Consider the following 236,978-nt stretch of genomic DNA (forward strand, 5'->3'; position numbering starts at 1 on the left):
TTTGACAGATGAGTTTTAAGAGATTGTTTGATTCTGTTTGTCCCTATTCGTTTTTCGAGAGTGACAAATATTGACTGGTGCGCTCTAGGTATCTGATGCACCGCGTGGCTTTTGTAACGTTTCCAAAAGCGCATTTACACGAAATTCCACGCGGAACATCCCTTTGGAAAGGAACAGCCGCACTTAAGGAAACGCCGCAACGTTATCTCCTATGAATGGGAGCATGAAGTAAACGGGGTGCAAAAAACGCGACTGTTCTTTAACTGTAAAAAGTGATCAAATAGTGAAATGTTAGCTAAACATTTTCGAAATTATGTCATAATATGTGGACGTTATGATAAAGCATTGCAAGGGTGTCTGCTTTTTTGTTCATTTGCATCTTTTATCTCTGCAGTGCGATCGAAAGGTTGCTATATGCAGCTGTTGGTGTCTCTTCACATTTCTCAATTTTCTACTGCCAACGCATGTTGGGGTTGAAAGTTCTAGAAAATTAAGATCTTAGGCCTTTTTGTAAATGTTACTTCAAATTTTGAAAAAATCAATTAATTGGTACATGAACACCAACTCATTTATTACTAGCAAGTAGAGTAAAGATTTCTCTACTTGATGACTAGAAAGTATGCGTACATTTAGTCAATAGAAAGTTCTCGCTAAAAAGATTTGTTGAAGGTACACCGGGCAAGTTGAAACGGGTGGGGCAAGATGAAACGCGAAGTCTTGAAAAAGGTGTAATGAAACCTTGTAAAAATATTCTTTACGAAAACATTGTTTGATTCAAAAACTATGTCTAACGACATTCAAATTGATTATCATGACTATATAACATCACGTTAATCCGCTGTTTCATCTTACCCCACCCGTTTCAACTTGCCCCGGTGTATCTTATAGAAACCTTCATACACTTTCCACAAGTGCAATTAAACGGTTATATATGTTAAGGCCGGTAATAAAAATGACTTTTTTAAACATTTTTATCTTGAATTATGAATTCTTAAGAATTCTGTGTCGAATTTTCATAGAGATCCAAGCAGTAAAAGCAAAAATATAGCGTTTTACGCCTCACACTCTTATATTTAAAAAAAAAAAGTCGATGCCGTGACTACGATTGCAAAATCACTTCTCAACCAATTTCAACCATTTTTTTTGAGTGTACGCCCTTTATGTATCGTGTCAACATTTTTCATAAAAAATTTCATATAATTTTAATGATTTTTCATTCATTTTTATTAATAAAAAAAATGTTTTTTGATAAAAATCTTTCCTGTTTGCAAAATAGAACAGATCGTTCAAGGACATCACAAGGTCCTCTAGTAACGGTTTTGCTTTGGGGTTTCGCTCTCAGTTTAGCCATTGGTTGGACTGTAATTGCCTCTTCAAAGGAAACACGTTTTACAGAAATTGATAAATGATAGTGTTTTTTTTCATGGTCACAAGCTGATTTTACGCCATTCAACATATATAACCCCTTAAGATTTCACTTTTCCGCGCATTTTTGTCGGCTTTTTGTGTGTTTTAATAACGTGTATTTTAATTTTTGAGCTAATTCTACACTTTAAACTTTTTTGTCGGTTCCACAGATATTCTAGACATGCCTTTAGTAATCCTACATTATAGAGATCTGCGGAGGCGGCCATTGTAAGCCAATCGTGCAGAAAGAACTGTCAAAGTGTGAGCCAAATGAACAGGCTGATCGTTCGTAAGAAGGCTTCGATTGAACGGTATTGCAATCCGAACTAAATAAATACAAATTATTTATTTTTAATATCGAGAAATTGACGGTATATGTAAGTTTAGTAAAAAGATAGAATTTAATTAATTCTGCTTTCAAAAGCTCAAGCTTATGACGAAACTTTTGTTGCTGCACTTCTCGAAAAAACTTTCATTGCTGCTTCTTGCTTCATTTCTGCCGATATGTTTAGCTTAACACTTTGCAATAAATTTCAGATTTCATCGATTGCTCCGCTATTTTTTTCAAAATTTTGAAAAAAAAATCTACCATAATTAGAAAATGTAAACAAAACAACTTGAACCACTACGAAGTCACGCACAAAGTTTGAACATCTAGCTTTGCAGCAAGTGTTGGCAGCTGATGTAAACAAAATGAACAGCGTTGCCGAATCGACATATGTAACTTCCGCTTATCTCTATGTAGAGGATTTCTACATGCCTTATATTTAACGGTGTCAGTTATGTCTATAAATTTAAAGAATGTCGGTACTAGCATATCAGTCCCATTTGTTTTTTAATTCTTTTGAGTTAGGATACAAATATATTTTTTTAATTTGTCAATTCAAATGATGAATTCGCTCTGAAAAAAATCCAAATATAGGTTCACACTAAGTCTGTGTTAGAAAGTTTTAAAGTACTCACAACAATTACATTGACATTACGTGCTCTACACGAATGATTCTCTTCATAAAACAAAACTACAAAGAATTCTAAAATAGCGGCTCCAATGGCCAAATCACGTTCGAAAAACCTCTAATTAAAATAATCGTAGGCCAGCTCACCTGATCATGCTAATCTGAAATGTTTTGCTAGTTAACTAGTTAATCGGCTGGTAAATAGGGGTAGTTCTGCTATTTTTGGCAGCTTTGTTCTCTTCGTCATCGGGTGTTTTAAAAAACCTGATGAACTACAAGTTTACGTTCCAAACTGAATTGTACAGCCTAGTTTCAGGCAATTTTGTCGACAAAAACCCAACTGCCAAAAATACCATCGGCGCCAACATTTCAAAAGGGCGTAATTTCTTTTGCAGCCAGTGCCTTCCCAAAAAACATTATTGTTGCACAACAGATGAATAAGCCGCTGTATAATTAATAAGCCTAATTGTATAATTAAGGTGTTATACAGCTTATCATTGTTAGTTGGGTTGTTACAAAGCTGTGGATTGTATTTTGTTCATCTCACGCAATTCACATCCATCAAACAAAAAAAGAAAAGATTTTATCTTTTTATTTGTGCTAATGGATTATGGGTAGTACGCTGATCGTAAGAAATTTCTTGGCCTATCTCGATGCGTGGAAAATTCAGGCAAGAAATCGCTCAAGAAATAATGAAGCGTCGCTTTTTTTTTCTCCTGTTGGGGACATAGTACCACTGCGACCATTAATTTGATCTATTGTGGTGTAAGCGTCGCTTTATTCCGGATCCTAGTACGGAGCTGAAACGAAACGTCAAATCAAATGGGGCTTGCTGGGTTAAATTTCTTGATCATTCCGGTCACGGAAAAATAATGCACTGAACGAAAATTACTTAAGCGATTCCGTTTGAAGTGCATACCTCCCATTACTCGGAATGAGGACGATGAGATACGATTAATAGTTTTGTGTGAAGGAATTGATTGCAAAAGCAGTTACGCCTTTTTGAAATGCTAGTGCCGATATATACAATTGTTATTCATTTGTCAGACTTCTGCCTTTGAAGTTTGTATACAAATTTGAAATTGCGGGCTCCAAGATGTTTCACCTTAAGTTTGTAATGCCAGACAACAACACATTCTTAACAATAAATATTTTTGACTAGACTTTAACTCTGTTGTTGAGCCTTCTTTTGATTCTCCTGTGAAATTTGCTGCCACCGTTCTAGGTTTTCATTACACATCTCAAGCATCGGTTTCGTTTCCGGAATAAGTCGATGCAGAAGCGTATAGCATGGAATACAAATACCGTTGAGAAAACCTAGCTGAGATGCAGCCTGCTGTTCAGGTTGATCACGATCCATCATTGCAATTGGTTGGCGTCCTGCCTTTTTCTCTTCGTCTCCTTGGTCATAGAACTCGGCGAAAATTACCTACGATAAATTACAATGAGTGATTTACATGTAGATGAACAAACACATCGTTCTCACCTTCACAGTTTCAGTTTGTACTGCCCAAGGTTTCGCCGAAGCAGATAGGTCAGCTCCGGTCATAGCGATTGTTTGAATCAGCATTCGATGCTCAGCTACAGTCCAGGAAAATTGCTCATTGTCCACTAATTTGCTAAGCTTGTCCTTATTAGGGAAAAATAGTGCGAGGTCCGTTGCTAGGATACAATGTTTGATTAGGCTTAGCACCTGTTTGTATTCGCTACTGTTTAGTTTGCCGAATATGTTGTGCCCTTCCTGTTGAAAAGCAATATAGAAAAAAAAAACTTCAAATATCACTTGAATATAATAACCAAAATAACGTTACTTACCTGTTGAAGTATGGTTACCGTTTGATTGAAATGATGATGCTCCATGGTTGAAGTGCTGTAAATGGCAGCCAATGGGGACTCAGTATCCAACATAAACTTATTATTCTTGCCCCGATGGTCCAAATCGTGACAGAGAGATCCAATAAATAATGCCAAACACTGAAAATATTCATAGCTATTTAGGAAATAATATTTTTAAGCTAGAAATTAGGTTTTTTTCTACTCAGTCAATCAGTTAATCGGTCAAACTCATTTGACGGATCTCTAGATTTATGCTCACAAAAACGATAGGCAAAATCCGTTATTACGCAAGTAGGCACCAGGTACCTTCACCTTAAAGTTTGTTTTTTTTTTTCATTTTGGCCACTAACCTTTACAAGACAGCGCCTGGAGACAATCAGAATTTTCAAACCATTGAAAAGTGTACAGGTCGCTCAATTTTATATCTTATATTGCCCATTTAGTTTACCATTGGACTGCGCACGTAGTCTTCATAAGTGCGAAAACGTTGATTGGCTTTTTTAACGGTGTTGAGATAATTGCATATTCTGAATCTGCATGCCAAACTGAGCCGAAATCCAAATTTTCATGAATTTTGGTGCCCGGGAACCTATTTAAAAATCAATTTGAAGTTTGTATGGGAGCGATTTGATGAATCACCCCTCGTCGGATTTTGTACTGGGCGGAGCTGTCAAGCAGTTGCCCAGCTGTCAAAAGGTGATTTGAAAAAATCTCTTTAAAATTAATTTTAGGTTTAAAAATAAAGTTCTAAAAATCTGAAAAAATCATAGTGGCTCAGAAAAAAGTGCTCTTTTGTTTAAAAATGAAAAATCATTGATTTTTTCTAAATTTAAAAACCCAATTAAAGTGCGCAATTGCATCAAATCCAGTTTATGTCTTCGGTGCAACTCAATTACACATTTATTTCGGCAATACTAAATAAACAAAACAAAACTCACAAGCTCCAGTTGCAACATCAAACAAGATTTCCTCCTGCAAAAAAGGCAAGATTTACCGAGTCTCTACGAAATCCCGTTGTTTTCGGGAGCGTATGTTATCTAAGAGCAACCTTAACGGCGGCTATTATTCGAGCAACCCGCGCATTTTGTCTTAGAGCACCGTTAACGGTACCTTACCTCAATTATTTTTGATTTTAACATAGTATTTTCTGCGTGTTGTTTTTGATAAATAAAATCAATGAAATGGTAGTAAGACGATTGATTTTGCACTAGTAGAATTGAATATAATCGATATTTCCGTTTCATAATGGATTCGGACGAGAAATGTGAATTTAATTTTCGCAACTCGTTAAAAATTCTAACACCTTGTAAACAGCTCGCTGAACACCCAAACAAAGTGAGGTTAGATAAAGGTGATTGCAGTACCCTATACTTAGTAGGATGAAAATGGGAGCCACACGCTTAATAAGGAAATCAATACCCTATGTGACTCTGGATTAGTATGGCCTGGTTTTACATCGATTCATTGTTGATATTTTTACTATGGTAGCCTTTGGGCGCGCAATAAAACGCGTAGTAAAAAATCAAATATATTCATATTTATTTTGAAGTGCTAGAATATAGACTAATACACTGTCATGAAAACAAAGTCATAGTCATATGGAATACATATATCGGCACCAACATTTCAAAAGGGCGTAACTGCATTTGGAAGTAATACCTTATTTCAAAGCTGTAGGTCGACTGCCTCCCTTACACTCAAACCACCGTGGTTGTCGGAAAGAGGAGAGTTTTTCCCATCTGGTACTTGTTGTGAAAATCATGGAAATCATAACACATGATCCACAGCTTTAAAAGAAGGTGATGATTCCAAAAGCAGTTACGCCCTTTTGAAATGTTGGTGTCAATATATAACCATTCACCTATAGTAATGAGCAAATCACATTCAGGAATGATTTTAAGAGTTGGGCCATTTTAGCCCACCTTGGCATTTTGGACTTTGTTCTCCTACATGCAAAAATGGTCATTGGGAGAGCAAGTTCTCAGTTAACATCTGTTGGAGTGTTCATAGAATACTAAACTGAGAAGCACGCTTTCTCCCGGTGGGGATGTTACACCAAGAAGCAGATAAAGGCAAAGATTCTACTATTATTAATTCACCGACAATCAACGGAATATCGTTATTTCATTTGCAATTTTATGAAACATTTCAATTGGTAAAAAATTGTGACTCTCGCAGCTTTTTACGCTGCTTAGTGAATCCCCTCATTATTTTTAGCTTAAAAGGGATCAACAAGTTTCACGTAAATATTCCTCTGAAATGAACTTTTGTATGTATAGTTTTGAGCAATGTACAATCCCGTTCAAAAGTTTGGGGTCACCCCCTCAAAAACATGTCATTTTTTTAGGCCCATATCTCCGCCAATTTGCGTCCGATTTCAAAACCCTAGGTTTCATTCAAAAGATAATAAGTCAAAGAAACTTTGAACATGATTTAAAAGAAACTTTTTCAAAAAAAAAAATCGTATGTAAACTTAACCCAAAGTTGCCAAATTTTCTAAAAAATGAATATAAACTTACGGCAGTGTCGCTGGAAGTTGGGTCGACCAAATTTTAAGATGAGAGCGGTAATATGACCCATTTTCTATTAGCTTTCAACTGCTTTTTACAGAACTTAGCTAAAAAATCTAGAAAAAAAGTTATTAAGTAAATTAATCCTTGATGTCATCGACCAAAAGTTTGGGGTCACCCCTCAATATGATGTATCGGCCAAAAGTTTGGGGTCACTTCCGTAAATCATGGAAAAGTGATTTGGTGATATCTTCGTCATCTATAGTTCAATTTTAATTATTTTTGGCTCATTTCAAAGATAATTTACTAAATTTACGTTTGATGTCTTTAACTTAACGTATTTAACGATTTTTGTATATAAAAATGTATATATAAAGTTAGCACATTTTACCACGCTTTAAAAAATGAGACAACTTTACGTTAAGTTTTAGTGTGTATATTTCAACAAATATGTGTGGTTCAATGTCTATGCAGTAAGTACCATTCATTTTGTTTCAAATAAGCCAAGAAGAATTAAAATTGAATGAAAGATGACAAAGATATCAACAAATCACTTTTCCATGTTTGACAATAGTGACCCCAAACTTTTGACCGATACATCATTTTGAGGGGTGACCCCAAACTTTTGGTCGATGACATCAAGGATTAATTTACTCAATAACTTTTTTTCAAGATTTTTTAGCTAAGTTCTGTAAAAAGCAGTTGAAAGCTAATAGAAAATGGGTCATATTACCGCTCTCATCTTAAAATTTGGTCGACCCAACTTCCAGCGACACTGCCGTAAGTTTATATTCATTTTTTAGAAAATTTGGCAACTTTGGGTTAAGTTTACATACAATTTTTTTTGAAAAAGTTTCTTTTAAATCATGTTCAAAGTTTCTTTGACTTATTATCTTTTGAATGAAACCTAGGGTTTTGAAATCGGACGCAAATTGGCGGAGATATGGGCCTAAAAAAATGACATGTTTTTGAGGGGGTGACCCCAAACTTTTGAACGGGAGTGTATGTCTGAACATAACTGATTTACAGATTTATAGTTACAAGAATAGGGTAATTGTTCCCATCGTTGTGGTAGTACCTATTGTTGCGGTAATGGCCAATTGAGCACTTTTTCGACTGAAATGTTACCAAAAGGTATTTTTAATAGATGTATTGTGCTTAAATTATGAGATTGCACCATTTGTTTGCTTAAGATTTGCCCAAAAACCTATTTTAAAAAAATATTTTCCCTAATATGTTTGCTGCTGTGTTCCTATTGTTGCGGTAGTGTTCCCAATGTTGCGGTATCCCATATGATTTCAATGGGATACCGCAACATTAGGAACAAATACCGCAACATTAGGAACAAATACCGCAACAATAGGAACACAATGTTCTTTTATATAAAAACGAATAAAATGCTCATAACAACCTCAAAGTGGCAATATTTCGTTATTTTCCCGTAGATAAAGGATAGATTTTATTGTTTTCAATTCAATCCAAGTAAAAAATTTGCTTGGGGCGATACAATTGTGGTTTAAGCATGAACCCAGTGCTTAACTCCTCCATGATCGGATCAATTACCCTAAATATGCATTACAAACTGTAACACTAATTTACAAAATAAAACGAAGGTGGTGAACTTCTGTCAACGACCAAAATTTTTAAAGCACAATTTAGCACTGATTTCGAAACCGTGTTTCAAAAAATTTTAAGTAGAACAGTTTTTGAATTTTAGCTCAATAATGAGTTTTACAACTTTTTAAATTATGGAATTTACTAAAATTCAAATCACGGTGCTCCCCAGACCGTTATTATAAAATAAAAATCTCCATCCAATCGGTGCCCACCATTCGTTTTCTATGACTATCCTACATGTCTGGGCAAAATTTGAAAAAAAATCGTAGGGCCCATTTTTGAGTTAGGCCCTTTTGAAGGGCGTAAATCCACATATTCTGAGAAAAATCAAAATATTTATGTACTCAGCCATTTTTAAACGATTTTGATGATTTTTTTTCAAGGAGAATTGTATTGCATTGAGTATTAGATATGTTTGACATAGTTTTTGTTGAACTTTTTGAAGAAAATATGAACATTTTTAATAATGGACTACCCGCTTGGCGCACACCCACAGTTGATCAGCAGGAGTAAATCCATTTAATTTTGTATTAGTAGGCACCATTATGCACAACCACTACCAAATATTTTTTTCGAATAATGTATTCCACTTCGATAAATTTGACTTTAGATGCTATTCGCCATACAATATTTTTGCGATTTACTTTTAGCGATTTTTCGCGCATAGACGCTAGCGCCACATTGGTCGATGCGGAGAGTAGGAAAACAGCCGATGTAGTTAATTCATTGACATAAATAAATGTGAATTTATATGAAAATATTTCAATAATGTTTGTAACTTCTCAAGATAAGAAAATCGTGAATATAAATAAACAAAAAGTAAATGAAGGAAATGCACATTATGTGGAAGAAGAGTTTTTTTTTTATCTAGTTCATTTATTCGGGGCTCAATCGCGTATAACGTTTTGCGGATCCGAAGATCTTTTATGTACTAAATGTATACAATATACTCACGATAACAAATTTTTAATCATATCGGTTAGTAATGGGAGGAAGCCACAATATTCGTGGCAGCTCGAGGTTGGAAGGTTACATTTTGAGGGATGGATAGGGTAAGGGTTGAACCAAAGGTTTCTCTGCAGCTCATCCGGGGCGAATCACATCTTGCTAGCGTAGAAGAAGAGTTTAAATTGTTTTATGCAATTCAGTGTTATAATTTCTATTTTATCTGACTCATTTCAGTATAATAATGACCTACTTTTCCGTACTGATTCATTATGCAACTGAAATGAGTTGCATTATGAAAAAGAGTTGCATAATGTTCATAATGCAACTCATTTGGGTTGCATTATGAACATTATACAACTCAAATGGGTTGCATTATGAAAACACATTGCATAAAATTTTGTATGCGACTCGTTGCAAAACTCGATTTTTTCAGCACTTGTAGTATTTATCCAACTCGGCAAGCCTCGTTGGATAAATGTACAACTCGTGCTGAAAAAATCATCTTTTTGCAACTCATTGCATAAATAACTATTAAGCCCTTAACATACTAGTTTTATTTGCTGAAAAATTAAAAAACGAATAAATTCTGTATAAAATCAGGAACACCAATATGTGATAATTTATAAAAATTCGATTGACAATTGCATTTAATCTAATTCGATAATCACAAGGTGCTTTGTTCGAAACTAATTGGCTGCAGAATCTTTATTTCAAGTGTGAAAAGATGCCATGCCATGGTGAAATTGAGTTAATGTTAATCGTTGAAGTGAAACGAAACACAGTCCCCTCAAATTCAATGGCGTTGAGTATTAGGTTCAATTCCGCAGAATAGTAATACTAACCACAAGCGGTTTTAAGGGTATGAGTATGATAAATGCCGAATTGCTGACACTATGTGGACGTGTATTGCAAATTAAAAGACTCTAATGCAGAAGCAAGTCTGTATATATCTACTTTTACAGAGACATCTGCATATTTTATGTGAGTGATTTTTTCAATAATTTTCGCAGCTCATTTCAACTGGCGCTATCTAAAGTCAACGTAAGGTATCTGTTCCGGTCTGTTTTGTGTATTATTTTTGTTGTATTTTGTAAGAAGTGAGAATAAATCATAACAACAAGAAATAAATCAATCGGTGGCCATCTTAACTCACTCCACCTTTTGTCCACACAATATTTTCAACATTTAAGGGACCGGAATATTGACATTCTTTCTTTCAGATGTCGATTTATTAATAACTTTAAATCCATTTTTTTTTTGTTAACAAATGCAAAAACTTTTTGTATAAATGTATCGGATGTATGGACATGGTATTAAGAAAATAACTTTTTATCTGTTTAATACCCCGGACAGACATGTGATACGAGTGTGATTCCTGTACAACGGTACGCACTGTCAAGAAAATTCTAACAAGACTGACTTGAACTGAGAGAATTTTCAGTATGGCACTCATTTCAAGTGCAGTGGACTACCAGTTTGGCGCGCGCCCACAGTTGATCAACAGGAGTAAAATCATTTTATTTTGTATGGCGAAAAGTATCTAAACTCGAATTTCTCGAAATGAAAAGCTTTTACCGAAAAAATATTTGGTCGGCACCAAACCGGTCATCATTGTGCACAACCGCTACCAAATATTTTTTCGAATAATGTGTTTCACTGCGAGAAATACGCCATTAGGTGCTATTCGCCATACAATATTTTTGCGATTTACTTTTAGCGATCTTTCGCGCATAGAAGCTAGCGCCACATTGGTCGATGCGGAGAGTAGGAAAACAGTCAAAGCATTTAATTCATTCTTGAGAATGATTAAATTTTATAAGTCTCGAGATACATAAAACACTGGCAAAACGATTGATATGTTGTAGCAAATATTTTTAAACCCATTCCTTTGAATAAGATATTTTGTTGGGAACTGCTCTGCTTCATACTTGGGTATTTATTTTGTGTTTCATTTATGTGTGAAAAAGAACTTATATGGATAAAATTTCAAGGTTCTAACTTTTTTCTACAATTTCTGTTATAACCCCTAAAATTCTATTTGAATTCCCTCATCACTTTTATTATGTATTAGATATCTTTATATTTTCTTTTCTTAACACCGCTAGCCATGATGGTCTCCAATGGCGGAAGGTCCGAAAGAGCTTGAAACTATTGAGAAATCATCATGTCTACAGGTCGTAAGCCCTGATAAAGTGTGGAACGTTTTGATGGCTGTGATCCCTGACCATCATGTCAAAACCCAGGGATACCCAAGTGACCATACTGTTAGGGTGTAGGGGTTGCATGTGTGAGGCGCATATATTGACAGGCATTGCTATGGACCGTTAGGGCTGAGTAGGGTCGAGGAATGGATCTACGATTGCTGAATTATACTGAAAAAGTCGTGATTCAGCAGTGGTGGCACCGCTTTCCGCTTTTGTTCGGCCTTGGTGGTTTGTGTGGGGTGGTGCGTGTCGGTGTGTGTGTGTGCTTTGTGCGTGCGGTGCTTACGGCTTCAGCAGGGTGGTTACTTGAGTAGTGTGGGATAATTGGGTTTGGGACTAAGGGGTCGTCGTTGATAAGGCCGACATCATTGAGTGCTCAGTGTTGGCGGTTGTATTGGTGACGATTTCTTCAGCCTTAAGATCTCATTTATACCACGCACAGATTTTTGGGAAGAGGGAGTACTTTGTAATGCAAGAGAGGGATTTAAACTCTGCGTTACGGGTTGGGCGAGGTCATGCAGATTGACTCAACCCAGGTGACCGTGCGGCTCGGACAGTGATGCATAAATGAGTGCGGTGTGGGTGAGGTGCGCTGCCCTGTGGGTGCAGTTGAGTCCGGGTTGGAGTGGAAAGAGACCCTTCTCTACTCTAGGTCGGTTTCGGTTGTACGGGCGTGGTAGTGTTTGTCTTATTTGTGCCGTGTTGTGCGTGATTTGCGGCTCGAGCTGCGTGGTTACTTGGGAAGTAGTGTGCTCTGTAATCTAGATTTTGGTTTTAAGGTGAAGCTAAGGCTGGGCTGAGCCTCGGATTTGTTGGGCGCAGGTTGGGAGAGCTGGTGGCAGTTTGTGCTGGGGGGTTTACTCGATTGGTTATTCACTGATGGTGGCCAGTCGATCGACTTATCGGCGCTGCCTGTCATTTGGTTCTTGGGGTTTGTGCTCTCGAGGTTCGGGGCGTTGCTTCGTTGTATCTTCGCTTTAATACTAATATTCCTTGTTTGATTTTACTGACTGTTTTTTTACAGGCGTTTAACTCATTCTATTTCATAGATTGCCAGATTTAAGGGTAATGGTTCAATAGGGTGTTAGCAATCAGAGTGGATTAGAACGAGTTGGCGCCTACAATACACCAACACTAACACACATACACCAATACTTACACGCACACATGCACCTACAACTAGCTGTAAAAGACCAGTGGGCGGGACAATGGTGCCTACCCAACAGTTGTAGGTGGGGTGTTTGGCTTAGCTACATGACTTGGTCCGGCAAGCCCATAAACATCAATTGGTAGACGTATTGCCTAGTGAAAAGACAACGCAGATGGGCGAAAGCCAGGGGATGCGTTGATAATAGCAGAATAATAGCAGAATAGCAGAATAGCAGATATCTTTATATTTTCTTTTCTTGAAATTTTGTCCGCGTTTTATTATTATTTGAAGCAAACATAGATGTTCAGAATTTATTGTACTATTCACGTAATAGTACTCACTTATCCATATTACAACACTCAAATGTTCACACTTTCATTAAAAAATCTAGACTAGCATTTGAAAATGACGTAACAACCATTGAAAATTTCTGCAACTTATGACCGGTAATAGAGCAGACTCCCCTGTATCTGATAACGGTTTATGTTTTTATAAATAAATGGATACACGTGTAAGAGGGACGGAAGAAGCTGAGACGTGCAATGGTTGTTCCGCCCTTTTCACATGTTGGTAGAAATCAGTCAAAACTATGTTTGATACTACTGGTACTCAATACAAAACTATTCTTCGTGAAAATATTTCATCAAAATCGTAAAAAAATGGCTGAGCACATAAAAATTTCGATTTTTTTTTGAATATATGGCTTTACGCCCTTTAAAAGGGCCTAACTCAAAAATGGGCCCTACGATTTTTTTCAAATTTTGCCCAGACATGCAGGATAGTCATAGAAAACGAATGATGGGCACCGATTGGATGGAGATTTTTATTTTATAATAACGGACTGGGGAGCACCGTGTAAATATCTTGCGTTCATAAATTAAAAGCTGAATATAATACCATTCAATCATCTGAATGCAGTTTTTGCTCAAGATTGATTAAATTCAAGATATTGGCGAGTTTTAGGGGCAATCTCCTTAAATTTTACCAAAATTTTCAAAAAATATATGAAGAAATGTATTTTTTTTTTTTCAATAAGTAAAAAACAATTTAAAAATTCTTTCTCAACGTTTATTTGACATATTACATGTAGGCAAGTTACAGTAAAAAATTCAGCTCAATCGTAGCATTGATTACGAAGAATGAGATCTGTGAAGTTAGCGACTTTGCTTAAAAATAGAACAAAAATCGATTTCAAATCATCAACCTTGTATGGAAAGTCGAAAAAAATTCCGTTCCACTGTAATTTTTTTCCTTCGCGTTTTCGAACTCAGGGCATGATTCTACACCAAAAATGATCATCAGCTTAGCGAGTTCAAAAATGCTGTAAACTAGTGTAATCGGTTGACTCAATAATATACATATTTCTGAACCATTTCCCTCTTCGTTATATGAAGAGTTACTTAGTAGAGAAAATTAAACTTGTCCTTGAATCAAACGATGCACACTATGCGGGAATAATAGAACATTATTACCATGTTTAACGTGTTTTAGATGATAAAACTTCATACGGAGCTGCACCTCACCACGCTGCATGGCCCTCACGAATCTTGATCCACCAGAAACGCGAAACGCAAACAGTAGTGGGTACGTGCTTTGAATCTTAATATTGTCTGAGTTTTTAACATTACATGCAGACGACAATCGATACGTGCCAGATACTAAATATGGGACAAGAGTTGCAATGTAAACGAATCTAATGACAATGACAATGACTTTATCATTGAATCACGAAAAAGTGAACGGCAGATTTGAAGGTGATGGTGCTTACAGGACATTACAGAATATATAAATCTTCTGGGTATCTTCATCGGTTTTTGTCAAGGGTTGCAGGACGATTATTTGTCTCGAATTTAGTCTTAGTGTTGTGACGGGTAAGGTAAATTAGAATTTAAGGTGTTAATATCTTGTATTGTTTGCATTTGTACAGTTAAGCATAATAATCCTATGCGAATTAATCTTACCTCGTTTGGTCGGAACACGTTTGGACAATTTTTAATAATACTGTACATAGTGTTTGCCACCGAGAATCCATGTGTCCAATTGTGGTATGGGACACGCCTATAGTTTTTCTTCACCGTTAAGGTGAACCGTATCAGACTATTTTTGTCGAATCTGCTCAGTCCAAACAGATCCTTAAACATGAACACACTGTAGATGGCCTTCTGGAAGTCATCTATCACAAACGGACTAAAATCATAACTGTCGATGCCTGGTATCTTTAGCGGGATGCCTTCCACGAGGCATTTTTCCACTTCCGTTTCGGAGCATGTGTTGTGGTAACTTAATACTTCTAAAGCTACCCGATATTTTTGTTCAGATCTTCGTATTTTGTCGTACAGTTTTGCGTGATGTAGAGCTGTTAAGAAAAAAAAATCGAATATGTTAATCATAAAAATAATTGTTTAAAAACAGTGACTTACCTAAACCACAGTACACCGCAAACATTTCGAAGGCTTCTTCATCCTCCTTACTGAAGTAGCCTGATCGCTTATTTACCATTTGGACAACGCCAATGATATTACCTCGTATAAAGATAGGCATACATAAAATGGATTCGGTTTTGTATCCGGTTATTTGGTCTATTGTTCTATTGAACCTGGAATCTGCATATGCGTCGACTATGTTCAAAATTTCACCAGTCATGGCTACTTGACCGGCAATACCGGTTCCTAGCGGAAATCTTATTTCTTTTGGGGCCTTGTTCAGCTCGTTTTCGTTTTCGTTCATTGCAGTCTTTTCGTCACAGCCAACGTCGAAGATAGTTGCATACAACTCCTTGCTTTTAGAATCCACAAGGAACAGTGAAGCACGATCTGCATCGACTAGCCGTTGAGCAAAGTTCATCACCTTTGACACTAACATGTCCATGCTAACCATATCTTGAAATATGGACTTGACCACCGCTAACAGAAAATCGTTAAGTTTTCGCTGCTTTAGTCCGACTAGATTGAGATGTGCGTAATGTATTGCGATACCTCCCCAAACCAAGTAACTACAGCCAATTTCTTCATCTTCCTCATAAAATGGTGATCCACAGTCACGGCGCCACAATTCTAGGACAGCGACTAGTGATCCATCTGGATATACAATAGGCTGACACATTACATGTGCCATTTCACTCTGTAATGTAATGTAATTAACTTTTTGAAATTGTTTCAAAAGTAACATATTTACCTTGTCTAGCACATCATGGCTTAATCGTTGATCGTCATCTCCCTTCGAGAATCGTATAGGTTCCCTCGTTTTCGCGACATAGTTCGGTATCGCTGCATCTGATTTGATCCTGAGTGGTTTTGGGTCTCCGTTTTCGTCGATGAAGCTGTTACTGAGACATAAATGTAATGCATCTGAATCGGATGCATCCGTTAAGTATAAACGAAAACCATCCGCATTGACGGCAGAGCAAATGCAAGACGCCAACTCCCAAAGCACGTGCATTTTTGTAGGCCTTAACTGCAATGAGTGGATAAGATCTTGCAGCATCTGGCGTTTATCAGCGTGTACGCAAAACTTCCACCGGCTGAGACTTGTTTTGCGGCCATTTCTGCTGACAGATTGGGTTACTTTTCTGGATCTCTGAGTTTTCCGTATCATCCACCGTTCCAACTGTTCGAGTTGGATTTCATCCATAATGTATGTATCCAAGAACTCAGGGTTGCATTGTAAATATTTCGCCACCTGATAAGATGTAGGTTCTCTATCGTCAGCATTTGCATGATTCCGGCTAATGTGCTCATCACTGTGTGGACCTGTAATGTAAAATGACATTGTTCTCATTTTTTGCATGCTATTGCAATTATACAACTGTTAGAAAAAATAAAAGAATATATTATAAAATTGTCTATTGATTACAACAAAAACTGACTTCATCGCGAAAAGTATTCAGGTTGTTTGAACTGTAAAGTAGGAAGCTTAAGTCTCGGAAAAATTAGAGAAAACTCAGAGTTGTGTTAATGAAGAGTTTGGACACCCAGAATATTCCAAAAACGTAAAACAAAGCCAATTAACCTTAAAAGGTCCGGTGAGCATTGAGATAGAGCCTAAACAAAATTGAAATCTCCATACAAATGGCTAAACTTTGACTCCCCAGAAGTCTTGAACAGGGTTGTGAAATGTCATGAAAAAAATGTCATGAAATTTTCTAGTTCTAGCATTACCATTTTGAACCTTCAATCACAGACGTCGCACTCTATCCACTACCCATCGTCCCACATTTTAACGGACTATTCAAATATTCTGTAGTTCTCAAATCCAAGTGTTGTTCCAAGTGATACGTCTGTTTGTCTGTGCTTCAATAATACTAGTTAGAAATGGTATAACAACGATATTGTTGATTACAACCCAGCTCTTGAATTTCCCAACAAAACAATAATTGTAGATGATTAACCTGGGCTTGTTAGGGGAATATCTGTAAGTAAAAAGAAAATCGCGTTAAGTACTGTTCCTTTGAATTCCACTAAGAATTTGCCTCCTGTGACAGATACGTATTTCGACCTCAACTGTAAGGTCGTCTTCAGTGTCTTGTACGTGACGTAGACTCGAGTCGAGTCGAGCTACATGATTCATGGTCAAAAAATTAGCTATTTTGGCGAACGCAATCAAAAGTTATACAATATTTTCTGTGTGCCAATTTCATCGTGGACACCCTTTACAACGTGATACCGTTGTATTTGGCTCCAATGGGTATGTTTTTGGCACCCTTTAGGGCGATTTTAGTTTGAGTAGCCGTATAACTTATAACAGCAAGTGGGACTGGATACCAACGGTGTGTGAAACTGCATTTCTTCAAAAGAAGCTGGACTGCGGGTTTCATAGAAAGGTAGATTGAATGCCATTTGGTATATCAGAATAATTTTCAACGCCCACGAGAAATACCTCAATAAGAACTTTACTGCCCATAACTGCATATTTGTAACATTTGCAATTTTTGTCAAAATTGAGTTAATACCGGGGCTCATCTCTAAATCATCAGTACTTACATCTATCCAAATGAACTTTACAAGTTTGTTCCAAAAAATGTGAAAAAAAATACCAAGTCGTTTTGTCTCATTAACAAATATTAACGAATGTAACCGCATAACAGTCACACTGGAAATACATAACGCCTCATAATGTACAACCAATCATATTCTGCTCCAATATTTTTTGAACTATTCGCCCAGCATACAAGAAGAGCTGTAGAAGATTTCATTGCAAAGTAATTAACTTTGAATTTTTGCCAAATTTTTGAAATTTAGATCCTTTTCCATACTAGTGCAAGTTGCAAACTTTGAGCTCAATTTTCTCCAATGCCTACTTTTGTCGAATGTGACTGTTATGCAGTTATGGGCAGTTTAGTCGTAATGATGGTTACAGGTATTTTAAACAAGTCAACGCTTCATATCACAATTAATTTTAAATTAATCATTATCAATGCCACACAATCAAAACTTATACATTAAGGTATACCGGGGCAAGTAGAAACAGGGATGGCAAGATTAAACAGCAGGTTAACATGATGTTTTCTATTGATGATAAACAATTTGATTGCCATAACACATAGTTTTTGAAACATATAATCTTTTAGCGAAGAATAAGTTTCCAAATTTTACTGAAATCTATTTTAAAACCTCGCGTTTCATCTTGCCCCACCCGTTTCAACTTGCCCCGGTGTACCTTACAATGTCTGGAAGTTCATATTCTGCGTGGGTTGCCCACTAACCTAGACTTAAAACCATTTGGAAACGTTCGGAGGGCATTTATTATTGACTGCAAGCTAGAAATCACAAGAATCTCGAGATAGCTCTTATTGACATTTGATAAAATATACCCAAAATCAAACTCACAAACTCGTGTGATCTCGATTCTAAACCAAACTAACACCTCTGCTAAGCAGAATAATGAAGGATCCTGGTGATGTTATTACTTATTACGTCTGAAACAGAACATCAATCTTTCTTAGGAAGGTCGACAAAGTGCCTATAATTTTGGCCGAACAATGTCCGACCAAATTCAAGATTTGAATTCGTTCTCCTTCGTTAAGTTTTGCTGGACGTTTGAAAGAATGCAATTTTGTTTTGTGATCAATAAACACTTATAGGTATTTTGGCCAGTATTGTATGTTTAAGTTTTAAAAACACGCAAAAAAATGGAGCGCCGAGGAAATGGAACATCTTAGTTTATAAAAAAAAAAACTTGTAAAACGATTTAAAAAATGTTTTTTTTTTCTTCCACACTCTTGAAATTACGAAAGTCAGCTTGAAAAAAAAACAACGCGGCCAACGTGGTCTACTTGCCACTGAATGACGTGGTAATCTTAATCCTTCGAAAAGAAAATAAAAGGAAGTAACATCATTTTTTTTTCGAAGAAGCACGTCAGCATAAATTTGTGCAGAAGTCCATAGTTTTGGAGCATAACTGTAGGATCGTAGTAGTTGGATAGTTAGAGATTATGACCACTGAAAATGTAATTTAAATATATCTAAATTTAACTATACCTACTAGCTCATTTCAAAAGCTGAATCTGAGAATATGCTTCATATATGAACAATTTGTGCGGCTAGACCAGTTCTACAAGAAAGTCACGGAAATCTACTCTTTTTCGCATATTTAAGGTAAATGTCACGGACTATTTTCGAAAAATGCCAATTGATATTCATGATGAATACTAATTGACATTTTTCAAAGGTAGTCCGTGACATTTACCTTAGATATTCGAAAAAGAGCGGTTTTCCGTGACATTCTTGTAGAACTGGTCTAGCCGCACAAATTTTTCATATACCACATCCTAAGGTTCAGCTTCTAAAATGAGCTGTAGATGGTTTAATTTAGCACTGAACGACAAGCACAAACAATAAAGGATTATTGTTATTGATTCATTATACTGAACATAAGAGACCCTGCAATATCAAAAAACGCACTGGTCACATTACCGATCACGGACTCAATTTGAGCATTCCAATTCAGTTTGGCATCCAGAATAAATCCTAGCTGTTTGACCCGATCACTAGGATGCATTTGTATCCCTCCAGACCGAAAAAGTTTGAATCAGTACTAAAAAAAACCCTTCTCCTCCTGCAGATTTAATAGGCTGAAAAGTTCTATGCTATTATCCACTCTGATCTTCGTGAAGATTTCATCAGCTCAATATCCCTTTCGTGACGAACCAGCACAATCGTGCTGTTTTTCGGTATTGGTTTTACACATTTTTTTCAATTGTTTTTTTCTCAAAATATGTGAAGTAAGTATTTTTTATGATCGAGTTATTACTCTAACTTGTATTTCTGAGCCTCAGCTTTCGTTGGAATTGTTTATAAAAAACGCCACAATTAGTCAAACAAAAAGTAAACAATCACCCTAGAAGTTGAAAAAGTTTTATCTGTCGTATTTTTCTAAATATTTGTTTAATCCAGTTATGCAGAGATGAAAATCGATAGAAAAAGAGTAGTTTTGCAAAACGGCGAAGAAAAAGTGGTGCTTTGTTGAAAATCACAAGATTTCTGGTTGGTCAAAGTGGGACCAGCACAATTGTGCTGTTCCGTCCCCAAGGCGGTCCAAGTTCCATCGAAAATTGCCTATGCTTAGGCGTTTCATGGTATAGAAGATTGATTATAAATATTAAATCACTACAAAGTGATAGTTTGTAAAAACTTAGACGTATAATTTCATTTCAAGGAACACGATATCAGCTTGTACGAGTTTTTTAAAGAACTTTGAATACTTGGGTGAATAATATTACTCCATATTATCGAAATCATGAATTAGATTGGAACAGGGATTTGCTGATCTTATTATCTTCTTCTTATTCACTTCTATGATTTGAATACCCTGTCAAGCTGATCTTGTGTTGATTTGAAATTATACACTGAGCGGAACAAGAATAGCACCACCCTCTTTTTTCACAGTATTTTTAGAATTTCGATGCCAATTATGCTATCTTTGGTTGAGAATGGTAGTACAATCCATTTCGCAACTTTACAGTTGATTACGATCAAATTATTGTGGATCATTCACATTTAGGCCGAAAAATTCATGAAAAAATGAACGAAATAGAAATAGCACCACCATGTAATGAAAACAGCCTGTAAAAATTTTAACAGATTTTCGTATTGGCTTTGAGTCAGTTACAGACAGTTCCTATCGGGTGGCGGAGTGTTATTCAAAAAGTAACGGAAGAACCCTTTGTTTCCCAGTATTCGAGTAGTAATGGGTCAGGCGCAACATCTTACCTTCGAAGAAAGGGTAAAACTCAAAACATACCATGACGCATGCCTCTCTTCCAGAGAAATCGGTTGTAAAATCTTTCGATCTCATACCGTAGTCGTAAGGTTTTTGAAACATTTCGAAAATATTCATCACACAGACAAACAAGGAACGAAAAGTAAGCTCGCGGAGAAAGATAAGCGAAGAATTTAAAGAGAGACAGTGAACAAGAAAAGAACAGCATTCCAAATTCGTGCAGAATTGCAATTTTCGGTGACAATACGACGTGTGCAACAAATCCTGTCAAGCAACAAGAACCTGAAGTAGCACAAAAGGCTTGGCAAGCCCAGCTTGATAGAGCGGCATATCAGTGAATCAGTTCAGTTTTGCTGAACATTATGTTTCCTGGACGGACGAATGGAAAAATCTACTATTTTCGGACGAAAAAAAGTTCTATTGTGATGGTCCAGATGGTTTGCAAGACTACTGATATGGTTTTCGAAAAGAACCGGATGAAGATGAACCGGAACTTTGGTGGTGAAACACTGATGATTTGGGGAGCTTTTACATTTCGGGGAAAGCTTTCATTGACGTGGATCTCAACGAGGATGAAGTCAGAGGATTACATTGAATTGCTGAAAATAAGCTTTATTGAACACGGCGAGTGTTTGATGGGCCCAGATTTCGTCTTCCAGCAGGATAATGCCGCGATTCACAACTCTAAGACTGACTAAGGCCTGGTTTTCTAACGAAAGCATAGAAGTTCTCGAGTGGCCCGCTTGTTCTCTGAATCTGAATCCCATAGAAAACCTTTGGTCTATTCTTGCTCGTCGCGTTTATGAGAACGGCAAACAATTTGACAACGATAACATGCTGATTCGTCGTATTCGTGTATGCTAATCGAGTAGGGTACACTGGAAAAATTGATTTTGTCCATAAAATCACGGCTTGTTGAAGTAATTCGAAACAATGGCTCGTATGCTCACTACTACGATCTAAATAATAAATTTGAACTTGTTTTTGCTGAAATATAAATAAACGTTGATCAAAAGTTAAAGTGGTGCTATTTTTATTTCGCTTATTTTTTCATGAATTTTTCGGCTTAAATGTAAACGATCCACAATAATACGACCGTAATCAGCTGTACAGTTGTGGAATAGATAATTCTATCATTCTAAATCGAAAATTTAAAAACTGATATGGAAATTAAAAAAATATAGTGAAAACACAGGGTGGTGCTATTCTTATTTCGCTCAGTGTACGTCTAAATTTCTACAAACTAACACTTTGCAGTGATTTAATAATTACAATAAATCTCCTGTACCATAAAACGCCTAAAAGTAGGCAATTTTTAGCAATTACTTAGAGAACATCGACCGGCTTGAGGACGGACCAGCACAATTGTGCTGGTCCTATTTTGACCCCAAAAAGTGCATAGGTGGATAAAGTAGCCGAAGTAAAGAAAGTTTTATTCTAGAGGACGTTAAGTTATTAAGAGAAAATTTGAGATAATCATTCTTTTATGGTCCGTCACGAAAGGGATATGAGGCGGTGTACCACGACATCCTTCACCTTCCAGTGATCCTCACTTTAAAACCGAACCTGGAAAAAGAGTTTCCAGAATTAATTCCAAAGCTTCTCTAGGAGTTTTGGTAAAAGCCCGATCGTCATGTTTCAGATTTCCTAATTTATTTCAATAAGGCATTTTACGAAGTGACAACAATGTTGCTGGTGATATTGATTTTCATGGGCTAGGACGCTACCTCCTGTCCAAATTTCATTTATAAAATCGGCTCGTAAAATGAACTATTGTTTGCAAAAGCGTTTTTTGTAGTCTTACGACTACAGGAGTACTGTTTATGTTTTCACAATGTCAGCGCCCAAAATTTGCATTGATATTTTCGTATTTTGTTGTGTTATTTTGTCAAGTAAGTCCTGTACTGAGTACACTCTCTTGTTTATTTTGCTTTACTGAACATTTTACGAGAAAATTTTCTAAGGCGCTCCAGTTTAGAGTTCCACCACGGAAGGTAGACTAGCAGTAGACGATTGTATAGTGAAGCAACTGCTGTTGAAGGAATTGATGATACTTTCATTTGCTGTTCGAGAAAATGATTCTAACTTTTGCGTTGAACCACAGTAAATGACTGTGAATTTAACTTTTTTATGGAGACTGACTGGATTTACGGAAACTTGGCCTTTTTGGCTTTCAGTTACAGAAAAGCTATTCTGAATCATTGCCTACTTTTCGATCCTGTGGATGGGATCCTAATCAGGGCTCGATATGAATCAATTAACTTGTAAAGATCGTGTTGATCACATGGTGAAATTTCATTAGGGTTAGAAACCGGATTTGTATCATTGGAGCACCATGGTTGAGATGGTGGATAGGTAGTATGCTTAACCGTTCGAGTCGCAACACTTATTTTATGTTTATGAATTTAACATTGATCTCAGTTTGTCTTTCTGGGATTTCTAAATGCGGTGCTAGGATTATCTTCCTCGCTTTATATGATCAGAAAGTCTCATCTAGCACGTGCCAGTTTGTGATCTTGTCAAAGATTGGAGCGATTGGAGTATTGCACAGTGTTAGATCCAATGCTTCTTGTCTGACTGCATTTGGAAAATCACCGTTAAATGTCGAATTCGTTTTTGAACCTGGGTTGGAACTGGATTGGCGGAAAATGTGTAAACAAACAAACGTCAAACAAACTTTAGTACAAGCGAAACCGAAGTCGGTTTGGGGTTGAAACTGTGATCTCATCCAGTTCCAACCCAGGTTGGAACTGAATCAAAAACGAATTCGACAAAAGACAGACTTGTTTGAATCCCAAGATGGCCGCCACAATGGCCGACTTTTGCGCCTACTCACGATTTTGAGGGCACAAATCTCATTAAAAACCAATTCAGCGCACCGGATCTTCGTATTTGACAAGTGAGAAAGAGCAAAATAAAAATTACACTATCGTTGAAAGTTCACTGCTTGAGATTTGTGGATCTGATGTTCTGGTGCAACATTGAGCTGGAATTCTTGCTGTATCAGAACTTTACTGAGAATTTCCTTTGTCAGGCCTTTACATATGTGGCTATATGGGCGCTGTAATAATGGGTTATAAATACCCTTGGATGCAAATAAATCTATCTATTTAGCTATTTATACATATAAAAATAAATTTCTGTCTGTCTGTTCAATCTTTGATTATTTCGCAAATTTAACGATGAATCAATTTTTACAACCAAGCTCTCTAAAAAAAGATGGTCGTGGAAGATTCAATAACTTAAAAACGAAAATGGATTTCACATCCGCGCGATTGCAACAAATCAACTCGGTGTGTTCAGAGCACGTATTCAGCATAAATCAAAGAAATAGTGCGCCGAAGACATCAACTGGATTTGATGCAATCGCGCACTTTTATTAACGTTTTCGCATTTATGAAGGCTGAGTGCGCTGTCCAGTGGTGAACTAAATGTGCAATATTAAGGAATTATAATTATGAGCCTCAATAAAACATAACATTAAAAAATGCTCTATTAAAACTGCATAATTTAAACATAGTAGCAAAACGCTACAAATTTTACAGAAGACATCGAGTGAGTGAGCTTCCCCTTACGGGTCCGCGTACCAACGGTTGGGAACCCGTGGCTTAGAACATACTATCTTATGATCACAAACAAGATAGATTTAAAAAAAAATCGGAAACTGGTAAAAAATTATCACAGATAAAAAAAATCATTTCTAATTCGTTATATGTGCACCAGGGCCTAAACAGACGATGCAGTAATCGTACGGGATTCGGCTTGACCATGCTGAGGGTGATGGGTTCGATTCCCGGTCGGTTCAGGAACTTCTCGGAATGGAAACTTCCTCACCTTGGGAATACTCATAGAACACTAAACTGAGAAGCAGGATTTGTCCCAGTGGGAGCGTTACACTACGAAGAAGATTGTATCTGCAGCAAACTATCGACCTAGTCAATTTCAATTAATTTTTTAACAAATACTATACTATACAGAAGGATGAGAGGTTATAGATTACAGTATTGGAATGAAAAAAGGATACATTTTCTGATTTACATATAGAATAGCCTTTTTCTTAGTCTTTATCTTTGGAGTCAATTTATGTACCGATTGAGCTCCAAATTTGGCACAAAACTATAAATTACCTGTGTTTTAGATTTCCGTTGAGTTCAATTCATAGGCAGCATGTAAAATGTAGATTGTCTGTTCGTTCCATTTCGTAAAAGAAAAAATAAACAATTATAATCCTCACATAAACTCAAAAACAAAATTAATTTTGAAATATTCTTATGATAGTTTATTGTCGGGCTTCGCAGATTGAAAACGAGCCAGAAGGGGATCGTCTTAGAACGTCTGGTTATTGGACTATGAAGATCATAATTAGTTCCATTTAGGAAAAAAGTAAACAATTTTTCCTAAATAGAACAAACAGAAAATCTACATGGTGCCTATGAAATTGCTTGAATTCAACGATAAAAAAAATGCAGGTAATTTGAAGTTCTGTGTCAAATTTTCAGCACTGTTACTGACACAAATTAAATGCAAATATTTAAAATTCTTTTAAAATTTTAAGTCACATAGAAACAACATTGAACGAGTTGATTAAATTAACTAAATTAGATTCTTGCAATTTATACTTACGTCGCCGATTTCTCCAAAGGCCAGCGAAACTTCCGGCTACTCTAGATAGAATTTCCATCGAAGCCAAGTGCTATGAAACCGCGACACTTTTCTATTTTCTCTACCTCAATTGCACGATTGGGAGCTTGTCTTTCATCACAGAATTCACGCGACGCAACACTTTCGTTCTTCTTTGAATGAAAATATTTACCTAGTCCAGCCGGTTATACTATCGCTTCTTAATGCATTCGTTCAATAGCGAGAAGACGAGGACAAGGGGACGCATGGTGCTGGATGTGAAATATTATGCCGTCGGTGTTATTAATGACTGACGTGCACGTGACACGAAAGGTTTTTATATAATCGTTTATGATCTAAATGCTATGAAAATAAATTCGTTTGAAATTATCGAAAAGAAATATTTACTGAATCAATAGATTAGAATTGGTTAATACTTTGTTACTATTGTCATTCAAAGGCAGTGCAGGCGAAACTGGAAGCATTTCCTCATTTTTTTTGTTTTTGATTTTTTATAAAATAACGAAGCAATATTTTCAAAATCGGTTTTCGTGCACATGTAGAGTATGGATCAAGGAATCTCCTGATTTTTTTCCAGGTGGAAAATGTTTTTCGTTTTTGCAGAAACCATTTTTTTTTGTGAAATTTTGCTTAAAAATGGTTTTTGCAAAAACTAAAAACATTTTCCATCTGGTAAAATAAAATGCACGATGACGATGGCTTGGTAGTTGATCCGATTGAGAAAACGTGGTGAGGTAGTTTGATCGTGGATTGCTTCCGATTCCGATTGATTGCTTCCGTGTACATGCGAATCCGTGGTGCGATTCCGTTCCGATTCCAGAAGATGGTTTGATAGTTGATAGCTTGCGTTGTTGAATGGCCATCGGGACCACTCGACCGATGCTAAGATCAAGCTGACAGTCCGGCAGCTCGTTGGGGTTGATTGATGACATCCGTTACGATTCCCATTGGCGCATGGGTTGACTTGACTGAGATGAATTCCTGTCGACGTCCGTATCCAACTTCACACTCCATGACTCTCCGGCGAGAGCTTTTCGTAGGGTTGGTTGGGCGGATTCCTCTCGACGCCCAATCCGGCTCGAAGGACCATGTTCGATCACTTGGGAGATCAGCGGACTTAATTTGATCCATTGGACGACGACGACGACAACTACGAAGTCTGGGTCGAAATTCAACGAAATATTCACTACGAGCAGCGACACTGGCTGCAAACAACTACAACGTTTGGAGACTTCAACCGGGGGCAGCAGTGAATGGAGGAATGCATACGCAATACAAGGCTCTCTATCTAGAGGGTCCAGGTGAGGACCTGTCCAACCCTCATAATTCTTTTAGGAAGTCCTACCGGGTCTTATTTCTTTTCATGTCATCTGTACTCGAGCGCTACAATACTTCACCAATACGGAGCTGCAGAAATAGCTATTTCTGCCGGGGGCAGGATGTTCGGTATCGAGCGGAACCGAAAGCACCTTTCTATTCGGGTAGCCTCTATCGATGACCACTGGTCACTCAACCAACTCTCTCCCAGTTAACGGATACCACTACAGCAACTCCATCGACCTCGGTGAGCAAAGAGGTTTGGCACCATCGATCGGGTCGACTGGAGGTCAGTGCATTTTCGATCCTCCAACGGGCAGCATGATCGCACAACCGCGCGGCAGTTTTCGGGCCTTTTTACACCCAATCATTTTAATATGTTTGTGTTGATGTCAACTAGCTTTTAAGAGTAATTAGATTAAGCGAATAAATAAAATTAAGTGCATGAAGTGAATGCCTGTGTGGTAGTGATTTGTGTTCAAATTCCCCAAGTAAGAATTTGAAAGAACTATGTAAACAACTTTTGTTCTTCCGTATATGGATAGGCTTGCAATAGGTTTCGTGAGATAAAATTTGGAGAACTCAATATCTTCCGAAAAACACACACATTGACCGGATTTCGTGAAAATCGTACCGCGGCTGTCTAGCACGGCTCGTCGCATTACACTTTGCAGAGCGATGTTGGGTAGGCTGATAATCAGTTACCTTGTCGCAGTCCCCTCGCAGATCCTCACAAGTTCCTACCCCACGGGTCAATCAATAACAACGACCTCCAGCTAAGCTTGTGCATGTTGTTCGGAAGTTGTTCGTCAATATTAACTTCTTTTCTTGATCAGTCTAGATTGCTGTGTAGTGTCGGTAGCGGTTGTCTCAATTGGCTAAGAATAACTCTACGGATCGCCTTTTAGTGGCAAGAGTCCACTAAACAGATGACCCCTAATTCATGGTGTGATGCGGCTATATGCTTACCATGCCTATGAATGAATGGTTAACCGCCAGGGTGCCCTACAGGCACAGTATTGTGTTCTTACTGTGCTAACCGGAGCAATGATGCAGTGGATCTTGTGTTTCTCCGAGACAATCAGCTGCCCTTCTTTGTGTCAAACTTGAGGCTAAATTAGGGCGGGATTATGAAAATGTTGTTGTAGTTTAAATTTTCACTTATATAGTTTTGCATTATGCGATTTACACAGTGTATTCTGTGTATCCTCGCTTTTGGTGTTTTCCAATCGCTACCTATTTGCTTTTATAACTGTTGTTCTTTGTTGTGCTGTGATTGTATGAGTTTGGTCTTGCTTAGTTTGGGTAGTGGCGGTTAGGAAAGCTCAGATCAATCTTCAGCATAAAAGAACAGCAGGGATCAATATATGCAGACTGATGCAAAATGGTAAAGCCCAAGTGACCAAGTAGTCCAAGAACCTTTTTTTTTTAATTATTTTTTGTTGAGTGGTGAGGTATGATTCGAACCAATCAATAAAGCCAGCTGTTACCCCACATTTTGCAAGTTTATGGAGAAGGATTCGATGATCTACGCGGTCAAATGCTGCTTTCAAATCCAGATAAACCGCATCCACCTGCTTACCAGCATCCATGGCACGTATGCATTCAGTTGAAAAATCGACAAGGTTGGTGACGACGGATCTTTTAGGGAAGAATCCATGCTGATCTGTAGAGATGTAATGTTTGCAGCTATTGAGCAGGGAGTCGTTGATGATGATTTCAAAAGCCTTCGAGCACACGCATAGTGAAGTAATGCCACGATAATTACTCACGGCACGCTTATCATTTTTTTAAAAAATTGGAAAGAGATAAGATCTTTTCCAACTGCTCGGGAATACACACTGCCTTAGAGAGCGATTGAAAAGAATTGTAAGCGGTATTTGCAAAGCTGAACATTTCTTCAAAAGGGCTGCTGGGATTCCATCTGGTCCTGGGCTGTATGAAGACTTCACCTTTGATACTGCTCCTGCTACATCCTGCTCTGAAATCACAAACATGTCGTAGCTGAAGGCGTCACGTGGAGTATCTTCATTTCATTTTGGAGTTTACGAATGACCAAAAACGTTTTGGGATACAAGATGCGTTGTAGCTCCTGTATTCTCGAATTGTTCTGTTCAAATCTAGTTTAGCTTGTTGCGATCGATGATTGCAATAGTAACGCAAAGCAGAAGATCGGCGGCGTTTCAGCAGAAGAAGTCGACCATTGGACCAAGGCGGTTTGCTGGGTGGCCGTCGCGACGGGACGTGTGTCGTAACTGCTTGCAGCACTGAGTTAGTGAAGAATCCAACAGCCTCGTCAATATCTACCATCAACTCGAACTGGCACCAGTTGATTTGCATCAGTTCTGCATTCAAAGACTCGAAATCGGCTTTTTAGAAGTTGTACCCAGTATAGTCAAGTAACTTATCACATGCAATCGGTACAGGACAGTGCTTGACGGCTGTTCGAGTCCGTATGAAGTTGATCATCAATATTAACTTCTTTTCTCGATCAGCCTAGATAGCTGTGTAGTGTCGGTAGCGATTGTCTCAATTGGCTAAGAATAACACTACGGACCGCCTGTTCCGGTGGTAAGAATCCACCAACAGGTGACCCCTAATTCATGGTGTGATGCGGCTTTATGCTTACCGTGCCTAGGAATGAATGGCTAGGGGGGTCTAATAAAAACCTAACCGCTAACGGAGCCTGTGGAGTACCAGGGCGCCCTCCACAGTATGTAGCCCTTACTGCGCTAACCGGAACAATGGTGCAGTGGACCTTGTGTTTCTCCGAGACAATCAGCTGCCCTTCTTTAGTTTCACCTGAGGTTAAATAAGGGCGGGATTATGAAGATGTTGTTAATTAGTTTAAATTTTCACCTATATGGTTTCGCATTATGCGATTTACACAGTGTATTCTGTGTATCCTCGCCTTTGGAGTTTTCCAATCGATACCGATTTGGTTTTATTGTTGCTGTTCTTTGTTGTGCTGTTGTTGCGAAGAGTTTAATCTTACCTAGTTTGGGTAGTGGCTACGGTTAAGATAGCTCAGATCAATCTTCAGCATAAAAGAACAGCAACGATCAATCTTCGCAGACTTACGCAAAATGGTACAGCCCAAGTGGCCTTGGTACAAGAACCTTACTTTCGTAATGGAAATTTCTATCTTGGAAACCTTGTGAACCCGGTGTTTGCCACTTTCAGTAAACATGAAATGGCAAACTCGCGTGTCATGCCTCGAGCCTGTGTGCTTGTCAACAACGCAATAGTTGCTACACTCATCTCTGAACTAACCACCAGAGATGTATGTGCTATCACAATTGATGAATCTGTTGGAAACCTCAACAGGAAATACGTCTATTGTTCTGTGTATTTACCGCATGATGAACCATCCCCTACGGATGCTTTCAAACAAGTCATCGCATACTGCACTTCAAAAGGCCTTCCGCTAATTGTTGGCAGTGATGCTAATGCTCACCATATCATCTGGGGCAGCTCAGACATCAACTTGAGAGGCTCCAGTTTGATGGAGTACTTAAGTAGTACAGATCTTGCATTACTTAACATAGGCAACCGCCCAACCTTCATGGTATCTGCTAGAGAGGAAGTGTTAGATATAACGCTTTGCTCTAGCAGAATTAGTCACGAGCTGACCAATTGGCATGTGTCAGATGAAGAATCTTTATCTGACCATCGCTACATCTTTTTTGAACATTTGAATGTTACTTCGCAAACATTGCGTTTCAGGAATCCTCGGTCAACAAACTGGGATCTTTATACTGATTTGGTTGCAGCCAAATTTCATGGATATTCACCATCCATTGACACTCCAAGTGATTTAGATGATGCCGTTGATACTACAACGACCTTCAGCATGGAAGCTTTTGAAGAAGCATGCCCTCTACGGTCTGTGAAGATCACAAGAGGAACCCCTTGGTGGAACTCTGATCTGGCGAAACTCAGGAAACAATGTAGAAAGAGTTGGAACAGACGACGTTCGGCTGGTTCGGAGGCTTTCAGGTCGGCTCGCAAGGCCTACAGGTAAGCTCTCCGGTCTGCTGAACGATCCGGCTGGAAAAGCCTTTGTACAAATGTTTCCAGCTTGAGTGAAGTCAGTCGGTTAAACAAAATCCTTGCGAAATCTAAGGATTTCCGGGTGAACGAACTTCGTTTGCCAAATGGCGATCTGACTTCCTCTGATGAGGAAGTTCTGGAATGCTTATTCAGCACACACTTCCCTGGATGTGTGGATATTACATCTTCGGATGATCCTGATGTCTTTTCTTGTAGTTATGATTCTTTAGCTTCGGCTCGGAGTATTGTAACTATAGAATCGATTGAGTGGGCTCTTAATAGCTTTGCTCCTTTCAAATCTCCTGGGGCAGATGGGATTTATCCTATTTTGCTTCAGAAGGGATTTGATTATTTCAAACATGTTTTGAAAAAATTACTTGTTTGCACATGTTCTGGAAAGGATTAGCAGTGGCTAACACTGATCCGCTAAATGGATAGGCTCATCTACTTGGACATAAAATTTTTTGTTTAATACTACCAGCAATAAATCTAACAATTTGTTATAATTTAGTTTTAATTTTGATTCATTTTAATGTCTATACATTGTATGGATGTTCCGAGCAGTTTCGAGTCGATGGTGGACCACGACAACCAAAAATTTCTGGCATCATCCGGAATAATAATTTCTTATGATTTGAAGCATGTCAGGTCAGGTCTCCAGCCTACGGGGCTCTCCCAATTGACCTCCAAGCGGAAGTGGTCCCGGTCTCCGATCAAAACTAAAAGCCCTCTGTAAAACGAAGTTCACTCGTGTTTCGGGTTCCATTATGCGGATCTAGCTTTGCCGTACCACGTGAAGAACATCATTGTTATACAAGAATATAACTCTTAGGTTATATTAGGTTATAGTAGATGCCGGCCCACTGAAAAAGGACTATCTGGAAGCAGAAGATAACAAAAATGCTGTACCGGTTCAAGTGTTCAAATGATGTTGGTTTACCTAATTAAACAATGATGTTTTGACATCTGCCATCAACGCCAACAAACCAATGAGCACTTGATAATATTTCTAATATCAGCATTAATATTAGCTAATATTAGTAATATTTGTAATACGAGATCGAGTGTCCCACCCCATGACCAACATGCCTACCAATCTTGTAAGTCCACTGTGACTCTTTTACACAAGGTTGTTTACGATATCGAGAAAGCATTCGTTCAAAAGAAATCTTGTTTGGGTGTTTTCTTAGATATCGAGGGTGCCTTTGACAACGTGCCTTTCGATGCCATATTGGAAGCCGCACGGAGTCATGGTATATCTCCAATGATTTCCAATTGGATTCATCAAATGCTCAAAAACCGATATCTCTTCTTGACATTGCGTCTAGCAGGGATTAGGAAATTGAGTGTTTGTGGATGCCCTCAAGGGGGAGTCCTATCACCGCTTTTGTGGAATCTCGTAGCAGATACGCTATTGAGGCAACTCAATAATAGCGGTTTTCCTACTTATGGTTTTGCCGACGATTACCTAACATTGTTAGTTGGTATGTGCATCAGCACCCTTTTCGACCTGATGCAAAACGCCCTTCAGGTAGTTGAGGGTTGGTGTCGCCAATATGGCCTTTCGGTTAATCCGAGTAAAACATCTATTGTTCTTTTCACGGAAAGGCGAAACCGTAATGGCGTTCGAACTTTGCGTCTCTTTGATTCTGAAATCGATGTGACTGGACAGGTAAAGTACGTTGGAGTCATTCTTGATTCCAAGCTTTCCTGGACACCTCACATTGAGTTCAGAATCAAGAAAGCTTGTATGGCCTTCGGGCAATGCCGGAGTACTTTTGGTACAACTTGGGGTCTAAAACCCAAGTATATCAAATGGATTTACACAACTGTGGTTCGGCCAATATTGGCTTTTGGATGTCTTGTGTGGTGGCAAAAGGGTGAAGTGAGAACGGTCCACTCGAAATTAGGCCATCTCCAAAGGATGTGCTTAATGGCGATGTCTGGAGCGTTCTCTTCAACTCCTACGGCAGCGCTAGAAGTTCTCTTTGACGTTGCCCCACTACACATTCATCTCAAACAAGAAGCCCTTTCTTGCACTTACCGGTTACGGGTACTCGGTCTACTAGAGGAAACTCCTGTGAACCGCACATCAACACACACCTCGTTGTTTCCACTTTTAGTGAATTGGGACAAAATTGTCCTTGCTCCAAGTGATCTTACAATTGCTTGTAATTTTCCATATAGGACATTTTCCACGAAATTTCCTTCCCGGGAAGAGTGGACATCTGGTTATCTGGAAAGAAGTATTTCAGACGGCATCGTATGTTACACTGATGGCTCCCTTCTCGAAGGTCGAGCAGGTGCTGGTGTTTATTCTCGTGAGCTAAGGCTGTATCAGTCTTACTCACTTGGTAGACACTGCACCGTTTTTCAGGCCGAAATCTTTGCTCTTATGTGCGGAGTGCAATCAGCACTTCAGCAGCACGTAATGGGCAAAGTAATATACTTCTGTGCAGATAGCCAGGCTGCTATTAAAGCACTTGCTTCGGCCAACTCCAGGTCGAAGATAGTTATCGCTTGTCGAAATCAAATCGAGGAGCTGAATTCAGCAAACGCTGTTCACCTTCTATGGGTACCTGGTCATTCTTCCATCGCTGGAAATGAATTGGCTGATGAGTTAGCTCGCTCTGCAGCATCACATGACTTCATTGGCCCTGAGCCAGCTATTCCGATATCGAAGTGTTGGATTAAGCTTCAGATTCACACCTGGGCTGTCACTCAACACAGACAATATTGGAATAGTTTGGAGTCATGTCGTCAAACCAAATTGTATAGTGCTACGGGTGGCGAAGTATCTAACTTATAATAAAATAATAGATTATAATCTGTCTAAGCAGAATTGCAGCATGCTGGTCAAAGCATTGACTGGCCACTGCCGACTCAGCTATCACATGGCGAATATTCAGCAAGCTGATTCATTTGCCTGTGATAGCTGTGTATCCGATTATGGAACTTCGTATCATTTGATATGTAACTGTCCAGTTTTCGCGCAACTGCGTTTCCGAGTATTCGGTAAACACTTATTAAGTGAAACTGACTTCAGAAACCTGAATCTTCAGGATATTCTGTTGTTCTTAACCCGTTGTGGTAAAGAGCTATAGGCTCTCTTTCGCTTTATGCGTTATTACAGTGCCCTTTTCAGGGCGCTGTTTGAACCCATTGTGGTACGCTTGTGCGTTAGTACCCTCTTCCAGGGTATTTTTCCTATTTCCCTACCTGTCCCTATCCCCATCCAAATCCTTTTCCCTTCCTTTTCCCTCAGGTAGACGATGAAATAGGCTGTTATTTTGGCGATGGCACAAATGTCCCAAATGGAGGTTAACGTGCCTCTGGAGCCGGCCTTCTGATACCTGATACCTGATAGTGAAGAATCCAACAGCCTCGTGAATATCTTCCATCAACTCGAACTGGCACCAGTTGATTTGCATCAGTTCTGCATTCAAAGACTCGAAATCGGCTTTTTAGAAGTTGTACCCAGTATAGTCTTATTATCTTATCACATGCAATCACATGCAATCGGTACAGGACAAGAGACTTGGACCTCAATCGCTGGATGATGATTGTCAAGCGCTGCCAGCGCTACACCGGCTTCGAAAAGTGAAATATTCTGCAAAACTGCGTCATTACCAAGAACAAGATCGAGTGTCGCTACTGTTCACCACTGTATTAACCTGGAAAAGCCCGTGGAAACAGAATCCGTCCAACAGTGCCGAACTCGAAGGACACAGCCGGGAACGATGCAGATCTACCGAAAGCTGATTGTCTATATCCGCGGACCAGTGGACATGAGACAGATTGTAATCGCCAAACTGCCCAGACAATCAGTAATCGTATAAGGTGTTGCATAGGATGATAAAGTGGAGGCCATATGCGTACATGCCTTCATTTAGGCGCATGTAAAATGTATGCATATCGCCTCCACACATATTATGCAACATCTTATACGATCACTGATTGACTGGGTGCAAAGTATCTAAATACCAAGGTAAGAGATTCCCGCTAATATTCGCGGATTAGTGAGAAAAGGAAAAAAGCAAAAAATAGTTATGAAGTTTGCGCTGATTTGTATGGGCGCATCACTATTTAGCAAACTTTCTTAAGAATTTAAGCACTCCCATCATAGAAGCTATTATTTAATTGCATCTCACTGGATTAAAAGTGACTTCCATGCAATAAAACAGGAAATATCGCCATTTGAAAATTGGTAACATTTTTTTTTAATTGGTTCTAAACATATTTTTTCAGCATTTAGAAACATCTAAACTACTAAAACTTCACAAACATTGCTGAAATAATGACATTTTAGTGTAAAAACACCAACTTTTCATAACTAACGCAGATGTGTTGGTGAGTCTCATTTTTGACATTTGCGGGAATCTCTTACCTTGGGTATTTAAATACGTTGGACTGGGTGGAGCACCAAGTCTTTATCCGACAGGTTGTTGTGGACAGCAGCTATAGTGTCGATGTGACGATGAATGACATCTAGGTCGTTTTTTCGATCTGGCGGGAGGTAAAACACACCGATGCTTACGTTGCACTAAGGACCAGAATCGCAATCTAGCGGAACTAAATTAATTACTCCAAAACGAAGCATTTCCGACACATGGTGTCTTCGACAAAGTTGTTTGACATCAGCAGAGGCATCTATTGCTAAGAACGTAGTAGTTCGCAACTCGTCCGCATAGGTGGCACCACCATCTAACTTCTTTGTTTTACGTCCTAGAGACTTGGCGTTTTCGGCAAAGTTGTTTATTTTGGCAAAATAAACAACTCTTTCTCAAACGTCAAAATTCCACAGCCTACTGTTTTCGAGTTATTTAAAAAATAAAAACCAATCAATGAAAAAACAATTTTTTAAGCAAATTTTGACATTTTTACCAGAAACCATGTGAGTTTAATTTTTTTCCTAATGCATATGTGTCAAACCAAACACATTGTACGGGAATATGTTGAATATTATCATTAAAAATTAAAAATAAAAATACAAATTCGAAAAAACAGTGTGAATTTCATGCCCAAATATCTCACAAAGCGCAAAAAATCGCAACTTCAAATTTTCAGCAAATACGAAGCAATACTAGGTGAACATACTGCCAAAAATTTGGAGAGGTATTTTTTGGTGTTTTTGAGATAATAGCTTTTTAATAACAGTATAAATATAAGTAGTGCCAGCATGTAACTTTTTACTGTTACACATTAGAGAGTTTATGTCTTCGAAAAAGTTGTTCATTTTGACTAAATAAACATTTCTTTCTTAGACGTCAAAAGTCCACGGCCTACTGTTTTCGAATTATTGCATATAAACTAGATTATATTGATAAAAAATGACTGCAAAACACATTTTGATGCAATAGTATGAACAATTTTTATTGTTTTTACTTTTACGATACATAGTAGGTCAAGAAAATGTCAGCTTACTATTGTCAGCATGGGTCAAGATATCTTTTAATTTTTGCATGTCATTTTCAAAATGTTTTAAGCTTAACCTATTTTGTCAATCATTTTAAATTCTAGAGCGCGAAATATCTTGTCGAAAGCTGGTGGATCTCTTCCTGGATGGAAAGGACGTTGATAGAAGAATGTGAAACTTAAGCTCCACGAAACTGACATGTTCATGACCTACTATGTATCGTAAAAGTAAAAACAATAACAATAGTTCATACTATTGCATCAAAATGTATTTTATAGTTATTTTTTGTCAATATAATCTAATTTATATGCAATAATTCGAAAACAGTAGGCCGTGGACTTTTGACGTCTAAGAAAGAGTTGTTTATTTAGTCAAAATGAACAACTTTCTCGAAGACATAAACTCTCTAATGTGTAACAGTAAAAAGTTACATGCTGGCACTACTTATATTTATACTGTTACTAAAAAGCTATTATCTCAAAAACACCAAAAAATACCTCTCCAAATTTTTGGCAGTATGTTCACCTAGTACTGCTTCGTATTTGCTGAAAATTTGAAGTTGCGATTTTTTGCGCTTTGCGAGATATTTGGGCATGAAATTCACACTGTTTTTTCGAATTTGTATTTTTATTTTTAATTTTTAATGATAATATTCAACATATTCCCGTACAATGTGTTTGGTTAGACATATACGCATTAGGAAAAAAATTAAACTCACATGGTTTCTGGTAAAAATGTCAAAATTAGCTTAAAAAACAGTTTTTTCATTGATTGATTTTTATTTTTTAAATAACTCGAAAACAGTAGGCTGTGGAATTTTGACGTTTGGGAAAGAGTTGTTTATTTTGCCAAAATAAACAACTTTGCCGAAGACGCCAAGTCTCTAGGACGTAAAACAAAGAAGTTGGATGGTGGCGCCACCTATGCGGACGAGTTGCGAACTACTACGTTCTTAGCAATAGATGCCCCTGCTGATGTCAAACAACTTTGTCGAAGACACCATGTGTCGGAAATGCTTCGTGTTGGAGTAATTAATTTAGTTCCGCTAGATTGCGATTCTGGCCCTTAGTGCGTTGTTAGCAGGCAGTATCCAGTGGAAGATTACTCGTGGTAGTCGAAATACGCGTATCTGTCAAAGGATAAGCAATATAGGGCGGAATTAAAAGGTACGAAACTGATTACACTCATTCGACGATCATTTAGCCAGGTCTCGGTTAGCACAATCACGTCGTAATCCAGCTCACTGACGGCCAAGAAGAAGTCTTCGATTTTCGTGCGCAGTCCTCGAACGTTTTGGTAGTAGATGCGCAGATTGCTTGAGTGGTGGAAGCCCGGTTCTTCAGTCTCAACTACATGGCCAGGGCGGCTGTGTTGACGCTGGCGGCAGGGTTCGACTGAGTTGGACGGATGGGAGGATTCCATAATGTCATGGAGCGTACGTCCTGGTGGCGGGGGTTCGGTGCTAGAAGCGGAAGACAGGTCACTGCGCGAAGCGATACTAACACAAGGGTACTCGCCTAGCGAGCCATGTTGCCGAATCCAAAGCATTTAGAGCTGCTTGGCTATCAGACATCATGCAAATTGTTGAATGTCTGTAGTTTCTGCGTAAGCAAATATTACTGCATTCTAAAATCGCCTGGATTTCAGCTGTAAAAACTGTAGGCCATTTGCCCGTAGGGATTCATATTTTTATCCCGGGGCCAGTAACTCCTGCACCTACTTGATCGTTCAATTTTGAACCATCAGTGTAAAATACGACTGATCCTGGGTGTAGTTCTGGGCCACCATTTGTCCACAAAATTTGCCCAGGATTAATCACTTCAAAAGAGCGATCAAAATTGTATCTTTTGCTCATCCAATCACTGTTATTTACGATTAGACAGCCGATACTAATTGTTTTCAAAATACGGATATGCCCTCTTAGGTCACCCCCAAAGAGTTGTGCAGTTCTTTTGAGCTTCAATACACTCTTTGCAGCTTCTAATTGAACAAATTGATGCAGTGGAAGTAGGTCCAAGAACCTTACTTTCATAAGAAGAATTTCTGTCTAGGGAATCTTGTGTTTGCTACTTTTAGTAAAAATAAAATGGCAAACTCGAGTGTCATGCCTCGAGTCTGTGTTCATGTCAACAACGCAATCATTGCTACACTCGTCTCTGAATTACCCACCATAGATGCATGTGTTGTCACAATTGATGTATCCGTTGGAAACTTCAACAGGAAATACGACTATTATTCGCTTTATTTACCGCATGATGAACCCTACCGATGCTTTCGAACAAGTTACCGCATACTGCACTTCAAAGGACGCAAATGAAGTCAGCGACCTCGTCTCGAGAGTATTGGAATTCATATAATTTCGTGAGTTTGTTTCTTATAACTTTGCAGTGCCTAAACGATGACCAAACGTATCCTTTGCACTTTACCCTTCCACTAACAACACCCAAATTCCCGTGACACTCTGAGATGACTTAGAGGTCTCTAACATACCTTTCTTAGGTGTTCAACTAATCTTCCTTTCTCAACCCTCAGCTGTCGCAAGGACGTGGTCAGGAGAGATTTCAGCCGCTGGAGGATTGTGTCAATCTTGTCTTAGTATTAATGATAAACCCCAAACCTCTGTGCTTTGGCAACGAACAGAAATGAGGCAATTCTTATAAAAGCGGTTTGGAACTGTTCAACCTATGATTTTGTACGATTTGAAGGTGAATATATAACGAAGCCACCCCTCGAATTTTCAAGAGCACAAATCTGAAGACCCAAATGGCTCACCACGCTGAAAAATTGATCGATTGGTTATCCGCTGGTGGTGACCAATTGATCAACTTTTCAGCACAATCTTTCAATTGGTTCTTCAGATTTGTGCTCTTGAAAATTCGAGGGATGGCTTCGTTATATATTCACCTAACAATTTTAGGGATTTTCGGCCATTTTAGTCGGTAAAATCAGCGAAAACTATTTTACCTCTACATCCGACGGTTTCGGTTGCTTTATTCAACCTTTTTCAAGGACTAGAAAAAAGTTGAATAAAGCAACCGAAACCGTCGGATGTAGAGGTAAAATAGTTTTCGCTGATTTTACCGACTGAAATGGCCGAAAATCCCTAAAATTGCTGAGTGCTACAGTCGTAAAGATCTTTCTTGCTATTCACCTAACGCTAATGCTATGCTGATGCTAATACTAATGCTAATGCTAATGCTAATTGCTAATTTGTACGTTTGCAAAACATGAAACGCCTTCGTCTTTTTTCGGTTCCAAAAACCAATAAACACATTTGTACATAAAATACACACACGTTTCTCGGGTTAATGTCAACACAGTGGCTCTGTCATCAAACGATACCTGTTGTTACACTCGGTACTCAACAAGTGATAATAATCGATGATCTAATTGCATGTGATATGTCCTAGATATCAGTATATCTCACCGTGCCGAAAAATGGACAGATACGTGATGGTAATAAACTGATGCCTACATAGTCCACATTTTAGGTTTTGACAACGCAAGGTCGTTTTTAATTATTGTTGTGCTTCTGATAATGCTTTTATTACACATTTATCAATGAGTGATTTCATTTTCATAGCTGAGGCGTCTTCTGCTTTAAGTAACATCCCTTTCTAGCATGGCACCGCATATCCCTCGTCGTTCGATTTATCGCTATGTACTGAATAAACAATGCTGGGTGGCATCCACGATTTTATTATATCTGGAGCTCGATTTGAATAGGTCGTATGTGCTTTTGTCGATATAAAATTCGATCAGTTTATTTTAGTCATTGTAGCAATATGGCAGATATTTTGCAAACTTTTAATGATGAAACAGAAAGCCTGTTTTGTGAGGATTCTTCTGTATGTATAAACTTTGCTCAATTTCAACGGTTTTCGCTATAATAAGCGAATCCAACTGATCGAATTTTTAATCGACAAAAGCACATACGACCTATTCAAATCGAGCTCCAGATATTTGCACAATAATATATTTTCATTGTGTAGCTAAAATGTGTTTGGCTAGAGCTGACAGATTTACACTTGGGTTGTGGTTTATCACATTGAACACTCTCGGCTACAGAGAAGTATCAAGATTCACTCTGTCATATAGGACTTGATATACTGGTGAAGCTAATGTTTCTGTGACAAATGACAATCTTCACACTAAACAGCGGCTTTGCCATAAAAGTAAAATCACTGTTTTATTCTTCCTCACAATATCCGAGTACGGACTATTACAGCACTCACGTCTTCTTTGATAACACGACAGTAAGGGAGCAATGCGGACTGCTCGTCGTAGCGAGAAGATGCACACGGGTTGAAATCACGAGTAGAACTAAACCGAGCATCGCGGCGCTTGTTGAGGGAGGATAGGCATCGTAAATCTTCTCCATTCCTACTCGAATTTGATTTCTTTGAGCGCCAGCAACACCCACTACAGAGGTTCTCACCAATGTCTTCGTCGTTCATACTGTCCTTTCCCGTACTTAGTTTTATTAGTTTTTTTAAACTGGGGTTATCGTATCTAAAAACTTATCCGAAAACAATATATGAGGGAGCTAGAAGCAGAGGGGTGTAATTGACACTATACTTTCGAGTAAATTAAAAAAATTCATCAATTTTTATCCCATAACAGAATGTATTGAGTTTCAAATACGAGCCAATTTCCTCCGATTTATTGTAATTTTTCCAACGATCGTAAAAATAATCTTAAAAACTCCCTAAAAGCTTGAAATCTGAAGAATTTTTTATTACGCTCAGATCAAAATCGACGAAATGATCACTAACCCCTTTGCATCTGGGCCTCTCATATATATTCGTAATATTTTACTATGACAACCCCATACAATAGTAATTCTAAACAAGGTATCTATCTATATAAATAAAAATGGAATGGTGTTTGTTTGTCACGAATAGGCTCGGGAACGGGCCAACGGATCTACATCATTCTTCCAGTGTTCCATTCGACCAGGGCTTCGACGTGTTCGTGCGAAAAAATAATTGGGAAAATTGACCGGAAAAGCACCGAAAATGAGAAAGTATGAAATTTCATTTTGTGGGGCATTTTTACTACATAGCTGCATGTCAAAAACACAGTAGGCAGGCAGAATGACGTTTGCTGGGACAGCTAGTTTACAATATAATCTTTGAATATCTGGGAAAGCAAATTCGCGAGAGCCATGGTTGGGAAGATTAGAATAACCAGTCACAGAAGTCTAATGTCGCGACTGTTCGTGTGACTAACATCTAGTTAGTCAAATAAATTTTGTTTACCAAAATAAAAGGTCCTCTACAAGATGGACGATTAAAAATAATCAATTATTACAATTAAAGCTATTAAAATAATTAAATAGGAAAAGTGATTACAGCGCCATTGGAGTTCTAGTGTATTTCTATTTTGGGAAGCGATGTTCTAGGCTGTCCAAACTATTCTGGAATTGGGACCTTCAAGGTCTACGAGCTCTACTCTTGGCTCTCTTTACTCAATCGGCGTATTTCTTTCTCGATTAATTATCTCTTGTTGTATCTCATAATATTACTAGTATGTCTTTAGGTAGTTCTTTGTGTATCTACTGGCAAACTGAAGGCCTTCATGGTATTTTGAAGTTTGGCTTGCCATATCTATTGTATTAATAGTAAGATATTATATTGGATATTTTAAAGCTACATCCATCTCAACTTAAAGGTTTCTGCTCAATCGTATTTGAACATGCGATTTGATTTTGATTGGGAAGAATTTAGGGCCAAATCATAATTTTTGATCATGTACCATAGTGTCACGTAGTAGGTTTGCCGGGAATAGACGTAGACGCCCGAGCAGAAGAGAATATCATTAGCATAATAACATATGTTATTTTGGCATAAAAACTGTATAATAGAATCTGTATTTTTTATGTTATTATGTTATAAACTTGTCTGTCATAAGCGGCAAAATAACAAAAATCATAACAAAAAAATGTTCCTGGAAAACCAATTTAATAACATGTTTTGTTGGATTCAATAACAACTGAATAACAATGAATCTTGCAGTGCATTTGAAAACTTGTTACTGTTGTGTTATACACAGATAAAACAAAACGTGTAATTTTACGCTAAACATAATGCACATACGGGGAATGCGAGAAAGCACACATATTCACGCGAAAATTAAATTTTACATGATTTGTATTTCGTCGATTTCTAGTTACAATACGATATATTCCGCCGGTTTTCACTTTCAGCTAGAGTTAATATTCATATTTTCTTTCTGTGTAGTTCATTACATAAATGTACAAATTTCAAAAGTAGAATAATAACAGAACTTGATCTACAACAAAGTATATTATTGAAATGTTATTTAGTGGATGAATCTTAATGACTTGATCATAACAAAATAAGATTGCTCAACAAAACATGATATTGAAAAGTAATACTTTGATAAGTCAATAGTAACAAATTATAATGCAAAAACATGTTATGAGATTCTGTTGTTATGAATTTGATATTCTCCTCTGCTCGGGCGGATACATAATTCGAGGGACAATTATTCAATTTTATTATTTGAAGGTAATTGTAGTTCTCTTACAATATTTTTTCCATGATAAGGGAACCTTATTTATAAACTAGTAATTGATACCATATTGGACATGACGCGTTAGGTGAGGTACATATTAATCATCATTGGTCGGTCCTTACTCAAACGGGAATTAGAGGAAACGCTTGTAGATATATCGTTTTTGTCCTTTTAACACCGTAAGAATTGAAGAAATGACGCTTGGTGTTTCGAACCATAACCTTCAGTACCTAGTAGGGTCTTGTACCATTTGGGCAGGTGTACCTATATCTAAATCAATTTCAAACCGATTGATTTGAATTTTTGAATAGAGTTAGGCACGTACAGTATCTAACTCTATACAAAAATTCAAATCAATCGATTTGAAATTGACTTAGTTATAGCGGCAATTGCCCAAAATAGGTGCACCTGCTCAAATGGTACATGACCCTATTTCGGAGCCAAATAATTCGACTGATTAAGAGATATTAGGCAAATTGTATTGTCTATCCGGTTGGAATCAAGACATACATTCAATAAAATATTGCCATTCTATTGGTCTAAAAGTGTCGCAAATTTTAGTGCGCTGTGTTGCTGACAACAACTTGATTTTGCGACGTCCGTTTTGGTGGCGGCCCGACAATATCTCGATTATTTTCTCATCCATTTGTTAATCGATTCAAGATCTTTTGGAAGTTAACAAAGGATACTATATTCCCCGAAATATGGTATCAGTATGTCGGCTCCAGAGGCACGTTCTCCTCCATTTGGGAAATTTGTGCCAAACACCTCATTTTCGCCAATATGAGGCTAATCATTCTATGTTTTATTTAATGGACCATGATCTTTGAAAGGTTAATTTTCTGAAAAGTTTTTTTTTTATTTAGGTTACTTACTTTTACAAGCCGGCGCCTGAAGTTGGAAACAATTATCACTTTCAAGTTACTCAAAAGTACACAGGTCGATTAATTGCGTATCTGATACAATAAATCATTTGATTTTCTTTATTATATTATCATATGTAAATATGTGGGTGCTGATTTCATTTAGTATGTGAAACTACATGCTCTGGATAAGTAAGGCCTAGTTTTTCGTCGAAATATAGTTAAAGCTGTTACTACAGGGGATAGACAAAATGATCGGTACAGGCAAAATTTTCACTTTTCAAAAAATGTTCAACTAGCTGTAACTTTTCGAAAAGTGCATAAAATATTCTCAAATTTTTACTGTAAGTTCTTCAACTAGTTGTGTATCAGTGGACAAAGTTTGGAAAAGATCGGACAATTCTTCACAAAGTTATAAAGATTTTTGGAAAAGATAAAATTATCCGATAGCCAACTTTGAGCTGTTATATCTCCGGATTCAATGAGCCGATTGCAATGAAATTTTGACCATTCATGACTTATATAATGAACTCTGGAAAACATTTGACTTAACTTGAAATTTTTAACAAGCGAAAAAGTTATAGCGATTTTATTTTTTTTCACGATTTTTTAGTAAATTGGTCTATTTTTAATATGCATCCCATTACTTTTTCAATTATTGGCGGTTATGTTGTTACTTTCCTTCAAAACGCATTTATATATAAGTCAATTAGAGGGAAACTAAATGAACTATAATTTGCATCTTGAATTTTGTAACGATGTTGATGTTTTGGATAATTTGGTGTTTTATTAGAAAAATAATCTAATCGTTATAATTTTCTTCCGTGTTAAGAATATTAAGTTAAGTCAATGGTTTTTCATAGCTCATTTTATAAGTCTTAAATGGTCAAAACTTCATTGCATTCGGTTCATTGAATCCGGAGATATAACAGCTCAAAGTTGGCTAAGTATCGGATAATTGTACCTTTTTCAAAAATCTTTATTGCTTCGTGAAGAATTGTCCGATCTTTTCCAAATTTTGTCCACTGATACACAACTAGTTGAAAAACTTAAAGTAAAAATTTGATAATATTTGATGCACTTTTCGAAAAGTTACAGCTAATTGAACATTTTTTGAAAAGTGAAAATTTCGCCTGTCCCGATCATTTTGTCTATCCCCTGTATGTTAGCCATTTCATCATATGACCATTGAGCCTGCAGTTCATTGATAGGATAAGCTCATCACGTTCATTGATAGGAGATGTCTCCGACACGAGAAATTTAAATTTTGGGAATCCTGTACAAACAAAGAATAAAAATAACAAATATTTTACATACACCTACACTGAGGATACTGTACGTAGGGTTTCGTAGTTTACATGAATCAGTTATTTTTATTTTTTTCATCATTTTATAGTTCTTGTATGCTTTTCATATACTGAGCAGTGAAATCCATAAAACTTGTCGTATGAAAAACATCATAAGAAATTTCGTATGAAAATCACAAGATGTATTATGAAATGCCATTGCCAAAAAACAACAAAACCTTTTGTTGGCTTCTAACCACTTCATCTTTCGATATGTCGATGGTCGCATGAGTAAAGCACGTGCTCTCTAATCTTAGCGTTCCTGGTTCAATTCCAGGTTGCATTTTTTTTAGTTTACGCGAAATATTTCATAAAAAATGTATGATAATCATAAGACATAATTTCAATTTTTATACGTTATCGATATGATTTTCATATGTGAGAGCTATGAAATACATACAGTAACAGTATGACAATAATAGTTGGCGCTTTGAATCCAAAATCATAGTTTGTAACTATGATTTTCGCAAGAAATTCTTATGGCAAAAAATCATAGTTGGTTCGTATGATTTTCGGAGTTGAGGTATCCTCAGTGTATGTAACGCTTGAGTCAGGAATACTGAACCGATTACAATGAAATTTTCTCTGTAGGTGGCGTAGGTATGTAGAAATATTGTATAAAAAATTCATTTGATTTGGTCAAACGGATAAAAAGTTATAGTTGTATATGTAGCCAAAAGTCAAAATATGCAAAATTGTTTTATTGTATTGGGACATTCAAAGTTTTCTAACTTTGGAAGTGTTAAGCCAAAATGGCTCAAAATTTGATTGAAATCATGTTATTATATTAGATTACTTACCTTACCGGTCAGGCTAAGGCCGGGGTGGCCTCTGCTGTACATAGTAGCCGCCTCCATTCCACTCGGTCCATGGCTGTTTGTCTCCAGTTCCGCACTCTGCGTAGGGTCCGTAGATCGTCCTCCACTTGGTCGACCCACCTAGCTCGCTGCGCTCCACGTCTTCTTGTACCGGTCGGATGACTCTCGAGAACCATTTTAGTCGGGTTGCTATCCGACATCCTGATGACGTGACCCGCCCACCGAAGTCTCCCGATTTTCGCGGTATGGACGATGGTTGGTTCTCTTAGCAGCTGATGCAGCTCGTTGTTCATTCGCCTTCTCCAAGTCCCGTCTTCCATCTGCACTCCGCCGTAGATGGTACGCAACACCTTCCGTTCGAAAACTCCAAGGGCGCGTTGGTCCTCTGCACGTAGGGTCCATGTTTCGTGCCCATATAGGACGACCGGTCTAATCAGCGTTTTGTAGATGGTTAACTTCGTGTTACGGCGAACTTTGTTCGATCGTAGAGTTCTGCGGAGTCCAAAGTAAGCACGATTTCCTGCCACAATGCGCCTCTGAATTTCTCTGCTGGTGTCGTTGTCGGCGGTCACCAGTGAGCCCAAGTACACGAATTCTTCAACCGCCTCGATTTCATCACCGTCAATATGAATTCGGGGTGGCGGGCGCGGTGATTCCTCCCTGGAGCCCTTTGCCATCATGTACTTTGTCTTCGACACATTAATGACTAATCCGATTCGCCTGGCTTCACTCTTCAGTCGGATGTACGTTACGAGCAATAATATCAATATCATCGGCGAAACCAAGCAGCTGAACGGACTTCGTGAAAATCGTCCCACTCGTGTTTATCCCCGCTCTTCTTATTACACCCTCCAAAGCAATGTTGAACAGCAAGCACGAAAGACCATCACCTTGCCGTAACCCTCTACGAGATTCGAAGGGACTCGAGAGTGTCCCTGATACTCGAACTACGCACATCACTCGATCCATCGTCGCCTTGATCAACCGTATCAGTTTATCCGGAAATCCGTATTCGTGCATAATCTGCCGTAGCTGTTCTCGATCGATTGTATCATACGCCGTTTTGAAATCGATGAACAAGTGATGTGTGGGCACGTTGTATTCGCGGCATTTCTGCAACACCTGGCGGATGGCGAACTTCTGGTCCGTTGTAGCGCGTTCACCCATAAATCCAGCCTGATATTGCCCCACAAACTCTCTTGCAATCGGTGATAGACGGCGGCATAAAATTTGAGAGAGTATCTTGTAGGCAGCGCTCAGTAGTGTGATCGCGCGGTAGTTCCCGCAATCCAACTTGTCGCCCTTTTTGTAGATGGGACACACGATACCTTCCATCCATTCCTCCGGTAATACTTTCTCCTCCCAAATCTTGGTAATGACCCAGTGTAGTGCTCTCACTAGTGCTTCTCCACCGTATTTTAGAAGCTCGCTTGGTAGTTGATCTGCTCCAGCGGCCTTGTTGTTTTTCAACCGGCCAACCTCCTCCTCAATCTCTTGAAGGTCAGGGGCCGGAAGTCTTGCGTCCTGTGCACATACTCCTAGATCTGTTACCACGCCACCTTCGGTATTTGCAACGTCGCCATTGAGGTGCTCATCGTAATGCTGCCGCCACCTCTCGACCACCTCACGCTCGCTCGTGAGAATATCCCCGTGATTATCTCGGCACATGTCGGCTTGTGGCCTCTGCGCGAGCGGTTCAGCTTCTCGTAGAACTTTCGTGTGTCCTTAGCGCGGTACAGCTCTTCCATCGCTTCGCGATCTCGTTCTTCCTGCTGGCGCTTCTTCATCCGGAAGACTGAGTTCTGCCTGTTCCGCGCCTGTTTGTAACGTGCCTCATTCGCTCTCGTACGGTGTTGCAGCATTCTCGCCCATGCTGCATTCTTCTCGTTTTTCAACTGTTCACATTCGCCGTCGTACCAGTCGTTTCTGTGATTCGGAGTCGCGAAGCCTAGTGCTGTAGCCGAGGTACTACCTATGGCGGATCGGATGTCCCTCCAGCCATCTTCAAGTGTAGCTGCGCCAAGCTGCTCTTCCGTTGGTAGGGCCACTGCTCACTGCTGCGCGTAGTCTTGAGCCACTTCTACGTTACGAAGTTGCTCGATGTTGAGCCGCGGCGTTCGACTTCGACGCGTGGTGATAACTGTCGAAAGTTTTGAGCGCATGCATACAGCGACTAAGTAGTGATCCGAATCTATATTCGCACTGCGGTATGTGCGGACGTTGGTTATATCTGAGAAGAATTTACCGTCGATTAGAACGTGGTCGATTTGGTTTTCTGTTTGTTGGTCAGGTGATCTCCAGGTGGCTTTGTGGATATTTTTGCGGGGGAAGAAGGTGCTTCGGACTACCATACCACGGGAGGCTGCAAAGTTTACGCATCGCTGGCCGTTATCATTCGATACGGCGTGCAGGTTGTTTCGCCCAATTACCGGTCTGTACATTTCCTCCCTTCCTACCTGCGCGTTCATGTCGCCGACAACGATTTTCATGTCACGCGGCGAGCAACCATCGTATGTTTGCTCTAACTGCGCGTAGAACGCTTCTTTCTCGTCATCGGGTCTCCCTTCGTGTGGGCAGTGGACGTTGATGATGCTGTAGTTGAAGAAACGGCCCTTAACTCTCAACATGCACATCCTTGCGTTGATCGGCTGCCACCCGATCACACGTTGTCGCATCTTGCCCAACACTATAAATCCTGTTCCCAGTTCATTGGTGGTGCCACAGCTTTGGTAGAAGGTAGCCGCTCGATGCCCGCTTTTCCACACTTTCTGTCCAGTCCAACAAAGTTCCTGCAACGCCACGATGTCGAAGTTGCGGGGATGTAGTTCGTCGTAGATTATCCTGTCACATCCTGCGAAACCTAGTGACTTGCAATTCCATGTTCCAAGTTTCCAATCGTAGTCCTTATTTCGTCGCGTGGGTCTTTGCCGATTGTATCGAGTCGTATTTTCTCCTATGTTATTCGCAATGGGGATTTTTACGGGTGGCTTATTGGGCCTACGCCAACACTCCTGTCTCGCCGGAGGGCCATCGTGCCAGTTCTGTTTAACGTCCCAACCAACACTGGGACGACCACGCTGAAGGGGGTACCACCTTGGATCTAGCTGGGCGTGGTGCAGCGTTTCTTACTCAGCCGCTGGATGCCAGAACAGACGCTGTTTGAGCCGCACCTCCTTGGTGAACAGACACTCGGATCGTACCTCCTCAATCTAGCTGAAGTCAGAAGGACAACAGTGCTCAGGCTGCACTACCAGCTAAGCACACAACTCTTAGCTGGCGGTCTTTGTCATCGCTTGACCCGTGGAAGCATGAGGTAGGAACTTGTGAGGACCAGAGCTATATTGGACGCTCTCCTTATCGACTCACCGTTTTGCAGCCCTTATATTAGATTAGCACTGTCAAATTTTATTGAGAATCGTAGCAGTATTGACAGTCTTATAGCTGAAATAGTGCAAACGGACCTTGAAATTGTTAAGAAGTGCCTAAAAATCATTCTGAAGCGGTTTGAGTTTTGAATTCTTTAAAAATTAGTACTCAACCGATTTCTATGAAAATTTTAGGGGAAATCGGGGCATAATGGACACCCGTGGCGAAATGGACACCCCTGATTTTGCCGAAACCGTTGACTTTTATGTTAAACTTTCAATGCATAAGTGTAAAGGAAAGGAACAAGTTATTGATATTTTTTTCAAATGTACCATTTACATTCCTCCAAAACAACCAAAATATAATTGAAATTGATATATGTTTTCCATAGGGGAGACTGAGGAGACTTGATCCCTGGGGAGACTTGTTCCCCCCATATTTTCTCGGAATTAAAAACATTTTTCTTCTAGCATAATTTTTCCAAAACTACTCCTGGACAAACGACTATGTTTTGGCTACAAGTGATTTCGATTGTACATTGCATTATTTTTTAATGGCTGATGGTTTGTTTTCAGTCCTTCAGAAATCTTTTAAGCGATTCCGAAAAATCTCAATAACTTTGTGAAAATTGAACCAAATTGTGTCAAAACTTCACAGCACATAGTTTAAATAAAATACTTTCAAACTTATTTATCCAAATAAGACTGTTGTTCACATATTTTAATTAACTCAGCTTACACAGCTAATCGCGTTCGGTAATTTTTACCGAAATCTCAACCGCTGAGCGTTCGGTAATGGATTTTCAACAAAATTCTGTAAAAAAATAACAAATTTCGGTAAAATGTTATCGTTTATCTGTCAAACTCTAACGATCTTCGGTAAAAGTTGCTACCTTTACCGGATTTTTCCTGTAAAGCAAACTTAACGGTAGAGATTTCGGTAAAACATTACCGAAGTCGGTGATTTTTTCTAACTGTGTAGTATACACAACAGTGACATGGGGAGACTTGATCCCTCGAGGATTACACACACATTATACATGTGAAAAATAAAATTCTATTCGGAAGCCTCTATTTACTTGGAATTCTAGTCTATTCAACGATAAAATGTGTCAGATAACTAGTACTTTAGTACAAACCAAAAAAAGGGGGATCAAGTCTCCCCATTTTGAAAATACGGCATATCCTTAAAAATTCAAGGAAATCTTACAATTTCAAACACTCCATATTCATCGAAAATACAAGAAAACTCGAAAAGAAAATGAATAGGAAGACTCTGGAATGGTTTTCCCAAATAAATAAATCATTTCCTGAAAGGGGGATCAAGTGTCACCCATTTTTGAAAAATACATCATAAGACATGCCTCCATAAAAACACAGTTTTGAAAACTTTAACAATAATTTAAAGGTTTTCTGCTGTGTATTAACTTGCAATACATGTTTACCTGCCATTTTGTACGGAAATCGGATCTAGTTTTGTGTTTATTCTTAAAGTTTCAGGTAAATTAAGAAAAAGAGATCAAGTCTCCCCAGTCTCCCCTATGATAAAAATCTTATAATTTCGATGCAGCAGAAAATTAGCTTTTACAAATGTTTGAGAGTGTCCACCATAAAAACAAGTGAATTGTTACTTTATCTGCATCATGGTGAAAAAATGTTTTGCTATAAAAATCCAAGATGGTAGCCAAAATCAATATGGCCGACCCAACTTTTTATTATTGTAAATAGTAGCTCTATTCTTCCCTTTTTTCAACAACAATTTGTTTTGATGTGATTTTTGGAGAAACTTTCGAGTTATAACGGTTTAAATGAACCACCATTTGACCATAATCGAGAGGTCTGCAAAAATTGTTGTGGCTCTAATTAACGGGTGGTCCATCAATTTGAGTAACCAAATGCATTTTCCTTACTTTTTTAGCGAGAACTTTCAGAAAATCGCCACCTTAAGCATTTTTGAAGACAAGGTGTAAATGGTGGGCCGGTCTCAGCGAGAGTTATCCTAATTCGAAACCCTACACCTCACAAATTAAAGCTTTTTTTCAGATTTTTCAGCATTTCAATAACCTGTAACAAATAAAATTTGTACGGTAAAAAATCTGAAAAATATAAATTGTTAGCGATTATATACACATAACACATAACAAATCACTGAATACCCACTTGAAAAAACATTTTGTCGATAGAAAAATCTTCAAAATTTAGGAAACGGCCTGTTTTAAATATCTTCAAAGATTATACAATTCCGTTCTCTAGTAACACTACCTCGTCAATAAGTTCAAAATATGTTTAAACTTTGGGATGAAAGCCCATATTATTTTTAGACAATCATTAAATCACAACTACCATGGGGCCATGCACAAATTACGTCACGCTTTTAGGGGGAGGGGGGGGGTTTTGCATAACGTGACGACCCATACAAAAAAATTTGAGATCTTATACAAAAAGTGTGACATAGGGGGGAGGGGGGGTTGAAAAAGGTCAATTTTTGCGTGACATAATTTGTGTATCACCCCCATTCCTCTTGTACCGACCGGAAATCAAAAGCCTTTACAACTGTGTTTATCTCCGTGTTTTTTTTTCCAAGGAGTCCTATCTCAGAAAGCCGGTGATCTAAAAAATAAATCACTTGGCAGCATTTATTTTATTTTACTTAGTTTTTTCCTTGAAAATCAGCTTATTTGGGACGCGACTGAACACTAATTGACAATCTCTGAGCTAAGGAAAAGAAGCTCAATCGTGCAACGGGAGCTACAGGAAAAGGACATCTAAATTGCAATTACTTACAAATGTAGGATGGGAAAACAGTCAATGGATACCGAAGAGATGCTACCATGACGTTCACACCGGATACAGGTTTATGCTGCGTATTGCCAAATGTGTATCCTTACGATATTTTTAGCATCGTAATGGATACATTCCCAAAAACGTATTTTTAAATGGCGATTTATTTTTGAACAATGAGTTGTTTGGATATCTCATTTGTTAATTTACATAGAAAAAAAGCCAATCGTTCAAGTCAGTACCTCTTGATATAACTTGAAATGAGAAAAAGCATACACACGTTTGTAAAATATGATTGTGGTTTTTTTATCAGTTGGATGGTAAATGATTAGTCTTTTTTATTCATTCGAGTATTGTTAGAATGGTGAGCTGATATATCCATATACGTTAGTAGTCCTCGATAAATAATTAATCAAATTTTCAGGCAAACTATATCAAGATTTCGAAAGAAACATCGAGATTTTGATTTTTTTGTTCTCAAATTCAATATTGTTTCATAAAAAAAGATGATACTTGTTTTGGTTTTTGGCTACCGTAATCTGGAGGGAAGTTGATCCCCTTTCATTTATTATTTTGAATAAAATCAGATACAATGTATATTAGACCTGTTCACTTTAATTTTTTTTTCGATTCTCCGTGACACATAAAATTATCAATCCACATGCAAAAACAAGTCTTCAATCAAAAAAGGAGCCAAATTGATAAAGATTCAAAGGTGTATCAAATCGATTTTGTGTTTTTTTACCGTTTTCACAGAAATCTACTCTGAAATCCACAAAATTGCTCCGATGCCGGAGATGCCGATGCCGAAGATGCCGGAAATACCATTAGGATATGATTAGAACAATACTTACATTAGAGTGGGTCAACGTTGTATGGAGAAACTTTAAGTTTGATAGGAACAAAGCTTTATCAATCTGTATTTGCGTACTTTTTTGCATTTTACTCATTCTTTGCATTCTTTGGTCTATGGTATTAGACTAATGACTAATAATGACTAACTAATGACGTTAAAATACAGCCTAGGATATGCCGAAAAACTTTGCCGAAGACCGCAAAGTGATCCGACGCTTGTGAAAAAAGTTTTTCGCCTGGTAACTTAGGCCAAAAATTGAGATTTTATTATTGATGTTATTCCTTTACATGTTAAATGTTAAGGTGCCATGATGCATCACCAAGCTCTCATACGAATCATTGACTTTTCGCTTTGTAATGATTGTTTGCCTCGCGTTTTTGAAGTGATAAAAAACTGTCAATCTTGCAGTCAGCAGAAAAAGTATCATCGTAATCACTACGAGTGAGCAAATAGGATGATACTTTTTCATACGACTATTCGCTTAGTGGCCGAGAATTATCATTTTGAAATTTCGAGCCACATATCCAACATGGCTGCCGATGCTGATGATGCCGTAAAAAGTCTTAAGCACCACCGGGCAATCTGTACGTTATAACTTTTTTCACAAGTGTCGGATCACTTTGCGGTCTTCAGCAAAGTTTTTCAGCATATCCTAGGCTATACTTCAACGTAGGTAATTAGTTAGATCGTTTTAGACGAAAAATTTTAATTAATGAGAAAAATGCAAAAAAGCACGTTTTCCCATACTAAATTCCATACAAATTTCAATCGCAGTGCGGAATACGGGGAAGCAACCAATCGCTCCCAAATTTTGCACAGTTGTTTTGGACGCTAATAGGAATCGAAAAAGCTTTGTTCCAAAAAATCTACTTTGTTGACCCAGTCTACTCTACAGTCTACAACTTTGCCAAAGACACTACGGTAAATTGCGTATTTCGAAATTATTCAACAATTTCAGTTGAAAAATCACGAAAAAACGCGATATTTTTACGATTTTACATATTAAACTCATGTAAGTTTACATTATTTCGCGTGACTAACTTAAGGACAGACTTGTTAGAATCCCAAAATGGCCGCCACAATGGCCGACTTTGGCACCTACTCACGATTTTGAGGGCACAAATCTCTTCGTAAACAAAATCAGCGCACCTGATCTTTTTATTTTAAGCTTATTACGAGTGAGCAAGAACAGAATAATGAAATGCACTGTTGTGTGAAACTTGCTTCTTGAGATTTCTGTATCAACATGTCTAAAGGGTCTAACTCGTTTTGTAAACAAACATTGTTTCTGTCGCTGTAGGGTCTATCTCGATCCACCCACGCATCTGGGGGCCGTTATCAGAAAGATCAATCTTCGCTCTTTCTGATAACGGCCCCCAGATGCGTGGGTGGATCGAGATGAGCCCTACAGCGACAGAAACAATGTTTGTTTACAAAACGAGTTAGACCCTTTAGACATGTTGATGCAGATTTGTGCATTTGAAGTTGTGATGCACTGTTGAAGCGGGATTTCAAGACGTTTGTCCTTAATTAGCGATTACTCTTTTATGTAACGAATATTTCGTCCATACATCGTTTGTGTGTAGGAATTCATTTTCATTGACTATTTCAGGCCAAACATTTCAATAGGTCCTATCTGCATTTGAGAGGCTCTCTTTGTTCACTTTCTCTTTCAATTGTTGCAATGTAATGATACACTTTCAACTATTTTTGCAGTATAAATCATTGATAATCGTTCGATGCAAGGAGACAATCATAATACAAATAAACAGCTGAGATATTAACGAAAGAGAGGGAAACCAAAGAGAGCCTCTCTTCTGCAGATAGGACCTTTAGACATGTTTGGCCTGATTTATCAAAAGTATGTAACGGTTGCGACATTGTCGCAGGTTGCGACATTGTCTTTATTGTTGCATGATGGTTGAATTTTGATTCACTGCTTGTTGACAAGAAATCGTGTCGACGAGATCAGCTGAGCGAAATATTGAGGATCTGTTTGATAACGATCAATTTAGCTAAAACAATTCAATACGATGATGGAACTACTTGTGGATGCAAAATTTTTCATACAACTGTGGAGCTTACTTGTATCTTATGTACCCACAAATCAACACAACTAGACGATGAAGGGAAACTTCATTCTTACTATGCACTCTACGGGTTCGAAACAAGGCTATGATGCCAATGCCAATGAATGCAATTAGATGCAGTGCGTAGTTTCATTAACTTATAGCTGGATCGAGACGCAAAAAAAAAACTATTCCAGGGCTCGAACCTTTAATCTTCGAATCGACAGTCTCATGCTCAACCATCTGCAACAATTTGAAACTGATGCAGATGAGACAAAGAAGTGTAATGACGTTTTAATCATGGGTAACTTTGTTTTATTTTATGCTGGCAACTCTGTGCAATAGGCTCCTAACGTCCTATCGGGATTCTTGTTTTAAACCACAATATATGGTTAAAGAGTACATATTTACTCATTTTTTGACGTTTTTATTAACCATAGTTGAAAATATATAATTTTTATTTTTTTAGCCTTTTGTCTCGTCCCTAGCTTATAACACATACTTTGAGTGATTTTTTTTTCACCGTGTATGTATGTCATCATTTTTGAAATCCCAGTGCGAAAAATGTCGAGCTCAGTCACACAAGGTTGACCTCAAATGTCAAAGTAGAACTATTTACCATTTTGCTTATTTTGAATTTTCTCATTATTCCTTTGTTTTTTTAAGTTCGAGTAAAGCACAATTCCGATTAGAATACCATGCTTGATCGTATTATTCAATATAAGCGAGATTTCGTCTTTAATTTTATTTGAAAAGGATCGGGCTATTCTGCACGAAGTTATAAAGATTCTAGAAAAAGACATACATAATTATCCGATAGCTAAGTTCGAGCTGTTATGTCTTCGGATTGTCAATGAACCGAATGCAATGAAATGTTGACCATTTATGAATTGTATAATGAGATATGAAAAACTTTTGACTTAACTTAAAATTATTAACACGGAAGAAAATTATAACGATTAGATAATTTTTCTAATAAAATACCAAATTATTCAAAATTTCAACATTGTTTCAAAATTAAAGATGGTAATTATAGTTCATATAAATTCCCTCTAATTGACTTGATTATAAATATGCTTTGAAGGAAAGTAACAACTTAGCTGGCAATAAATTGAAAAAGTAATGGAATGCATATTAAAAATATACCAATTTACTAAAAAATCATAAAATAAATGAAATCGCTATAATTTTTCTCTTGTTGATAATTTCAAGTTAAATCAAACGTTTTTCAGAGCTCATTCATTATATAAGTAATAAATGGTCAAAATTTCATTGCTTTTGGTTCATTAAATCCGAAGATATAACAGCTCAAAGTTGGCTATCGGATAATTATACCTCTTTCTAGAATCTTTATAACTTCGTGCCCGATCTTTTTCAAAGTTTGACCCCTGATATACAGCTGGTTGATTAACTTACAATGAAAATTTGAGAATGTTCGATGCACTTTTCGAAAAGTTACAGCTAGCCGAACAACATCTTTTTGTTTATCCCCTGTACGTGCACAAACGTACTGTATATCCCTTTCGTTATGAACCAGCACAATTGTGCTGTTGAGCAATAACAAGTTTGCATATTTTTTTTATCTATTTAGTCTTTGTTTTGAGTGATGTAAACTATTTTAATGATTTATACTTGAATGTATGCAAATAAGCTTTTCTTTACGTTGCATGTGAAAATTACCACAAAAACTGTAAAACATGAAAAAGTTTTATCTACGCAAATTTTTTGTTTTCGCTTTATTCAGGTAGGCAAAGCTAGGAATCAAAAGATAAAGAGTAGTTCTTTCAAATGGAAAAGAAAAAGTATTGTTAGATAATCAAAAAGTTCTGGAGAGCCAAATTTGAGCAATTTCTATGGAAATGTCACTTTTTGTGCTCCGTCCTGAAAGAGATAGGTATTAGCGTGGGACACGAAAAGACATTTTACTCCTGTGCACTTTTTGAGTTCCATTTTGGCATATCATCTGTGCAAAATTTCAGCTCGATCGGAGAAACTATATTTTAGCGCCAGCCGTTTAAAGTTTTCATTCGATTTACTATGGGGAAAATCACTTTTTCAAAGAAAAATCGCCACAGCTTGCCCCTTAACTCCTAAAAATATATCGATGAATGATTTCTGTTGGAAATTTTGCGAGGAACAAACCCTCTGAAGACTGCAAAGCGATCTAAGGCACGTGGAAAAAGTTATTGACTGAAAACCGAATGGCATGCCAACGCTGTTAAACATGTAAGGAATAACAATAAATAATAAAATCTCGTCATTTTATCGATCGGGTAAGGCTTAACCTTCCGTAACTCGCGCGGTTGACTACCTACGTCAGCACCACGCTAATGCTGAGTGCAAAAAGCGAGATTTTTTGAACGTGTTGTACAAAATACAACAGCGCGATCGTTCGAGGGTTAATAACTTTTTCCACGAATGTCGTATCGCTTTGCGGTCTTCGGAGGTCTGATTCCTCGTGAAGTTATCTATAGAAAACATTCAACGATTTATTTTTAGGGATCAATGGGTGACCTCAAGCGATTTTTCTTTGAAGAAGTAATTTTTCCCCATAGTAAATCGTATGAAAAACTAAGAATGGCGGGCGCTAAAATATACTTTCTTCGATCGATCTGAAATTTTGCACAGTTGATATGGGACTAAAATGGAACTCAAAAAGTATACAGGAGTTGGAGTTTTTCCATTTTTTATATTTTCCCATATATACCGTGTACCAGGCTAATAGGTATAGAAGGTGCGATGCGACGGCGATCAGACGTCAAACTCGTTTTGACATCGATTTGGTTCTGCTTATTGTTTTAATCTAATAAAGTTAAATTCATCCGAAATAATTCCTTGAAAATCAACGAAGACCTCAACAATTGGAATGTCGCAATTTTTTATGCGTCATACTGTAGAAAAATAACAATTGGGTTTTTAAATTTAGAAAAATGCAATGATTTTATATTTTTAAACGAAAGAGCACCTTTTTCTAAGCCTCTATGATTTTTTTCAGATTTTTAGAACTTTGTTTTGATACCTAAAATCAATTTCAAACAGTTTTTTTCAAATCACCTTTTGACAGCTGGGCAACTGCTTGACAGCTCCGCCCAGTACAAAATCCGACGAGGGGTGATTCGACAAATCGCTCCCATACAAACTTCAAATTGATTTTTAAATAGGTTCCCGGGCTCCAAAATTCATGAAAATTTGGATTTCAGCTCAATTTGGCGTGCAGATTCAGAATATGGAATTATCTCAACATCATTTAAAAAGCCAATTTAGCAAATTAGCTCCCGTATGTCTATTTTGGGGTGCCATCTACTTGGGTCAATCCAATATGAAATACACGCCTGTTTCCTGTTCATCTATTGAAAAATAATTTCACTAACAATGGCCATAACCGGCGCCCGTACCCTAAATACTTTTTTATTTGCTTGTCAACTGATCTTCAACTCAACCTAGAGCCAAAAAACATTATTAACATTACCCCCGCCCCAAGTACTCTTCGAAAGAAACAGTATCGGACAATAAAAATGCACCAAACCCGGTTTTCCATACAAACTAGTCAACTTTAGATTGCCATATAGGCTCAGTGTACCAGTTATGGCTATAGTACCTCAAATTCGCCATAGTCGATTTTCACCCTTTAATGATGCAAATCAACAAGAAAAATATGTGAACAACAGGTCACGTTCACAAAAGATGATTGCAATCATTCAATCTTCACAATTGGCTCAAATTATGATAGAAATAAATCATTTTCCTTTATTTTTAGGCTTCCTTGCACTCTATTTCGCCATAGTGTACCAGTTATGGTCAATCCCATAAGGAATGCATGTAAATAGTGCGAAGTGGAACCCAAATTAACAAATGTGTCCATAACTGGTACAGGGTTCCTATCATTGGCACAAGCCGTAATAAATACTAAAAGTAGTTTTGGGCCCGTTTCTATATTTTTCCTAAAAAGAATGAAATCTAATCAATCATTTGACATATCGATGACATTCGACAGTCTTCTACTTATTTTTGTAGAAATAGTTCTTCTTAGGTAGTACGATAACTGGTACAGGCACCCTAGTTATTTCTCAACCGATCGTTTTATTTTTTTCTGTGACGAACTACAAAACATTTCAATTTTTAAAAACTATTGAATAAAATCGATGATAATTTTTTATGTAGTTACCGTGACTTTTGACCCAAACCGTGCACGACAGCGAGCAGCTGCCAACGTGATACATTAGGAAGGTTAAAACTTTTACAAAACGTTGTTAACCCTAAAGAGATACCTGGGGTCCATTGGACCCCAGGCGCCTTTCAGAGCTCGTCTTTGATGGAACATACTCAGCGAGGTGACGAAACTGATGCCATGAAGGTATCGCTTTTAGGGTTAATATGAACTCCTGGTCAAATATGAATATTCAATTCAAATCATAAACCTGTTTTTAGATTTTTTTTTAAATATCTATAGTAATAAAATATGTCTTTTTCGTAGAAATTTCAAAACTACGTGAATTGGCAATTGGCGCTTTTTGATCGTCAGAATGTACATTAATATAACTTACATAAAACAGTAGAAGGTTCTTAGAAGTTGATATTTGATAAACTCATAAAAGAAAACCGAAATTACGCTAGAATGCGGCATTTCCATTCCTAAGGTATTATTACGTGACGAACATGTATTCCAACTTACCTATTTTATTTCGACGACGTGGTTTTCTTTTGATTTGTTCTCCTTTGTTATTAGTTGTTTTGACATGAGACTTCCATCTTACAGGAAGAGTTGGTGATGTGGCTGAAAATATGTGTAAATATGGTAACATATAATGTGTCTTTTGATGAAAAGGGTATTTATTTTTAAATAATAATGAAACCCTTTTCGGTTTATTTTTTTCATAATTTAGCGAAAGGATGTAATTGCATATGCAAAAATAATGCATAAAACGACGTGTAACCACCAGTTTTTGTAAATAAATAGTGCAAAACATTAGTAATACAGTTAACTTTATTGATTTTATTTTTTTGTTATTAGATTTGTCCACTGAATCAAATTTCAACCATCGTGCACCAATAATAACAATGTCGCAACCTGCAGTTATTGCGATAATCCACCCAATGCGACATAGGTTTGTCTCAACTATAACAGAATAGGACAAATTTATTGGATGCTTTCGACTGTGAATGCTAATTTGTTTCGTAGGTTTTCGGCTCTTTCAGTCTTCAAAGCAGCTTAAACGACTACTTTTTCTACATTTCGACGTTTCGACGTATATTTCGTCTTCTTCATGAATTTCTATATTGTGTGTAAACAATTTTGGAAGATTATAATTAATTTAGGCTAGTTTTTAAATTTTGGTGACTAGTGTAGTGCAACTTACAGAGGCTTCGTTTTGTTGTTAGTGTACGTGTCGACACAAACACAAAATGTACAATCGCAATAGACAGACAAGAAAACAGATAGAACAGACTACACAAACACTAACACCATAGACTCCAAAGTATCAGTTGAAACGAGAAAAAGCGATCGTGCGCGGGCGGTAAAACGCAGGGCTTTTATAACAAGCATACGTGCGGGCGTAAGCTATAAAAAAAAAGCATCGCCAGAATATACCGAAGAACAGTGAATGCCGCACATAGTGATACACATGGGGTGAGCAAATTGCAATATTGTAACAATCACCAAACTAATTTTCTAAAACACTAGCCATAGCGGGATGCCATTCTCAAATCGCCGACAGTCACAAGTCAAACAAGACACGTACACTAACAACAAAACGAAGCCTCTGGAAGTTGCACTACACTAGTCACCAACATTTAAAAACTAGCCTACATTAATTATAATCTTCCAAAATTGTTTACACACAATATAGAAATTCATGAAGAAGACGAAATATACGTCGAAACGTCGAAATGTAGAAGCAATAGTCGTTAAAGCTGCTTTGAAGACTGAAAGAGCCGAAAACCTACGAAACAGAATAGGACAAAGTTTGTAAACCACGTGTTTAGAGATTGTTAAGCAATACAGTGTGATTTTCGAGGAGTAATTTCGAGTCGCTAAACATTGCATCTCTGTTGAAGAGCCACCCACCATTAAACAGTATTGATGTTGGGATTATGATATAATTGATTATTCACGAGTTGAACAGTACGCAACAAATTTCGTTTCTGTTTAGTCACCAATAAAAATGTTTGAGATCATGCCATTATCTTTGCAAGTTGGGACATAGGATTAGGGTGGGGCTAATTTCAATAAATCTCTCTGATATATGATTTCCAAAGTGGAAATTGATCTACTAGTCGAAACAAGTGAGCTGTATAAAAATGAGCGATTTCGGTTGATATTTAGGGGTGGCGCAAAGGGTTCAAGTGAAATTTTTGCTAGAACAAACTTTCAAAAAACATTTCAAATTTAATTTTCAAATTTATTCTTTCTAGACTAAATCGGTGATTCTAGAACCTAATTGGGCCAAATTTGTGCTCAAAATTGCGATATCTCCACTGGTTTCCGAGATATTTGGAAAAAATGTCATATTTTGGTATTCAACCCAAAAAATACTAAAATACGACATTTTTTCAAATATCTCAGAAATCAGTCGGGATATTACAATTTTGAGCACAAATTGGGCCTAATTGGGTTCTAGAATCACCGATTTAGTCTGGAAAAAAAATAGCTTGAAAATTAAATTTGAAATGTTTTTTGAAAGTTTGTTCTAGCAAAAATTTCACTTGAACCCTTTGCGCCACCAGTACAGCTCACTTATTTTGACTAGCAGATCACTTTCCACTTGGGAAATCATATATCGGAAAGATTTTTTGAAATTAGCCCCACTCTAACATAGGATGAACTCCGCGTCTTCTTTGTCGTTTGTGTCGTTTGAGACGCAACTTTTATCCAAAATTTTTCACTCCATAGAACTGTCTAATCTCAAATGGCAAAATTAAGCACAAACAAAACATGATATATTTTTGGGCTGAAATCTGCGAAAAAGTTGATTGAAATAAGTGGATTCTCAGCTGCCTTTTGCATCTACATGCTCAAACAAAAATAACAAAAACGTTTATTTGAGGACACCGACTTTCTTTTCTGGTGGCATTCACTTTCCATAAATGGCATGTAGGGAATGTGTGCCATCAGTAGGGGTGGTGGGAGTGAAGTGAACAGGTGGAGTAAAATGGACTGGGTACAGTTTCATGACTTTTGTTGTTTTTCAAAATGTTTTAACGATTGAAGCTTATGCCTAAGCATGAATCATTATACTTTTGCTGATCTTGAACATTAAGATCAAATAAGCCTCTTCAAGATGACAAAAACTTTAAAAATCACGTGAAAAATCGGAAATGATGTAAAATCTTCTTATAATTGAGGAATTCCACGGAGTCATGTCAGTCGATCCTGAGCGACCATTTCAAAAATATCTGAAACTTTGCACAGTTTTTCAATTTCATCTAAATCGCCATTTTTCGATATCAAACCTTCATATTCACTCACGACTAACTTTTCAAAAGGGTGTATGCGAAAATAGTTCAAAAATATTCTAAAAGCTGTACAGCAAAAACGGATTGTTCGATTGTTATGAATTTTTCAGCAAAGTTAGATAACTAAATGATGATTCCTTAGAAAATATACACTGTAAAAAAATTCTTTTTTTACTTTAAAAAAATATGATCTTTGTCACAAAAACTCAAATATCTCAAAACCCTATTTTTTTACCAACGTCAATTTTTTAGGGAAAATGGCCCATTATATCAGCTATCTACCATAAAATTTTGGTGATGGTAAACTGATAAACATAAAAGTTATGACATTTCAAACATTTCACAATTTTTACATTTAGTAACAAAAAAATATTTTTTTCTGTGTAAATTATTTCGAGAATTATATAGCGCATTTAGTTCACCACTGGACTATCGCACTAGTTTTCACGAGTGCGAAAACGCTAATAAAAGTGCGTGATTGCATCAAATCAACTCGGTGTCTTCAGAGCACTTGTTCTCTATAGATTGAAGAAATAGTGCGCCGAAGACATCAACCTGATTTGATGCAATCGCGCACTTTTATTTACGTTTTCGCACTTATAATGTCGCAGTTCGCAGTCCAGTAGTGAACTAAATGCGGTATACCACCTGAATTAAACAAGTTGGTTTCATGATATTTTTGTTTGATAATTCATAATTACGATAGTATCTATTTGAAACTTAGACGCGATTCAGTGTTGTGATCAAAAATATTGAGAGTGTCATACTTTTTATTGTACGTGACTGGTGAAAAAATCCCTTGATAGTGTTGAAAAGCTATTGATCATAAGAAAAATGGAATTAAACTTATTTTTAAGACGAAAGCTGCATAATAAAACTTTTATATATACGCGTACACGTCAAGTTGACCTGCAAAAAAAATACCTCTTAGAGAACAGACTTTATGATCGGAAGAATGCGAGTAACTTCAACAACAACAAATGCATGAGAGGTACATACCACAGACAAACAGACGAAATGCCTAGAACAATTTTCGTGAAAATCCATCGCCCAGTTCACACTACCACCACCTGGTGGAAATGTTTCACGAAACACTGCGTTGTGCAATATCGTCATCAGAAGGCGCTAGTGTGAAACTTCAAACGCAAAGAAAAACGTTATGAAAGCCACAACCAAGATTCAAAATGATCGTTAAAGGCGTGGTCAATGAAAATTTCGTCAGTGTTACGTTTGTTTGTCTGTATACATACCATGACAATGCTCACGAAAAAGCAAAAAAATACTACCGCTATGGATATTAAAAATTTTATAGTAAATTTTTTCTTCAGCCAAGCAAACAACACCAAACTAGTCAGTTAAAACTAATAAGTGATTTTGTTTATTATAACCTAACGAACAACATGAACAGTCGCTCTCTCAAAGGTCTTCAACTCAACGCTCTGTTGTAGACCGTTTGATGAAAAAAAAATGTTCAAAAGAGTTACGAAATCTCACCGAAAGCACCATAGATGAACTGAAAGAGACTGGTTATGCCCAAATTGAATACAAATTTACGCATTTGCACGTCCTGCCGTCTAGACTTTGACAAACGAGCCATCTGTATATCATCGGTAAAGCATGGCGCAGGAAATTCGAAAACGACAACAACTAGGAAATTGCCAGAAGTGCTAAGTGCAGAGAGTCATGCCACCGTACCATCAGCGACATCTGTTTAGACAATTTAATCACGCCCCTTTTCAAATATGCTTTGAAATATACTTCAACATCTATACCCATTTCAATATGTTTAACGTTGCAAAACACGCTTTCAACATTCATCTTGAAGAAGAGGGAAAACACTTGTCCTCAAATGTAACAGCAAATTAATGAATAAACGACTAATGCGCGGAGGGCGTGATGAAATCGGAACATTACTGTACATATGATATACATAATACATAATAAAAACAGCTCGTTTTACTCACGCAAGGCCATTAACAATAAAATCAGCATCAAACTGCGATTTGCGGCCGAAATAATTTACACTAAAAAAATATTACTAAATGTGAAAATTGTGAAATGTTTGAATTGTCATAACTTTTTTGTTTATTAGTTTATCATCACCAAATTTTTATGGTAGATTGCTAATACAATGGACCGTTTTCCCTAAAAAATTACGTTGGTAAAAAGATAGGGTTTTGAGATATTTGAGTTTTTATGACAAAAATGATATTTTTTAGTGTTAAAAAATATTTTTTTTTTCACAGTGTATATTTTCTTAGGAATCATTATTTAGTTATCTAACTTTGCTGAACAATAAAATCAGCATCAAACTGCGATTTCCGACCGAAATAATTTACACAGAAAAAAATATTTACCAAATGTGAAAATTGTGAAATGTTTGAAATGTTATAACTTTTTTGTTTATAAGTTTACCATCACCAAATTTTTATGGTAGATTGCTAATACAATGGACCGTTGTCCCTAGAAAAATTACGTTGGTAAAAAGATAGGGTTTTGAGATATTTGAGTTTTTGTGACAAAAATGATATTTTTCAATGTTAGAAAATATTTTTTTTCACAGTGTATATTTTCTTAGGAATCACCATGTAGTTATCTAACTGTGCTGAAAAATTCATAGCAATCGAACGAACCATTTTGGCTGTGCAGATTTTTGAATATTTTTTAACCATTTTCACATACACCCTTTTGAAAAGTTAGTCGTGATGCAAAATAAAAATTTGATATCGGAAAATGGCGATTTAGATGGAACTGAAAAACTGTGCAAAGTTTCAGTTCAATAGAAAATCATGAATTAAAAAATTTGCTTAATTTTGATGCTGTTGCTTGGAACCGCTCAATTGCTAAGGTTTCCTCGTAAGTTATTTTCAAATTATTACAAGTTTTACACCCTAAACCAATAAAGTCCACGTAGAAGAATATATTTGACCAAAAAAAATGGACAATCGGTTCAAATTTCACCAAAATTTCATATATTTTTTTTGCAAACTTCAGAATCATCAGCCGTTATACCTATCGTGAGATAGTTGAAGTAAAAAGATATAAAACAATATTTTATATCAACAAAATATAATTTTCATCCAAAACAGTGCTTGTTTTTTACACTATTTTTGCAATATTTTTTTGAGTATGTTTCAAAGTTTGTAATAAAAGTTTGAAAACAACAAAATAAAGGTATCGTATTAAATTTGATAGTTTGTATTTAAAAATAATATGCTGTTATATAACTTTTAACGACTTGTTCATTTTACCCCTCGATTGCCCATTTTACCCCCACCAATTTTTTCACGCTATTTTGATGCACGATTTGGTGAAGAAAATAATCAAAGAAAACAATATTTTGTAAATGCAATCCCTTACAAGATTTCTAGAGTATATCATTACCTTCCATGTTACTCGGAAAAGCAGATGGATTTGGCCGCATTTCCAGCGGGAAACGACCAAAATGCTTAGGTTGTCCACTTTACCCCCACCACCCCTAATCTCACGCTCCCCTCCCATATTCATTCTATTCGAAAGCAAGCGACTACGGCACCGATTGATTCCTTTCTTTTTGTTTTCAATTCCTTTCTTTTTGTTTTCATTTTCTAACAAAAAAATACAAAAATAAGAAACAAAACAAAGAGCGCTTCAATCCTTTGTTTTTCGTAGGATGGAAATGGGAGTCACATGCTTAATAAGAGAACCAAACCCCTATTACGTTTATGACATAAAACGTGTCAGTTCAAATTGAACACTGCGATTCGTTCTAGTCCTTTTTACGCTTTTTTTACAAACTATTTACACGGTACCTATTCTATTTATCTATCCAGCTCATGTCGCAAATGTACATTGAACGATGTGATGTGAAATGATTTCATGCTTGGTTTAGCTTTTCCCTCAATAGGGCACGCTCGGTAAAGTAACAGATTTGTTGTAATGAGCTGAATTTTTGTATGATGAGAAGGTAAATATTTCGTTTCCACAATGAAAAGATGCAAAAAGCGTCGGTATTACCTCTGTGGTATTACGATTCCTTGTCTAACCTGATGCCTTTTGTTGTTTAAGTTGCAAGCAATTAAGAAATCTACAACACAGTTTTCTCAAAGATTTGCTCAAACAGCATCAAATTAGGAAAGGAATCAAAATACCTACACTATTTTCACCTTTTTTTACAGAAACGGAAAATTTACCTTCTCACCATACAACAATTCAGCTCATTACTATAAATCCAGTACTTCAGCGATCGTGACCTTTTTCCCTTAGCATCTGTTGCTCGGGCTGCCAGGGCCAGGGAAATCATTCAAAACCGGACATGTTTCAGGTTTGTATTTAATGGTTTTCTATCAAGTTTTTTACGGAATTTATTAGCAATAAGTAGAGCCGTACACTGCCCTTCGAAACATTTGCTTTCCGTTAGTCCATTTGTCTTTATGGACGATTATAAATGTTTAAGCAATTGCTAAAATCTTTCATTTTTTTAACTGACACCCGTTAAATTCAACCAAACAGTTACTGATAGTCCCCATGTCATATCATTTGTTTACTCTGACAAGGTGAACAAGAAAAAAAATACGCTATTGCTTAAGTAAATTCCTAAGTAAATCCAACCAATGTATGAGATAAAATCAACTAGAACGAAGGAAAGACTACAATCATGACTACTTCTAACTCCTCCATTGCCCCTAACATCTGTTTTCAGAATCTTAGGATTGGAAAAGATCGTTTGAACGTTTGAAACTGTCTTAACATTCATGGGAAGTACAATTGAAGCTATTATTACAAACTCTGTCAATTTTTCAGCGAATTTAAACTCAGAAACTCATTATCTATCAGAAGAGTATTCAGTTGGACCGGTGACCGGTCACCGGTCCGATGACCGTGGCTACCGTAATATTTTTGTGCAATAGAATGTATGGCATTTCAGGTGAGCCAGCAGCAACATGGGCATCAATCATCCTAAGCCTGCCCCAGCAGAGAGTATCTGACCAGTCCCGAAATACAAAAGTGTTGACTCCGAAATTGTCACTTTCTAACAGGATTCCCGAAAATACGGATTCTGTAAAATCTACGGTGATCGCACCGGTCCAACCACATATTCTCCCGATAGATGAAGAGTTTCTGAGTTGAATGAGCAAAAAAAATCGATGAAAAGTTGACAGAGATATAATTATTTCAATTTCGTGGGTATCCAGGTACCCTGCCGGCATTCCAATAAAAACAATTCAGGAGCCCCTCCCCCCGACCCCCCTCACTTTAAAATTCGGTCAACCCCACCAATAGGATTCGTTATACACGGTGTCACCCACTTTACGCCCATCATAATTTCGCTATTGTCTTTCAACCAATTCAGTTAATTTTTGGAAGGAAATAAGCTCACGATAAGGCCGTTACAAATATTTATTTCACTTTTTGTCCCACTAATCTTTGGCTGGTCGAGGGGGGGGGATAAAAATAATAAAGCATTTAATCTGAAAAATATTTAAAACTCATTGGATTTATTAAAGAATTTTCACCAAACCCAGATATTTTGATAAATATTTTTTTATCTGCCCCCTCAAAATGCAAAATCCAGCCAAAATTTTTTGAAGGGGGGGGAGACAAAATGTCAAAATATAATTTGTGTCAGCCTAACTACACACAAAAAATGAGCTCAACCGGATGTAAGGCAGCCCAGAAATCGCGGTGGTCGTAAAGTGATCTAGCAGAGTTTCAACTTCCTACTATCAAAAACCATTGAAATATCGAAAATTGAAATCGAAAAAGGTACCCGGGTACTCTGCCGGCCACACTAGGGTCAATTATGTATTAATGTTGCACCAGCTGTCATCGAAAAACTGAAGTTTCTGAGATTTTCGGTCTCTATAACAACAGTTGTTCCTATCTCGTTAATACAGACAAAAAAAACAACAGTTGTCCTAGTAACATTCCTTCTCATCCTCGATGTCCATAAGGACGTGGCCGGCGTCTTTATTGACCATGCTAAAGTTGGGAGTTCTCTATGCTTCGGTCAATCACGGAGTAGCAATTACGAATTGTGTTGTCATCTATGCTCATGCCTAAGTGAAAACTACCTGAACAAAACAAAGAAACTGCAATTCGTACATACCATTCAAGAGTTATACGCGATCAAACGTATGCTACTGCATCTGTATGTGATGTTTTTTACATGTATCTTCAATTCATATCTGGATTGGTACCCGGAAGCACGTGATAGGGTGCGTGTACCAGTTATCGCACTACCTAAAGAAAACTACTTCTACAAAGATAAGAAGAAGACCGACGAATGTCGTCGATATGTCAGCAGAATGACTAGTTATCCTATTTTACAGGAAAAATATAGAAACGGAGTCAAAACTACTTTTAGTATTTATTACGGCGTGTGCCAATGATAGGAACCCTGCACCAGTTATGGAAACATTTTTTAATTTCGGTTCCACTTCGCACTATTTACATGTATTCCTTATGGGATTTGCATAACTGGAACACTATGGCGAAATAGGGTGCAAGGAAGCCGAAATTTTAAGGAAAATCATTTATTTCTATCATAATTAGAGCAAATCACGATGGGTGCACTCATCTTTTGTGAATATGATCCTTTGTTCACAATATTATTTTTGTTGATTTTCATCGTCAAAGGTTGAAATTCAACTATGGCGAATTTAAGGTACTATAGCCATTAGCCTGGTACACGGTTTATATGGGAAAATACAAAAAAATGGAAAAACTCTAACTCCTGTATACTTTTTGAGTTCCACTTTGGTCCCATATCAACTGTACAAAATTTCAGATCGATCGGAAAAACTATATTTTAGCGCCCGCCATTCTTAGTTTTCATACGATTTACTATGGGGAAATTTTACTTCTGCAAAGAAAAATCGCTAGGAGTCCCCCCCTAGATCCCTAAAAATAAGTCGATGAATGATTTCTGTAGAAAACTTCATGAGAAATCAGACCTCCGAAGACCGCAAACCGATGCGACGTTCGTGGAAAAAGTTATTAAGGTGAAACGGGACGCCGTGTTATTTTTCCTATCTTGCCTCTCTTTCTAACAATTTGCCTCGCGATTTTGAAGATGGTAATCTCGAGTTCTATCGCACTGAAGATGCTGAAAAACAATCAGCATATGCACTCCAAGTGAGCATACACAGTGATAGGTTTTTGTTGCAAAATATGAAGTAGAATCTGAGATTACCATCTTAGTAGCAACAGAGCAATGGCGGATATTTCCCCGACCGTCCCGTCCGCCCTTAAGCCTCCCCCGATCGATAAAATGACGAGATTTTATTATTTATTGTTATTCCTTACATGTTAAACAACGTTGGCATGCCATTCGGTTTACAGTCAATAACTTTTTCCACAGGCCTTAGATCGCTTTGCGGTCTTCGGAGGGTTGGTTCCTCGTAAAATTTCCAACAGAAATCATTCATCGATACATTTTTAGGGATTAAGGGGCAACCTGTGGCGATTTTTCTTTGAAAAAGTTAGTTTCCCCATAGTAAATCGTATGAAAACTGGCTGGCGCTAAAATATAGTTTCTCCGATCGAGCTAAAATTTTGCACAGTTGCTATGAGACCAAAATGGAGCTCAAAAAGTGTACAGGAGTAAAATGTCTTTTGGTTTCCCACGCTAGTAGCCATAACTGGTACACTGAGCCTATTCCATTTAAAAGCTTATAAATAAATATGAATTCATTCAGGTTTATTTTTACAGGTTTGATAGGTTTGTTGTTCACCTTTTTAGTAATGCTCGAAAATATTTTACTTTTACACGTGAATGAATAACAACAAAAATAAAAAATCAATATTTTCGGCAATCAAGAAAATATTGTGTAACTCCCGAGAGGAATGCAAAAAGTATGCTTTCCCATGCAAAATCCATTTTTTACTTCCAAGTGCAAACCGTAGGTTCGAGCGAGCGTGAACAAATTTTGTACAGATGTTTTAAATAATAAATGGAAGAATCATTTATCTGATCCGTGATTTGAATTTCATCCACATAATACATCTTATATGCTATTTTACTATTAATCCCAAGTAACATTTTTTAGTCGAATTGATATTCTTATAACCATCATGAAACCTAAATAATAGGTTTTATGATTGTTTTCGAAACCTCTACAAGACTAATTAGCCCGCAGAACGTTACTTGAGATATTGGTCCTGCACACTGTAAGGCATCCTCTATTCAAAAATTGTTAGAATACACTAAACCTTTAGAACGAGCTAGCCTCATTGTATCACACTGCGCACTACAGTGATTCTAGTAGATCATCCCGTAATCTATAACTAAAAGCTAATTAGCATATTTCCTTCACTGTTTATACCAGTGATTCCCAAAGTGGGCGAAATCGCCCCCTTGGGGGCGAAAATCAGGCCTAGGGGGGCGAAAATTTTAGAAATACAATTTGGGGGGCGAAAATACTAAAAAGGGGGCGATTTTTTCAATGATTGGAAACATCGAAAGCACAGACAAACAGACGTAACACTCTGATAATTCTTATCGTACTTCGATTTAACGATCTTTTTCAAAATTTGATAGTTGGCCAACTACCCACCTGTGGCGCTCACATCGTTTTTGTTCGAGTTTGACGTTTGCTCACTACCGCCACCTAGTTGATGGTCGGCCAAACTTAGTCATTTTAGCATTGGGCAAATATGTTTCCGTGACTATGATTTGAATCGAAAAATGTTCGAAGTGTTACGTCTGTTTGTCTGTGTCGAAAGTATTGAATTACAAGTCGAGAAAGTGAACTGAATCATAAAAACTCCCTGACATTCAAGCTTACAGTTCAAGTTTTGTCTAGGATAATAAAAAAATGCTGAGACTATTAAACAAAAGCATCGACTTACAGACTTACAGAATTATTGGAATTTATGTGGACTCTTTTTTGGCAAAATTGCTGGACAAGACCGCTACACGTATTTCTGAAGGGTTTGTGTGATTCTGGAAATCTAAATAAAAATATATTTGGAAACTCCTATAATGAACATTCGTGAATCGTGATTAGTTTTTGTCAAAATTATGAAAAGAACATAGTTTTTTTCGCGGAATGATGAGAAAAATTGCATTTCAACTCGTAGGCGGACATCATGGAATTTCTAAGCAAAAACATGAATATCAGACGTATTTTAGAACATTTTGCTGATTAAATTCGTATCACAGTGTTTACAAACAACTGTGTTTGAAAATATTTCAGAGAAGCTTCTCGGAGGTATTCCAAACTTTACTGAAGTTAATTTGAAAACATTCCAAAAATTCTGCGAAAAATTCTATTTAAATCTAGTCATGAATGGTGCATATTTATTTATTTGATAATTTTTTAAAACACAGAAAGCATTCAAATTTATACGAAGCTCGTTGATTTGAATCTGGAGAAACGTAACTACATTTGAAAATACACCAATATTTATTATTATTATTTTTCTTTATTATCGAGATTTTCAGCCCTCGGCAACACACCGATATTTTTCTGAGTTGCACTTTCACATAACATATGTTTATAATTGTTTTCAAATTCTCCACCAGTATTATTTGGATACTTGTGACCAAACATTGTCCTTTTAAAAATGATAATGATAAAACATCTGGTAGGAATATCGAGTGTTCATATGTGTTTACAGTTCGTTCTATTTCGATTATTGAATGTTCAATTAACAACGGTTTGAGAAGTAGGCATAAACACGATTTCAATTTTTTGTAAGTACGAAGAAAATTCACTATATTTTTTTTCAAATGCAGAAAATCAACACATTTACAAAACAATTTAATGAAAATGAGAGTGACACAGATATAGATACACTGAATGGCACTGCTAGATTTGCCACAGTAGTGCTTTTAAAGGCTTTAGCTAAGCACAGTTTCAGCCTTCTATTATAGAAAAAAATAAAATCGCACCTAGGGGGGCGAAAATATTTTTTTGAAGCTCTAAGGGGGCGATACCTCCTAAAAGTTTGGGAAACATTGGTTTATACAATTCTGTTATAAAAATACTGGTAGTATTACTTCTGATACGTTTTTCCCATACCGATTTCAGCCATTTGTACTGGAGCATGACGGGTATCCATTGGATACAGATAAACGTATATGTTAGTACAACAAGATATTTATTCCACTTCACTTAAAAACGTCTATAACGAGCAAAGAACGCGACGGCACTGTCGTAGCATTTATTATCATGTGGAGCTTCTCTTCATTTTGGAAAACGTTTATTAGCTCTACTTTTTACTATTCTTCTGCTCTACATAATTGTTTCACCTGCTACTGTTATAGGTTTCCTTTGTGGCTAATGATGCCTTATTGTATTGAGAATGTCATGTCAATGCTTCGCTTTAATTAACCGTCAATGCAAATAAAAAGTTCGGGTTGCATGTAATGCGACCAAGGAATAAAAAGTAGCCTTTCAAAACTAGGTTAAAATGCGATGGTGTAGCATTTCATATCCTGAAGACTACCTGTTTTATGGATTAATTCATTACAACTGATCACGCGAAGTGGTTTTAACTAACTGCTACAGGAAGTTGAAACCACATTTCTTACTTAAAAGAAAATACTTCTCATACGTTTTTGAGAGCCATATACCGCCGAAAATGTTGCAAGGTTTTGAAACTTAACCCTCTACTTCCCATGGTTGCTCTCTGGAGCACCATCGATTTTCGACAAAATCAAGAGAAACGGAATTAGATGGATAAGACGCAATATTTTTTAGACTAGTGTAACCTTAAGGTTAACCCAACTACTATTTGTTTTAATAATGAAACTATTCACAAACAATCGAAATCCTTTTGATTTACAACGAAATTTGTTCACGTTGATTTCGAAAAATTGAGTCAATTTTCAATAACTTTTGTCGGAGCTTTATGCATTCATTTAGTTTTTAATTAAATTTAAAATTGTGTACAAGAAAAATAAAAATATCGGTTAGTTTTTTTTTTCAATATATACAAAAAGAGCCTGGAAATGTTTAAATTCAGGCTGGTGATTCATATTCACTTGAATTAACTATTACTTAAATGTGAATGTATTCTAGAATACAGTAACAAAAAGAGCTGGTAATTAATTGAAAAAGTAATGGGATTCACTTGCTTGTAAACTATTTTAAGGATAAACGTCTTGAAATCCCCCTTCAATAGTGCACAGAACTTCAAGCGAATAAATCTCAAAACGCAAGCTTCAAACAACAGTGCATTTTTTAAATTTTGTTCTTGCTCACTTGTAATAAGCTTAAAATTAAAGGATTAGGTGTGCTGGTTTTGTTTTGTTACGAAGAAATTTGTGCACTCGAAATCGTGAGTAGGTGCCAAAGTCGGTCATTGTGATGGTCATTTTGGGATTCTTACAAGTCGGTCCTTAAGGTAAATCTAACGTTTTCAAGTTTCCCTATCCCCTATCCCTTGTATATGAGAGTGAAAGTAATATAAGTTTAAAGTATTAAAAACCTATCTTCTCTGATGTTCACTAGGCGCTGTCCATAAACTACATACAGGGGATAGACAAAATGATCGGGACAGGCAAAATTTTCACTTTTCAAAAAATGGTCAAATAGCTGTAACTTTTTGAAAAGCGCATCAAAAGATCTAAAATTTTTACTATTAGTTGATCAACTAGATAAAATTGTGTATCAAAGGTACAAATTTGGGAAAGATCGGGCTGTTCTACTTGAAATTACTAAAATTCTAGAAAAAGTCATAATTATACGATAGCCAACTTTGAACTGTTATATCTCCGGATTCAATGAACCAAATGCAATGAAATTGCATGAAAATGTTCATGGTTTATATGATTAGCTTTGAAAAACTTTTGACATAACCTAAAATTGTTAACATGGAAGAAAATTATTGCGGCGGAATTTTGCGCGTAACCGTGAAATGAACTTTTGTTTATTTTGGTCAGCACAAACCGTTGCTCTTGGAGTGAATCGAAAAATATATGTTACATGAGGGGATTCGTTCAAATATTACGTAACGATAAGTGGGGAAGGAGGGGGTCCAGCGCTGCGTTACGCTTCATACAAAATTTTAAAATATCCCTTACAAAAGTTGGTACGTGGGGGAGGGAGGGGGTCTTAAATTGGCTAATTTTGCGTTACGTAATATTTGAATGAACCCAGGAACAATTGTGACGACTCGTGATGGATGTAAGTAAGTCGGGTCGTCACATATGTTTTGAAAGGAAATAACAAAATAACCGGCAATAAATTGAAAAAGTAATGGAAAGCATATTAAAATTAGACCAATTTACTAAAAAATAATAAAATAAATAAAGTCGTTTTAACTTTTTTTCTTGTTAATAATTTCAAGTTTAGTCAAACTCTTTTTAAAAGCTCATTATATGAGTCATAAACGCTCAAAATTTCATTGCAATCGGTTCATTGAATGCGGAAATATAACAGTTCAATGTTGGCTATCGGATAATTTTGCCTTTTTCTAGAATATTTCTAACTTCATGGAGAATAGCCCGATTTTTCCCAAATTTGTACCATTAATATACAACTAGTTGATCAACTAATAGTAACAATTTTAGATTTTTTGATGCACTTTTCAAAAAGTTACAGCTATTTGATCATATTTTGAAAAGTGAAAATTTTGCCTGTCCCGATCATTTTGTCTATCCTCTGTAGACTCATTTTTGGCCAAAACGAAAGTCGAACTTCTGTCAACGACCAAAAGTTTTGAAGCATAATTTAGCGCTGATTTCGAAATCTTTCTCCAAAAAATTTTAAGTAGAACGGTTTTTGAGTTTTAGCTCAATATCGAGTTTTGCAACTTTAAAAAAAATGGAATTTAATACAATTCAAATATTTTGTGTTTTGTTCAATCAATTTTAAATCTTTTCCCATAAATTAAAAGCTGAATATAATACCATTCGATCATCTGTATGCAGGTTTTGCGTCAAATTGATGAATTTCAAGATATTGGCGAGTTTTGGGGACGATCTCCTTAAGTTTTAGCAAAATTTCCAAAAATATATGAAGAAATGTATTTTTTTCATTAGGAAAAACCCATTTAAAAATTCTTTCTCAACGTTTTGCCTTTCTCGTACACCAAGGTGTACCGAAAGGCTATATGTTCACTCCAAAAACGAAAATTTGATAGAGCCTCCGGAGGGGTCAAGTCTTATATACCAATCGACTCAGCTCGACGAATTGAGGTGATGTCTGTGTGTGTGTATGTTTGTGTGTATGTGTGTGTACAAAAAAACTCACATCACTTTTTGGCAGTAAACCTCATCCGATTTCAATGACCGACGGTTCATTCGACGCGGAATCTGGTCCCATTGTTTCCTATTGAAAATGGTTCAGATCGGTTCAGCCGTTCCGGAGATATGGCCATTTAGGTGTTCCGGAACGGTACCCCAGGAAGGGACCAGATATGAAAATGCATCAAACCTATGCATGCGACACATCAAACCACGGCATTTTCGATAACCTGATGAGCGGTAAGCAGAAAAATAGTCTAATACCATATCTGAACCGGTAGTGTTCCGACACTGGTTCCGGGTGTCCCGCCGGAAGTGGCAAATACCAAAGTGAACCAAACCCATGCATGAGACACATCAAACCACGGCATTTTCGATAACCTGATGAGCGGTAAGCAGGAAAATAGTCTCAGACCATATCTGAACCGGTAGTGTTCCCGAACCGGTTCTGGGCGTCCCGCTGTAAGTGGCCAAATATACAATTGTACCAAACCCATGCAAGCGACACATCAAACCACGCCATTTTAGATGACCTGATGGACAATGAGCAGGAAAATCATCTCAGACCATATCTGAACCGGTAGTGTTCCGGAACCGGTTCTAGTCGTCCCGCTGGAAGTGGCCAAATATACAAGTGAACCAAACCCATGCATGCGACACATCAAACCACGGCATTTTCGATAACCTGATGAGTGGTAAGCAGAAAAATAGTCTCAGATCATATCTGAACCGGTAGTGTTCCGAAACTGGTTCTAGGCGTCCCGCTGGAAGTGGCCAAATATACAATTGAACCAAACACATGCATGCGGCACATCAAACCACGGCATTTTCGATGACCTGATGGATAATGAGCAGGAAAATCATCTCAGACCATACCTGAACCGGTAGTGTTCCGGAACCAATTCTAGGCGTCCCGCTGGAAGTGGCCAAATATACAATTGAACCAAACCCATACATGCGACACATCAAACCACGGCATTTTCGATGACCTGATGGACAATGAGCAGGAAAACCATCTCAGATCATATCTGAACCAGTAGTGTCCCGGAACCCGTTCCGGGGTTCCCGCCGAAGTGGTTAAATCTGAAAGAGAAACAAACCCGTACATGCGTCACATCAAATAGCGGCTTTTTAGATTACCTAATGAACGGTCAGCAAGTGTTTCGGAATCGGTTTTGAGTGGCCGGAAGAGGCCAAATGTAAAAGTGAACCAAATCCAGGCATGTGACACGTCAAATCGTGGCTTTTGCGATAACCTGATGAACAGTTAGCTAGAAAATAGCCTTACGTCACTGGTAGTGGTCCGGAATTGGTTCAGAGAGTCCCGTCGAAATTGTCAAACCCTGCATGTGACACCTTCAATTTGCAGCGTTTTTGGTTAACCGATGAGCAGTTAACAAGACAATAATGTTAGACCATATTTGGTTCAGCCGGTAGTTACCCGGAATCAGATCAGGGTAGAAAAATGTAAAATTTAACCAACCCCATGGATGCGGTACATCAAATCACGACCAGTCTTGAAAACATTCGACACTTTTTACTACCTTCATTTCGTTGCCGCAGTCGGGTGTCAGTCGGCTTTGTTACATTCGTGCGCTATCGTTACCTCTTACCTATACACAACACGAGCAGTAGAACGAAGACTGATCACGACTTATCGACAACCTGATGGAAAAATAGGGTCAGACCACATTAGATTCCCGGTAGTGTTGCGGGTTCAGTTGTGGCTTCGAAAGTGGTTAGAAGTAAAAATGAAGCAAACCCATTCATGCGATATATCAAATCGCGGTGATTAGGTAAAGGTGAATAAATAGCAATAAAATATTCTCAGACTATAATTGGGACAACCGGTAGTGTCATGGTCCATGACTCATGGAATCAGATCCGGATATCCCACCGGAAATTACCAAGTATAAAAATGAACCAAACCCATACATACGACACATCAGATCGCAGATTTTTTGATAATCTAATGAACGGTTAGCAAGAAAATAGCCTTAGATCACATTAGAGACTAGCTGTTGTGTAGCAGAACCACAACGTTCATGTGAAAAATTAAATCGTGGCTTTGTTTAATGGCCTGATAAACATTAGGTATGAACAACAGTGACGAATAGGTCTAAGTTCTCATATATGAGAACAAAATATAGACAAAACTAAAGCGATCTCATCAAATCGTACCATTTCAGATTCCTAAGGTGTAAAGTTATAGCAGGATTGGTCAACGTTGAATGGAAAAATAAGAATTTGATCGCGTAAACAGAAGATGATGGCTGTTTTAAGGAATTTTGAGCTCTAAAACCATGTAAAATAAGTGTATTTGGTATGGGAAATTTGTTTGGAGTCCACCAGAGTATCCAAAATAGCGGTCCAAAGTCCAAGGTAATGGCCCAAGTTAGTGCCTATTTTATAAGATTTTTAATTCTTGCATTATGGGCATATTTTGTATGAAAATATGTCCAGAATTCAAAATTTGTAATCAGAAAACCCAAGCTGTGCGCTGTTTCACAAGGTCTGCAATATGACTATAGTTTGAATGGGGAAGAATGCCGGCCTTCGTCCAAAACTGGTAACCAGAAAATCATAAACGACATGCCAAAATTCAATACGGCGACTATTTTGTGTAATTTTAGGTGCAGAGTCCAAAAATGAATACCAGAACATCCAAGATGGTGTCTCAATATTCAAGATGGCGGTTAGTTTAGTTGGGGTAGATATCCGGAGTCATAAAATGATGACCGGAAAATCTAAAATGACGTTTCAAAATTTTGCGACTTCATGACACTTGTTTGGTTTGAGTTTTGGATCGTTGTCTTATATTTTCTGAATATTGGATGTTATGCTAATATAAAATGTATCCATATTGAGTAGATTTAGCAAGCCCTGGGCTTGGATTATATCTTCCAGGAAGCTTTGATTTCAGGCATGTGGTCGATGGCCTTTGCAGTAATGATTGGAATAGCTGAATGTATAATCAATGGCAAACAATTCTGTAAGAATCAGATCTTCAAGTCATCTGATATAGTTATACTGATCATGACGCTGCATAGTATATCGAACATTTGTCGAAGTCATTTATGTGCCGGGAAAATATAATTCCAAGTTGGAGAGTATATTACAAACTGAGGGAGGGTAATAGGCCCAGTCAGACCCCTGAATGGGCAATGTGGGTTAGTTTATGGGAATGCCATTGAAGGTTTGTAATATTCTCCGAGGCTTTCGAAATCCAACAGGGCGCGTCCCCGGGTTGCGGATAGGGGGAAAAGGGAGATTTTTCACATTTGTACTGTAATCAGCCAATGTGGTATTATCTCCTATGGTGTTGTAGTGCAAACGAATGATCTCATTATATGGGAATTCGAACCTTGTAATGTATTGTTTATCAACTTCAATTTTCTAAGCTTGATAAGGTTTTGAAGACAAACATGAGATGAGAGAATTGCCTAATAGGAAAGTCACATCAGCAAAGCTTTTACATATGCAAATGCTATCCATGGGGTCATGTCTAGCATTTAATATGCATGGCAATGACTGATTCTTACCTAGCAGGGGTACTACAAGACCACGCGGACAATTCGATTAAAGGCTTAATTGGGGATAATATATTTTCCAGAACTGTAGGGACATTTTTTCCGGGGTGACTGGCGAGCCGAAGAGGGTAGAAGTTTCCGTTTGTTATAATTGACAAAATAAACAATCGGGCGCTTTTTCTTTCTATGACTTGCTTGGTATTTTGTGAATTATTGTTTTTTGGTTTTGGAAGGTATGCGATTCACTATTGAGCCTTAAAATTATTTTGCATCTGAATAGCATTGATATTGTCAAGTCTGTACCAACACCCTAATCCCACACCAAAATACCCTTTTCCTATCCCATGGCGTTTATGTGGTCAGCAAAGACTATTCAGCCATTACCCCTCCTTATCATCGGCTTTGGACTGACTTGCGCTCTCATTGCCCCACCAAATGCTGCAAAATGAAAATGAAAATGAAAATATTGAGTAGATTTAGCAAGCAGTTTACATTTTGTATTTATGTCAATGTCATCTACATGTCGCTCGAGTTTTGTTGAAAGGATATTTTAAAGCACGAGAAAGGCACCATCACCGCTAGGTGGATTAATTAGAGTTTTTTTTGACATATCATATCATAGGCGAGTTACAGTAAAAAATTCAGCACAATTGGAGCATTGATTACGGAGAATGAGGTGTGTGAATTGAGCGACTTTGCTTAAAAATGGAACAAAAATCGATTTCAAATCATCAACCTTGTATGGAAAGTCGAAAAAAAAATCCGCTCTACTGTAATTTTTTTCTTGTGCGTTTTTAAACTCAGTGCATGATTGGGATGCTAACATAAGGCTGAATTTCAAAAGGCTGAATGCACAAAAGGCTGAACACAAAAGGCTGAAAGTAACATAAGGCTGAATTTCAAAAGGCTGAACGCACAAAAGGCTGCATTTGCGAAAACGTAGAAAAGGAGTTATAGTACTTCTTCTTCTTTTTTTTTATGGCGTAACGTCCCATCTGAGACAAAGCCTGTTTCTCAGCTTCTATACTGCCGTGAATCGCATAACAGTCCCATTTGCATAGGAAATCCAGCAAAGATGGGACTGATTTGCGATTCACGGCAGTATACGCAGTTCTACAGTTATTAATTGAGAGCCTTCTCTGCCAATGACCGCTTTGCATTTGTATATCGTTTGACAGGCAAGAAGATACTGTATGCCCGCGGTAGTTATGGAATTTTCCATTACAAAAAACTCCTGGTCCGAGCGAGAATCTAACCTGTCACTCTCGGCATGACTACCCGTTCGCTAACCATATCGGCTACATATATGATCCCTAGTCATAGGCTGTGCTTAGTGAAGAGGCTAATGATGCATACCAACGAACATAAAAAAATGACTGATGATATTTCAATCAGAGATTTTTCCTTCTTTGAACATGAGCTATTCTTTCGAGTCATGCTGTTGAGATTGGTTGCCATGACAGCTGCTAACAATGTAATCAGAGATTTTCCCTTCTTCTAAACATATGCCGTTCTTTGGAGAAATACTATCATAGTTATGTAGGCGATCAATAATGCATAGCATGGGATTGTTAGTGCGGACAAATAGTCCTAACGCTTCTCGATGTAAAACATAGTAACGGAAGCATGTTCGCCTAATGACAAAAAAAATAGTTTGGCCAACCATTAACCAATGAGCGGTAGTGTGCGTCAAATGTCAAGCTCAAGCAAACCAATACAAGTGCCAGGGCTGGTTGGTCGGCCAACTAGCAAATTTTCAAAAAGACCGTTATATCAGTAAACGATATGAATAATAAGAGTGTTATGTCTGTTTGTCTGTGACGTTAGTGTTGGGCTGATCTTCAGCACGACTGCTTATGGGCTCGTCGTTTGAAAACTAGTCGAATCATTATTTCAGCCTTATGTTTTTTCAGCCTTTTGATATTTTCAGCCTTTCGTTATTCAGCCTTTTGTAATTCAGCCTTTTGTTATTTCAGCCTTTTGTGTTTCAGCCTTTTGTACGTAACCCGCATGATTCTACACCAAAAACGATCTTCAGCTTACCGAGTTCAAAAATGCTGTAAAAGCTACCGAAATAGTTCTGCTGTTCTATTTTCTTCAAAAAAGTGCTGAACAGCCAATTCAGGATTGAGTGTGTGAACAACATTAGTATGAGAAACTAACCGATTGCAGCGCCACGATGTTGCCACTTGTGTTGCCACAAAATTCAGATTGAAATTGGATGTCTGTTTTTTTTTCCTTATTTTCACACACCTCAACATGTATAATCCCTCAAGCAAGTCGCAAAAAATCATAGGTGGTACAGTCCTGGACCGCTGTTAAAAGGATTGCCCCCTTCCCGTCCGTTCGACTTTTTCAGTTAGTTATCACTACTATATATTTTCTGGGCTAAGCAAGCACAGAACTAAATTTATTATTTTTTTCTTCAGTTGACAGAAGTCATTGCTTCGTCATGTGTATAGGGCACTGCACTGTTTTGATTTTGTATGGGACTTTGACGTTTCGTGGCCTTGTTGTTTACAAAATTTCTGTAAGAGTGAAAGAGAAGGAGAGATTTTCATGCAGTGCCCTATACCTTGCTTGTGATTGTATTATATACACGCAGAACTCGATGTACACAGCGCAACGAGTAACTTTCACGCAGCGACCGAAAAGACAAAAGAATTTTCACGCAGATTTGTGTAACACTGGATCAACACAAAAAATGTGCTGATCCGGTGTTACACAAATCTGCGTGAAAATTCTTTTGTCTTTTCGGTCGCTGCGTGAAAGTTACTCGTGTGCTGTGTTGTTTCATTTAAGGGTGTATGCAATTTGAACGTAATTGTTATTGACGAGAAACGAAATAATAACTGAGTTGCACTCGGAAGAAATTTGATGTAATATAAGTGTATTTCACATTCTCATATATAACCTATACGATGTTTTATAAGCCGCCATTTTTTGTGCTGTTTTGATTATATAAGTACCCGATGCGATATTAAGGTCATAATACAAGAAAAATACATGTGACTTCGTTTGAAACGCGGATTTTAAACAATTACTGTGTTACTTGGGCTAAACACAAAGATTTGGGATTGATCTCTGACCGTTAGACAAGATTGACAGAATCCTGCAACGGTCGAATGGCCTTTAAATTCCTTACACAGTTTCGGAACTGGACTTGGATGTCTGTTCTCTGTGTATGGACCTACCTCTACATTCTTTCAGGCCTAGATCAGGTGTCACGAGAATTTGGGTGTTGTTGTTGGAAGGGTAAAATCCAAAGGTTACGTTTGATCAATGTTCAGGCGTGCAAACGCGTTGCAAGAAAAGTTTGGATTGTGGGAAAATACAAAGCCGGGAGCCCGGAAATTTTCCTGCTTCCAGATCGTAGACGGCTGGGCAAAATCTAACATTGTTTAGACATTTGACAACCAAATGGCTCACAAAAAAATGCTAGAACCCATGATTGTGAGGTTACGGCATTTAGTGTTACATTCTGCATAACAGCGTAACAAAAATTAACTTTTGGTCTGTCTCAAGAGCAAACTTATGTGTCTCTGACAGATTTTGGGCCGCTGAATCAGAATCCGCGCTCAGATTTGCTCCAACACGTCACAATTTTGAGCTATACCTCAATTTATAGGGCAAAATATGCGATTTTGGGCTTTTTTGACTGCACGCCATTAAGCTTGGAAATATTTTTTTTAAGCAATCAAAAGGTTAATTGGTCAAATAACATCTAAATTAATGACTCATGCAAAATATTTCGTTTTACCAAATCGAATTTGATAGTTTTAAGCGATTTATGTTAAGTACGGTATTTCCCATACAAGTCACCCTCCAAAAGTTGCATGCAAGTTTTCATACCAACATTAAATACTTAAATCTATCAAATTTGATTAGGTAAAACGAAATATTTTGCATGAGTCGTTAATTTAGATGTTATTTGACCAATTAACCTTTTGATTGCTTAAAAAAATATTTCCATGCTTAATGGCTTGTAGTCAAAAAAGCCCAAAATCGCATATTTTGCCCTATAAATTGAGGTATAGCTCAAAATTGTGACGTGTTGGAGCAAATTTGAGCCCGGATTCGGATTCAGCCGCCTAAAATCTTTCGGAGACACATAAGTTTGCTCTTGAGACAAAAAAATGTTGCGCTGTGATATCAATGCTGCCCAACCCAACAAGTCTAAACGTGTATCACGGGTCATTTTCAGAATCTTGAGGTGCTAAACAAACCAGTAGATACGTAAACATTCTACATAGTCTAGACTCCGTTCTGGATCATTCGTAGCTTGTACTTGTTCTGTTACACATTGAAACAACCGAAACAACATTCTTCCCAAGATATATTTTCTATTCTTACCTTCGGACATAATAAAATCTTACCGATTTCGACCATCATCTCTTTCTTTATGACAGTTTTTCTGTAGTCTAAAAATCAATGATCAACGCATGCTACACGTTATGTCTGAACTAACAAATTATAAAAATTGAATGTACATCGGGTTTCTTTCCACAGAATGTCAGAATTCATGCTATATTATCATATGCAGAAAGTTTCAAAATATTTCATCGGGGAAATTTTGATTTTTTCGCTTTTTTAGCTGTTTTTCATACAAATTTGCATGAAATTCTTATTTTCGGCCAATTTCTCTCCCATACAAAATGTATGGAAAAATAGCTGTCCCCGGCAAACTTTGTCTTGCCTACTGCGTTTTTTGACGTTTCAGGTCCATATCCAAGTCCAAGTTCCCGTTCAAAGTGTATGATAACCCAATTTTCAAAAACTCCCTATTTTTCCATGTTTTTCGCCTCATAAACCTTCCTTGGGTGAAAACTAACAGAACAAAACAAAGACGACACAAAACGGACGCTGCATTCGCAAGTTATGCGCGGTCCCACGTATGCCACTGCATTTTTATATATATATATATATATATATATATAGATATAGAAGATAGATTTTCACCGATAGAATATTTTAAAACCTTCTGCAAATGAAAATATAGCATAAATGCTGATGTTTGATGAAAAGAAACCCGATGTACATTCATTTTTTATAATCTGCTGGTTCAGACATAGCGTGTGCTATGCAGCGTTTACTCTATGCCGGGATAGCCCCATGCGCGTTACATCCGCATCGGGATCCAAATTTTTAAATTTCCGCATAATATACATGTCCATATTATATTTTTCACCCTAATTATTTATTAGTTATTTGATTATTTGTATTAGTTATCATAATTTACAAAGTTTTAATTAAATTAAACAAAGTTGTTGTCACCTGAAACTTTTTTTTTATTCTTTTAGGTACTGATCTTGTTGCATAAATGTATCCCATACAAATCTCTATTTTAATTTGTATTAAAGAAACTACGAGTTTTTGTTCAAACCATAATAATTACATAACTGAGTGAGTATAGGCGCTTAAGCCTTAGGCATTATGGCCAGGGCACTCGAAGCAAATGTCAGTGCCCATTCCCTGGAAATAATACTGCCATGGAGAGTGTGCATTAACCCTCATAGCTACGCCTCTCCCACAGAATCCATATAACCACCTCAATCCCCTGAAATGAAACGGTTGTTACGGTTGTCCCCGTTTCTTCTTAAATTCAAAAACTTGCGTCAATTATGTTATTCACGAGTTATTGTTTTTTTTTTTTTTTTTGTCGGGTATATTATCACTGCGACCATATTTGATCTTTTGTGATACACAACCCATTTTACTAATTCAGTAACAAATTTTGAAAACGACGTATAATCAATGCTACACCATTGATTATACGTCGTTTTCAAAATTTGTTACTGAATTGTACCTTGTCAAGGTGATTAATTTCTATATGTCAGAAATCATCAACGCAACACCTAGGTATCATCCCAGCTAGGTATAATGTGCCGTATGAAACGCACTACCTTACTTGGATTTAAAAACCATACTTCAAAGGGCTGTAAAAGTCCCTTATCAAAGAAAATCGCTCTTCTGTTGAAAAGAGCAGGACAACTGCATAATAAATGCTCGGAGGTTTCACTATCCTCCTTACAAAAGCGACAAATATCGTTTTCAGCTTTGCCCATTAATTTCAGATGATATCTAACAGGGCAATGTCCTGTAATTAGCCCTGTGTACGAACACAGTTCATTTTTTGACAAGAGTAAAAGCTTTTTTGTATTCGATATATTAGGCATTATGAATTTTTTGGATTGCCGACATGCAACAGCATTCCCCCAGTTCGTAATCACCATCTTTTGTTCCCAGTTCCTGAGTTCCATATTGACAGAACATTTTGAGACTCCGCAAAATGGCTCTGGCCCTAGAAATGGTTGGTTTGATCCGATCCTGGCTAATTCATCAGCCTTTTCATTACCATCATTACCACAATGCCCTGGTACCCAGTAAATATTGACTGTATTATTGATACATAATTGTTGAAGTAAGAGAACACATTCCCATACTATCTTTGATGTACATGTAAACGATTTCAAAGCAGATAAAGCTGCTTGACTATCGGAGAATATACAAATGTTAGTATGTTTATACTTTCTTTTTAAACAAATAGAAACACATTCCAAAACTGCTTGTATTTCAGCTTGGAAGACGGTTGGCCATCTTCCCATTGAAACTGAGAGATTTACACCAGGACCTGTTACTCCTGCTCCTGTTTGGTCATTTTGTTTCGATCCGTCAGTGTAAAATATTATAGATCCAGGTCGAAGATGTGGCCCTTCCACGGTCCAAACAGTACGATCTGGTTCTATCACATTAAACATACGGTCAAAATTGAATTTTGCTTCCATCCAGTCATTGTTGACTGTAATCAATGGATTAATTTTGATATCTTTCAAAATACTTAAATGTCCTTTGATGTCACCGTCAAGGAGAGATTTGTATTGCTTAACCCTCTAATACCCAAATTTTTGATTTTGATCTAAATATCATTTTTCGTCATCTAAAATCGATTTAAGCATGTTTTGGAAGATGATTCTTTTTAATTCTCGATTTTGTAAATTTCGGTTTTTGATTTTTCTAATTTTTATTTTTGAACATCCCCCCACTTTTATATTTTTCCTGGAAGCCTTTTCGGGATGCGGATTTTTTGAGACGAAAACATTTCAAGATTTTATGACTATTGTTGAAATATTAATATTTTAATTTTTTTTCATTGACAATTTTATTTTCCGTGTAATTTTAAGGAAAACAATTTTAGAGTGTATTCGACTCCCTTAAACTATTCTTCTATGATAGAATGATATGGGAAAAATTTATAATATGTGATTTGTAACGATTCAATACAAAATAAACAATGACTTCTGAAAGGTGACTAAAACATCAATTTTTCAATGATTTTTAAAAAATGTAAATACGCCTTAAAAGACACCAAAAACCATTTCGAGATATACAGAACAGTCCTAAATGTCAGCCAAAAATATAAAAATTTTGATTGTCCACGAAACAAAAATTACAAAAATGCTCAAACTATACCCCGTCTAAAGGCGGGGTTGGGTATTAGAGGGTCAATACGAAGCGCGCTTTTGTCTGCTTCCAATTGAATGAACTGATGAAGTGGCAAAAGATTCAAAATTGCATCTAAAGCTTTCGTAGGTGTGCTGCGCATTGCACCTGTTGTACAAACAGTAGCTAGCCTTTGAAGTTTTTCTAGCTTTTTGATACTACATTTTTCTTTAGTTTTGGTCCACCATAACTAAAGAAAAATATAGTATCAAAAAGCTAGATTATTATGTTATTCACGAGTTATTATGTTATTCACGAGTTATTATGTTATTCACGAATTATTATGTTATTCACGAGTGCATATATAATCAAAATGCCGTCCTTTTTTATTATCTTCAAACACATTAGTCTGCACAGTGGGCCTGGCCATTTCAATATTTGTGTCATATCATAACTGACATGTTGCAAATATTAATGCTGACAAGAAAATACCTGACGAACTTTTGGTATTTCCAGGATGCTTTCCAATATTGGTTGTGCGAATAGAATATAAACCAAAATAATTACATACGTAAATGTTAACAAAAGTAAAACAATTAATATATACATATACTTTTGTTTTGGCAAGTGTTTCCCCATTCATTTGTTTTTGTTACTATACTCAAACCTCAATGGATGAATCCACTCCCCCTACATTGTAAATGCAATTCCAGCAAAAATACACAATAACGCATTGTTATGTTATAATGTTTATTTGTCGTTAATTTTATACGTACGAGGACATCTAGTGATATTTTTAGAAGCTAGAAGTGTAGCACAGATACATAACTTAGACAGAGATAGACAGAACTTGTATAACAGTCTGATTTCGTCTTGTTGCAGCCACATGTAACAAAAATATGTACTATTATTTTGGTTTGGCAAGTGTTACATGTTCCTATTCAAACCTCAATGATAAATCAACTTCCCCTACATTGTAATTACAATTCCAACAAAAATACACAATGCGTTATGTTATGTTATGTTATAATGTTTCTTCATCGTTTATTGCAACTGTTATACGTACGAGGACATCTAGTGATATTTTCAGAAACAAGAAATGTTCATGAAGCACAGACACATATGTTATGTTATGTTATGTTATGTTATGTTATGTTATAATGTTTATTTGTTGTTAATGTTATACGTACGAGGACATCTAGTGATATTTTTAGAAGCTAGAAGTGTAGCACAGATACATAACTTAGACAGAGATAGACAGAACTTGTATAACAGTCTGATTTCGTCTTGTTGCAGCCACATGTAACAAAAATATGTACTATTATTTTGGTTTGGCAAGTGTTACATGTTCCTATTCAAACCTCAATGATATATCAACTTCCCCTACATTGTAATTACAATTCCAACAAAAATACATAATGCGTTATGTTATGTTATTTTATAATGTTTCTTCATTGTTTATTGCAACTGTTATACGTACGAGGACATCTAGTGATATTTTCAGAAACATGAAATGTTCATGAAGCACAGACACATAACTTCGAAAGTAGACAGAATTTTTACAATCTGTTGCAGCTACATGAATTCGACAAGCCAATAAAATTACTTAAAATCAAAACATATACTTATTTGTTTTGTAGTAAGTGTTTCCCTATACGTTATTGTTACTACTCATATTGTATTGTTACTCAAACTCTGTTACTGACTCATTGTCGTATTGTTACTCAAACCTCAATGATAAATCATATTTCCCCTACATTGTAATTGCAAATCAACGAAAATACACAACGCGTTATGTTATGTTATGTTATAATGTTTCTTCATCGTTAATTGCAACTGTTATACGTAAGAGGACATCTAGTGATACTTTCAGAAACTAGAAATGTTCATTAAGCACACATAGCTTCGAAAACAAAAATACACAACGCGTTATGTTATGTTATGTTATGCTATGTTATGTTATGTTTCTTCATCGTTAATTGCAACTGTTATACGTGAGAGGACATCTAGTGATACTTTCAGAAACTAGAAATATTCATTAAGCACAGAAACATAGCTTCGAAAGTAGACATAATTTTTATAACAGTCTATTTTCGATGATAATGGCTTGTCGCTACATTAGCGACGTTCGACGAGCCAAACGTATACAAAACAGAAATACTGAAAATCAAAACATTATACTTATTTATTTTGTAGCAAGTGTTTCCCTATACATTTGTTATTATACTCAAACCACAATGATAAATCAACTTTTCCTTCATTGTAATTACAATTCCAACAAAAATACACAATGCGTTATGTTATGTTATGTTATGTTATGTTTCTTCATCGTTTATTGTTGCAACAGTTGTTTTATACGTACGAGGACATCTAGTGATATTTTCAGAAACTAGAATTTAATGTTCATGAAGCACAGACACATAACTTCGAAAGTAGACAGAATTTTGAAAACAATCTGATTTCGAAGCAAATGGCTTGGTTGCAGCTACATGAATTCGACAAGCCGAACGTATTCAAAACAAAATTACGTAAAATCAAAACATATATTTATTTATTTTGTAGCACGTGTTTCCCTATACATTTGTTACTATACTCAAACCTCAATGATTAATCAACTTCCCACATTTTATTTGCAATTCCAACAAAAATACACAATGCGTTACGTTATGTTATGTTATGTTATGTTATAATGTTTGTTCGTCGTTTATTAAAACTGTTATACAAATGAAGACATCTAGTGATATTTTCAGAAGCAAGAAGTGTCGAAGAAGCACAGACACATAACTTCGAAAGTATACAGAAAGTAACAGTCTGATTTCGAAGTAAATGGCTTGTTGCAGCTACATGTATTCAACGAGCCGAACATATACAAAACAGAAATACTGACAACTGCTGTCAACTTTGGGGTGCACTATGTATGTGTTGGGGTTGTTGCAGCATATTATGTTCCTTAGTCGCGAAGAGTAACTCAAATCATAAACACAGTTCACTTGGTGAAATATTTGCAAAACATTGAAAAAACGGCATAATAATGACTATTCGTAGTCCTTTTGCCATCTAAGCTAGATAAAATGCAAGTAGTGAAAATTAGAAAGTAAGATGTGATATTAAAAATGAAATAAGCATAGTTACCCAATCGGATATCGGAAGCGACGTGATTGGAAAATTTTCTTAGGTGAGGCATTCATTAGGTGTGAACCTATTGTTTATGTCAAGGTTTTTCGTTCAATGAAAATATATATGCAACAACGTGTAATATTAACTTCTCCACTGTTTTATGCATAATTAAAAATCGTTAGAGTTTGATGAGACAAGAAAGATCCTATTAAAAGGATTTAAATGTTATGTCCTTATATGATACTCTTTTACATGGGCGTGCGCCATCATTCATTAGCGACTCAAAGATTGTGTATTGGATGTAAAATACTGCAATTTGAAACGTTATACAATATAAGAGTCATTCCGCAAGTAAAGTAATAATTAGCGGTGCACTGATTGAGTAAGCTTAATGAGTAACATAGAGATGATCCTATTTAGTTTATTATAATCAACATACGATGAATGTCGCTCTTATCGTTTGAAGAAAACAAAAATATTGTCCTAGTTGTTTTGGTGCATTTCAAACTGGGAAAATCAACGTAATAGTATGATTTGTTAGTTTGACTTGACTTCCAATGCAGTTTCTGGGTAGGTAGGTGGCATTGGAAAATCTTTTCACATTCATTGCGTTGTTTTGTTTTTCTCTTTTTAAATATATTTTTTTAACGTGCCGCAGAATTTTTTTAATGAATTAAAAAAGCGATAAGTTTTTAAATCCCTTAAAACTCATCATTTGTTTACAATCTAAATATTACTTTTTCATTTGTAATAGTTTTAGCATGCTTTCGAAATTTTTGTATGTTTTTTTGTTTTAATTCCTTGCATTATATATTTTAAGCGAAACCGAATTATTCCACACATATTTTCAAATATATTTCTCTCGTTTATTATAATTCGGCAGTTCAATCATCTTTATGAAGTTCTTGATCGTGAGCAAAACTCATGGCAAACCGGTGATCTGGAAATTAAGACGTAAGTTCTTCGTCAAAGGGCTGATCGAGTTAAGTTGCATAAAACTTGCGCGTTGAATCGTTTTCGACAGTTTGTGGTAGCTTTTGAGGTACACAAGCCAGCATTTTTCTCACAGAGCTGTTGTCATAATCTTCTTCTTTATGGCTCTATGTTCCCACTGGAACCTGGTCTGCCTCTCTTCGTGTTCTTTGAGCATTTGCACAGTTATTAATTGAAGGGCTTTCTTTGCCTGCCATTCAGGGTACGAAAAACGGATCACGCCGAAAAACAAACGCTTTGTCCTAAGCGGTGCATGTTGATAACAAAGGCAATAAAACAAACATCGCTTGCCGTGCGTTTGCCGATATTCCGGCTTTTCTGTAGAAATTTTCGACTCACATCATCGAATTCATAAGCATTTGGACGAATTAAGACTCTTGCAAACCTCAGAGTCGAGTTTGAGTTGTAAAACAATGCAAAAATCACGATGTGAATAGAACGAGACAAATATTCCTACCATTGTTGTTGTGAACAAACGCGGGAGCGATTTTGTCATTATTAGTAATCCTACATTATAGAGATCTGCGGAGGCGGCCATTGTGAGCCTATCGTGCAGAGAGAACTGTCAAAGTGTGAGCCAAATGAACATGCTTATCGTTCGTAGGAAGGCGTCGTTTGAACGGCATTGCAATCGGAACTAAATAAATTTAAATTATTTATTTTTAATATCGAGATATTGGCGGCATATGTATGTTTAGTAAAAAGATAAAAAATATTAATTCTGCTTTCAAAAGCTCATGCTTATGACGACACTTTTGTTGCTGAACTTGTCGAAAAAACTTCCATTGCTGCTTCTTGCTTCACTTCTGTCGATATGATTAGCGTAACACTTTTGCAATGAATTTCAGATTTCTTCGATTGCTCCGCTATTTCTACAAAATTTTGAAAAAAAAAATCTACCATAATTAGAAAATGTAAACAAAACAACTTGAACCACAACGAAGTCACGCACAAAGTTTGAACATCTAGCTTTGTAGCAAGTGTTGGCAGCTGTTGTAAACAAAACAAACAGCGTTGCCGAATCGATGTATGTAACTTCCGCTCATCTCTATGTATAGGATTTCTAGTCATTATCTGCTAAAGAAAAAACAAAGCGTTTTGCCTTGCCTTCCTTGTTGCCTGTTTTTCGCTTCCCGAATAAAAAATACAGCAGAAAAACCGAATGTTGTATTGTAACAGTACTATTTAGAACCATATTGTTACAACAAACACCACTGTAAATATAAAAAATACAAAAACAATAAGATGTAATGTTAGACACCATACAGTGAATTGTAAATTAGATTTTTACAATATACTATACGGGTTGTTAAGTATCGTAACAATATAAAAAAAATATTTTTCTCCATATATATTTTTTTACAAAACCATATATTTTATTGTAAATGAATTGTTCAAAATACTGATACGTGGGCTTTAATATACCGTACATTGTATGGTACACGTATGGTTTCAAACAATAAAATGTACCGTAAATATATTGTTTTTAATTGTAATTTCACTACTGGTTATAAATTTAATCATGGTTTTGGAATGGTTCTCTTTTGTTATGTTGTATTGTTTTACATTAGATAAACCATATAATGTTATATTATCTCGTCATGTTCCTTCGATAATGGCAGTTCTAGCCAAACTAACCTAAACTCGTCTAAGTCTGAGTAGCCTCTGATTGCATTAACAGCTGAAGCTTAAGCTCCCATGTCCCACCAGCCAGATAACCGGGTTTTGCAAACTAAGCATTATTTGTGGCAACACTTTGAGCGGCATGATGGAACTATGCCTAGCGCGCTAAGTGTTATTAGACCACTAATGTAGTTGCATGAAGTGGGTGACGAGGTACATAAGTATCATTACAGCGTGCTTAACCATTATTGCAATATTGAGGCTCCAATTTGACTGAACTATGAAATGTGTACATAACAACTCATGCGAAAACTGTCAAGTTCGATTCAACTATAAGTTAGGTTAAAAAGCGAAGACGAACTTATTTCAGAAGTCGTTTCAGTGTCCAGTCCAGTCCTTATGTTAAAAATGTCAAAGATAAATCGCATTTAATTCGGTTGTTGTACAAGGCAATTTCACATGAGAGAAGAAGAGAAAGAATAGTGTTGAACTCATCCACTGATTTACGGTAATCTGGCCTGCGTCTTTCCGGGTTGACCTACATTCGTATTCCTCTCATCGCACTTTACATACCTAGCCCACCATATCTCTTGGATATGCAGTCCTTAGGACACCTGGTTTACCACTTTATTTAAACATTTTATTGACTTTAAATAGATATTTCAACTTATTCACTTTTTTCTCTTTCATTTCCTTTGCAACAAAAATGTCACGGACATCAACAAAACAAAGCACGGAAAAAATCATAAACTGAATAAAAAATTAAAAATGCACGGAAAAAGATTGTTTCGGAATAGTGAATGGTTCAAACGTAAGAAAAACAGTATAATATATTGTTACATAAAGATCGGATGTAAATGTATAATAGCTACCAATGTGCAAAGATTTTAGCGAACCATTCCATTACAATACACTATATTGTAGCTGGTACACTGTATGGTACAGGAATGGTTTTCACCAAATACCCTATGGTTAGTTTTTATCCGGGTTGCGATGCCATATTCTGCGTACATTGCTGCCATTACATGCATTTGAGGCAAGGACATTGATTGACTATGGCCAAGGAGTCAAGAAAATTTTCCCGACCGGAACGGGAATCGAGAACCCGTCGTCTTCGGATTTGCGATCTATAGCCTTAACCATTAGGCTAACTGGAGACCCCTGTCCGTAGAGGACCACCCTCGGGACCACCGGTCTTATTTGCGTTCTGTACATGGTGCTCTTGGTGCGTGGGTGAATCGTCTATCTCACATTAGACGGACCCGGTCGTGTTCGGTTCCGCCTGCCAACATGTAGGGTATTGGTTCCCTTCTTAAGCATGTGGCTTCCATTTTCATCCTACGAAAAACAAAGGATATTAGCGCTATTTGTTTTGTTTCTTATTTTTGTATTTTTTGTTAGAAGTGAGCACCCATGAAAACAAAAAGAACGGAATCAATCGGTGCCGTAATCGCTTGTTTTCGAATAGGATGAATATGGGAGCGTGAGGTTAATGATGGAACACGTACCCTATTATGTTTCCAGTTTTAAACCGAATTAACGATATTTTTTTACTTCCGCTGCTCTTGCCTTGCGACGCGTTAAAAACAATGTCGGAAGTGGGGCGCTGTATAGAGAATTAGGTGTATACAATACAGCGCCCCACTTTCGATATGTGTTTAACGTAAGGCAAAAGCAGCGGAAGTAAAAGAAAAAATGTTGCTAATTCGGTTTTGAACCGAAAACATAATACTTTGTTTTGGACGCATTCACGAACAGTCCTTTGTTGCTTTGCGTTTAAGGTGGGTGCACAGTTCTGCCATCGTACCAAATGTTCTGGCGATAATGTCGTCCGCAAAGCACACAAATTGACCGGATTTTGTAAAAATCATACCCCGGCTGTTGAGCCCGGCTCGTCGCATTACACCTTCCAGAGCGATGTTGAAGAGTAGGCATGAGAGTGTTGTTCGTTATGGATCATCACCGTTGTTGATTTTGTTGTGGGTTTGTTCATCGGCTTTTTTCGACGAAAATGAATAAAAATCCAGCATTTACCGAACGTTTCGACCTACTATCGTTTTCGGTCATCCTCAGCGGTTCATGCTATGGGACATCCCTTGCCCATTTGTTTACAACTGGGCAAGAGATGCGTTGAGCTTCTCGTAGTACTTTCGTGTTTCATGGGAAACTTCTGTCTCTCACATTCCGTCGTGAGCACTCTGTCTGTGCTTGTCTCTGTGTTTGGCACTGTGTTTGATTCTATGCAAGATTGGTGAATTTTTGATTTAAGATCCATGGCTTGTAAGTCCTTGATGAACCTAACAACTTTGCCGAAAACACAAACTCTAATTAATTTATTAGGTGTTTTTTTCTGCATATTGAAAGTACCAAACAAATGCACTGTGACAGCACAGTGCCAAGGATTCTCTCCGTAGAGCTAGTGCTGCGATTTGTCTCTCGCACAGTTACGAAAGCTCTCACTCATACGTCTCTGTCTCTGAGCAAAATCGGGAGATCAGCACTGGAGATTGTGTGAAGCACAGGCTTTCTTCGCACGGCATTGTGCATGCCGACAATCCCTGCTTTCCACGTACCCGATGGTGCTCTAGGCTGCTGCGTTGATGGTCGCTTTTACTGTTCTCTAGCAGTCCTCTAGAGGAGCCTCATCGAACTCGTCCTCGTCTGGCAACGCGGCCTCGAGATTTTGCGCGTATGCTGAGGCGACGTCCGATTGCTTCAGTCGCTCTAGGTTGTACCGTGGCGGTCGCCGGTATACAGATGATGATGACGGGATGTTTTGGGCGCAAAACAACGCCACGATAGGTCCTGACGTCGATAATGTCGGAGAAGTGCCGTCCGTCAATCAGAACATGGTCGATTTTCGATTCCGTCGGCTGTGCTGATCTCCAGGTGTAATAATAAGGGAAGCTGTGTTGGAAAAAGGTGTTACGTTTGGCCTTTTTTTATGGCGGCGAAATCAATGAGTCTTAGGTCGTTTTCGTTCATCAGCTGATGGGCGCTGAATTTTTCAATCGTTGGTCTGAATTCCTTCTCCTAGCGTACCTGAGCATTTAGGTCACTTATGATCTTGACGTCGTGGCTTGGGCAGTGGTCTTACTCGCGTTCGAGCTGCGCGTAAAATGCGTCTTTGTAGTGCTTCTGGTGTGAGGGCTGTGCACGTTTATTAAGCTGAAGTTGAAAAAGCGACCCTTGATCCTCAACCTGCATGTTCTTCTGTGGATCGGCCACTAACCAATCACGCGCCTCTGCATGTCGCCCATCACGATAAAAAATGTTCCCAGCAGTCGATTCGGAACGAAATGAAATTATATTTACAGTATTGATGTCCATTATACCCCGGTGGGTGTCTATTTCGCTGTGGATTATTTTTTTTTTAATTTAACCAATAATTTACTCATCTGTAAATTACTATTGCCAATAATTTATTAGCTTTATTGGGAAAATTTTCGGTCCGAGGCTGGTTCATCTCCAATCTGGGAACATCCATAAATTACGTCACGCTTTGAGCGTGACAACTCAAACAAAATTTTCAGAGGTCCCATACACGGGGGAAAAATGAAAATTTTGCCTGTCCCGATCATTTTGTCTATCCCCTGTATGTTTAGGGTGTTTACATTCCCATCCCGGGCGGTCTAAGAACTTTTCGTAATAAAAATACCCTAAAATTTCAATGGCAAAAATCGTTTAACAATGCAAAAAAGGTCAATCTTTGAAGAAAAGTAATTTAAATAAAACATATTTTTATGAAACATGAGCAAAAATTTGAAGGGAACGTCCATAAATTGCGTCACGCTTCAAGGGGAGAAAGGGGTTCAGCAAAGTGTGACAACTGTTACAAACAAATGGTAAGTCTCATACAATAATTGTGACGTAGGGGAGAACGTGGGTTGAAAATGGGAAATTTCTGCGTGACGCAATTTATGGACACCAGCGATTGTAGCCAAATCCAAATTGGTCTATTTTTAGCATGCATTACAAAACTCCTTTTTTTCAATTTATTGTCGAATATTTTGTTACTATGTAAGGAAGTCTTCTTGTTACTAAGTAAGGAAGTGTGCCTTTTAAAACATGTTTATATTCTAGTCAATTAGAGGGAATTTAAATGTACTATAATTACCATCTTGAATATTGAGACAATGTTGAAGTTTTGACTAATTTACCGTTTTATTATTGGTTGTTGTTGGTTATCTAATAATTATGTCTTTTACTAAGATTATTTCTAACTTTATGTAGAATATTCCGATCTTCCCCAAAATAGTGAGTGAAAATATGAGCATTTTTGGTGCAGTTTCCAAAAAGTTACAGCTAGCAGATCATTTTTTGCCTGTGTCGATCATTTTGTCTATTCCCTGTATGTGCACGGGTAGTAATGAATATGGGTAATCTTTTCCGTGCTGATTAGCACCTCTTTATCGGGTGTTATCTCGATTTACCTATATATGACTCAAATATACAGTATTGAGGGATTCCTTCTCCGAAGTGTTTTTGGCAGGGGACCCGCATGCGGCAAGGTAGGCCTACTGCTCATCTTTTGCGAGTGTTTAGTGTGACTGGCAACGCGACCAGAAGCCTAGTCGAATCCTGCTTGGAAATCGGTTTGTTTTGTCGATGGGGGTGGCCCGCGAAATCGCATTGTGTTATTTGGGAAGGCCCGCTCGATGCATGTTAGGTAGGCGTAGTTTGTTCGAGTTTGACGTGCCTGCACCTTCCCTGGTTTTTGGTACACGAAAGAAGAGCTATCAAAATATTAGGTTTCCATAGAAATAGGTAAGTAATCAATGATGAAAAACGATGAAATCACATGCAACTATCAACTAGGTCATTTGAGCATATATTTATTGTCTGAAAGGCTTCATAAAACTCTTGACTACCGGGACAGAAATCCGAAAGATTAAAATTGTTGATGGGGGAGGTCGGGACATAATGTACACTCGGATGAAATGGACACCCCTGTTTTTGTCAAAACCGTTAACTGTTATGTTAAAATTTGAAATGCATGAGTGTGAAAATTCATTGTTCTCTTTTTTACTGGTATCATTTATACTGTCGTCCTACGCATAATTGTCCCATGTTATATGGGGATCCCATATAACATAGGACAATTATGCGTAGAACGGCAGTATACTCTTTCAAAATGAGCAAAATATCTTACTTTTGCAGTCGATTCGGGAAGACATGAACACTGGCAAGATAAAAGTATTGATAATATTTTAAATTTTTCTCTGTTTCACATGTCTAACTCATTTGCATAGGGTATTTATTATGCCCTTAGGCCCTTCCTAAGTATTCCGTTTTGATGTGTGTCAGTGTGACTGCAACATTTCCATTTTTAATTTGTTTATTCAATGAGCAATTGCTTACTCAAATGGTAAGCTGATGCATAATTAATAAAGATGAAAGTTTACGGTGTTGACTAGTATTCTTAATGTAATGGATAATTGATTGTGTACTGCATGTATATAGCTGCTCACTAGGTGTATAGGACAGATCGGTGAAGTACTAGCACAGACAAACAGACGTCTCACTCTGCCCACTTCCTGTCGTTTCACTTTTCAACGGACTATTCAAATATTCTGTAGTTCGCAAATCTCTCGCTCGTGGCGCTCGCTTCGTTTTTGCTCTTGTTTGACGTTTGCTCACCACCGCCATCTACTCAGTAGGTTTGCGAAACACAGTGTAATTAGCAGTGGGCGATTATGCTTTTGTGACGATGATTTTAATCGAACTTTGTTCCAAGTGATACGTCTGTTTGTCTGTGAACATATGATTGTATACCACCGACGAACCGACGTGACAGTGGCGATCCAAAACTGTCCCCCCCCCCTAATTTAACGGTCGACCAGCGAAGCGAGCGATCGCTTCTGTCAAATCAGCACAGACGCGAACCGTTTCCTATATGAACACACGGGGGTTTGGTGTCGAGCTATCAAATCATCGCGAGCCGTTATAGAGGTGGCGATAGTGTTCGGCTATTTTTCATCATGGCGTCGCGGACAACAAATTTGAATTCATTTGTTCTAGCTGTCACGTCGGTTCGTCGGTGTGTATACTGCGCATAGTAAGTTCTCTTTATGTATTTGAGTTTTAAACTAAAGTTTAAACTACACGGATTTACAAAGGCATGGCATACTTTTAGGCGTGTATCGGTCTATTATGGAGATGTTTGTGCCAATTCCCAAAATTGACCCCAATTCATAGAAACACGCTTCGTTAAGAAATTCAAAGCCATATTTAAAATTTATTAGGATCGGTCTACCTAATAAAAAGTGGCCATCCATCAAAAAAATAGTCAAAACTTTGTTCAAGGTTGTTAACCGATAAATTATCGACAGTTAACTCAACGCAAACTCGATAACGATAAAGGTTACTCGATAATTTTTCGATAACGATAATCAAACGATGAATCAACGCGAAGAGCAACGTACCTTCGATAATTTTGCGATACATCTAGTTACCCTAGTGACGGCATCAACAACGGGTCAGATCGCGAAGAAAATTTTTCGGAGACGTTATCGAGTCGATAATTTCCACAGTTAACTGTATCGCCGATGACGTTTCCGCCTGAAGACGTTATCGTTATCGATGATAAACGATAACAGACGTTAACTTTATCGGCGATAACGATAATTTATCGATTAACAACCTTGAGCAGAATGTTTAAAGGCGTTGACAAATGACGAAAATACCGTTAATTTTTATTTGTTGTCCAAAAAGTTTTATATGAGCTTGGTTTGAATGAAAATTCGTCTAAGATAGAGTTAGTTCGACAACTGTTGCTACTAGAGGTTGTATGTACTACTGGACCCTCCACAGTTGTCACGGGAAGGAGTTTTGTTAGTAGACTTTGTAGACTTATGCAAAATGGTACAGCCCAAGTGGCGTTAGTCCAAGAACCTTACTTTCGTAAGGGGAATTTCTATTTAGGAAACCTTGTGAATCCGGTGTTTGCTACTTTCAGTAAAAATGAAATGGCAAACTCACGTGTCATGCCTCGAGCATGTGTGCTTGTCAACAACGCAATCGTTGCTACACTCATCTCTGAACTAACTACCAGAGATGTATGTGCTATCACAATAGATGTATCTGTTGGAAACCTCAACAGGAAATACGTTTATTGTTCGGTTTATTTACCGCATGATGAACCATCCCCTACGGATGCTTTCAAGCAAGTCATTGCATACTGCACTTGAAAAGGCCTTCCGCTAATTGTTGGTAGTGATGCTAATGCTCACCATATAATCTGGGGCAGCTCAGACGTCAATTTGAGAGGCTCCAGTTTGATGGGATACTTAACCCTGAAAGGGATACCTTCATGGCCTCAGTATCGTCACCTCGCTGAGTGTGTTCCATCAAAGACGAGCTCTGAAAGGCGCCTGGGGTCCAATGGACCCCAGGTATCCCTTTTAGGGTTAAGTAGTACAGATCTTGGATTACTTAACATAGGCAACCGCCCAACCTTCATGGTATCTGGTAGAGAGGAAGTGTTAGACATAACGCTTTGCTCTAGCAGAATTAGTCATGAGCTGATAAATTGGCATGTGTCAGATGAAGAATCTTTATCTGACCATCGTTACATCTTGTTTGAACATGTGAATGTTACTTCGCAAACTTTGCGTTTCAGGAATCCCCGGTCAACCAACTGGGATCTCTTTACCGATTTGGTTGCAGTCAAATTTCATGGATACTTACCATCAATTGACACTCCAAGTGATTTAGATGATGCCGTTGATACTACAACGGCCTTCATCATGGAAGCTTTTGAAGAAGCCTGCCCTCTGCGGTCTGTGAAGACCACGAGAGAAACCCCTTGGTGGAACTCCGATCTGGCGAAGCTCAGGAAACAATGTAGAAAGAGTTGGAACAGACGACGTTCGGCTGGATCGGAGGCGTTCAGGTCGGCTCGCAAGGCCTACCAGAAAGCTCTTCGGTCTGCTGAACGATCCGGCTGGAAAAACCTTTGTACAAATGTTTCCAGTCTGAGTGAAGCCAGTCGATTGAACAAAATCCTTGCAAAATCTAAGGATTTTCAAGTGAACGAACTTCGTTTGCCAAATGGTGATTTCACTTCCTCTGATGAGGAAGTTTTAGGATGTTTATTCAGTACACACTTCCCCGGATGTGTGGATATTACATCTTCGGATGAACCTGATGTCTTTTCTTGTAGTTATGATTCTTTAGCTTCGGCTCGGAGTATCATAACTTTAGAATCGATTGAATGGGCACTTAATAGCTTTGCTCCTTTCAAATCTCCTGGGGCAGATGGGATTTATCCTATTTTGCTTCAGAAGGGATTTGATCATTTCAAACATGTTTTGAAACAACTACTTGTTTGCAGTTTTGCTACAGGGTATATTCCCAAATCCTGGCGGGATATTACTGTGAAGTTTATTCCGAAAGTGGGTCGCGCGTCGTATGAAGAAGCAAAGAGCTTCAGACCTATCAGTTTGACCTCTTTTCTTCTGAAATGCTTAGAACGCATAGTCGATCATCACATCCGTGATGTTCATCTGGCCAATGTGCCTCTTCATGTGAACCAACATGCTTACCAATCTGGAAAGTCCACTGTGACTCTTTTACACAAAGTTGTTTACGATATCGAGAAGGCATTCGCTCAAAAGCAATCCTGCTTGGGTGTTTTCTTAGATATCGAGGGTGCCTTTGACAACGTGCCTTTTGATGCCATATTGGAAGCCGCACGGGGTCATGGTATATCTCCAATGATTTCCAATTTGATTCACCAAATGCTCAAAAACCGACATCTCTTCTCGACATTGCGTCAAGCGGCGATTAGGAACTTTTATGGAATCTCGTAGCAGATACGCTATTGAGGCAACTCAATAATAGCGGTTTTCCTACTTATGGTTTTGCCGACGACTACCTAACATTGTTAGTCGGTATGTGCATCAGCACCCTTTTCGACCTGATGTAAAACGCTCTTCAGGTAGTTAAGGGTTGGTGTCGCCAATATGGCCTTTCGGTAAATCCGAGTAAAAAATCTATTGTTCTTTTCACGGAAAAGCGAAACCGTAATGGTGTTCGAACTTTACGTCTCTTTGATTCTGAAATCAATGTGACTGAACAGGTAAAGTACGTTGGAGTCATTCTTGATTCCAAGCTTTCCTGGACACCTCATTTTGAGTTCAGAATCAAGAAAGCTTGTATGGCCTTCGGGCAATGCCGGCGAACCTTTGGTACAACTTGGGGTCTAAAACCCAAGTATATCAAATGGAACTACACAACTGTGGTTCGGCCAATATTGGCCTATGGATGCCTTGTGTGGTGGCAAAAGGGCGAAGTGGGTCCAATCAAAGTAAGGCCATCTCCAAAGGATGTGCTTAATGGCGATGTCTGGAGCGTTCTCTTCAACTCCCACGGCAGCTCTCTTTGACGTTGCCCCACTACACATTCATTTCAAACAAGAAGCACTTTCTTGCACTTACCGCCTATGGGTACTCGGTTTACTTACTAGAGGAAATTCCTGTGAACCGCAGTTCAACACACACCTCGTTGTTTCCACTTTTGGTGAATTGGGACAAAGTTGTCCTTGCTCCAAGTGATCTTACAATTGCTTGTAATTTTCCATATAGGACATTTTCCACGAAATTCCCTTCCCGGGAAGAGTGGACATCTGGTTATCTGGAGAGAAGTATTTCAGACGGCATCGTATGTTACACTGATGGCTCCCTTCTCGAAGGTCGAGCAGGTGCTGGTGTTTATTCTCGTGAGCTAAGGCTGTATCAGTCTTATGTCGAATTCGTTTATTTGCACCGCCTGCACCGCTTTGCCACCGGGTGTAGCAAACTTGCACCGAAACCGTTCGTTTATTCGCAGGTACTGTTCTGTTTTGACACCCGATTGGCACCGGTGCAAGAAAATGCTACACCCAGTTTGAACACGGTGTAGCAGGTACAAAGCTAGATTTACCAATACATGCATATCGCTAAACATGTATCGTGGTTTTGTTTTGGTAGGAATGATGATTTTCACTTGCGCATTAGGTAAACAGTTTTCTTGGATATTCATTTAACGGCAAATCTGTGCGTTTAAAAATTATTTAAACTTGATCGATGATTATCACGTCTTTCAATCAACTTCTGAATAATCTTCAAAATTTATCGGTACATAACATGAAATTTGAAAGAGTTGATTTAACGTATATTTTCCCCATTACTATTTTTTTTTTGGGTTATCGCAAATATTTGGATTACTTTTAATGATTTTAATCATTAGAATTTTCTTTCGCATGGTGATCTATTAATTATGAAAAAAATGACGTAATAAAGTTTTGATGAGCCCATAATAGAATAAAAATCTATTCATTCAAATTGGACTGAAATATTACTGAAGTAACATTTTGTAGGTACAAACAGTTTCAAAAACCGTAAATTCTATTTTTTTTCTAACAAACAAATGTCGCTAAAGGATGGTTAAAGTGTTTTAAATATGAGTTAAGTTTCAATAACGTTATGTTTAAAAAAGCATTTATTCATTTTTCTTTTTACGTTGTAGCTAAACGTTTTCTATTGAACTGCCTTTAACATTTTTTGTGTTAAATTTGTGCGCGTAGATCGTTTACAATTGTATGCTAGTATCCTTTTTTATTAGGCAACGGAAATTGTTAAATTCTAAAAAGTTGCTGTTAATTGAAAAATTATGATATTACGAGAATTTGAAGAAGATAAATAATGTAGGAGTGTTAAAACATTGGATAACAATTTTCAAGTACCATTTATTATTACAAGTTTATCATGCACAAGTGAATTACTGAAAACTTTTAAAATTGTTTAATTGGATATAGAAAGTAAAAAATAAAAATAAATAAAAATAATTTTGTTCATCACGGAAATCATGAAAACATTGATTATGTTTATTTTTGATATCCTTTATTGTTTTCATTGACGCTCTCACGCGCTTTTACTAATACCATCATAAGCTGTCAACAAATTGCACAGAAACCGTTCGTTTTTCCGGTGTCAATTGCTACACCGGTGCAGTGCACCGTCGGGAATAAACGAATTCGACATTATTCACTTGGCAGACACTGCACCGTTTTTCAGGCCGAAATCTTTGCTCTTATGTGCGGAGTGCAATCAGCACTTCAGCAGCACGTAATGGGCAAAGTAATATACTTCTGTTCAGATAGCCAGGCTGCTATTAAAGCACTTGCTTCGGCCAACTCCAGGTCGAAGATAGTTATCGCTTATCGAACTCAAATTGAGGAGCTGAATTCAGCAAACGCTGTTCATCTTGTATGGGTACCTGGCCATTCTTCCATCGCTGGAAATGAATTGGCTGATGAGTTAGCTCGCACTGGAGCATCACATGACTTCATTGGCCCTGAGCCAGCTATTCCGGTATCCAAGTGTTGGGTGAAGCTTCGGACTGACACGTGGGCTGCCACTCAGCACAAACAATACTGGAATAGTTTGGAGTCATGTCGTCAAACAAAATTGTATTGTAAGGACTGTTCATTTTATAAAGAGGACACCTTATTTGTGTGATATCTTTTTTATTTTTCAATAAAATCATTATCGGTTTTTTGCATAAATTCCCATAGCTATTCTACAGTGTAGGACAAATATAACATTATACAAATTGTCCTTAGTTATGGAACTGAAGCGGTTTTCGTTAAAACTCAATAAAACCCCATTTCTCAAAATTCTACACAACTTTCCACATACATAACTTTAAAATTTTCATGAACTTTTCAATGCGTTGAGATCTTATACTATTCTTATAAAGGTAGAGTGTAATAGTTGGTCAGTAATAATGCACCAAGCATTATACAGCTTGATATAGTGAGATGCCTTGTTATCAATGAAATTGATAAAAAATACTTATTGAGGTCCAGTGATGCAATAACACTACGGAATCAGTTCAAAATTTGTCCAGTATAGAAGAGAATCGCATTCTAAATGATACCGAAGAAAAATATGCTTTAAAGTACATTCTTCATCATAAATTTAATACTTAATGATGGCCATAATGAAAAATTGCATACTTTTTGCTCCATAAATGCAAGTTTTTGATTCTAGAGAAGCTTATTATTATTTATTTTCAGCAAGGTCTGACCCTATGCGATTATATACCTTATTTGAAAATAACTACATGGTAATTTTTATTTTCGACATCATTGTAACGTTGTATTTGCAATAGGGTACATCGTTATTTAGAAGAACCTTCATAGAACGAAGCAGTTTTATCTCCGGTAACTGCCATGAAGCACAGTAACCAAGCCAACAATGCTATCAAGAAGCAGTTTTCTGCATTTGAATTTGCATTATTAGTAATTTCAACTAGATCCATTGAAAACATTCAAAATTTAATATTTTTATACATTTTTGTTTAACAAATAAATTTTATTCTGAAAATCGAGTCCAATTTGTAACTTTAATATCTCAACAACCATTATTTCGATTAGGTTTATATTTTGCCAGAATATGTATCACTCAAACTGCTGCAGCATGGCAAACACTTTTTTGCAATTAAAAACGATACACCGATGTTTTACAGAAATTTTGTGTTTATCTTTAGTTTTTGGGAATTGCAACTCTGCAACTGCAAATTGCAAACTGCAATCTTTAGTTTTGGGAATTGCAACTCTCGAAACACTTTGCTACATTTCTATGAAGTTCAATAATTTTACACCAATTTATTTATGGTTAATATCTGCTAATATAATGTACTGAACAACTAACCATGGCTGCTTAAATTTGAACAACGCGTTTTCTTTTTATAGCCTTGCAAAGTTGTCCTCTTTATAAAATGAACAGTCCTTACTGAGCCATCTCTAGGGGTGGCAAAGTATCTAACAAATCTGTCAAAGCAGAATTGCAGCATGCTAGTCAAAGCATTGACTGGCCACTGCCGACTCAGTTATCACATGGCGAATATTCAGCAAGCTGATTCATTTGCATGTGATAGCTGTGAATCCGATTATGGAACTTCGTATCATTTAATATGTAACTGTCCAGTTTTTGCGCAATTGCGTTTCCGAGTACTCGGGAAACACTTATTAAGTGAAACTGACTCCAGAAACCTGAATCTTCAGGACGTTCTGTTGTTCTTGACCCGCTGTGGTAAAGAGCTATAGGCTCTCTTTACGCTTTATGCATTATCACAGTGCCCTTTTCAGGGCGCTGTTCGAACCCATTGTGGCACGCTTATGCGTTATTACAGTGTCCTTTTCAGGACGCTATGTGAACCCATTGTGGTACGCTTTTGCGAGTATGACGATCCTATTCCCTTACCTGTCCTTTCCCATGTCCTATCCTTTTTCCTTCCCTTCTCCGTCAGGTAAATGATGAATAGGCTCGTGTTCATGGCGATGGCACAAATTTCCCGAATGGAGGAGAACGTGCCTCTAGAGCCGACCTACTGATACCTGATAGGGTGGGATTTGATAGTTGCATAGATCAACGATTCGCTTAGGTAAGCAAGCGATGCATGCAACCGTGAGCATTTACCGTCAAACGGGGTTACTTGCAACAGCGGTGTAACCACAGAGAACAGACGTCCAAGCTCATGTAGTGCAGTTGTGTAAAGCATTGCAACGGTTGTTTTGAAATAACTGGGAATGTGGCCATTACGCGGCGCTGTCAAATTTTGAATCGGGGTACAAATTTGCCGTTGTTTTACCTTTTGGCGCTAGTATCGCCAAGTGTGCACCCTAGTATAGTTCCACCAAGAGAATGTGTTGGTTGACTTGCAAAAAATTAATTGAATTCTTGTTCAACTTGTTTCTTATTGAAAATAATGAAACTAATTATCAATGGGTTGCTCAAATTTTGTTGCTGGATTAGTGAAATAATCATAATCATCTTGTTATTTTAGCAAATACAGCTCAGAATCTGCGTAGGAAAATTTAAAGGTGCGGTAGTGAAATATTTCTTCAGAAAACGCCATCATGGAGTCGAAACAAGTTTTTGAGTGGGAAAGTCACCGTCGATGTCGCTACTGAGCTTGTTTTTTTCTTTACACAAGATTTTCAAGCAATTTTCTTCGAGCATGTTCGTCTGTTCTCTGTGGTGGAACTATACTAGGGTGCACACTTGGCGACACTAGCGCCAAAAGGTAAAACAACGGCAAATTTGTACCCCGATTCAAAATTTGACAGCGTCGCGTAATGGCCACATTCACATTCCCAGTTATTTCAAAACAACCGTTGCAATGCTTTACACAACTGCACTACATGAGCTTGGACGTCTGTTCTCTGTGCACCAAGGAACAACACAATACCGCAGACAGACGTTAGAGCTATTACAAAATTATTCAAATTTTCTATATAAATTTTTACTAGCGACACCTAGGCAACCAATTGCTACGGTACAGTTGACAGATTGCATACTCACGTGCTTTCGGCCACTCGCTTATCACTCAGTTCACCACCCACTGAGAAATAAAAACAGAACAATCACTATTAAAATTATTCTCACAATTTTGTTATTTTCACAAAGATTTGATGAGGCATAAAAATGATGTTTTATTCTTTTTAATCTAATAAAATAATTTTAATCATTTGTTGAAATATTTTAATGAACCAAAAGCTAATTTATGCAAAAGGTATTAGACATTTAGTGATTGTCACTCATCTGACACAAACTATGTGTAAATATTTTAAGCGTGGAGCACGTGCGCTCTTTTTCCGCCATCCGGCTCGGAGATGACTGCGGTGACAATTGTTTGTCGTACCACAGTGATTGAATGGGAACGCCACTAACGCCATCTGTTCGCTGATTGCCACTTGGAAATTTGTGGCGGCCATGTTTTTATACATGCTGATACTGACCGAAAGTGTGGTGGGAACCCCTGACCTATGTCAAAGTCAATGGAACAGGGGTTGGCAACACACTTTCACTCAGGGTCGTTTTACAACAGTTCTCCCGAAAAATCTTCCCGTTAAGGGCAGACTTGTTAGAATCCCAAAATGGCCGCCACAATGGCCGACTTTGGCACCTACTCACGATTTCGAGGGCACAAATCTCTTCGTAAACAAAACCAGCGCACCTGATCTTCTTATTTTAAGCTTATTACAAGTGAGCAAGAACAGAATAATAAAATGCTCTGCTGTGTGAAGCCCGCTTCTTGAGATTTGTGCTTTTGAAGTTTTGATGCACTGTTGAAGCGGGAGGTCAAGACGTTTGTCCTTAATACTCGGTGGCAAGGCGGACAAGACAATACAATCACAAAATGGCGGAAACAAGTTTTTCTTTAATCAAATTAATTTTAAGAACACCAGTTAGGGTTTAGAGGGCCTTACATTTCATTCAGAGAAAAAGGTTATAGATTTTCTTGCATTAATTTTTTGAAAGTTCTCTATTGGATATTCACATAGTTGGGAGCTCACCGTTGCGGCCGATTGCTGCGATGGTCGACATGCTGGAACCTCTGGACCTCCGTCTTGAAGAACCTCCAATTCGATCTTCTTCTTTCACTTCTGCTTTGATTCTCTTCTTTCTTCCTCCTCTTTTCCCTCACTTGGGTTTCTTCTTCTTCCTGATCCTATACTTGACAAGGGACACCACACCGACGGTTTGGCCATTATAGCGAGGGCCACAGTTCCGAGTCCGGGGAGTGGTACCAATCGTGCACGCACTTTTCTGTGTGGTCTTTATCAAACGAGCGTCAAACCGAAAAGTGTAGCGTGGGCTGAATAAAAACTTAACAAATTCGAGATAATTTTTCAGGAAGTCCTTCAAAGTATTGAAGAATCCCTCTCATCATCTTGCTATTATGATTATATTATAATTTGCTTAGACACCTCATTATAAGCTATACATTAGGGCAGTTCAGACTTTAAACATGTCAAAAATGCAAAGCTCCCATATGTTCATTACAATCCTTGGTGCAAAACTAGAGTCCTGTCAAATTTTCAGCCATTTTGGTGGTGATTTAATGGTGGCCCAAAAGCAATATAAGTTTATATGGGAATTACTATGGATAATTTAAAAAAAAAAGGTTCTCCGCGCTGTAGAGCATTAACTCATGGATGAAGTCATATGGTCAAAGCCGAATTGAATTCTTCAGACCTTTTACAGTGGTTTTCGACTGATAGAATCTGATACTCGGAGTTTTCGGCTATTCAGTCTTTTGATTTCAAACGGTAGTTTAGTTTGTTAACTGCCGACGTTTCGGCTGTTCTTGGCAGCCTTCTTCTAGGGGAAATTAGATCTATCGTTTACGTTTGTGAACATATATCGTGTGTTGGCTTGTCGTACATTTTTAGCGTGAATAATTGTGGGTGGTTTTAGTTTGCTACTAATTTTCTACGTTTTCACCACTGATCACGGACAGTGGTTTAACTGCAGTGCAGTTAAACAGTTAAACATTTTCACAAAACTTAGGGCCGAATCAGCTGCAAAGCATTTTAACCATTCCTGTCATATTGAGGTCCAAATTTGTGATGGTCGATTAAACGAGGTGTAAGCACTTATCATTGAATGGCCCGACCAACCGGCTTCTATAGATATGATAGTCGAATTCATTATCGTTTTTTTGCTCATGTGGGAACCAAGCATTTATTTTCAACGTTAGCCTTGATAAACATTTTTTGTTGTATAAAATTAATTGTAGAACAAAATCAATTTTTCACAGATAAATCTACTTGCAGACATGAAAATGGGATTGACTTCGTCGCCATTGAGGCGTCGTAATTGCTTTTTGGCCTTCATACTCGTTTTGGTACCTTGTACAATATTATTTCTAGTGATAGGGACAGGTAAGTTCAAATCTACACGTTTTGTCAATTTATTGTGTGCGCACATCTCACTTGATGTTCCTTTGCAGATTTTACTGCTGAACAAACGATGTCACAACGAGTAGCGGAATTTCAAATGCGAATGCAGTATCTCGAATCGATGTATCGCGCTAAGCAGGAGGATGTGGCTATTCTATCACAATACTTTGGATTCACGAATCAAAACGGAGAAACATCGAATATGACGATAAATTTAAACCTGTTAGATGGCCTAAGCGCTGATTCGCGATCAATGATTCGGAACGTAACCGCCTCAGCCAAGTTGCCTGCAAATTTAAAACTACCCACGGCCTTTCATTTTTTACCACATTTGCTTGACGATCCGGCTTCCTTGAGACCGGGATATCTGCAGACAAAGAACAGACAGGGTGTGTCGATGGTTCTTGGTATACCGACAGTTAAACGCGATAAACAATCATATTTGCTAGAAACAGTAGACAATCTGATAGCTAACATGGATGAGGACGAACAGAACGATACGATGATCGTGATATTTATCGGCGAGTCGGACTTCGATTACGTCTCGCAGGTGGCAAACAGTATCAATGCTAGATTTCCAACGTTCATTGAAAGTGGTTTCATCGAAATTATATCGCCAGCGGCCAGTTATTATCCCGATATGGCCAAACTGAGGCTTACGTTGAACGACTCGGCCGAACGGGTGAAATGGCGATCCAAACAGAATCTGGATTTTGCTTATCTAATGGCGTACGCCCAACCGAAAGGTGCTTTCTACGTCCAGCTGGAGGACGATATACTCACGAAAAAGGGATTTATAACAATAATGAAAAATTTTGCCTTAGAGAAAACGGCGAAGAAGGAGCAAAGCCAATGGTTCGTTTTGGACTTTTGCCAGTTAGGATTTATAGGTGAGTAAAATTTAAACTTGTTTTTTCCGACGATGTTAGATTCAAATTGAACAACTAAGGAAGCAATTCGCCATTCTTAAGTTGAGCACGTAAAACTGTGATTTAAGGACAGACTTGTTAGAATCCCAAAATGGCCGCCACAATGGCTGACTTTGGCACCTACTCACGATTTCGAGAGCACAAATCTCTTCATAAACAAAATCAGCGTACCTGATCTTCTTATTTTAAGCTTATTACAAGTGAGCAAGAACAGAATAACAAAATGCACTGATGTTTGAAGCTTGCTTCTTGAAATTTGTGCGTCTGAAGTTCTGATGCACTTTTGAAGCGGGATTTCAAGACGCTTGTCCTTAACCTTCATCCAGCCAACGTACATTTTGCACCTTCGGAAAAGCACAAAAATGGTCATAACTTTTTTTTTTTTGGATGGATTTTGATGAAATTTTCACAAGTTCCCGAAAAACTCTTCTAGTTTTTGATGCCGGGGACATGGGTGCCTGGTCCACATGGTTCCGGAGTTATTCCGGATTGTCTTGGGGTACCTAAACTGGCCACATACTTTGCGCAAAGTATATCTCAAGATCCCGATGAGATAGAAGTATAGTGTCTTCGGCGAATTTGTTCAGCAGGTTAAGAACTAACTGGCAACGGCGACTTTGGTTCGTGATTTGGCCGCTAGGCGGCGCCAGTGTCAAAATGTTCAAACCCTCATATCTCAGAAACCTGATAAGATAGAATGATGCTGTCTTCGGCAAAATTCTTCAGCAAGCTCAGAACTATCTGATAGTAAAGTCTTTGGTTTGGGATTTATCCGCTTGGTGGCGCCTTGTGTCTGAAAAATTCAAACACGTATATTCCGATACCCTAATGAGGTACAACCCAACTAACAATCACTCATTTTACAAGCACCTTTACGACGAATTCATTCAGCATGATGCTGAATAATATTTGGATAATTTTCAGGCACAACCTTTGTTCGGGTTTTGTTCACACAAATTTGGAGAAACTGTAAAGCATAGTGTTGTGTACCAACTAAAATATTTGTTGTTAAATCGTTTTACAAATATATAGTAAAACTGTTATTCAGCTGTAGCAAAAATGATTAAAAATAAAAAAATGCAAAATTTTTCAATTTCCACGAGAGTTTATGATTGGAACTTAATGCTGTGAACAAATATTGTGAAATAATAACTACACATAAATTTACCTAAATCCAGATTCGAACTCGAGACCCGTCGATTGCCAGCCGCATGCCTTCCTATCTGCGCCATCCTAGAGATGATGAATTGCAGCGTTCAAATCAAAACATAAACTTCCCGTGGTTTAATAATGATCAGACTCTGACTCCTATACAGCAGTGGTGAATTAGCACAACATTATGGTTAACGACTGAACAACAAATTAATTCAGCTGTTGTTCGGTAAAAAACACGTGTTTTTCATCATGTAATCTGAGTCGAAGTATGATGAAACGAAAGCGCTTATTTGACTTGTGAAAAACACATTATTCATATACATGTCCTATTTTTTACATGAACTTAACAAGAAGCAGAAAAAAGTCTTGTTAAACTATGTTGTAAAGGAATTACTGCGAGTCGAATAAAAATCTTATTAAACGCTTGAAAAGTGTTTGAAATTATCGTTATTGATACCAATACGAAAAGTTGAACATTGGCTACTTTTTCAATTGAAAAAGCATTTGCACAGTAATATGTACAGCATAATTTTAGTTCAGCTATAATTACCATTATAAAGCAACAATTCAGCATGCATGCTTGTTTGCGGCTGGCGATTGTTACTTGGGAAGCATGCCATTTTCAGCAAAGTTGATCAGCAGACTAAGAACTATCTGGCAATGGCGTCTTTGGTTCGAGAATCGTCCGCTAGGTGGCGCCAGGGTAAAAAATGATCAAACTTCTATATCTCAGAATCCTGATAAGATAGAATGATGCCGTCTTCAACAAAGTTCTTCAGCAAGCTAAAAACTGTCTGACAGTTGAGTCTTTGATTCGTGATTTATTCGTTAGGTTATTCGCTACACCATCTTTGACCCCCTGTAGACAAATTTTGTCACCCCACAATATTGCTCCGTTTAGTTCCGGGAATGTCTCCGGGAATTTCTACAGAAACTCTTTCGGATTTTTTTTTCCAAGAATTTCTCCGGGAATTTCTCTAGGAATTCCTCTGGAAATTTCTCCGGGAATTCTTCTGGAAAATTTTCCAGGATGTCCTCTGGAACCCACATCAGGAACTCCTGGGAATTTCTCCAGGAGTTTTCCAGGGATTCCTCCGGATTTCCTCCAAGATTTTCCACAGGAATACCTCGATGAGTTCCTCCTTGAATTCGGGATTTTCCTCAGAAATTCCTTAAAGAATTTCTTCAGACTGGATTTCTCCGAGAATTTTTCTAGGAGTTCCTCTAGGAATATCTCCGAGAAGGTTTCCAGGAATTGCTTCGGAAATTTCTTCAAGAAATTGTCCGGGAAATCCTCCTAAAATTCTTCCAGGAATTCCTGCGGGAATCCCCCCAGAAATTCGTTCGGGAATTTCTTCAGGAACACTTTCGTTTTTTTTTTTCAAAAAAAATCCACTGAAAATTTCTCCAAGAAGTCTTTCTTCAGGAAGTCTTCCGTGACTTTTTTCAGAAAACGCTCTGAGAACTTCTCCAGGAATTCCTCTGGGAATTTCTCCAGGAATTTCTTCTCTGTTTTCTCCATGAATTCCGCCGGGAAATTCTCTGGACATTCCTCCGCGGATGACTCTAGAAATTTTCCCTGGAATTTCTCCAGAAATTCCACTAGGAATTTCTTCAGGAAATCCTTCTAAATTTTTTCCTGGAAATCCACTAGGAATTTCTTTACGACTCCCTCTAGGAATTTCTCCGGGAATTCTTCAATGACTCCCATCAGCAATTTCTCCGGTGATTCCTTCAGTTATTTCTCCAGGACTTTTTCCGGGATTATTTCCAGGAATTCTTTTGGATATTTCTCCATGATTTCTCCCGGGGATTCCTCTAGAGATTCGTCCAGGAATTTCCGTCGGGGAATCCACCAGGAAGGAGGATTCCCTGAAGAGTTTTACAGAGGAATTGCTGAGGAAAGCACCGGAGAAATTCCTAGAGAAATTTCCTGAGGAATTCCTGGACGAAATCCTAGAGACATTCTCTGTGGAATACTTTGAGAAATTCCCAGAGGATTTCCTGAGAAAATCCCGAAGATTTAATTTAAAAATTCCCGGAGGTACTTCAGAAGAGTCCCCGGAGAAATTCCCAAAAGAATTCCTGGAGGATTTCCTGGAGAAATTGCCGGAGGAATTACAGGATGATTTCCCGGAAGTATTCGTAAAGAAAGTCCTAGAGGAATTCTGGGAGAAATTCTCAGAGGGATTTGTGAGAAAATAAAATCATGGAAGACTTCCGGAAGAGATTCCTGGAGAAATTCCCAGAGAATTTTCTGAAAAAAAAACCGAAAGTTTCCTTAGAAAATAACATCCTGGAGGAATTCCTGAAAAAATTCCCGGAGGAGTTCGTGGAGGAATTCCCGGAGGCACTCATGGACGAATTCTTGGGGAAATTCTCAGTGAAATTTCCGGAGAAAATCTTGGAAAAAAAATCCGGAGGAATTCCTGGAAAAAATCTCCGGAGAATTCCTGCAGAAATTGCCGAGTCCTGATGGGACTCCCGAAGGGAAGGAATTCCCGAAAGATTTCCAGAAGAAATTGCTGGAGGAAGTTCTTGGGGAATTCCCAGTGGAATTCTTGGATAAATTCCTGGAGGAATTCCCGGAGAAATTCCTGGAAAAATTCCCGGATGAGTTCCTGTAGAAATTCCCGGAGACATTCCCGGAAGAAAAAAAGGAGCAAAAGAAGCAATATTGTAGGGTGACAAAACTTGTCTGCAGGGGGTCAAAGACGGTGTTAGAGTACTGCCTCTTGTACCACCGTACTCGACCGTCTACTATCCTGCCAAATGGTTCTTAGTTTGCAGAGCAACTATGCTGGAATAGGAATATTTCTTGTTCATTAGGGTGTTCATATAAGTATTTTCTTAATATTAGACGGAACCTATCGAATAATATCAGAACCAAGGACGCCAGATACGTCTTACTTCCTCTTAACTTTCGGAACAATTAGCTGGACGTTTTCCGATTTCCGAGATAAAATTGTTTGAATGTTTTGATTGCTAGTGTCCCCTAGCGTCACCATTCTCGGATAGTTCTCAACCTGCCGAACAATTTTACAGAATACGCCATATTTTTAGCATATAACAGTAACGAGACAAACGTGTTTAAATATTATACACACGGTGCCACCTAACGAATAAATCACGAATTAAAGACTCAACTATCGAACAGTTTTTAGCTTGCTGAAGAACTTTGTTGAAGACGGCATCATTCTATCTTATCAGGATTCTGAGATATAGAAGTTTGATCATTTTTTACCCTGGCGCCACCTAGCGGACGATTCTCGAACCAAAGACGCCATTGCCAGATAGTTCTTAGTCTGCTGATCAACTTTGCTGAAAATGGCATGCTTTTACCTCATTAGGGTATCGGGATATACGTGTTTGAATTTTTCAGACACAAGGCGCCACCTAGCGGATAAATCCCGAACCAAAGACTTTACTATCAGATAGTTCTGAGCTTGCTGAAGAATTTTGCCGAAGACAGCATCATTCTATCTTATCAGGTTTCTGAGATATCAGGGTTTGAACATTTTTGACACTGGCGCCGCCTAGCGGCCGAATCACGAACCAAAGCCGCCGTTGCCAGTTAGTTCTTAACCTGTTGAACAAATTCGCCGAAGACACTATACTTCTATCTCATCGGGATCTTGAGATATACTTTGCGCAAAGTATGTGGCCAATATTGGTACCCCAAGACAATCCGGAATAACTCCGGAACCATGTGGACCAGGCACCCATGTCCCCGGCATCAAAAACTAGAAGAGTTTTTCGGGAAGTTGTGAAAATGTCATTAAAATCCATCCAAAAACAAAAAAGTTATAACCATTTTTGTGCTTTTCCGAAGGTGCAAAATGTACGTTGGCTGGATGAAGGTTAAGGGCGAACGGAACGGTCGGGGAAATATCCGCCATTGCTCTGTTGTTACTAAGATCGTAATCTCAGATTCTACTTCATATTTTGCAACAAAAACTTATCATTGTGTATGCTCACTTGCAGTGCATATGCTGATTGTTTTTCAGTATCTTCAATGCGATAGAACTCGAGATTACCATCTTCAAAATCGCGAGGCAAATTGTTTGGAAGAGAGGCAAGATAAGAAAAATAACACGGCGTCCCGTTTCACCTTAAACCAGGTCAGCCAAACTACCCTGGAATTCAGAATAAGAAAATTATTTATTCTTTTGGGATATCCTAGACCAGCCAATCTACCGTAGACTTCAGAACTCCAGCTCTACAGATGTTCCAGTACCGATTTTCGCTACAGTGAATAGCATTAATCGTGATAACACAAATTATGTCACGCAAAAATCGGCCTTTTTCAACCCCTCCCCCTATTCCACACTTTTTGTATGGGACCTCAATATCTTGGTAAGGGTGGTCCCGTTCTGCAACCTTTCCTCCCTGAAAGCGTGATGTAATTTGGGTACGGCCCCTTACATAATCAACCTCATTCACTAAATTTCATTGCAGACCACTATTTATAGCTTTACATTTCCGGGGCATTCTAGGTCTTTTGAAGTACAGTAGACGTTCGATAAGTGCAACATGTTTACGTTTCAGTTACCGAATGAAATTCGCTAACTGCAACGACTGACAGCCGTCAAACAGTTGTCAATTGCTGTTGGACGCAGCCAGAATGCACTCAAAAACATCGCAATGCAGCTGTAGTGCATCTGAAAAACATCGCAACTCCATTGACGTTTCGTTTTTGACAGATAGCGGTGCGATAACTGCAAAATTGTTGCACTTAGCGGACTTGCAGTTACCCCACGTCTCCACTAGTCTGAAATGTCTTGCCATTTTGCTGCCAGAAAGAGAAAACGTAACAGAAATGATCAACACCGCTGCTTTCCATGCAAACAGCGAGATAACATTTCTGTCATGACACATCTGTCCAGCAAAATGGCAAGACATTTCTGTCTAGTGGAGACGTTGGGTTAAAAAGCATTGCAGTTAAACCGTTTGCACCGAGCGAACGTCTACTGTACCTCGAACTAAAGCCCTTGATATCTATGTATAGCTGTTACAGTAAATAGCTGTTCAATGTAAAACATAACATAACCAAAAGAATGTCCTCCTTAAAACGTGAAATTTCTCTTACGTTATAAATTGACAGCCACGTATTTATGACATTTCTGGAGATATTGCGGTAAAATAGAAAAAAAAACCAACGAGGTTGCGGTGGTTTCGACCGCCGCAGTCGTTCCGCAAACGTCAAAAGTGCTCGGTTCACGCTAAAAACCACTCACAGACTTGGTTGCCATAAAATTCGAAAATAATGAAAATTGTTCCATTTATGGTTTATGTAATCACAATTGCTGCCACAATATGTTACTTATTATTAAACTATAATAGGTGTAGTTTCAGCACTTTTGTATGCAGCTGAACGCCAATAAACATAATTTAAATTTTTGACAATTTATTTTATTACAAGGTAGTGTGCAAGTGTGCAGCAGTTTGACGTTTGCGGAATAGGCCTTCTTTGTCTTCTTCACTCCGCCCGGTTGGATGATTTCTCTGGATAAGCAATATTGCTGTACGGTAAAGATTCGGCCCATTGTCGACCGGCCGTCACTGAAGCCAGATTGATAACGTGATACTGACAAAGTTGTTTTCTCCGTTGCCTTGGTTCTATATGCCTAAGTTTTTCACGCTGTTCAGTTTCAGGTGCTCATCGAGGGGTTGCTTCCATCTTCCAAACACCACACATATTTCCGTCAAAAGGCCCCTGTCCTTAACCCCTGCATATCTCACCTTGTGACATGAAGCTGTTGATGGATGCGTTGAAATTCTGGTAGAACTTCCGCATTCCGTAGAGCGCTATCGACTGAAATTCTTTATAACCGGGAAAGTTTTTCGGCTTCGTAGTCATCAAACGCAATCAAATGACTAAATATCGTTTTTATCCGGTATTTCGGTGTTTTAAACCTTCTTCAGGGAATTGGAACTCGTAATCGTTCTCGTTATGCGTATTTCTTGAGAACGGCACAACAGTTCCATTTTTAGCACTCCGTTGTTCCCAGGTGGCGTTTCTTCACCTAAATATGTAGCGAGTCTAATGTTTCCGCTTTTAAATATTTTTATCGTTTCACATTCTGTCGCGTTCCATGCTGCAGCACGACCATCTTTGCTGCGTTCTTCTTTTACAGCATCGCTCAATACTCCTCGATCATTCCGTCGACCCCGTTCCACGTAGCCGAATGATCCAGGTTGCGTCATTTATAGCTGATTTTACTATAAGGGATGCTGTGTTGAATGTGTAACATCTTATTGGTTTCGTTTTGGACAAATATTTGTATTGGGATCTTTAATAAGCTCAGTTGTTATTCTTCCTCACGCTACCTAGTAACGTAGTAACCGTTCAATCATTTGTGTAACGTTTCATATATCGCTTCAGGTAAAATGTTCAAATCGGCGGATCTTCCATGGCTCATCACATTTTTTCAAATGTTTTTCAATGATAAACCGGTCGATTGGTTACTGTCTAATTTAATATATACAAAGGTTTGCAGTATAGAAAAAGACGGGGTGAGTTAGTACCAATCTATCTGAAATGTGTATTTGATTTTTTTTATCTCGTTATTTGTAGAAAATTTGCAAACAAGAAATGACCAAACTATGGATTCATTATAAGCCGTCACTGTTCCAGCATATAGGAACTACATCCTCCCTGAAAGGTAAGTTATACGATAAATTATCGGATCTTTTAAAATTTACTTCTATATTTTCCTTCTTAATTAATATTTAATATTTAAAACTTTCAAAAAGCTGTATATAAGAGAACAAAATACTATGTTGATGGTTTTCGCTTTCTAGGACATTGTTTTTCTTATCTGTTTATTTTTCTCTTAAGCATTTCTTGTTTGTAGAATATAAGCTACGATATTTGTTATACTTATTCCGCAGACTTATTCTATAGTTATGCACACATTGTCACCGAAAGTCTCAAATCGCTGCATAATTTATATTTGTAGGTAAGGTTCAAAAACTAAAAGACAAGCAGTTCGGAAAGATACCAACGTTTTACCCACATAATAATCCTCCGGCTGTTGTGAAAACGGGCATTCAGCATTACAAAACATACACAATTCAGAAAGCCTACACGGGAGAGAGCTTCTTCTGGGGCCTAATGCCACAACCTGGTGATCTAATCGAATTCAAATTCAAGGATCCAGTTGCTTTAAAAAGGTACTGTAATATCAGCGGATATCGAGACAGTCCACCCTTGTTTACCCCTTATGTGACCGACAGAGTAGCCTGATACCCAGCACCCATTTAAGGGTTGTAGGACGAAAGGTCGAAGGGTCAAAGGTCGAAATATAAAAATAAGTAGGACAAACAATAAGACTTACTTATTTTTTCATACAACCTTTTGACCCATCGACCTTTCGACCTTTTGTCCCAGTTATATTTTCATTTCGACCTTTAGACCACATGCATTTTCGACCTTTCGTCCTAGTTATTTTTTACCTTTTAACATTTAGACCTTTTTACCCTTCGACCTTTTGAACCTTCGACTTTTTGTCCTTTTGACCTTTTGTTCACCGTCGACCTTATGACTTTCGAACTTTTGGGATCTAGTTATTTTTCTTATTTCGACCTCTCGACCATAGACTAATTTCTCGACCTTTTGTCCATTCGACCTTTTGACCCTTCGACCTTTTGACCGAGAGAAAATACCCAAGCCAGGACCACCATAAAGTTTTGTTGTATTTGTCAGAGTTGTCTTGTTATATACCCCCAATAATTTATTTTTGCAACAGGTATCTTTTCCGAAGTGGCAACTACGAACAGCCATCAGATAGATTTTATAATACAACAGTAGAGGTTCTACCGGTCAATTTGTCTGAAGATTCGCCAGTGTGGAGCACATTTAATACAACCAACGATGGCTATCTTGTCATCGGTGCGTTCAATGATTTTGGGATCGCCGAAGGGGTAATAGATCCCAAAATCGGTGAACTGAAAGAGCTGCGTCTTCATGTCTACAGCGATAGCCAAAATTGGGTTATATTGCGAGAGGTAGCATACAAAGTTGCCAGTGTAAATTATTCTATTCAACTATTTTTCCATTTATCAGATATTATTGCAAGACGTAACGGCTCGGTGACGAAAGCGTTACCGTATTCTAGTCCACCCCAGTAGCGTTAAACTAGAAAGTAATCGAGGTACAGCAAAGCGGAATCAAAAGAGTCTGAAGAAACTTCAACAAGATATATCATCGCATCAGTTACAAAGAACTAAGGTATAATGAGATTGGTGAGAGCAACTGAGAAATGCATTAGGGTAGATATAACTTTTGTAATGTAAAGGACACAGTAACATGCTACAATAAAGTTACCATGATTGTTAAGCGGTAAACAAAAATTATATTAGCAAGCTACTGCACAAATATAGGCAAACATGTGTCATTAAGCATAAATGTCAAGTTCCAAGCAGAATAGTATAAGTACTGGACAAAAGTGTATTACTGTGAATGTTATTGTTATTGCAGCAAACATTGCGATCTATGTTACACATACCCAATGTAATGGATTTCTCATGAAATTCATCAATTAACATAGTTTGTAACATTGCGCAAATGCTTATTTATTATATTGTCCATGTGAAGCTGTTAGTAATTATTTTGTCCATATATACACTCACGAAGATATGTGCAACATTGCGGTGATTGAAATATTCCTAAATTATTAATGTAAATTTTCTAGGTTTGTAATAACATTGGCCATCAACTTTCGATTAAATAATGAGTAATTATTCAAACGTAATATCACAATTCCCACATTTTTTTATTAATTCAGGTTTATTACATTCCTTTTGTGTTTTCAATTGATACAATGGAGCAAACTTTTCCCACATTCTCCCTATGTAAACAAAGGCACCACTGTATATGGCCATTAAAATTATCACCAGCATTCGAGTTATGTCAAACATATTATGTTTTCAATTCAAAACCGAATTTGCGACATTTTTTCTTTCACTTCCGCTGTTTTTGCCTTACGTTCAGTGTTGCAACAATTCATCTCATTCATTTGAATACTAACCAACAAATAACAATGGTTTATACATTTTTCTTAGCAAATTTAAGTGAAAAACTATCGATTAACGTTTTTACACTTTTTATTTTGTAGTATTATCAATTTTATTCAATTATTTTAGTACAAGGAGCTACTTATAGCACCACTATTGGTACATTTACCCTATATTTTGGACACCACCTATTTTAAGCGTTCCAGGTGAATGTTAAGAGATTGACTACCTAATGCTTATTTATTAAACATGTCTCATTGCAATAAGGCTTTTAAATTTCTTACAATTTGTTGAGAACCACTGGAATGGATAGTCTCTCATGCTCTCGCCGTTCTGCGTGCTCGCCGATAGCATTGTAATATGCCTTCGGCCGATGCACAACCGCAGAGATTAATTAGATTAGAAGTAATGTAGCCTTCGTGTAGTAACGTGTCGTTTTGTAATGTAATTTTAATGTAAATAAAGTTATGTTTTAATCTGTTATTCGCTACGCCTGGGAGTTTAAATAGACTGCTATGTCTCCCGGCCACCCCGAGCTCCAGGACGTAACAGTGGCGACGAGAAATCCGTGCGTGCAGTGAGAACCCGCGACACGTTAAGTTTTCCGCGGAGGAGAAGATGGGCGACGGCCAGACAATGGACATCGGGCGGAGTGAGCAAGCACAGCTCCAGCATTCGGCTTCAATGGCTGGAAAGGATCTGCACCAGCGTCAGGTGGATCAGTGGCAACACTCGCCGGTTCTGAGGACAGTATATCAGAACCAAAATGCTCCATTCCCATCAGTGCCCGTGGAAATACGTTCTCAGCAGCAGCACCAGTACAATAATCAACCCTCGCATCAAACCCCAGCTGGAGTCAATGAATGCCCCATTGACTCACTATCATATGATGGGCAGTCAGCGGTGCAAGCACCACCGCCGCCATCATCGTCAGGCCGGTTTCCACTCGATCGAGAATAATACCTCGATGGGCAGTTTCGGCAGATGCGAGAAGCCAGCGAAAAATACTTTGATAGTATGAATCGGCTGATGGAGCTCCAATATCAAGCTTATGTGGAGCGGATGAAAACAATCAACCAGCAGACGCAGTTGATGTTTTCTCTATGTTGGGCGGCTCGAGGACTGCAGCCAGCATACGGGTCACCAGAGTATTCCCCGATCAGCACACAACAGAAGGAAGAACAACACCAAGCACCGTTTCCAAATGATGCCGACTCTACGGCGGCGGTAATAAATGAAGAGCAACCGCGGCAGCCACGAGTGGATCAGCTGTTTGTTCCCGTGTCGACGTTTCATCGTGACGAACAACAGCAGCAGCAGCAAGCTGTAAAAAACCCTATTATCGTACCTGCACCACACGACGGCAGTATTGATGAGGTTTTCGAACACGCTCAGCAGAACGAGTGTGCGGCAGAGGTGTTCAAGTCGTCCGTTGTAGGATCACTTCGGGAAGAAATCATTATCACCGATAAGTGCACACCGATCGGCGCGATCGAGTCGGATCGAAAGTTCGTCCAATACTTTCTGGATCGACATGGGCATAGGATGGATTTGGCACGTGGACGTGCCTCAAAATGCAGCGACGTCTTTGAGTGGATGGTACACAATGGTGGAGTCAGGATCAAGCTCCGGTCTTGCGTACATCAGTTTTCATCAACCCGTTCACCGGCAACGCTAACACCAACGTCCACCATCATCGCTCTTCCTGCGCCAGAAGACCGCTGTAATGGTTTACCGTCAACCGTTTAGAGGGGGAGATGTTGAGAACCACTGGAATGGATAGTCTCTCATGCTCTCGCCGTTCTGCGTGCTCGCCGATAGCATTGTAATATGCATTCGGCCGATGCACAATCGCAGAGATTAATTAGATTAGAAGTAATGTAGCCTTCGTGTAGTAACGTGTCGTTTTGTAATGTAATTTTAATGTAAATAAAGTTATGTTTTAATCTGTTATTTGCTACGCCTGGGAGTTTAAATAGACTGCTATGTCTCCCGGCCACCCCGAGCTCCAGGACGTAACACAATTATTAATTCAAAGATTTCGATTTGCATATTGTATATGACGGTAAAGTATATGTCCTCTTGCATTTGAAGTAAATTGAAGTAAATTCTCAATCGTTACGCGTATTTTTAACGTAAATCACCAGAAGAGGGTCTAATGGATCCAATAATCGATATTGAAAAGTATCTACTTTTATTAGCTCTTAGGAACAAGTCAAACAGCACCATGCCTGTCCAAATTACATGTACGTCCAAATTATATTTTTTACCCTAATCATTTCCCATATAGCCACAGCTGTAAAGGCGTGGGTATCCAGCATGACCATGCTGGGGGTGACGGGTTCGATTCCCGGTCGGTCCAGGAACTTTTCGTAAAGGAAATTTCCTTGACTTCCTTGGGCATAGAGTATCTTCGTGCCTGCCACACGATATACACATGCAAAATGGTCATTGGCAGAGGAAGCTCTCAGTTAATAACTGTGGAAGTGCTCATAGAACACTAAGCTGAGTAGCAGGCTTTGTCCCAGTGAGGACGTCATGCCAAGAAGAAGAAGAAGAAGAAGAAGAAGAAGAAGAAGACCCTAATCATTTCAATTTCTTGGGGACCCTGCCGGCATTCAACGGGTGTTTTTTCTGCTGGTCAACGCCACATGTTAACAAGGTCCATTTTTTTTCTTATTTTTTGAATTTTCTGTAACCTAAGTATGGTTGAATGTAGGAATTAGTACGTAGAATGAATATTACTCTCTGTGTATATTTTTTTCTAAAACTCCATCAAATATCCTCAAACACCTTCGAAGGCATCATTTCAATGCAACAAATTGTTTCCGAGTTTATATTGTTCGTGCAGTTGAAAATCGGAATTTTTGACACGTGAAAATCGATGTTTCTCCTAAACCGTGTGTCCGCTAGCAATGATGGTTCTCCGTCGTTGCATGTCCGAAAGATCGTGAAACTATTGAGAACTTGAGCTACAGGTCCTAAGCCCTGGTAAAGGAGGAAGGTTGCGATGGCTGTTATTCATGGCCATCGTGTAAAGAAAAAATGGATAAACCCCAATGCCAAGGTGTCATGCGACCCGTGCCGAGGGCTGAATGGTTGAGGGGGTCCTAAACATGCTCAACCGCGAACGGAGCCTGGGGTGCACCAGGGCGAACACCCCAGTAAGCAGCCCTTACTGCACTACGGCGGGGCACTGGTGCAGCGGACATTTATTTCCCTAGCTACTCGTGGGACCAAAAATGAGTACAAATTCTACAAACAACCTTCAAGGTGACGACTGCCTCTCTCAGTCGTGTGAGAGCGAAGTGGAGAATACTCTGAGTCAGCTTGGCCTTACCGAAGACCAGCTACTCAGTAGTTCGCAGGAGAAGATGGAAATATTCTGCCCCTCAACGCCTACCTCCCGGAGCAGCACATGTTTCGACAAAGCTGATCCAGATCTACAACACCCCTCATCGACCGACTCCAACCTGCTGGACATGGAAGATAACGAAGATGATGATATACGGATCGTCATCAACCCCCAAGAATGTTTAGCAAGTAGCAAAGGATCCGAAGATAACAAGGGTTCTACGGAAGCCAAGGGGGCTCCGAGTAAGAAATTCCCCACACTCACACGCTCGCAGAGGAAGCAGCTTAGAACTCTCCGGGAGAAGGGAAAAGACCGGAATGAGGCCTTGTCCATAATCCTGAATAAGGAGAGCGAGCCCACTTCCTCAAGACGCTCGAGAAACGACCTAGACAAATCCGCCACAGAGGATCCCAAACAAAAAAGGGTGAAGCACCATCTGGATCCGAGAGAGCGCGCCCAACAGTCCACAAACAGCGCGCCTCAGAAAAACGTGTCAGGACAACAAAACCCACCTATGAGGAAAACAGCTGGTATCAGCTACAGTGATATGGCCAAAAGCGTGAAGGTCGGGATAATACCCAAAGACTTTCCCACCGTCCAACTCACTACAGCCCAACTAGACCTTCTACAAGAAGCACTCCTGCTCAGAGTAGTTCAACAACGAAACGAGCCAATAAAACCCAAATTCAACAACCTCATCTACAAGTCCGGTTACATGGTTCCAATCTGTTAGGATAAAGAGACTGCTGAGTGGTTAAATAGAATATCCCCATCCATGAAACCCTGGGAAGGTGCAGAGCTGATGGCAATGGACGAAGTGGCGATTCCACGTCCAGAGATGATCCGAGCATTCTTCCCACAAAGCTCCAGCTATGACGACGACCGAATAAAGGCTCTCATAGAAAGCCAAAATGACATCACAACAACTAATTGGCGTATTCCCAAGCAGGAGAAAATATCTGAAGAATACCAAACTCAGGTATGGAAAACCGAATACCTACAACCTGATTGAGGTATTAAGAAGCCCTGCATAAGAGGTAAAATACCTAAAATAATAACTGGTGTGTATTCTGTGCATAACACGTGAATAATGACATCAGGTATGGCAATACCTAAATAATAATCGACGATTTTTCTATACAAATAGTGATTTCTCCATAATTGAATAATACCTTAAGCAGTCCTCAACACCAAACCAATAACTCGTCAAGGTATTTTGTCAATATTCACAAAATACCAAAATAAGTTATTTTCAATACAAGGATAACCGACCAATACCTTGTCTTGGTATGATACCTGACTTTGGTATGCTCCAGTTATGTGTCAGTTATTCATTCCTGCTCGGGTTGTGAAACGATCCATTCTGAAAGACATTCATGTCGAATGGATCTTCACAGTAGAGGGTGCGTCGATGGAAAAGTTGAAGAAGTCCAAATACACCCTCAACTACCGATTTGGTGAAATCCAACTAAGGAAGATTACAGATCAACCGACTGCCGATACCGCCAATCCGACTGGAAGGCCGACCCAAGAGCAATCTGAGGAGGCCTCCTGTTCGGGCAAGGTTCGGCTAACTGGAAGGCCGACCCAAGAGAAATCTGAGGAAGCCTCCGGTTCGGGCGAGGTTAGTAAATCTCACCCCAAAAGCACCATAAAGGCTAGTCAGTCCGCCTCTAAAGGAAAAGCTCGAAGCTTACATGCGACTCCCTGCTCTAGTGGTACCAAACCAAAGGTATCTAAACAGGGCAAAGGGAGTGCAAAAAGCGACAGTTTGACCACAGAGGCGAAACTGGCGGGCCAGGTCGCTACAGGGAAGAGAAACGACCCAAACTGTAACACCAAACGACACCCTGATGATCCGCAACATCCAAAGCCGGATAGTCGTCGTCCGGAAAAAAGCGGGAACCCCGGAAATGGCGACTAAAGTTCTGCAAGTGAACCTCCACCATGCTGAGAGCGCCACGGGTGTGCTCTGTCGGAGGTTCACCAAAGAGAATCTAACCGTGGCCCTCATTCAAGAGCCATGGGTCAATAAATCCAGAATACAAGGTATTCCACAACACTCATGTAAGTTGGTATATGATGACAGCCAGCTTTCTCCTAGAGCGGCTATTTTATTACATAATAACTGTAAATACTTTCCAATTTCAGAATTCATAAAAAGGGACATCGTAGCTGTCAGGATGGAGGTACCTTCCGCAAGAGAGAGTAGAGAGATCTTGATGGTTTCGGCATACTTCCCAGGTTACGTGGACGAAATCCCTCCTCCAGAAATAGCTGCGCTCGTAGCCTACAGCCACCGACACAACATCCCCTTCGTCATAGGGTGTGACGCAAATGCACATCACACCGTATGGGGAAGTACAAATATAAACACCAGAGGTGAGTACCTGTTACAGTTTCTCTCTTCCAAGAACATTGACATTTGTAATGTTGGTGACAAGCCCACGTTTGAAAACCTCATTCGTCAGGAAGTTTTGGACTTGACTCTATATGTAGTCGGTCTATCTCTGATAAAATAAAAAACTGGCATGTTTCTGAAGAAATATCAATGTCAGACCACAAACACATCATCTTCGAAAGGGAAGGGGGTCTAACGACAGAAAAAACGTTTAAAGATCCTAAGAAAACTGACTGGGAATCCTACTCAGCTATCCTACAATCTGAAGAGTACATCATAGAAAGTCACATCAAGTCCATTACACAATTGGAAGATGCGTCCAAATCCATTAAAAACAAAATCCTTAATGCCTACCAAGAGAGCTGTCCAACTAAATCAATTAGTTCGAGCAGAGACGTTCCATGGTGGAATAAAACTCTTGAGAAGCTTAGGAAAACTGCGCGTAGGGAATTCAATCGTGCCAAGCGAACCGGCGATTGGAGCCTATACAGAAAGGCCCTGACGAACTACAACAAAGAAATAAGGTCAGTCAAACGGAAATCGTGGATTCTAATGTGTGAAAGCATAGAGAATACACCCGTAGTGGCCAGACTCCAAAAAACTCTTTCAAAAGACCACTCCAATGGTGTGGGTAGCCTCCGAAAGACGGATGGTTCGCTCACTGTAGAGCCTAGCGATACACTGAGCGAATTGTTAAAGATCCACTTCCCTGATTCAATCCCTGAGTCGAGCATCGGCGACCAAGACACTGGAATTGCTGTCTCAGATCCACAAGAGATCCAATCATGGGTTTCTGGATCTAAAAAAAAACGCAATAAAGGTTGCAAAGGAAGCTTTCACTCGGGCCAGGGTTGAGAGGGCTGTGAGATCTTTCGAGCCATTTAAGTCTCCTGGCATGGATGGAATATTCCCAGCGTTGATCCAAAAAGAGGAGAAAACACTGGTTCCACCCTTGGTTGAGATTTTTAGGGCGAGTCTGATTTTGGGGCATATACCCAACGATTGGCGTCAAATCCGGGCTGTCTTCATTCCGAAGGCAGGAAAGAGAGATAAAACCAACCCCAAAGCATTCAGGCCGATAAGTTTATCCTCTGTAATGCTCAAAATTATGGAAAAGGTACTATGCGAGTACATAAATCACAAATTTATGAAAGCAATGCCTTTGTCAAAAAACCAATTCGCTTATCAAAGTGGAAAATCTACGATCTCGGTACTACATACGGTAGTTCAAAAGATCGAAAAAACACTCAATGCAAAAGAAATTGCTCTTGTAGCATTTCTTGATATTGAGGGCGCATTCGATAACGCTTCTTATTCGTCTATAGGGTCAGCAATGTTGAGAAGAAAATTCGACCCATGCATTGTTACCTGGGTACATGCTATGCTAGCTAATCGAAAAATCTCCTCTGAGCTTAGCGGTTCATACATTTACTGTTAAAGCAACAAGGGGGTGTCCGCAAGGCAGAGTACTTTCTCCTTTGTTGTGGTCACTGGTGGTGGATGAGCTTCTAGACAGCTTAGAGAGGAAAGGCTTCGAAGTGGTTGGATATGCTGATGACGTTGTCATTATTGTACGATGCAAATTCGAAAGTGTTATCGTGGAAAGAATGCAATCTGCCCTAAATCACACTTTTTCCTGGTGTCAAAAGGAACAACTAGGCATAAATCCTACAAAAACTTCCATTATCCCTTTCACCAAACGGAGGAAGGTCCAACTGAAACCCCTTTTCTTGAATCATACACAACTAGTTTATTCAAGCGAAGTAAAATATCTAGGTGTCATACTCGACGCAAAACTGAATTGGAACTCTCATCTCCAATCAGTTGTGCAGATAGGTCTCAATACACTTTGGGTTTGTTCAAAAACCCTGGGTAAAAGATGGGGCCTAAAACCAAGTATGATCATGTGGATATATAAAACCATTGTTCGTCCCAGGACTACTTACGCTTCCCTTGTCTGGTGGCCTAAAACTAATGAGGCTGCTGCAAGGGCGAAGCTCAACAAAATCCAACACACCGCTTGCATAGCGATCACTGGTGCAGTTCGTAGTACACCCACTTTGGCCCTAGACGCAATGCTTCACCTGCCCCGGTTAGATCAATTCATAAAGCTGGAAGCGGAAAAAAGTGCTCTAAGGTTAAAGAGAACAAAAACACTGCTGTCGGGAGACCTTACGGGTCACCTCAGCATATTAAATGAATTTGCCATAAATCCCGCAATAGGAATTTGTAGTGACTGGATGGAAACGGTAGTCAATTATGACTTACCTTACGATGTGTTCATTCCTTCCCGCCAGGAGTGGGAAGGAGGTGGACCCAGCGTTCCAACAGGCTCTATAAATTTCTTCACAGATGGTTCGAAAATGAATAATCTGACAGGCTCCGGAATCTATGGCCCTAGAACAAAAATCTCTGTCCACTTAGGACAGTGGCCCACAGTATTTCAGGCGGAAATATATGCAATATTAGAATGCGTGTTATTATGCCTGAGGAGAAAGAATAGGTTTGCAAAAATATGTATTTTCTCTGACAGCCAAGCGGCACTTAAGACGCTTAATAAATACCCTTGTAATTCAAAGCTAGTGTGGGAATGCATTCTGGCTTTGAAAAACTTATCCATACGCAATCGAGTCTACCTATATTGGATCCCAGGACATACGGGTCTAGAGGGAAACGAGATTGCTGATGAGCTAGCCAGAAATGGATCTAATGAAAGGTTCATTGGCCCTGAGCCCTTCTGCGGGATCTCAGACTGCTCTGTAAAAATTTAACTGAACAAATATATGGCCAGTCAAATCACATCAAACTGGAATGCACTTCCCCATACGAGCCAATCCAAAAGGCTCGTAACGATAAACCCCAAGAAAACCCAACAACTATTAGGTCTCAACAAAAGGGATCTCAACATCTACACCGGTCTAATAACTGGACACTGCCCCTGCAGATACCATCTACAAAAGATCGGAGCAATCCAAACCTCAAATTGCCGCTTCTGTGACGAGGAGAGGGAAACATCAGAACACATCCTCTGCTATTGCAGTGCACTCACTCAACGTAGGTTCAAAGTTCTCAGCAAGCCCTTTTTAGGGCCTGCTGACATATGGATCTTATCTCCCAAGGACGTGGTTGGCTTCATAAAGCTAGTCTCGCCAGAATGGGGGAGTCACATACTGTAACTCAGGATCTCTATTCATCAATAATAGATGGTCTTGAGTTCAAGGTATCTCAGTGACAAATATGTTACTGAGATAACTTGCGTACCTCACAGCAAAAGGGTATATCACAATAGTTCTAAAATCTGGACGCAGTGATCTTCAGCCGACAAACGAGAGAGAAACCGTGTGTCGGGCGTACGTCGGACACAGTGCGCTGGATAGAGGACCAGGTCCGCTGTCCAGCGCACTACGTCCGACGTTAGTTTCACGTATGGATTTTGAGATAATTCAATTGTCGGGTGTAGGGAAACTTCGGGTTTCGACCGCGACGACAATATTTTTTTGAAGAAGATTTTTAGGTTTTTTTGCATACGCAAATATTGCAAAACAAATATGAACATGAAAAACATTTTCAGATAAAACTTCATACATGAGCAAAATTCCATTTGAATTGAAAAGGACGCGTCTACGCGATTACACGGAGAAAAATATAAAGTTATATCAATCATATTGCGGTCGCGAACAAGCATATTTGTGCACCGACTTTTATATAATCCCTTTTTGAGATTGTATTACCGTAAACCGGGGTCAAATTGATCAGCGGGGTGAAATTGATCACTCGGGTACTACATTGTAATTCCATACTAGGAACTCTTAAGCGTCATAATGATCTTAAACTTTTTACGTCATCTGATTCGTAGTTGTCTAGAGATGAGTGTAGACTTTTATTTTTTAGAAAAAGTTAGTTTTGCCTTATTTTTTCAAGAAATTTGCAATGTATTTCTCATTTAGCTTAAATCATTGCTACTAAACAATCAATTGCTTATAGGACTTCCCGTGAATTCTCTGTTTTAACATTTTTGTGGAGCCTTGATAGGGATGTAATGCAGCTAATCAGAAAATGAAATAGTTATAAAAAGTTCATTTTATAAAGAAATAGTCATTTTTTGTGATAGAAATAACTTATTTTAAATGAAATTGCCTACCTTTAGGCGTTTAAGGGGAAATTTCAAAATTTAATTTGCATTTAAAGTAATAAATTCACTAGATGTAAGATTTTAAACGCGTTATTCGGTTTTAGAAGAGCAAAATTAAGCGGTGAAGGAAATTTTCCTTTCCAACCGATGCTTAATTGTATACTGATCAATTTCGCCCCAAAGTGGCATTTCCAATATTTTGATATTTGAAGTTATTTCACTTAAAGTTTAAATTTGTTGAACAAAATTTTATCACATGGTTCCATGGAGATCCACTGGGTACTGGTTTTACAGAAATTCTTTTGGCAATATTTGAACAGGCACTGATGTTATCCACAAAAGTTGTTTTAAAGTGATCAATTTGACCCCGGATTACGGTACGCATAAAACTATAGGACGAAGCATAACAGAAGCTTGAAATTACCAAAATTGATGAACTGATTAGAGCAAGAAATATGGTTGACTCAATCATATTACGCTTTCATGAACAATATTTATGGTTGATGGTTTGACAGTTCATTCATTTGCATGGTATATCCAAGCATGTTTATGCTGAACTTAACCCTAAACTTGAGGCTTAAACGAGCTATATCAGATGATTGTTTTAAGCTGTTCCAAGCATACACGAAAAATGATCAAATGAGGTTGAATTAAAGATAAACAATTCTATGATGGTCGTAATTTAGTGTAATGTGTTTTGATTGTTACATATTACACTAAATACCATCATTACAGGAGCTTTTAATTAGCTTAAGTTTTCCTTGTATACATTCTTTATTTTTATCAATGTCTTTTCAACTATTCAACAACGCGGAAAGCGCAGTCCATTCAGGACGTAGTAGTCAACCAGCGCTTGTGTCTGTTTGTGACTCATCAAGGTCGTCACGTCGTCCGTCATTGAGACCTTCGGTGGGGTAAACTTGTCGTGGGGTGACCGGCCGCTGGACTGATGGATCAAATGACCGCCGGTAAGAGCAGACTGCCGTCGATTCCGAACTCCACCACGGTAGCCAGTGCGGTCTTGCGCTTCTCCAGAAGGTCATCCAGTTTCGCGGCTTGAACGACCGTTCGGGGGGAACCTTCCAAAAGGAATCTATTTTGGGTCGTGTTTCGATTGCTAGAGTATTAACAAGCTGCACCTGGAAAACACAACATGGACATCATGAGCTTGCGAACTCATGCACTCCATTACCGGCGGAATCCTTACCTGAAGTTGAAATCACGAATCCCGGAAAAATTATTTCAGCAGAATGCACTTTTTCTGTTTACAGAGGCAGCCAGTAAATGATTTATCGTAAAAAAAAGTTGTTACAATAGAACGACAGTATTGCCATCGTCACTTTGAACTACCGCCGCCATAATGAACAATGACTGAATAGACAGCAGGCAGGAGGCTGGGTCAACATGGGTTCAAATAATGACACTTATGTTTGGTTTAAGCATTTGATGGTTGGTGTTCAATGATGTTGATTTCAATGGAATATATGCTTGATGTAGACATCAAATCATTATGAATCAACCATATGAAGCAATTATGCCAAGAATATCTTAGAAGCCTAAGAGAACTATGGAAAAAGTTATTTCAAGCAGACAACTTTTCTGTCCGTGTAGTGCGTTGAGTTGAAACTTCTCCATAGAAAGAGTGCAAAAAAAAACGTTCGCATAATTGATTACTAATGTAAAAAAACTCTTAAAACCAAGGCTCTTATTTTTGTATTTATTCCTCAAAAATGTAGTGGCTAGACAAGACTAGATTTGAACTTATTACATATTGAGTTTCAATCACTTAACTATGAATCATTAAAAACACGAGCACAGACAATTTGGAGCATTTGGAGCATATCTCAATAATTTGATAATTTGATAATTTGAGATAGAATTTGTAATTATAGTTAGATTTCATCTTCTCATGCTGGTTTTGCTCAATGAAGTCTTATAAAGATCCGTTAGAGCTTAGTTGTGCTCAATGAAAGTTGACCCGTGCCTAAAGCGATTCATTCTTGAAACCCCATATGCACGTGGTGCCTAGCTAAGAGCACCTCCAGTTCAAGCACAAGAGAGTCTATCAGTTTCACGCTCGGTCTAAAGAACTTGTTCATACAGGTACTTGGAGTGGATCAAGTACTCATCCAAGAAAGTAAAAGTGGGGAAAACCTTATATTAGAAGAAACTGCCCGTTGGCTATGCTTAGTCTATATTAGAAAATCGTTGGTGCGAGTGGAAAACTGCGCGATCCATACCGTGCGCGAAAAGTGAGTTACGCAAGTTTAGATACGTTGCAGAAAGACATAGCAAAACGGGTGACTGGTTATGATTTCGTAAATGCTTCTGATGGCGCTTTCGCAACCTGTGATCAACCTCTTACCTACTATAATGGCAGGACATTCGAGACATCAGTATCGCAACAGCAACTAACAACGTCGTACAATTGCAGCGTAAACTGAAAATGAGAAGAAAAATGTGATTTTGAATAAAAGTGACTATAGAGGCCTGAAGTGATTTGAAGGCCTTTGCAAAATGTGGAATAATTGGGCTATTCCAAATCGTGTCTTCATATGTGCAGTAGCAGATTTTATATAAATTCTGCTTCCAATTTTTTGTGATAATAAAAACAAGCGTTAATAACAAAAAGAGTGGTGATATTTTTGCGGCAGTTGATTATGGGTTTATTATCAGCGTTTCGACAAACTTAAGGCTCAATCAAATGTAACAATCGGCAACACTGCAATGGTGAAACTCGTCCTCGAAGAGCATTGATAATTAAAGACTTCAAATATTTAATATGTAGAGTCCAAAAGCCGAAGTGTTGAACGTGCTGGAGTCCAGTAGTACCATGCTGAAGATGACGGGTACGGGTTCGATTCCCGGTCGGTACAGGATCTTTTCGTAATGGAAATTCGCTTTGATATAGAATATATTTATACCAGCTGCACAATATACAAATGCAAAATAAACATTGTCAGATAAGGCTGAGTTAAAAACTCGGTAAAGCTCATAGAAAACTAAGCTGAGGAACAGGTTTTATCCTATTTCGGGCGGTTTTCCACAATTTCGATGCCTATTTCATCCATATAAAGGTTGCGTCTACACTAAAAATAGCTATTTACTATCTGCTATTACAAGCATGATAAATATGACGCCCACAATATTGTCCGTTCGTTTCAGTGACATAGTTAAATGCACATTTCTTCGTCATTGAAAACGAAGTTACCTGCTTGTCTATATTTTTTTCTTTTCCTCGACGCGCCGGTCGGCTAAAACTAGACTCAGAGCGGCATTTTTTGCAATACCATACCTCCCTACGCTGCTTCGAGACACGCTAGAAAACTGCAGACGCATTTGCGCGCGCTTAATCTTGCGTGGAGCACCAAGTAGCAGTTGCAAAACTTGTTTCTAGAAAATGGTCTGTTTCATGCTTACCCCTATCCCATAATATCGATTGCATAATTAACAATTTAATGATGTGGGTCAACCACCAAGATAACATCTCTACCTTGAGGGTCGTTCTTTAGATCTGCAGGGATCATTCATAGGAAGGTTCGTATCTGTTTGAATGAGCTTAACCCGGGAGCGGTCGGCGTCGTGTACTGAGTACACGCACCTTGAAAAATGCACGCATGTGGTACACAGCGTGAGCGCGGCGTCGCTGCAGGTAGTCAAAAACGCGACTGCTCGAGGGTTGGAATCGCGCATGAAAAACGTCTAGTGAATGGCAAAGAAGTTGATTGAGTTGATTGTGACCATCTTCGTTCAATTGAACCGCATTAGCACGTTTGCTAGATGTAGGTACCTACAATGCGCAAAAAGTATTTGCACAATATTTGCACTGCACACCGATCATCCACATTGGTTTGTATGTTGCCCGTAGCATATGCAGCTGGAACATTCCCTGCGTTGCGCAGAACTTTCTAACGTTGCTGCAGCTTTTATACTGTTGAAATAGCTTTGACATCCATGTGCACAACAGAACATGTGCTCGATGAACAAATTGAGATTTGAATTATGAAAAGCAGCTTTTATGTTGCAAAAAATTAATTGCTTCGCTCAGATTTGTTCTACTACTTATTTTTCTTCTTATTAGCGTAACGTGGCAATAAAGTACAAATTCAGTTTTGATCGTTTTGCAGTTGTGTATATCGTGTGACAAGCACGGAGTTTTTTATGCCCAAGAAAATTTCCGATACGAAAAGATTCATGCACACACTAAAATATGTAAAGTTCATTGAAAAATGATTGAAGTTACAACAGACAAACAGACGTAACACCTTGAACGATTTTCATGGAAATGCATCGCCCAATTCACACTACCATCACCTGGTGGAAAAGTTGCACGAATCACAGTGTTGTGCCATATCGTCAACAGAAGGCGCTAGTGTGAAACGTCAAACACATAGAAAAACGATATGCCAGAGGCGCGGTTGTGAAAGTCTCAACCAAGGTTGCGACCATTCATTTGCAAAGATTTACATTCATTTGCTGTTATCTCAGTTTAGAAGCATGCTATCAAAAAACAATGTATGGATGAATTTCATGCACACACTGAAATGTGTAAAGTTCACTGAAAAATGATTGAAGTTACAATGCATTGCAGTAAATCCAACTAAAAGCGTAGTATTTTTAACAACAAAACATTGTGATTTTTTCCTAAACATGCATTTTACAACACAGTATTGTACTTTTGCTCAGTTGTTGAATTATGATTATTTTTGGTAATGTTAACTGCACTGCTAGTTTAATTGACAGTGTTATATAGTGAAACTAACTGGAATCGGTTATAGTGAAACTAACTATGGTATCGGTAGTTTCCACAACAAAATTTATTTCAGTGTACCTACATGATCTTACTGAATAACCTGCAGGTTTTCCGTTTCGATGCCCTTTTGTCCACATCTAAGAGCTGTTCAATTCAATAGTGAGTTGCCTTATTCTCATACATGATGAAGCACGCTAAAATAACGAAATCAGCCATAATGCAATGCATAGTGGGAAAAATCGACCCAAAAAACGGATCTTTCAACGCCGCTGGTTTCGGTACGTGAAGTTGACTATTTCTGACGTAAAAAAGTACGAGGAATCGATTGGTGCCAAATTCATTCACCGCACGGCACGGGAAGTGGTCCATTTTGCCCCATTTCATACAAAAACAGAATCAAAATGTGCTTTCAAGCAACACGACTGTAGATCGTTGAAAATAGCTGCAGGTGTAATTAGAGGTCAATAGCCAAAAACCAAATATCAATAATCAAAAAATCCTTTAAAAGCTTATTTTACCCCTTATGCCCCATCAACTGCTGAAATTGTGAATTTTACCTAATTATGAATAGATTTTTAATGCTACAGATTTGAAGTTTTTTTGGCATATACAAAGAGCGCTCAAACTATTATAACCAAAATCATCTTCGGGAGTTGTCCAATTTGCCCCATTTTGCCCTACTATCATAGAAAAATTAGATTTAAAATGTATTTATAAGAAACAGATACTGCTATGGAACGTTGAAATTAGTTTTAGGTGCAATGGGAAGCTAGCTGTTATCATACGCATTTATGATAGATATTTTCCCTATTTTACCCTACATGCCCCAAAAACTGCTTAATAATAACATATTTTGTATGGCTTTGTAAAGTCTCTTGTTGAAAATATTAAGTCATTGATCATTTTTGATATTATGCAAATGCGGTTTATCGATTAATACTAGAATCATTATCGGAATTTGTCTGTGTCGGAATGGTATGAATAGCTGTCCATTTTACCCTAATTTGCCCAGATTTTTTGTCATTTAATGAATAAATTATTTTCCCTTACTTACATTGGTACTGAAACCAATGGGGCTGTTAATAAACCACGAAGACCAAAATTTGGCAATATCAGAACCTCCCTCCCCTCTCGTAGACTTTTGTCCATACAAAAAATTCGAAATTTGTATGGAGCGTAGACTTTAGTCAGACCCCCACCCCTCTCCAAAAATCTACGTGGTTTATGAACGGACCCAATGTTATCAAAAAAAAAATGTATGAGTTTTTCTAAAATTTCAACTTTTGATGGGGAATTTAGGGCATAATAAGCATTTTATGAAATATGTCAAATATGCACTAAAGGGCGTCTTAAAGCATCAATCTATATAAATAAAAATGGAATGCTGTTTGTATGTCACGAATAGGCTCGGGAACGGGTCAACAGATCGACATAATTCTTTCACTGACTGTTGCATTCGTACAGGGCTCCGACGTGTTCGTACGGAATAATGATTAGCAAAATCGACCGGGAAATCAACAAAAACGGGAAATCTTGAAATTCTATTTTGCGGTCATTTCTTTCCAAAACTGCATGTCAAGAAACATACAGGTGATACTCAAAATAACTGGGACAGCTAAAATTTCCACCTATCAAAAAATGTTCAACTCGCTCAGCTGTAACTTTTCGAAAAGGACATCGAATATTCTCAAATTTTTACTGTAAGTTCATCAACTAATTGTGTATCAGTGGTCAAAATTTGGAAAAGATCGGGTCATTCTACACGAAGTTATGAGGATTCTAGAAAAAGGTATAATAATCCGATAGCCAACTTTGAACTGTTATATCTCCGGATTCAATGAACCGAATGCAATGAAATTTTGATCATTTATGACTTATATAATGAACTTTGAAAAACAGTTGACCTAATTTGACCTGTAGTAGGCAGGATGTATGACGTTTGCCGGGACAGCTAGTTTATATGATGCCTCATTTAATCAGTTGTGTGTATGTTTGCGGCATATTAAGATTAATGCTTATTATACCCTTAACTACCCACACTGAAAAAAATCTTCACATTGTTTTCATCTGATTTTCACATGGACTGTTTCCATACGCTTATCCATTGAATTTTATGGGAATATCACATAGATTTTGCGAAGTTATGTGATTTTCCAATAGAAGTTATGTGATTTCCTAATGACTTCCATGTACCGTATCGATTTCATGTGAAATTTCCAAAGAAATTTTCATCGGAAAATCCAATAACAGTTATATAGCCAAACTAATGGAAATTTTCCATGTGATATGTGATTTATTTTTTCAGTGCACCAAATGCTGGAATTAGAAAAAGTCATATATTTTAACTGTCCTCGATTACATTGGTTTCAGTACAAGAAGTTCATAAATTCAGACGACATAAGCAAAAACGGGAAATCAATTTACTCATTACATGACACAAAATCAGGGCAAATTGGGGTAAAATGAGCAGCTATTTGTACCCTCCCGTGAATGATTCTAAAGCTAATTGATAAACCGTATTTGTATATACCGTGAATACACAGTTATGGATCACACACGGTTACGGATCAATTCGATGTTTACGGTCGTATGTTGCAGCTTAGCATAGCATGGCGTGGCATAGTATAGTGTTTATGCTATGAAAACTATGTATGCTATGTTATGTCATGCTATGCAGTGAGGCGACATTTGACCGTAATCATCGAATTGATCCGTAACCGTGTGCGATCCATAACTGTGTATCCACGGTATTAAAAATGATCAATAACTTCATGTATTGCAACCAGTGACATTACAAAACAATTAAAAAAAAATGTTATCATCCAGCAGTTTTTGGGGAATGTAGGGTAAAATAGGGAAATCATCTTTCATATACGCGCATGATAACTGTTAGCTTCCAATTGCACCTAAAATTGCAATATCTGTTTCTTATAAATTCATTTTAAATCTAATTTTTCTATGATAATAGAGCAAAATGGGGCAAATTGGACAACTCCGGAAGATTATTTTGGTGATAATAGTTTAAGCGCTTTTTGTTTATGCCAAAAAAAATCTACTTCAAATCTGTAACATTAAAAATCTATTCATACTTAACTAGCAGTCCCGGCAAACGTCGTCCTGCCTGCCTACTCTGTTTTTGGACATCCGGTTCCATGAAGAAATGCCCCTCAAAATGGAATTTCAGATTTTCTCGTTTTTCTTGCCTTCCCAGTCACTTTTTCTATTTTTTTTTTTCGCACAAACACGTCGGAGCCCTGGCGGAATGCAACAGTGAAATAATTATGTCGATCTGTTTACCCGTTCCCGAGCCTATTCGTGACATACAAACACCATTACATTTTTATTTATATAGATAGATTAGGTGAAATTCACAATTTCTTGCAGTTGTTGGGGCATAAAAGGCAAAATAAGCATTTTAAAGGAGCTTTTTTTATCTTTTTGATTGCCATTAACCTCTAATCACACCTGCAGCTATTTTCAACGATCTACAGTCGTGTTTGCTGTTTGAAAGTACATTTTGATTCTCTTTTTGTTTGAAAAAAGGGTGAAATGGGGCAAAATGGACCACTTCCCGTACCGTACGGTGAATGAATTTAGCACCAATCGATTCCTCGTATTTTTTACATCAGAAATGGTCAACTTCACGTACCGAAACCAGTGGCGTTAAAAGATCCGTTTTTTGGGTCGATTTTTCCCACTGTGCAACGGTTTATAAACTATAGTTGTAATTAGCTTTGAAGGTGTGGGATTATTTGAGCAGCGGCTCCTATTTTAGCCATTTTCTAATGTAACTGAGTCCATTATACTAGCCCCCCAAACTTTCCGGAGAACCATAGTGCACAGTCATAGGCGCCAACTTAGGGGGGAGGGGGACTGTTGTGAACCGCTCAAAATGTGGATAACAAATGCTCGGGCTTACAGAACCCTCTTCTCTGTCAGTCTACGACCAAAGTTCGCAAATTTAAGAATGATCCATTAAGTATGGGATAAACATCAAATTCTTGCTCCAGTCGACTTTTTGGATCCCATTTAGGTCCCATGTGAACTGTACAAAATTTCAGCGCAATCGGTAAAACTATAATTTAGCGCAAGCGGTTCAAAGTTTGTACAGTTATGGATCGCACACGGTTACGGATCAATTCGATGATTACGGTCAAATGTCGCCTCACTGCATAGCATGACCTAACATAGCATAGTTTTCATAGCATAAACACTATACTATGCCACGCCAGGCTATGCTAAGCTGCAACATACGACCGTAAACATCGAATTGATCCGTAACCGTGTGTGATCCATAACTGTGTATCCACGGTATAAGTTTTACTGTGGGAAAAGTTACACTTTCAGATAAAAAAAAACAAAGGTCGCTTCTGGTCTCCTTAATTCAAATCGATCAACGCTCCCTGTATAAAAATCATTTATGAAACATTCCTTCGAAGAGCACAAAACGATTAGATGCTTGTGAAAAAAGTTATTAAATTATTTCCGATTAGAGATCCCACGAACGGCTTTTTGTTTTGTTTTATCAGCAGCACTGCTGCTGCCGCTGTTGCATGGGGTGGCGGGAGGCATCACCAACAACCCCCAGAAACAGCAGCAGCAGCTACAGTGTTGCTAATAAAACAAAACAAAGAGCCGTGTGTGGATATGCTAATTGGTAATTATTTAATAACTTTTTTTTACATTAAATAATAATTTTTCTACAAGAAGCGTTGATCGATATGAATTAATGAGACAAGGGGTGACCTCTGTGATTTTTTATCTGATGTGTAACTTTTCCCATAGTAAATCATATACAAACTTTGAACCGCTTGCGGTAAATTATAGTTTTCCGATTGCGCTGAAATTTGGCACAGTTCACATGAGACCTAAATGGAATCCAAAAAGTCGACTGGAGCGAGAATTTGATGTTTGTCCCATACTAATCGTTAATGGATATTTCTTAAATTTGCTTGTAACCGGGGTCGCGGTCGAGACCGAGGAGATAGGGATAGAAGATGCTGGGAAAAGGCTACCCAAGTAACCACGCTGCTGATGCCGTAATACATGTAGTACACATGCATAAATACGGTGTATTGTCTTAACAAGTGTTACCGTGTAGGTTCAAATTAGGTTGAATATACAGTGGGGTTCCGATTTTGGCAACAAAATTTTTATTTTCAGTTGCCAAAAACGGAACCGTGCCAAAATCGGAATCTTTTTTCTCAACATTTTTTTTTACATTTCTCTGTTTGTAAATTATAACATTATATGCCCAGTTACCGTTATGGAACCATATACAATGATCTAACCCTGGAACAACTAGCTTAATCGCATTCCCGTAGAGCAGTTTGTAGCCTCATCACACTGCTACAAATGAAGTGATTCCAAAAATCAAATATCCTCATGCGTGTAGGTAGGATTATTTGATATTTTTTTAATCATAGTATAAATACTACGTGAACTCTTATCATAAATGTCCTTTGTGCAATTCATAACCGCATTAGTGGCATTGAAACGCCTCAAAAGCTTGTAATCTATTAATCTTATAGAAGAAGTGTCATTTTATTTTTTTCAATTTTTAAAAATAAACAGGTTGAGCACCTTGACAGAAATGCTCGATTTTTTTTAGGAAAACGTGTAGGATTTTCGAACTTCAATTCTTGTGTCGGTCATTTAAGATTGGGTAGGCTTGGCTTACGCGTTAGTACCCTCTTCCAGGGTATCTTTTCCTATTTCTCATTCTGTTCCTAATTTTTTTTTTCATTCCCTCAGGTAGATGATGAAATAGACTTTTATTGTGATGATGGCACAAATGTCCCAAATGGAGGCACCTTGTAATAGTCCAGCGCAAGATCTGAATACATAGTTCTCATCTACGCAGTTTTGTTTCTGTTTTCGGCGCGGTAGAATGGTAGAATACTCACCTCACTGAAAATGGATTTTTCTCAAAAGCCATGCGAGATATCTAATGCCTGGTTTAGACTGTTCAATTCAAACGAGCATTTGATTTGCAAACTTGTCAAACATTGATTGATTGACTTATCTTTATTTGAGAGACTTTCAGCCCTTGGCTGGTTCGTCTCTTTGTCAAACATGTTCAATCCAATGGAATAACGTGTTTAGACTGAGCAAATGACTTGAGTGTTCACATGTATGCTCTTGAATGCATCTCAGTTGAAGCAAACCCTAATAAAAAATTCCAATACAATCGCCATAATGAATAATGCTAATATTGGCTGTTCAACAACAAATCAATAGCAAATTTTGAAAACGACGTATAATCAATGGTGTAGCATTGATTACACAGCGTAACAAAAATTAACTTTTGGTCTGTCTCAAGAGCAAACTTATGTGTCTCCGAAGGTTTTTGGGCCGCTGAATCCGAATCCGGGCTCAGATTTGCTCCAACACGTCACACTTTTGAGCTATACCTCAATTTATAGGGCAAAATATGCGATTTTGGGATTTTTTGACTGCAAGCCATTAAGCGTGGAAATATTTTTTTGAGCAATCAAAAGGTTAATTGGTCAATTAACATCTAAATTAACGACTCATGCAAAATATTTCATTTTACCAAATCGATTTTGATAGTTTTAAGTGATTTATGTTAGGTACGATATTTCCCATACAAGTCATCCTCCAAAAGTTGCATGCAAGTTTTCATACTAACATAAAATGCTTAAATCTATCAAATTTGATTAGGTAAAACGAAATATTTTGCATGAGTCGTTAATTTAGATGTTAATTGACCAATTAACCTTTTGATTGCTCAAAAAAAATATTTCCATGCTTAATGGCTTGGAGTCAAAAAAGCCCAAAATCGCATATTTTGTCCTATAAATTGAGGTTGTAACGTTCAGATCTGTTACAGCAGTCTGCGACTTAAGCGCCACCTTCTAAAGTTAGAAGGGCCGAAGACTGTGATCTAATCCCGGCATGAGATTCCTCTACTCAAGGCAGGTTATAGTTATTCCAGATGACAAAGTTACTAATTTGAACGAACCAACTAAGCCAACTCAATCACGTCCCAAACTTACCAACTCAATACGCCTCCCACACAGTCGAGGAGAGCATGTGTCTCGGCTAAAATACAACCAATTCGTTCAACGTCACAAGCTATAGCGCGCGAAGAAAAAGGTGGAATTCCACTAAATTAGAAGTAATTTTCAAACTCATTTATTCACGCAATCCAAATCAAATAACATTAACCTTTTCTTGAGTTTCACAAGATTCTGTTAATGAGTTTTCTGGCGCCTTTTTAAATTGTCTTGTGACGTCACGTCAAAACTAATTTTATGCTTATAATTTTAGGTAAGCTAAGTTTTCTCTAGAGAAAAGTTCTTCGTGCACAAAAAAAGAAGAAAGATCTGACCTTGATACGCCGGGCCGAGGTCCCACGTCGTCCTCTAGGGTCGTCAGCAAAAGGATCTACTCACCAAACGATTCCCTTCAAAGCAGTTCTCGTCGATGTCCGAATCCGCCCCGCGCGTGCGATTGTCTTCAGGGTAGATACGTCCCCGGAATGGTGGAGTATCGAGCCGTTTTACGTAGCTCCTATCGCACAACTAGCTTGGACGGGTTCACGATTCGGATCTGGATGGACGAGGATTCGGTTACCTGTTATCCGTGCCGACGTGTCTCGACTAACAGTCGAGCAGTTCGAAATGATCCGCACCGATGACCAACGGGCCTTGAAGTATGCTTGAAGTTCGGTGGCAGGGACTCTTGAACGGAAATGGTCCAGCACTCGCTTGTGTTACGGTTGGGCAGTTTAGCAAATCCGGGTCCTAGGTCCCAGGAGTACGGTGACAAAACACGTGGTCGATTCAACGTAACGTCCACTGGCGTCTGCTTGGCCTCACGGGCTTGGATTTTGGCCACTACTGCTTCACCGGCACGAACTGACCCACACTGGCTGCCCTCGTTGAAGGGCTTGGCCTAATCAACGAGTTATTTCATTACTTCACACGTGGTCTTCACATAAGGTCACATTAGAGCTTACCTGTCTCAAGTCACACACTAATGCACGGTGTGGACGAGTATTTCACCACAAAACCTGACCGAACTCAAAAAAAGATCAACTAAAAATACCAAGCACATTAGAATAAAAACTAAGCTTTAATTTAATCGCGACATTACTTCGAATTTAGTTGTACAAAGCGAACGATATTTTCCAATATCGATTGATTATTTGAATTTCAAATTCACCACTTAGCTATTGCTCGAACTCGAACTCTACACTTTGGAAACTCCACCAATAATGAAGATCGGTCGCGGTCGGATTGGTATATTACCTTAAACTAAGACGCAATTTCCCACTCGAGGGTGTACGGAGAGCGTACAAAGCATTTTTTGATTGGGTTTCGTTATGCCAGAGAAAATAGCTCTGTAATCCGTTCAAATTTTCTCTAATGCGCAATTAAATCCTGGAATTTTCCACATGAAACAAATTCGAGCAGATTTCGAACAACCGCCTGAATGTAGACTTACTCATGCTGCAGTTTATTTTATTTCGATATAAAGTTTAGCTCCCGGTTCAAATAGTTGTTCACAGGTGGCGCATGGCTTTATGCAAACTTTTGTAAGCTTGCAACATATTCGTTTACACTCTAAAAAAGGTATTAAGTGTCTAAGGGTCGAAAAGAAATCTCTCATACAATTTCTTATTGAAATGGTACAGATTCATCGTTACAAGGTATAGCTCAAAATTGTGACGTGTTGGAGCAATTCTGAGCCCGGATTCGGATTCAGCGGCCCAAAAACCTTCGGAGACACATAAGTTTGCTCTTGAGACAAAAAAATGTTGCGCTGTGTTATACGTCGTTTTCAAAATTTGTTACTGAAATTATATTGTGTTCGTATTTTCCTGCTGAAAATGCTGTATTGGAACTACAATACGTGCACAATAAAATCAATGGCATTAGAAATTCCAATAATGAAAACACCATAAATTGAATGGTAGTTGACTTGAATTTACTCCAGAAAATTTGGATTTTTTTATGGTAAAGATACATAACAACCCCCATTTTTATTGTAAAAGTGACATTTACAATTCATGCTATGGTGGAAAACCATAAGGTATGTTGTTACTCTATCGTTTTAAACAATTGAAATAATGGTAAATACCATTCATTTCAGCGTGTTGTAACAATACATTCTGTTTTATCTCTATGATCTTTTTTATCAGGGAATGTTTAATTTTTCAACTCGTGCGGTGCGCAAGCAAACTGAATTGAATTTATCTCGTTTGACAGATGGCTTGAATTCAACTCACATGAACCGTGGGTTTAGTCGGGGCAAGTGAGATAATTTCGTTTGAATTAATGAAAAAGTTCAACATGTTCAACTTTCGTTCAAGTCAACTGAGTTGATGAAATATATGATTTCTTCCAAGTCGTCAAAGTTGCAACTACAATACTTTTTGAGTTTTTGTTTTTGAAAAATTCTGTTACGAACTAACATATTTTACATTTCGATTTTAAAGTTAAGGAAACTAGTGTCCAGCATGAGTTGCAAAAAAATTAACACCTATTAAAAACTTGTTTCTGATTCAATTGATAAACCTAGCCATATGTTACCTCTGCAATTGTTAAACAAATGCGAGAAAGGCTATTTTTATCATAAATTCTTAAATACTGTCGTTGGGGGGGTGAAAAGGGTAAAACAATGCACACATTCGCATTCATTGTTCAATAACTTTTGCTAATAAAATTCTGGTCAAGGTTGATACTACTTACCAACAATATATTATATGATGGCTATGAGTTTGAGATTCTAAAAAGTATCAATCCACCTAAAAGTGTTATGTTTCGTCGAGCCTTAAAAGTGGCATTTTGCCTTATTTTCAAGTTTTTTTCTCGACGATTAATCAAAAATTATCTAATTGCTCTAGGATCCTAATTTTTCGACAGGAACTGCAGGCAATTACGAGCAAGCCACCAAAAAAAGGTGTACCGAAAGGCTATATGTTCACTCCAAAAATGAAATCTTGATAGAACCCCCGGAGGGCCAAGTCTTATATACCAATCGATTCAGTTCGACGAGTTGAGGTGATGTCTGTGTGTGTGTATGTGTGTGTGTATGTATGTATGTGTGTGTGTGTGTGTGTGTGCGTGTGTATGTGTGTATGTGTACAAAAATGTCACCTCACTTTTGGCTAGTAAATATCATCCGATTTCAACGCTTTAGGTTTCAATCGACGCGGAATATTGTCCCATTGTTTCCTATTGAAATTTTTTTGAATCGGTTCAGCCGTTCCGGAGTTATGGCTATTTAGGTGTTCCGGACCGGTACCCCAGGAACGGACCAGATATGAAATTGCAACAAACCCATGCATGCGACCCATCAAACAACGGCATTTTCGTTCATCTGATGAACGGTTAGCAGGAAAATAGTCATAGACTATATCTGAACCGGTAGTGTTCCGGAACCGGTTCCGGGTGTCCCGCCGGAAGTGGCCAAATATAAAAGTGTACCAAACCCATGCATGCGACACATCAAAACGCAGCTTTTTGTATAACCTGATGAACGGTAGACAGGAAAATAGTCTAAGACCATATCTAAACCGGTAGCATACCGGAACCGGTTCCGGGTGTCCCGCTGGAAGTGGCCAAATATAAAAGTGAAATAAACCCATGTATGCGACACATCAAATCACCGCTTTTTTCGTAACCTGATGATTGGTAAACAAGAAAATAGTATCTGATATCTGATCTGGTAGTGTTCCGGAACCGGTTCCGGGTATCCCGCCGGAAGTGGCCAAATATAAAAGTGAACCAAACCCATGCATGCGACACATCAAATCGCAGCTTTTTCTATAACCTGATGAACGGTAAATAGGAAAATAGTCGTGCACTATATCTGACCGGTAGTGTTACGGAACCGGTTTCGGATCATATCTGAACTGGTAGCATCCCGGAACCGGTTCCTGATGTCCCGCCGGAAGTGGCCTAATTCACACATGCGACACATCAAATCGTAGCCTTTTCGATAACTTGTACGATCAGCAAGAAAATAAGCTAAGCCCACATTAGAAACTACGGATAGTGTTCCGAAATCGGTTCGAGGTGTCTCGCTGAAAGTGGCCGAATGCAAAAACAAACCAAAAAAATATTCGCGACACATCAAATGGCATTTAAGGTATCCTGATGAGCGGTTACAAAGAAAAAATATCCCAGACCATGCTTGGGAGAACTACATAGTAGTGTCCCGGAATCGGTTCCCGGTGTCCCTCCGGATGTGGTCAAATGTAGAAGGGAACCAAACTTCATGCATGCGCTTCATCAAATCGCGGTTTTTTCGGTTATTAAGAAAATCAGCTGAGATTACGTTCTACAACCGGTTTCAGGTGTCCCGCCAGAACTGGTCAAATGTAAAAATGAACCATGTTAATTTTCCGGAACCGGTTAAGAGTGTCCCACTGGAAATGGACATATATAAAAGTGGATCAAACCCATGCTTGCGGTATCGAATCACTTTATTGTCAGTAACTTGATGCGTGGATAATAAGAAAATAGGCACAGTGCACAGAAGTTACCACCGGTAGGGTTTTTAAATCCGGGTAACCTGATTAACAGTTTTCATAAACTAGTGAACACAAGGTAGTGTTCCGGAATCATTTCCGGGGGTCTCGTAAGCAATACAAAATAGACTGAGACTACATAAGAGGCTACCGGTGGTGTTGCAGAAGCAGCGTTGGGTGCTTCAGCGGAATTACGAAAGTGAACTTAATCAATGCACAATGGGTCCAGAGCCGTGTTTACGAAGACAAAAATGTTTGTGCCTAAACCATAAGTTTTAGATACATGGTGTCTTTGGGAAACTTTCTTCTTATTTTTCGGCCTTTTTTCTCATTATTGTGAAATTAGGGTGGTCCCTTTAGTTTCGCTGATCCAAACATCTGTTTTTTAATAGTTTTATGTACGTTCACAAAATGTTCAACAAAGTTGTAAAAGAACTTATTTGGAGCAAGTTTGCCGAAGAAACCATTATTCTATCTCTTATGGTTCCTAACTTATATTTTTTTTAAAGATTCATGTTAGGGTGATCCATCAATTTCAGTTCTCCTGAAATAACTTTTAATTCGTTCGTTTCTCGTAAATATTTTGTTCCGAGCACATTTAGAACTATCAACGACGCATATTTTTTCCAAAGAGCTCAAAGTTCTAACTCTCATAGTTAAAAAGATATTGGCATTTTTCTTCGAAAAACACTTTTTTTCAAAATGTCATATCTCAAAAAGGAGCAAATGGATTTTCAATCTCCCGATTGCATTGGAAAGATCGTACTCTGTTCTATTTAAGGTGAAAAAACTGTAGGTACCTTTTTTGTTTAAAGCTTTTTATTGAATTTTGAAAATACGATTTTTTTTCATGAAAAAGCAGTTGTAACTTTGAAAATCGATGAGATACAAACTTGGCGCCTTCGACAAAATTGTGAGTTTTTGGCTGCTATAAAAGTGCCCAGAACAAAGTTTTGCGAAAAAATCAACACATAAAATTATATTGAGTAAAAACAGATTTTCATATGGAAAGCGGAACAATTTCAGCAAACTCGACTAGTCTTTGTTAGATAGATCGAAGTAACCATGTCGAAAATGATTAAATTTGCTTATAATCCATAATTCGTCAATGAACTCAATTTAAAATGTGATTTTGAGCTGATTTCCATCAATTTAATTTCAATTTCATCACTTCAATGTATGGATAGTGAAAATGTCAATCACTAGTATATGTTTATGTTAACGTAAAAGCCTATCAAAGTTACATGATTTACAATATCTTATCAACATTGTGGCTAAATGGTGATGACAGTATAAATAAACATTGGTTCTACAATGAAATGGATGACCATTTACCAAGCTACTTTGATCTATCTAACAAAGACGAGTTGAATTTGCTTGAAATGTGTCATTTTTCATATGAAAATCTGTTTTTACTCAATATAATTTTATGTGTTGATTTTTTCGCAATACTTTGTTTTGGGCACTTTTATGGCACAAACAAACTCACAATTTTGTCGAAGACGCCAAGTTTGTATCTCATCGATTTTCAAAGTTACAACTGCTTTTCCATGAAAAAAATCGTATTTTCAAAATTCAATAAAAACCTTTAAACAAAAAAGGTACCTACAGTTTTTTCACCATAAATAGAACAGAGTACGATCTTTCCAACGCAACCGGGAGATTGAAAATCCATTTGCTCCTTTTTGAGATATGACATTTTGAAAAAAAAGTGTTTTTCGAAGAAAAATGCCAATATCTTTTTAACTATGAGAGTTAGAACTTTGAGCTCTTTGGAAAAAATATGCGTCGTTGATAGTTCTAAAAGTGCTCGGAACAAAGTATTTACGAGAAATGAACGAATTAAAAGTTATTTCAGGAAAACTGAAATTGATGGATCACCCTAACATGAATCTTTAAAAAAAATATAAGTTAGGAACCATAAGAGATAGAATAATGGTTTCTTCGGTAAACTTGCTCCAAATAAGTTCTTTTACAACTTTGTGGAACACTTTGTGAACGTACATAAAACTATTAAAAAGCAGATGCTTGGATCAGCGAAACTAGAAGGACCACCCTAATTTCACAATAATGAGAAAAAAGGCCGAAAAATAAGAAGAAAGTTTCCCAAAGACACCATGTATCTAAAACTTATGGTTTAGGCACAAACATTTTTGTCTTCGTAAATACGGCTCTGGACCCATTGTGCAATGCAAGCGATGGATATGTGTAAGAGAACCAAAAACCTAAAAAAAACTAAAGCGATCTCATTAAATCACACAATTTTAGATTCCTGAGACGTAAATTTACAGTAGGATGGGTCAACGTTATATGGAAAAATTTAAATTTAAACGCATCAGCCCGGAACATTCTTTTAAATCTTTATTTGCGTCTAAAATTTCTACGCAAAATTTTGATGCGGCTGGAGGGCGAGCTCTGTAATGTGGTTGATATTTGAATGTGATATAGCATTGGCAATTCAAATTACTACATTACAAATTCTACATGAATTTTGCAACCAATATCATTGGTTATAAAAATATATATAAAATACAGCATAAAATATGCAGATAAAACTTTGTCAAAGTGTTGTGTGGAAAAAGTTTAATCTTGGCTAGTAATTGTCATCTTGGTATGAATCAGCCTCCAGTGAAGGTGGTCAAGCAGTCAACTGAAAGGACTGATACTTTCAGCTCTGCCCATACGTTGAATATAACGTCGGAATAAGTGCCCCAATTCGATGATGACCTTGATAAAATTCTTAATTATCTAAATAAAGTATTCTCAGAGATTTGGGACTGATCACTGACTCTAAGGCAAGATTGATTGCGTCGACGGAAAGATCATGAGTACATATTTGACGAGAAAGGCACTATCACCACTAGGTGGATAAATCTGGGTTTTTTAGAAAATGAAAGCAAGTTTTCTCAGAAATCCAAAAAAAAAAAATATGAACTGGAAAAAGTTTTCCACAAAATTTTCCACAGTTTAGAAAGTTCGTAAAGAAAAGCTGGAAAACAATGCTCGAACTCGTGGAAAATTTTCAAAATATATTTTTGAGAAGGTTATTTCATAAGCTTTAATCGCTGAAATTTTTGGAATGCACTTTTTTCTGTTCTTAATCTATGGCCAATTTTGTTGAAAAATGTCCAAATGTGTCATGCCTTTTCTTTGATAAATCATAACTCAAGAACGAAGCATCGTAGAAACAAAGCTTTTTAATGAAAATAAAAGTAAATTTTCTCAGTGAAAATTTTCCACGAGTTCGGGTATTGTTTTTCCGGCTTTTCTTTACAAATTTTCTCAACTGTGGAAGATTTTGTGGAAAACTTTTTCCAGTTCGTATTTTTTTGGATTTCTGAGAAAATTTGCTTTCATTTTCTAAAAAAAAACTTTGTTTCTATGATGCTTCGTTCTTGAGTTTTCAAAGTAAGTAGTGTCAGGGGAAAACAAAAAATATCCGAGTTTTCCGGGAAAATAGGCGACCCTGAATTTTTCTCCATTTGTTTTATTACAATACTATTTGTCTGCCCGGCAAATATTTGATCACTTATATTTTACCATCGAAAAAAGCTGTTTAGCAAAATTCATGATAATCAATAAACCAATATTGTTTCCACAAATGTATTGTACTATTCTTAATAATATCTCCAGCCATCTAGAAATTCATAAAAATGTCTCATTTATCATGTTCATTCGGGATTCCAAAAATTTTGACGCATCGGCATACCTAAGAAAAAGAAGTAACTGAACAACAGTTTCTTCAGTTGAAGTTTGGTTAAGAGCAGTTTGTTCGACGCCTATACGGCCAAAATGTTTGTTGAGTTTAGATCTCTGTCTAATGTTCGCTATTCAGTTATGAGTCGTTTCGTCTGTATGGCTCATTGTCTCTTTTAGAGATTTTTATAGGAATTTACACATGGATTTCGCTGCGAAATATGGGAATAAACCCGCAAGATCCATTTTTCAGAAATACCTGCAGAAATTTCGCCAGAACTTTTTCAGAGTTTCTACAAAAATTCACAAGATGGGATTCTTTCCGGAACTCTTGGTAAATTTCGTGAATGTTATCCATATATTATGAGTACATGTTACAAAATCAATCAGAGATTTCGTTTAGAATTTTGGAAAAGTTGTAGCGCCTTTAAGAAATTTTATAATTGGGTTCAAAATGCCAAACTGACGTAATGTTGCAAATATTGCTGAATGGGATGACGCATAAGCGGACATACTCCAATTAATCGCATGAGTCTTTGGGAAGCAGTTTTAAAATAAAAAAATCCACATAATCATAGACATAATCATAATTCTAATGAAACTTTGGAGTGTTTGTAAATTTCAGTAAAAGTTTGAAGTTTCTATGTATCAATTTTATGAAAAATATATATTGGGATCCTGCATTTAAGTCTTATTTTTTATAATGTACCAGAAATTGCTGTAATTTTTAGATTATTGCCACAAAAGTATGATCGCATGATCCTCAAGAATTGTTATTGATTTTTTTTCACTAAATTCTAGAATTACTCTGCTGAAATGTTTTTTTAAACATTACAATTTTCGAAAATTTCGCAAAAACTTCTGATGCCTCTCCTGGAATCTGTAAAAAACTCAAAATAAATTACACTAGTTTACAGCATTTTTGAACTCGATAAGCTGATGATGCTTTTTAGGGTATAATCATGCCCTGAGTTCGAAAACGTGAAGGAAAAAAATACAGTAGAGCGGATATTTTTTCGACTTTCCATACGAGGCTGTCGATATGAAATCGATTTTTGTTCTATTTTTAAACAAAGTTGCTCCCTTCATACATCTCTATTTCCGTAACTAATGCTCCGATTAGGCTGAGAATTTTACTGTAACTGGCTAACATCTAATGTTTCAAATGTACGTTGAGAAAGATTTTTTTGATTTTTTCTTACGGAAAAATACCAAATCTTCTTCATTTTTTTGTAAATTTTGCTCAAATGGACTACCCGCTTTGCGCGCAGCCACAGTTGATCAGCAGGAGTAAATCAATTTAATTTTGTATGGTGAAATGCATCCAAACTCGAATTACTTGAAATAGAAAGCTTTTCCCGAAAAAATATTTGGTAGCCTTAATAGTGGTCACCATTGTGCACAACCACTACCAAATATTTTTTTCGAATAATGTGTTCCACTTCGAGAAATTTGCCTTTAGATTGTATTCGCCATACAATATTTTTGCGATTTACTTTTAGCGATTTTTCGCGCATAGAAGCTAGCGCCACATTGGTCGATGCGCAGAGTAGGAAAACAGCCGATGTAGGTAATCTATTAAAGGAGATTGGTCTATATAATCTCGAACCCCACTAATTTGATACAAAAATTTTGTGCAGATGATCGAAACATATTATATTCAGCTTTCTATTTATGCAAAACGATTAAAAATTCGTTGACTGCAACGCAAAATATTTGAATTTTAGTAAATCCCATATTTTTTAAAACTGTAAAACTGTGTTCATTTAACATATTGTTAGTTTTCGAAGAATTTCTGTTTATTTGTAATTTGTAATACTGTCAGGTTTTTTTTACGCGGGGGATACGTACCGCGTTAAAAAAACTCAGTTCAAAATTCAAAAAACCGCGTAAAAAAAGTCTCACCATTTCTCGACGAATCATGCAAAAATAAGTCGATGAAATTTTTTTTATATGGAGTTTTCATTTACGCGGCCGCGTAAATGAAAACCGCGTAAAAAAAGACCTGACTGTAATCTGCTAGAATACACTTCATATGAGGTCAAGAAAGCATTATTTATGAAAAAATAATTCCCGTAAGATAACAAGCTAATATAATAATGAAATAGGAATTTATTGAAATACCGAAAAGATATCTCAGTAACAAAATGACCAATCGTAATAAAATTTAATATGGTTCTACTAGGGTGTTGTAGCTTACATTTGGTACTAAGAGAATCCGAGAAACGGCTGAGATATTTAATATGATACACTTTGTCAAAAATCTCAAAAAGCTCAGTTGTATGACTCCTATATACTCATCGAAATATATCTCGGTAATTAAATGTCCAATAAAATTTAATAGGGTTCTGCTTGGTAGCTTTCATTTGGAGATAATAGAATCTAAATCGGATATCTTCCGTCTTTGTCATCATCATGTACCTCGCAACTTTGGAGATGCAAATCTCAATTTCTAACGAACTGACCTAGCTGAACATATAGTCCATTGATAATCGCATGTAAGATAATAGATGATCATTTTTTTCATTTTTTTTTATAGTAGAACTTGAGGTTTGCATCTTCAGAAATAAAAGTCTAAGATTGATGGTTGATATGACGTCCCGTATCATCTTAAATGTTATTTTAATTTTTCTCTTTTTTTCTATTTCACAGATTTTTTTTTCACTATTTAGGACCGGCACCAAAAATCAATGTACTGGTATTATCTTGCCTGTTTTATCGTAGTTTTTGTGATATTTCTATATTTGGACTGTATCAAACCGGCGAATTTCCCACCTGGCCCAAAATGGTACCCAATCATCGGAAGTGCCTTAGAGATAGCACGTGCTCGACAGCAAACAGGCATGCTTTGCAAAGCTATAAAACTAATAGCCTCAAAGTACGAACACAAAGGAGTAATTGGCTTTAAAGTTGGCAAAGATAAGACTGTGATGGCCATTTCTGGAGACTCGCTCCGAGAAATGATGAGCAATGAGGATCTCGATGGGAGACCAACTGGAATATTTTACGAAACTCGCACCTGGGGCCTTCGGAGAGGTGTTCTGCTGACGGATGAAGACTTTTGGCAAGAGCAAAGACGATTTATAGTGCGTCACTTGAAAGAGTTTGGATTTGCGAGGAAAGGAATGGCGGAGATTATAGGAAATGAAGCTGAACATGTAAAACATGATTTTCGGGCTTTGGTTGAGGCTGGAAATGGAAAAGCACTTGTACAAATGCAGAGCGCGTTTTCCGTTTACATCTTGAATACCCTGTGGCTGATGATGGCTGGAATTCGATATACCAGAGAAAACAAGGACTTGAAATACCTGCAGTCTCTGCTGCATGAATTATTTGCTAATATCGACATGATGGGTGCACTATTCAGCCATTTTCCGTTTATAAGATTTTTCGCACCAAGACTTTCAGGGTACAAACAGTTTGTGGAAATTCACAATCTCATGCACAAATTTATTGGAGCAGAAGTGGAAAACCACAAAAAATCATTCAACGAAACGGATGAACCACGTGATCTGATGGATGTGTATTTAAAAATTTTGCAATCTAATCGCGACGTTCCTGAAAGCTTCTCCCAAGAACAACTGTTGGCAGTTTGTCTGGACATGTTCATCGCTGGCTCGGAAACTACAACAAAGACTCTCGGTTTCGCGTTTCTGCATCTGGTCAGGCAACGCGAAACTCAACTAAAAGTACAAAAAGAATTGGACGAAGTTGTAGGGCGAAATCGTCTTCCCACGTTAGAGGATAGAGCAAAGTGAGTACAATATTTTACAGGCTATAATGAAATCTTCCTATCCAAAACCACTATGATTTTTCTCATTTACTTTTTTTCAGTTTGCCGTACTGTGAAGCAGTTGTACTTGAGGCTTTACGTATGTTCATGGCGAATACTTTCGGTATTCCTCATCGAGCCCTGCGGGACACAAAACTGTGCGGATATGATATTCCAAAAGTAACGTATTATCAAATCATATTTTCATTGTTAAAATCCTTCAGTGTATTATAATTTATTATTTATTAATTATATTATCTTTATGTGTTTTTATTAACGAGCTTAGATTTTCCACAAGCAGGTTGAAACATGGGGCAAGATAAACCAGCGCACAGTGGGAAAAATCGACCCAAAAAACGGATCATTTAACGCCGCTGGTTTCGGTACGTGAAGTTGACCATTTCTGAAGTAAAAAAGTACGAGAAATCGATTGGCGCTAAATTCATTCACCGCACGGCACGGGAAGTGGTCCATTTCGCCCCATATTACCCTTTTTTTCATACAAAAAGAGAATCTAAATGTACTTTCAAACAACCAACACGAAAGTATGAATGAAAGATCCTTGTAAATGCTTATTTTGCCCCATATGCCCCAACAACTGCTGAAAATTCACACTTTTACTTAATTTTGAATGGCTTTTTAATGTTACTGATTTTAAGTTGATTTGTTAGGCATTAACAAAAAGTGCTACATCTATTATCACCAAAATCATCTTCGGGAGTTCTTCATTTTGCCCCATTTTGCCCTATTTTTAAAGAAAAAATAGATTTAAAATGTATTTATAAGAAACAGATACTGCTATGGAACGTTGAAATCAGTTTTAGGTTCAATCCCAGTACGGAGGGTTAGCCTAACATTAGCCTAATGGTAGACTAACTGGCCAGCATGTTAGGCTAACTTTTTGTCTCACTTTTGCCTAATGTTAGTCTAAAATTAGACAGATATGACACACTTTTGTTAGACATGTTGCAAATTCGAAACATGTTTGTTAGTCTAACATTAGACTAACGTTAGACATGTTTTAGTATGGGCTGTTAGACGAATGTTAGGCATAGATTTTATGCTGCTTGTTTTCATTCCAGCTGTCATCCGAGCAAGAAGTGTGATTGTAGTAGTGAACTTTTATCGGCGTTCACTACTACAACCGCACTTCTGCCTCGAATGAAAGCTGGACGAAACATATTTAATAAAAAAATCGGAGCCTGTTTTAATTTTCATTTTAATTTTAATTTTAATTTTAATTTTAATTTTAATTTTAATTTTAATTTTAATTTTAATTTTAATTTTAATTTTAATTTTAATTTTAATTTTAATTTTAATTTTAATTTTAATTTTAATTTTAATTTTAATTTTAATTTTAATTTTAATTTTAATTTTAATTTTAATTTTAATTTTAATTTTAATTTTAATTTTAATTTTAATTTTAATTTTAATTTTAATTTTAATTTTAATTTTAATTTTAATTTTAATTTTAATTTTAATTTTAATTTTAATTTTAATTTTAATTTTAATTTTAATTTTAATTTTAATTTTAATTTTAATTTTAATTTTAATTTTAATTTTAATTTTAATTTTAATTTTAATTTTAATTTTAATTTTAATTTTAATTTTAATTTTAATTTTAATTTTAATTTTAATTTTAATTTTAATTTTAATTTTAATTTTAATTTTAATTTTAATTTTAATTTTAATTTTAATTTTAATTTTAATTTTAATTTTAATTTTAATTTTAATTTTAATTTTAATTTTAATTTTAATTTTAATTTTAATTTTAATTTTAATTTTAATTTTAATTTTAATTTTAATTTTAATTTTAATTTTAATTTTAATTTTAATTTTAATTTTAATTTTAATTTTAATTTTAATTTTAATTTTAATTTTAATTTTAATTTTAATTTTAATTTTAATTTTAATTTTAATTTTAATTTTAATTTTAATTTTAATTTTAATTTTAATTTTAATTTTAATTTTAATTTTAATTTTAATTTTAATTTTAATTTTAATTTTAATTTTAATTTTAATTTTAATTTTAATTTTAATTTTAATTTTAATTTTAATTTTAATTTTAATTTTAATTTTAATTTTAATTTTAATTTTAATTTTAATTTTAATTTTAATTTTAATTTTAATTTTAATTTTAATTTTAATTTTAATTTTAATTTTAATTTTAATTTTAATTTTAATTTTAATTTTAATTTTAATTTTAATTTTAATTTTAATTTTAATTTTAATTTTAATTTTAATTTTAATTTTAATTTTAATTTTAATTTTAATTTTAATTTTAATTTTAATTTTAATTTTAATTTTAATTTTAATTTTAATTTTAATTTTAATTTTAATTTTAATTTTAATTTTAATTTTAATTTTAATTTTAATTTTAATTTTAATTTTAATTTTAATTTTAATTTTAATTTTAATTTTAATTTTAATTTTAATTTTAATTTTAATTTTAATTTTAATTTTAATTTTAATTTTAATTTTAATTTTAATTTTAATTTTAATTTTAATTTTAATTTTAATTTTAATTTTAATTTTAATTTTAATTTTAATTTTAATTTTAATTTTAATTTTAATTTTAATTTTAATTTTAATTTTAATTTTAATTTTAATTTTAATTTTAATTTTAATTTTAATTTTAATTTTAATTTTAATTTTAATTTTAATTTTAATTTTAATTTTAATTTTAATTTTAATTTTAATTTTAATTTTAATTTTAATTTTAATTTTAATTTTAATTTTAATTAATTTTAATTTTAATTTTAATTTTAATTTTAATTTTAATTTTAATTTTGATTTTATTGGTAATTAATTTGATTAATTTCACAATATCCTTTGTTCATGGCTCCAGAGATTCCTTTCAGTATTTTGCTATTGATTGCTAAAGGATTTTTCTAGATTTTATTTATGAATTTCTTCGTTCATGCCTCTGGAGTTTTTTTGATATTCCATCAGATATTAGTTCTAGAATCGCTACAAGAATTTCACAAAATACTTTTTTTATTTCTCTAGAAATTCCTTCGGATATGTACCCACAGATTTCTGAAAGAGTTGCTCCAGAGATTCCAGAGAATTTTTCAGGAATCCATGGGATTTCCTTCAAAGCTTTTTCAGGGATTTGCTCCAGAGAATTACTCCACAAGTTCTTCAATTATATAAACAATTTGTTCACAACAAATTCCTTCGGGAATGTATCTAGAGTTCTGAAAAAATACTTCAGAAATTTATTCGGAAATTTATCCACAGATTCCTTCCAGATATTACCCACAGATGTCTTCGTTCGTGGCTTCAGAAATTCTTCCATCTAAGGAAATCCTCTAGAGATTTTCTTTGGGAATGCCTCCTTATTTCATTTTCTGTATTGTTTTTACAGTTTCCATCAAGAATTTTTGAATGGTTCAACACTTTTTTGTTCAATTCTGCTGAAATTTATCTGAGAATTATGCAGATTTTTCTGAGAGCATAGCTCCACATCAATATTTTCGAATGCAAAAAAGATTTAAAATCACTTATCACACATATATTTATTGGCATACTGTCATTATCGAGACCATAATTGAATTTAACTACAAGAAATAAACTCGGAAACACATTTGCGCCAATCCTTCGGTTTCGAGCTAGTCGGCAGACTAGCAGAATTTTTCTCCTCAAAACTATCGTCGAGTTATTTGGGCAATTCTTGGATTTTCTTCGGGAGCACCTGAAAAAAATGTTAAAAACATGCAACATAAGTATTCCAATACAGCAAGGTCACATAAAGCCATCAATTACTTTTTCGGTATAGTTTTCCATTAAAATGTTTGGATCGAGGTTTGGATGGATCCTCCGTGGCCCATAGTAGCTCCAGGGTTTCCTGAAGAAATTGCTTCGTAGCCAACGAGAATTCCAGTTCGTAACGGTCTGACGCTACCTAAGAGTATATAATAATAAAATTATATTTTAATTAGAAGCTAGACACGTTATGCGGCAGTAGATTTACTTACCTGTTCGTCTTAAAGAAGCTCACGTGTTTAGCTATCTTGCTGTTGTAATCAAAACAAAGTTCATTGGTGGCTGAAATTTTTTTCTATATTTGAAGTGTGTGTGGAAGGTTCTAGATTTGGCGTATATTACCTCGTATATTATAAACATAAGAAATCTTAATAAGAAACAGATTGAACTCTTAGAAGAAAGTATATGTTTGGACACATAATTAAATAAAATCATTGAATTTCTTTTCGTGTACAACATCAATTCAAATTAAAAAAAAATATTTTTAATACATAATTTAATCAGAATTTTTCCATGTTTTACGTATTATGTTTACTGTTTGATCGAGCTTTGTTGTTATTTTTAAGTGAAAACCATCATAGGGACAATATGTCTGTTGATGTAATAATAATAAATAAATAAATAAGAGATTGCATAAGAATTGCCATTCTACGATGCCAGTTCTTAACACAAGTCAAACCCAAATAGGCTCAATAAATTCATCAGAATTACTTCAAGGAATTTTATGAGAATGGTGTTCTTAAGATACCGATGCTTAATACACCAAGGAGTTTCCTAAGAACTGTGATCTCTCGACAACAATTCTTAACATAAATAGCATCTCAAAATAATTTAAATAAACTTATCAGAATCACACCAAGGAGTTTTCTAAACACTGTGATCTCTCGACAACAATTCTTAACCTAAATAACATCTCAAAAAATAAATAAATAAATAAATAAATCAGAATAACACCAAGGAACTTACTTAGAACTGTGATCTTACGACAACAATTCTTACCATAAATAAAATCTCAAAATTATTTAAATAAATTTATAAGAATCACACCTAGGAGATTCCTAAGAACTGTGATCTCATGACAACAATTCTTACCACAAATAAAATGTCTGAATAATTAAAACACATTTATCAGAATCACACCAAGGAGTTTCCTAAGAACTTCGATCTCACGACAACAATTCTTAATATAAATAACAACTCAAAAAATTTAAATAAATCAGAATCATACCAAGGAGTTCCCTTAAAACTGTGATCTTACGACAACAATTCTTAACATAAATAAAATCCCTAAATAATATAAATAAATTTATCAGAATCACACCAAGGAGTTTTCTAAGAACTGTGATCTCTCGACAACAATTCTTAACATAAATAGCATCTCAAAATAATTTAAATAAATTTATCAGAATCACACCAAGGAGTTTTCTAAACACTGTGATCTCTCGACAACAATTCTTAACCTAAATAACATCTAAAAAAAAAAAAATAAATCAGAATAACACCAAGGAACTTCCTTAGAACTGTGATCTTACGACAACAATTCTTACCATAAATAAAATCTCAAAATTATTTAAATAAATTTATAAGAATCACACCTAGGAGATTCCTAAGAACTGTGATCTCATGACAACAATTCTTACCACAAATAAAATGTCTGAATAATTAAAACACATTTATCAGAATCACACCAAGGAGTTTCCTAAGAACTTCGATCTCACGACAACAATTCTTAATATAAATAACATCTCAAAAAATTTAAATAAATCAGAATCATACCAAGGAGTTTTCTAAGAACTGTGATCTCTCGACAACAATTCTTAACATAAATAACATCTCAAAAAATTTAAATAAATCAGAATCATACCAAGGAGTTCCCTTAGAACTGTGATCTTACGACAACAATTTTTACCATAAATAACATCTCAAAATAATTTAAATAAGATTATCAGAATCACACCAAGGAGTTTCCTAAGAACTGTGATCTTACGACAACAATTCTTATCATAAATAAAATCTCTAAATAATTTTGATAAATTTATCAGAATCACACCAAGGAGTTTCCTAAGAACTGTGATCTCTCGACAACAATTATTACCATACATAAAATCTCAAAATTATTTAAATAAATTTATCAGAATCACACCAAGGAGTTTTCTAAGAACTGTGATCTCTCGACGACAATTCTGAACATAAATAATATCTCAAAAAAATTTATATAAATCCGAATCACACCAAGGAATTCCCTTAGAACTGTGATCTTACGATAACAATTCTTACCATAAATAACATCACAAAATAATTTAAATAAATTTATCAGAATCACTCCAAGGAGTTTCATAAGAACTGCGATCTTACGACAACAATTCTTACCATAAATAAAATCTCAAAAAAAATTAAAAGAAAATTAACCAGAATCACACCAAGGAGTTTTCTAAGAACTGTGATCTCTCGACAACAATTCTTACCATAAATAACATCTCAAAAAAAATTATATAAATCAGAATCACACCAAGGAGTTCCCTTAGAACTGTGATCTCTCGACAACAATTCTTACCATAAATAAAATCTCAAAATAATTTAAATAAATTTATCAGAATCACACCAAGGAGTTCCCTTAGAACTGTGATCTTACGACAACAATTCTTACCATAAATAACATCTCAAAATAATTTAAATAAATTTATCGGAATCACACCAAGGAGTTTTCTAAGAACTGTGATCTTACGACAACAATTCTTACCATAAATAACATCTCAAAATAATTTAAATAAATTTATCGGAATCACACCAAGAAGTTTCCCAAGAACTGTGATCTCTCGACAACAATTATTACCATAAATAAAATCTCTAAATTATTTAAATAAATTTATCAGAATCACACCAAGGAGTTTTCTAAGAACTGCGATCTTACGACAACAATTATTACTATAAATAAAATCTCAAAATATTTTAAATAAATTTATCAGAATCACACCAAGGAGTTTTCTAAGAACTGTGATATCTCTGGACAACAATTCTTAACATAAATAATATCTCAAAAACAATTAAATAAATGAGAATCCTACCAAGGAGTTGCCTTAGAACTGTGATCTTATGACAACAATTCTTACCATAAATAAAATGTCTAAATAATTTAAACACATTTATCAGAATCACGCCAAGGAGTTTCCTAAGAACTTTGATCTCACGACAACAATTCTTTCCATAAATAAAATCTCAAAATTTTCTAATAAATTTATTAGAATCACACCAAGGAGTTCCCTTTAAACTGTGATCTTACGACAACAATTCTTACCATAAATAAAATGTCTAAATAATTTAAATAAATTTATCAGAATCACACCAAGGAGTTTCCTATGAACTTTGATCTCACTTACCATAAATAAAATCTCAAAACTATTTAAATAAATTTATCAGAATCACACCTAGGAGATTCCTAAGAATTGTGATCTTTCGACAACAATTCTAAACATAAATAAAATCTCAAAATAATTTAAATAAATTGATCATTTCAAATTTCAAAAATTATTTTAATTAATTAATCAAAATTGCGTCAAGGAGTTGCATATAAATTATGATCAAAAGATTACAATTTTTAATACCATTCAAATTTGGAAAATATTGTTAAACAAAATGAACAGAATTTCTCCAAAGAGATCCATAAGAATTGTGATCTTGCGATATAAATTCTTAACGCAAGTCGAATTTGAAAAAAAAAATATAATTAAGCAATCAATACTAAGTCAAGATTTCTCCAGGAAGTTCCACATAAATGGCTCTAATTCTTATCACAATTCAAATTCAACACATGTCAAAATTTTAAACAAGTTTTAAATATAGCAATCATAATCGCTCCAAGGAGATCCATAAGAATTAACGATGGAAACCGTTTCGTAAATCAAGTAAAATTTAAAAATAACACTATTAACGCATTCAGAATTGCACCAGAGTTCCGTAAGCAGAGATGAAAATTTACTTACTTCTTACTTGTTGGACTATACGATGAACTCTCCGATTAACCCACGCTAAGTGATGAATGCTTCTCCACCCACTGGGACCGCAATTGGTTTCTATCCCCGTGGATGTTAAGTGCCCTTAGGTCCTACTCAACTACAAGCTGAATGTAATCGCTGACCTCTCCGTGGTTCTGTGCAGAATATTATTTTCGGCTGTCGGTCTTACAGCATCAGTGCTATATAATATATATATTTGGTGTATTCCGTTATTCACTTAATAGGTAACATCAATATCACACCATTTCACTACTAATATTTATTTTTTTCCAATTTTTCCTTCTTCTCTTTTTTTCATTTCTTTGAGCACTTCCACAGTTTTTAATTGAAGGGCTTTCTTTTCCTCCCATTGCATGAATTTCAATATTGTGAAGCCAGCACAATGATACACCTTCCCCAGGGAGACGAGAAAATTTTCCCAACTGGACCATAGCCGTAACCAATAGACTAATTGAAGACCCAACTACACAACTAATCACTGTTTCCATCCCCGGAAGAAGCGCAAACACTTATACAAATGCAATCACTGCAGCATCGAAACGCGTGTAAATCTCCGGGCACAGAGGGTTCGCGAAACGGTTCTTCTTCGTCGGTTCCATCTTCCAAACATTCTCCAGCCTCCAACTGCCGGAAGAACACGGGAAATGCGGTTTCAGCGGGTAAATGTTGTACCCATAATGACTCCACCGACACGACGCGACCAAACGACAACGTTACCGTAATCAATTCCGGCGATTATTTTGGTCCCGGCGACAGTAAGGCGAGAACAAACCGGACGCGCAAGTCTTTCTATTTTCTCGACCGACGGACCCGATTTTTATTTCCAACTGATGTTTGTTGCTTTTTTTGACTGCCTTTTCGGCAACTGTCAACGATGCGCGAAAAAATCGAACACTCAGCATAATTTCGGGGTTATGATTTATGCTTTCCGAAATTTTCGATGAGCAACATACCTAACAAATGCCTAACAGTGTCGAACGCCTAACTTCCTCCGTGCTGGGATTGGAAGCTAACAGTTATCAAACGCATATGGGTCATTCCACGCCAAGTGACCGACCGCTTGCAATCGACCATCACGGATTTGAATCAAAATTGGCTGAAACATTTGTTTAGATGGAAAAAGAAAAAATCCAAATTTTGGTGCCGATCGGATCACCCCTCGGCCCGTGGCAGCATCCCTCGTTTTGGCCGATATGAAAATTATCCTCTCTTTCTTTTATTTTTATCATTGAAACGATTGCACCTACACTAGGGCAGTTCAGACTTTAAACATGTCAAAAATTCAAAGCTCCTATATGTTCTTTGCAATCCTTGGTGCAAAACTAGAGTCCTGTCAAATTTTCAGCCATTTCGGTGGTGATTTAATGGTGGCCCAAAACCAAAATAGGTTTATATGAGAATTACTATGGAGAATTTTTGAAAAAGTTCTCCGCGTGGTAGAGCATTACTCACATGGATGAATTCATAGGGACAAAGCCGAATTGAATTCTTCAGACCTCAATGATGAATGTTGCCAAAGACCGCAACTCGTTTCGACTCACGAGACAGAAGTTATTAATCAATAATTATCCATGCATGCTTGAACAGAAGACCGTAGCTCGATCGATACGCTTGACACGCAATCATAGTATGCGTGTTACCTCCTTGCACATCTTGTAGGACATCGTGTATAAAGATGCGCATGTGAGTGAGAATTTGTTTAATAACTTTTTACCCGATTGTCGAAATAAGTTCCGGTCTTCGGCAGCATTCATCATTGAGATCTGGAGAATTCAATTCGGCTTTGACCCTATGAATTCATCCATGTGAGTAATGCTCTACAGCGCGGAGAACCTTTTTCGAAAATTCTCCATAGTAATTCTCATATAAACCTATTTTGCTTTTGGGCCACCATTAAATCATCACCGAAATGGCTGAAAATTTGACAGGACTTTAGTTTTGCACCAAGGATTGCAATGTACATATGGGAGCTTTGAATTTTTGACATGTTTAAAGTCTGAACTGCCCTAACCTACACATTTTCGACCTTCGGTTTTTTTTTTCAAGGAAATCGTTCAGGGAATCCAGAAAAAATATTATTTTTTTGGTACAGTGTTGCCATATATCATATTTTGCAATTTTAAAACTAAAAATCGATTTTTCTCAAAATACGTATATTTTGATTTTAAAAATTTTGATTCCATCGTGTTTATCAGACGTTTTTCTATCGAAAAAGCTTAACTCCCCAAAGTAATTTGCGTCGTTCCTGAGATATAGCGTTTTCAAGAAAAAATATTCATTTTTTTCATATAAACTATCATATAAAATCAGATGCAGTTTATAAATTTCGTAAAAAAAAACATTGTTCGATGCCATATAATCACGTTTTGTGCTGATTTGAACAATATCGAGTAAAAAACGGATTAAAAAAATTGTGACATTGTTGCCAGTTTATCTTTTTTATTATACCATGAAACCTAACCTTCAAGTGTTTGACAATGTACAGGTTATTCTGAAAATGCGCACCATGTGTGTTGCAAGATGTGTGAACAGGATAAAAACAATACACATCTTCTCTAACGACCCTGTTGTTGACCTTTTCTTCACAGACAAACAGACGTAACACCTAGAAAAATTTTCGCGAAAATCCATTGCCTAGTTCACACTAGGTGAAACGTCTAACGCTTAGAAAAATGATGTGCACACCTCTGGTTGTGAAAGCTACAACTATAAAGGTTTAAAAAGATCGTTAAAGCCGTGGTCGTTGGATTTTTTTCCAATGTTACGTCGGTTTGTCTGTGTTTTCTTGTTTATGGTCCTATCTGACAAAATGACCCGATAATTGACAGTTATTGTTAGTTTGATAATTAGCAATACAAAAAATGGTTTATTGGAAAAGATGAGGATAAATTGTTAAAATATAAAATGTATCTATTTTGAAATTCATTTCAATTGTCACTTCATTCATTTCAACGATGTTGTAGATGGAAGTGTTGCCACACATGTCACTTTTATTGTAAACATCTAACACAAAAGCTTTCGTAAATAGATAACACCAAATAAAAACAAATGATTTCTGTTTTTATGCATAACGAGCACATTTGGCAACACTGCATGAGTATGAGCATAGATGGCAACACAATTCATAATTGCTACTCCATGGTTAATCGCAGCGAACGATTGTCGCTTTAGTTTGTGTGTTTGCCTATCAGCGACGACAGCAGCCACTTCGATCACTCAACAGCATTCTTCACCATTCGCCATTCATTCATTCGCTTGCGATCAAAACTGTGACGAACGGCAACGAATATCCATGTCAAGCAACTTGCGCATGGCTTTCCACTGGTGATGGGGTTACGTGCTTGATCACGACAATCCGTTTGCTGCATCTTTCTCGATTCCATTCAGCAAAAAGGAGTGAATATGAATGGAGTGAGGCGAATATACCGATCCTTAAGGCCGGACGGGACGGTGGTTGAATCGTCCACCATTGCTCTGTTGCTAGTACGATGCAAATCTCAACTTCTACTTCATATTATTGACTAAAAATTTGATCGTTCATTTGCTCACTTGTGGTGCACAATCGACTAAAATTTCAGCTACGTCAGTGCAGTGGAAATTGATATTTGCTTCTTCAAAATCGCGAGGCAAATTATTAGAAGGAGAGGGAAGATAGGAAATTTTACACGTCGTCCCGTGCGGCCTTAATATGATACTATACATTGTCGATCTGGGAATCATCTATAATTGATCGAAAAATCGATTTAATTTATCGGAATTAACATTCGCGTACAACCGATCTCTTTTCCATGCAAAAAAAGCCTAAGAAAAGTAGGCTCTAGGGAACAAACGCCACTAATCCATTTCACTCAGAAATTTTTGTTCATTCTTCGCCACGAAGAACAAACAAAACTCATACCATATGCAATCACATCAATAGACAACACAATACCCAACACTGTTCTTCACTTCTCTGCCTGGAACACTAAAAGACATGATCTATTATTCGGCAATCCAGTAAGAGTAAACGCAATACTCGCACCTATTGTTTGCGTTTCCGCTAAATACTAGCATACTTGGCAACACTGTCGTAAAAATCAATCAAAAGATATTTTTACAGGGATTTTTAAAAGGAGTTGGACCTTCGAATATAAAATAAAAATACTGAAGTCTGAGCTACCAGTTGCGCGACGATAGGTAGTATCTAATATTATCTAATATATATGAATATATATGAATGTATATATATATGAATATATATGAAAGATCTTTTCCCTATTTTACACTATATAGCATAGCATAGCATAGCATAGCCGACCGTACACATCCTGGGGTGGCTGTCGATAGAGAAGTTTAATGCGCCAGAAAAGTTGCCTGGGACTTGACAAACCTTTCATTTAACAAACTCTCGACACCTGGCCAGGTCCTTTTCCCTATTTTACACTATATGCCCCTAAAACTGCTGGCACATATTTTGTATGGTTTTGGTATGTCGCTGGTTGCAAAACATGAAGCTATTGATCATTTTTGATATATACAAATGCGGATTATCGATTAATACCAGAACCATTCTTGAATTGGTATGACTAGCTGTCCATTTTACCCCAATTTGGCCTAGTTGTCATGTAATGAATCAATTAATTGCTTTTCTTTGCATTAGTACTGAAACCAATGTTATCAAAAAGACATATATAAAGACATACATATATGACTTTTTCTAAAATTTCAGCTTTTGATGGAGAATTAAGGGCATAATAGGCATTTTATAAAATATGTCAAATATGCACTAAACTGATTAAATAGGGCGTCTTAAAGCACCAAATTATATATATTTAAGATGCCTCATTTAATCAGTTGACCTTATTGGCATAGGGACCGTTATCGGCCAGCAGATCGTGCAGTACATTCAAATATGTGCATAAATGATTATTTTACCCTGAATTCCCCACTAAAAGCTGGAATTAGAAAAAGTCATATATTTTAACTGTTCTTTCGATTACACTGGTTTCAGTACCAGAAGTCCATCATAAACAGATACGGGAAATCAATTTTTCCATGAGGCGACAAAAATTCAGGGCAAATTGGGGTAAAATGGACAGCTGTTTGTACCCTCTTGTGAATGATCCTAAAGCTAATCGATAAACCGTGTTTGTATATATAAAAAATGATCAATGATTTCATTTATGCAACCAGTGATATTATAAACAATACAAAAAATGTTATTATACAGCACTTTTTGGGGCATGTAGGGTAAAATAGGGAAATGATCTTTCGCATACCCGCATGATTACTGTTAGCTTCCAATTTAAGTTGCTAACTAATTTCAATGTACCATAGCAGTATCTGTTTCTAATATATACATTTCAAATATCATTTTTATATGATAATAGGGCAACATGGGGCAAATTGGACAACTCCTGAAGGTGAATCTGGTGATAATAGATCTATTGCTTTTTGTTTATGTTAAAAAATCAACTTCAAATCAGTAACTTAAATCCATTATAGTTAAGTAAAATTAACAATTTCCAGTAGTTGTTGAGGCATAAACATTTGAAAGGATGTTTAATTTATTTTTATGATTGCTATTAACCTCTAATTACACCTGCAGTTATTGTCGCGCTTATCTTTTATTAGAGTCCTGCGGCGGTCGTACGCTCGCAAGGCATACCGCCGCATGACAGTCGCAAGGCAAAACAGAAGAAAAAGTGTTCCCGCCAAAAACAAAAGCACGTGGGTTTCGCGAAGTGACAGATGTTTTCGAATGTATTTGTGACGAACGGCAAGAGTAGCTCAGTGGAATGAGTGTTCTTGCTGTCAAACCCCATATAGTGGAATTATATACTTTTAAATCTGGTGACGCTGTTATGATTAGTGACTGTCGCGCTGATATCAGAAGACAGAGGCAGATAATCGCCATATTCTGATTTTTCTTGAGAGGCATAATATTTTCAACAATCTTCAGTAGTGTTGGTTGTTTGAAAGTACATTTTAATTCTCTTTTTGTATGAAAAAAGGGCAATATGGGGCAAAATGGACCGCACTTCCCGTGCCGTGCAATGAATGAATTTAGCGTCAATCGATTTCTCGTACTTTTTTACGTCAGAAATGGTCAACTTTACGTACCGAAACCAGCGGCGTTAAAAGATCCATTTTTTGGGTCGATTTTTCCCACTGTGCAGCGGGTTAACATGATGTTATCCAAAGATGGGAAACAACTTGAATACCATAACACATAGTTTTTGCAAACTTTTAATTTGGAGTATTATAAACTACTGCCTGACTACTTTGGGCAGGAAAATTTCAAGATCAAAATTTGATTTGGTAGATCTTACACCGCAACGCACCATTCTGAGGTAATCTACCAACGTTACGGGAAATCTTGCCCCGGTGTACCTTATAAGAACAAAATACATAAAATCTGAGTGCCCTATTTTTTTTGAAAATACCAGTGCAAATTGAATTGTTTTTTAGATGCCACACACTTCAAATCAGTAACAAATTTTGAAAACGACGTATAATCAATAGTGTAGCATTGATTATACGTCGTTTTCAAAATTTGTTACTGAAATAATCATAATAATTATGAATTATTCAAGTTTGAATTAAGGAGAAACTTCAGAGAATACAAATATGGCTGCCACAATGGCCGACTTGGGCCCCTACTCACTCCTTCAAGAGCACCAATCTTAAAAATTCGTAAACAAATGCGCTCGATTTGGAATAGCTGCCTCTTTTTGCAAGTGAGCAAAGCCAGGATAAACAAGTGTGGCTTGGTTCGATGCTTCGTTCGTCAGATTTGTGCCTCCAAAGTTTGTATGCAAGATTGCAAAGGGATTTCTTGATGTTTCAACATTTTTTATGAAACATAACAAATTTTCTTAGCAATCTGAAAACATATGAACTGCAAAAGTTTTCTCTATTCTTCACCATCAAGAAATATCATTGCAATTTTACATACAAATTTTAAAGGCACAAATCTGACGAACGAAACATCGAACCAAGCCGCGCTTGTATATCCTGGCTTAGCTCACTTACAAAAAGAAGCAGCTTTTCCAAATTGAGCGCATACATATGTTTACGATTTTTTTTTCAAGATTGGTGCTCTTGAAAACGTGAGTAGGGGTTCAAGTCGACCATTGTGGCAGCCATATTTGTATTCTCTGATGAAACTGAGACCAAATTCCCGAACGAGTTATGGGCAATTATTGTTTGTGAAAAATGGCCTGATATGTCTTATAAGCCTTGTTTCTTTGAAAAATCGTATCTCAAGAGCAAAGCTTCGAGGAAAAAAGTTGTTTTGGTGAAAACGCAATATTTTTTTTGTTAGCAAAAATAAATTGGAAATGTTCTACACTAAATTTTTCACCATCAAAAAATATCATAAAGAAAAGCCGGGAAACCTTCGCCCAAAAAATTAACAAATTAAAAAATATTTTCGATATGATTATTGATTTTTCCCCTGGGTGTTTGAGAATACTTGTTTTGACTTTTGACGGTGGACAATTTTGTGGATTTTTTTCCACTTCTTGTTTGTCAGATTGAAATTTGCTTGTATTTTCACCAAAAAGAAACTTGTAATCTACAACGCAATGATTTCGTTTCTGAGTTAAATATGCTTGTAGAATACGTTGTATGAACCAAGGGACCCTTTGACCAAATATAAATAACTAGCTGTCCTGGTAAACACCGTACTGCCTATCGACTTTGTTATTTTTTTATGATAAACAGCTCATTAGAGAACTGTCCCGCAAATTACCTGGAAATTGCCAAACTGTTGGGAGGCGACACTAGTTTTCTCAAACCGAATAATCCCAAAAAAAGCTGAAAAAAAAACAAAAAAAAAAAACCGGCCTTTTAAGTGGATATGACACCTTTTTGTGGGATATTCCGCCTTTTTTGGGTTGAGAAAACTTGAGTCGCCCCCTTGGTCAAACTGTGTATAGCTGGCCGTCTCTTAGGCCAGTAGTACAAAGGGTCAAATATTTGACGAGGAAAGAACTCAAGAAATAACACCAGTTAGACACTAATGAAAATTCGATCGAGTAAAATAAGATGTTTGAGCATTGTTTTTTTTTGACAAATATTTGACCCTGTGTACTAACAGCTTTACTTTGCAAAAATTCGAAAATGTTTAAAGTTTTTCATTGGAAAATGACAATTTTATTTAAAAAAAATCGTTTTAACATTTGAAGTCAGTATCTCAAAGTTAAGTTATCCCTCATGGGGCATGAACTTCTAAAAAATGTAAAAATCATTAAAAAATCGTACACCTATACATATTTTTAAGAAGTTAGGGCTTTGATTAGAGCTTTGAGATACTGACCCGATCTCTCTAGTAAAAATAAATATTTTCCAATGTAGTAAAAATTCAGATTTTTGCAAAGAAAAAATAAGGCTGATACAAATTTAATTTTGACTTTCTGTCTCCCCCCCCCCCTTCAAAAATTTTTGGCTGGATTTTGCATTTTGAGGGGGCAGACAAAAAAATATTTATCAAAATATCGGGTTTTGCTAAACATTCTTTAACAAATCCGATGAGTTTTTAATATTTTTCAGATTAAATGCTTTATTATTTTTATCCCCCCCCTCGACCAGCCAAAGAGTGGTGGGACAAAAAGTGAAATAAATATTTGTAACGGCCTAAGGGCCTATTGTGTAGTGAATAATTGGATATGTCAACATCAATTTAGAATTCCGACGTTTTTGTTTTACTTCGGCGAACTTCTGTCGGATATATTTAATTTCTTACTAAACTTCGGTCTATAGACTTAGAAATTCTGAAATTTCCACGAAACGGAATCACCAAAAAACGTAAATGTTTTCAAGACTGAATCACAAATTGGACTCAATTTTACGCGCATCATATAAGTGCTGGTTGGTTAACAAATTCGTTTCACCAGAAACGTAGAATCAGTATCACGTTCCACTCGGTGAAATAGCCGAGAGGTAAGAGATGTGGCTCACGATCAGCAGATCTGGTGTTCGAGTCCCATGCATGACAATATTTTACTTTTATATGTTTTATCTGTCAAATCGGTTTTAGCGATTGCTACGCTAAGAAAAAATAAGTTTTTTTTGGGGTGTCTTGAAAGACGTAAATTTACATGTTATAACCTCTAAATTTGTGTTTTTGAAGATGCTCGTATATGTCAGGTTCAGGACACTTAAAATTACATGATATTTTCTTGGTGTGTAAAATAAATCAGTATAAATAATACAATATTTGTTGAGAATCTTCTTTTATCTGTACTTAATAGCATATTTTCTCTTACTTCCCAGGATACGATGTTAGTAGGAATGTTCCGCGGTATGATGTTAAATGATTGGGAATCACCAACTTCCTTCAAACCGGAGCGATTTTTGAAGGGTGGAAAAATTGTCATTCCTCCCAACTTCCATCCGTTTGGTGTTGGTCGACATCGCTGTATGGGTGAAATGATGGGCAAAGCCAACTTGTTCCTCTTTATCACAACTCTCTTCCAATCATTTGATTTCCTAGTGCCAGAAGGTGACCCATTACCGTCAGATGAGCCGATTGATGGAGCAACGCCAAGTGTGCGGCAGTACACAGCATTGATTGTTCCTCGGTAATTTCAGCACAAGACTAAAATAATCTTAAGAGAATGTAATATAGATGTATTATGATTAAATATGAAATGAGACATTTTGTTTGATGACCACCCAGCTAACCCTACCCTAATAAACCCCTGGCGTTCGATTTGAATAGGTCCTATCAACATAGGAAGCACAGCAAACATACGACTTATTAAAATCGTACGCCAGAATTTTTTGTATTGTTACATATGTACTATACAGGGTGACTGGTAATTCGTGTTACACCCGAAAGGAGGTGAAAGTAGACCATATTTGCAGCAAAAAATTGTTCTACAGGTAGGTCCGGAAATCACTGCTAAGTGAGTTATTCAAAAATTAGTGTTATTAAATTACCCCGTCTTTAAACATCTCTAACTCAGAAACTATGAACCGTATAATCAATCTAAGTGCATGGATAGAAAGCTTAAAGCTTTGTCTTTTAATGCTCTTTGGACAGGTAATTGATAAAAAGTCATTTAAGTGCAGAAATTTTGACTTTTATGTAAAAAGTGCCTAAAAATGTACCCCCTTTTCACCTTTTTTGATAGTTTACTCGTGAAAAACGTGATAAATGTGAAAAATGTTCTTCTACAAAACATTCATTTTTTGATACGCTACCAATCTGTCCTTTGGTGCAACATTGTATCTTTCATAGTTTTGTCACAATTTTGAATTCAAAATTTTGTGAAATAAATCAATGTTTTTATTGCAATACTGTCTGGCAACCCTACACGTTTGCTTGCTGTTGGTCGTCGTGCGCATGGCAACGAAGTCCAGCGTCGCGGCGGCGGTCGCGGCGGTCATCGTTTGACAGAGCCAAGAGCCAACAGTGAACGGCAAATTGCGCGCTATGTTTATGAATCAATCTCAAGGCATCCTTTTCTTTGGGTGAAGATTCAATTCGCCTAGATGCCATACACCCAAACCCACTCACTGGTGGAATTTAGCGAGATCATACCGCTGGGTGGCACCGTTTTAAGGGATATTCAAACCTACGGGCCGAGACTGGGTCCGGGCCGGGGCCGCGGCCGAGACTCGATAGGGCTTTTGTCGCTTCGTTCTCACTGCACATAATGCTCACCGGGCTATAGCGCCTGCACACCAGCAATTTATGTTGCGCGAACGCACGCACAGTATGAAGCTATTGTTATTCATTTTTGTTTTTGTTTCTGCGCACTTTCTCCAGTGTGTTTGATGTACATTCATCCAGAACTTTCTTTTGTAATTTCTACAGGAATCTGGGATTCCTCCAGCTTTTTTTTATGATTTCCCTTGGAATGCTTTCTGGGACTCTCCCGTAGTTCTTTCTGGAAAACTCTAATGAGATTCTTCTAGGAGTCCTGCCTGGTATTTCTCCAGCTACTCCGTCTGGGTTTTTGTCCTTGAGTTCTACTAAAATTTCTTCTGGGATATTTTCAAGAACTGGTTTAGATTTTTTCTCCAGAAATTCCTCCAGGAGTAGCTTCCCACAGTTTATTTATTTTCAGTTCAACGGGAAGCCCTCCTGAAGTTCCTGAGAGTGAGTCCAGGAGCTCCCCAGGCATTCCTCCAGGGCACCCCCAAGAAATATCAAGGGAATTTCTTGAGAGTTAGCTCAAGAATTCCTCCAGCATTTGTCGTAGAATCACCCTAGGATTTTACTGGGAATTTCTCCATTATAACTCTGGAAATTAATGCAGGAGTTCTCCAGCAATAATGCAAGCTTCTCTTCAGGATTTTTCCCGAAAATTACTGAAGGACTCAAGGAATTTCTCCAGAAATTCCTGTATTAATACCACCAGGACTTCCTCAAGGGACTCCTCCAAAAAATCCTCCTCGATGTCAACTAAAAATTCTTCCAGTAGTTCTTTCAGGAATAACTCCAGAAATTCATCTCGAAATTTCTACAGGAATTTCTCTTCAGGAATTGTAGAAGGGATTTCATCAGGAATTCTTCCAGGGATTTCACAAGACAATTTTTCAATAAATTGCTCTAAGACTTTCTCTAAGAATTCCTGAAAGGAATCATCTAGGAATTCCTCTGACGATTCCTCTAGATTTTTTTCCACGGTGTCCCCCAAGAATTTTTCCAGTTATTCCTCCATGAGTTCCTGCAGGAATTTATCCCGAAATTCTACCAGGAAATCCTGCAGGGATTCTTCCAGGAATCCCACCATAAATTCCTCCTGTAATTGCTGCAGGAGATTCTCTAGAGGTTCCTCCAAGGATTCCTCCAGGAATTCCTCCGAGAATTCCTCCAAGAATTCTTTCAGGAATTTTTCCATAAAGTCTTCCAGGATATACTCCATGAATTACTCCAAGAATTGCTTCAGGAATAACTCTAGTAATTCCTCCTTGAATTGCTTCAGAAATGACTTCAGGGATTCCTACGGGAATTCTTCCAGGAACTACTTCAGCCTGTCCTAAAAAAAAATCCTCCAGGAATTCTACAAGGAAATACTTACGGGATTCCTCCAAGAATTACTCCAGGAACTACTCCAGGAAAGCCGTCAAGCATTCCTCCCAGAAACAATCCAAGAATGGACTACCCGCTTTGCGCGCAGCCACAGTTGATCAGCAGGAGTAAATCAATTTAATTTTGTATGGCGAAATGCATCTAAACTTGAATTACTTGAAATACAAAGCTTTTCCCGAAAAAATATTTGGTAGGCTTAATAGTGGTCACCATTGTGCACAACCACTACCAAATATTTTTTTCCAATAATGTGTTCCACTTTGAAGAATTTGCCTTTAGATGGTATTCGCCATACAATATTTTTGCGATTTACTTTTAGCGATTTTTCGCGCATAGAAGCTAGCGCCGCATTGGTCGATGCGGAGAGTAGGAAAACAGCCGATGTAGTTAATTCATTCCCATAATTTCTCTTTGAATTACTCCAGGAATTCGTCAAAAAAATACTTCTGGAATTTTTCCAGAAATTCCTCCTAGAATTCCTTTTAGAAATACCTCAAGGAAATGCTTCAAGAATTTCTTCAGAAAATCCTTAAAGAACTCCTCCAGAAGTGCCTCCAGCAAATCTTTTAGGAATTCCTTCACGAATTTTTTCAGGAACTTCTCTAGATATTGCTTAGGAATATCTCCAGGAATTCGTCTTGAAAAACTTCCAGAACGTACTCCAGGAATTACTCCAGGATTTCCTCAAGAAATGTCTCTAGAACTTCCTTCAAGAATTCCTTCGGTTAACTTTCCAGGAATTCCTCCCGGAATTATCTCAGGTACAGTATTCCTTAAAGAGTTACTATAGGGATTCCAGGAATAGCTCCAGAAACTCCGTTAGAATTTACTCCAAGAATTCCTCCAGGAATCACTCCAGTAATTCCTCAAGGTAGGATGTCATCCAGGAATTTCTGTAGGAATTCTTGGAAAAAAAAATTGAACGGATTCTTGATTGAAATCTTGAAAGAATTCTTGGGGGAGTTCCAGTAGCAGTTTCTGGAATAATTTCTGGAGGATTTTAGGGAGAATTCTGGAGTGATTTTTTGGGAAGGTCCTGTAGAAATTTCCGGAGGATTTCCTGGGAGAAATCCTAAAAAAGTTTATTTAGGAATTCCTCCCAGACTTCCGCCAAGAATTGCTTCAAAAATCCCTCTATGAATTTCTCCAAAAATCTCTCGAACAGTTCTTTCTGGGGTTTTTGAAGAATTTTATTCAGGAATTACTTTACACACTCCTTCAGGAATTCCTTCATAAATTCCTCCAGTAATTCCTTCAAAAATTCCTCCAAGAATATCTCCATGAATTCCACCAGGAAATCCTCCGAAAATAACTTTTGAGATAGCTCCAGGGATTCCTCCTTGAATTCCTCCAGGTATTCCTCCAGTGACTCTTTCAAAAACTCCATCAAGGCTTACTACAGGTATTTCTCTAGGAATTCCTAATGAAATTTCTCCAAGGAAATCCCCCAGGAATTCTTCCAAGACTCCCTCCAGGTATTTCTTCAAAAAATCCTCCAGGGATTATTTTAAGAGTTCCTCCAAGGATTCCACCAGGGATTCTTCCAGGGAGTAATTCCTGAAAGAAACTCCGAAGGAATTCCTGGCAGGAACTCTTAGATAAAATTCCGGATGACATCCTACCTAGAGGAATTACTGGAGTGATTCCTGGAGGAATTCTTGGAGTAAGTTCTAACGGAGTTTCTGAAGCTATTCCTGAAAAAAATATGAAGCGCTACCCAGAGGAATCCCTGGAGTAGCTCTTTAAAGAATTCCTGTACCTGAGATAATTCCGGGAGGAATTCCTGGACGATTAACCGAAGGAATTCTTGGAGGAAATTTTAGAGACATTTTTTGAGGAAATCCTGGAGTAATTCCTAGAGTAGTTTCTGGAATAGATTTTGGAGAAAGCCTTGAAGTAATTCATGGAGAAATTCTTAGAGTGTTTCTGAGAGGAATTTCTGGAGGCCTTCCTGGGAAAATTCTTGAGGAATTTCTAAAATAAAACCTTAAGAAATTTCGGGAAGAATTTCAGGACGAATTCCTGGAGATATTCGTAAGCAATATCTGGAAGAATTCCTGAAATAATTAATAGAGGGATTCTTGAAGCAATTCTTGGCGGAAGTCTGGGAGGAATTCCTAAATAAACTTTTCTAGGATTTCTCCCAGGAAATCCTCCAGAAATTTCTACAGGATCTTCCCCAAAAATCACTCCAGAATTCTCCCTGAAAATTCTCCAGAAATTATTCCAGAAACTGCTACGGGAACTCCCCCAAGAATTCTTTCAAGATTTCAATCAAGAATCCGTTCAAATTTTTTTTCCAAGAATTCCTACAGAAATTCCTGGATGACATCCTACCTTGAGGAATTACTGGAGTGATTCCTGGAGAAATTCTTGGAGTAAATTCTAACGGAGTTTCTGGAGCTATTCCTGGAATCCCTGTAGTAACTCTTTAAGGAATACTGTACCTGAGATAATTCCGGGAGGAATTCCTGGAAAGTTAACCGAAGGAATTCTTGAAGGAAGTTCTAGAGACGTTCTGGAGTACGTTCTGGAATAGTTCTTCAAGACGAATTCCTGGAGATATTCCTAAGCAATATCTGGAGAAGTTCCTGAAAAAATTCGTGAAGGAATTCCTAAAAGATTGGCTGGAGGCACTTCTGGAGGAGTTCTTTAAGGATTTTCTGAAGAAATTCTTGAAGCATTTCCTTGAGGTATTTCTAAAAGGAATTCTGGGAGGAATTTCTGGAAAAAATTCAGAAGCGATTTTTTGACGAATTCCTGGAGTAATTCAAAGAGAAATTATGGGAATTCTTGGATTATTTCCGGGAGGAATTCTTGACGGCTTTCCTGGAGTAGTTCCTGGAGTATTTCTTGGAGGAATCCCGTAAGTATTTCCTTGATGAATTACTGGAGAATTTTTTTGAGGACAGGCTGAAGTAGTTTTTGGTAGAATTCCCGTTGGAATCCCTGAAGACATTTCTGAAGCAATTCGTGGAGGAATTCCTAGAGTTATTCCTGAAGCAATTCTTGGAGTAATTCATGGAGTATATCCTTGAAGACTTTATGGAAAAATTCTTGAAAGAATTCTTGGAGAAATTTTCGGAGAAATTCCTGGAGGAATTTCTGGAAAAGTTCGTGGATGAATTCCTGGAGTAATTCCTGGTGAAATTCCTGGAGGAATTCCTGGAGTATTTTCTGTAGGAATTCCTGGAGGAATGCCTGGAGGAATTTCTGGTGGATATTCTGTAGGAATTCCTGGGGAATCCCTAGAAGATTTATTAAAGGAATCACTGGCGAAATTTCTGGACGAAAGAAATCACTGGCGAAATTCTTAGAGGAATTCCTGGAGTGTTTTCTGGAGGAATTTCTGGAGGATATTTATGAAGGAATGAAGGATATTTATGAAGGAATCACTGGAGGAATTCCTGGAAAAAAAATTGGAGGACATCTTGCAGTAGTTCCTGGATAAACATCTGTAAGAATCGTGTAGGAATACCTGGAGTAACTCACGGATAAATTCTTGGAGTTGTGCCTGGAGTATTTCCAAGAAGACTTCCTGGAAAAATACCTGATGGAATTTCTGGAGGTATTCCTTGAGCAATTTCCGGTGGAATTCTTGGAGGAACTCCTGGAGTAGTACCTGAAGTAATTTCTGGAGGAATTCCTGGAATAATTTATGGAGAAATTCATGAAGTAATTCTTGAAGAAATGCCTGGAGTACTTTCTGGAGAAATTTTTGAAGAAATCCCTGTAGAAAATCCTAGAGGAATTCTGTGAGGAATTACTGAAGGAATTTCTGGGGGAATTACTGAAGGAATTTCTAAAGGAATTTCTTGATGATTTCCTGGGATGAATTTCCTGATGATTTCCTGGGAGAAATTCTGGAAGGAATTCTAGAGGAATCCTTGGAGGAACCTCTAGAGAATCTCCTGCAGCAATTACAGGAGGAATTTATGGTGGGATTCCTGGAAGAATCCCTGCAGGATTTCCTGGTAGAATTTCGGGATAAATTCCTGCAGGAACTCATGGAGGAATAACTGGAAAAATTCTTGGGGGACACCGTGGAAAAAAATCTAGAGGAATCGTCAGAGGAATTCCTAGATGATTCCTTTCAGGAATTCTTAGAGAAAGTCTTAGAGCAATTTATTGAAAAATTGTCTTGTGAAATCCCTGGAAGAATTCCTGATGAAATCCCTTCTACAATTCCTGAAGAGAAATTCCTGTAGAAATTTCGAGATGAATTTCTGGAGTTATTCCTGAAAGAACTACTGGAAGAATTTTTAGTTGACATCGAGGAGGATTTTTTGGAGGAGTCCCTTGAGGAAGTCCTGGTGGTATTAATACAGGAATTTCTGGAGAAATCCCTTGAGTCCTTCAGTAATTTTCGGGAAAAATCCTGAAGAGAAGCTTGCATTATTGCTGGAGAACTCCTGCATTAATTTCCAGAGTTATAATGGAGAAATTCCCAGTAAAATCCTAGGGTGATTCTACGACAAATGCTGGAGGAATTCTTGAGCTAACTCTCAAGAAATTCCCTTGGTATTTCTTGGGGGTGCCCTGGAGGAATGCCTGGGGAGCTCCTGGACTCACTCTCAGGAACTTCAGGAGGGCTTCCCATTGAACTGAAAATAAATAAACTGTGGGAAGCTACTCCTAGAGGAATTTCTGGAGAAAAAATCTAAACCAGTTCTTGAAAATATCCCAGAAGAAATTTTAGTAGAACTCAAGGACAAAAACCCAGACGGAGTAGCTGGAGAAATACCAGGCAGGACTCCTAGAAGAATCTCATTAGAGTTTTCCAGAAAGAACTACGGGAGAGTCCCAGAAAGCATTCCAAGGGAAATCATAAAAAAAAGCTGGAGGAATCCCAGATTCCTGTAGAAATTACAAAAGAAAGTTCTGGATGAATGTACATCAAACACACTGGAGAAAGTGCGCAGAAACAAAAACAAAAATGAATAACAATAGCTTCATACTGTGCGTGCGTTCGCGCAACATAAATTGCTGGTGTGCAGGCGCTATAGCCCGGTGAGCATTGTGTGCAGTGAGAACGAAGCGACAAAAGCCCTATCGAGTCTCGGCCGCGGCCCCGGCCCGGACCCAGTCACGGCCCGTAGGTTTGAACATCCCTTAAAACGGTGCCACCCAGCGGTATGATCTCGCTAAATTCCACCAGTGAGTGGGTTTGGGTGTATGGCATCTAGGCGAATTGAATCTTCACCCAAAGAAAAGGATGCCTTGAGATTGATTCATAAACATAGCGCGCAATTTGCCGTTCACTAGTTGGCTCTGTCAAACGATGACCGCCGCCGCGACGCTGGACTTCGTTGCCATGCGCACGACGACCAACAGCAAGCAAACGTGTAGGATTGCCAGACAGTATTGCAATAAAAACATTGATTTATTTCACAAAATTTTGAATTCAAAATTGTGACAAAACTATGAAAGATACAATGTTGCACCAAAGGACAGATTGGTAGCGTATCAAAAAATGAATGTTTTGTAGAAGAACATTTTTCACATTTATCACGTTTTTCACGAGTAAACTATCAAAAAAAGGTGAAAAGGGGGTACATTTTTAGGCACTTTTTACATAAAAGTCAAAATTTCTGCACTTAAATGACTTTTTATCAATTACCTGTCCAAAGAGCATTAAAAGACAAAGCTTTAAGCTTTCTATCCATGCACTTAGATTGATTATACGGTTCATAGTTTCTGAGTTAGAGATGTTTAAAGACGGGGTAATTTAATAACACTAATTTTTGAATAACTCACTTAGCAGTGATTTCCGGACCTACCTGTAGAACAATTTTTTGCTGCAAATATTATGCCTCTCAAGAAAAATCAGAATATGGCGATTATCTGCCTCTGTCTTCTGATATCAGCGCGACAGTCACTAATCATAACAGCGTCACCAGATTTAAAAGTATATAATTCCACTATATGGGGTTTGACAGCAAGAACACTCATTCCACTGAGCTACTCTTGCCGTTCGTCACAAATACATTCGAAAACATCTGTCACTTCGCGAAACCCACGTGCTTTTGTTTTTGGCGGGAACACTTTTTCTTCTGTTTTGCCTTGCGACTGTCATGCGGCGGTATGCCTTGCGAGCGTACGACCGCCGCAGGACTCTAATAAAAGATAAGCGCGACAATATGGTCTACTTTCACCTCCTTTCGGGTGTAACACGAATTACCCTGTATGTACTATAGTCGTCGTCGTGGCAGTTGGTGCTTCACGATCACCCAGAACCTCGTTCGCTGCAGGGGATTGCATCGTCGAACAGGCTCCGCCAAGTTGCATTTGACTTCTCCACTGTCGTACCTTACTATTACTGCTCTGCTGGGAACGTAGACTCCTATCAGCATCATCAAGCAGCTCTTCCTCCATCAGACGTAGCTTCTCTTCCTCGTAATCCCGTTGTAGCTCCAGCTTCCTGCGTTCCAATTCTCCCTCCTTTTGTATGCGGGCGAGTTCGATCTTCCTTTCTTGTTCCCGTAGCTCCAGGTCCAACATTTTCTCGGCGAGAACTTTCTTAACTTCGAGCCTCTCTAGATTTAGTCGAGCTCGAGCACTCGCATTCGAAATCGACGACCTTCTGGACGACACGGACATAGTATCAGTGGGTGGTAGTCGCAAAACCTCATTATGATGCGGCGGCGGCGGTGGGGGAGTAGTGCTAAAGCATTTTGTGCAGATGAAGCTCTTCTCACTGATGCTAAATATCACTCACTCCCACGCACCCGAAGTGCCACCAAGAATCGCATCGGTCACACTGGACCAAGGAATCGTCCGTCTGAATACCGCATGCCTGATACGTGTCCATTTCGTGGTCGAAATTGATCGATTCGCCTCGATCTTTTAGATTGTTGGGAACGGGGACGGAGTGTTCGGATGGTTCGGACTACTTTTAAGCGAACTCGTTGTTTGTGTGTAACGGAAGTTGCTAAAAGCTGTAATTTCTTATTAGTTTTTTGCATTATAAACATTTAGGATCAATATAATACTCACATCGAGTCTAACCTCACTCTACGAGTCCTCCCAACAAAGATAGTTTACGGAATGTAATCACGTCCTACAACTAGTTCAATTTGCATGGTATTTATTCACTAAAAGTAGTTTTGGCTCCGTTTTTATATTTTTCCTGTAAAGTATAAAAACAAATCAATCATTTGACTTATTGTTTACATTCGTCGGTCTTCTTCTTATTTTTGTAGAAATAGTTTCTACAAAAGGTGGTGCGATAACTGGTACAGGTACAGAATGTTCCAATCAAAAACAATTGATTGATGCACCAAGCGGTAAGAAGAAGAGTTTTGACATCCAAGCGGTGTGCCGTTTACATCCATCGACCAATCAGCGACGAGGATCAAATCGACGGCACACCGCTTGGATGTCAAAACTTCTTCTTCTTACCGCTTGGTGCATCAATCAATAAAACCTTGGACAGACTGGTGGTATTCGTTCCATGGTACAATTATCTTGAAATGAGTTTCATACTGATAATTGTCTTCATTCAAGATAGCCTTGGAATAATTTTCTTGGCAACTTGTACCATGGTACGAACACCACCAGTGTGTCCCAGGCCTAAGCCAATATCTATCCAAGCCTTGCCCATTCTTCCTCGTCGACGCGGTAGCGATCATTGTTAGATAGACGATCGTGGTAACTCAGACGAGAGACATTCAACAGTGGCTCTCAAATCGGCAACAAGCTTTGTATTTCAAATAATTCAAGTTTAGATGCATTTCGCCATACAAAATTAAATTGATTTACTCCTAGTCTAGTCTAGTCTACACATACACAGCCATTCATTGAAAGAATCCTGGAAAATGATAGAATCGACTACTTCTACCATTTTTCTTGTCATTATTAATGCTTGCAGTACATCGAAAATGCATTACAAGCATTAAAGCGGCCAGGCCTACTGTGCAGCGTTATTGATTCTACAATAAAACCATTAAAGCAGGGACATCTCGTACCAACCGCTCAGTTTTATATAGAAAGCCAAATACGTGAAAAATCGGTGGGGGTGACGATGCTAAGAGGGTTAATGTCACCCCATAGTCCTTGGAATCCTGGGATGGAACACAGGTATTTGGTCCGTGTCCTGGCCCTTGTGCCTAGGTTTAAGCGCCTTTGCTCGCTCTCTGAAAATAAACTAAAACGTTATGGTCCCCTAACCCCTCAATGATTAACCTTATTTTAAATATAAATTAACATAATATTAACATATAGAATGTAAAATGTATATATATATATATATTAAAAAGGATAGATCTCACCGAATGAAATTGTCCAATACATTGTGCCAACAGTACTCAAAGATGGTACGAGCATTCCCCTCGCTTGGTTTTGAAGCTTTTCACCAGTATTTGTCTTTTTTCTCCTTTAAACTTTTCCAAATTTTATCCACATTTATTCAATGCATAACGCCCACCAATCACAGTAAGCCGGACGTTTTGAACTGCTCAATGCTCTTCATTACGCAACTATGAGCTGTTGGCATGGCGACACTACTTGCATTCCGGCAAAGAATTCCGGTTCAATTTTCACCATTTTTCAAATCTTTTCGTTTGTCCTTGGGTAATATTTAAAAGCCCCAATTGGTCACATTTATGGTCATATCACGCCACTTAAAAGCAGCCCCAACAACGCGTTATAACAGAAAACTCCAAAAACAAAAATATTCGATTAGGCACCGTTTCTCTTCTTTTTCAATTCACTTCGCAATTGTCTTCCTGCACTAAAATTCAACACACACCTACCACTCCTGTAGCTTTAAAACGCATTTCCAGGTTATGCTCTGTTCGAATCACTCCACGCAACCGGCATATGACGGCGATCGCGATAATGAATTAAATGCTTTGGCTGTTTTCCTACTCTCCGCATCGACCAATGTGGCGCCAGCTTCTATGCGCGAAAAATCGCTAAAAGTAAATCACAAAATTATTGTATGGCGAATAGCATCTAAAGGCATATTTCTCGAAGTGGAACACAATATTTGAAAAAAATATTTGGTAGCGGTTGTGCACAATGATGACCGGTTCGGGGCCTACCAAATATTTTTTCGGTAAAAGCTTTTGATTTCGAGAAATTCGAGTTTAGATGCTTTTCGCCATACAAAATAAAATTATTTTACTCCTGCTGATCAACATTGAACGCACTCTCTGCAGGTAATCCATTGACGACACTTTCCAAACACGCACTTTGCCATCTCTACAAATGGCACACTTCAAGCAAAGGGATTTCCGGCTTAATAACCTAATCTTTCACGTAAGAAGTAAGTTTTTCAGCCGAACCGAACACCTGCAAAAGCGCGACGTCCTACAAAATCCCTACAAACTAAATTCTCCTTTGGAGCTTCACTGATCTTCCTTTTTCTTGCCATTTCATCGGCCGAAACAAACACGGAGCCGAAAAAACGTGACAGGTGATTCAAAAAACACAACCGTCCGCGTGCACAGACTACTGCGATCCTATGACAAAATTAAATTGATTTACTCCTGCCCGAAAAGTGGGTAGTCCAACTGTGGCTTTGCGCGCAGCCACAGTTGATCAGCAGGAGTAAATCAATTTAAGTTTGTATGGCGAAATGCATCTAAACTTGAATTATTTGAAATACAAAGCTTTTCCCGAAAAAATATTTGGTAGGCTTAATAGTGGTCACCATTGTGCACAACCACTACCAAATATTTTTTTCGAATAATGTGTTCCACTTTGAAGAATTTGCCTTTAGATGGTATTCGCCATACACTATTTTTGCGATTTACTTTTAGCGATTTTTCGCACATAGAAGCTAGCGCCACATTGGTCGATGCGGAGAGTAGGGAAACAGTCGATGTAGTTAATGGATTACCGGCAGGGAGTGCGTTCAATGCCGGTCAGCAGGAGTAAAAACATTTTATTTTGTATGGCGAAAAGCATCTAAACTCTATTTCTCGAAATGAAAAGCTTTTAACGAAAAAATATTTGGTAGGCACCAAACCGGACATCATTGTGCCCAACTGCTACCAAATATTTTTTCGAATAATGTGTTCCACTTCGAGAAATACGCATTTAGATGCTATTCGCCATACAATATTTTTGTGTTTTACTTTTAGCGATTTTTCGCGCATAGAAGCTAGCGCCTCAATGGTTGATGCGGAGAGTAGGAAAACAGCCTAAGCATTTAATCCATTCTAATAATACTTATTTGCTTTAATTCGTCCAATGTTGTTACTATTCGCGACAACGCATCTGGACCTGCATTTCCTTTTCCAGGTATATACTCTATTGTGAAATCATATTCTTCTAAATCTAAACGCATCATTGTCAATTTCGAAGTTGGGTTTTTCATTCCGAACAGATAGACTAGGGGTCTATGGTCTGTTCGTACTAAAAACTTTCTGACCAATAAATAGGGTTTAAAATAATTAATAGCCCAATGGATGGCAGTTAATTCTTTCAAAATTACAGGTTTATTTTTCTCACCTTGCGTAAATGTTTTACTAGCATAGGCGATAGGAAGATTTCCATTTTGTGTTTGTTGAGACAACACTACTCCACATCCAATGTCAGAAGCATCTGTAGTAAGTATGAATGAATTAACTACATCGGCTGTTTTCCTACTCTCCGCATCGACCAATGTGGCGCTAGCTTCTATGCGCGAAAAATCGCTAAAAGTAAATCGCAAAAATATTGTATGGCGAATACCATCTATAGGCATATTATTCAAAGTGGAACACATTATTCGAAAAAATATTTGGTAGTGGTTGTGCACAATGGTGACCACTATTAAGCCTACCAAATATTTTTTCGGGAAAAGCTTTGTATTTCAAGTAATTCAAGTTTAGATGCATTTCGCCATACAAAATTAAGTTGATTTACTCCTGCTGATCAACTGTGGCTGCGCGCAAAGCGGGTAGTCCATTAAAATTGAACTATAGATGACGAAGATATCACCAAATCACTTTTCCATGTTTTACGAAAGTGACCCCAAACTTTTGGCCGATACATCATATTGAGGAGTGGCCCCAAACTTTTGGTCGATGACATCAAGGATTAATTTACTTAATAACTTTTTTTCTCGATTTTTTAGCTAAGTTCTGTAAAAAGCAGTTGAAAGCTAATAGAAAATGGGTCATATTACCGCTCTCATCTTAAAATTTGGTCGACCCAACTTCCAGCGACACTGCCGTAAGTTTATATTCATTTTTTAGAAAATTTGGCAACTTTGGGTTAAGTTTACATACAAAATTTTTGAAAAAGTTTCTTTTAAATCATGTTCAAAGTTACTTTGACTTATTATCTTTTGAATGAAACCTAGGGTTTTGAAATCGGACGCAAATGAATTAACTACATCGGCTGTTTTCCTACTCTCCACATCGACCAATGTGGCGCTAGATTCTATGCGCGAAAAATCGCTAAAAGTAAATTGCAAAAATATTGTATGGCGAATACCATCTAAAGGCAAATTCTTCAAAGTGGAACACATTATTCGAAAAAATATTTGGTAGTGGCTGTGTACAATGGTGACCTTTATTAAGCCTACCAAATATTTTTTCGGGAAAAGCTTTGTATTTCAAGTAATTCAAGTTTAGATGCATTTCGCCATACAAAATTAAACTGATTTACTCCTGCTGATCAACTGTGGCTGCACGCAAAGCGGGTAGTCCATTGGCGGAGATATGGGCCTAAAAAAATGACATGTTTTTTAGGGGGTGACCCCAAACTTTTGAACGGGAGTGTATATGGGTTCGCTATTGGTAATTACAAATTTTACATATGGTTTCGTTGCAGAAATAATGGTATTTCCACAAAAAACACCTGGGTAAATCTCTTTGGAATGGACTACCATATCTTCAGAGATTCTTAAATGTGGAACTCGTCTAACAACTTCACTACGACTTGGTAGCATGAAGCCTTCATTTAAATTATCTTCTATGCATACTGATACCTGAGTATTCCCTAAATTAAAATTAAGTAGCCAATATTCATAATCAATTACACACTTGTAGTTGATTAAAAAATCTTGGCCTAAAATACCGTCTGCTTGAATAGGTCAATTAGGTGTTACTAAATGAAAATCATGATTCAAAGTTAAAGTATTATTAAAGCACAATGCTGTGTTTACTACTCCTAAAGTTTCTACACTATTTTCAGTAATACCAGTTAATTTAATTTTATTGTGGATATTTACAGGTTGATCAGGGCGGATATTTTGAGCTTTAAATAAAGAAATATCGGCGCCTGTATCGATAATTAAATTGCAAACTGGGAATACAGTTTGTGCACTTGACTTGCACTTTGACTTGGATGAAGTTTGACGCATTTAAATTGATTGTCAAGATAGGTGAGCCAAATGGTAACAATAGGCCTTTTCATGTGACAGATCCGTGCATGCATTTGTTTACAAAGCTTGAACAACAGCTGCTAACAAGAACGTGTCATCTTCATAGAAGAACTGTCAAACGCCCGAACAATCAGCTGATTTAAGACGTCAAATGAAAAGGCCCATTGTCCAGGTAGTCGACGTCCTTGTTCAATGAATTAACTACATCGGCTGTTTTCCTACTCTCCGCATCGACCAATGTGGCGCTAGCTTCTATGCGCGAAAAATCGCTAAAAGTAAATCGCAAAAATATTGTATGGCGAATACCATCTAAAGGCAAATTCTTCAAAGTGGAACACATTATTCGAAAAAATATATGGTAGTGGTTGTGCACAATGGTGACCACTATGAAGCCTACCAAATTTTTTTTCGGGAAAAGCTTTGTATTTCAAGTAATTCAAGTTTAGATGCATTTCGCCATACAAAATTAAATTGATTTATTTCTGCTGATCAACTGTGGCTGCGCGCAAAGCGGGTAGTCCATTCCTCGGTCCATTCAAATGGCCGTCACCGTAGAAAGTTTCTGCCAGGAATCGCTCAAGAAGTTTCTTGAGCGATTCCTTTTGAACTCAAAACTGCGCTATATTCCGAACAATGAATTAACTATTTACATCGGCTGTTTTCCTACTCTCCGCATCGACCAATGTGGCGCTAGCTTCTATGTGCGAAAAATCGCTAAAAGTAAATCGCAAAAATATTGTATGGCGAATACCATCTAAAGGCAAATTCTTCAAAGTGGAACACATTATTCGAAAAAATATATGGTAGTGGTTGTGCACAATGGTGACCACTATGAAGCCTACCAAATTTTTTTTCGGGAAAAGCTTTGTATTTCAAGTAATTCAAGTTTAGATGCATTTCGCCATACAAAATTAAATTGATTTATTTCTGCTGATCAACTGTGGCTGCGCGCAAAGCGGGTAGTCCATTCCTCGGTCCATTCAAATGGCCGTCACCGTAGAAAGTTTCTGCCAGGAATCGCTCAAGAAGTTTCTTGAGCGATTCCTTTTGAACTCAAAACTGCGCTATATTCCGAACAATGAATTAACTATTTACATCGGCTGTTTTCCTACTCTCCGCATCGACCAATGTGGCGCTAGCTTCTATGTGCGAAAAATCGCTAAAAGTAAATCGCAAAAATATTGTATGGCGAATACCATGTAAAGGCAAATTCTTCAAAGTGGAACACATTATTCGAAAAAATATATGGTAGTGGTTGTGCACAATGGTGACCACTATGAAGCCTACCAAATTTTTTTTCGGGAAAAGCTTTGTATTTCAAGTAATTCAAGTTTAGATGCATTTCGCCATACAAAATTAAATTGATTTATTTCTGCTGATCAACTGTGGCTGCGCGCAAAGCGGGTAGTCCATTCCTCGGTCCATTCAAATGGCCGTCACCGTAGAAAGTTTCTGCCAGGAATCGCTCAAGAAGTTTCTTGAGCGATTCCTTTTGAACTCAAAACTGCGCTATATTCCGAACAATGAATTAACTATTTACATCGGCTGTTTTCCTACTCTCCGCATCGACCAATGTGGCGCTAGCTTCTACGCACGAAAAATCGCCAAAAGTAAATCGCAAAAATATTGTATGGCGAATACCATCTAAAGGCAAATTCTTCAAAGTGGAACACATTATTCGAAAAAATATTTGGTAGTGGTTGTGCACAATGGTGACCACTATTAAGCCTACCAAATTTTTTTTTCGGGAAAAGCTTTGTATTTCAAGTAATTCAAGTTTAGATGCATTTCGCCATACAAAATTAAATTGATTTATTTCTGCTGATCAACTGTGGCTGCGCGCAAAGCGGGTAGTCCATTCCTCGCTCCATTCAAATGGCCGTCACCGTAGAAAGTTTCTGCCAGGAATCGCTCAAGAAGTTTCTTGAGCGATTCCTTTTGAACTCGAAACTGCGCTATATTCCGAACAATGAATTAACTACATCGGCTGTTTTCCTACAATCCGCATCGACCAATGTGGCGCTAGCTTCTATGCACGAAAAATCGCTAAAAGTAAATCGCAAAAATATTGTATGGCGAATACCATCTAAAGGCAAATTCTTCAAAGTGGAACACATTATTCGAAAAAATATTTGGTAGTGGTTGTGCACAATGGTGACCACTATTAAGCCCACCAAATTTTTTTTTCGGGAAAATCTTTGTATTTCAAGTATTTAATTCAAGTTTAGATGCATTTCGCCATACAAAATTAAATTGATTTATTGCTGACTGCACCCCAAATTGGACTGACACAATAGTGTGCACACACCTTCAAAGTGTGATTACAGCGCAGGGATACGCAGAGTATCTGTACGTACAAATCTCAATACGAGATTGAGAAAAGTTGGCTGTGAGCACATGGAAATTCCTTGAGCTTGAGACTCGCGATGTTGGTGCTCATCACATAAGCATTGCGAGTCTCAATGAGACATCTCAATGAGACAAGCTCCAGGTACCTCACACCGACCTTATACACTCTCAACCCTGCACTAGGATGACATTTACAGATAATGTTCAGCTGAGATTTGGTCGACGTTTTCCGGGGGCGGAAAGGGTTTGGGTCATAAGTATGCTGGGGCAGATAGAATGCAGCCGGAGGTAGTTTTACCACGGGATATATGGTAGGAGCGCAGTGAGGAACAATCCTGGTAAGGGCTTCTTCCCAATTGACGTTAGTATGTCTATAATGTTTTGGGAGACTGCATAACGGTGCTATTGGTGCTCGTTTGATCAGATCGTGTACTTCCAATTGATGGTTTTTTGGTGTATTCTGTTTGATCAGCGGAGACGGATGAAGAGTCGTTTTAGTTGAAGGCGCCAACGTTCATCTTCGAATTGATTAATCGGCGGTGTTAACGCACGGGTCGGATAGGCCCTTTGGATCGACGGTTGGTCTACTACATAGCAATAAGACAATAGTAAGCGATCTGACAGATCGCACCTATATGGATAAATCGCAAAGAATTGCTACACGTTGTTGCCACAAAATAGTGATCTTTCTAAATAACCGATATATTCCTTAAACTTTACGCTATTATTGGACTACATATAGTAAAACTATTCTCTAGTAATTGCCTACTGTATTACCATATATGTTTAAGCAATCATACAGGTAAATAACATAAATTTCATGAATTCGATTAGCTAGTACCGATGATTTGTACCTAAACCTATATACGATTTGCAGTCATTGAGTATCAATTACGCTTTAGTTTATGGTGGAGAGCGATTCGTTACCGCTGCGAATTTACGATCAGGTGCTAACCGTAAGTAGCAGTAACTTCGGACCAGATTAAAGTATTTATGCTGTCCTTTGAAACATATAGGTTCCCATCACCAGTTCGCTTAGTGGCTATTATAAGTTATTTGTGCGTCATCATTGGAAAACTTAATTGTAAGTACTAAATATTGTGAATCTGCCAATTTAATAACATGAATAAAATTTCAGTCGAGTCGCGCTTCGCTCGGACTTCGAAAAAGTTTAACAAACTCGAAATTAACGAGTCATGTTGAGCGCATCGAACCCTAACCCCACTATGCAGGAAGGCACACATAGTTGCAAGAGTTGCAACCGTCCCGATAACGCAGAGGATATGGTGGCCTGCGACAAATGCAACGGCTGGTGGCATTTTAGCTGTGCCGGCGTGCAAGCTTCTATCTGTGATCGCTCGTGGCGTTGCCCTAACTGCTCGACGTTTTGCGGCACGATTGGATCCGAGAGCTCGAATGCATCCAGCGCACGGCTACGATTGAAGCAGCTTGAGGAGGCCAAGGCGCTAGAGGACAAAATACGCAAGGAGCAAGCCGACAGAGAAAGGGAGTTCCTAGCTGCGAAGCATCAGCTAGAAACCGAAATCGAGGCTAGGCAATCGGTAGGTGGCAGCCTTAGAAGTCACGAGAGTCATCGCAGCCGACGGAGCAGAGTAGGAACTTGGGTGGCTGAGCAGGACTTTACAATAGCAAACAGAGCGATTGAGAATCATCCGCCGCAAACCGGCAAAACCTCTACCCCAATACTCACGGGTCAGGTAGGAACCGGAGCCACGACGAAAATTCTTCCGCCGCCTCTTAACACCCAAACCTCGCAACACGAACGGCCTACCGATCATCAACAGCCGTCTGTGACTCCCACGAACGAACAAGTAAGTCATCTCTCTTCCAACACCCCGTTGGGCATACCGAAGCACCTGCTTCCCCCAACCAAACCCTCTGGAATACCGGAGACATCATTTCCGCTTGTGAATTCGTCGCGTATTGCGGAACCGGATTCGTCGCACTTGCCGAATGTGTTGGGTGCAGTTCATCCTCAGTCTCAACCGGCACCAATGAGCAAGTCAGTGTCATATTATCCCGCGTTGCCAGCACCACCTCCGATATATTCGTTAGGCACAATGGCGCAGGAACTCGCTTCGACAGAGGGTCCGTTAAGAACGGCATCGAGGATGCCGCCAGTATGCCCGGTGGACAACCTGAAACCATCGCTTTGCCCGATTAAGCCATCGCTTCCTCCGATGACAACGTCAACTCTTCCTCCCATCAACACATCTAGTAGCCACCAGTTACCTCCGCCTCCGGTAGACCCCTCGGGTTCGACGATGCCTTCGCTTCACGCTAACCAGCCTAGAGTAATGGAGCATCGAGTTGGTTTCTCGAGACATCCCGGCAACGGAGACCCACCTCGTTCTTGGCTGAATTCTTCGCAACCGATCATCCGAGATGCTTCAGCTGATGTTGGCCACATGCCCGCGCCGCCAAACAGGATTCCTCCCCAACCGTCGTGCTACGTAGCTCCACCGCAACTGTCACAGAGTGACCCAGCGTCTCATTCGTGGTACCAGCAGCCAATGCCATCCTACTGGCAACAACCGTACTGGCAGCCACAGTACCCGGTGCAGAATTCATTCGCCGGAATAATAAACCCACAGCAATGGACTACCCGCTTTGCGCGCAGCCACAGTTGATCAGCAGGAGTAAATCAATTTAATTTTGTATGGCGAAATGCATCTAAACTTGAATTACTTGAAATACAAAGCTTTTCCCGAAAAAATATTTGGTAGGCTTAATAGTGGTCACCATTGTGCACAACCACTACCAAATATTTTTTCGAATAATGTATTCCACTTCGATAAATTTGCCTTTAGATGCTATTCGCCATACAATATTTTTGCGATTTACTTTTAGCGATTTTTCGCGCATAGAAGCTAGCGCCACATTGGTCGATGCGGAGAGTAGGAAAACAGCCGATGTAGGTAATTCATTGGCCGCTCGCCATGTGGTTTCCCGGGAATTACCGAAATTTTCCGGGGATCCGTTAGAATGGCCCATGTTTTTGAGTGCGTTTGAGTCTACGACATCGATGTGCGGCATACAGCCGGACGAGAACCTTGCAAGGTTGCAGAAGTGCTTGGTCGGGAAGGCCAGGGAAAAGGTACATAGCATCTTAACTCTGCCGGAGGCAATCCCCGAGATAATCAACACACTACGCGATGAATGTGGCCGTCCGGATCAGTTGGTGCATTGCTTAATGAGCAAAATCAGGAACGCGCCTGCTCCAAACGTTAATAAATTAGACACGCTAATTACGTTCGGGCGCGAGGTGCGCAATCTCGTTACCTACATAGAAGCCGCCAATTTGCAAGCCCATCTTTCCAACCCCATGCTTCTAACGGAACTGGTCGGTAAGCTTCCCCCAAGTATTCGATTGGATTGGGGTCTACATACCCAGCGAATTCCTGAAGTCACGTTGAAAGCGTTCAGCGATTTCGTTTCGTCGATGAAGACAGCCGCTTGTCAAGTTGCAATGCCTTTCGAATCCAACCCTCAAGACGATGTGGTCCGGTCTGGCAAGAAAAAGGAGAAAAGCGGAAATGTCCACACGCATTCTGCTGAAGTCGATACCAGAAGTTCATCGAGAACGAAGCCCGAGATGCAGCAAAAGCTGTGCTTGATGTGCCAAAGTGGCGCTCATAGAATTAAGAACTGCGACAAATTCAGTTCACTGACGATTATAGAACGGTGGAGACTGGTGGAGCAACGAAACATGTGCCAGAGATGTTTAACGTGCCATGGTAAATGGCCGTGTAGAACCTCACAGCCCTGTGGTATGGACGGCTGCGGAGATATGCACCATAAATTGTTGCATCCGGGGAAACCGAAACCGGCCCCCTCAGGACTTAAGGGGCCTGGTTCGTCAGGAGTCGTCACCACTCATCGCAGCCAACAACATGGCACATTTTTCAAAATACTTCCTGTGACACTGTCCCATAACGGAAAGTCGGTTACGACCTTCGCCTTCTTTGACGACGGCTCGAACGTAACGCTCCTCGAAAGTAGTATCGCCGACATGCTCGACCTGGATGGAGAAGAGAGCTCGCTTTGTTTGCAATGGACCAGCGACGTCACACGTAAAGAATCTGTATCCAAACGAGTTAAAGTCTGTATATCAGGTGACGGAACCACTCAACATTTGTTGTCACAAGTACAAACCGTGGACAACCTAGGCCTGCCTCGGCAAAGTTTAAACTACACTGAGCTTTCGGTGCATTTTCCACATCTGCGTGGTCTACCAATCCAGAGCTACACCGACGCAGTTCCACGGATTTTGATTGGTGCAGATAATGCGCGACTGAAGTTGCCATTGAAGAAGCGAGAGAGACGAGATGAAGAACCAGTGGCCATCAAGACAAAGTTGGGTTGGACTATCTTCGGTGGACAACGCGGAAGCCATGCCTACAACCGTATGATGCTTCACGTGTGCGACTGCTCTGCTGATCAACGTCTTCACGATCTTGTGAAACATTTTTTTGATGTGGAACACCTTGGCATAACCGCTTCATCAACCCCAGAATCAAAAGAGGACGAGCGAGCTAGACGGATACTGCAAGAGACTACTCGGCGAACAGAATCCGGCCGGTTTGAAACTGGATTACTATGGAGGAGTGATGACGTGCACTTCCCAGAAAGCTACGGTATGGCGGAACGAAGACTCAAATGTCTAGAACGTCGGCTACAATCAGACCCGGAACTCCGAATAAACGTCGAGGCTCAGATAGCTGATTATCAGGACCAGGGATACGCCCACAAGGCTACCAAGGAAGAGTTGCAAGAGTCTGATCCAAGACGCGTTTGGTATTTGCCGATTGGAATTGTTCGTAATCCACGCAAACCCGAAAAGCTACGAATTGTGTGGGATGCAGCTGCAAGCGTTAAAGGAATTTCTTTGAATTCCATGCTCCTAACCGGACCGGATTTACTGACTCCGCTCATGTCAGTTCTCTGCCAGTTTCGTCAAAGGCAGTACGCTATAACAGGCGATATCAGGCAGATGTTTCATCAGCTGCGCATCAGGAAGGAGGACAGACAATCACAGAGATTTCTGTGGCGTGCTAACCCCGAATCCACCCCGGACGTGTATGTGATGGACGTGGCGACATTCGGAGCTACCTGCTCACCGTGTTCAGCTCAATATGCGAAAAATTTAAATGCAGTGGAGTACGAGAAGGATTACCCCGAGGCAGCGAGAGCCATTATACAGAACACATATGTGGACGACTATTTAGACAGCCGAGATACCCTCGAAGAAGCTGTCCAGTTGGCGGTAGAAGTTCGTGAGGTCCACAGCAAAGCCGGATTTGAAATCCGGAACTGGCACTCCAACGCTCAGCAAATCCTTGAACGGGTCGGGGCTGAAAACAGTCAAGAAACGTTTCAAACGACAAAGAGCTTCACCGCAGAAAAGTCGACGATGGCCGAACGTGTCCTCGGCATGTTGTGGGAACCGAATCAGGACTTGTTTGTATTTACCGTTCAACTCCATGCAGACCTCCTTCCACTCCTATCTGACGAAACGGTGCCCACTAAACGGCAAGTGTTACGCGTTGTAATGAGTCTTTTCGACCCGCTTGGACTTATTGCTTGCTTCACGATACACGGTAAAATTCTGATTCAGAACATCTGGAGATCTGGCATCGGTTGGGACGATTCCATTGACGATAGGGACTTCAAGGACTGGAAACGTTGGATCAGATTATTTCCCGACTTGCAACGAGTACAAATTCCTCGTTGTTATTTTCCCGATTATGAACAGCAAAGCTACAGTTCTCTACAGCTGCACATTTTCGTGGATGCAAGCGAGCTTGCTTACTGTAGTGTCGCATACTTCCGTATAATTGACCGAGGAGCACCTCGATGTTCACTGGTAGCTGCAAAGGCAAAGGTAACTCCATTACGACCTCAATCCATTCCCAGAAATGAGTTGAATGCAGGAGTTATCGGCGTTCGGCTTATGAGAAGCGTCTTGGAGAACCATTCGCTGGAGATTACAAAGCGGTATTTTCACACTGATTCGACTGTTCTTCTGGCATGGTTACGTGCCGACCCACGTAAGTACCGTCCCTACGTGCAGTTCAGAACTACGGAAATCCTAGCCGAAACATCCGTGGAAGAATGGCGCTGGGTTCCCACCCGGCTGAATATTGCAGACGAGGCAACCAAGTGGGGCAGCGGTCCCAGCTTCGACGTACAAAGCAAATGGTACAGTGGACCAGATTTCCTTTGGAAACCAGAAAGTGAATGGCCTGTGAAAAAACCTATTGTGGGTGAACCAACGGACGAATTGAGAAGGATGAACGTACACCAGGATATGACGAAGGATACGGTAATACATTTCAATAAGTTCTCGCGCTGGGAGGATGTCGTCAAATCCATAGCTTACTTATACCATTTCGTTAACCGTTGCTCGGCAAAACAACGTGTTCCAACTAAATCTCGCATAACAATGTTGACGCATCAAGACTACGTGTCGGCTGAACAAGGGTTGTGGCGGATTGTCCAAGCTCAGGCTTTCGAGGAGGAAATAGCAGCATTGAAAAATGTCAAATCACCAACCAAAACTGGTCGCCTAGTTAAGTCCAGCCCATTGGCCAAACTATCAGCTTTCCTCGACGAACAAGGACTATTGAGAATGGAGAGCAGAATCGACCCGAAGGCAGCGTATTACCCATACAATTTTCGGAATCCAAAAATTCTGCCCAAATGTCACCGTGTCACCGAGTTGCTGATACTGCGTTTCCATGCTAAATACGGTCATGCCAATACGGAGACCGTTGTGAACGAGCTGAGACAACTCTACTATATCGCCAAGGTTCGATCAGTGGTGAAGAGGGCCATCAAAGAGTGCATGTGGTGCCGAATATACAAGGCCGAACCTCAAGCACCCAGAATGGCGCCATTGCCGCAGCCGCGGGTTATGCCATATGTACGCCCGTTCACCCACACTGGTATTGATTATTTTGGGCCACTTCTGGTGAAGCAGGGACGCAGTAGTGTTAAAAGATGGGTAGCGATCTTTACCTGTCTCACCATACGAGCGGTACACCTTGAGGTGGTGCATTCTTTGACGATCCAGTCCTGCAAGATGGCTATTCGCAGATTTGTCGACAAGCGAGGAGCTCCCCAAAACTTCTTTAGCGACAATGGCACTTATTTTCGAGGAGCAGCTAGAGAATTAGCTGTTGAAATAAAGTCGATTAATCTCGCAATTGCTGGAACCTTTACCAATGCTGAAACAGAATGGCATTTTAACCCACCGTCAGCTCCACACATGGGTGGTGTGTGGGAGAGAAAAGTTCGCTCCATTAAAGATGCACTCAAGGTTCTGGCGTGCCACGACAAGCTGGACGACGAAGGACTTCTAACACTGCTCGCCGAGGCCTCAATGATTGTCAATTCTCGTCCCCTCACGTTTGTTCCACTGGAGTTTCCTGGTCAAGAAGTTCTCACCCCAAATAGTTTCCTGTTGATGAGCTCTAGTGGCAGCAACACTCTGGCACGAATCCCCATCAATCAACCGATTTTACAGCGCACGAATTGGGGAGTAATGCTGTGCCTGTTGGACCGGTTCTGGCAATGCTGGATCAAGTCCTATCTACCAACTATTGCGAGGAGAACAAAGTGGTTCGGAGATGTACGTGCTCTTCAAGAAGGTGATCTCGTGGTTATCGTAGATGAAACCGTACGCAATGGATGGCTTCGTGGACGAGTTACAAAGACGTACCCAGGCGTCGATGGTCAGGTACGCAAAGTAGATGTCAAGACTGAGTCAGGAATATTTCAACGACCTGCGATCAAAGTCGCACTTCTGGACGTGCTGGAGGATAGTAAGGCCACCAAACAGTGAGGCCCTACGGGTCGGGGTGTTAACGCACGGGTCGGATAGGCCCTTTGGATCGACGGTTGGTCTACTACATAGCAATAAGACAATAGTAAGCGATCTGACAGATCGCACCTATATGGATAAATCACAAAGAATTGCTACACGTTGTTGCCACAAAATAGTGATCTTTCTAAATAACCGATATATTCCTTAAACTTTACGCTATTATTGGACTACATATAGTAAAACTATTCTCTAGTAATTGCCTACTGTATTACCATATATGTTTAAGCAATCCCAAGTAACCACAAGCATTATAACATTGCACGAATTAGACTGAATATCAACCTTTGCAATGCGAAATGCAGTAATTCCACACTTGTCATGCAATAATCCTTTAGATTGGCATTATCAATGTGATGATGCATTGCATTTTTCTTTACATTCGGGTTTATTAAAAGGTGATATAAGATAATCCAATAATTCAACACTGCAAAAACTGAATAAATGCAATGTACAAACTAGCAAAGTTGGCTCTAACAATACAATTATAAAAGCTTGACTCTAATGGTAAACAAATAAAATCAAGAAGATTGAACAACTTTACGGTCAACTCTAGCGGTCTTCAACATTTCTGGTTCGACTCCCGATCAACTTAATCCCCGTTTGAGCCACCGATCGACGACAGCAAAAGCTAAATATTTAGACTCTAAATTTTAGAGATGAACTTTTCTCTTTTCTGTACGCTGCAATCACATGCCAATAACGATAGAAATCACAATTAGCATATGAGCAATGTGCGAAGGGTGTTTTAGTCGAGGTTTTTATTTTCTTATGTTGATTAAATATCTTCGAAAATGCATTATGTAATTTTCAGTAATTTATCGGAATGTGATAGTTTACTGTATTCTATTACATATGACATAGTCGTTTTACCCTCTACTACAATGATTGAGATAGAAGAACATTTTCCTTTTAGTTAATGAAATATCTGTTGTTATCACTGCAGCAGAAACGGTCCAGGGTACAAGCGCGTATGGAACTCATCTAGCGGTCTTCAACACTTCTGGTTCGACTCCCGATCCGACTACAAAAAAATAATGGTTAAAACATTAATGTGTGAGGGCATCAGTACCGTCGATAACGAAACGGTGCTAAAAATAGATTTTTGTTTTGGTTTTTCGTGTTGCACGTATCAAGCATGTCAAATGCAAATGTACAGCACATGCATTTATATTACTTTAGCAATGGCTGTCAGCGTGCTGCAATATGTGGCACTAATTTGATTTTAGTGGGGCCCTTTTCGACTTTAATATTGCTTTAATGGGGTGTTTAAAGTAATGCAGCATTATATTCATAATTTTAATTATCAATATATGGCAAAATTGATGCACTTATATACGGCTTCGTGGTTACTTGGGATCATACAGGTAAATAACATAAATTTCATGAATTCGATTAGCTAGTACCGATGATTTGTACCTAAACCTATATACGATTTGCAGTCATTGAGTATCAATTACGCTTTAGTTTATGGTGGAGAGCGATTCGTTACCGCTGCGAATTTACGATCAGGTGCTAACCGTAAGTAGCAGTAACTTCGGACCAGATTAAAGTATTTATGCTGTCCTTTGAAACATATAGGTTCCCATCACCAGTTCGCTTAGTGGCTATTATAGGTTATTTGTGCGTCATCATTGGAAAACTTAATTGTAAGTACTAAATATTGTGAATCTGCCAATTTAATAACATGAATAAAATTTCAGTCGAGTCGCGCTTCGCTCGGACTTCGAAAAAGTTTAACAGGCGGTAGCGGAAGTTTTATCAAAGATTCATAATTTTCTCACCTTACAAAAAACATAATCGGTTTGGGTTTAATTTTCTGTAACGATTGGAGAATTCGCCACCCCCAGCGGTGTCGAAAAATATGTGGGCCACAGCTTTGTTCTGGGATATGGGCATCTCAGTTGACACAACCAAAGCCAATAATTAGTTGATCCCCAGTTGGCCCCCAGTTTATTCACTTATGCGCGAGCGGCAATGGCGGCGGTGTGTACCAGCAAGTACATAAAATTTTGACGTTTAGTAAGGATAGCAATCGGTTAGTGCCACAAAACGGTTGGCGCAGGGATGGAGCGGGAAACGGAACCGCTTCGATTTTTCCCCTAGAAACGTCAAAACTTAAACCGCTCGCTTGTACTGACCGCCTCAATTACCGCTGGCGGATAAGTGGATTCAATCTCCGGATAACTGGATTGTAGAAATAGGTTCACAGAATCTAATCTGGGCCTCTAAAATGATTCAGTTGTAACTAACAAACATCTCAATGAGACGAGTCTCACGAGACGTCTCATTGAGGCACGTACACTAGATTTTTCATGAGCATGCTATGATCTCAAATCTCACAAATTTTCTTGAGACGCATTTCAACCCAGCGCATGGCACACTGTCTCATTCATGTATACATGAGCTTTTAGACACTCTGGGGATACGTCACATCGAATTGAGGTCTTCGGTGCACTTATTCCTTGTAAATGGAGGAATAAGTGCACCGAAGACGTCGAGACGATCCGAGGCAAATGTGAACTTTTATCACACTTTTTAGGCGTAATAAAAAAAGTGTGATAGTCCAATGAATTACCTACATCGGCTGTTTTCCTACTCTCCGCATCGACCAATGTGGCGCTAGCTTCTATGTGCGAAAAATCGCTAAAAGTAAATCGCAAAAATATTGTATGGCGAATACCATCTAAAGGCAAATTCTTCAAAGTGGAACACATTATTCGAAAAAATATTTGGTAGTGGTTGCGCACAATGGTGACCACTATCAAGCCTACCAAATATTTTTTCTGGAAAAGCTTTGTATTTCAAGTAATTCAATTTTAGATGCATTTCGCCATACAAAATTAAATTGATTTACTCCTGCTGATCAACTGTGGCTGCGCGCAAAGCGGGTAGTCCATTTGAGATGTATTGCAGACTACATCTCAAATTGGACTACCGTCTTACCCCGTTTATTCGACACGTTTTCATACGACACTTTTTAATTCGTACCCCGCTTATACGACATATGTCGAATTAAAAAGTGTTCAAACGTCGCAGCCATGTACACTAGAGTTGGGCAAAACAGTTCTTTTAAGGGAATCGTTCTCAATTGAACAGTTCTTTAGAAAGAACTAGTTCTCGGGAACCGTTCTATCGTTCAGTAGTATTTTTTTATCTTGGTTTTGTAAATCTAATGTAGAACTAGTACTAAGGTACCTTACCAAAATGTTACAGATCTACTCTCGTCAAGTTATTTTACGCGTTGTTTACAAAATTAGAGGAACATTTTAATGTTTTTGAAAATTATTTTTCAGTTGCCGTTCTCGGACTAGCTGCCCGAGCTGTCATCAAGAATAATTTTACGAGATGGTTTGGTAGAATATTGACAGCATTCACTCTCTCAGAAAACAAACATCATCTTAGAAAAATATGAATGAACGGATCTGAGGGACATTCAGTTTTCTTGTTTTTGAGAGAACGGAGAACTATCGTTCTTTTCAAACGAACGACAGTTCATTCATTCATCCCAAAGAACTAGTTCTTTTGAACCGTTCGCGAACGGTTCGCCCATCTCTAATGTACACTGTAAATGCAAAACAGTTTGATATTGCGCTTATACCCGTACCCACTGCAGCTCCTCTTGCAGCCGCTACTTTCGGAAGTTCTGAGTTGGTGCTATTCGACACCCAAACCACCTGAGGACCAACCGGAATGAACTGCGGAAGGCAACAATGGACTACCCGCTTTGCGCGCAGCCACAGTTGATCAACAGGAGTAAATCAATTTTATTTTGTATGGCGAAATGCATCTAAATTTGAATTACTAGAAATACAAAGCTTTTCCCGAAAAAATATTTGGTGGGCTTAATAGTGATCACCATTGTGCACAACCACTACCAAATATTTTTTCAAATAATGTGTTCCACTTTGAAGAATTTGCCTTTTGATGGTATTCGCCATACAATATTTTTGCGATTTACTTTTAGCGATTTTTCGCGCATAGAAGCTAGCGCCACATTGGTCGATGCGGAGAGTAGGAAAACAGCCGATGTAGTTAATTCCGAGGTTAATTCATTGTAGAAAGAGCGAGCTTTTCATTCGCACCACCACAATATTTGATGAAATTGTAATCCATAACAAAGTCGGAAATCAAAACAAAAACGAAAATAGAGTTGCCAAATTTCAATAATCAAGGTGATGTAGGGTGACCAGTTTGTCGAATTAAAAGTTTAACCCGGTTATACGACAACAGTCGCTGTCGAATTAGCGGGGTAATACGGTATCACACTTTTTTTATTACGCCTAAAAAGTGTGATAAAAGTTCACATTTGCCTCGGATCGTCTCGACGTCTTCGGTGCACTTATTCCTCCATTTACAAGGAATAAGTGCACCGAAGACCTCAATTCGATGTGACGTATCCCTGCGCTGTAATCACACTTTGAAGGTGTGTGCACACTATTGTGTCAGTCCAATGGACTACCCGCTTTGCGCGCAGCCACAGTTGATCAGCAGGAGTAAATCAATTTGGCGAAATGCATAATCTATTATCTCCCGGTCAACCATTTCACAAACTTCGTTAAAGTTCTTTACCAAAATATAAAGATTAATGTCGACTATTCTTTACTAATAATTTCGTTACATATATTCAAACAACTTCATCGACCGATAACAAAACTTGAATAATGACCTTTATCGTTCATATGATTAAAATCGGTACCGAAACGTAACTAGATGTCGTGTAACTCTATGTTATCGCTAACGCTTTAGTTTTCTTCACGAGTATGTATCGGAATATATTCAATTTCCGACATCAATGTAACTTTGCACATTGGTATCGAAACACAAAGATTAGTCACGATACTTCTTTACCATTCTGTTTGGTATCGTTGGGCGAAGCTGAACAAAGGCATTCTGATACCTCCAATGACAGGAGCAATGTTTTGGTTTTGCTCGAATTGAAAAAAAAAAGAAACCAATATTGAATCAGAACCAGAACGGTTTCTCCAAGCATAGATTAAACGCTTCCTAGGTCCGGATTAGGCCGCATCTCACCGGATTGCTCTCGGGGACAGCAACGTAGGCAGGGAATGTATGCTAGTGGTAGGTATTTTGGACAGATATTGGCAGCAGGAAGTCACTCCTGAGGCCACACTGTGTTGGATGAGTTACGTTTTCCAGCAAAACTCACTCCCGCGCGCGGGGACCTTGTTTGTTTTATTGGCCAAATATGGTCCAACAATGATTCAGTTCGCCAATGGCGGGGTAATTATTTTTAATGATTCTGATGTGCATTTCGAAACTGCTAAAGGTTAGTAGTTTGTTCGAAAAATGACTGCATTTAATCACTCATATTCATAGCAATAGCTTGCGGTTCAGTAAGTAAGTATGAACATGATATCTTCAAGCTCCTGTAAGTGAAGTTCAAATCCCAATTTAGGAAATAATGAATTAACTACATCGGCTGTTTTCCTACTCTCCGCATCGACCAATGTGGCGCTAGCATCTATGCGCGAAAAATCGCTAAAAGTAAATCGCAAAAATATTGTATGGCGAATACCATCTAAAGGCAAATTCTTCAAAGTGGAACACATTATTCGAAAAAATATTTGGTAGTGGTTGTGCACAATGGTGACCACTATTAAGCCTACCAAATATTTTTTCGGGAAAAGCATTGTATTTCAAGTAATTCAAGTTTAGATGCATTTCGCCATACAAAATTAAATTGATTTACTCCTGCTGATCAACTGTGGCTGCGCGCAAAGCGGGTAGTCCATTGCATAAAAACTCATGTACACATAGGAGGCGAGAGATGTGGATTGCTATTTTTAACTTTCTGGCAAATTTTTTGTGACTCGATAATACAGAACCCACTATTTTTGTATCGTTAAATCGATAACGTTTTTTATTATTCGTTATCGATGGAACTTCAATTTTATTTAAATTTCTTCAAGAAACGATGACGATCGCTATCGATTTCGAATATGAACGTCTTTAAAGGTCTTCATAAAGAAATGTAAAGGTATCTAAAGAAATGGTTGACCGGGCTACATCGGCTGTTTTCCTACTCTCCGCATCGACCAATGTGGCGCTAGCTTCTATGCGCGAAAAATCGCTAAAAGTAAATCGAAAAAATATTGTATGGCGAATAGCATCTAAAGGCAAATTTATCGAAGTGGAATACATTATTCGAAAAAATATTTGGTAGTGGTTGTGCACAATGGTGACCACTATTGAGCCTACCAAATATTTTTTCGGGAAAAGCTTTGTATTTCAAGTAATTCAAGTTTAGATGCATTTTGCCATACAAAATAAAATGGATTTACTCCTGCTGATCAACTGTGGCTGCGCGCAAAGCGGATAGTCCATTAAAAAAAATTTCTGCTTTCTGTTGAGATGCCCCTCGCCGACAAAACATGACTTTTTTTTACACTGGGTCGGTCCATGACATTTCTATCACGTGCGCGATACAAAATGTAAATAAACAAACAGGTCCTTGCTTGCGATTCATTTTATTTCAGTCGGTTTTCTGATTTACACACACTCGTTGTTCGAAGTTATAGTGAATATTTCAAGGAAATTTTGATGAAAATAAGTAATAAACATTGCGAATAATGAAGAATCGCCCAGTTAAGCATAAAACTAAAAATGCCTTCCAGGTAAGTACCACTACGTTTGATAAATATCGAGCTATTCATCCGATTAGCTGCCGAAAATTATTTTGAGGTTAATCCATGTTGTCTACCCGGCAGTTCAAAAGCTTCCACGATCGCGTAGCCGAAGTTGATGTCCGCCGGTCGGCCCTATACTACGTGGAACACGAAAATGAAGAACTTGACGAGCAGCAGTGCTTCTTCCAGCAAACAATTCAGAAATGGAGTGCGCTCAATCTTTCCGAGGAGTACCAACAGTTCCAGGCTCGATTGCGCGGAATCGTGACCCTTCCACAGCTTTTGCACAAAAAAGACTTTGTTCTGGAACATTTGCTGCGCAGCCTCGACAATGCCACGGAACTGTCGCTGCAGGCTCTGCTGGAGTAAGTATTGTGCATTCATTTTCATTATGTGGGAGCTGACTTATTTTACAAAACAGGGAGTCTACTACATACCTAGAATATTCAGGTAATTCTAAAGGCAATCAGGGAAATTTAGTTCTAAGGCCAGTAGTACACAGGGTCAAATATTTGACAAGGAAAGAACTCAAGAAACAACATCAGTTTGACACTAATGAAAATTCGATCGAGTCAAACAAGATGTTTGAGCATTGGTTTCTTTTTGGACAAATATTTGACCCTGTGTACTAGCAGCTTAAGGAATGTGTCTAGGCCACTGAATCAAATTTCAAGCATCGCACAAATATAATTAGTAGAGTGGGTCATCGTTTATATGAAAAAATGGAAAATTCAATGGTATCCCATCAGATCAAAGCTTTTTTGGTCCCATTTCAGCACCCAAATAAGTGTGCAAAATTTGGGCACGATCGGTTATGTCTACGTTTTGCGCATCGCGTTTGAAGTTTGTATGGAACTTTACATGGGAAAACACACTTTTATGCATTTCTCTCATAACAACCTCGAATGTTTCAAAAACTATGTAACCGATAAAGTGAGAACATAGCCTAGGGTGTCCTGAAAAACTTTGTCGAAGACTGCGAAGTGATCTGATGCTTATGAAAAAAGTTATAGCGTTGGCATTGCTTGCTGAAACAGCATGATTTTGTTGCTATTGTTATTCCTTTACATGTTAAAACATTAACACATGCATGCGGTTCGTTGGTTATAACTAGTTTCACAAGCATCGGATCGCTTTGCGGTCTTCGACAAAGTTTTTCAGGACACCCTAGGCTATCATTTTACAGTATCGGTTAAAAAGTTTCAGACAAACTTTTTCAACTTATGACAAAAAGTATGTTTTCCCATACAAAATCCCATACAAATTTCAATTGCAATGCGCAAAGTGTAGACGCAACCGATCGAGCTCAAATTTTGCACGGATACTCAGGACCCGAAACGGAATCAAAAAAGCTTTGATCTGAGAAAACGGCTCCGATGACGCTTATAATTAGCCTTTCAGAACGCGCGCCTGTTTGATACTGAAACTGCACTGCGCTCGCGCTGTATACGACGAGCGAGGTTTATAGGTAGTGTTTGTCACGAATTGAACAATTTAAAAGATCGTATATCGCGCGTTTACAGATTTTTCATGGGTAACTTCGAGTTGGTTACCATTGTATCACCATTGAAGAACCATCATCCAACAGTTTTGATGTTTGTTTGATAATAGTTGGTGATTCACGAGTTGAAAGCTACGCAATTCTAGATCTAGATTAAGATTCCAGTTTGTTTTGTTTTTGATCGTTATGCATGAGACTGCAAACGTCGATCGTTGTTGTTATTTTATGCTAATGATTAAAATCTGAGCTTTTTTAACAGTAGCCTCTACTCAATCAAGATCAAATTGCACAAAAAAAAAAACAGCTATGATAAAACTAATTCGGTATTGAAAATTCGAAAATGCACATATATGACACATTGCATTCATTCCTAGACACGGTAAGCATATAGCCCCATGACATCTTGAATTGGGTAGGGATCACCTATTTAGTGAACTTTTACCACTGAAACAGGCGGTTTGTCGTACATATTATTCTTAGTTTATTGTGATTATCTCTACCGACCTTACAAAGTGCTGATCGAGAAAAAAAAAACTGATATTGATGATCAGCTTCATACAGGCCGAGGCAAATGGCATCGATAAATTATATAAATAAATGACTATTTGAAGCTTGATTTGAAGACTGACTGGCGAATTGAAAATTTTTCAATCTCTTACCGTAACATTCGGGATCAGTTTGGAACTGTATCTTTATAGTTGGTATTATTCTCGTATGTATGGCAAACTGCTTTCAAAATATTGCGTACTCGGTTCTATCTTTCTAGACCTAAGGGCTTTCGATTTTATTCAGAGTGCAGCAAGGAACTTAAGCCGATGAGCGCCTCCGGGTGAAAGTCGGTTTCGGCTACGAGAAAAAATGTACTGTAAGTTTCAGTTGGATAGACGCTATTTTTCCGTAAGATAAAAGGCTTACCGCTAACAGCACATCAGCTGCTACTTCTGGTACCACTTTCCGATTAACTACGATAGATATTTGTCCAAATCTGAGATCGGAACAAAATTGCCATCTGCACACCAAAAATCGATTGAAGGTTTCAGCAAAATATTGCTGAATTTTGCCGAGCTGAAGGTTTCAGTAAACATTTTGCTGAAATTCAGCAAAATTTTGCTGATTTGTTCAGTAAACTCTGCTGATCACCAGTAACGTTTTGCTGAAATTCAGCAAACTTTGCCGAAAGTTCAGCAAAAAAAATTGCTGAACCCTTCAGCTCGGCAAAATTCAGCAAAATATTGCTGAAAGCGTTTGGTGTGTGGGTTTGATGCTTCCAATTTTTGTTGCTTTTTTTATATGGTCATCACAGCTTTTAGCCGATTTTCATTGATTCACGAATACCGATGCGTGTAACTGTTAGTCATATTGTTTAATATCAGTAATACATGGTGAAACGCATGTGTGTAGGTGTGTTCCACAGAATATGCACAAACAGTTTCACATAAGGTGATTGAATACTTCGACCATTACTTGCGAGCTTCCATCTCTATACTATTCAACAATACACAGCATCATATGATGTTACCAATAGATATGGAATGCATACACCGTGGTTTAAAGTTGAATGCGTTGAATCTTATATTCTTTGACATAAATGCAACTGTTTATTATTCATTAACAAGAACAGATAAAGAGATTTAGGGTAAGACGGGGCAAGATGGCAACCCGGGGCAAGATGAGCACCCCTCCGTTTTACTACTTTTATGATGAATTTTGCCCAAGCAACTTCATAATCCGTTAGAATAATGTTCATCCTGTTTGTAAACCTGATAAAAGGTACTTCATAATGAACGAATTAAACAATATTGTCAAAAAAGTCGATAGCATGGAATTTTAGCATTTTCTTATAAGAAATCATCAGAATAAAATAAGGTTTTTATGTCAGAATCAAATTTTTACCATAATTCTAGTTATCAGCCAACATTACTAGCTTACTGCAAAGCATTTTAATTTACATTAGAAAATATTTTCTAAAAACAAACATTAAAATTTATTCAATTTTAGTTATTTTCCTATAGTGGGGCAAGATGAGCACCCCTGATGGTAATATAGAAAATATTTTGAAATTATTGTAATCCACTCAATAGTGCCGAACATAGGTTTCCGTAACCTCTGCAACTATTTGGTTGAGTAAATTTCTAAAAATAAGCAACCTAATAATCGTTTATTGTTTTTCGGGTCATTTTGTATAAAGTATTATAAAACCGCATTTTTTTTTCAATAATCGAAAAAAATGATAATTTTAGAACGTGATACCATAGCTATACACAAGGTTCACTATATCAATCAGTGTATGACCAATTTATTGTTAAAATATTGGGATTTTAATGAAGTGCTCTTCTTGCCCCGTAGGGGTGCTCGTCTTGCCCCGTAGCATGTTCGAACTGACCATAAAACATCTTTTTTGTTTAGTCAAATAAATCATCCTTATTGTGAATTTTTAACCCTCCCATGTTTATGGGTGATAGAAAACAAGATATAGAAGAGAACTACTGAGAGGTACTTTGAAAAATTGTGTTAACTTTCAATAAACTCAACGTGATCCTTAGGGTGCTCATCTTGCCCCGCCCTAACCTACAGTTTGGAGATTAAGACAAACTGTAAATCTCAATGCGGGTTAACAAAAAAAAAACTGAATCATTTTATTAATGAATGGAAGTAAACATATTCTTCAATATTATTCCTCACAACCAAAAACTCCTGATTGACTCCAAAATTTCCTGGGATATCCTCGATTTTAAAGGAGAAATTACATGTTAAGCTTTCCAAGATTTTCAGGTAGTTGACATGCTGTTGAATATAGGTACGTTATACGTACCGAAAGTGAATTACAAAAATAAAGTTATATTACGTGGTTGATAGTGAAATGTGCTAAAAGATTTCTTCCCTTTTCGATGCAGGTTCGTGGTTGTGCTGGCTAGAGACCTACGAGAGGATTTCTGTCCATATTTTGAGCGCATTTTCGACAAACTACTTTACTTGTTGGACACAAAGGAACCCAACCAACTGGAATGGACATTGTTGTGTTTGGCGTTCCTCTTCAAGATCATGCGCGGCTATCTTCGCAAAAGGCTGGATTTCATTTTCGGACGCATTGTGAATCTGCTGGATGATGCAAAACCTCTACACATTACTAACTTTGCGGCAGAATGTTTCAGCTTTTTAGCGCGTGACGTTAAGAACAAACAGGAATTGGTCCTGATGGTGGCGACTGCTGCGAAGAACAATCCTGCTGTGACAACTGGATGTGGTCGGCTTTTGTTTGAGATAATGCGCGGAGTCAATGAACAGTTCCATAGTTGTGCAGATGACTTTTGGAAATTGCTCATTTCAAATCTTTTTAACGAGCCGGATGGCAATGACACCGGTTTCGACCCAGAGATTTTGTTCAACATTCTGGTGCAAACTGTTTCTGATATGCTACAATGTGTTGCTAGTGCGAACTTGGCACCATTTTGGAACGCAATCTACAAAGCTGTAGACAAATGTATGCCCGGTGGCGACGCAGTGGAAAATGAACCAGCGCTACACTACATCCTACAGTTGATTGGCATTGCTGTGGAACATCAGCATGGAAGATGCTTGAACAACACTTCCCAAATGATAGGCATTCTGGTGAAGGTGGCCAATCATACAGATTCGGAGCAGATACTAATCAACGTTACAAAGATTGCCACCATCATGATGTTGTCTAGAAACCTGAACATCACTCAGCTGGATGCCAGTCGCCTGTCAAAAAACATCATGACCATTGGACCCCGCTCGAGAACTGTGTTCGAGGAGTTTGTGCTCGGAGTTGTGGATTATGCCATGTTCGAGATTCTTATTTTGCCGGATTATCTGAAATTCTTCGAGAAGAATCTTGATACGCAAAGTCTAAATCTGTTAGCCCGAATAGTGACGAAAAAATCTCCGCTTTGCAAGCATGGGATTAATCTAGATCGGTGGAAGCAGTTTCCGGTGAAGCTTAAGACGGACAATGCAAAGCAGAAGGTTATGGCATCGTTAAGAGGTAAGCACCTAATTTTAGAACGTGAATACTTGGTATAAACTATTGACTGTCAATCGTTATGATCTGGTTTTTTATAGCATGTATTATTAGGGCAGTAAAGATTTTGGAAAAGTTTAAAATATTTATTTCACATATGCTTATTTTGAAGTGTCGGTAGCAGCGTTTTTTCCAAGCTTAGAATTAATGGTTGCCCAAATGAAATGAAGTTTATAACTATGGAAAATAATATATGGAAAATAATATGGAAGATAAGCATTAGAAATCCTCTACATAGAGATGAGCGGAAGTTACATATGTCGATTCGGCAACGCTGTTTGTTTCGTTCACAACAGCTTCCAACACTTGCCACAAAGCTACATGTTCAAACTTTTTGCGTGACTTTATTGTGGTGCAAGTTGTTTCGTTTACGTTTGCTAATTATATTCAAACTTTTTTTGCCAAATTTTGAAAAAAATAACAGCGCAATCGAAGAAATCTGAAATGCATTGCAAAGAATAGCGCGAATCAAATCGGCAGAAGTGAATCAAGCAGCAGCAATGAAAGTTTTTTCGAGAAGAGCAGCGACAAAAGTTTCTTCATGTGCATACGCTTTTGAAAGTAGAATTTATTATCTTTTACTAAATTTACATATGCCATCACATTCTCGATGATCAAAATAAATATTTGTAATACGTTTATTGTCGATTGCAATACCGGTCAAACAACGCCTTCATACAAACGATAAACATGTTCATTTGGCTTACACTTTGAAAGTTCGCTCTGCTCGATTGGCTCACAATGGCCGCCTCCGCACATCTCTATAATGTAGGATTACTAATAATCATGTCTTACGCAGCTATTTACGCTGTGCAGAGAATCCCCTTATTAAATGGCTTTACAAATAGTAGAAGCACCTTCAACGTTACCTCGCTATGTATTGTAAAGCGGCGTGTTTACTAATCAAACCTAAAGAAGATCCCTGCTGGATAATATCATGATTAATCTCAAATCTGTTTTATATTCTTGCAGGTGGGCTGACCCAAGGCAATCGAACGGATTATCTTCTGGCATTGGTTCTTTTGCCACATTTAGTGGATTTCGACCACGATGAAGATATCGTCCAGTTGTTGGAGCAGAACATTACTACCATGTTGTCCAATCCAAACAACAACCAACTAACCAGCCAGCAATGTGAAGCCCTAACTATAATGGTGGAAGCGCTGGTGCACTGCAAGAACGATAAATTGAAGATCCTCGTCACGATCGCTGAAAAGCTAGTACCGATAGTGGTGAAAACCAATCGAGACCATCTGCTAAACGTGATTAATCTGTGCTTAGCCAGAGTTCATCAGTATAAACCGCAGATGCTGACCGAAAAACTGTTCGAAACTATCCACTCCCGATTAAGCGATTTGCTGGTATCGGTGCGTCATAGGACAAGACTGCTGGTAACCCATATGTTCTCGCTGTTCAACGGCCTTCCAAGGCTAGCCATTAAAAATGAGGATCAATCATTGTTTGATGTGCTTTATGCCATAGAAACTGTCGAGCCGAATATCTATACCTATCGGGAGCAAGTGATGCAGCTGAAGAAATTGGAATTCGATGCCAGTCTGTTTCAGGGAATGAGCGATGAAGCGTTTCGATTGGATGCGATGAAGTTTGTTCTTTCGTTATTGTCCGTGAATTTCAAATTGCTGTGGGAGCCTGCTAGCGAGGTTCTGACGACTTACGCCGAGGAATTGGCAGTGGCCGATTTTTGGAAGATCTACAAACATCAGTTGGACTATGCTCTTGAGAATATTAGTTGTTTTGTTACACCGGACAATGCGGAAACTAGTGATGACAATGTTTTCGACTTCGTTGAGGATGAATGTAGTGACAAGGTTGATTTTGTCAATTATCGCGTTCAATTGCTTGTAACGCTGTCCAAGCTAAACAGGATCTTTGAATCGAAAAACCGAGATATTGTGGATGCGTTTCTGCAGTTTATAAAAACAGAATACAGAGTGAAGCAACAAGCTGAAGGTGAGGCTAACGATTCCGCTCCCAAGGCAACCCAGAAGATTTTGATTGCGTACTTGAACATATTCGCCAAGGTTAAAAATCCGAAAACTATATTCAAGTCGGAGAAACTGTACGAGTTGTTTGAAGAGCTGCTGACCCATCGTAGTTTCGAGGTGCAAAAGTTGGCCCTGGATTGCATATTCACGTACAACAATGCATCCATTGCACCATATAAAGATAATTTGTACCGTCTGAGCAGTGAAAAGACTATGAAGGAAGAAATGCAAACCTTTTTCAAGGAGGACGCCGGCGTCGAAAATAGGTTACGGTGTGTGGTGCTGGATGAACATCGTTCGGAGGTAGGTGAACAGTCTCTTCGTTGACGTAGCCATACGTCTTTTTTATTCAAATCTCTTTTTGCGGTGGCCCCGTATTATTTACAAATTGATCACTCCAAAACAACATTTGCGTATATCATTAGCGGGAATTCAAATTTACAAATGCACGACTTCTCAAAACCATAGGCACAACATTTAAGTCAAAACGACAATGATTTTTCTTAAGGGCCTAACTGACTGGATCGATTTTTCTTCGTCGTCTCTCTCTTTCGCTAATAACTTGATCAAAACAAACAAAATCATTATTCTTTTTGTTTCTAGAGCAAGATGTAGTCGTCGTCTTCGCATTTCAACCAAGAAATCTTTGGAAAACTTAATACACTTTCCGTAATAACACAAAGAGAGGATCGATGGAGAGAAATAAAAAAAAGTCCGTTAGGCCTCAATGAAGAATCTGTGTCGAAAATTTTTTAAAGTTCATTTCATGAGTCATTAATGTTCAAAATTGTCGGACAGGGTGTGGACCGAGCAATTACAATGTATGTTCAAAATTCCATTGCATTCGGTTCATTGAATCCAGCTCAAAAATGGCTATCACCACAATAGAGCAATTTACAGAATCGCTTTAGCTTTATGCAGAATAGTTCAATCTTGTCCAAATTTTGTCCATTCATAGACAACTAGTTGATCAATTAATGGAATTAATTACCGTGGGGTGCCCTAATTTCGTGCGCGCCCAAATTTCGTTAACTTCTAACATCTGAGAGCATTATTATCTAATTAACAGCGGAATCATCAAAAATTTTCTATAACCTCGAAACTGCATTTGATCTTAATACAATTCATACAAAAAGAAATGAAAAATTTGATTTATGTCAAAGATTGAAAAATAAATTGCAAATGTATGCAAATAGCAGATGCCATATTCAGATATACGGGAAAATCAACACTCACGGGAGTCAACAAGTATTTCGATCTCTAACAAAAGTAAATATTCCAATTTATGTTTGGTTATTTCAACTCAATATGTTTTATTATAATACGCAATAAAATTACTTGAAAATGTTATTTTCTTATTTTCTCTCAACATTTATCTGGTTGGCGAAATTAGGAACCCACAATTTGTATGGGTCCCTAATTTCGAGCACTCTTTTTTATAACTCTGTTTTAGAGGTTCATGTGTACTTGTAGCCATCGCATGATTCGATTATTAACAATAGTTCTAATAGTTAGGGTGGGGCGGGGCAAGATGGGTCGCGGGGCAAGATGGGTCAGTGCCATTTTCGGGCGCATTACTCATGTTTTGATTATGGTAATAATTTTGTTAGATGACCAGCATGAATATACAAAAGTTTGGGGCATTGATTGAAAAATTATTCACTCTCATTGGAAATTAAAAATTAAAATGGTTTTAAGCCATTTTTCTTATGCGATACATTCCATATAATCTCCATATAAACGGCTGCGGGGCAAGATGGGTCACCATCAATTTTGATCGTATTTTTGGAGCATTCAAAAGTTATTTATTTTTTATTACAAGACTATCTCATAAATGACTTCAATCAAGCGGAATGAACGCTCAAAATAATAACATAAAATTATGATAATTTTTTAGTGAAAACATCGATTTTCAAGTCGCCTTAGGATCACTCAAATCGTAAAGTTTTTTATCTTCCAAATAAATTTATAAAATGTTTACTAGTAGCTCTTGTTTACTCAGTATGGATATGGAGCATATATAAATGCAGAACAAATTTTATATTTTGACGTTTTTCGTTGAGAAAATGTGAATTACTTAAAAGGTGACCCATCTTGCCCCGCACTTTTTTCACGACGCAAAATCGATCACTTTTTTAAACTGCTTGTTTAACATCATATTTTGTATTTATTGAACTTTTTTTTCGATTCTTAGCATAGCTAACTAGTGTATTAAAGAGAAGCGGGCGAATACAAACCAATACGATTTGCATTTACAAAGTTATGGTGATCCATCCTTAGGTGACCCATCTTGCCCCGCCCCACCCTATTTTAGTTAGTAGTTTGGTTTAAAATTAGCTTGGGACTGCTCATAAACTACGTAGAAAGTGAAAAAAATAAACAATTTTTAAAATGTGGGAATACTAAGTAAGCTCGGAATGATTTCATTTATCCAAACAGTGTAATAGCTTACAGCAGTTAGTTTCATTCAAGCAAATTATTACCATTAGCCTTATTGCCAGAACACAAATTTGGAAGACGACACTTTACTAGAACTAACTTCCCGAGGAATGTGCCTATTAATGGCACCTAATAGAAAGGTAAAAAGCTATAATTACAAAAATGAATTGATTCACATTACTGACCATCAGTAAAGTTAGTGAACACTTGATTCAAATAGCAAATACTATATTGTTTAATTAAGATGTCAATTAAAGAGCAAAACAAACGTCAAAAATAATAACCCTTAAAACTACAGAAGGATTTTTGGAAATCTTAATGTAAACATTCGGGACGAACATGGGAAAAAGTAAATATTCACTCATATTTCGCCACAGACATTGATTTTATCTATACGTTATGGTTTCATTGGTATTGTACGTGTACACGGAGAAACTGAAAAACTCAAAATTAGGTACTTTTAAACTCAATTTTGAGTTCTTTTTCATCTCCCTTTTCATGCGCTCTTTCTATTGTTGTCAGAGAGTGAAGCCAACTTTCGCAGTTCCGTGCGTCAAGCCAACACTGAGTTTCTAGCACAGTACTCAAATTTGAGTGAATACAACCTAGTCAAAATTTCGGTTGGGTGGAAAAAACTTAAAATTAGGTATTTTTTTCACATGGAAGCAAGCGGAAACAACCCAACAAAAACATCGATTCCATCAACTCAAAATTGGCTTGACGCACGCAACCCCGAAGTTGGGTGGAAAGAACTCACTTTTGGGTAGTTTCGTCTCTCCGTGTACGCTAAGTTTTGAAAATTAACACATTTAAGTGAATTCTACGTCTTTTGGAGTGAGCGAAATTTGGACCCATTTTGAACGAAATTTGGAACCCGTGCACGAAATTTGGCACTTTCAAACAAATCAAAACTAATGCTGTAACTATCTTGTATAATGTGAAGTTGCCTAATTTATATTTTTCTTGGAAGCTACAGTGCCAGCACTAAATATTATGAAAGAAATTAATCTGATATACTTTATGGTAAAATTCCAGTCGTTCATCAAACTTTGAGAATTCTTAAGTGCACAAAATATGGGCACCTCACGGTAATTTAAATTTTAGATTTTTTGACGCTGTTTACGAGATATTACAGCTAGTTGAACATTTTTTTGTAAAATGAATATTCTGCCTGTCCCGATCATTGTGTCTGTCCCCTGTAACTGCCCCCACTCGCATGTGAGTCCCCTTTGTAAAAAAAATAGGAATTGAGAAAACGGCATTTGAAGTTTGAAAACTCGTTTCCATATAAAACTTTGAAATATCGCCATTACATGAAAAACACCTCGATCATCTCGAAACATTCACAGATTGCTTTACACGTCAATACATAACCGCGAAAAATAATACGTGTACTACAAAATTATTCAGTTTTGTACAAAAATCCGAGTGGGGGCAGTGTACATTCGTCAACAATGACGCATTAAACCTAAAACAAGATGTGAAAAATGGCCGTCGTCTGACTCAAGGGTCATTGATTGTTACATATTTAGGGTGGGGCGGGGTAAGATGGGTCACCTAATGATGGATCATTATAGCATTGTAAACACTAATCGTATTCGTCCTCTTCTATTCAATACATTAGTTAACTGTGCTAAAAGTCAATAAAAAGTTCATAAAATACAAAACATGATTTTAAACAAGCAGTTTAAAAAACTGACCTATTTTGCACCGCGAAAAAAGTGCGGGGCAAGATGGGTCACCTTGAAGATAATTTAGATTGTCTTAACGAAATACGGCAATAAATACGTCTTTTTCTATATTCATGTATGTACCATATCAATACAGAATAAACTAGTAAACATTAATAATTTATTTGGGAAATAGAAAAGTGATGTTTTTATTTAAGGCGCTCCTTTCGCTTGGTCTTGAAATAAAGAATAAATTACACTTGAATCCTCCAAAAATTCGCTCAAAATTGACCATTTTGCCCCGCGGTCGTTTATACAGGGTGTTAGGTTCCTGAGTGCAAACTTTTTAAAGGGTGATAGAGGACCATGAGTGGTGAAATTCTACGCATATGGTCAAATCTCATCCGTTACGTAGTTATTGAACATCCCATGTTTTTTACTATTATTGCCTTAACTGGCTATAACTTGAAAATGGTCAAACTTATCGCAGTTTTTCGACCCTTATTCGAAAGATTATTGAATTTTCTATCAAATGGGATCTTTGAATCGATTGGTTTAGTTGAATAACTAAGTTTTCTAGAGCAAAATAGCTAAAACTAGTGTTTTAAATTGTTTTTGTCAATTATCTTCGAAACATGCGTAATAAATTAATTTTTTTTCTTTGGCAAAGTTATGGTCCCTGTTCTGCCCATGGTCGCATATCAGTCCCATCTTTGTTGGGTTTCCTATTCATATGGGACAATTATGCGATCATAGGCAGTGTTCCACTCTACAATGGGGCACGTTCGGTGTAGTACTAGATTTGTAGTAATGAGCTGAATTTTAGTATGGTGAGAAGGTCAATTCTCCGTTTCTGCAATGAAATGATGCAAAAAGCGTGGGTATTATGATTCCTTGCCTAATTTGATGCTGTTTGAGCAAAACTTTGGATAACAATGTTGTTTATGTTGCAAGAAATGGAGAAAACAACAACACTGTTGCCCAAAGTTTTGCTCAAACAGCATCAAATTAGGCAAGGAATCATAATACCCACGCTTTTTGCACCATTTCATTGCAGAAACGGAGAATTGACCTTCTCACCATACTAAAATTCAGCTCATTACTACAAATCTAGTACTTCACCGATATGTCCTATAGGACTAGATAAAAACAAATTAAAACACACTATTTTTAGCTATTTTGCTCTATAAAACTTAGTTATTTCACTAAACCAATCGATTCAAAAATGCCATTTATTATAACATTCAATAATCTTTCGAATAAGGGTAAAAAAAACTGCGATAAGTTTGATCATTTTCAAGTTATAGCCAGTTAAGGCAATAAGAGCCAAACACATGGGAAGTTCAATAACTACGTAACGGTTGAGATTTGACCATGTGCGTAGAACATTTTTTTTCACCATTCATGGTCCTCTATCACCCTTTAAAAAGTTTGCACTCAGGAACCTAACACCCTGTATAGAAAAAATACCAAAAAAACATTTTATTTTTTATGTCCAATGAGAGGGAATAATTTTTCAATAAATACCTACCCTCAACTTTTGTAGATTCATGCTGGTCAGGCGTCAGGTGACAAAATTACCAACATAATCAAAACATTAGTAATGCGCTCGGAAATGGCACTGAACCATCTTGCCCCGCCCCACCCTATGTGTTGAATGATACGTGCATTACTATTATAAACGAAATTTATGTTTTCAGGTGGTTCCGTTGGTCATGAAAATTGTTCATACTAGAATGATCCAGAAGGTGACGCCCGCAGAGCTAAAGGCCCTACTGCTACGCTTCGTAGGCAATTTCCGAGAGGATGAGATAAATCGTTTCATAAGCATGTCGTTCTCATATTTTGAGAAGTTACTGCGCTCCAATCCTCTGGAGACCTACCAAGCCATCAGCAAGAGCGACCATCGATTCGAGGAAGACCTCCCGGTCTATCGTATACAGGTTCTCATGAAAATGATAGACAGCATTCGGGAACAATTTGGAGGATTGAAAGACGAGTCGTTTATTCAGTACTTGCTCCATATTAAGTTTTGTATGGATGCAATCCTCATGCAGATGGATCATTCCATGGTGAAACAGTTGAAATCACAAGCTCTCATGAATACGGTGGAATTTTTCGATCACTTCGACAGTTACAGCTGGACTCCGGAAGAGATAGAAGCCGTTTTCGCCATCTATGTGCGACCCCAGTTGGAAAAACTGGAAACGGAATGTATTCACTCGCCTACTCCACTTCTGAAGCTGTTCATTACTTGGAGCAAAAATCCCCGTTACTATCAGCTTCTAGCGCGATCATTATCAGAAGAAGGATTTGTTTTACAATCAACTCCCATAGCGCGTATCGTTAGCTTATTGAACGGAGAAAAAACAAGCGACGCGGTTTGTCAAGAAATACTAAAGATGATCATTTCTTTGCTCACCTTGGACACCAGTGAAACGGAAAGAATCACGGTTTCCAACAGTCAAACCGTAGACAGCACATTTAACGAGGCCGAAATGAATCTCGGAACTTACCTGCTTATGCCGTACGTTATGGACATCATATCATACATCCAGAAGATAATGAAACGTAAACGGTCAATAAACAAGGATCATCTGCTAGTGTTGTCCCGAATTGCTGAGTATGTTAAAAATGAGGAATGCTGCGACGCTATAACGGACATGTTGCTACCGATGATAGTTAGAAGGGTTACGCTGCCCAACGTAGATATGGACACAATCCAGCAGATGCATGTAGCACTTCATTCGCTTCTGAAAATGGTTCCACATCCGGAAAAGCACCTGCGCAAGATTGGAGTTTTGTTGGAACGAGTTCTAGATTTGGGTAAGTTCAGAAACTAGGTACATGCAGGTATATACATACAAATATTTAATGGTTCAACATCACATTTAAGATGAGACATTATCAACAATATTAGGACATCTGCCGCCTTAAAATCGATTAACTGATGATTTGTTGGAATCTTGTGTTCAGGCAATTTTGTAGGATTAATCGTAAAGATTTGGTTTATTTATGATCAGTTTTCAAAAAATCTGGTTTGACAACATCCCAAGAACTCATTCGTTTTAGGTGACATACAACGGAAGATAATCCGGTGTAGCGTTTTGTATTAGGTATTTATACTGGTTATCGTTCTGAAGATCTCACATTCTAAAATCAAAATCAGCGATTTTATTACCATTGATCGTGACTCTGTGCCTCCATGCCATGTAGTAGTTAGATTCGATGTTAGCGCCACAATAGCTCCTGGCGTCGATAATGTCAAGAACAGTCGTTCATCGATCAGAGCGGTGTAGATTTGTAATTCCGTTGCTCTGATGATGTCTAGGCGTAACTGATTGGCCATGTATTTGGAGGCAGCGGCTGTTTTTGTCCGTCAACTGGTGGGCGCCGATCTGTGCGATCGTCGGTCCAAATTCCTTCACCTGGCCTGAGCATTTAGCTTTTATTTAATGATCTTCATGCCGTTGTTTTTGGGTAGCGCTCCTATTCGCGATCGAGCTGCACATAGAATTTATCTTTGTCATCATCAGTGGTTCCGAAGTGAGAGCTGTGCACGTTGATTATGCTTAAGTTGAAGCATCGATCATTGATTATTAACCTGCACATTCCTCACGATGTCGCGATAAAAGCAGTTCCCAGCTCACGTGTGATTCCTTGATGGTTTAGTTATCTCTAAACGTTTCCGCTAAAAATCCTTTCAGTACATCGACGAGTATACGGGTGTACCCACGGGGCTGCTATGGTGATCTGATTTTGTTGCCGCTTATCATGCGCAACCAGAGCTCACTAATACCAACGTTCACTCAATACAGCAGCGGGAGAAAATAAGGAAAAACGCACTTTGGCGAAAAATGTTTGCGAAAAGACGTGTTGTGTGTCTTTTCACAAACAATTCCCACTCTCTGTAGGAACTTCACCTAAGCATTGATACTCTCAAATTGAAAATTATCAAATGTGCCCCTTTTTCATGATCAACACTTTTATGAGAACTAATGTGATGCAAGCGGTTTGCACCAATATCCCTCGTAAAAAAGTAAACACTCAAATTTCATGGCTGTGTTGGTGAATATTTTAGCTGGAGCATAAATTTATGCTCCACGTAAGGAGGCACAATCCAACCTGTCAAACTCCATAGTGAAAAAATAGGATGCCGTCCCCTTGGGTGTACCCGATGAAATTGAATTGAGATATCTCCAACTGCACGTACTGAGTTTTCAACCACATGTTCTTTTTATCCGATGGGGTTGTTGCCTCTTGGCGACTTTCCGTTGCATTTGTTTTTTACAACTGGCTCGCAGGGCTGGTCATCAACCACAAACTTTCCGAAGGACCATGGTGTACTGTTGAGTTAAGCTTAGTGTAGTGCACTCGCATTCGGACGACGATCAGCATCCACTAGCATGGGAAACAGACGCTCAGGTTTGTTGGTTTTTGTTTGTCTTTATTAACGTGGCTTTTCGCCCTAGGTGAGTTCACCACGAGAAGGTTTGTTGAAACAAAGGCCTCCCCCATTCTCTTGTCAGCCTACGACCAAAGTTTTCACCAAGTTTGTTTGATTACCATATTTTCCTAAAGGTTGCTCGTATTCCGGCCGATTTAACGATCCGGTAGTTACACAGGCTTTTATAATACCAAACTAGATTTTTTTTAACACAGATACATGTTTGTAAAGCTTATTTTCAAACATCTTTTTCTCAGCTACCAGGAAACTGATTCGCCAAATGGTTCAGCTCATCGCGGAAAAATCCAACACTCCAGAACATACTCGCTGCTCTGCGATTCTTGATGACATGAATGCCATGGATAAACGCTGGCTGGAACAACCTGATTATGAGCGTCGGCTTGGGGCATTCCGCACCATCGATCGTATGATGGAAAATGGAGAAACGATTGGAATCGATCTCACCATCCTTTTCGTGCATCAGTGCTTCTATTATCTTAAAACCGATAGTGACCTAGCTGTTCGTGATAACACCAATCACTTCTTGCGGAAAGTTACAATACATTCGATCAAAATGTATGGCAGTGACAAGAAAGCAGAAACTCAGTATTTGATCGAACGCGTTATACTGACTGCATTGATGAAGGGTATCAAGGATAAAAACGAGACCACCAGAAATGAAAATATTCAGCTTCTGGGCGATTTGAGCAGAGAATGCGCCGACTATTGTAGTGTGTTTGCCGATTTGTACCCATTTACTAATAGTCAAGATCGCGAGATCGATTTCTTCGACAACATCACCCATTTGCAAATCCATCGGCACCGTCGTGCCATGAATAGATTCTGTAAAATAGCGCAAAAACTTACGAAACTTCCTTCTCCGCACACATTGAACAACTTCGTTTTGCCAATTGTGTCAACTTACCTGTGCAACGAGACATACCGCAAGAAAGTGAGACTTACCGATGCCGCTGGAAGTTGCGTTGCATTGATTGGCCGGATGCTGCCATGGACTAGTTATAAGGCACTGTTGAAACAGTATCTGAACAAAATGAAGCATAACATCGAGTATCAAAAGCAGCTGATACGGCTTGTTGTCGCGTTGTTGGATAATTTCCATTTTGATCTTACCAAAGCCGATACAGCACTTTTGCAGGATATAGGTGGTTTGGTACAACTGAAAGCAGCTGGCAATAACACAAGGTGCGTATAATATAGTTATTAGTTTTTCTGTCATGTCCGTTCGTTTTTAGAAACAGAATTAAACGCTTTATTTGTTTTTCTCTAGGTACTTTGATACATTAGTTAGTTATAATAATGGATATTTGAGGGGACCAGGAGCAAATGGGTGTAAGTGATCATTTTATCAATTTTAAATTGGCCATAACAACCATTTTTTTTAGATTTCAAGCTTTTGAAAATTTTTTAAAGATTATTTTTAAGATGATTAGGAAAAAAATACAATAAATCGGAGAAAATTAGGTTGTTTTTGAAAAACTGAATCTCATTTACTCGAATGTGGATTTTTATCACTTACAACACCCCTTTGCTTCGATCCCCCTCAATTCTATTTTCTCATTTTTTTCTCTCATCGATTATCATATCGATAAGACATTTGTCATCATTTTTCAAAAATTGAAAAGCAATAAAACCTTCATATGCAACACTATGGACATTTCCTTCTTGATGGTCAGCTTCACTTGCAGCTCTTGCACATCCTTTCACGGACAACGGATTTTGATTTTTTCATTGTCTGGATTGGATCTCCAAAATCGCGTCCAAAGTCGTTTTGGCAAACGCTCCGATGATCGTTTCGAAGGCTCGAAAGCAAACGGGGTTCGTTCGTCGCCAATGTGGTGCTTCTCTCTTGACAGTTAGACTGATAATGATAATTCCAAGAGCTCGGCCTACTCATCGCGCAGCTAAACTACCACAGCGCGTATGACTAAGTTACAAGCTCATATTGTCGCGCTTATCTTAGATTCTCAGCAAGCTGCGTTCGAAACGCGCAGCCTCAGATCGCGCCAGACCGCGCACGTATGATTTGTACACGGTGTGCACCTTGGCTAAAACTTTTGCAGACGACGGATGAAGCTGTCAGCCGCCGTGTACAAATCAAACGGTCGCAATCTTATGGCGGCTGACACAGATCAGCAGGATCTGAGTGATTAAGGTTGAAGGATTCGTCATTGATACTATCGTAATCATTGAAATTCAAAAAGCAGTTTTCTCGTTCAAAACACAAATGATCATAATGAAAATGTATTCACCGGGTTTCAGATGGAAAATGGAATGCAGTGAATACATTTTCATAACAAATATTTGTGTTGTGCACGAGAAAACTGCTTTTGAATTTTCAATGATGACGATAATATCAATGACGAATCCTTCAACCTTAAGCTAGGATGCATCGAGCACGATTCATGGTCTGCATTTTAATGAATATATTTATCTACCGAATATTTGTCCTTTTTTTGCCTCTGTATTTCAAAAACCAAAATTATCTTATTTGAATAAAACAATCTTCGTTGTATTTTCAATAATTATTTTATTAAAGTACGACGTTTTTCGAAGCGCCTCCCTCATTCTCTATTTTGATTTACCAAATCAAATCGACAGCTTCCGAGGCACGTCCCTCTTTACCTTTCTTCGAACCTTTTTTTTTGGATTTCTCGGCGCGTCTCTTTTCCTTTTTTTGCGGCACCTTCGAGACTCGTCTTTGTTTTCAATTCAATTGCACTTTCCAAATATATTCACTTTTGGTTTAACTTCCCTGGCTGAGCGATTCTCCCCTCCCCCTGGATATTCGATCTTGACGCGATGGGAGGGCTTAACCCATTAGCATTTTAGCGCCAGTTCATTCACCACCGCTTGGACTTTGAGCTAGATATATCTAGTTTACGAGTTGAGCGCAAGTGAAGGAATCGCCGTAAGTGCTAATGGGAACCAAAGGAGTATCCGTCGTGCATTTATCACAAATCAAAAATAAATTATAATTCAGCTTGCATAGACCTAATCTTTGCATTCTTTGAATTTTCTCAAATTTAACAATAATTGTTAAATTTAACGTAACGCAAGAGTGGGTAGAGGAGGTCTCTGCGTTACATTCATCATTCGTTACTTGAATTCGTTAGTACACAGGACAGGGGACGCTAGGATAAGTTGACTTACAGCCTTACAGATTAGATTCATTACAATTAGAAAATTATGGACTGATTAGGTAAAGATAAAACTGTTGATTATAGGAGTTTGTATTTCAATTTCTTATTTTTATGGGTTTTGTGAATTTATAAAAGTTGACAAATAATCATTATCATTTTTATTTTTGACAAAAATCAGTTGACTGAATTTTTTTGTTTTTATATCTTAAGCCTGGAACACATAGCGTCCGTTCCGTCGAGGTTTGCGTTTTTCTGACAGTTTTCCCATGGGAAATGTGTCAAACTACTGTCACGCACACGCAAACGTACGCATTGTGTGGGGCACTTTAGACGGTATTATTTCACTGATCAAAAAAAGCAGGAATTTAGTTAGGACTTAGGACGGTTGACATTGTAAAGGGTTACGATGGATATAATTAGTAATCCTACATTATAGAGATCTGCGGAGGCGGCCATTGTAAGCCAATCGTGCAGAAAGAACTGTCAAAGTGTGAGCCAAATGAACAGGCTGATTGTTCGTAAGAAGGCGTCGATTGAACGGTATTGCAATCCGAACTAAATAAATTAAAATTATTTATTTTTAATATCGAGAAATTGACGGTATATGTAAGTTTAGTAAAAAGATAGAATTTAATTAATTCTGCTTTCAAAAGCTCAAGCCTATGACGAAACTTTTGTTGCTGCACTTCTCGAAAAAACTTTCATTGCTGCTTCTTGCTTCATTTCTGCCGATATGTTTAGCTTAACACTTTGCAATAAATTTCAGATTTCATCGATTGCTCCGCTATTTTTTTCAAAATTTTGAAAAAAAAAATCTACCATAATTAGAAAATGTAAACAAAACAACTTGAACCACTACGAAGTCACGCACAAAGTTTGAACATCTACAGGGGATACTCAAAATAACTGGGACAGGTAAAATTTTCACTTTTCAAATAATGTTCAACTCGCTGTAACTTTTTGAAAAGGGCATCAAATATTCTCAAATTTTTACTGTAAGTTCATCAACTAGTTGTGTATCAGTGGTTTAAATTTGGAAAAGATCGGGCTATTCTTCACGAAGATATAAAGATTATTGAAAAGGGTATAATTATTCGATAGCCAACTTTGAGCTTTTATATCTCCGGATTCAATGAACTGATTGCAATGAAATTTTGACCATTCATGACTTATATGATGAACTATTAAAAACGTTTAACTTTAAATTTTTAACAAGAGAAAAAGTTATAACGATTTCATTCATTTCACGATTTTTTAGCAAATTAATCAATTTCTAATATGCATCCCATTACTTTCTCAATTTATTAGCGGCTATGTTGTAACTTTCCTTCAAAACACATTTATATATAAGTCATTTAGACGAAAATTAATTGAACTAAATTTGTATCTTGAATTTTGAAACGATGTTGAAGTTTTGGATAATTTGGTGTTTTATTAGAAAAATAATCTAATCGTTATAATTTTCTTCCGTGTAAAGAATTTTAAGTTAAGTCAAAGGTTTTTCATAGCTTATTATACAAGTCATGAATGGTCAAAATTTCATTGCATTCGGTTCATTGAATCCGGAGATATAACAGCTCAAAGTTGGTTATCGGATAATTTTACCTTTTCCTAGAATCTTTATAACTCCGTGGACAATGGTCCGATCTTCTTCAAAATTGGACTACTGATACACAACTAGTTGATGAACTTACAGTAAAAAATTGAGAATATTTGATGCACTTTTAGAAAAGTTACAGCGAGTTGAACATTTTTTGAAAAGTGAAAATGTTACCTGTCCCAGTTATTTTGAGTAACCCCTGTAGCTTTGCAGCAAGTGTTGGCAGCTGATGTAAACAAAATGAACAGCGTTGCCGAATCGACATATGTAACTTCCGCTTATCTCTATGTAGAGGATTTCTAGATATAATATTACTTTGGACTGAGATGATCACAGATATGCAGAAGACGACTAGCGAAATTAGAAACACAATTTGATACATTATTGACTATATTTTGACAAATAGGGTTTGACAAATTTCTTTACAATATCGAATGGAAGCTCAAAAAGTGTTATCTAACCCTAATATGAGAGTTATTTGGAGATGATGCTGGTGCTGTCAATGACTAACATCGGTTATTGACACTATTGGTAATCAGCTTGAAATAATTTTCAGAATGTATTATAAAATAACTGAGGATATTATCTGATTATTGTTTGGGGAAGCTGTCAGAAAAACTAGTTGTCCATATCGGCTAAAAACGCTAGTTCTGGTAGCTGTCTTCGAATAGTTTTCAGAAATATCAAATCTTTAAAAATTAGCTACGACACATTTTTTTTTCTTTTTTCTCTTTGTATATTTCTTAAGAATAGTACTCTGAAGGCGTTAACATAGACATAGACACCCTTTTTTATCTCTGAATGTTGTCCAGTGACCTCGGAGATTTTCGATTATTGAAATATTGTTCAATTATCAAATCATCTTTGGAGCTTCCATTCGATCAAAACACTAGTGCGATGGGAAAAGTTAAAAACAGTATTTTTAAAAACTACTACGACCTAATGCTAATTACTACACACTTTGCTCAAGTTGACGACATCGTCTAGTCCATTGTGAGTATTAGCAGCGGCGTCATGGTCGCAATTTTTTCCGCAGTCAAGTTCGCAGATTGTGAACAATCCTCGGTACTCACTTTACGTAATTTATGTTTAGTCCCTTACTGTCAGAGCTGTCAGATCAGTGTAACACGCTAAATAAAATTTACACAAAAGGCAATTTACACGGAAAAAAATACACGGTTATGAATATTTATTGGGTACCGGACTGGTCACCGAAAATTTGATCGTTTTCTTTGGTACATCGAGGTCTTGAAATTAGTCTATGGTATTAGTCCTAGTAGGGGGAAAGTTGGGAAAGGGTCCAGGCTTTGCTATCAGCTGTCCTGCAGCTCCACCTGGTCACTCTTCAAAAAAAAAAACTTCCCTGGCTGAGCGATTCTCATCTTTATTTGAGATTTATTGCAAAAAAACGCAATAAAACCTGGCAGGATAGCCATTGTGGGAATTTAGCTGATGGTTCTCGATGAGAGTTGCTCAGCGCAGCGACCCAACACACTGTGCGTGGTCGGACGCTGACCGAAGAAAGAGGAAGAGTCGCGGCTTGCTATGATCTCGTCAGCAGCTGTCACTCGATAACGTAGGCGTTACTCCGGGTGGGCAATGTGCGTGCGTTATCAATGAATTACCTACATCGGCTGTTTTTTTTTTTTTTCAAGAGGCTTTACCGCAATGCGGCATTCGCCTCTAATAATCGGCTGTTTTCCTACTCTCCGCATCTACCAATATGGCGCTAGCTTCTATGCGCGAAAAATCGCTAAAAGTTAATCGCAAAAAAATTGTATGGCGGTATGTGGGGGTGCCCAGGTACCCCACAGCCTCCGTTAAAGATCGAGCATCTTTTTCACCCCCTCGATCACTCACTCCTCAGCACGGGTCGCTTGACACCTTAAATTGGGGTTAGTAGTTGTATTGTTAGCCGGCGACTACGCGGGTGACTCGTAAGGGGGGGGGGGGGTGCGTCAGGCCCCAGGACTTTCGTCCCTGCTGCCCCTCCATTAGGCCATTTCCAACGACTAATTTGTACTACTGTGTACATTCTATAATATCCTCTCAATAAAAAAAAGCAATTATATATTGTCTAAAACCTCTAAAACCGAGTCTTGATAGAAAATATAAATCCGCCGAAAGAGAGCAACTAATTATAGTTTTGTTATTTTTATCTTACAGTGATAATACCGATGCTGCAGAGGATGCTAATCAACCTGACATCGTTGACGTTGAAAAACAGGAAAACAAACAGTCTAATGAGCACATCGATTCCGAAGATAATGAAGACAACGATGAAGACAAAGTGGACAAGATATCTTCAAAAGTATCATCGCACATCACTTTTTCTGGCCTGACCATACTGGGAAAGGCAAATGCGGAAAATATCATGTACGACATCTCCAAAATACTGATTCCGGATCTGTTCTCAGCTATAAATTACAAGGAAATTCCGGACAGCATCAAGCTCAACGAAAGAAAGGAACGATACCAGCGTGAAAAAGAAGAGATGTCCAAAATCCCAGTTGCAATAGCGATTGTTAAGTTACTGCAGAAGTTACCAACAAAGTTTATGGATCTGAATTTGCCTAAACTGTTAATGAAGGTCATAAACTTTTTGAAGTCCAACCTAAAACAGGTTCGCAGCATAGCGAGAGAAACGCTGAAAAACATGCTTCTATCTGTGGGCCCGTCTCTCCTAAGAATCATTTTGGAGAACTTGACGGCTATACTTTCTCGAGGTTTTCAACAACATGTAATGGTGGTAACGGTGCACACTCTGCTAGATGCCGTCAAGGATCAACTTAGTACAGAAGTCGTCGATGATATCTTGCAACTGGTTTTGAGCATATGCATCAACGATATATTTGGGCGATTGTCCGAAGAAAAGGAAGTCGGTTCTCTCATCAGTAAAACGCCAGAGGCCAAACCTAACAAGAAGAGTTTCCTATCGCTTCAAATATTGGCGAAGAAAATGAGCGAAAAATCAACACTTGATTTGATTGTGCCCCTAAAGGAAATAATTGCCAAAACTAATTCAAGGAAAACCGTACTCAAAGTGCAAGAAGCACTTAGCAAAATTGCGGACGGAATATGTGCCAACGAAAACATCAGCGTCGAAGCCATACTTATCTTTGTGTTCGGCATTACTTCGGAGAGCATTCCTGATTTGGTTTGCGGGGGTAAACAAGCCACTCTGTCCGACAAGCAGAAAAATAAAATGAAAGAAAAAAGACCAGACATCTATCTGATCCCGGCGGAACCGAAACGGCGAGGTGCTTTCAATCAAATTGCGTTGGTAACTAGCGCGAAGACTAATGCTCATGTTTTCGTCGAAATGGGACTAGAGATATTGCATTCACTCATAAAGAAAAATCAAGTGCTCTCCGTGGAATATGAAGCATTCTTGGATCCACTTGTTCCCATATTGGTCGACTCTTTGAACAGCAATCATGTTAAAGTAACAACGCTAAGCATCAAATGCATTTCCTCTATTTGGTCTAGCAAGCTAAGCTTGCCTGGGATTGAGAAGAACATCGCGAAAATAGTGGAAAACTTGCTGAAACTCTTGCATAAGTATGCCACGGCTGTAATTGGTCGAAACGATGAAAACTTCCAATTGGTGAAAAACAGCTTCAAAGCGGTCGTTACCTTGCTAAAGTATGTTAAATACTTTGAAATCAGTAATGATCAACTGAAAATGTTGCTGCTATACGTGGAACAAGATTTGTATCACAACGAGAAGCAAAATATGGCTCTGATTTTGTTGCGATCCATTATTGGAAGGAAGCTAATCGCCCCAGAGGTGGCAGCAATCGTTAAAAAGGTCGCTGAGCTCAGTATTACCCACGATAATCAGAAAATACGGTACAGTTAAACGTGTTTTATTTGAAGATAGCATTTTATAACCCTCTTGCACTCTCTCTATATATCTTTCTCATTAGGGAAGACTGTCGCCAGATTGTTCAGGAATATCTGCTGAACTATGCACTCGGTAAGAGCATCGATCAAACACTTCATTTCTACGTCAGTCAACTGGAGTACGAGATGGTTGCCGGTCGTGAGTCTGCGGTACAGATGCTGGAAACTATCTTCAAATTATTTCCAACGGTAAGTTCAATTGGAAGGCATTCTATCTGCGTTTGTGGATGAAGGTGTATAGTCATGAACCGACCATTACAATGTGTATTATTCTACGATCCAATATTTTTTACTACCCTGAGTTAATGTGGGGGACTTCTAATTTCTAAAAACAATAAAATTACACTGTTGTATTGTCGGGCCGCCACCAAACCGGACTTCGCACAATCAAGTCGCGACGCGACCCAACTCGCGACGTTTTTTAATCATGTCAAATGTAGTGCGCATCCTTCCCGTTGTTGTCAGCAACACAGCGCACTAGATGCGAAACAGTTGCGACCCTTGTGGACCAAGAAAATTGCAATTTTTGATTAAATGTCGGTCTTGATTCCAACCGGATAGACAATATATCTCACCTGGATATATACATTGGCAGCTATGAAGAAGCAGAATATAACTAGAGTGACTGGAAGGGAGAGTGGCGTCATGTTCCATTTTTCACAGGTCTCCTGCTCGGGAATTTGTATGGAGATAACAGATGATCGCAATTCCACTTTTGACATTGACTCTACTCTCACTTCCAGTCAGTCTAAATATAATGTGTCACTTTTGTAACAAGTTCGACCACAAGCAAAACAAAGCAAAGCGAAGCCGTCAGCGTCACATAGAGGCTTGCAGCAAAAACCTAACCTTATCGAATTCTCATACGATTTGTAAACATTGCCCTCAATTTTTTTTTGAGGGCAAGGATGGCTTTATGGACCGACGCCGAAAAAAAGAATGAGAAGGAGATATCGCGTAGTAGCGGTCGAAGTGGTTCGCGCGATGGAAGAAAAGTCGGAACGGATGTTTTTGCCACTGTTCGACGGCACCAATTATTCCGCATGGAAATTCCGAATGGAAATCCTGCTAGAAGAACACGAACTACAGGAATGTATCCAGACGCTAGCTAGTGAGGCGGAATCCCTGCAAGATGTGGTCGGTGATAGCCAGGACGTGAAGAAGCATAAGGAGTTGAACGTGAAAAACGAGCCAAGCTGGATCGGAAATGCAAGTCACTGCTGGTGTCCCGAATTCATGACTCACAGCTCGAGTATATTCAGGACAAGCAGTATCCCAAGGATATATGGGATGCCCTTCGACGAGTTTTTGAACGACGCAGCATCGCGAGTCGAATGCACCTTAAGCGAAGGATGTTGACCCTGCGGTTCGAACACGGAAGGTTGCAGGATCATTTCTTGCAGTTTGACAAACTTGTCCGGGAGTATCGTTCGACGGGTGCAGATCTGGATGAGCTCGATGTCGTTTGTCACCTTTTGTTGACGCTTGGATCATCATATTCGGCAGTAGTTACGGCGCTGGAAACGATGCCGGAGGAGAATCTTTCCCTCGAATTTGTTAAGTGTCGGCTGCTTGATGAAGAGACGAAACGGAAGGGTGTCGAATTGGGTGCAACGAATAACGATGGGACGGCGTTCGCCGGTTCGAAGCAGCCCCAAACTGCCGGTGGACGCATAAATGTCCCATGTGCAACAACAGACAATCGAGAAAATCGCGTCCAAAGTTCGAAAAAAGTAAATTGTCTCAACTATGAAGTATAAGTGCTGAATCGTGTTCTAACATCAACCAATTTTTAATTTGAGCACTATTTTTTTTATTTAGGGCAATTTTATAGTTCCATAGGATTTCTAATGAAACGTGACGCTTATGCGTCCACTTTTAAGAATGTTACAAACCGGCCATGCATTTTTTCAACAATTTTCGGATCAAACAACCTATTTTTATTTCCCCATATGATAGTACCCCACGATACATGATCATGGGCTGCAAAATCTCAATATTGCCAAAAATGCACATGGGACAATTATGCTTCCACCGGCAGCAAAGGAGGTCGAAGATTAAGTGCTTCGGATGTAAGAAGGAAGGTCATATCCTATCGGAGTGTACGCTGAAGAAGAATAAGAAATCTGGTGGCGATGCAAAATCAAAGGCACATATGGCTGGCGATGGTGGTGTGTGTTTTGTAGGCGTGAGCAGGGGTGAAAAAATGCGGGATGAGTCCAGTCCTATACGATGGTATGTTGATTCCGGATGTTCCGACCACCTTGTGAACGACAAGGCACTCTTCGAAGACCTGAAGCCGTTGCGTGATCCGATCGAGATTGCGATCGCCAAGGATGGCGAATCAATGAATTAACTACATCGGCTGTTTTCCTACTCTCCGCATTGACCAATGTGGCGCTAGCTTCTATGCGCGAAAAATCGCTAAAAGTAAATCGCAAAAATATTGTATGGCGAATACCATCTAAAGGCAAATTCTTCAAAGTGGAACACATTATTCGAAAAAATATTTGGTAGTGGTTGTGCACAATGGTGACCACTATTAAGCCTACCAAATATTTTTTCGGTGAAAGCTTTGTATTTCAAGTAATTCAAGTTTAGATGCATTTCGCCATACAAAATTAAATTGATTTACTCCTGCTGATCAACTGTGGCTGCGCGCAAAGCGGGTAGTCCATTGTCGCAAAGTGCTCTGGTACAGTGAAAGTGACTTCGTGCGTGGGCGGCAAGCGTACTGAGTGCACCGTTGAAAACGTTTTGTATGTTCCTGAACTACGGTGCAATTTATTCTCCGTTATGCGTATTGACGAAGCAGGTATGCGTGTAGTGTACGAAGGTGGAAAAGTGAAAATCTACCACCAATCGAAGATCGTCGCGTCTGGCACGCGTGTCGGAAAATTGTACCAGCTGGATTTCTGGAAAGCGGGACGAAGCAAAAGTGAATCGTTGTTGTCGTGCGGTCGAATTCCGAAAGACTTGGAGCTGTGGCACCGTCGATATGGACATTTGAACGCGAAGAGTCTGGAACAGCTTTTTCGTTGTGAAATGGTTACTGGAGTAAAATGCCCCGTTGATGCGAATGACAATAACATTATCGTGTGTGAGCCGTGCGTTTTGGGGAAGCTAAAGATACTATAAGCAAAGATACGAAGTGTGATGATTGTTGTTGTCGATGATGATCATCCAATCATGACGATGATGCCGACGAGCAATGCTTTAAAGCACGTTTGACAGGTCTCCTGCTCGATTGGAATGACATTGACAGTAAATTTGGAATTCCAATTGGAACATTTCGTGTCTTTGCATATAGTGTCTTTAGGGGAAGCAAACTCGGAAACCGTTCCCGGCGTGTGAAACGAAAAGATCGTTGCGAGTGCTCGAAGTGATCCATTCGGACGTATGTGGACCAGTCACTCCAGTCGGACTAGATGGAGTTAAGTATTTTGTGACATTTATCGATGACTGGTCGCATTTTACGATGGCGTTCTTGATCGAGTCAAAGGACGATGTGTTTGATCGGTTCCGAAACTTTGAAGCTCTGGTGACAGCAAAATTCGGGAAGAAGATTAGCAAATTGCGCTGTGATAACGGCGGCGAATATCGCAGCAAGCAGTTCGAGCGGTTTTGCAAGGAGAAAGGCATCGAGGTAAATTGGACAGTTCCGTACACCCCCGAGCAGAACGGGGTGGCTGAGCGGATGAACCGCACTCTTGTTGAGAAGGCTCGTGCTATGATGTTCGATTGCGGAATCAGTAAGCGATTTTGGGGTCAGGCAGTGCAAACAGCGGCTTACCTCGTGAATCGTAGTCCGTCAACTGCGATCCAATCAGGAGTTACTCCTTTCGAATTGTGGGAAAGCAAGAAACCAAATATTTCCAAGTTGCGTACGTTTGGATGTAGTGTATTTGTGCACATTCCGAAAGAACATCGGAAGAAGATGGATTCCAAAGCTTGGAAAGGAATCTTTATTGGCTACGGCCATAACGGCTATCGTGTGTGGAATACAACCTCCCAGCGGATTGTTCACGCACGCGACGTTGACTTTGTTGAAGCTGAAGGCGGCTGTTCCGAAGAAAAGCTAGTTCGTTCGAGTGATGTGTTCCAGTATTCTGTGCCGGAGAAGTCTGGTGAAGAACGATCTGAAGAAGTATCAGATGAAGAATCAGTGGACGAGTTTGACAGTTTTCGAGGAGATAGTGATGCTGAGCCTGAAGCGGAAGACACTGCAAGCGGAGGACGTCGGGATGAACCAAGGCAGCAGCGTCAGAGGTGCCCTCCGAAGTGGCACGAAGATTTTGAAGTGGAGTATGCAGCGTATGCGTTGAATGCTATGGGATACGTCGACGAGGTTCCGAATAACTTGGCGGAGGCGCGGAAGCGACTGGACTGGCTGAAGTGGAAAGACGCCGTAGAGGATGAGTTAGCATCGTTGCAGAAAAATAACACTTGGAGTCTGACGAAGTTACCCAAGAATCGTACTCCAGTCACCAGCAAGTGGGTATTCCGGATCAAGCGTGGAATTGACGGGAAACCCGACCGTTATAAAGCTCGCTTAGTGGCGCGCGGTTTCAGTCAACGACGAGGCTTTGACTATAGCAAAACTTATTCACCAGTCGCATTAGTAATAAGAGATAACACTGAATATATGTGACTAAGCGTTTTATCGAGTAGAGTTAAATCCGTGTTTTATCCGTGTTCTCGTGTCCATCCGAAACCATTTCACATTTGACAAGGAATGAACTAAAGATCAAACATCTGTTGGACGTCAATGAAAATTCTATCGAATGAAATAAGATGTTTGAGCCAAGGTTTGAGTATTGGTATCTTTTTGGACATAACCGCGGATTTGAAGCTTAAGCTAAGGGTCCTACTCTCCGTGATTTGCCATGTGAAATTTTGGAGGAGTCACGTGTTTCATAGGGTTCTCATTCCTGCCACCAGATGCGGAGGGATCGTTAGCTTCCGTTGGATTTACCTATACAATACATCAATCACAGCGGTTCCCAAATAATAACGCGAAATTCTCTGAAGCACAGTACATTCGGCCATAGCAGGCAAAAGCACAATCCGCTAAAATGGACTACACGCTTTGCGCGCAGCCACAGTTGATCAGCAGGAGTAAATCAATTTAATTTTGTATGTCGAAATGCATCTAAACTTGAATTACTTGAAATACAAAGCTTTTCCCGAAAAAATATTTGGTAGGCTTAATAGTGGTCACCATTGTGCACAACCACTACCAAATATGTTTTCGAATAATGTGTTCCACTTTGAAGAATTTGCCTTTAGATGGTATTCGCCATACAATATTTTTGCGATTTACTTTTAGCGATTTTTCGCGCATAGAAGCTAGCGCCACATTGGTCGATGCGGAGAGTAGGAAAACAGCCGATGTAGTTAATTCATTGGATGATTATTTTGAAAGATGTTGTCATTTTAGTACATGACCATTAACTTTAGTACAATTTTTCAAAAAAGCTGAGTTTTTTAAGTAGTAAAGCAAACCAGCTCAAATTGTGTCCACGAGTAGAAGGAACATAGGCCTTCCATTCGTCATCAATAGATTTGTGATTTGTTTGTCACAACCAAAGTTCGAGCTTATTTACCTTCAATGGCTCAAAAATGGCAGTTTTATCAAAGACTTTTTGTTCTAAAATAACCAATAGATGTTTGTTATGATTCAAAAAAATAATGAGTGATGACAAAGGTCAAATGTGTCCAATAGTTAAAACAAAAGTTGGCAACATTTTCTAAGTGAGCAGAAAAAAATATTGTTATGAGGTGGCAATATAGTTGCCACTGCCTTATAAAGGGGTATTGCAGACTGCATCTCAAATTGGACTATTACACTTTTTTTGATACGCCTAAAAAGTGTGATAAAAGTGCACATTTGCCTCGGATCGTATCGACGTCTTCGGTGCACTTTGATAGATGCTTCAAGAGTGGACTGTAGAGCATAAGGTTTCAGGACGTTTGAGAAGGTTTTAAATGGTTCCATATCACGTACATACCGTAGGGTATCGCGCCACTTAGGCGGTGGCTTCTATATTCGTCTGTTTTCGACTATAACTCAGTCAATTTTGAACCAATTGACTTGAAATGTTGTACACGGGTAGATACTATACCTATCTCACCACATTCCAAATGCCAATTGGTTCAAATTTGACTGAGTTATAGTGGAAAACAGACGAATATAGAAACCACCGTCCAAGTGGCGCGATTCCCTAACAAACTAATAATCTGCGCTAAGGATGTCACATTTTTATGTATCTTTACAGGCAATTCTGAATAAAAAGGCTGCATTCTTCTTCATCACAGTCGGAATTCGGTTGGTCAACGAAGAATCTCCAGACTGTCGTGCGCTGGTAGCACAAAGTTTGGAAAGTTTGCTTTCGAGAATAGACAAATCCTGCTACGACGAACTGTTAGAACTAATTCTAACGATGCTTCAAGGCGCCAAAATCAGTCATCGAGAATTGGCAGCCCAGTTGATAATAAGGATGGTGAACGTGGAGAAAGAATCGTTCAGCGGACGGCTAATGAAGGTGCTTCCCGCACTGCTTTATACGATCACAGACATGAACGAAGAAAGCACCGGGAAATTCGTAAAGCTAAAATCTTCAGCGGCGCCGCTTGGGGATGATAGTTCTGAACACGAAAAGGCAAAAGACCATTCTCTCGTTCAGACTTTAAATGCTTTCACCCGAATTTTTGAAGTGTGCCCTCATGTCCTATCAAGCGTCCAGCACGGCGATTTCATCGATGAGCTCGCCTACAATTTGCAGTCCTTGATGGCCCATGGCCACCAGTGGGTTCGACTGGCTGCTCTGAAGCTGCTAGGTTTGATACTCAACGCGATAGATTTTGATACAGTTCACAAAATACTGCAAGCCGAAGAATGTGATGTGAAACAGCAGTACATCTATGGCAACCCACGTTCGGATGCGAGGTCACTTGTATTGGATATGTGTTCGCAATTGGTTCCAGCAGAAACGGAAGACGATGTTGCTTCCCTGGTAACGCAAAATTTACTCCTAATTGCAAACATCCTTAAAGTAATTCCATTACAAAGCGATGCTACTAATTTGAAACATGACGACGCATCCAAGGACGTAAATCTCTCCTGGTTGATTCGGAGAGTACGATATGTTGTACAGAGTGAAGTTGCAAAAGCTCCAAAATCTATCGTTTTGGTAAGTTTTGAAAATTTCAGCAAATGTCAGAGAGAATATTATTTGGTAAAATATACTTTTTTTTCTTCATTAGCGCAAGCACATGTTCCAGTGGATGGAAGCCCTGGTGGATTTACTGGACGAAAGCATGGTGGTCTCCCTAGCACCCTCCATCCTGTCTCCGGTGACACGCGAGCTGAGTGACCAAGATCACCTCGACAAGGCGGTGAAGCAGATTGTGATACGGTTGGGAAATAGGGTAAAATCGAAAATCGGTAGCGAAAAGTACGATGAAATCCGTTTGCGCATGCAGACCAAGATCCTTGAGAAACGAAGTGTGCGACAGAGAACGGTTGCCGTGGAGAAAATTAACAATCCAGTGCAGGCTGCGAAACGCAAGCTGGCGGTGAAGAACAGGAAAAAAGAAGCCAAGAAGCAAAAGCTGGAAACCATGCGAACGATTGGTAAAAGTACGGTAAAAAGCTCTGCAAGTACGAAAGTCAAACGGAGGCGAATGGAAGATTTGTTTCAATAGAGGTTTTACAAATTTATTGGTTTGCTGTAATATATAAAAACACACTTTCCTGTTCATCAATATATTTTCTTCCTTATCAATAGAGAAAATGCCCCTGCTATTATAATTACCCTAGGCCATTTATAAGGCAAGAGAAACTTGTCACCTTCATTTTTTTATACATAAATATTGTCTATCCGGCTGGAATGAGCCATTTTATTTATTGGGATCCAATAAAATCACGTAATACTCAGAAAAATGAGCTCTTTCGATTAGGATATAGAAAATAGCAATATTTTGTTCACTAAACAACCCAATTGATTCGATTGTTTTTCAATAGTTCTATAATAATTTAAAGTTACTACACAGACAAACAGACGTAACACTTGCGAAATTTCCATCGACCACGCTTTTAACGATCATTTTAAATTTTCATAGTTGTGGCTTTCACAACCAGAGGCGCGCGCATAGTTTTCCTCAGAGAAAATAGGTAGAGAAGCGAAGAGTGAACAGCCGTCTGAACGGCAACACTTTTTCTTTTTTGATTTCGTAACTCGGATGTTGGCAACTACCGAAAAACAGATTAATCCACCTATCGAGGGTAGTGTCTTTCTCGTGTACTGCATTAGAAAATGATTTATGCTGTTGATTTATTAACAAGAAATCATCTAAAATGTATACCAAAAAGGATCAATTTTCGTCAATTTAAGGAATCAATGTTATTTACAGTAATATCCTTGATATTTAAAAATATTGGTAAAAAAATGTTTCGAATGATCGCAATACTTATCATGAATTATGCGGCAATCGTCAAGGTTTGTTGATTTTGTTCGATAGGATACCAGTTTGACGGTTCGATAAGGTTTTTTTGGCTTCACACTCTTCGCTTCTCTACCTATGAGCCTCTGCACGAATTTGCCCTGTCCTGCTCACTCCCACAGAACATTTGAAAACAGCGCGCACAGTAAAAGTCAAATTTGACTTTTACTGTGCGCGCTGTTTTTAAATTTTCTGTGGGAGTGAGCAGTACGTCAGATTCGTGCAGAAGCTCATTTTCTCTGGTTTTCCTGTGCGTTTGACGTTTCACACTAGCGCCTTCTGTTGACGATATGGCACAACCCAGAGATTCGTGCAACTTTTCCACCAGGTGATGGTAGTGTGAACTGGGCGATGGATTTCCATGAAAATCGTTCAAGGTGCTACGTCTGTTTGTCTGTGGTAACTATCAGTAAAATTAATTTAAGTTGTTTTTATATAGTTTCAAAAGTGCCTGCAAAGTTCTCATGGACTTTTTATTAAAAAAAAATATTTCTCAATTACCGTAATCCGGGGTAACATTGATCAGCGGGGTAACATTGATCGGCTTGACCGACCTCATGAAATGTTCAAACAAGTATTTTACATTGAATCAGTTTCTGCTATCGAATGGTATATCGTAATATGCTGTTATTTAGCTATTAAATGACATGTTATTCTTCAAAATTGAATATAATTAACATTAAAATAAATCGATTTGTCCATAACTGTGTTTCGTAACGCAATGAGATACATTGTCAAACATTCATGCATGGCATGAATACTAGATACAATATGAGGATAGAAATCACTGTATTACTTCAATATGATATCCTAGAGTTGGATTTAATGAACGAAACTTTTATGAAAATGCATTTTTGTAATAAAATATACGATTTATTAAAAGTAGACTATCAATTCCTTAAGCAATTGCCTACCTTTAGGCGTTATTCGCGGTTTGGAGGATTTTAATCTCAAAATAACTCAAAAAGTACATA

The 236,978-nt window shown here is 38.1% G+C and overlaps 6 protein-coding genes across 20 annotated transcripts; 4 read left to right on the plus strand and 2 right to left on the minus strand.

The window, feature by feature from the left end:
- Positions 1-1,613: 1,613 nt before the first annotated feature.
- LOC109621260 (probable 3',5'-cyclic phosphodiesterase pde-5) lies at positions 1,614-87,190 on the minus strand. Of its 12 annotated transcripts, none has more exons than XM_062851668.1 (9): positions 40,508-40,766; positions 25,659-25,828; positions 25,469-25,568; positions 15,803-16,377; positions 15,049-15,748; positions 14,590-14,984; positions 4,179-4,337; positions 3,850-4,104; positions 1,616-3,792 (listed from the first exon to the last, which is right to left on the minus strand). In XM_062851668.1, exons 3-9 carry the CDS (start codon positions 25,524-25,526, stop codon positions 3,529-3,531), a joined length of 2,406 nt encoding a protein of 801 aa, XP_062707652.1. In that variant the 5' UTR covers positions 25,527-25,568; positions 25,659-25,828; positions 40,508-40,766; the 3' UTR covers positions 1,616-3,528. The 12 variants fall into 12 exon arrangements, with proteins under 12 accessions (XP_062707648.1, XP_062707652.1, XP_062707651.1 ...); XM_062851667.1 differs by having other exon boundaries at positions 25,469-25,572; XM_062851664.1 differs by lacking the exons at positions 25,469-25,568; positions 25,659-25,828; positions 40,508-40,766 and adding exons at positions 59,583-59,684; positions 87,005-87,190 and having other exon boundaries at positions 1,614-3,792.
- Positions 87,191-89,447: 2,257 nt separating this feature from the next.
- LOC109414477 (alpha-1,3-mannosyl-glycoprotein 4-beta-N-acetylglucosaminyltransferase A) lies at positions 89,448-119,799 on the plus strand. 3 transcript variants are annotated; one of them, XM_029872348.2, is made up of 8 exons: positions 89,448-89,687; positions 108,855-108,962; positions 109,031-109,870; positions 117,450-117,580; positions 117,642-117,729; positions 118,027-118,240; positions 118,816-119,074; positions 119,133-119,799. In XM_029872348.2, exons 2-8 carry the CDS (start codon positions 108,857-108,859, stop codon positions 119,160-119,162), a joined length of 1,668 nt encoding a protein of 555 aa, XP_029728208.1. In that variant the 5' UTR covers positions 89,448-89,687; positions 108,855-108,856; the 3' UTR covers positions 119,163-119,799. The 3 variants fall into 3 exon arrangements, with proteins under 3 accessions (XP_029728208.1, XP_029728207.1, XP_062707658.1); XM_029872347.2 differs by having other exon boundaries at positions 89,449-89,687; positions 108,839-108,962; XM_062851674.1 differs by lacking the exon at positions 89,448-89,687 and adding an exon at positions 90,513-90,583.
- A 12,295-nt stretch (positions 119,800-132,094) lies between these two features.
- Positions 132,095-171,215, plus strand: LOC109421401 (probable cytochrome P450 303a1). Of its 2 annotated transcripts, none has more exons than XM_029872351.2 (4): positions 132,095-132,222; positions 152,575-153,676; positions 153,757-153,874; positions 170,734-171,211. In XM_029872351.2, exons 2-4 carry the CDS (start codon positions 152,613-152,615, stop codon positions 171,043-171,045), a joined length of 1,494 nt encoding a protein of 497 aa, XP_029728211.2. In that variant the 5' UTR covers positions 132,095-132,222; positions 152,575-152,612; the 3' UTR covers positions 171,046-171,211. The 2 variants fall into 2 exon arrangements, with proteins under 2 accessions (XP_029728211.2, XP_062707632.1); XM_062851648.1 differs by having other exon boundaries at positions 132,152-132,270; positions 170,734-171,215.
- LOC115266318 (uncharacterized) lies at positions 170,948-180,564 on the minus strand. Its single transcript, XM_029872349.2, has 2 exons — positions 179,813-180,564; positions 170,948-171,068 (listed from the first exon to the last, which is right to left on the minus strand). Exons 1-2 carry the CDS (start codon positions 180,101-180,103, stop codon positions 171,048-171,050), a joined length of 312 nt encoding a protein of 103 aa, XP_029728209.1. The 5' UTR covers positions 180,104-180,564; the 3' UTR covers positions 170,948-171,047.
- Positions 180,565-189,397: 8,833 nt separating this feature from the next.
- LOC115266421 (uncharacterized) lies at positions 189,398-196,038 on the plus strand. The gene is made up of 2 exons (XM_062848113.1): positions 189,398-190,750; positions 191,233-196,038. Exons 1-2 carry the CDS (start codon positions 189,398-189,400, stop codon positions 196,036-196,038), a joined length of 6,159 nt encoding a protein of 2,052 aa, XP_062704097.1.
- Positions 196,039-202,523: 6,485 nt separating this feature from the next.
- Positions 202,524-235,266, plus strand: LOC109421421 (small subunit processome component 20 homolog). The gene is made up of 10 exons (XM_019695906.3): positions 202,524-202,715; positions 202,809-203,092; positions 207,123-208,234; positions 209,243-210,579; positions 216,086-217,211; positions 219,090-220,035; positions 225,760-227,445; positions 227,523-227,688; positions 233,778-234,692; positions 234,766-235,266. The coding sequence occupies exons 1-10, from the start codon at positions 202,671-202,673 to the stop codon at positions 235,204-235,206; spliced, it is 8,058 nt and encodes a 2,685-aa protein (XP_019551451.3). The 5' UTR covers positions 202,524-202,670; the 3' UTR covers positions 235,207-235,266.
- Positions 235,267-236,978: the final 1,712 nt, after the last annotated feature.

The sequence above is a fragment of the Aedes albopictus genome, chromosome 2 (assembly GCF_035046485.1).
Source record: "Aedes albopictus strain Foshan chromosome 2, AalbF5, whole genome shotgun sequence".
NCBI classification, from domain to species: domain Eukaryota; kingdom Metazoa; phylum Arthropoda; class Insecta; order Diptera; family Culicidae; genus Aedes; species Aedes albopictus.

Bases quoted from the DNA above. Each gene is read 5' to 3' on its own strand.
- LOC109621260 (XM_062851664.1), bottom strand. From the start codon at position 87,155: ATGAATGGGGAAACACTTGCCAAAACAAAAGTATATGTATATATTAAT. The intron at 4,338-14,589 runs GTAAGATTAATT...GAATATTTTCAG, and splicing joins ACGTGTTCCGACCAAACGAG to TGTTTGGCATTATTTATTGG. The intron at 3,793-3,849 runs GTGAGAACGATG...AATTTATCGTAG, and splicing joins TACAAACTGAAACTGTGAAG to GTAATTTTCGCCGAGTTCTA.
- LOC109414477 (XM_062851674.1), top strand. From the start codon at position 90,526: ATGAAGTTCTTGATCGTGAGCAAAACTCATGGCAAACCGGTGATCTGG. The intron at 108,963-109,030 runs GTAAGTTCAAAT...GTTCCTTTGCAG, and splicing joins ATTTCTAGTGATAGGGACAG to ATTTTACTGCTGAACAAACG. The intron at 118,241-118,815 runs GTACTGTAATAT...TTTTTGCAACAG, and splicing joins GATCCAGTTGCTTTAAAAAG to GTATCTTTTCCGAAGTGGCA.
- LOC109421401 (XM_029872351.2), top strand. From the start codon at position 152,613: ATGTACTGGTATTATCTTGCCTGTTTTATCGTAGTTTTTGTGATATTT. The intron at 153,677-153,756 runs GTGAGTACAATA...ACTTTTTTTCAG, and splicing joins ACGTTAGAGGATAGAGCAAA to TTTGCCGTACTGTGAAGCAG. The intron at 153,875-170,733 runs GTAACGTATTAT...CTTACTTCCCAG, and splicing joins GCGGATATGATATTCCAAAA to GATACGATGTTAGTAGGAAT.
- LOC115266318 (XM_029872349.2), bottom strand. From the start codon at position 180,103: ATGTCCGTGTCGTCCAGAAGGTCGTCGATTTCGAATGCGAGTGCTCGA. The intron at 171,069-179,812 runs GTACGACAGTGG...CATTCTCTTAAG, and splicing joins AGCAGAGCAGTAATAGTAAG to ATTATTTTAGTCTTGTGCTG.
- LOC115266421 (XM_062848113.1), top strand. From the start codon at position 189,398: ATGCAGGAAGGCACACATAGTTGCAAGAGTTGCAACCGTCCCGATAAC. The intron at 190,751-191,232 runs GTGCAGAATTCA...TGCGGCATACAG, and splicing joins ACTGGCAGCCACAGTACCCG to CCGGACGAGAACCTTGCAAG.
- LOC109421421 (XM_019695906.3), top strand. From the start codon at position 202,671: ATGAAGAATCGCCCAGTTAAGCATAAAACTAAAAATGCCTTCCAG. The intron at 208,235-209,242 runs GTAAGCACCTAA...ATATTCTTGCAG, and splicing joins GGTTATGGCATCGTTAAGAG to GTGGGCTGACCCAAGGCAAT. The intron at 220,036-225,759 runs GTGCGTATAATA...TTTATCTTACAG, and splicing joins GCAGCTGGCAATAACACAAG to TGATAATACCGATGCTGCAG.